This window comes from Antennarius striatus, chromosome 18, assembly GCF_040054535.1.
Source record: "Antennarius striatus isolate MH-2024 chromosome 18, ASM4005453v1, whole genome shotgun sequence".
NCBI lineage: Eukaryota > Metazoa > Chordata > Actinopteri > Lophiiformes > Antennariidae > Antennarius > Antennarius striatus.
This window is the reverse complement of record NC_090793.1, coordinates 5308304-5593612: the sequence shown is the minus strand read 5'-3', so window position 1 is coordinate 5593612 and position 285309 is coordinate 5308304. Positions and strand designations below refer to the sequence as shown.

The window sequence follows — 285309 nt, the reverse complement described above, 5'->3', positions numbered from 1 at the left end:
GTCTATGGTTGCAAGGCTGGTTGGATGTACTGACAAATGCTGTAAATGCTGCTCTGTAACACCTTTGTAGATGGCTTATTGTAAAGAAATGAACATTGAATTCAAAAGCAACTGCTCTCAAAGACATTCCTGCTGTCTGCATGCCAGCTGAATACTTCCTCAAAACTTGCAACAATTGAGGCATTGTGCTATGTAATACAACTGAACATTTCAGAGTGTCCTTCTATGTAATTTTAATTCTTAATTTTTTTCTTTTATTAACTGTATTAATTGCTGAAGGAGTCCATTCTATGCACAAGTTAGTAGTTTCATGCATCTATATGTAGTGTGTACAGGCCCGTAATACACACACACACACACACACACACAAACACACACACACACACACACACACACACACACACACACGCACACACACACACACACACACACACACACACACACACGGGGCCAGTGGGCATGCAGGTGAGGGGGAGGTAGAGCGGCAGGCAGCTCCTTCATGGTACACCTCCAATGAGCAGCTTGTGAGCAACTTGTAAAGGGGACAGTGCCTTGCTCAAGGGCGCCTCAGCAGTGCTTGAGCAGTGAGCTGACGCCTCCCCCTGTGGTCAGTCTCAGCCATGCCTGTACAATAATCAAGCGTTCTCTTGCCAAGGACAGTACTCGTTCTGTTCCTACGTGCCCCATATCGTCATGAAGGTGCTTCAGAACCATAGACTTGTATTTGGCAGGAAGAACCAACTGTTTCCTTTCACAGGTCTGTCTGAAAAGAAGTCCACTCTCCAGGTGCAGTTTGTTCCATTCACGGAGGAGCTTACTTGCTGCCCTACTTGTGGTCTGTCTTGTGTCGTTGTTCAACACTGCGTTGGTCTCTTTCAGCTTGATAACCTCTCCTATCGCTGTGTCTTCCCTTTGAGATTTGATCAGCTCATCCCGGCGTATAGTTGGGATGACTGAGGGCTCCGGCGTAGTGTCTGTGGTGAGTATGAGGGCTGCAATCCAGGCTACATCCTGCTTCTGAGCTGCCATGCTTCCATCCCAGGTCGCACGCACAACTTCCTGTGACAGCTCCTCACTGGACTCAGCTACATACTTGTCCATGTCAAGGGGTAGACGTGATAGGGTGTCCGCATCTACGTTCACCTTCCCAGGTCTGTACTTGATCTCAAACCGGAAGTCAGACAACTCCCCGACCCAACGGTGTCCAACAGCGTTGAGCTTTGCCGTGCTCATAACGTACGTTTGGGGGTTGTTATCTGTGAAAATGGTGAAGTATGGAGCGTAATACAGATAGTCTCTAAATTTCTCGCACACTGCCCATTTTAGTGCCAAGAATTCCAGCTTCCCACTGTGCAGACGATAGTTCTTCTCTGCCTGGCACAACGTTCGGGAGCCATAACCCAGTACTCTCAACTTGCCTTCCTGCCGCTGGTAGAGTACAGCACCGAAACCCTACTCTGAGGCGTCAGTGTGCACTGAGAATGGCAGGCTGAAGTCTGGGGAGGCCAATACTGGTGAGTTGGTAAGTTGGTCAATGAGCTGTTCGAGAACTCTTTGGTGTTCGCCGGACCAGTTCACAGGGGTTCTAGAGGCCAATTGAGGGCCTTTGCTCTTTCCTCACTGGGTCTGGACTTGTGACTGGTTCGGTTTAACTTGGAGAAGCTCATATACTGGTTTTGCAATGCGGGAGAAGTCCTGGATGTAGCTGTGGTAGTAACTCAGGAATCCTAGGAGTCTTCTGACATCACCAACAGTCTGTGGAGTCTTATTTTTGAGGGACTGCACAGCCTCCAGGTCTTTTGGATCAATTTGCACACCATCTGCCGATACTAGACGACCCACATACCGGACTTGTCTTCGAAACAGTTCGCACTTTTTGGGTCTCAGCTTCACGCCATGTTCTTGAAGCACTTTCAGGACTTTGCGGACTCCTTCTACATGCTCCTTGAACATTTTTGCATAGCATAGAATGTCATCCAGATACGGTATACAGGATTCATCTCTGAGGGAGCACAACATCTCTTCTATGCTCCTCTGGAAGGCTGCGGGTGCGTTTGACAGGCCAAATGGTATCCTCACCCACTCGTATAACCCCCAGGGCGTTATAAATGCAGTGAGGTGTCTTGAACCTTCGTCAATGAAACCTTGATGGTACGCCTTGCCCTGATCCAGGATGCTGAACCATGAATGACCACCCAGGGTGTCGGTCAGATCTTGGATCCTGGGTAACGGGTGTATGTCAAGAACAGTTTTCTGGTTCAGAAGTCAATAATCGATGCAAAGGCGAAGTGAGTCATCCTTTTCGCGGACGCAAATGACAGGAGCTGAATAAGGAGACTTCGATTTGATGATCCATCCCTTTGCAAGGAGATCTTGGATGTACTCCTTCACTTCGGCAATCAAGGGCTTTGGTATTGACGAGTATGCCCTTTGCACAGGGATGTTGTCTTTCAGATTTACCGCCATCTGTAGACTTGGGATGCACCCGATATCATTGGCATCCCTGGCAAACACTGCTGATTCCTCATACAGCATCTTCCTTGCAACCCTTTGCTGTTCTTCGTCGAGGTGACTTATGTCGACTGGTGGCTCCCATTGTGGTGGTGACGGACTTGCATCAGCAGGAGAGGCAGTGACACTGTCGGCTCTTGTGTCCTTTCCAGGTGAGTCAGTGTCAATTATCTTCTTAATTGGCTGGACACTACCCATGGCTGATTTGCGTGGCAAGGTTATGTCATGTTTCATGTGGTTTCCCACAGGAACCGCTACATATGGGCTCTTCTCGTTCTGGATTTCCAGCAGACCCTCGCCGACATCAAGCTGCTGCAACTGAACATTACTCTCATCAGGCTCAAATAACACCAGAGCATCAGACGGGTCAAGGTTAGGTGGGAGTCTGCACTTTACCCAGGCGATACTGCCAGCGGGGATGACTTTGTCCTGTTGCCCTGTCCTCAGACGTCCCTGATGCACATCGGGTTTCTTTGCCTGGACAAAGTGCACAATGGTCTCACCAGTGTCACTGGGGATTGACATAGCTCCCATGAGCAGCCGGGTTAACACTGGGAATAGTCTGTCTGGCTTCCCCTTTATCAATTCTTCCACCACGTTGAACCCAATCAGTGGCGTTTCCAAGGGCAAGTGGCCTACGAGGAATGGCACTTTGATTGCCAAGTCGGGGTCTTGGTTTTCCGGCAGGTTTACAGTTATATGGACCCAACCATCAAAAGGAATAAGGTCTCCGTTCACCACATATACTTTGAGCTTTTCTTCATCCTCCATCAGCTCAGCCAGTGGTCGAATGTCCAGGTCAGGTAAGTATCTCTCTCTCCAAGAATGGTCAATGATGCTCACTTGGGCACCAGTGTCCACTAGGGCACTGACTGCCAAGCCATAAAAGAGACACTTAGTTTCTGCTTTCCTTCCTATCAGTTTGGCAATCGGTTCATTGGGAGGTGAGGGATGTACTGGGGTATTGACGCCGTTCTTTGTTCACAATAACTGCATCCGCATTCAGTCTTTGAGGACTATTTTCACCACCGCCGTGGTGATCGTGTGGTTGCACATCTTCAGGATAGGACACAGAGGGCGTCCCGGTCACTGGTTGTCCCCTCTCAGTGACCGGTTCTCGTTTCCCTGACGCCTCGTTTTCTTCAAGCAGCCTACTGCTCTGTGACCCTCGTCACCACAATAAAAGCAGTGTCTACAGTCCTGTAAACCCTTTTCGAGACACTTTGGGCAGCCGTACTGTCTTTCCTTTTTGGCCATTTGGGGTTTAGGAGAAGAACAGCGGCAAGCACGGTCTTTCTGCACTGTCTCAGCCAATGAGTCGACCAACTTAGTCAGCAAGTCTATCCTCTCTGTGAGCTGCTGTACACTGTCCGTCTTGTTCTTGCGATCAGCAGTCTCTTTATTTGGATTGGACTCTTTCACAGGTGCTGCGTCGACTTGTGCACTGTGTGCAGCTGTGTGCTTCTGACGGGGCGTTGAGCCCAATCTGCGAAGTCGTTCACTCTCATCGATGTTATTTTCATGACATGCCTCAAGATGGTCTCATCTGCCACCGTGCTGTCAGAGAGTAATGGCTTTAGCTCTCTGCGAATGTCGTTGTGCTTGTGGCCTAATCCCTGGTATACGGTGTGCAGGAAGACTCCCTGAACTGTCTCTGGGCTGCACTTGATCTCAGTTTCAGCCTGTCTTGATGCGAACAGAATTCTCTGCTTCAGGCCGATTACACGATACAGGAACTGTTGGGGAGTTTCGTGCTCATTCTGTTTTGCACACATCAGTTCTTGGAAGAGCTCTGTGCTGCTCTTTTCTCCCAAGTGAGACTGAAGAAACCCCTTGTGCTCTGCTACAGTCATATCTTCCTTATTCATGAGCATATCCTTGAAATTGCCAGGCTTAATGATCCGCAGCACGCCTCTCACAACTTCAACATCACCGAAGTTGCCCTTTAATCCTTCCTCCATCTGCCGACAGACACTGTTGTAGCTCATGTCAGATGAATGATCACCAATCTGGCCCCCTTGTACTTTAAATTCACGGCGGTGAAGGTAGGGCAGGTCTTTCAGGGACACCATCTTCTCATGTGGAATGAGTGAGTTGTGTCTGACTGATGGACACGGTGTGGTGTGTCATGGTTCTGTGGAGTAGGGTGTACAGGTGTGTGTCCGGGTGTGGTGTGTTGTAGCGTGTGAGGTGGACATGTTCAAATTATATGTGTTATTGCTTTGGGGTGTAAAGTCTACAGATGTGGGGTGCTGTGCGGAATGTGAAATGGCCACATCTATGTGTGTTGTGTTATTGTTCTGTAAAGCAGGCTGTACGGTTGTGGTTCGTAAGGTAGGCTGGGTTGTAGGACTGGTCATGAACTGATGTAGTTTCTTACCCAATTCCTCAAAACTTTCAAGAATTTTCTGAACATCATCTGATATACCACTGTCTGTGCTAGCTGTGGTAGCAGTACCTGAGATGCTGAGTGACTGAGAACGTGCTACATAATCAGAGGTCACAGTAGCTGAACTAGTGGCTGGCATATTAACGGTGTCTGAATGGGCTAACCCACTAGACTGAATGGCTACATCTGTGGACTGTGTCTCTTCATTTACACTTGAATCAACAGGTAAAGTAACATTACTGCGAGACGGCAGGATCTTAACAATGGCATCATTCAAAGCAAGTAATTCAACCATACCCGTATCTTCAGATTCTAGCAAGTGCTTACTGTACATGAACCCTTGGATGTGATTGAAACACCCTTCTGTGTCTTCACAGCCAAGCGTTGACGGATCTTCACCTGGAACTGGGCCGACCTCCTTGGCAATTTGGAACAGTCAGGTGACAACGCAAGCAGGTTTTTCCTGATCTGCCATTCCAGGTCTCTCCTCCCACTGTCTGCCATGATAAAAGTCCTTTCCTCACCACTCGTCGCTCAGTCCAAGTCTCTCACACAGTCTATACTCGCAGCAAATCACAGCTCTCTTTGGCCCCACGTTCAGCACACCACACGTTCAGCACACCACATCACCAGCTCTCTGTGTTGCAGGTTCATCAGCACATCAGCTCTCTGTGTTGCAGGTTCATCAACACATTGCCTTCGTCAAGTCTCTGGGTCACTGGTATGAATTTTTGGATCAGCCCCAGGTCGGTGGGAGGAACTGATCCCGGACAAGCCCCCAAGAATATGTTACAAGCCCCAGGGTTGTGGCTAGTAAAACAGATTATATTTTAAACTGCTCTGCTAGGTAGACTTGAATAAACAGGAAAAAACACGAGACAGAGTCAGTTTCGGTGTTTGTTATTCTCTCTTCCTTGGTCATCTGAAAAAAATGTCAAGTAGGCACCTAGCTAACCTGTCTCTGGAAACGTAGCGGCCACCTGGTGACGGAATGTGGAATAGGTGTACTCCTAGAATATAGATCCCTATTTATTCTCAATCCACATGAAGGCTATTCAAATTATCTAATATTACAAAAATGTGACTACACTTTTGTGTATGTCACACATCCATCCATCCATTTTCTGCTGCTGTATCCACCGTAGCGGGTCACGGGGAGCTGGAACGTATCCCAGCTGGCATAGGGTGAGAGGCGGGGGACACTCTGGGCACGACACCAGTGCACCGCAGAGCCACACACAAAGACAGACAACCACGCACGCACACACTCACTCCTACAGGCAATTTGGGACCAGCCAATCAACCTGAAGTGCATGCTTTTGGAGGTGAGAACCCACACAGACAGGGGAAGAGCATGCAAACTCCGCACAGAGCGGGACTCGAACCCAGAATGTACAGTAATCATGCTGTATAATATTCATCTTGATATGCCACACCTGTAAGGTGAGATTGAGAAGTGATCACTACCAAAGATTTACAGATTTGTGAACAATATTTGAGAGACATGGTTACTTTGTGTATGTATTAAATGTTTTAGATGTTTGAGGTCACCTCATGAAAAATGGGAGCAAAAAAAAAAAGTTTGTGTTTATATTTTTGTTCAGTGTACATCAAACTGTCATGGCTTTCTCTCTTGTTACAAAGATTCATGTTTTTATGACGAGAAAATAAAATGGCACAAGAAAACTGAGACATAATTTTCTTTTTCCACACTGATATTGGAGTAAATGTGACCTATGCTTTAATGTATGGCCTTATTCTGCTAGCTGTGATCATCATTGTTACTGTGAATATGCACTGTGCTGTCATAACTATGACGTAATCATAACATAACATAGCTGAACAACACCATCCACCCCCTGCACACCGCCTTCTCCCAGCAGAGAAGCACCTTCAGTGGCAGACTGCTGTCACACAGCGCCTCTACAGAGAGGCTTAGGATCTCCTTCGTGCCCCATGCCATCAGGGGGTAAAATGACTCTCTCAGCACGTGGTTGAATAGAGGGAGGAGACGGGATGCCAGCCTGAGCTGCAATAAAGTGGGGCCAAGGTGTTCTGAAAATGTTGTGATATTACATAGTAACATGCCTTACATTGTAAGAAGGGTGTACGTTACCCACCATGTGGGCCTCCTGCTATTGTCACTTTCACTTTTTAATGTTATTTTATCTAATTTTATACTGTTTATTTTTTAGTTATAGTTTAGTATATGTCCTGTTAGTGCTGCATGTGTCTGTTAGTGTAGTGTATGTCTTGGGGTATGTCCTGTGGAGTCAGTGTTTCTTTTTCTCCTGGTGTTTATCCAGTATTTACTCATTATGTAATGCTTAAGCAGTAGATATGTGCAATTTCCTCTGGGATTACTGAAGTATATATCTATCTATATCTATCTAAAACAAAGCAAACACTGTAAACACAAATATGCCCTATTTTCATTTGATGCATTGTCAGTTGTGTTTGTAAAATAGCAGTGGTATGTTTATGTTACACTGCTCATGTTTACACTGTATGTTTGCCGTTTTATACCAATCCTGCTTTATGGGCTCTCAATTGCCCCTTGGGGAAAAGTTTTTTGAATTGAATTGAATTGAATTGAATTTAATTGAATTGAATTGAGTCATCTTGTAAGATGCTAAATTTGGTGGAACCACTTCAAATTGCCACAAGCAGGGATGCTTTAAGTTGACAAATGATGAAGAGTATTAAATCCATCTGCAATTTCAAGAATGGATGCTGTTGACATTGGGGAAATTGTAAAAAATAAAATAAATACCACATAAATGTTAAACAATGAAGGAAGGAGTAAGGAAGCAGTGGTTCAGTGGTAGAGCGCGCGGTAGAGTCCAATGTTCTGAGATCGGCAGTTCGATTCCCGCTCCCACCCAAAAAAAACCACCCAGAGGTTAGCTGACAGTGGGAGGTGTCAGCTCATCTCCAGAGCACTGAAGAGGTGCCCTTGAGCAAGGCGCTGTCCCCCTTACAAGTTGCTCATTTGGGGCGCACCAAGAAGGAGCTTCCTCCCTCTGCATGCGTACAGGCCCCTGTGTGTGTTTGTTCAGGGCCTGTACACACTAACATATGCATGTGATTGGATTTGACTAACTAGAGTGTGCGCTTAATTTCCCTTCAGGGATTATTTAAGTATACAAAATTTTACAAAAAAAGTTGTAGACTGATTTTTGAGTGTTAAAGGAAGATGAAGTACACTTTTATTGATCATTCATGCTCAGACTTCATTTCCTAAGATCAAGGTCATCAATTAAGATAACAGATACTCTCATCAGCTGGTCATATCTATCCAATGGCAATTTGCCAATATAAATAAATATTATCAGCCACCATGGTCTTGACTCCAAATTGGATTTGTATTTATATTCACTCAAAATGTCTCTGCAAAGTCTGGACTTCCAAAGATTTTCTGATAGACTGCTGAACTAAGAATTGTCAGGACTCATACTCATACAACAATGTGTGACTATTACCAGTCATCACTGTGTACTAATGTGTTTTACCAAAGCAAAAACAGATTCTTCTATTTAAATGTAGCGAGAAAATGTATGCCAGGAATGTCTACAGACCTAAGCTAGATTTCAAAGCAAATTCTCGGTGAATAACATGTTTTTATGTCCTGCCTCACCTGCGGTTTACCTCTCCCCCACAAACACACACACTCTCGCCTAACAGCAGTGACTGAATGCCCCGCATGTCAACAGGTCCGGGGTCTTTGACTAAAGCTCACCATAATCTCTTCTGTCACATTGACTTCACTCCCTGATGGCTTAAGGACAGAGCATCAGTTCTGGTGTGTTATGGCCCACTACCCTTTCTCTCGGGTTTATATGAGAGCTTGAGCTTATAAATTTGTCTATTGTGTTGCTGCACCAAGCTTGGGATATACATAAGATATTGACTGAGTCAGACAACTGATTTAGAGCAAAGAGACTGCTTTGTGATGCCATGTAACCAAACTCAAATTTTGACATTCATGAAATAAAGCCACAATAAAAGCATTTCAGGTTTTCATTGCAACTTTTCGAGAATGAGCAGAAGCACTGAGTGAGATTGCAAGTGATATTGCTTCCTTCCTTGTAACAGAAATGCTAATAAATTGTAAAAATTAATAAATACATAAAATAAAAAATAATGGCTTCTAATAATATAATGAGTAGAAATCATCCCTGGCCTAAACCAGACAAGCATTAGATGACCTACTGTTCTTTTCTTCCCTTCTGGTATTTAGGGCAGAAGCAGAGAACCATCTCACCTTGGCTCGCTGTAATGCTGTCAGGACTACTGTACCATTCTGTGTGGTCCTCTAGCTGTGTGGTCCTCTAGCTTTAAGTGCAGTACAGAATCCAGGATATTTGAGAGCTAGGACTGGATACCAGCACGAAGTGTAAGATGGAGCAGAGTAGGACTTAACCTTGGCTTTAGTAAGGCCTCTTTGGCGTGCCCCTGTCTGGCACGTATTTGCTTTTTTAAAGAAGGTGGAGAAGGGCTGAGCCTTTCCTAAGTGAACCATAATGATAGGAGAAAAAGAGGAATCATGTCTGGGAGGGAGAAGATGGTAAGGTGGATATGATAGTGAAGTGTGACAAATGCTCATTTGTTTTCATCATTACATCAAAATGATCGCACATGGCAAAGATCAGTTTTTTAAACTGATTAGCGCTGATTTCAGTTTGTACAATTTTTATGTAAAACAAGAGGATCACTGTGTTTTTTACCTGAACTAAGACAAGGAACACTCATATCAAAACAACAGAAGCTGAGGTTATTCCGTCAACGTGCATGTGATCGAGTGCTCTGGTGATGCACAAGTCCAGGCAAACAGTGATGATGCTTTCCTTTCAGAGGATGATGGGGGTCCACCATGGGGGTCCAACAGTGACAGGGTTGTATCTTCTCTAGGTCGTATCTTTTCGGAAACAAAAGTGGCTTTCTGCACAGAGCTCACAAAATTGTTGTGTTTTTTGGACAAAGTAATGAAGAAGAGCCAGCTACTGGAACCATTGAAGCTGCATGGGACCACTGATGCCAGGCAAAATTTTTCCAAAGAATCCAATTTCAGTCATGAAAAATGCTTTAATATGCTGGTCTGATTATTGGTTCAACACCTTTTGCTGCTCCACTCTCTTGTCATTTCATCTTCCTATAAGTTACCTCTCTGTTTTGATGTCTGAGAACATCACAAAGACCACTGAATGTTCTTCTGAGATGTTTCTGAAAGCTGTAACTTAAAGGATAAGTGATTAATTCCCCTACTTATTCCCTTGTGTCAGAAACTGCCGCTCGCCTTCTTTTCCTCTTCACTTTTGAGAAAAAGAGAATCTGTGCTGTGTATGCAGACCTGTTAATTTGGTTTTGTCCAGCTGCTTGGTTTCAGATATCACAGCATGCTGACTGATTTTACAACACCCACCTTCCTTCAACCGTCACTTCCTCACTCTATCCTGCAATACCCTCTTAGCTCTTTGGATACATTCCCCTATGATTATAAAGAGATTGCAATTAGCTCGTCCAGCCATGGGCAATATAATTGTTCATCAAGTACCAGTGGCATTCAGAGGTCCTCATACAGTAAAGCTTCCACAAAGTAAAAAAAAAGGAAAATATTTCCACTGCATCAATTAATTTTTTTCCTGTTAATTTGGGATACATTTTCTTACATTATAAACACTCAAAATTACTGTAATTCTGCAGCACAAAATAGTTCCATTCATGGGTCAAAAGGATCAAGAAGGTTCAACTCAGGATTTTTTGAGGGTGTCGTGGTACTAATAAGATTTTTACAACTCATAAAGTGAATGCAATCAATTATCATTTACAGCATAATAAATCATTATTTTAATAGCATGGATATTGGCAGACAATCCACAGGTGGGATTTTTCACATTTATATATCTTTAAAATCCTTGTGTAGTTTGATGACATTTGATCATATTTACTTCACTTTCTCATTTCACTGAGAACTAAAAATTTGTTCTTCATTAATATTTAACCAAAAATTGAGCCATTACCTGAGACATAGCCAGAAGAAAAGGCAAAATAAACATTTCTTCCTTTCTCTCTCTCTCTCTCTCTCTCTCTCTCTCTCTCTCTTTCTCTCTCTCTCTCTCTCTCTCTCTCTCTCTCTCTCTCTCTCTCTCTCTCTCTCTCTCTCTCTTTCACACGCACATTTTTCCAACTTTGACCAAACAAGCTCCTTCAAGAAGTGTTCCAAAAAGTTCACATGCTTGTCATTGTGTCTGTCTGGGAAAAATGTCCTTTTAAATGTAACAAAAATTCCAAACCACTTTTAAATTGTAAGTTGTCAGAAGAAATTGGGATGCAAATTTGTCCTTGAAATCTTTAAATCTTTTATCTCTTTGAAATGAAAGATTAAAACAGATTGTCTATCCTGGAGCCTTTTGAATTTTTTGAACTCTCTGTGGTTTTCAGCACTCACAACGGACCAAATTTTTAATAACATGCTTAAATTTTGATGTAACTATAACACTGAATTATCTGTTTGCGTGGTGAAGTATAATGAGCCAAACTCTACGATAATAGTCCTGCAGAAAGCGGCAAGCCATCAGATTTCATGTTTTTGTCTGTAATATTAATAATAAACTCTGACATCAGCAGTTGCATTTTTCTTCTCATCAAATTAAAATACCACATTCAAACTTTGATTGTGTAATGGGTGTGGTTAGAACCCAAATGCAGTACACAAGGGGAGATATCCACCTTCATGGTTTTAAATCAACAAAACCCAATAACTGGTTGTCAGAAGATCATACAAGGAACGGATAATCAAAATCACAATGAAGTCCAAAAAATCAGAAGAGTAGAGTGAGTCGATGACAATTTGGCTCTGAACGGATTTCAGAGCAGAGCGTAAGTGGCAACACAGGTGACAGGAATGAGTGGACAGAGTAGGAGTGAAAAGGGGAGGAGTAAAGATTGGAACTGGGACCATGACAGATTGACTGTGTGATCTACATCCCCCTTCAATAATAATATTTTTTACAAAATACATCATTCACACACATGGATTTATGTCATTTTTTTGCTTCATGCATGTACCACACAACAGAGTTTAAATAATGATTTGTTAACTGAATTGATGATATGAGCCTTAGGTAGTTATTTTGAAGGAAGAGCACAGGGTTACATCACATTTCAAGCCTTACCACTTATATGATGGCATTAAAAGAATATTACATTGGCCTAAAAAGCCTGATTTAACTCCTGGCCATGGAGTGCTTCAGCATTCTCTTTTAAATTATTTTATTTATTTATTTTTTAATTTTATATACTTCAAACGCATGCATACAAGTTAGTTTTTACAGGCCCCTGTAGCACACGCACACACACACACACACACACACACACACACACACACACACACACACACACACACACACACACACACACACACACACACACACACACACACAAGGGGGCCTGTAGGCATGAAGGGAGAGGTAGAGTGACAGGTAGCCCCCTTGTGGAGTGCCCCAAATGAGCAACTGGTAAAGGGGGACGGCACCTTGCTCAAGGGCGCCTCGGCAGTGCTCCGAAGGTGAGCTGACACCTCCTACTGTCAGTTCATACTCTGGGTGTTTTTTTGGGGCGGGAGTGGGAATCAAACTGCCGATCTTTGGAACACTGGACAACTCGCTCTACCACCTGCTGTACCATTGGGCCACTGCCAAACCTTTAATACTAATAGCCAAAGGCCACCAATTAAACTCAACAACCAGAAAATAGCTCCTTAAGCATTTATTCATTTAGCATACAATCATTTTTCTGCAATGACTGAGGGCTTGAGGTGGGGGAAACTCAGGGCATGATGCCAGTGCACCATGGGAAATAGATATTTTGTTTAAGATATTAAAATAAAAATGTCTCTTAAATATCAAACTAAAGACACCCAGTCAGAAATAATAATCTGACCAAAAATTATGACTCACTAACAATAACGACCCGCCTCTAGAATGTGTAATCATGGTGGTTTCGTTGGGTAATTTTTGTCCATACATTGTGAACCTTACCCTTGAAGCATTCACTTTTATCTCACAATGGAAAAATAATCATTAAAAAAAGAGTCTGGATCCAAATAGTGATCCACATGACCAACATTTGGATCACTATCCATTATTCCTTGGACAATACTCAATCTCTCAATTTCAAAAGCTGTTCATAAATTGGTAAATAATCCTGCAAACAAACAGAGAACCAGACAAGCCAGCACTGACAAAAATAACCTCATTAACAAAAACCAACAAACTGTTTATCACATTAAGAACCAGATGGGCATTTTAGTCCGATGGATATCATGGTGGTGAAGTGGTGAAATGGTTCCTTTCAGATGCTCTGGCTTCCTCCTGCTGTCCATAAACACGCAATACAAGTGAAATGATGACTCTGAACTACTTGGGGATGTGAACGTGAGGGTGGATGCTTGTTTGTACTTCTATGCGTAGTGATCTGTCTGGTTTATAATGAGATAGGCCCCAGCTCCCATGGATCTGAAAAGGATCAGGTGATATGGAAAAGGTTGGATGGACGGAGGGATGGATGGATGGAAGTTGATCCTGTTCCTATTACCGGCTTTGCATAAAATAGAACAATACTGCCCCCTGCCTGTTATGTACCACACTTGCTCTTCCAAAGTTGAAATCATTTTTATTCCACATATCAGTTCATCTTTTTAAGTTGCTTTTAATGTAAGATATCACAGGATGAGGACATGAACAAAGATACAGATTTAGGTAGTTAGACAGACAGACAGACAGACAGACAGACAGACAGACAGACAGACAGACAGACAGACAGACAGACAGACAGACAGACAGACAGACAGACAGACAGACAGACAGACAGACAGACAGACAGACAGACAGACAGACAGACAGACAGACAGACAGATAGATGATGGTAATATGGCAGAGGAGTAAATATCGAAATCAACCATTATTGACTGCCTCAAATTCAAAGGACAACTTTTGTTCAAGCTAAAGCACCGTCAAGACCAAGTACGTTCAGTCAAGTGCAGTCTGTAGTAGGTCAGTAGGGCTGTCAGACATCAGGCCACTGTTGGAATTATTCCCACAAGAGTATCACAGACACGACACTAAACACTAAGGCAGCTTCACATGTTTCAAGGTAATTAGGTTAATGGTGGTTAGTGACGTAAACTTATACCTCACTTCACTTATAAGTGAAACATTTCAGTGGACACCTCTATAATAACTCTATACTTGAGGTGTCTATTGTAATTTTCTGATTTCAATTTAATTATTATTAATCTAAATCTAAAAATTATTTGAATAGAATGCATTTTGTTTTGATATGAAAGCGGCTGTTGTTTTTTTAAATTTTTTAAATTTTATATACTGATTATAATCCCCGCATGGAAATTAGTGGCACACTCTAGTTAGTTCAAATCATGCATATATACAGTATGTGTGTGTATAGGCCCTAAACACACACACACACACACACACACACACACACACACACACACACACACACACACACACACACACACACACACACACACACACACACACACACACACACACACACACACACACACACACACACGGGGCCTGTACGCCCCTCAACTAATTATCATCATTGCTTTGTTTCAAGTCAGATCTGGGGTCATTGGTTGTTTGTTTCTCAATGTACTGAAATTAATAAATACATATCCGATTGTGCTCTAAGTGATACCTATAGATCATATTCTTCATTTGCAGGGTCATATATGTAGCTGTCTCATGTGTCATTTGTCATGACATTGGTCATGCGACGCATGACCAGTGGGTAACATTTTTAAAAAGAAAAATCCATCATTTGTAAATTTATTGTTATTCCATTTTCATTTCTATTTGTAATTATCTGTAAAATAGAATTACAGTATACTGTAGCAAAACTGAAAACAAACGCAAAATAAAAAAACCCGCGTTGTCTCGTTGGCACCAGGGGGTGCTAGTAATCCAGGGGAGTAAAATTGCTTGGGATTGTCACTGCCTGTGTTAATTTTGTATTATTTTTACTGAAGTGTTACGTAAAACTCACTAAATTGTTACTGAACCCCCCCCCCCCACACACACACACACACGAAAAGAAGAGAAAACACTCGTAAATGCTTTGCAACCACTCAATCTATTACACATTATAGCTACTGGAAGCCGACCCCTTGGGGCTTTTTTTTTTAAATTAACCCCTGCATGCGGAGTATATCTGCAAAGTTGGAGGCTCCCTCTACAAAACACTCAGTTCTACGTCTACAACACTGTATGTTCGTGTGTGCGCCCAAAAACGGGTCGTGATTAGGGTATGGTCCTGACCAGCCCCGCTCTGGTCGTGGTCTGAACTAGTGTTCTCGTCACGACCCCTGAACCACAACCGCGCTTGCGCATTAAAATTAATCAAGCCTGGTAATCCCACATCTCCGGACCTGGTTGATGACTGTGAGGATTCATTACAGTACTTTTGCTGATACCACCGATACTACGGAAAATATGTATGATCTAGAGAGCTAATCGTTGAAAATCCCCTTCCCAACATGCTTAAATCCAGTTCTCCATCTTTTTGAATCCTCCACAGCCATTATTTTATTTACCAAATGTATATATCCCTCCGCAGGGTCAGAGAGTATCTTGAAGAAACTGTGAAATTGTTAACGTGTTTTTTTAAAGTCATATTATCTAGAAATATGAACGTTCCCATAACTGTGAAATGTGTCTTTCTAGACGGGACACGTCGATTTGGGAAGACTTGTGTGCCGTGGTTGTGGTAGCGGGAGGTGGATCTAGTTTTTGAAGAACACAGGTGATGTGCTTCGGTGGCACTTAACATTAGATATGGCCACCGTTAGAGTGCATTGAGACGTCATCTACAACTTAATTCAGTCATTTTTAGTATTTTCGCAGCTCCTCGACCGTGGCAGATGGAATGTATTTTTTGTCAAGCTCATGTTTGTTTTCGTCTCTCTTGTGAGGCTGCTACTACTGCGTGGCAGGCTTGCTTGCGAGAGATTCCTCACTGGCCGCTTGGTCCCGCAGCTTGTCGATGCTGGAGAAAATAGAACCAGTTGCCAAGCAAGCGGTCGGCACCCAATATTTGCTCTGACATCGCTGTATATCCGCTAATATTTACGTTTAACGTTTCGCTTACGGGGTGATGATCAGCGGTCGCTTGGACTTTGGTTTTGACTTGTGTAACGTTACGTTTATGGTAAACTGGTGGCCACAGACTTGGGTGGCTAACAGTAACTAGCTGCTTAGCGTTAAGCCCAACTCGTGCGACAGCTGTCATTGGAGAAAGGAAAGTGATCCCCTAAATGCGAGAGCCACTGAAGCGGTTTTCTGTTGGATTTACATCATCTACCTTTTCATCCAATGGGAAAAGTTGGGAATAACATTGCAACGTTGGAATATAATGATATGCGTAATGCATTTTTGAGGATTGCAGTGTTGCTTCACTGGAGAGAGGCTAGCTAGCTCAACTAGCTTGCTAGCTAGCTTGGTGATAAAAGTGCGACGTTTCATCCGCAGTATTTTGGACATGAAGAAGATAATTCCATAGGGCTGGAAGGTAAGACTTCACATGATGCTTAATCGTTTTTCATGCAAGCTGGATTTGTATGGTATTCGCCCAAGTAAAGCCAAAGCAACATGATTCATCTCCAGTCTGATGTTGGGGTTTGTCGCCGCCTTGTTTTTTTTTTTTTTTTTGACTCCGACTATTCAGTGGAACGGAACCGTAAGCAGAGTGGTTTATGGGTTCTATATAATCACAAAAAAGATACGGTTAAACTATTGGTTATATACAATAAAAATTTCAAACGCAGGTAACGTTACTTTAATAAGAAAAACATAATTTTAAACACTACGTCATTGAATAACATCATTTTCACTTTTGTGTGGCATTGTAGTTCCACTGAGCAGTTCCGTTTCATTGAATAGACCTAGCCTTTGTGTGTGTTGGGAACAAACGCTTAGCCTTGTGCTCAATGTAAAAACGTCCTATGAAAAGCGTGGTTTAGGTCACCCATTGAGTTTACCATCATCCTCACTCTACTACTTTTAAATTAACATAAGTGTTAGAGTTAAACCTTCATCTTAGTTGGTTCAGCTTAATTTAGGCGTCAGTTTCAGGGTAGTACGTTGAGTTGCCCAACAGACTAGCACCCATAGATAACCTGTTTGCAATATGAACATATTATAAAGTTGTCTCCCTAACTACTGCTTTTCCAAGCTGTATTTTACTTTGCTACGGTCATTTAAAAAGTAATTGAAGTAAGTTCCTCCTTGATTTAGACGACGTTTTGGATAATTTTGTCTGTGGTCGCGTCTGAAAGACGACAGTTAAACACAACAGGCTAGCTACCTTTAGCTGTAAGCAACTGCTTTGTGTCCATGCTAGAGTTAACAAAAGCTAGCGTTAGCATCTCCAACATCTCCAGTACCTGTTATGACTGAAACTGCATAGCAGTCTGCTACGCGTTTCCATAAGCATTTACTATAATCTTGCCATTTTCATTTGAGGTTGACATGGCAGTAAATCAGTTTATAAAATAGTTATTCTCCAACAAATGGTTGTTACAACACTTCAAGGATCACAGCACATCCCCGTTTCATTTTCAAACATTGAAGGTCATTTTAGTAATTTCTGAATAATTTTTCCATCTCACTTTAAAAATGAGTTATATTTCTTGTGAAGTTATGTGGTATTGGCCCATCTCCCAATGAGACTGGTACAGGCTAATATAGACAGAAAAGGTGAATTACCACTGACTTGCAGAGCAACATGCTAGGAGTTCCACCATATCTATCGGTACCAATCAAAACTTTCCTGATTTACTGATACTAAGAACAGATACTGATACTTTTTGAAATAACATCTGGCTATGTATTGCCTTCTCAAAAAACAGCATTAGAAAAGCATCTACAATAGAATTCAACTGTGTAGAGTGATAATATGATCTTATGACAATATTATATCCACGTTGACATTACATTTTACAGATGTGCAATAAGGTATACCACAAAAGAATCAGTAAAAATTTAGTACATCGTGCCCTTAATGGTTTCTAAACTGCTATGCTTAACATTAAAAAAAAAAAACCTATCAAGTTGACTTTCTCGTGAGTCATCCTAATTATGAGTCATAATGTAGTCTGATGTAATCGCAGCGTGGTAAATAATATACAAGCAAACAAAGGCCTCATGCAGATTTTTGCAGATATCTCATGGGAGAGAACCATCAGTGATAATTTACTAATGTGTTATGTTTGCTATTTGGATATGCTTTGGTGGAATGTTATGCATTTGATCTCATGCTGAAGTTGTTTCTAAGGGCTAATTGGGGTACTCCCACACCTACCTCTTTGTGATTGGATGTAAGGAATGTTTAGTTTGATCCAGGCCAAAATTGCAGTTGTGAAACCTTTTTGTGCTTTGGGGTACAGATTGTAGTAAAGTGACAGTGGATCCAGGATTTCTTTCCTAAAGGTTGGGAAATAGGGCATTTTAGAGATTTTACCTGATTATGATTAAAAAACTTATTGAACTGATTTTTGTATGTTGTGGATTGTTGGAGTAAATCGCATATCTTTTTACAGTGCGCCCTCATTTTTTGTGGTTAATAAGGTCCAGGAACCACACGTGATTAAGGAATCCATGATTGAGATCGCAATCTATTTATCTTATTAATTACGGTAATTTAAACGTTTATGATCCCTCCCCATACTATCACTAAACCACCTATCTGTATTACCTTTTCCCACACTCTGATAAGACTGTTCATATCATTTTTGTGTCTAACAAAAGTCCGAGACTGACGGAACAGAGCGCATTTCCAGATGCGTCAGCCAATAGAATGTGCGTACAGTATCATGTGACTGCCTAAAAACAATCCGCGATGGGGTGGAGTCGCAAGTGTTAATGTGGGAATGAGCGAGGGTGCACTACACTGTGTCTACATGTAGGTGAGGACATGCGCATGTAGGTGAGTACATGCACAACTCAATCTGCAGAGCCCTGAGGCCAAGGCCCAGTTTCCATCAAGGGCTCTTTGATTACAACCCGCTTCAAAGCGGTGATGTATTTTAATTGTTAGTGTTTTTGTGTTTGTCTGTTCGTCCATTCGTTCGTTCGTCCGTCCATTAGTCCACCAAATATCTTTGCAATTGTTGCAGATAGAAAGATGAAACAAAAAGCGCATTACTCAGGTGGCAAAGGGGATGAAAATGAGTAGATGACCTTGAGAAGACTAGGTCAAGGTCAAATTTCAACTTTTGTACACACAGGAGCCAGATAACATAGAAAGGGACGAGGGAGAAGGCCAGTGTAAGACAATAGATCAAAGCTAGTGCTTTGATCAATGACAGTAGGTCAGAGCACTGGCTTTGATGTTTGACCAATGCAAGTAGGTCTGTGTAAAATTTTGAATTTGGGGGTGTCGTGGGATGTCTGTGACTACATTAGTTCTAGTTGATCCTTGCAGAGTTCAATAAAGTACTAGGACATATAGATTACATGTTCATCCATGTTTATGTAATATAAATATATACATGTGTGTGTGCTTGATTTACATAGGAGGATTAGGGCCACTGGAAAAAAACCAAGATCTATATTGTGAGATAGAAGTTCGAATTCTGAGACGTCACCACAGCAGCACCACCGGCTTCATTCTCGTGTCTGGCGTGGTAACGCCTCATTATTGACGATGTGTTGTTACTGAATGCCAGGTGCTGGGAACAAAGCAAACGCTTTACCTGCAAATCAAAAAATGACATTTTTGTGTTTTTTTTTCTACCAACAGACCTTGAAAGTAAATTTCTTAAAAGTTAAAATCTACTTTGTTCGGCAGCACCAGTTCTAAATGTTCCCAAACTTGAGATCTCTTTCTGGTTGGTTCCATTGCAAAGCAATTAGAAGGCAAACTGTCAGCAAAGCAATCTGAACCCCAATCCAATCAATCTATAAGGTGTTGACATGATAAGCTGCTGTTCCATCCACTTTAACACATCTGGGGCCGGCCGGTGTTTAGAAGCCCCAACCGTTGATCCAAACCACTGAACTGGTGAATGAAACGCCAGTGTATCACCTGGTGAATGAAATTGCTTAGAATTTTAAAACACTTGAGTGTTTCAAATGTTATCAATCACGTGGTTTTTCATTTGAAGCAGGCTCCGAAGCAGTGGTTCATAAAGAAACTCCTACCGAGTATGTATCGGAGCTCCAAAACAAAGCAGACATCACTACTTACACTGTCTGGAGGTGTGATTGGGGTCATTGTCCTTTTGTAAAATAAATGATTGTTCAACTAAACGCAATCCAGATATGATGGCATGTTGCTGCAGGATTCTGTCGTAGCCATGCTCGTTCACTGTGTCTTGGATAAATCCTCAACAGAGTCACCAGAAAAACACCCCTACACCATCAAACCTCCTCCTCCATGCTCCACAGTGGGATCCGGGCATGTGGAATCCATCCGTTCACCTTTTCTGCATCTCATCAAGGTGCAGCGGTTTGAACCAAAGATCTCAAATCTGGACTCATCAGGACAAAGTACAAATTTCCACTGGTCTAATGTCCATTCCTTGTGATTCTTGGCACAAACAAATATCTTCTGATTGTTGATCTCCCGGCACGGTGGCGCGATGGTTAGCACTGTCGCCTCACAACACGGCGGGTCCGGGTTCGAGTCCCGCTCTGTGCGGTGTTTGCATGCTCTTCCCGTGTCTGCGTGGGTTCTCTCCGGGTCCTCCGGCTTCCTCCCACCCCCAAAAGCATGCGCTTCAGGTTAATTGGCCGGTCCCAAATTGCCTGTAGGAGTGTGTGCGTGCATGGTTGTCTGTCTTTGTGTGTGGCTCCGCGGTGCAGTGGCGTTGTGCCCGGAGTGTCCCCAGCCTCACGCCCTACGTCAGCTGAGTTAGGCTCCAGCTCCCCGTGACCCGCTGCGGCGGATGAAGTGGTAGAAAATGAATGAATAAATGTTGCCTCTCCTTAGCAGTGGTTTCCTAGCAGCTATTTGACCATGAAGGCTTTATTTGCACAGTCTCCTCTTAAGTTGGTCTGGATACGGGTCTACTGCTAGAACTCTGTAATATTCATCTGGTCTCTGATCTGAGCTGCTGTTAACTTGTGATTTTTGAGGCTGGTGACTCAGATGAACCATCTCCTCAGAAGCATGGGTGACTCTTGGTCTTCCTTTCCTGGGTTGATCCTCAAATGTGCCAGGTTTGTTTTAGCGCTTGATGATTTTTGCAACTCTGCGGAGGTACACATTAAAGCTTTTGTAATTTTCCGAACTGGCTGGCCTTCATTTCTTAAAGTAATGATGGCCACTCATTTTTCTTTTGTTAGCTGATTGGTTCTTGCCATAATATATGAGTTTTAACAGTTGTAAAATTGGGCTGTCAGCTGTGTATTAGCTTGACTTCTGCACAGCACAACAGATGTTTCCAACCACATTGATAAAGCAAGAAATTTCCCTAATAAACCCTGATAAGACATGACGGTGAAGTGAAAACCATTTCAGGTGGCCACCTCTTGAAGCTCATCAAGAGAATGCAAGAGTGTGTGAAAAGAATCAGAGCAGAGAGTGGCTACTTGGAAGAAAGTATAATATGGAACATGTTTTCAGTTATTTTACCCTTTTTTGTTAAGTACATAACTCCAGATGTGTTGATTCATAGTTTTGAATCAACACATAGCCTTCAGTGAGAATTTACAATGTAAAAAGTCATGAAAATAAAGAAAATGAATTGAGTGAGAAGGTGTGTTCAAATGTTTGGCACATACTGTAGATGAAATGTACTTGTTTTCATTTGGGGTGAATAAAAGAGTATATTGAGATGTTCAACGTGCACTTCTGTACAGAAGATGAGCTCACAAATGTCAGTCTTCAAGTGTTTCAGTGTTTGTATGACAACAGTAGTAAACAACAGAACTGATTGGTTGATTAATCACTCTGGTAACACCACCTAATGCTAATGCTAGTGCCTTTTACAAAGACCTTTGACACCTGAATTGCAACCACTTCTCAATCAGGGGGAGTGTGTTAAGGAGTGTCTTGTCCTGTGCAGACTGCAAGCAGCCCTCCACCTCACCGCATGTAGTCGGTCTGTGAAGCAGCGCATCCTCCGCTGTGTGTCCCAGCTTTATAAGCAGGTTTGGAGCTGAGCAAAGGGATTGACCAGGAAGCTGTACTCATTCAAACTTTCATGCCAAGTCAGCTTTCATCACTGTCCTACCTGTTGCAGCTTCATTCAGGTGTAGTGTTAACGGTACTGCAAGAGAATAATTAATTTTTCAGGGGACCTTTTGAGATACTTAATGCAAGCAAGCTTGTGCTTAAGCAATAATCTATGCTAGGTGTGTGTTTGATGCTAATTTCCTCTCATTGTTTGTGAACTTTTTCATGGCCCAAATAATACATAATCTGATGTGATACATTTTATGAAATTCATATTTGAGAATTCAATATAAATGCAGATAGAAATGTTAAGTTTGCACTAATACAGTGAAACTAATATTTTTGGTAAAATGAGGGGTGTTAATATACTACCCCTAACTGGTTTGCGCACCCTTTGCTGTTTTCCTTGTTTCTCCAGTTTATCCATGCCACCTTATTTCGTATGTGGCTGTAAACAGCAACTAATTTACCACTGATCGTTATATAGGATTTTTTTTCAGTGGGTGGGTTGCAGTGGCCATTTCTACAAGACATGCATTTATAAAAATGGAAAGGTGCACTCTGAACATATGAACAGTTTTAAGATCCTCCAATTGCATGCAATATGATCATAACCAGTCATGTTTGACTGTTAAAAGAATGCAACGGAAAATTTAGTTTAACAAGAGTGCAGTTTAGTGTATAAGCTATTTCATGGTCTGCATTCGTTCTACTGTAATATTGTTAGTGCTATGTATAAGCAGTGATCTAAAACAAAGTTTAGATCACAAGATCAAAATGCTCAGGATTATGTGGGGATATCAGTAAAAAAAATTGTTAACTATTTTTCTACTGTGATTATAGGTTTGTGTTTTCCTGAGACATGTCATCTACATTTTTGGGTTTAAGTGGAGAAAACCCAAATGTAAAATTATTGAATACTGATGAGATATTCAGTAATTTCACATTTCTATTTTTATATTTCAAACAAAAGTATTAACGGGACTGGAAAGTCACTCTACACATCAACCACAAACATGCTTGGGAGACAATTTTTCAAATCTTGCTAAATGATATGCAGCCCAGGTGCTATTTTTATGTAGCCTCTGAAGTTTTGAAGTCATTTTTTTAGATGACCCAAACCCTGGCCTTCCACGAAGCTGATTGGAACCATGTCTGAAGGTATTATCTTTGAGGTCATCAAACTTGCTTTACCATGCACTCAGCAAGTCATTGACTTGAACTTACCTCTTTCTGTCATGCTTTTTTCTTAAATGTTTGTGTGTAGCGGGAGAGATGTGATACTAGTTTACCTGGCAGAGCTGCTTCTGCAGTTATTTTCCCTTATTTGATTAAAAGTTCAACATGAACGTTTCTTACAGCTTCCTGTTGTCTTTCTTGTGATCACAGTGCGTTTTTTTTCAATAGTGATTGCAAAAGGCCTATAAAAGTACTACTGCCTCCTTTTGGAGGCATATCGCAATGTCAGTGATTTTTTAATTTGGTTTGGATTTGGTAATTAATAAAGTGAGGTAGCACGAGAGCTTGTAATTGGGCTCCTTTGATGAGGGCCAAGTGTACAGAAATGAGCCAACCAAAAAATTGCAGGTAAAACTTTTTCTTTTATTTGTCTACTCACAACAACAAAAAGACCCATGTACTGTCAGCAGCACATCCTCCACCTCGAGCCAATTCAGAATCCTCACCATGCTTTAGGTCAGGGCCTTTATACTGCTGGTCATGACCAACTGTCCTACCCAGGGAACCTAACCCAAAGTCACCCATAATCATGGTGGCAATAATGAACAAAAAAACCCCATTTCAAAACACATGACACAACTCCCATACTCATGCTGAACAGTCTGCTTAAATTCAGCAACCTCAGTATTTGTAACAATGATATATACTTTTTAACACAAATCAGCCACCCTTTTCACAGTGGTATGCTCCAGTCCCTTTCACCTCCCTATAAAATGATCATGGAAACTAGGTGTGAATCTTTTAGACAATTTAGGGCAGAACAGGAGGTAAGTATCACAGCATTTGTTTGATTTGACTTTGAATAAATTATTTAATCAGATACTTTGTGTGTCTTTTGTAAACGGAATGAAATGTACATATAAGCTAATAAAAATTGGCACAAACTGAAAACAGTTGTGATTCACAGCTGACTTGTCAGCATTCAAATATTCAGGTTGGGCCATGTGTAGCAAACAAATGTTTGGGTAGGTGCTAACCATGTGGAGCAAAAATAAATTACAATATACTAGACTAAAAATAATTAACCCATTTCAGTGATAAGGGCAGGCTGGCTTTACCACAGAGCTGTAAACTTCCTAAGCATAATTGAAAAATTAGGTCTTTCATATGTCTTTGTATCACTGTCTAAATGTGGAATGTATCTTTTATCTCTCTGTATAGTATGTATGTGCAATAGGAATGGAAGGTGTTGCTATTCATTAGTAGTAAATTAGTTATGAGTAATTATTACATGTTGGTATTTTTAATTGATTAAGCTAATCCCTTCACGGATTTTATGTGGGTCTTTACAGAAGCATCGCTTGAAATTGACATTTATTTTTGTATGTATAGGGAGTGTAAATAAGTCCACACTAAATTTGACTGTTTAGACTCCATAGTAGCCTCATGCAAACAGAGATTATGCAACTGCACCACAGCAAAATCACTTCTGTGCAACACCTTTTTTGTCCACATGGAACAATGCAAAGGCATATCTACAGTGCTCCAGTGCGCAGTTTTGTTTTCAGTCCAGCAGCATCCATGTTTATTGCAATGTCATACATGTGTTGTAGTAATTACAAAGAATGTTCTAACATGATAAATGATTTACCGTGAAGGAAATCCCATATTTACTGGACTATAGAGCGCATCGGGATATAAACCGCACTCAACGAAATTTTAAAAGAAAAATGTTTTTTATGTAAATTAGTCACACCACACATATATATATATATATATATATATATATATATGTGTGTGTGTGTGTACTTCGTCGGCGCGCATGCCGATGGAAATAGCCGAAATGACCCGAACGCACTCGGTTCATGACCTCCTCTCGTCCAATGAAATAAAAAGGATTCCATTTTTACAAGCTAAACCCGTGAATTGGTGTACGACAAGGCAAGGACGATCGAAAGAAAATGAGAATAGAGGGTTTTATAGTAGATTTTGTGTTAAAATTCTAATTGAACAAGAAATGGTGAATGCTGAGAGGGGGTAGGAGTGGTGACAGACTGATCAGAAGGTAAATGAAAGATATTATCAATACTCTTTTTAGTCTTAGACTTTTGATCCCTATGACCGGCAGGAATAACCAGCGATGTATGTAAATGTGTATTCACCTCGCTTGCTATAATAGCAAGTAAAACTTACAAGTAAACATTGAGTAATACCAAGAATCAAATTTATTAAAATCAAAATGTCTAAGTCAAAGTTTAAATGTCTTCTAGTTTAAGTAAAACTTACAAGTAAACATTGAGTAATATTTTGTATGACTTTATCTTCACATAGTGAATGCAAGTTTTCAATTGTTGGATCTCACATTTATACCTGCATAAAGTAGGATAGAAATAAAGATAGTTAAGCTTGAACTGTTGACTTAAGTGTATTTTTGTTGGTAAACTGAACAGAAGATTTTGCCCTCAGAATGCACCAGAATGCAGGAAAACAACCCCATTTTCTAAAAATGTGGCTTACTCAATTCATTTACACTGAGCCATAGTGGCTTAGTCATACTACCTCCTAGTGCAAGCCCAGCTTTAAGGTGTGCACTTTAGGTACACCTTAAGTACAGTTTACACTTGGGTACATTTAACTGCAGTTCTATTACAATTCTACCTTAAGTACACTTTAAGCACGTTCCACATATCGACAAAATAATTAAAACTACCATCGAGTTTATGTGTGTAACACACTTCATATATGATTCAATACGGATGTGCGTGCGCAAATCAAAAACGCGCTGTGAGTTACATGGAAGCACATTTCAAGCCAATTGTCTTCTATTTCAATGTGCTCTTAAACTAGACTCCAAATAACAAACACGGCTCTAGCCACTACCAAATTCTTGCTTAAAATTCTGGCATCTTATGTTTAAGCAACTCGCGAGGGATTCAGGCACACACTTAAATACACTTTAAGCAGGCAACTTCTTCGACATAAAACCTACGTAATGGCAACAAATTACAAAGCAATCTATTGAATTGATGTAATATATACTCAGTTGAAGTAGTGACCTGGAAGCCGTTGGAGAACACTGAAAAACAGTTAAGAAAATATAGAAGTGCGCTTGGTCCGCACCGACTGCGAGACGCGGTCGCCATTAAATGAATACTTTCAGAGGTCTAACCTCTGCCCCTTCATTAACTATGTGTTGATGCAATCTGACGCAAAACCTAGACTTGTACAATATAGAAATGTTAGTTTAGCAGATACTTAAAAGGAAATAAATGCAAAGTGAAGGCAAAGTTTTGTAGTTTAAAAACACATTCTAAAAATGTTCTAAGTAAATAATACTTAATCCAATCCATGATTTACAACGTTCGGGTTTGCAGTGTAACCCTACCCTTAGCCCTCCCTGCTAATTCTGTGGAACTGTCTGATTAACTGAAGGGGTGTGTTCAGCAAAATAGCAGTGGTGAGTTCAATTAGGGAGGGCGTTGATTCTGTGAAAAAAAATGAGTTCTTAACATGTAGTCCTTATTTAAAGATCAAGGGACCTGATTGCATATGCTGGCTGTGCATTTGTCCTGAAAAACTGAGGAAAAGGGTCGTTCAAGACATTATTCTGATGAAAAGAGTTTTTAATCAAGAAATGGATAAAAGAGGGGAAAACTAAGGCCCCGTCCACACAATGACGATTTTTTTAAAAAAACGCAACTTTTTAAAAACGCATCGAAAACGATTCGCATCCACACAACAGCGTTTTTAAAAAAAATCTCCGTCCACACGTAAATGCACCAGGGCGTTTTCGAAGACGGCTATAAGCATGCCAAACCATGTGATGGCAGTATTGAGTCAAATTTTATCCAATAGTAATCCTCCGTGTTTTGTTGTCACAACACACGGGCCCATAAATATGACGTCACAGCGGTTTTCGTTGCAGGCAAGACGTCAGCGTTTTTAAAAAGTCCCGGGGATACACTGCCCACACGACAACGCAGACCCGGCATTTTAAAAAAAAAAATCCACCTCGGCCAGCATTTTCGAAAAGTTGCGTTTTCGTTCCAGATATCTGCGTTGTCATGTGGACGGAAGGCGTAAACGCAACAAAAAAGTTGCGTTTTTAAAAAAATCCATCATCGTGTGGACAGGGCCTAAGAGTGGATAGACAGGAGGGGGTGTGAAGGCAGGGATACACTATGGGGATAATTTGTGGGGTTCCTTGGTGTTATCTTCTGTCACCTTGAGTCATTTGTGACTGCTGAGTATTGTATGTAGATGTGCCTTGCTCAACATGTGGGCCCTCAGTCCGTAGTTCTGTTATGCTTTTTTTTGTTTTTTTATGCTTTTTATGCAATGTGGGTTGCATGAGCTACTGTTATGTGTATTTATGTGGTTTTATGTAATTATGTAATGTCTATTTCTCTTTTTCATGTTACTGTTGTGTTTTTACGTATTTATTTTGAGCAGATGATATACTAAATTTCCTCCGTGATCAATAATGTATCTTAAAACCTACAAAGAAGTGAAGAAACTTATCATTTTAGCTAAACAGCCTATATCAAATTCTTTAAAATGACAGCCAAAACTGGAAAGATGAGGAAGATAAAGAAAAGCAACTTCTGGAATGGATCGGCGAATAACCAGACTGGCAAAGGCTCAGCCAATGATCAGCTCCAGGAGGATCAGAGGAGATCTAAACATGCCTGGAGTCGCCAGCACAATCTTTGGACCTGAATCCCATCGAAAACTTGTGGACTGACATAAAAAATGCTGTTCATGAAGCAAAACCAAGACTCCATGCACCACAGATGTGAAGCAGTTATCAACAACCATTGTTATGCAACAAAATATTAGTATAGGATACTCAACAAAGTTGATTTTTCAAGAAAATCTTGTTTTGTACAATGCATTTTTGAGTTTCCTAAGACAGATGTCAACACTTTTTTGAACATTACATTTCTTGACTTTGTGTGAAATATAAAATTTAATTACTTTTTTCCAATTTTCTTGCTTTGACAGAATGTGTAGTGTCCCTAATGCATTTGTGCTCATTAAAACATAATTGAAGAATTTTGAAGAATTTCTCACCTTTTTAAAGACACAGCTATTTAGAGCACAGCTATATATATTGTGTGTACAAGCCAGAGATAGTGAATATATTGAGAGATAGTGAATATATTGGTAGAAGGATGCTGAGTTTTGAACTGCCGGGCAGGAGGCCTAGTGGAAGACCAAAGAGGAGGTTTATTGATGTAGTGAGAGAGGACATGAAAGTAGTTGGTGTGAGAGAAGAGAATGCAGAAGACAGGGTTAGATGGAGGCAACTGATTTGCTGTGGCCACCTCTGAAGGGAAAAGCCGAAAGGAGAAGAAGACAGGCCCCTGAAACAAACACAGCCACACACAAGGGGGCCTGTAAGCATGCAATTTGAACATGGTAGGAGGTAGAGCGAAGGTTAGCCTGGTGCACAGCCAAATAAGTCCTTGCATTTTATTGTGTAAAAAACATTTGATCCCTTATAGAAAAACATGATATATCACTTTGTGGCAATGTCCTTGTTAGCAGTCAAAGGTTAGACATTTGTAGTCGTTGGCCACCAGGTTTACACACATCTCAGAAGAGATTTTGAGTCAATTCCTTTTTTAAATCCTCTCACAAACGCAAAAAAAGTTTTGAAGTTGGAGTTTGGTGAATTCAGAGTTCTAGCTCCATGCACAAGTGTTCCATGGAATTAAGGGCCAGATACTTTTTGGCCACTCCAGGATGTTAATATTCTTTTGCCACTACTTTGTTGCCTTATTTTTATGCCATTGTCAGGTTGGAATACCCATCCATGAACCATTTTCTGTGTCTTGCCGAATGAAGGAGGTTCCCATCAAGGATTTCACGGTGAATAGCTCTGCCCATCTTTCCTTTGATGCAATAAAATTGTCCTGTCCCTTTAATAGAAGAACACTCCCAAAGCATGGATTTTGCCACCTCTATGCTTGAGTGTGGAGTTGGTGCTCTTCGTGTCAGAACCCCCACTGTGTAGTTCTTGGCTGATCTCAGCTTTCTTGTGACCATTTCATATCTGTGTGGTGAGATCTTGCATGGAGCACCAGAACATTGGAGATTGCAGGCTAAGTTGTTTCTTGAATTTGCGAATAACCACACCACATTGCAGGGAGATGACCCCTGAATAGAAAACATTGAGGGTACATCGTCCACACGACAACGCATACCCGGCATTTTAAAAAAACTTCACTTTGGCCAGCGTTTACAAAAGTTGGTTTTCGTCCAGGATATTTGCGTTGTCGTGTGGACAGAAGGCGTATCCGCAACAAAAGACTTGCATTTTCGAAAAGATCCAGCACTGTGTGGGCGGGGCCTCAGAGCTGTTTGGAAATGGTCCTGATGCTCATTTCAGACTTGTGCAGGTCTATAGTATTTTTGCAGTTTGACTTCACGATCACGGGTAACAGCATACAGCGTTTTCCTTCTGTGTTTTCCTTCTATTGGCAAATCATAAAATAATTTTAAATGTGGAAGCCACCATCTATGGAATTGGTGTGGAGATGAGGCAGATAATTGTGTAGAAGTCTATGAAAGCTTCGTATTGATTCCATTTTTATATTCACAATGAGCTAATTATTTACAAAGCTGACTTTGTATTGTACTTCCCTATTCCTACCCACCTTTGGAAAATTTTTCAACAATATGAAGCCAATTGAAATCAGAGCGGGTGGCGCAGTGGTTAGCGCTGCCGCCTCATAACACGGTGGACCTGGGTTTGAGTCCCGTTCTGTGCGGAGTTCGCATGCTCTCCCCGTGTCTGCGTGGGTTCTCTCCGGGTTCTCCAGCTTCCTCCCACCTCCAAAAGCATGCGCTTCAGGTTGATTAGCCGTTCCAAAATTGCCCGTAGGAATGAGTGTGTGTGTGCATGGTTGTATGTCTTTGTGTGTGGCTCCGTGGTGCACTGGTGTCGGGCCCGGAGTGTCCCCCGCCTCACGCCCTATTCCGCCGAGATAGGCTCCGGCTCCCCGTGACCCGCAGCGGTGGTAAACTAAAGATGACTGACTGAAATCAGAGCTTGCCGCCTGTGCAACACACATTACTATGTTAACTGTCTTGCCATCTTCTTCAGAATGTCATCAGAGGATAAGACTGTGGAACCCTCTGACCAGGGACCCTCATCGCCCTCCAGCAGTGTAGGGGCCATTTCCACAGGACGTCCTGCCCACACAGACAAACGAACACATGGCAGGCCGCGCAAGGATGCTTCTGCCATCATACCCCAGGCACCACCCTCATCTACGTATAAGAGCAGGAGGAAGTAGGTTTTATAACCCTGACATTCAAAATAAAAGTAGGACTAAACATTTTGTATTTTTAAGCAGTGGCAATATTTTAAATCCCTGGATGCAACATGATCATGTTGCTACTTTAAAAGAAGATTTTTAGATTTATTTTAAAAAAAATCTTATACGTATTAGTAATGGCCATGTGGTCTGGTGCCATGGCCATTACACTGCTCTCACATTGAGGGGTGTACATTTTTATAGCAGTAGGCATTGGTGAATCATTAAGATGGCCTATTCGTGTATAGAGGTGTGAAAATACTTGGCTTCCTAAAGTTTTTGAAATCCTGAGGAGTGCATAACATTGAACCTAATACCTAAGTCAGAATGAGATCACAAACAGACCCACTAAAGTCATATTTCATTCACATTTCAGATATGATTCTTCTCTATCTTTTTACTAAAATTCTGCATCAGCTCATGTTGAAGTATCTTGGTAACCATAGTTACCAATACTTACTAACAAGCATTTTACTAGTTTACTAACTCTAAACTATGTCTTGGTTAAATGTACAAAGAAAATGGTCATATGAAACATTGATTTGCATCGTGGTGGTGTTTCTCGCCCCCAAACCTTCTGCTTGTGTTAAAATGGAACAACTCTGTGGATTTTGTTCATTTAAAGAATTTTTTTTCTGTCTCAGGAGATTCCCCTTTGAAAGTACACTAAGGCGTTGACTAGACACTGTTATGAAGTAACTCTAAAACTTTAAAGGTCCCATATTATGTATTTTTAACTTAATGTCATTCAGCTGCCAGATGTCCAACTAGACTGTATTCCGAATATTTTGACCTAAAGTGGTCTGTGGTCCTAAGTATCAGCTTTTCAAAATCGCTCATCTGAGCTACTCACAAAACACTTCGTTTCAGACCTCCGGCTGTAGTATGTTAATGAGCTCCGCTGGTCAACGCCTCCTTCACCTGGGTCACGCCCTTCTGAAGGAGAGCGTTAGGCTAACAGACCTGTGTGCGTTGTCGATATGACTCTAACACGTGCGCGCACACACAATACGAAACAAAGCACAACTCCCTACTTTAACTTCATGCCAACAAACAATAAGAAAATATGAGACCAATTTACGTGCGTTTTAGCTTTATACTGTAGGTCCGGCACGCACACATGTGTTGGAGCGTGCGCGCACACGCAAACACAAAAACAAAGGAGGCCTTCCTACATAGCCTAGCATAACATGACTTCATTCATGCTAACAGACAACAGGAAAAAAGATAAAATGTGAGCCCAACTTATGTGCGTTGTACCTAGATACTGTAGGTTTAGCATGCACACACGTGTTGGAACGCACACAAGCAAATGCGAAACAAAGCAGTACTACCTAATTAGCCAAATAGCACCCGATCACTCATGGTAACACAACTACAAAAAAGATAAATGCGGTGAGACTTACCTGTAACCAGGGTGGAGTTCCTTGGTCCCGTATGGTTGGGAGTGATCCTTGAATGAGGATCAGTCTCGAGGCAAAGCCCTGTCTGTACTGACCCTGATTGCTAAAACAGGCTGGAGTGAAGTGGTTCGCACGCACAAACAAATATGCAGGTGATGTAGCCGGCACATTGCCATTAAAAATGAAATGCAACCACGCTCTCTTCTGTTCTTCTTTGGATGGGATTAAAAATAAACACTCGTGTTGATTTGTGCAGTCAACAACTGAGCAACTATCGTGTCTCCCTCTCACGGACGCCATTTCAACAGACTGCTGCGTCACGTCCGACGCAAAGAACTCCGTCTTGGGGATGGCCACGCCCTTGAGCATGTCAACCAATCCATATTGTCCAATACTCTGTCCAATTGCACAGAGTGCCTAGTCTGACGTCAAGAATGGGGACTCGAGCGCAATATGATCCATTTGAATCGTTCAGAGCCATGAGTTCCTAAAACTCCAAATATCTATTGATGCAGGGAGCGTTTGTTTACAAGATTCTAGCAGTTAGTTATTCTAGGGAGGACCACTATGTATATGTAGAGATCTGAAAAAGTGTGATTTTCATAATAGGGCCCCTTTAAAATATTTTTATGATTCCCCCACTCCCCTTTTTCTTCAAACCAAGAAATACCGGTACCTTTGAGAAATATATTGTTGGTTCAATAGCAGTACACCTGATTGGTTGCAGTGATGAAATAAATTTTCAATTAATCCTTTAGTCAACGGTAACACAAAATGTTTGTCAATTAATCTGATCATTGAATAATTGTCTTTTTTCCAAGCAAAAATGTTAGTCATTATCAACTGAGTCTTTGGATTTTGGAGTGTTGGTTAGACAAACAAAACAATTTTTCATGGTTTCGAGGATTTTTGTTGGTTTTTCTGACATTTCATAGACATTTGTGAAAATAAAAATTGCCAGCATATCAATGAAAGTAATTATTTCAAGCCTTGGTTTGTTGAATAGGAGCCCTTGTCCCATTGGTGTTTTTAATAATTCCAGCACAGAAATGCCTTACGAGGGAGTGGCACCTGACTTTTTGTAATCTCCATAGAAATATATTGTAGAAAATATCAGATATTTAAATTAATGTTAATCCACAATAATATCCATTCATAGATTTTGTAGAGATAGATCCACTGCATTTCTAGACACCTCTGCATTGAGTTTAGATTACATTGAGCATATACTCGATTTCCAGTGTATTGTATAACAATTGTCTAATTTTTGTAGGCTTTTCGTGCAAGACTACCTGTTTGGTTGTTCTGAAATCTGACTACTGTAATTTTAATTTTGTCATGTTCATCACGTACAGTTGTTTTTGTTCTTCAGATGGAAATAGTGACCATGAAAACTGAAATCACTAGAGTTAAGTTATGACTAAAATCTGTCAGAAATAAGTTTTGTAGACGTTTTTGTTTGAGTATCAAATTTTCCCACTTTAGAGCTGCAAGTGAATCCATTCCACAATCCTTTTCAAGTTTTCCAGTCAGCGCTCTTTTTGCTGGGACTACTTACCATGGCATTATTTTCATCTTTTTTCTTTTTCTCAGTCTGGGATTGTCAAGGGAGTTGAGCACGTTATGGGGTTGACTGTTAGTCTTGATTGATTATCAGTGAAAAAAATAGTATCTCAGTGCTGAAATTTGATTCCTCTGTTGTGGCTATACGTAATTACAGCTGAATGTTGTACAGCAATCTGTGATATTAACACCACAAACACTTGTGTGTTTACATTGGGTTCTTCTACTCGATGAAAACATCTCAACAGCTAATTTTTACACCTGATTTGCCATGCAGAATGAAAAGCTACGTAAATGTCAATAGTTAAGGATTGTGAAAGTGCTTTCTGTCAACAGGCAAACAAAGATCTTTCAGACTGATGAAGTACTGTAAAATTAAGCATGATATGTGATAAAAATGTAAATGGTCTCCTGATTAAGTTGTGCCCTGGTCTGTACCAGTCTTTAGATCAACATGTCTTTTTTGTTGTGCTCATTTGGTGAAGAATTTACTGAAATCCATCTATTTTTATTTCTGCACCGGGCATTATTAAAAATGAAGCTTTTCACATTGAGATTTGTATTACTTATTGCTAAGTTTTTTCTTTTGGGTAAAGGGTGTGGCTCTGTCATCAAGTATTCACCCTCTGACCAAAATGCAGATTTCTCTTAAATTACATACACTTTGTCTAAAAATGTGGTATATTATTTAAAGGTAATGTCAGTAAATAATGTCTCTTCATTAGAATGGACTTTAACAGCTTTAATTTTATGTAGCTTTGGCTTCTGTTACCCATCAATTTACACCATCTTGTTTAGGTGTCATGTGTTTGCACAAAATTTCATGAAAATGCTATACAGGATCGGCAATCAAGGAAATAGATTGTAGCTTTCTTGTTGCTTCATTTTAGAAATTGTAGGTTACAAGTAAATAACACAACAAATCATTGGTCAGTTCTATCTTTCTATCTAATTACCTTAGTGTTTCCTTTTCTCGCTTGTCCATGCTGGTGCCAGTAACAAACAGTACATAGAATCGAAGTGGAGGGTTGCCAGAGTGCAAAACGTGCTGTGGTAGAATAAGCTGGAAGAAACATTATGACAAGCAGTTCTGCACATAAATACATATTTACTGTACCATTTAATACAATGAGAAGGTGCCTCGAATGATGATTGTAAATTTTTTTTTTTTTTTTTTGCATCGTTTAATACTTTCAATACATTTTGCAGGAAAAAAAATACAATAGTATTGTTCCTCCAGTGTTGCTCTCAATAGATCCCCAAATTGCAGTGTTGTCTAACAGTGTGACAGTCCACTCTTGGGCAAATATGGAAAGAGGTCTGTTCGAGGTTGTGTCCATTGTACTGAAATGTTTGAATTTAATTGAAATGCTTAAACCAACATTTGCTAAATGTTTCATCTGTCATTCCTTGGTTTTTGGGTTGTCCCTTATCTTGACATGGAAGTCATTTAGAGGAAGAGGTCGATTTGGCAATGAGTCATTTGTGTTTCCAGCTCCATTGGCACCAACAATTACTCCACCTCTTCGTCTCCTTCCCCACTTCAAACCTCCTGTATTGTTATGAGTACCTCTGAGACCTGTTTCTGCTCCCCCCGCTTAGCATGCTCACAATTAATGTTGCTATTTAATTTGTTACCATAACTATTATACCCTCCACACAGTACTTCCAAATTTAACTGAAATCCCATCGGTGCACACAGATTCCCATTCTGAAACAGATCTCAATGGTATGTAAAAAAAATGAGGTATGTGTGTGCATTTGTATGAGTTGGCATGCAGGCTCATTTGCTGATGGAGCATATTCACTGAGATGTTGCAAGGGTGTCACTTTCTTTGCAATTGCTTTGTGTGTGTGGGTGTGGGTGTGGGTGTTTTAATACATGAAAACTTCTTTGAAGAAATGAACGAGGAAGGTGAAGGAAAACCTAATGTTTATTCTGGCACTCTTAGAAAGAAAATTTTGGAATGGAGAAGTAAAGAGATATATTTTTCCTACTAAGCAGGAGATAGACACATTAAGGCATTGTGTCATTGGTTGGGGGTCAGTAAGGCTGGTCAGCGAGGGCAGGATTTTGTGGGGTGGCATTTAAATTGAAGCATTAAAAATATGGATATGCATTCATTCATTCACTACCACTTGTTCTGCTTATAGATGGTTGAAGGGATTGCTGGAGCCTAACACAGCTGACGCAGGCAAGAGGCGGAGGACACTTGGAGCATGTGCACTGCAGAGCCACATGAATGAAAAATAGTCAGGCACATATTTACACCTATGGGCAATTTACACTGATCAATTCAACCAGAGTGCATGTTTGTGACGGTGGGATGAAGCCGGAGACAACCCATGCGTACTCGGGGAGAACATACAGTCTCTGGAGGACTTGAACTTGGAGCCTTCTTGCAGTGTGGCGACAGCGGTACCCACTGCGCCACCGTGTCTCCCATGGATGTACAGTATTTAAAATATTCAGTGCCCACGCCAATAATTATTTTCAGTGAAGAGTTTGGTTATTTTAAATGTATTATAGAACATTTCACTTTTTTTTCTCCTCACCACAAGATGTATAGCCACTACCTATGCTTTCAATTGTGTCAAGGTGCTTCAGGATTTGCGGTTTAATCAATTTTTACTTCTTATTAATTTTTGCACCAAACCATTGCCGTATTTGTATTTTAGAACCAGAAGGAGTCACCTCATCATCTTAGCCAAGATGGGTCAAAGCCTATCTTCCTGTGCTTGTTCAATCAATCAGTCAATCAACTTTTATTTATATAGCGCTTAATCACATCTGGAGATATTTCAAAGTGCTTAACAGACAGAAAGCCAACAGAGCCCTCCAGAGCAAGCATAAGTGACAGTGGCGGAGAAAAACACCCTCAAAGAAACTCCGGGTAGGACCCAGGCTCAGGAGGGCGGTCATCTGCCTTGACCTGTTGGTTGGGAGAAAGAAATACACTGGGGATAGATATTGATCAAGGAAAGGGGAGACAGAGAGAAAGAGTGGCAGATAGGCCAGATTGAATTTTCATGTCCATATTCAGCTGTTGCTGAAGTGGGGGCAGAATTTCGAGGCCTTTGGATTTCCTGTCTTCTATGCGTATTCCCCACCTGTTGAACAGAAGCACAAAGACAGCGGCAATATCTTGCAAACAAAGAGTGCCATTTAACAGTAGTAGTGAATTATAAAAGCATGAAAAGATAAAAATAAGAAGCTCCAGAGTATCTCCCTTTAACGGGAGAGACGGGTAAAAATACCCTCAAGCAGCCTAGGCCTACATCAGCATATCTAGTATAATGTGTGTCATTTCCAATAGTAGGTTTGATCAAAGAGGAGGGTTTTTCATCTACTCTTAAATAAGCTAATGGTGTCAGCTGTGCCAGTAGTTGTAGCAGGGTTAGCTACCCTCCCTTAGTAGCAGAGGAGCTGATGACATCCGTACAACCATCACCTTTTCAATTAATTAGCAGAAGTTTGTTTCTCGTTTCGATGGCCTACCTGCTTGTTATAATTTGTGATAAAGATTTGTTGGTGTTTTAATAGAGGGCAAATGTGCAGAATAGGAACAGAATGCAAAACTTAATCCAATAATTATTCAACTATGGTGTAGGGCTAGAATTATTAGTGTAAATGTTATGTTTTCTTATGTGAAGAAAACAAAGACATTTTTTGCTGAAACCTGCTGAAACATGGTTTTGTAATCTCAAGCGGTGGTAATCTTGCTGGTTACCATTGCCAGATTCCATCCTATTAATATGCAGAAAAGTAAAATGCACATTGACCTCTTCAGAAACTTAGTTGAAAACACAACTTCGACATCAACTTATTTATATCAGAGGAATGTAATTTAGCATTTCTTGAGTGGATACAAACAACTCATATTTCCAGAGGTTCTAGTGCCTTTTTTTTTTACCCAGAATTTGCCCCCTTTAGATTGTTATTCGACAGATGGAGAAGGTCTTTATTGTACTTGACAATGTGAGGCTGTTGTAGCTGTTTTTCTTTATTTAAAATTCCCTTTCTTCTTTCGGCTTTTCCCTTCAGGGGTCGCCACTGCGAATCAGTTGCCTCCATCTAACCCTGTCTTCTGCATCCTCTTCTCTTCGCACCAACTACCTTCGTGTGCTCTTTCACTACATCCATAAACCTCCTCTTGAGTATTCCTCTAGGCCTCCTGCCTGACAGTTCAAAACTCAGCATCATTCTACCAATGTATTCACAATGTCTTACACTATTTTAAATAATATTATTCACTATCTATTATCCGCGGTGCACTGGCATCGTGCCCGGAGTGTCCCCCGCCTCACGCCCTATGCCTCCGAGATAAGCTCTGGCTCCCCGTGACCCGCTGCGGCGGATACAGCGGTGGTGATCTGAAGATGACTATCTATTATACTATTTTAAATTCTATTTATGGTTCATCATTATTTTCTTTTTTTGTGTGATCATTCAATTTTTTAATTTTTTTATTCTAGCTGACAGCCCATGAATTTCCTTGAAGTGTCGTAATAGGTTGTAGTGGAAACAAAATAAAAATGGCTCTCTTTGCTGGGATAATTCACCTATGGCATGTAGCATATTTTTTTGTTTGCGTTGGTGATGTAATAATAAAAGACAAAGATATTAAGTGAATCTTTTTGTGCATTATTTGCGTCATCATCAAACGCTTGGTGTGTTTTACTCAGTGCGTTAGACATATCCCAGAGTGATAGAATATAGAAACCTGCTAGATGTGATTCCCATACATCCATGAGATATTAGATATTTGTTTTGTTTACATAAATTACACAGCTATAATTTTTTTAGGGTAATAGCTGTGTTGTGATTTGAAATTCAACTAGAGTACCTTTAGTAAGTCTCATGGGCTAATTAGTCCATACCCCTGCCTATAAGGCATTTATTCTACATCGAGCACATACATTTCATAATTATGTGTGAAAGCTTTTATGTTAATTCTGAGCTATCCAAACTGATCTGCCTCCATTTTTAAATTCCTTATACTACAAGTGTGTTTTGTTCCCCAAGTACAGAAAAGGGCACATACAGTCCTCCCTTCCTCTATGCCCAACAGCTTGAATGTTTCCATTAAAAATTGGTGGCAGCTGTGATTCTATTAACTAATCAGCATAACCTCTCCATCAAGGAATCCCCAGGGTCTTTTCCTTGTATTACCTTTGTTCATTTGTTTGTGTTTCTTCCTCACCTCAGGGGTCGCATCAGAGGGAGGGTCATTGTGGATGACGAGAACAGCATGGATGAGACTGAGTTAACAGAGCCTCTAAGCCCTCAGCACACAGGTGAGACATCTTCAATTTGTTGATCAATTATATACGAAGAGGTTTTGTGTGTGTGGGGGGGGTGGACGTGAACTTTCTCATCCAGTGAGCTGTATGACAGTGCTTCACGAGGGTGTTTCTGTAAATGTGGCAGATTCTCCCTCTCTTGTAGAACGGCATACAAAAAGTTTGTCTCGTACCTTGTGCTTCTACTTTAAGATGTAATTGAAACAGTTTATCTTGAGCTGTGATGCTGAAATGGGTGAGTTTTTTTCTCCTCCCTTTTGTGCTTTCATCTGTCTTTCCTTACAGAAATTGCCATTGATGAGTAGCGGGGAAACAGCCCAAGGCTAATGCCCTCTAAAAGCTTTTTAAAATCCCATCAGTCTCCACAGTCCCATTTATATGCTTTTTTATGCATGTACATCACATCACATTATCATGCCTCCCATTCTCCAACATCTCTATGCGATCCTTTTGCTGAGGTGGAGTTAATAGTGTGTGTAATTCTGTGAGTAGCTAGCTATACCTTTATTAGCTAAGGCTTTTCCTATATAAACAAGCTATTATTAGGAGTTTTAGATCATTTTCACAGTATCTTTGTATCACAATACAAAGGTTTAATATATGGCCATTGATTTCTGAATATCCAAGGAATCATTAAGTTATGGCAAAAAAGAGTATTAAATATTTTTTTCACACACAGAAGTATTTTTACAGGGTTTTTTTATCTGCATCTGGTAGGGAAAATACAACTGCAGGCTGTCTGCTGCCACCATGAACAAAAAAAGAAATTGATGCAGGTGTAGGTAAGCTTCATGGCATGTTCCTATAATATCGGTCTGGTACATGGCTCAAGTCTGTATGTTGTCACAGAATAACAACAGAGCCAGTTGAATCCTGTGTATATTGCGTGCCCGTCGTTTCTCTTTTTGCCACATCAAGTGCAGAGTTCATTTTACCTCAAGAAAGTAGTGCATGTCTGGGATGTGCTTCTAAAAAGTTTGTGCATCCCAACATGATGTTTATGCATCCCAAAAATAATAGCAGAATAGAAGCTGTATGCAAGGATTTAGTTTTGCCAATAGTACAATAAAAGTTCTGTTTTAATGGGTCATAGCTCTCAGCTCCCTATCTCCAACCCTTCCCCCTCTGAGCCTTCCCTATCTCCCTCCCCCCTCTGAGCTGCCCAATCAACACTGCTGTCCCCTGCGCGTTCACATGCGTTTGTTTACTTGTGCTACTCGAACGCGCATACATCACGGATCAATCAATCGGTATAGTCTGGAACTTTTTAAAATTTCAATAACTTCGCTGCTACGTATTTCGCTCTTATTCTTCTCGTGTTTAACACTCTTGTTTCTCATGATATAACGGTTGATTTTTCGGCCCTAAGCGTGAACCTGCTTCCTTAGTCTTTGCTGAACAAAGACTCGTGGCTCATTGTGTAAACAAGATGAGACCGGCCGGTGAGATAATTACCTCCTGCTTCAAAGCGGTGATGCATTGTGATTTTTAAAGCTGTGTTTTCTGAAAATTGTCATGGACCATGACAGATGTTGAATAACACTGGAGCTAAGGTAACGCAAACTAATGAAACTTGGAATTTTACCATAAGACCAAGTTCTTGTTGTGTGTGTGGATACACACAGCTCTCCAATCACTTAGAAGAGCTAAAGCTGCTTTCATTCACCAAAAAACAGACAATTGTTCTGAATTAGTAATTAATGTGCAACTGGTTATGTGTTCGCTGTGATGCTTGGGATAGCCTCGGGCGAACAAACACACACACACACACACACACACACACACACACACACACACACACACACACACACACACACTCATATACACCTGACTGCTAACTAGTTAGCCAATTGCTAGCTGAATTAAACAGCTTGTGAGGAACTTTCAGTTTGTAGCTCTGAGCCAGGACATTAGCACACAATGCTATCATAGCCTGAACAAATTCCCTCCTCATGGGATTACCACGCCCTTGGGCATGTCAACCAATCAATATCATCAATCACTCTGTCTAACCACTCTGTCACAGAGCTGATTTGTGACGTCACAAATACCACTCTAGCAAAATCCAATCGATTTGATTCGGTTCGGGCCGTGAATTCCTAAAACTCCAAATATCTATTGATGCAGGAAGCGTTTGTTTACCAGATTCTAGGAGTTGTTCGGGTTAGGGACGACCACTATGTATATGTAGAAACCTGAAAAAGTGTGATTTTCATAATAAGATCCCTTTAATGATTTTATTAATAACAATATCATAACTGTTTAAGTAAATAGAAGAAAAGAATAAAATTACAAATTTTTATCAAAATGTTAAAGCCTGATAGTCATTCTTAAAAAGATGTAATACAGTTTTTTTTTTCACTTTTGTTTTTCACTCAATGGTTTTCTTTGGCTTTATTTCATATATTCTCTTGTGGACACTGCACCAAGCAGAAAGAACCTTCTCCACACACATAAACATGTTGTTTTCTATGGTTGAGGCCGGTATCAACCGGCCTCAACCATAGAAACAATCACGTCCATTGGTATAAATGTTCGGATTTTTTCTGGTTTTCGTTTGGCTTCTTCTGCGTCTCTGTCCACCATACCCACAGTGACCTGTCTCCTTTTCTTAATAAAGTTTTGCTTATTTTTTATTCAAGAAAGCACTCACTGTCACTTGGTTTTTCTCCAACTTTTGCATCTTTTTCGGAGGCATGCTGATAATGTAAGACTAACTCCTTGCTCTCTTACTCTCTCATGTAAAATGAGGACACATCGCTTTGCCGTTTGGTTAATTTTAATAATAAGAGAAACTTGCAGCAGATCTCAAAACGTAATGACAATTTCCAGGTTTGACATTTAAGTGGAGAAATGGATAAATTGTGAATATTTTTGTTGAACGGAAGTGCATTTTTAAATTTTTGTTTTTTATTGTAACCATTTAAAGCTTGCGTGCCAGGGACGTACGTTGTCTGGTGATTGTGCGTCCCTGTCAAAAAATGTGCATCAAAGACGCAAAGATGCACGTTAACGAGAACACTGGGAGTGTTGATGTGGTTAATTATTCTGTCCCTCTCTTGATACTTTAATGCCTCAATATATAAGAAGGAGTAACACAATTTATTGTCCCTCTTGGGGAAATTATCTTCTCACTCTTTTACTGAATATATATTTTGAAAATACATTTATGTATGGGGGGTTGTCACCGTGGAGCAGTGGGTAGCCCTGTCGCTGCACAGCACAATGGTTTCTGGCTCAAGTCCCGCTTCCGTGCAGAGTTTGTATGTTCTCCCTGTGTCTGCTTGGGTTCTCTCCGGGTCCTCCGGCTTCCTCCCACCTCCAAAAACAGGCAAATTCGCCAGTTTCAAATTGCCCGTAGGTGAGTGTGCGTGTGTGTACCGTGTCTCACGCCCCCAGACAGCGATGATGGAAGAAGCACTGCCAGTTCACACTCCAAATGTTACGGCCCATCTGGGTCTTGAACTGGCAACCTACGGTCCCCAGTCCAAGACAGTGGACTGTGCTACTGCTGCCTCCAATATACTTTGTGCAAGTCACGCTGTATTATCTCTTAGTTTGAACAATAATGCAGCCTACACATGGTCATTAAAAGACACACTTGGCTACTATCAGGTCTCTGAATCGACCAGCACGTCTGCTGGTCATAGTTGTGTTGTAAGAGTGGATGTTTTATACAGAAAATTTAATGCATCAATACTAATGGGAGAAAACTTCTGTGAAATAGCCGTCATACGCCAACATACCTGGAGGTACAGTTTGTTGGTTTGAATGGACGCACAATGTAAAACAAGCAAATCTGTTTTTGTATATGACAATAGTCAAAGTTGGCCATATGTGAGTCCTGCTGGGTAACCATTATCAGGCTTTGACCTGAAGGGTGAAAGGGATTTTCCAATGATACTCTGCTGACGAGAGAATTTGACAGACGATGGATCATCTCCTCCTTGGTACGTCCTAGGAAGCATGATCTCCCCAGTGACTGAACCCAAAATGAAGGGATCTCCTGTCACAGACTCCACCACTACTGTTGCTGTGGCCAAGTGACCACCTGCTTTCCCAACTGAGTCACTGCTGCCTGACAAACCTCCAACGAGTCCCGGTACTTAAAATTTCTGTACAGAAATTTTGTATACAATTGCATAGGCCACTACAGTGGGTTTTAAAATTGCGTTTTGATCTGCTCCACATAGATTTGGTGGCTTAATTTATGGCCTGTTAACATACTCTATTGACAAAAAACAGAATGCACTATGACCACAAGCCAGATGGTGGAAGTGTGCTAGTAGTCACTAAGTCCTGTCTTGAACTGGTTTTGAAAAATTAAGAGAAATGGATGATTGCAACCATGCCAGGGAAACTATATATCTCATATCAATATTAAGCACCAGCAGAAGAATGGGAAGGTTAATGAGGGTCAATGGGAAGGTTTGTCAGTAGATGAAGTCCACTTGTACTCAATTAATAATCGGTCAGCATTCTTCCTTGACATTCCCATCCCTATCCAGATAACTCATGAAGAAAAGTCATGGTAAACTCATATTCACATTTCCACGACATTTCACTTCTGGTTCCTCTAGGTCAGCGGTTCCCAAACTTTTCAGTCCGCGCACCCACTTCTACCTCCCGACTTAGGTGATGCACCCCGATGCCCAAAACATGAAAAAAGGAAGAAAAGGCGTAGTCTTTATAGCCATATAGGTATCAAGTTTAATAATATCAGCTCCTGTTAACACAGAATAGATCATGCAATAATGGGTCTAATGATCTCTCACTTTAGAAACGGTGGGGAGAATAATAGTAACAATATAAAAATGACAATAATAATATTGTAAGTCAGAATGGTCGCCGAGCGATCCGACTACAGATGAGTGATGAACAGCAGTTATTACTATGCAGGGCTCGAAATTAACTTTTTTTCTTGGTAGCACTGGTGCTCCCAAATTTAGAACTTAGTAGCACCAGCAAGGACTTCAGGAGCATCTACCCAAAAGCAAGGCAGTGACAGAGCGATAGACACACTCCATCCATCTCCGTTTACCGCCTCTCTCCCTCGCCCAGGAGAGCAGCCGCAGCTGCGCTTTCACTGTTTCCTGGCAGGACCGCGGGAGCGCGGTCTCATAAAAAAAGGCGCACCAGATTTTTTTCCCTAGTCGCACCGGTGCTCCCAAATATATTAAATAGTCGCACTGATAAAAATTTTGGGCGCATATGTGACCAAAATGGGCGCAATTTCGAGCCCTGCTATGTAACAAATGGGCATATTTAACAAACTGTAACAGTTATTAAATGGTAACAAATATGCTACTTCGCCACAAAGAATCAAAATAACATAGGCCCAAGTTCAACATCATATTTTCTCTTTCGAGTACGAGTCTAATTGTGTTCTTTACCCCCCTCTGCCGATGAAGTGCCCGGGTGAGTTTTCTGTGTTATGTGCTCCTCATTTTCAGTTTCCCCTGTCTCGTCATCATCACTCTCTTTTTCCTGCTCGATTTCTTCAGCCTGGTAGCCTGCACAGCTCTCAGTTGTGGCCAATGTATCCTGTCCTCTTTCATTTCTCCCAGATTTAATACCGGACAGACTGCCCGTTTTTAACCAGTTATGCATTTCGGCATGTTATTTTTGTTGCTATCACAAGCTAGCACGTAGCTAGGAGAAAGCCAAGTGGGTATTTTGGGGTTGTTGTTTTTTTATTTAAAATTTTCCCAAAACGTTTTTTAATTGAAAATTACAAATGATTTCCATGAATGAATTTAAATATTTAAACTGTTAATCCTCCATTAAAAAGTGTTTCAATTATTTATTTAATTACTTATGTATTTCAAGGTGCTCAGCTACCATTACACTCGCGCACCCCCTAGCGGCAGCTCGCGCACCACAGGGGGTGCACGCACCACACTTTGGGAAACCCTGCTCTAGGTTATATTGTTAAGATAGCAGTACATGTCATTATTACTTACGCATGAGGCACAGCAGCTGAAATTTGCTGATTATTTACACATTCCAAAAAACTTGATAAGATCAGACTGAGTCTGATGTTATTTAATGTTCTGTAATTTTCCACACATCCAAATAGTAATAAATGGTTTATAAAATTAAATTAGTAACTTGTGTTAAGATATTGATACACTTGTGTTAGAGAAAAGCAGCCATCCTCACAAGTTTCATTGGAGCTGCTTAAAAGGGTTTTCTCCTCTCAGGCTTAATTCTGTTTTTTTGGAGAATTTCCTGTGTCCCATCTATTCATGGTTATGGATTTTAGTTTTGCTGTTGAAATATCTCACAATGATGATGATGCACTAACCATTGAAACTTTTATGGTTATGCAACAGCTCAATGTAGTGCAGTAGCATTTGAAAAAACATTAATCAGTACAATACACAACAAGGTAATCACCTGGAAAGCTTTTGCTCCTTCTCATAATTTAGTTGAAAATATAGCTTATCGGAACCAACAGCACTAAAGTGAAGTATGTGGGAGTTCAGCCCTCTAAATCAGTGAAAAATAATTTGTTTGTCCTTGGGTTTACTTAGCTTTTAATTACTTTGTTGTGAGTTAACAATACATCAGCACTTTGAAGTAATACAGACTTGTTTAGGAGGCTTTTTGACTTGATCTGGTATAAAATGGAAGGAAATCTGTTTTAAATTACTATTTTAGTAGAGGATCCAAAGATTGTCTGCCTTTCTATGTTTTCTCAGATATTATCTAACGACCTGGTACCTGTGTTTGCAATGGTTCATTCACCAGCTCTAGTATCCAGGAATTTCTCATGACACTTCTATGCAGTCTCGTCCCTAAATGAATTTGTATGCAGCTAGAGCAAGCCTTTTCTGAAATTCTTGGAATTGTAACCTGAAACGATTAGAAATCTTAATTGACTTTAGGTCATGGAATAAGGTTTTGAATGGAATTATAACCCATTAGGAAATAAGAAATGTGATCTATACCCAGTGTATTTATCAAACAAAGACCAAATTTATAAATAATTTAACTCTAGGCATTAAATTATGTTTGTTAAACATGTGCATGTGTTAAATTACCATGAACATTTCAAATAATGATGGCTATTCATAGTCTTTAACATGTCACAAAACATATTACTTAACATACTGACATACTGTATTTACTGAAAGGTTAGCCTTTAGTGTAATAAATTCTATGGTCTTAGCGTTTCCTCCATGTTCCCTCAGCGTTTCCTCCATGTTCCCTGAGCATTCCCTCCGCGTTCCCTCCATGTTCCCGCTACTCCGTGTCTAATAATTTCTCTCTAATTATTTTTGCCAAGGTGGGCATGATGGCGTAGTGAGTAGCGCTGTCGCCTCACAACATGGCGGGTCCGGGTTCGAGTCCCGCTCTTTGCGGAGTTTGATTGAAGAAGTTCATTTGAGAAGTCTCACGCTGTCACACACCGAACAATCACGGCACCCAACCAATCACGGACCGTCTGCCGGAAGGAATCAAGGGAACAATATGGGCAGCGAGGCTTTTTGTTGCGGTATGCCTTTTGTCCACACGACAACGCGGATATCCGGGACGCCAACGTTAGCCAAAGACGCTGTATCTGAAACTTTTTCTATCCGGGGGGGCGTCTCCCTGTGACGAAAACCGCTGTGATGTTACTATATGTGACCCGTGTATACATGTACACATAGAATGGATGGAGTTAAAACCGACTATTTTCTGATGTATACCAGCTCCACGTCGAAGACGCATTGATAAACATGCTTGACAGTTGGATATGTGCTTGTCTGTTTCTTTCTTTATGAGAGTTTATGTATTTATTCATTCATTCACGTTCCTCGCCGACGCCAGTTCTGGGTCAGACCGGGATGTGCTGCCTGCTGGTGGGAGAACTCTGTGATGGAGGACGTCCTCCATGAGGAACAGCGTGGATTTCCACACGTCCCGTTACCGTTCTCAGAGTTGTCATGCTTATAAACGTGTTAATCAACGCACATATGCGGCTACGTGTGGTCATGGCCTGATTCAGGTAGTGGTGCGGTTTCTGCCGCTAGTTTTGACAGCGAGGGGAAATATTGTCCAAAAAAAAATCATCGAAGACCTGCCACAGTGGACAAAAATGTTGTTTTTAAATAAAAACCAATGATATGACCCAAGCATAACCACTGGCTATACCTCAATGTTACAAAAGCAAACTCTTTGTCCATACCCCAACCACTCTCCCCTCACTGTACATGTTTACTTTTCATTTTCGTCATGTCCAAAAGATAATTTTCCATACTGCCAGTGTGTGTTTCCATACTGCCAGTGTATACACATACTGTATATGTGTGCAAGCATTTAGAGTTAAATAAAAGTGATTTCCCAATGGGAAATTTTAATTGATTTATTTATTGGATTTTTAATTTTTTTATATACACACACAGTGTACTGCCGTCACTAAAATATACATGTTTTGCACACTTCCTTATTTTGCTGACATTTTTATTCATAGGCTTTCTGCAAAATGTCACACACTTCAAACTCATGCCGACTGATATTTTAGCATCCAGTAATGTCGTACTAGAGCAAATCAAGCCTCATGAAGCTTTGAACCGCAGTGAACCGATTTGAATGAAAAGCTTCAATGGTTCACGGAGCTTAATGTACCCATCACCAACTATACATGGACTTCCCAGTTAACATAATTTTAGAGTGTCGTAACTGTTCCAACAATGTTCATGTTTTTGAGCAGAAAGTCCAAACAGCAGGAACGACACAGAAAACGGCAATGATTTCTGAGTGAAACTATCTGGCTAGCACAAGCAGTCTGTCCAGCTATGGTTTCCGTTTGGAATGGGACAATTGATGTAGTATCCAAAATGCTCCTCGGGCGTGTGACAAAAACGGTCTATAAGTAACTATGTCAGAATCAGAATCAGTTTTAATTGCAATCATTTGTTAAAAAAACAGACAAGGAATTTGTTTTCGGCAGGTGGTGTCTCAAACTACATACAGTTCATGTAGTCAGCTAACAGAACTATCACTTCTCTGAAATTTCTTTTCCACCTCCTCTTTTGACAGGTGCCTTTTAATTTAACGTTAGCTCCTTTCCCAATCTCATGATTAGTTGGCTTTCTTTGTCCAGTTAGCCTGCTAACATTCATCTACGGCGTCGCAATTCCCGCCCAGGGCAATCCATGATTTGCCAACACAAAGTTATTACGTGACCACGTTGATTTCTGACTACGTTGGGTGCGCTTGGTTTATAATACCAATACATCTGTTTTACATGTTTGGTATGAATACTTGTGTTTAAGTAATTATTGCACACTTTCTGTTAATCCTATAAACTTCATTTCACTTGTCAAACATCACTGTGTCTGCTATATGATGTATTTAACTGAAATTGCCTATCAGAACAACCAATGACTTATAAAGGAAAATGTTTTTCATACCACTGCATATGTATGTACTGTATACAGTATATGTGTGTGTATATATATACTGTATATATATATATATATATGTATATATATATATATGTATATATATATATACACATAAATATACATAAGTATACATAGGCACACACTCATACACAAAAACCGCAGTTATTGATGCAAGAATTTAAGTAATTTTGACTATTATCAAGCAAACCATGCAAAATGGCTAGATGTCAGTTCTTGATTTCAGTTCTTGTATACAATAGAGGTATATCCATGGGTATGAATATTGTCCTTGTGAATTGTTTTGTAACATGCATATCCACATTTTTTGCTCTTGCTTTACTAGTGCTTTTTCAATTACTTAATTGTTTTATTCGTTTATTTTTATTCAGACACTTCAGGCCATCCAGTGGAAATTGTGGAAGTGGTGACCACTGATGTACCAGAGGAGAACAGGCACCCTTACCCTCTGGCCCAGAGTCCTCCAGCAGAGAATTCAGCTGGACCATCTGCCCCAGCAAGTAGAGAAGTAAAAATCAGGTTAGAAACCGTTAACATCCCACAAATCATAACTGTCTGTTTGTATTCATATGGATGTGCTCTATGTACTGGCATCACAATGCAACTCTACCTAGAGATGTGACATGCTGTGGTCTTTGTATGTATATGCATTGAAATAGAGCTGGTAGATGCAGCACTATCCTCCCAGATGCCACTTTGGTAAAGGTTGTAATCAATCTCCTGGCCTGTCTGTTGTATCGATGTTAGTGATAGAGGGCAGTCCAGCTCTGTCTCCTGGGATCTTATCAAAAAGTCTTCATCCTTAAAACATGTGATAAATATTTGCCACCTATTGCTAGTTCTCAAATTTACAGCCACATTTCCAAGAAACTGCAAAATTCCAGTCTCTTTTTACAATTTCTTCCAGACAAAATTGTATTGATTTTACTGCATAGGTTGTTAAAATAGTGGTAAAAACACAATGTTGTAACATTACAATTACATAATTGTAAGTTCAATGTCGAAGTCATAATTTATATGAATATGAAAACCCACTTTGTATAGAATTATGTTTATGGTTATCAGCTTTAGTGCATGAGGGAAAGTCTGATTTATATTAATATATGCTGTGGATTGTGTGTGCATCTGTGTGTGTTTAGGCATGTGTGCATGCCTGTTTAACCAACGTAACTATTATGTGTTAATATACATTTTGGGACCTAAAGGGTCCTGTTGCCTAAAGAAGACACCTCCATTTACGGCACAGTATTAAGTCACAGAAAGTCTAAATAATTAAGTGTCCTTTTCCATCCATTTTCTTTTTTTCAGTGAGCGTCGCTGTGCCTTCTGCTACTGTGGTGGCCGTAGCCTACTGGGTCAGGGGGATCTACAAGTATTCAATACCACCCCTCAGCTTGAAGCACACTTCAGCCATAAGGGTAGAGGAGACTCAATGAGTGAAAGCTGTGATGATGATAAGATCCCTCAGCCAAAAATAGTCGGACAGACAACCTCAGGACAGAGGGAAAAGACAAAGTAAGGAGGCCTGTCTGACACTTTTTTGCTACAGCAATTGTTTTGTTGGCAAGGATGGCCATGAAAACTATGTCATGCTTGTTTTAGGGTTGTTGCTTATTTTGCCTATGTCCCTAACTCCCTGAGCCTTTTTTATGTTTTGGAACTAATTCAGAATAAGTAATTTTTTTTCCTTGAACAGTGCCCTCTTACTGTTTCTTGTAAATCTGCATCGTTATTGTAGAATTTAGTAAATGGTAACACACACCTGCATTTCTGCACTGACTCACAACCACGGCTTTGAACCGGTTCATGGAACGAAAACGAAAACCTGAAACTTTATTTTTTAATGTTCCAGAACAGAATCGGAACAGAAAATAATTGTAAACCGGTTAATACCGGAGTTTTTTCTTCTTGAAAAAAATATTTGACCTCATGTTTCACTTCCTGTCATTCACTCGACGCGGGATGAGAGCGGAGAGAAATAGCGGCTATCAGCAGCAGTTAGGAAAAGGGAGGTTTCCCAGTCACTATTTAATCATAACAGGTAAACACTGCAGTATGTCAGTGCTGTGGTACTGTTTACTGTAGGGTAGGGACATATCTATAATTATAGTCTATAGTATATAAACTAATTGCTTTAGTTGCCAATTTAAAAGTCCTTAAGTTACTGTATTTTGTGCACCATTCGGCTCATTGTATAAACAGGCGCACTCTAAATGACGGAGTTTATTTCTGTACTTTAATGGGACACACGGTGCACATTGTTGTTCGGTACATGCTTGCTAACGGAAGCAAAAAGCTGACTGTGGTTGAACTGTGTTGTATTACGTATTTAAATTAAAAAAAATACCCCTTTTTTAAATATGTTTTTATTTCTTTATTTTTTGATAAATCTGTGCTAAATCCTTTGAAGTCCTCATCTTTGGTCTGCATTGAATATCTCGGTAGTTTCACTATCGCTGACCGTCTGATTTCCGGGTGTCTGTCCGTTAATGATGCCGGCTTTAGCGAAACATCGGACAAAAGTTGAATTAGACACGTTAGTCCAGGCATCTGCAATCCACGCACATATTGTGGGGGTGTAACTCACTCGGCCTCCAGTCCTGGTAAAAATGTGTTCGCGTCTCTCATCCATCACTCCGGACGCATGCTGCTTAACTTTAAAGGCTCTGTTTACACCGATGTCCAGTGGTTGGAGTTCTTTCGTTAATCCTCCAGGATGATGACAAGCTCCGAATTCAGCCGCTTGACGTGGTTTTTGACAGAAGCGGTGGTGTGGGTGTGCATGGAGTCACAGATCAAGAGAGATGGCGAATCGTGAAAAAAGCCACCCAGTCTCTTTACTTGAACTGGAACAACCGGAACTGATAGCCTGGAGTTTGCATGTTGCGTCGTAATCGTGTCTTTGCTGACGCCATTGTCGGGGGTCTTTAGCCAAACAAATGTGGTTAACAGCATACCTGCGGTACAGTACTGGGATATATACCCTATACCAGTACCTACCGGAAGTGTGCTGGACGTAGCCTCGCGTCATGTTCTGTAATTAGTTCATCGCTGCCGGCGTACGTAGTGACGTAATACGTCCTATGTCTGTGGACAATGGCCGAGCTGTCGGATCGCTGACTAACGTCATACAAATACATTTTTACAGATTTTGGAACTCAGTGTACATATAAGAAGCTTAATGTTAAAAGGCGCAGCGCTGATTTTTGAGAAATTTTAAGGCTTTTAAGCGTGTCTTATGGTGCTCAAAATACGGCACCTACATATTTATATTTACAAGGAACGTAATTAACCGGTTCAGGAACTTTATTTTTTCTTTCTAACCGGTTCAGGAACGTTAGTGTATGGGCGGAACGCAAAACAAGAAACGTTATAATTTCGTTTCTGTTCGTAATGAACCGATTGGCAAAAAATTCCGGTTCAAAGCCCTGCTCACAACTAACAAACAAAATGGTATACAGTACTTAAAAAAACAAGCACAGGAACATCACAAGCTAAATCTTCAAAGTTAACAGATTGTGTTGTCATTTTACATTATAGGTCTAAATTATCCTTTTGAATTTACATTCAGTGTTTCATTGTTGTATGTCATGTTAAAGTACTTGTGCGCCATCACAACAGAGTACCCTCGTGAATTTTTTTTGACAGCTGCCCATTTAGATATGGTTTTTTCAAACTAGTCGGGGATTCCAGTGACATATTTGGTCATTTGGGCCAGTCTGTGGTTGTGCTAGCCACAATCAGAAATGGAGAAATTACACATTTATTTTTCAGAGAAGCAGTAGACACATATACACATAATGTACACAATAAATGTTGACAGTTGAGCGCTGTAGGTGATGGCAGCCACTCCGTATGCTCCGCAGCATAGTCTTTTATTTTGCGAGTTGTTACTACTTTTTCTACTTTTACTACTTTTTTACATGTATTACATGGATATGACAGCCATACAACCGAGAACCATTCCTCTCACTCATTCTAGAGAGGAGTTACTGATTCTTAGAAACACGAAACATGGACAGAGACATGACATTACTGGCTGAACTGAAGAGAGGTTACCGTGTCTGCAAGGCTGGGGCTAAGCTAAAGGCTAGGCAGGCAGATAACCGACCAATGTCAACTCACTGCAGAACAAGATTGATGAGCTGGCCGCTCTGGAGAGCCAGCGTATCTACCGTGAGTGCAGCATGTTCATGCTAACGTAGACATGGCTGTCCGACGCTATATTGGATGCTAACGTGGAACCACAAGGTTTCACTGCGGTGAAAGAGGACAGAGACATGAAGACATGTGGGAAAAGCAAAGGTGCAGGACTCATCATCTACACCAACAACCGCTGGTGTAACCCCGGCCATGCTTCAGTGAAGGAGGTTGTTTTTTTCCCTAATCTGGAGCTGCTAGCCGTTAGCATATGGTTATACTATGTACCCCGGGAGTTCAGTCATGTGATCTCCCTCTGTGTTTACATCCCTCCATCGGCCAATGCAGCCGCTGCATGTGAGAAGATCATCAGTGTCGTTGCACAGCTGCAAACCAAACATCCTGAAGCCTTCATGATTATTTCTGGAGATTTTAATCATGTCACCCTGGACACTGGTCTGGCTGCTTTCCACCAGGTTGTTAACTGCCACACAAGGAAGAACAGGACTATCGACCTACTGTACACCAATATTACAGAGGCGTACAGAGTCACCGCCCTGCCTCCACTAAGCAAGTCAGACCACAACCTGGTGTACGTCCAGACCCAGCACACCCCCCTGGTCCAAAGACAGGCAGTCTCTACACGCACCATCAGGAGATGGACTCCTGAAGCAGAAGAGGCTCTCAGAGACTGCTACAACACTATGGACTGGGACGTACTGCTGGGTGGACATGGCAAGGACATCGATGGGATAGGACCCACTGTCACACGGACCATATCAACTTTTATGTAGATGTGGTCGGCCCCACCAAGACAGTTCGGTGCTATCCAAATAACAAACCGTGGATAACATAGGACGTCAAGGATGTCCTCAACAGGAAAAAGAAGGCTTTCAGGAAGAAGGATGAGACGGAGATGAGAGAAGCATAGAGAGAGGTCAGACACTGCATAAAGGAGGCCAAAGACTACAGGAGGAAGGTGGAGCAGCAGCTGAGCACCAACAGCATGAGGGACGTCTGGGAAGGTGTGAGAAACATCACTGGGCACAAAGCCGAGACCAGAACAGAGACCGGGACCCCCCCCGTAGCATCCCCTATCACCCTCCACCCTTACAACCTCAACAGCAGCTCACCAGCCTCACGCCTGTCCCATGGCCTCCTTCCCCCCTCCACAGCAGCAAAGTGGCCCCTCTCCACCCCTTGCCCCTCTCCCTCCCCCCAGCTCTCCCCTCCTCCCATTCAATCTCCCCCCACAGCCTCCACACATCTGTAAGTACAAGGGATCCGTCCACCACCCCTCTTCCCCCCAGTCCATCCTTCTCCTCCAAACCTACTGACCCCTTCTCTGCAGCAGCGGAACAGTCCCCCTCAGCCCCCCTTCCCCCGAGCACTCCTCCCCCCATCCCACCACCAATCCTACCTCCCTAAAGCCCACCTCCACCTATCCTAGCTCCCCACTCTCTTACCTGCAAGCCCTCCTCTCTGTCACAGACACTCCCTCCACCCCCCAGCTCCCACCACCAACACAGACTCCTCCCATCTTCACGGCGGACCAGGTAAGAGGAGAACTGAGGAAGCTTCGGCCCAGAAAAGCAGCAGGACCAGATGGGGTGAGCCCCCATCTACTCAAGGCCTGCACCACTGAACTTGGGGAGCCGCTACAACGGATCTTCAACCTAAGCCTATCAGGAAGGTGCCCACCCTCTTGAAGACGTCGTGCATCGTTCCAGTTCCCAGAAAGAACCGGCCCAGCAATCTGAACGACTTCCGACCGGTGGCGCTCACATCGCATCTGATGAAGACTCTGGAGCGGCTCTTCCTCAATCTCCTTAGGCCTCAGGTGAAACATGCTGAGGACTCTTTACAGTTTGCCTGCCGGGAAAAGGTCGGCGTAGAAGACGCCATCCTCCACATGCTACACCGAGCCCACTCACATCTGGATAAGGAAAGTGGCACTGTAAGGATCCTTTTTCTGAATTTTTCAAGTGCCTTTAACACCATCCAGCCCTGTATCCTACAGGAAAAACTTTTACAAATGCGAGTGGACCCCAGCCTGGTTGTTTGGATCCAAGACTACCTCACCGACAGACCACAGTTCATCAGGCTAAAGGACGCCACGTCTGATACTGTGGTCAGCTGCATTGGTGCTCCACAGGGGACTGTCTTGTCCCCAATCCTCTTCTCCCTGTACACTGCGGACTTCTGCTACAACTCAGAACTGTGTCACATCCAGAAGTACGCAGATGACACAGCTATCGTGGGATGTATCAGGGACAATGAGGAGGAGGAGTATAGATGCTTGGTGAAGGACTTTGTTGACTGGTGTCACAGCAACAGTCTGCAGCTCAACACCTCAAAAACTAAAAAGCTGGTCATTGACTTCAGGAGGGACAGACCCCAACCTAGACAAGTTCTGATAGGAACGGAGGAGGTGGAGATTGTGCAGACCTACAAATATCTCAGGCTGTGGCTGGACAACAAGCTGGACTGGACCAGCAACACGAGGCAGCTGTACAAGAAAGCACAGAGCAGGATGTACTTTCTGAGGAGGCTGAGGGCATTCAACATCTGCAGGAAGCTTCTGTGGATGTTTTATCAGTCTGTAGTTGCCAGCGTCCTGTCGTTCCCTGTGGTGTGTTGGGGAGGGAGCGTGGCTAAGGCGGATCTCTCCAGGCTGGAGAAGCTGATCAGGCGGGCAAGCTCAGTGATCCGGATGAAGCTGGACCCTCTGGCAACGGTGGCAGAGAAGAGAACCTTGGACAAACTGCTGGACATCATGGACAATGTCAGCCACCCTCTGAACACCTTTACCAAAAACCAGAAAAGCCCGACCAGCCAGACGCTGCGCCTCCCAACATGCAGGACAAACAGACTAAAGAGCTTGTTCATCCCCCGAGCCATTACACTGCTCAACTCCTCTCTAGGGGAGATGAAGAAGAAGACGGTCCACACGAGAGCCGAGGGATGACACAAATAATACAGCAAAAACAATGCAAACACTATTGACATTTCAATATACCCATACTTAACTAGGCCTGTTTATGTATTTATGTATTTATTTTTTCCATGTCTATTTATGATTTTCTATTTGTATATTCTTGATAGATTATTTATTAATCTTTATTTTTGGTGTTGGTACTACTTTCTATGTGCTGGTGCTTTCTGGATGCTTTTTCCGTGTTTTATGTACTCACTGTGCTGTGTGTGACGGAGAAATTAATTTCCCCAATGGAACCTCCTTAAGGGATAAATAAAGTTATAGTCTACTCTAGTTCACATAAGTGTGGAATTATGTGTTGGTAGATGATAATTTCATAATTTTTTATGAAACTTTGACCATTAAAAAATGGAAGCTAATAGAGCTATTTGTCATGAATGCCAACATTTAGGTCCTATCTGAACGATAATACTCCCTTTCCACATTTCCCACATGATATGGAGTTCCTGAGTTCAGTACAGGGTCTCAGGGGATGTATCAGTTTCAACTGATATTACGAGACAGAAAAATCACCCTCTTGTGAACACAACAAACACGATGGCTCTCTGCCTCCTTCTCTGGCACTCCATCCTTCCTCACAGCTTTTTATTTTGCTCCCTAACATTTGCCCCTCCAATTATTCTGTCTCTGCTTGCCTATCGTCTTCTACCTTTATTTCTCATTCACAAATTGATTCAGGCTGTCCTTCTATTGCATATAATTCAGCTGTGCCTTTTTAAGATAAACCACTAAATTGCATTCTCTGTTTTCTCATCCATTTTGCAGTGGGTCTGAAAACTGCGAGGAAGAACCAGACCTAGCCAGTCGATTTTGGGATGAGCTTTCTCATGTTGGCCTTCCACAAGATGTTAACGTCCAGTTTCTCTTTGAGTCAGGTAAAATCAGTAGTCACCAATTTTAATAACCATTTTTAATTTCTTTTTACTAGGCTTCATGAGCCTGTTAACTCATTGGCAGGCAGCCGTTGTCAGAGTGGAAATCCCCATACCGTTATAGAATTTAGAGCATTTCAAAATGACTATGCGAACACTGAAATGACCAAAAGGAAGAGTAGACTCTCGTCAGGAAAAGTTTAGTTAACAGCAGTAAAGCATAGGCTGGTTTCACCAAAAACTCCAAAATACAGAAAATTAACATATTTCCATCTACAAAACAACAAGAACAACACTGAGAAATGGCTTTTGATGGTAATTTAGTTAGGAATACGTATTATGTTCAACATCTACATTTGGCAAAAGATTTTTATTTTATTTATTTTCCCGCTGTCGCAGCCAAAGCAGATCTAGTGAGCTCCGTGGCAGCTTTCTGCGGTCCAGGGGTTACAGTGAATGAGATGAGATCCATTCATCCTCCTTATGAGCTCTGGCATCTTTTCTCATGATTGCAACATTCTTTCTCTACCAACTACAGTTGTACTTTGACATACGAGCGACTCAACATGAGTTTTTTGAGGTACGAGCCATCATTTGGTTCGATCTTTGTTCAACATATGAGTAAAAATCCGTCTGTTTTCTGCGGAGCAAAGACATAGCTTGAGTGTGCTCATGACTTTTGGGTTTCTTTTCAGACATTCTCATTGTTTATGTAACTTTTATAAAGTGGATTATGCCTGGAGTATGCATGTCTATTGGTCAATTAAAAATAATTTAGGGTTTTATACAAGGCTAGAATAGATTGAAATTCAATTTTTTTTTTGGTATGGGGAAAATTTGTTTGAGGCAATAATCACACCCATTGTGTTAATGGAGAGATGACATTTTCATCAATGCACCTTTTTTAAATGTTGAATATATAAACCTCACAGTATTTTTATCTGATTGTAACCATTTGTTGCCATTCTGTTCTTTACTTGATGAAATTGCAGGGCAATTCTGGGCACATCACAGGTGTGCTTTGTGGTCTGAAGGTGTTTGTCAGGGCGAGGGACAATCTCTGCTTAATGTGGACCGAGCCATTGACTCAGGGAGCACAAAGGTGAGTTAGGGGAGAACATACTAACTTTCTAGGTGTAAACACCATGATAATGTTATAGCAGTTGGGAGGGGGTGCTTCTGGGGGGCACGGCAAAGCTGATGGATCAGGCTGACTGGTAAAGGTCGGCCTGGCAGCGTGGGTCTCTCAGCTGTGAAATGGAAAAGGTCACGCCACTCAAAGGGGCTGAGCTCTCATGGCAGCTTAGCTTCCAGTGTTAGCTGTGGCGCAACTTGGAGCTTTTCAATAGTTTCCTGGTCTTGTGTTGTGAGTCCGTCTGCAAGTCTTCCACTTGATCTTAAGAGTGGTTATTTGTGTATTGTAGCAGAGAGAGCCAATAGAAAATTAGTGATACTCTATTGTGAATCAGGAAAAATATACATCTAGGTAATATTAGGTCATGTTGGACCGTAGTGGCTGCGCGCCGGGGGTGCAGCAGCTCTTGACCAACACCCCATCTGGCCTTTGAAATTTCGTTGTACGGTCTATGCATGTGTATAATGACAAATAAAGAAAGTGTGACTTTTGACTTTTTTAATGTGGTCATCCCAGAGCTGAAACAGAGGGCTTAAAAGGTGACCATTATTTTGTAAGGATTTTCAAAGAAACGTTAATGGACAGAGACCTTACATAATTCAAGTCAGTCATTAATGTATGAATTAACAGTTTCCTGGACTGTTGGAATGCTTTAATTGCATTCGTGGATAAAACTGTTCCAGAAGTATGTGATGATACTCTCTTGTTCTCTTGCTCTCTCTTCTGTCTCGCTTTCTGTCTCTTTCTACAGCACTGTGCATACTGTAAGCGCCTTGGAGCATCCATTAAGTGCTGTGCTGAAGGATGTGCTCAGCTCTACCATTACCCTTGTGCAGGGGCAGCTGGGACCTTTCAGGATATCAGGAGTCTCTCGCTCCTCTGCCCAGAACACACGGAATTGGCCAATCACAAATGTAAATTTAAAAAAAATGGACACATAACACATGATTTTAAAGCTGTAGTTACACAATTTAAAACTTTACTATTAAATATGTGATTGTCTCTTGTTTATTAATTATCGTTAACCATTTCAATGTACTCCAGTCATAGATGAATCAAGTTGCGCACTATGTGATAGCCCAGGGGACCTATTGGACCAGCTTTTCTGCACGAGTTGTGGTCAGCATTACCATGGGATATGCCTCGACATGGCTGTGACCCCTCTACGGAGGGCCGGCTGGCAGTGCCCTGAGTGTAAAATCTGTCAGACATGCATGTAAGTCAACATTCCTACCACATAAGTAACATCTCCAACTTAGTTTTCCCCAACATCCTTTTGACTATTTTTTACGCACCTATCAATCTCATTGCTTACTGCTGGATTGTTTACCTCTGTGGTTAGCGATGAGCTGACTGAATGTTATACCCTGAAGTCTTGTAACTTTGGTCTTATTTAAACATGACAGGAGCTATGCTAGCAACCAGGACTGTTTGCCTTAGGCTATCACTCTCCAGTGAGCTTTCAATCCTGTATTTACACAGAAAACCCAATATGATATTACTGCATAGCATAGTATTTTTGATAACATTAGATTCCTGCAACATATACTCATAAGCTATCATGGACAGGACGATAGTTCAGTGACCTCAAAGGTCCCAATTCTCTCAAGTTGTCAAGATTTGATAGTTCTAATACAGTGCTCCCTCGCACATTCGCGCATCAACGACTGCAAGTCCACGTCATCGCGCATTTTTAGTAGGCAGTCATGTAACACCGTACACGCATTCTATTGGCTGACAGCATCTGGAAGTGAGCTCTGTCAGTCTCGGACTTTCATGAGACACAAAAGTGCTTTAAACAGTCAATAAGAGTGTGGGAAAAGGTAACACAGATAGATGGAGGTTTAATAGCAGTATGGGGAAAGTTCATAAATGTTTAAATTACCGTAAATAATAACATAAATAGATCGCAATCTGGATCACGGATCCCTCACTCGCGTGTGGTTCCTCAAAGAACGAGGGCGCACTGTATGTTGTTTGTTGTCTGTGAGCAGTCATCTGGAGAACTCAAATATTCAAAAAAAAAATTTTAACTAAAGATTTAACATTCACTAATGCTAGGTTGCAAGGCTCTGCTGGTGGATATCCTTCATAGTACGGTGAAGTTTCTAGCCGTAAGCTCTATTATAACACCTTGATGGCATCTGATTTGGACAGCATGTCATGTGACAGGAAAAGGCTGCAAATACTAAATAGGGCCATGACGAGTTTGCAGACGACACTCATGTGGAACACAGGTTGGATGTACTTATTGCAGTGGTAACTAAAAGATTTATTGATGCCAGGTTTTTGCATCATCTGTTTGTTTATATTGAGGACTGACATCATTCACATGCTTGACGAGTGACTCCTGCATTCCCCCATCTGATTTCACAACCTCATGTGAAACAAGCTAGCAACAATCAATTTTCTTGTACACTATGGAAATATGATTTTGTATTAGTGATTTATCTGTAATATATTTTATTGTGACATTGGCATTGCCTTTGTATGATTTATTTTATTTATAGAATGTTCACATATTTGGTTGTGTATTTCTGCAGGCAGTTTCTATAATGTGATGCAAGAGTCATACAAAAAAAAAACAGCAGCAATGTCATCAACTTGCCGACCACTAGATACATCCTCATATTTGAAAAAACCTTCCTTTACACCTGATTCCGTTACTGAGCAAAAGACAAGTGCCAGCTGTGCGGCATTACGCACATCTGTTGTCTCATCCACCATTACAGCGACAAAAAGCACTTTTTTGATTTCTGTTTTGATCTCTTCTCCAATCACCTTTGAAAGAGCCTGAATGAGGTCATTTTGCATAATTTCAGTAAGCACTCTCTTAGTGGACAAGTGGTAATGCAGGTCTTTGTCATTCTCAGCAAGTAAAAAACAAAATTCCATCTAGTTGCGTGCCTGTTGACTGACCTGCAAATCCACCCTGGTGTCCCCAAGTTTTTAAAAGCACCTTAGCTTGCAAATGTCCAGTTGTGCTTTGGTGTCTTGTTGCTGGTTAAAAAATTCAAGTTTCCGAATCTAGTGTGACTCCAAACACTAAATCGATCCTTTGCAAATAAAAGGCATTCCCAACAAAACAATTTCCAACATCCGTCAGAGCCTGTCAGCCACGGGTACCACTCATAATTAGTTGTCTGTGAATGGCAGACAAACCTTTTCCAGCCAGGGACAGATTACGTAGTTCAGGGATCGGATGACCAAACGTTCATATTCTCCTCCTCCATCCATTGTGGGAACAAAAAGCAAATAGATTTTCCAGGTGCAAAATGTGTATAGATTTTTCTGCCGAAGCACTGCGCTCTAAACCGCAACAGTCTGCTTAGCGTTGCCTTCTCAAAAATGAGTATCCATTCACAGAACACGTACGAGTCCGGTCAATGTGTGGCCAGCTAGAAGGCCTTACAGTCGGCAACTCATGATCTCATTGTAAATCGCATCTGTCTGTTAACTATATGTGCCCATTCACTCACAGTGCAGGGAAGCCTGTGTTTTGTATTCTGAAGGCCCTGGACAGATTTCGTTGAACCTGGCAACACAAGCTAGCTGAATTCTGATTGAATAAAACTTCCCTCACCTAAAAATAGAACGCTGACCCACTGTTGGTCCATGTCATATTATATCCCAATATATATATATACAAGCAGAAACCCGTGGAAATTCCACGATAAAACAATAATATCAGACCAAACATGAAAACAAATCTATTGTTTATTATAAACCACGCCACCCAATATAGTCAAAAATCCACATGGTGACTCAACAACTTTGTGTTGGCAAATCATGGATTGCGCTGGGCGGGCATTGCAAAGCCGTAGAATGTTATAAATGTTAGCAGGCTAACTGTAGAAAGAAAGCTAACTAATCGTGAGATTGGTAAATGAGCTAACGTTAAAGGAAAAGACACCTGTCAAAAGACCAAGTGGAAAAGACATTTTAGAGAAGTGATAATTTTGTTAGCTGACTACCTGAACAGAACTCATCAAGGAAACCTGATCACTTGATCACTTTGCCATCTTAGAAAGAAGTCAACACGCATATTAAAAAACCTGACATTAAAAACTGGTTAAATTCATTACGAGTGCAGAACAGAGCGGATTATTTCCTAATCTGAAGTTCGAAGCAGATATTTAAGCTCCGACGTTCGTCTTCGTTTATTAATAAATATTGTTTTGATCGATCGGTAGTCCAGTCGGCGGTGAGGTGCAGCTATTTGCTGCTGTGTGTCCTAAACAATTTTTTAACTGGTTTTTAATGTCAGGCTGCTAATTTACTGGCAAATATGCTGTTTTACTCCTAGAACTGACTTTAACGTCGGTGTCTCACCACCATGAATCTCACAGCACGTCGCTGCAGACAGAATACACAAGCTTGAATGCGCCCCTCCGCAGCCCCCCCAGAGCTATGAACTACATTTGTAAATCAATTGCAGCACACCCGTTGGCACCTTTGTCTAGCAGTGACTCTGCTCTTGAAATTTCAGAAAAGGCTGGAAGTTCAGCTTTGAGGGTCTTTCATTCACCTTTATGCCAGTTTCTCTGTGTGTTTCCACAAACTAATAAAATGGACTGTCACTAGATCGCAAATGACAGCACAATGGCATTTTAAGACCAATTAAGTTTAAAGTGGGTTATTTCCGACGCCAAATAGTTAGGAAATACTGAGATCAGTCAGTCAAACTTTATTAATAGAATTGTTGAAAGTTCCTTATGTTTTGCTACGTAATCACCGGTGCTCCTAAAGTCTGCTCTACCGTCTTGAGAGCAGTTCAGTCAGAGCTGGGACTTCGGTGACGCCCCTTGACTACTGTTGTTAGGGGGCGTAGGCCCGAGTGCCTTGTGAGGGAGCTCCTATGGTGGCAGGGTGCGGCATGACTGGCGGCCAGACAACCGGCTTTTTTTCAGCGATCATATTTTTCACCAATATTAATATGAATATTAATCCATATATAAGACGCTCTGGATTATAAGGCACACTATGGGTTTATGAAAAAATTTTAGGCTTTTAGGTGCGCCTTATAGTGCGGAAAATACGGTATATTTAAATATATTTAAGAAATATGCATTAAATATAATTAACTTTGAATATAAATATTATCATGATTTCTGGTTATGTTAGGCCAACAGAGGCCTTGCTGGCCACGACTGCCCACGACTCTATAAAAGTAACAGCCCAGAATACCTTTACCCTCAAGCAATCCTCAAGCCAACAAACAGACAGACACACAAACCCACATCAGCAAAAACATAACTTACTTGGTGGAGATAACCATATTGATATCGAATCTCCAGTCAGCACAAACGTATTTCAGACATTGGCTGCGCCACATGCTTTGAAGTTACACACCCAAGGGACTATATATCAATTCCCTTCATCATGATAAGAATTATAATACATATATCAATTAATTCAAGCTTTAGTTTTCCTCATAACAAATGAAATTCATATATATACTGAGTGCCACTAAAATTTGTTTGCTACGGTAATTTTTGTTCGCTATGATGGACAGGCTGTAGTGAAAGGTTTGTAGTGAAAGAGGACAAGAAGGTAGTTGGTGTGAGAGAAGAGGATGCAGAAGACAGGGTTAGATGGAGACAACTGATCGCTGTGGCAACCCCTGAAAGGAAAAGCCGAAAGAAGAAGAAGATGGTGATGGACAGGCTGACAGACGAGGTTAGACAGGAATCTCGATGGACTGTGATGTTTGCAGATGACATTGTGATCTTTAGTTGGAGCAGGGAACAGGTGGAGGAGAAGCTAGAGAAGTGGAGGTTTGTCCTGGGAAGGAGAGGAATGAAGGTTAGCCGCAGTAAGACAGAGTACATGTGTGTGAATGAGAGGGACCCAAGTGGAAGAGTGAGGTTACAGGGAGAAGAGATTCAAGAATGTGGAGGATTTTAAGTACTTAGGGTCAACAATCCAGAGCAATGGAGAGTGTGGAAAAGAGGTGAAGTGTGTACAGGCAGGATGGAATGGGTGGAGAAAAGTGACAGGTGTGATGTGTGATAGAAGAGTTTCAGCTTAAATGAAAGGAAAGGTGTGCAAAACTGGTGAGACCAGCGATGTTTATTAGTCTAGAGACAGTGTCACTGAGGAAAAGACATGAGACAGAGCTGGAGGTAGCAGAGATGAAGATGCTGAGGTTCTCTTTGGGAGTGACCAGGATAGATAGAATCAGGAATGAGTAGATCAGAGGGACAGCGCATGTTAGAGGTTTTGGAGATAAAGTCAGAGAGGCCAGACTGAGATGGTTTGGACATGTCCAGGGGAGAGATAGTGAATGTATTGGTAGAAGGATGCTGAGTTTTGAACTGCCAGGTAGGAGGCCTAGAGGAAGACCAAAGAGGAGGTTTATGGATGTAGTGAAAGAGGACACGCAGGTAGTTGGTGTGAGAGAAGAGGATGCAGAAGACAGGGTTAGATGGAGGCAACTGATTCGCTGTGGCGACCCCTGAAGGAAAAAGCCAAAAGGAGAAGAAGAAGACTGAGGGCCAGTAAAATAGAAACAACAAATCACTTCAAAGAAAATAGAAATACTTATTTACATCTGACGTACTGATAAAGAATTTAAAAAAAGGTATATTGAAGCTATGCCTCTTATGAATCCTCCCTGAAGACCTTTTTTCCACAAAGAAACCACAGCAACTGTGGTCACCCATTAAATAAAACACTGCATTGCTTTTTTAGATTATGCATAGGAGTGTGGTGCCTTCCCATATCATACAAGCCTGTTTCTGTCTTTGTAGGAACCCAGGAGAGGACACCAAGATGCTTGTGTGTGACATGTGTGACAAAGGTTACCACACCTTCTGTCTGCAACCTGCTATGGACTCTCTTCCCACCAACGGGTGGAGATGTATGGTACGGAAGACATATGATGTTAGATGGCTTATTTGGCAATATAAAGTGTCTTTCTGGCTAAAATTATTAAAAGCTGTTTTTTTTGTTGTTGTTGCTAAAATGTCAGCCTGTCGTACACGATGCCCAGGTTGTTTCCACCAGCTGTATTTTTGTAGAAAATTGCAATATTTAATTCCCACTGCGTGTAAAGCATCATACTTAGTGAAATATATTCACAATATGACTCCTCTCTCTGATAGTTTATAATGTCGAACGCCCACAGGAATATAACTTTGTGGTCATTTCTATTTGCTCTCCCCATGATTCTGAAAAGACACTTGTTAGTCTTTCAAAGGCCTCAGTTCAGCTTTAGGCCCCGTCCACACGATGATGGATGTTTTTAAAAACAGAACTTTTTAATAAACGCATCGAAAACAATTTGCGTCCACACGACAGCGTTTTTAAAAAAAATCTCCGTCCACACATAAACACACCAGTGCGTTTACGAAGACGGCTATAAGCATGCCAAACTATTTGGTGGCAGTATTGAGTCAAATTTTATCCAATAGGAATCTTCCATGTTTTGTTGTCACAACAAAACATGACGTCACATAAATATGACGTCACAGCGGTTTTCGTCGCAGGCAAGACCTCAGCGTTTTTAAAAAGTCGCGGATAGGCCATCCACACGACAACGCAGACCCAGCGTTTTTAAAAAAAATCCACCTCGGCCAGCGTTTTAAAAAAGTTGTGTTTTCGTTCTGGATATCTGCGTTGCCATGTGGACGGAAGGCGTAAACGCAACAGAAAAGTTGCGTTTTCAAAAAAGCCGTCATCAAGTGGACGGGGCCTTAGTGTTCTCAGATAGCTGTGTGTTTACAAATGCATATACATGTAAATCATGCATTCCGCAGTAAAGCCCTGTCCTATTGTGCTTGTCACCACATAACTTTCTTTTGCATGAGAAAGAAACATTTGTAATATGGCCACCAGGTGATTGAAAATATTGACTCTAGGTTACTGTGAATCACCACTGGAGGACGACAGCCTTCACACCTTTGGAATCGTTTCTCTTTGGTGCCTGTCACCAACTTCTGTTGCCATTCACATAATAGTTTGTCTCTAAGTGCAAATGTTGTAGTGAGAACAGATCAATGAAGTATATTCTGGTTATAGTGCTCTGTGATGTTTCCTTTAATGTAGTCTATAATATATGAGCTCCAACATCACACAAGCTGAGTGGTCCATCCAGCTAGATTGCAATATCCCAACAATAGCTAATCCAGTATCAAAGAGGGGTGCCTTTCTTATGTCCTTATGTTCTCGAGGTTTTTACAAAAACTTTTGAATAAAGGAGGTTGGATTTAGGCTAAGAAACCTAAATCACAATTTGCATCAGTCGACTGGTGTGCATGATGGTAAATTCAATTTGTCTAAAGGTGTAAGTCTAGAATTTTGGCCACCTACCGTATATCTGTTGCCAAAATAAGATGAATACTGAAGTAAAATAGAGGTGCATAAAAGTAAAATGTATCCAGAGAAAGGGAAATTGGATGCCAGTGTTTTAAAATTTGAATTCTTTTTATGTCCAGAAAATGTTTTCAGTGTCTACATAATATTCAATAGTAGCATGATTCCTTCATCATTATCTTTAACTCTAATAGCATATTTTTATTGTATTCTCCTCCTCTACCATAGAACATTTGCTGGTCAGACTCACATACTTAACAAGGCAGTCAGAGACTGCAACATCCCACGACGCTCATGAATTCTACATTTTACCCTGACCTACACATTTTTTTGACTCTGGCTTCCTGAAAATGTTGCTTATTGTTTTGTGATTATATCTCATCAGGTTTCAGAAATGTGTACCTAAAAGGGTGCACCGTCGTTCCTCGTGGTGGTTAATGCGAACCACACACAATTAACGAATTCTGCGATAGAGCGACAAACTATTTGTTATTCATTCATCTTCTGCCGCTTCATCCGCCGTAGTGGGTCACGGGGAGCTGGAGCCTAACCCTGCTGGCATAGAGCGTGCACTGCGGAGCCACACACAAACACGGACAACCATGCACATACACAATCACTCCTACGGGCAATTTGGGATCGGACAATCAACCTTTTTGGAGGTGGGAGGAAGTCAGAGAACCCGGAGAGAACCCACGCAGACATGGGGAGAGCATGCGAACTCCACACAGAGCGGGACTCGAACCCGGACCCGCCGTGTTGTGAGGCGACAGCGCTACCCATTGCGCCATAGTGCCGCCCTATTTATGATATTATTTACAGTAATGTGAAAATAACCCTCCCCATACTGATATTAAACCACCTTCTATCTGTATTACCTTTTCCCACACTCTTACCTAGTGTTTAAAGCACTTTTGTGTCTCATGGAAGTCCGAGACTCACTTACAGAACGTAGTGCACTACTGGATTCCGTCAGCCAATACAATGCACGTACGGTATCACGTGACTGCCTTCCAAAAAGGCGTGATGAGTACAAAAGTTGAAATTTGACTTTGACCTAGTATTCACAAGGTCAAGGTCATAATCTCACTATCATCCCTTTTGAGTTCATTTAGTGGGGTCATTGATCATGTGAACAAAGTAGGTGTTAAACAGGTGGCCCTTAATTAAGGATTAAGGCAACTGGTGCAGTAGATGCTGGCTGTGCATTTGTCCTTGAAAAGCAGAGTAAAATGGGTCGTTCAAGGCATTGTTCAGAAGAAGAGTGTTCTTTAGTTGAGAAACTAATAAAAGGGGGGGAAACCCATAAGGAAGCACAAAAAAAGATAGGTGTTCAACTAAAATGATATTGAATACTTTAAAATGGCAGCGAAATCCAGAAAGTTCGAGGAAGAAAAAGAAAAACTACTCAATTGGATTCAAGAATAACCAAAATGGCAAAAGCTCAACTGATGATCATCTCCAGGAGGATCAGAGAAGAGCTAAGGTGGTCTCTGAGTACTGTAACAATTAGATGACGTCTATGTGAAGCCATTCTACAAGCAAGAAGCCCCTGCAAAGTGCCATTGTTAAAAAAACAAACAAGTGCTGAAGCAGTTACAATTCGCCAAAAAACGGATCCACTGGTCTAAGAAGAAATGGTGCAAAATTTTGTTGACTGATGAAAGTCAGAATGTTCTTTTTGGTTCTAAGGACAACAGACGTCCCCAAACACTGAAATAAAGCCACAATACAAAGTGAAGACGGTGAAGCATGATGATGCAAGCATCATGATATGGGGATGTTTCTCGTACTATTTTAATGGTTTTATTTATCAAATACCAGTGATCATGGATCAGTTTGAGTCCATCAGAATACTGGAAGTAGTCATGTTGCCATATGCTGAAAAGGAAATGCCTTTAAAATGTGTGTTTCAACAAGACATTGATCCCAAACACACTCGCAAGCGAGCAAAGTCATGGATCCAGACAAGCAGCATCCAATTAATAGAGTGACCAGCATAATCTCGAGACCTCAATCCCATAAAAAACGTGTGGGCTCACATAAAAAATACTGTTCATGATGCAAAACCAAGAAATGCAGAGGAACTGTGGAACCTAGAACAATTGTCGTGTGCTGGAATGCCTGTTGACCAGTGCCAGAAGTTAAACAAGTCCATACACCACAGACTTGAAGCAGTTATCAGCAACTGTAGTTTAAGATTCTCAGGAAAGTTGAATCTTCAAGCTTTATAGTTTTATGCAGTACATTTTTGAGTTTTAAAGAAAGATGCCAACACTGCTATTGTTTGTTGACTTTCTGTAAAATATCATATTCAATGACTTGTTCCACTTTTCTTGCTTTGAAATAGAATGTAAAGTGTCCCCAATGCATTTGTGTGCATTAAAATAAAAATTATTTGAAGAATTTTGAGGTTTACTCAAATTTTTAGACACACTGCTATTATTATAAACATAACTGTACATAGCAAAAACACCATATTCATTGGGCTTGAATGATCATGTTAATAAGAAGGACACTTGTACTCCTCAGAACTGCAGAATGTGCATCCAATGTGGAACACAAAGCAGCAGGCAGTGGCACCACACCAGCATGCTGTGTGAGAATTGTGTCCAAAACCAGGACCCTGCTCTGTGCTGTCCTATGTGTGCTGGCATCCTGGACCCTGAGCATCAAAAAGACTTATTCTTTTGCCACACTTGTAAAAGGTAAGGGGCATTTGTGTGTGAAGCCAGCTCTAGCAGCTAGAAAAGAGTAAGAAACCACGATCACAAGTGTTACACTTAAGGATTTCTCCCCTGTGAACAATCTTTTAAAATTCCTGTACGCTGCTTTCAGATGGTTACACCTGGAGTGTGAGCGCCAGAACTCAGGCCAAGGAGAAAAACACCCCAGAGAGGACTATGTGTGTTCCAACTGCAGGTCTTCTGCTACAGAGCAGCCAGAGGACACGGACGCCGGCCCAGAGCTCAGCCCTCAGCCAGCTCCCATGCACATAGACTCTGAGACTGGCCCTCACCTGGCTAAAAAGCACATAGACTTAGAACCTGGCACTCTGCTGCCTCCTGAAATGCACAATGACCCCAAACTGGAATTATTTACTATTCCATCTGTCTCAGATTCAGAGCTTGTACAGGCTACTGTCCAGCAGGAGAAGCTGGCCAAATCAGCGCTGAAGCTTGGTGAGTCTTTATTTCAAAACGCTTACATGCACTGACAGATAATTCCTTTCATTTTTATGTGTGCTGTTAAATCTACTATCTACTGTCTATCTCTATGTGCCTGTCTTTTCCTTGAATCAAATGTATTTTGATGTTAACTATATCTTATTTTCAACAAATAGGCGTAGAATGGAATTTTTTTGTTTAAATGAAATTAAGGCCACAATCTAAAGCTATATGATTACAAATCCTTTGGTACAGGGTTCATTATTTTAACTAGCCATGCAGAATCAAAGAAGGCATTTTGGCCATGCCGAACAAATTTGGGTTGTAGCATGAATGATCGACGTTTTTAAAGTCTTAGTGGTTGTAGATTAGAGGATTGTTGGACAATAACCAGAAAGAAACACTTTGTTATTTTAGGAACTCCAATAACCAGATGGTGTTCTATTAGCAACAGATTAAAGCATTTCCATTGTCTTTGTAACTGTGTTTGAAGATTTAAAGTATTTAGATTCCCTCTCCTGTCTTCTGAAGATGGAGCATGTTTTGCCAGGCTGTATGAAGATGTGGTGCAAGGATATGAAATGAGCATTTGGGCTGAGCTGTCATGCTTATGAATTAACTGATAATTTTACTCAAAGCAAAACTATGTAATGGCAGGAGAGACAGATGTGCCACATTTGTGGTGTCTCTTACTGTTTTGCACAAACTTGACAACAACTGGTATGCAATACTGAATCAACAAATATCCAAAGTTGGTGAAGTCACTTCAGTGTGATACAGTAAGGTATGACTATTGGATTCAGCACCTAAGAGAATAACTAGAGCTGTGACTTCAACTTCAAGCTACATTTTTATCTGACATCAGCTTGTCTAGATACACCATTTTGTAGCAGAAGTGGTGTTTTCTGAATAAGCCCCATCTTCCATAGCTATTATCCAGTACTCACAGCTAGCACAGGTGCTAGCTGTGAGTACTGCTTTTATTGAACTTCTCCCCGACGATTTCCACTGTGGTCCATGTCAGTCTTCCCCACAGTCAGAGCAGTACCTTGCAAGTTAATGGTGAGTCTGGGATGCTCGTGGCTGCTATGCTTCCCACTGTCTGGACACTGGCAACACTTACTAGATAAGAAATGTATGCCTGTGTGAGCTCATGAATGTACATACAACTTGTTTGTTGTGCTCATCGCAGACATGCAATCTCGTTAAAGAACAAGCCTTTTCTTTTTCTTTTCTACGCCTTTCACATTGTGGTTTTAGAGAAAATTGTACTTGTTTTGTATGCTTTTAGTGTGCATTCAAGAAATTAATGTTAATCATCAAGAAATATGTCTGTCAAGCTTCACATGTTTTTCAAGACCTCTGCCATCAATTTAAACGACACATTTGTTTATAGTTTGCTGAATTGTACTTTATTTTAGTTTTGTTTTTGTTTTATGAGCTCATGACAATCCTGCCAGCTGAGTGCATATGTAATGTAATTGAAGTCATTCACCAGAGTTGTTCATTAGCCACCAGGATTCTCCACTGCTTAGGGTTTAACAGCAGGCTTACCATGACTCAACTGAGATGTTGTTAGATCCATCCTGTGGCTATAAGTTAGACCTTGTAAGGGCTTCTGCTGCCCCAATGAAAGCTGCGTATTTATCTCAACCATCATCATCACTGTAGGCGTTACAGGAAGCCGGGTGTTGATATGAATGAGAATGTGTGTTCAGCTCGGTCAATAGTTGAAGGCTGGAGATCCTAATTGACTTTCTGGCATGGGCACCGGAAGAGCACCTGCAAGCAGCACAGTCATGAGCCATGAGTACACAGACCCTGGGATGTTGGTTGTCATGGTTACTCCCTTCCCTGGCAGAGATGCCTAGCAGGTGCATGAGGATGTCAGATCAGTGTGACACAGGAACTTGTGGATTGAAATTGTGGGTCCAGCGTTAAGACTAGGCTATCTGTACTGTCAGAGGCTGTGTGGCAGAATATTGGCTTGATGTGTTGATATCTATTAGCCAAGAATGACTAGTTCCATTCATTCTAAACTAGCCAAATGCAGATGTCTGCAATAAAAAACGAATGCAGAGAGAGAAAACTGGAGATACCACAAAACCAGTGAAAGAGGTGGAAGAGGGTAGCCTACAATACAATACAAAATTTAGCCCATGATGAAGGTTTTGTTATGCAGTGAGACACTTGTTACAGAAAAGCTACCCCCTTTTTCATTAACACTTCTGTCAGAAACTTTTCAAGGCCAGCTCAAATGCTGAGTAGCTAAGCCGAATGATACACTTTGACCAATTTACTTTATCCCATTTTTTTCTTTTCAAGATTGTTCACAATGTCTGTGGACTCAGCTTTTTCTTAAATAAGCAAATAAAATTTTGTTACATAGAATCTTTTGATAAATTACCTATGGTAATTCATCTTTTCTTTTTAAATATCTCAGAAGGTGCAGATATCGGGATACAGGACACAGAATATTCTGTCTACAAAACCTTAACAGAATCCAAACCAGGTTTGTACACTATTTATTTGGTACCCTGTCAGACCTGTGGGGCTCCATAATGATTCGCATTAATGTAAACTATTAATATTAATATAAAATATTGTTGACAGGGATAATGTAAGACATGGAGCTAACATCTCATTTGTATTAATGAAATTAACATTTCTTTGGTTTAAAAATCAATTAATATTAAGTTCTTCAACGTCTGTCTTTTCTGTCTATTAATGAAGAACATGATGCACAAATATCCTAGGTTCATTGCAATCATGAACTTCCTTTTACAGAATCAAAACCAGCAGAAAGAGCCCAGCTTGTACCTACAGAGATTTCTACATCTTCAGCAACTCCCAGCCTTGACTCTTTTTCTGTCCATCTGCCGACGGATGCAGTAAAGAAGCAGGACACCACATTCCCAATTAAACCAGCAAAGACAGAGGCCTGCCCTGTGGAGGGCATGACCAACCCCAGCACAAAGGATTTTAAGGCCATCATCATAGCCACCAAAGAACTAAAAAGTACTACATCAGTACCTTTTACGAACCAACCAGTGGAGGTCTCACTACCTCACTCCTCAAATATGGATACAGTTAGAGTGTCTTTGCTGGAATCTGCTCGAAAAGAACTTTTCCATGAGAGGAGTGAGAGTTTTTTTCACAGGAACCTGGCACAGACTGTTAGGCCATCAGCCTCCAGCACATCAGAGGAGCTGGAGATGGACACCACACCAGAGAGTAAGCCTAATCTATCTCTTTCCAGTCTGTCTTCAGAAGAGAAACCACTGAAGACGACTGTAGAAAGGTTGGTAGACATAGTTTCCTCTCCTTCCGACTGCTGTCTGCTGGGCCGAGGGACTTCTCCCAGAGAGCCATCCCAGACACAGATCCTACCTTTGCTGGGTGATCACAATTGTTTATTACCCACCACTACACTTATACCACTTACCCCTAAAATTGGAATGGGAAAGCCTGCCATCACCAAGAGGAAGTTTTCTCCTGGAAGACCCCGAACAAAGCAGGTACGAACTTTGATGTAAATGAAGAAGAATGCTAGTCGACTTCATTTTGTTGTTTGGCTTGTTGTGCCTCATTCCCTGTCCCAGCTTATCTAATACGCCTTTGCATTGCAGACTAATAATTTGTACTCATACCCTGTATACAGCGGTCCCTCGCTATGATGTAGTTAACTTTTTGTGACCTCGCAGTTTCGCAGATTTTTTTAGTGCATGCTTTTTTTTACAGCGCATTGTGTTCTGCATCCTGATTAGCCCATTGTCTTCTGTGTGCTGTGTGTTTAAACGAGGGAAAAGTGTGAAAATGTTAACTCCCGCCATTAACGAGGGACCACTGTACACCAAAATGGCATTCTTAAGTGTCCTGTGCATTCTCTCAGCTCTCCAGTATTGGGCTGGTTAGGCTAGGATCGTTGAGGCAGAGCATACAGTCATTTTCAGCTATGTTTTGCATATCCATGTTTGGTCACAGTTTCCGATTTCAGTAGGGGTTACTCTCCCATGCTCATCTCCACATTACAAACATGCACCGCCTAATTGGTTTGCTTAAAACGAGCATTCACCAAGTAACAGTGACCAGTCATTACCATCACCGTCTTCATTTTACACCATCAACACAGTGACAGAAAACCTCTTGAGCTTCTAACAGTAGCTCTAACCTTTGCAATTTAATCATAAATTAAATCAGAGCCCTGAATGTAGATTCTCAGACAAATAATATAAATCAACTGCAACCTTGGCTGTGACGTATTATGAAGGATGTTGCAGAGGGCATTCTAATTTAGTTTGCAAAATGTGTTTTTCTTCCCCCCAGATTAATCCCATTTCTTAAATAAACATGTAGCTCTTAACGCCTGGAGAAACCTATCCCGGAAATGTAGTCTATAGTCTGGCATAACTTTGTCTGATGTATTCATGTTCTAACATAATTCCCCTTGCTGTAGCAACTATGCCAAACATACTAGTGTTTCATTCCTGTTGTGTTGTGCTATAATGTCCTGGAAATTTAAACTTGTGTGCATGAAAAACCTCAGAGATAAGCTTTAACAAAGAGTAACCAAATTTATTATATAAATTTATTATATTTATATTTTTATATTTTTTTACCCGTCAGGTACTCTAATAATGTAACTATTTATAGATACATGTGCTACCAGTGGCTACATTGAACACTCAACACATCTCTTTAACATCTATCTTGGTATATTTTGTTTCTTTGCTGGCTTTGTTTTTAAGTTGCCTCATTTTGTCACCCTCCTCCCTCCCTCTCTCTCACTCTCTCACCTGCCCTCCCTTACCTTAGGGTGCATGGAGCCCCCACAACAGTGTGAGCTCCCCCTTGTCCTGGTCACCAGACCAGCCAGAGGGGTGGGACATCCCAAAGACCAGGCAGTCCTCTGGCAGCCCCGGCTGGAGCATCAGAGTGGTAAATGCTGTGGCTCACCAGAGACGGCTGGGCAATAGCTGTCCTCTGTTAGCCCTTTGTTTACCATAGTGACACACACTCTTAGAGTGTTTCTGAGTGTCACTGATGTTTTTGATAGCCCACAGTAAAAACCATTACCAATTTTTTGTGAACTTTTTTTTAAAAGTAGCTATGCTTGTTTTTCTAAAGTGAAACTAGAAATAAGGCCACATTGAAATTACGTTTGGCTAGCTTTGCGATTGAATTAAGAGGTCAAGGGTATTAGGTAATAAATCATTCCAGTCTGCACAAATATCTGTTTAATAGTTTTTACCAGTGAATGAAAGCATTCCATTGCCTCTTTGTCAGTGAAACACTTTTGTGTTCCCTTTTTTTGAGCATCTTATTAGAATATTTTGGATGAATGTTAGTTTGTACCCTGCAAAATACCATCTTAATTGGTGTAGATCTGCAACTGCTATGGATGGTGGGGACATTTTTTCAAGATCAAATTTGGGGCAAATAGGAAGAGATGCGAGCAGGTCTTAATCGGGTTCATTACATCCCGCTTCAAAGCGGTGATGTATCAGTGTTCGTGTGTTTGCCCGTCCGTTCTTTCGTCTGTTAGTCCACCAAATATCTTCGCAACTGTTACAGATAGAAAGATGAAACAAAAAGCATATTACTCAGGCAGCAAAGGGGATGAAAATGAGATGATGACATTGACCTTTAGAAAACTAGGTCAAATTTCAAATTTTGTACACTCAGGAACCGGATAACATAAAAAGACAAGGGAGAAGGCCAGTGTGAGTAAGACCGTAGATCAAAGCTACTGCTTTGATCTATGAAAGTAGGTAAGGCTAAAATTTTGACTTCATGGGTGATGTGGGATATTGCAGTCTCTGACTGCCTTACTTCTAGTGTACTACTTGCTTTTCATTTAAGTTTGACTGTCATGAATGGGTCTGAATGGAACTCATGATGCTAGAACAGCTCAGAGGGATTTTTCTTCTCTCTCACTTACTGGCTGCCATGCACAAATTGTAATGTAGCTCTGAAATAAGATTAACTCACTGGCTGCCAATGACATCCATAGACGTCAATTAGGTTTTTCAATGGGGAGAGCTGAGGGACAGTCTGCCAGAGCTTGTCAGAGGGCCTGATGGATGCATCACACAATCTGCCTCTCCTCTTAGCCTGATGCGCCGATTTCTTTGGATCAGGGTAAATCTGGACTCATCAGACCACTTGACCTTCTTCCATTACACCAATCTTAATGCTCCTCAGCAAATTGAAGCCTTTTTTCCGATTGGCCTCACTGATTAGTGGTTTTCTCAAGACTGCACAGATGTTCGGTCCCAATCCTCCGAGGTCCCTTTGCATTGTGGTTGTGGAAATGCTCTTACGTACTATACTTCACTATTAAACATATGTTTGAGTTCTACTGTTTCCTTTCTTTGATTTGATTTCGCCAGTCATTTAAGTTATCGCTGATTATGATCATTCAGAATATTTTTCCAGCCACATGTCTTCAAGACGATGGGTCCCCACTATCTTTTCAGTTTATAATAATGCGTTGGACAGTTTTTAACCCAATTTTAGTAGTTTCTGCAATCTCCTTAGATGTTTTCTCTGCTTCACGCATGCCGATAATTCTCAAACAGACTAACATCTTTTCCACAACCATGGGATGTCTTATGACAAGGTTGTTTAAGAAATGAGAATCAACTCATTGCACCAGTTTTAGTTTACTAACTTTTTGCAGGCTGAAAGATAATTGCCCTATAGAAGGCTCATACCCAAAATCTAGGTGGTGACTTTTATTTTTGGCCAAGCAGTGAATGACCTGAGCTTTTTTTTTCTTCACGAGAAATTTTCTATAAAGTAGAGCTTACTTCTGCCTTTTTTTAATCTGTGAAAAGGAGTTTGTGTGTCTATATCCACCATTTAGTAATACTCATTTTCTGATTTTTTTTCTTGCCACCGCAGGGTCGAGGCTCAGGTTTCCCCGGGAGAAGGAGGCCCAGGGGAGCTGGTTTATCAGGTAGAGCTGGACGTGGCAGGGCCAGAGGAAAGAACGGAGTGAGTCCCTGCATCAGTCCTGGGGTACGTACTGTCAGCAGGATGACATTTCAAACATTACACTTAATACAAAGAAGTGTTAAATTCTCCTCTCAGTGCAGACATCGCTTATGTATTGTGTGCTGTGTTAAAAATGAACTTTTGAACTGTGGGTTTGGTTTTTATGTAAAGACTGCTCAGACTGTGGAGCCCATACCACAAAACAATGACTTGGCTATGAATCATTCAAATTGAAGACTGATACTGCTAATGATACTTTCATGTAAAAATTTTTATGATATTTCATTCTGATATGCAGGTCACCACAATAGAAACACCATACCAAGTCAAAGAGGAGGAGGAAAATGCCATGCATAACACAGTGGTCATATTTTCCAGCAATGACAACTTCACACTGAAACAGGTGAAACATCATTACTAATATATGTAATTTTGAGTTCATCCATGATTTTGTTCATTCACTAATATGACCTGAGTGATATCTTCAGTTTGAGATAATTCATTCTTGTGGAAATCCTGCCAGTTACCGGTACCTGCAACCAGTTCAGTCAGAAAAAGAACGAAGATATCACCTTTGTTAATCCCTTGCAGGGGAAATTATGTGCTCACTCTAGTTGTTAGTTAATAATCATAAGCACGTGTGATTAGCAACTCTGTGTGTGTGTGTGTGTGTGTGTGTGTGTGTGTGTGTGTGTGTGTGTGTGTGTGTGTGTGTGTGTGTGTGTGTGTGTGTGTGTGTGTGTGTGTGTGTGTGTGTGTGTGTGTGTTTGTGGGTCCGTGACACACACAAAAGGGGCCTGTAAGCATGCAGATAATGAGGGGTAAAGCAGTTGGCAGCTCCTTTGGGAAGGAGACGGTGCTTTGCTCAAGAGTACCTCAGGAGGTGGGTGACCTGGCATCCCTCCACTGCCAGTTCACACTCCGAATCTTTTTTGGTCCAGTCCCCAGCCCAAGACCAAGGGGACTGAGCTACTGCTGCCCCAGTCAGTTATATAATATAGAATCATACTGAAACATTATTGCTTTTAGGTAGAATGCTTCTATGCACAACTTTATTTAAGGATATAGGTGTGTTTGTATTAACGAAGCAGGTTTAAGGAAATAAAAATATTTTCTCATTCATCCACATATATTATGGGTGATTGCAATTGAATAATTCTGTACAGCATATTGAAACATGCATTTGGCTGGTGACAGAAGCATATTGAAACATGCATTTGGCTGGTGACAGAAGTTGTACATAAGATTCTTCCAACATTAAAAAAAAAAAAAATTTCCGGGTAAATTTGACTTTGTGCCTTGCTGTAACTGTGGTTGTCATAAGTGAACTGCATTAGTGGAACTGAGTTATTTGAGATTTTTCTTTTCTTTTTAGGACATGTGTGTGGTATGCGGCAGTTTTGGTCTTGGTGCAGAGGGACGTCTATTGGCTTGTGCTCAGTGTGGCCAGTGCTACCATCCATTCTGCGTTGGCATAAAGGTACTTACAGTATTGTTTCTACATCACACAGTATGCCTAGTACATAGCAAAAATGTTATCTCTTTATACATTGGTGCACATTTAACTGTTTCATTATTTCACAGATCACCAAAGTAGTGCTGAGTAAAGGCTGGCGTTGCCTGGAATGTACAGTGTGTGAGACCTGTGGCCAAGCCACAGATCCTGGTCGCTTGCTGCTGTGCGACGATTGCGACATCAGCTATCACACATACTGCCTGGACCCTCCACTCCAGAATGTACCTAAGGATAGCTGGAAGTGCAAATGGTGAGTAGTTTTATCTCACCCAACTCCAATTCAAGCATGTAATTGTTTAAATAAAGGTTTTTTTATAAACTAAAAAAAATAATGCACTGAGCAGTTTTTTTTCCTTTTTGAAGTAAGCTGTGTGGAATAATATTCCTATTCCGTGTGTCTTGCAGGTGTGTGTCATGTACCCACTGCGGTGCTACAACCCCAGGCTTAAGGTGTGATTGGCAGAATAATTACACCCAGTGCGCCCCCTGTGCCAGCCTTGCAACATGTCCCATCTGCCTGGTGGACTACAGTGAAGGTGCCACAATTCTGCAATGTCGCCAATGTGACAGGTACACAATCTTTCTGCAAATTTTTAGGCTGAGTGCAACTGCTGTCCCTAGGTATTTGTTATAGTTGTCCCTAAACCTACTTTTTTGTCCATAGATGGTTCCATGCTTCTTGCCAGGGTCTTCATATGGAGGAAGATGTTGAGAAAGCTGCAGATAGTAGCTTTGATTGCACAATATGTCTGACTTTCAAGACCACACAAGGTTAAAGAGCAATGGTCATTTGTTTCTGTTATAGATTGTTTTGGATTTGCTGAGACATTTGAACTTTCTGTATGTGCTGTTTGTGCTTATTGTGCTGTTGCAGTTGTGACCAAGGCCAAAGATGCCATTGACCCTGCTGTTATGACGCAAATCGCCACAAAGGCTAAAGAATTTGGTAGGTCTCCTGCTTAGAATTGAATGGTTAAGGTTTTTAAATTCTTTTTCTTTCTGTGAAATAATTTCATTTCTTAGGTATAGAGCATACACTCATAGTGACAATGATTTCTTAAACTTGGTTCAGATCTGTCTAGAACTTACACCCAGGACGGAGTTTGCTTGACAGAGTCTGGGCTTTGCCAGCTGCAGAGCTTGTCTGCTACTGCGTCAAGGCGAAGGAAACCCAAGCCAAAGCTGAAGCTGAAGATCATTAACCAGAACAGCGTGGCAGTGCTTCAGGCTCCTATAGATCCCCTCTCAGAGCACTTCCGTGATGAAGACATGGAGGACAACAGAGGTGCTTGTCTTCCCACATTAAGTTCTTTTCACCCTTAACAGTGGTTTTCAATCCAATCCACTTTATTTCTTGAGCACAATTTAAGTAAACACAAGGTTTCCAAAGTGCTGCACAGTCAACAGACTCACCATAAAACAATGAACAAAATGCAAGTAAATAAAATATCAAATTAGAAAAAAATACAATGAAATTAGTTAAAAACAGAAATAAAATGAGACAGTGAGGAAGCCGTGTGAGGAGCAGCTGGTCAGATTACCTGAGAGAGCAGCTGGGAGTGTATGGGTGTAGTAGCTCAGAGAAGTAGGGTGGAGCGAGGCCATATAAGGCTTTAAAAGCAAATAAAATGATTTTAAAATGAATCCTAAACTGTATGGGCAACAAGTGCAATGATGCTAAAGTCGGTGTAATGTGCTCATGTGCAACAGCCTTCTGAACCAGAAAGGCAGGCAATGGAGAACCCCCTAACTACCACAAAAGTCCATTACAGTAATCCAGCTAAGTGGCCACAAAGGTGAAGATAATTGTCTCAATGTTTTTTTCTGTAAAATTAGTATAATTTTTGCCAAGTGCCTCAATTGAAAAAAAACCTTGATTTCACCACTGCTTTAATCTGGCTGTCAAATTTGACACGTACCTGCAATCTGGTTGTCACAGCTGTGACTTCAGTGTTTGGACTTTTGTGTCTGTCAATCCATTTCTGACAATCTAGATAGTTACCTTTGCATTAATAGATTCCTTTAGTGTTCCGTAAGAATATTGTGTTTATTCTTCTAAATTTTAGTTACATTGCTGTGTTCTTTTGGGAGTCTCAGTCTGGCATTGATATTTGTTTTTGTAGCAACATGATATGAACAAGGTTACTTAATCCATGTACAAATATACAAAAGCCAAGAGTGCCATCAGTCACTAGCTTTGATACAGGCCACAAGACCAAAATGGAATACCTTTAATGGCAAATAAATAAATAGTCCTTTTGTTACTCAAACAGCATCAGGAATGGGGTTTTTTTTTGGGGGGGGGGGGTTGTAAATACGTGAAAAAGATGTACTTTGTAATGTCCTTCTGAACTTAATTTCTATCTGGCAAATGTCCTGTTGGAAGTGTGGATTTCAGATACAGTCGACCCAGGTTCTGTGCTGAGTGGCCTCTGATGTGCTTTCTCTGCAAAGGGTCTGTCACTCATCATCAGTCCTTTCTCACTTTTGCAGAGGTAGAGCTTCTAGAGTGTGAGACAAAGTCTGACTCAAGCCTGGAGCGAGAGCCAGCAGAAGACTTCTCCAAGGGGACGGACAGTGGCAAGAAGAGAAAGAGGAAGCCGTACAGGCCGGGTAGGCAACCTGATTAAAGGAGACAGCTCCTGTGAAGCATAAAATGGCGCTGTACATGCTCAACTCTGTAGCAAAGCACTGCCATCTCAGGGCCTCTGATGTACAATTGAATCTGCCTCGTGTTTCTGAGCTTTCATTTTGACAACACTGGACAATTAATAGAAAAATTTGCTCAAACTCAATACTCAAATTATATCTACACAGTGATTGTGAGAGAAATTGTGCTAATTTTGTATATTTTAACTTATTGCTGATTAATTAATAACTATTTATTTCAAGGCATTGGTGGTTTCATGGTCCGACAGAGGAATCGTCCCGGTCAAGGTCCAGCCAAGGCAAAACGATCCCTCTGCAGAAAGGATTCTTCTGGTTCCATGTCAGAGATTCCCACAGGAAAAGATGAAGGTCTTTACTGCCACAATATTACACACTTCCACAGTATTGTCTGTTGTGTGTTTATTTTTTGTGTGATTTATCGTGTTAGGATGGACAGAGGCACAACCTGTTACCCCTGTTGAGGAGAAGCCTCCTAGACCAGAGGTCCAAGAAAAAATTAAAAAACGCTACAGAAAGAAGAAAACAAAACTGGAGGAAGCTTTTCCCACCTACCTGCAGGTCTGTCACTTTTGATAGCACATTCTTATGTTTAATATGAATGGTTAACTAACCCTATGTATAAACAGTATGTTCTCATCATTTGGGTATGCAGTCTTTATAGTCTAAACTGCTGTATAACCACCTTAGGGTGATATGACTGTAATCATTGCCTCAGAGAGTTTTATCAAAAATTTTCTGAATTTTGTCATATATTTTGTCAATATTCACAAATAGCTATTTTAGTTCATTTCCATCCATATTCTTGTACTTTTAACAAACCCATCTTTCAGAAGCACAGATTGTCTAAAGCCATATATTCGAGGAATACGTTTTATTCTACCCTTGGGATGTCTGAAAATCCAAAGTACATTGCCTGTAAACCACTTACAGGAATTTGGTGCACAGTGGCCCATCTTTGAGGTCTTTTGAAAGGGAAATTGAGCAAGTCAGTGCAGAGGATAGTAGTCTGATCAAACTCATTAATGAGTCCTACTCAGGTTGGGAATTGACATGCAAAAGTTAAACTGAATGTGACTTCAAAACCCTCTGTTCTAGTCAGTATCTAATGTCACCTATTGTTACACAAAATATAGCTATATGATACCCGTTAACCCTGCAGCTGTCAGTGATGCTTTAAATCCCACCTTTATAGAGCCATGATCAGTCTAACATAGAGGTTCAACATAGTGAAGCAAATGTTATCAATTATTGAAATTGTTGCACGTTGGGCTTTTACTGTCTCCAGCAATATGCAGTTTTGTGTCGCTGAGAATGATAAATGACTTTGGTGTAAGTCATAGACGTAGGTAGTGCTGACTGAAAGGCCTGTAGTGACGTAACTATTTCTGATTGTTTATTTTTAACTGAATAGGTTTCAGAATTAGTTGTTGCATTATAAATCGGTAAAATGCAATTTGACCTGAAAGTGATAACGCAACCACCACCAACGTTGTCTTTGGCATATATAGTACAGTGTTTTCACTTAATTTTGCAAATTTGTTTGTGTCAAGATAGTTTTGGAAACAGTGCTATTAGAACAGAGGGTTTTGAAAAATCTCAAACTTCTGATTTTCACCAAAATTGTTTTTGTGTAAGCGGGGGCTTGGAACACTGTTCTGTGTTGTCATGGTCAGGAGGCATTCTTTGGAAAGGACCTGCTAGACAGAAGCAAGCAGAGCAGGCAGAAGGGGGTTGAATCAAGCTTACTGGAAGAAGGCCAAAGCCATGTGGAGAAGAAGCATCCCACCAGCTTTCTGGACCCTTCATCAGACCCTCTGCTCAGCACCTCAAGAACTTCTCTTCCCACGAGACAAGCAGCAGGACGTACGTATAGACTTATGTTCTTCAGAGCAAGGGATGCAATTATTATAATTCATTCAAAGCGTTGAAGTAACTGGTAGATAATGATTTTAGTTTAAAAAAAAAAAAAAACGCAAGAGAGAAATCACTGCCGGCATAGAGAAGGCACACAACAGTGTCTCTTTTTTTGGTAACCACATTTTTTTCAAGTATGTTTTATTTGTGCAACTGTAGCTCCATTCAAAGTACACCACCCTGTTTCTCTTAATGTCACATACTTTTAACAGAGAAGTAACAGTGGCTTGTTAATGTTGATTATCTACACCAAGTACAATCAAACCTGTCTAGGAAGACCAATAAAGTGGGATCGAGTTTATACATGAAGTCAAGTTAATGTTCCCAACAGAGCACAAATACAGTATTCCCTCGTTTATTCGCGCCTCAAGAGTTGCGGCTTCACCACATCGCAGGTTTTTCGAATTATATCTTCTTCTCCTTTCGGCTTTTCCCTTCAGAGGTGGCCACAGCAAATCAGTTGCCTCCATCTAACCCTGTCTTCTGCATCCTCTTCTCTCACACCAACTACCTATGTGTCCTTTTTCACTACATCCATAAACCTCCTCTTTGGTCTCCCTCAAGGCCTCCTGCCTGGCAGTTCAAAACTCAGCATCCTTCTACCAATATATTCACTATCCCTCCTCTGGACATGTCCAAACCATCTCAGTCTGGCCTCTCTGACTTTATCTCCAAAACCTCTAACATGTGCTGTCCCTCTGATGTACTCATTCCTGATCCTATCCATCCTGGTCACTCCCAAAGAGAACCTCAGCATCTTCATCTCTGCTACCTCCAGCTCTGTCTCCTGTCTTTTCCTCAGTGACACTGTCTCTAGACCAAACAACATCGCTGGTCTCACCACAGTTCTGTACACCTTTCCTTTCATTTTAGCTGAAACTCTTCTATCACACATCACACCTGACACTTTTGTCCACCTGTTCCATCCTGCCTGTACCGCTTCTTCAACTCTTTTCCACACTCTCCATTGCTCTGGCTGTAGACTATGGCTGTAGTACTTAAAATCCTCCAGCTTCTTGGCCTCTTCTCCTTGTAACCTCCCATGTACTCTGTCTTACTGCGGCTAACCTTCATTCCTCTCCTTTCCACGACAAACCTCCACCTCTCTAGCTTCTCCTCCACCTGTTCCCTGCTCTCACTACAGATCATAATGTCATCTGCAAACATCATAGTCCATGGAGATTTCTGTTTAACCTCATCTGTCAGCCTGTCCATCACCATAGCAAACAAGAAGAGGCTCAGAGCTGATTCCTGATGCAGTGTAAACGCAAATTTATTTATCTCATCGAGGACAAAGGAGAGAACAAGTGGCGAGAAGCAAGTGTCTCCCATGAGCTGTAGTCACATGATACCGTATGCCCATGTTATTGGCTGACAGGATCTGTGTGTGCACTGCATTCCAAGACTCACATGTCCTCCTGCACGTTTACGTTTGCTTTGTGAAGTGGTATTTTTTTCTTTGTGAAACCCTTGCAATGGTTCCCAAACGGGCTGCAACTACTAAGGCCTCTTGTGGATTAGTAGCAGAATGGGGAGGGTTCATAAACATTTGAATTACATGTAAATAATAAAATAAATATTCTGTCACTAGATCGCGGATTGTCACCTTTCGCAAGTGGTCCTTGTATACATTAACCCCGAGTAACGAGGGATTACTGTATTAGAAAACGAAAGCATGGGCATACACAGAGATTCTGTAGATAATATCACATGTATTGAGTGGGTCATAACTGATGATTCAAAGGCGCTGCTAATGCTTCTGTTATACACAACCCTATTTTGACAATTGTAGAAATTTGGGAACATATGCAAGCTTTGGTCTGTGTGTGTGTGTTTGTTCGTGTGTGTGCGTGTGTGTGTGTGTGTACTTCATGTCCTCCTAACTCAAATTGTAAATGATATGTCATTTAATGCCTTGGTCTGTTTACAAATTTTCCCACTGTGGGACAATAAAAGCTTATCTTATGTAGACTTTTGCCAATGGAAATATTTTGGAATTTTGTGGTCTAACATATTTATGGCATGACAGAATGCGATTTCATAACTGTTGATTGTATGGTTATGGCCGCTTCAACCAAATCCCTGCTGCCTGCACTCAAACATGTTTTCTCACAGCCGTACTATAACTTAATGAAATGTGTATTTGACAGTCAATAATAAAATTCGTAAGACCAATGGCACAGAAACATTCTATATAGAAAGACTAATGCTTGCTTTCCTTGTTGTAACTAGTGGATGAGTGGCAGTGGAGGCTATGGGTGTTGGGTCCAGTAAATGGCTTTTTCCCCTAATCTCATTTCTAATTGTTGATTCCACAAATAACAGGTTCTAAAACAGGCACTGGCATTTTCTGAGTTGTAATCTATAAAAACTTATTGCAAGCGTACTTGGCTGTGTGAATATGAACATTGTGGACATATTCACACAGCCAAGTTGCAGCTTTAATTTCAGCTAATATATGGCAGTTGTAGAGCAATGTTAACAAGTAGAGGTCTCGTTCAAGTTTTTAGCTATAACTATTTCAATTTGTAAAGAAAAAGCGCAAATATTAAATTTTCCAATTGTCCAGCCATCACTATGTTCTATCTACATCTCAGAACCTACTGAATAGAATACAACTAAATTTAACTAGTTGTTGGGATACTACATTAGCTAACCTCATAATAGTTTTCTCCAATTGCTTATTGGTGTATTTTATGCACATTTGACCTTTAAAGTCATTCTACTCACCTTTGGGGCATATTGTCTATCAACGTCTTCTCCAAAAGCAGTGGATGACCTAAATGATATTTAAAGATTTAAAAGATTTTAGATAGACATTTGAACTACGGAAATATTTTTTCTTTGCCTATGGTTTCTTTTATTTTTTACTGATCAAATTCTACATATGTCCTCCAGGGAAATGGTTCCAAATCATAATCGCATATCCATTCAACATCACCATCAATTATGATTTGTGACAGTTTGGTTGTCTTTCTTTTTTTGTTTCTTCCTGTTTTCTCCATCTACAGAGGCATCTGAGGAACCATTAGTTGATCTGTCTGATGTTCTGAACACTGATGCAGACATCTTGGGAATGCTGGGAAAGCCAAGCAATGATTCTGGTGCGTCTTATATCTCACAGGCGACCATAGCAGGAGGATATAAATAGTAACCGAATCATGGGCTTTATGAAATAGTTTTCTTTGTGGTCCAGTAATTTGCACCTACTGCAAGTTTATTTCTTTTGCCTCTCAGTGATTTTTTTATCACTCTTTAACAGAACTTCATCTTGGGTTTTATCTTTGGTTTGCATTGTCTGAAATGTGTTGTGCTTGTTCTGTCTTCACTATTTTTTCACTCATTTTGTCTGATTTTGGGTTCTTGTAGGTCTTGATTTTTGCCCCTTCCAGGTTGACAGCTCACCTTCTTCTTTTGGTAAGGGTGCTATGGCCTACTAATCCCTTGCTTAAGTGCATCCTTCCTCTCTTGCAGTGTCTGTCCCTAGTTGAGTGTACATGTATTTAAATGTCTTCGTATGTAGCTATTTCACGATCATGAGCGCTTACCTAACCAAATGTACGATATTCACTTAAATGCATAGGGTGTTCTAGTCTTCGTTAGCCCACTAAACCCATAGGCAGTTGTCTTTTTTTTGAAAGAGCCGTCATAGCTTCATATTCAAAGTTGCTTTCAACATAGCAAACTAACCAAAAAACAGGCATTTTTGATCCAGTCAGTTTAGAAATATTGGACGCCTTTGTAAATACTGTATACTCACACTTTCCTGAAGTCAGTGAAGGCTACATAACAAAAAACACTGCAGTATCTTTTTTTAGAATAAAATAAAATTTCCATCATATGCCCATGTTCTACTAGTACCAAACGGTTTCAATAAAAGTAAAAGGAATTAAGCTGCTCAAGTGATGAGGTTCCCCTTTGCCCTTTTAATTTGCGATGGGTGACAAGTCAGGATTGCAGGCAGGCCAGTTAGCATCCAGGCACATTTTTGAAATGTTTCGTTGACATGAAGTTTAAAATGGGTACTGTATATCATTTTCAAAAATCAGTGAAATTTTCAACATCTGATATGTTTGCCTTTGAGTGTTTGTATGTCCTTAATCAAGTTTAGTGTGATGTTTCTGCCTCTTCACAATTCCCAACTGTTTTTTACAACACAGGAACCCCAAGGAGCTGATGATTTTTATCATATTCCACAGGCTGTTTAGACAATTAAGTACTTTGTGTGTATTTATGAACACATTTATGACCTGGTAGGTTTTGTTGTTCTGCTTGTTTTTGGTGCATTGTGTTTGTGTCTCTGTGCCTGCTTGTTATGATTTGTTTTTTTATGTCCTTGTGTGTTTCCACAGCTGGTCTGGACATTGGACCCTTGACAGCAAGTTCCCCAGCGGCATCCCAGTCTCAGGCTGGTCGACGGACACCTCGGTCCCTCCCAGAGGAACCCTTGGATGGCATTCTTAGCCCAGAACTTGACAAGATGGTCACTGATGGTCAGTTAGGGAGACAGCACAACCAGACAGTTTCTATTAATTTACCGTATATTTTTGCTTCACAGTATTATTGCACAACTTGGTAAAGGAAACTTTCTTACAGATTTTGTATATTTTTTTCATTGCAGAATCAATTCTCAGCAAACTTTACAAAATTCCAGGTTTGTAAATTCAAAGCTTTGTCCCTCAAATCTTGTTATTCTGCAGTGCTTAATGACTGACATGAAAAAAATAATCAGTTATACACCCCTCACCCCAAATCCAGTTATATTTAAAATTGAATACAATTTAATATTGAATAAAATTAGCGATGTACATGATATGATGAGTTAATTTACTTTCCTATGAGTAATTTGTTTACAGGTTATTAATGTTATCCATGGGGAATGTATGCACATGCAGACTTACTCTGTTCCACTTTGTTACAGAGCTGGAGGGCAAAGATGTGGAGGAACTCTTCACAGCAGTCCTTAGTCCCAGCACGAGCCAACCACCCCCACCGCAGGTGCCTCACCATCAGGGTCCAGGGCCCCTCCCCGGTAACACTGCCACTAGTGTTACTCACCCAAACACAGGTATATCAGATAGCACCTTGTTGCTGTCAGAAAAAAAAACTTCTATTGTTGTAATTTTTTTTCATCTAAATCACCTCTTAAATGCTTTATGTAGGGAATTCCCTTTTTCCAAGGATACCGGTGATGAATGGTATGATGGGACCAAACCAACGATTCCCTACAAATTCAGGAACAAGGCCCGGTGTCACAGACAATTTCCCTCCTCTTAACTGTTTGCCTTTAACTGACAATCCAAGGTAATTGACTGTAAATGTCCTGACATCTGATAAGAATTTCTTAACAGACTTTTCTTTATTCTTTGCAAATTAGTATTTGGTTACTAAAGATTGCCCATTTTCTTTTTTTGCTGTAGAGACAGAAAGTTTAATCAGTTGCCTAGAGAGGCAGTTGGTCCATGGCCTTCCCCTGCTCTTGGCCCTGGCCCTACACCCCCTGGATCTCTGCCTGAGGGGGAGACTGAAGCCATGTCAAATGCCCAAAGAAGTACACTCAAGTGGGAAAAGGAGGAGACACTGGGAGAACTAGCCACTGTAGCACCGGTTTTGTATACCAATGTCAATTTCCCCAACCTCAAAGAAGAATACCCAGGTCTGTATATTTCTCTAAAGTGTTGATATATATGTTCCATCTTGTCCTTTTTTTTTTTCATAGTCATCCTTATTGTTGCTGCTTCTCTTTGGGGTTTTTTAAGTGTATCCAATGCACTCTTTCAGTCAGAGTACAAAAATTCCATGAATGCTCCGTGAGACTGTTGACATGACAACTCGTCTTACTCTTTCAACAGACTGGACCACAAGAGTAAAGCAAATTGCAAAACTATGGAGGAAGGCTAGTTCTCAAGACAGGGCCCCATATGTGGTAAGATCACTAATTCTGCATTTGTTAATTTTTGTTGTCTGAAAACTTAAAGACAACAACCACAGTACAGCCAACCTTTTAAGTGATCTCCAAACCTTGTTTTGGATTGTATCTTTTGCTTATTTTTGTACTGATGCTGGTTGGACTTAAGCCCATATTTGTGAGAGGTTGCCATATTACAGTACCATAGAGATTACTCATTATGCTGTTGTGAACATGAGTTTTCCTCTCTGATAATTGGAATGGTGAGAGAAAGTCATCATGTCAGAAGTCATTTGTTTAATATGGACATGTCTACCAGTAATGTATTCCCCATATATCATTGTGTTACTGGTATAAAAAACTGTAATACACATACATAGACAACATTTGTTGTGTTACTGTGGCTGTAATTTTGCTTGCTTGATCCAAACAAGCAATATTCTTTCATTTTATTAATGTTTTATTTATGTGTTTATGTGTGTGTGATGTGTGTGGTTTGCTGTTTAGCAAAAGGCAAGAGATAACCGAGCAGCCCTGCGTATCAACAAAGTCCAGATGTCGAATGAGACAGTGAAGAGGCACCACCAGCAGCAGCAGCAGCATCCCCCTGAGGTGTTTGATCCCAACATACCACTAGACACAGAACTGCTGTTTAAAGACCCATTGAAAGCAAAAGAGTCAGAGCATGAACAAGAGTGGAAGTTTAGACAGGTAAGAGTGTATGCAATGAAGTCAGAGAATGCAGCGGCAGGTCCACTTATTTTTAAGACAGCTAAGAAGTGGGGGTTTAGTAAAGGTTCCTAAACAACTGCCTTATCCTCCACATTAACCCTGATGACATTGGTGGTTAGTAGGTCCAGTTTACTTTTAGCATGAGACTGATATTTGCTGCATCCTTTGGAATATCTAATTCCATTTTTCATTATGCCCTTCAACAGCAAATGAGGCAAAAAAGCAAGCAGCAAGCAAAGATTGAAGCAACTCAGAAACTGGAGCAAGTTAAGAATGAACAACTTCAGCAGCAACAACAGCAACAGCAGTCAGAGGGAGATGGAAATAACAGTGGCAACCAAAGTCCAGTCTCCCAGCCCAGTAATGGCAGCATGTCCCCTATGCAGCAGCTGAACTCTAAAGAAGGTTTTGCAAGGCCACAGCTATCAGGGACACCTACGTCCTGTCCATCTGAGGATGTCTTCTTACGGCCACCTCCTCCCCCTCCTACTGGACCATCCTCTCAACCCCAGTCCCCACAAGTATTTTCCCCAGGTTCATCTGGATCCAGACCTTCTTCTCCATGGGATCCATATGCCAAGATGGTTGGGACTCCAAGGCCGCCAATTCTTGGGACAAATGCTTGTCGACGATTATCTGTGGAATCCGGAAAATCCCCCAGCTCTTTGGTAGAGCAGCAGGACAGAGGGAGACCTTCTCCTGCTCATGATTCTTTTGCTTCTCCAACATCCATAAGCAATGACCCTTATGCCAAGCCTCCGGACACCCCAAGACCAACTGGGGAAATAGACCTTTTCCTTAAGCCCAGTGGTCCTCCCAGGGCTAGTCAGGCTGCCCAGGGAAGGCCCCCAATGGGTTCTCCGGGTAGAGATCCATACTCAAGGCCCATGATAAGACATGAAGCCTATCAGCGCATGTCCCAAAACAGGATGATCTTGTCTGATCCTTACTCCAGGCCATTATTAGCATCAATTCCAGGAAGTAATGAGTCTGGCTCAGTTCCTTTGTTTAAAACACCAATGCCCCCTCCTCAGGCTCAGGATTCCTTCAACAGACAAGGTACACATTCTACTGACAGGTTCTCCCAAAATCAACAGAATGACCCTTATGTCCAGTCACCACATACCCCAAGGCTATCTGGAAATGACAATTTCACGAGTCCACCTAGAATGGGCCAGCATCACCCACAAGTGCACTCATTTTCTCAGCCTGGACAAATATCTCAGATGTCTAGAAACCCTTATGCTCATGCACCTTCCACTCCAAGACCTGACCACTTCACATATGATCCATTTGCACAACCCACGCAGTCTCCAGGTAACCAACGATCCGTCATTGAGCCTAGTGCTCAATCCAGGGCATTTTTTGAGCCCTATGCTCACGCTCCCGGAACACCACGTCCACATGATAATTATGGCCAGCCTTCACACCCAAGTCCATCCTCAGTTCCTTACTCACAGGCTCCTTCTACTCCCCGCCCCAGTGCAATTAACCAATTCACTCATCAGTCCCATCCTGGGCAGAGGATGTCACCTTCTCAATCAGTAGACCCTTTTGCTCAGCCACCAGGTACTCCTCGGCCGTCTGTGAATGAGAGATTTTCAAAGTCACCAGGTAACCAGAGAGGTTCGATAGAGCCATTTCTTAATACATCTGGGACACCAAGGCCGGCTAATAGTGACATGTTTTCCCCACCTGGGTCCCAGAGACCACTTCTTAATGACCCTTATGTTCAACCTTCAGGGAACTCTCGTCTTTGTGCTGATGGGCACAACAGGCAAGGAGCAAAGTTAGGACCACCAGGAAGCCAAGAACCTTTCTCTCCACCGCAAGGCAGGCTTCAAGAGACCTTCCCCCATTCAGGCTCACAAACGCCAAAACACCCTGGTGTTATAGAAGATGGATTTACTCAGTCGCCGTCTAGAAGACCGTGCCAGACACCTGGCCATGATCCATTTGAACAACCTCCAATGACCCCTCATCCACAGTCTATCGACAAAGTGGACATTAAAGATCTGTCAGATGTGGGTAGCAATGGAGCAGTCTCTCAGGACCAGGGCCAGATGTCTGTCAGCTCACAAGTACCTGGTGCTTCCTCTGAGACTCAGGGAGTTTCTCTTGCTGAGAGTGAGGAAAGACTCAGACAGGTATATGAATGTCACCATTCAGGATCTAAATCTTGTGCTTCAATTAATGCCTAACACTGACCTTAATGCTTTATTCAAGTAACTTATGTGTTCAAATATGGAACGCAAGAAAGTCAAAGACAACGTAAAAACCCATTTCTGTAATAAGCATGTTGTAGCATTGTTGAAAAACCAATCTGCTGTGTTTCTTAATTCTCTAAATATTCTCCTTCTTAGCTAACTTGTAAATATGACCGGACATCTAGATAGATCAGTCCTTTAATAATCCTGGTAGGAAAATAACTTTATCCACTCCAAATTCTCATACAAGTGTGTGTGTGTGTGTGTGTGTGTGTGTGTGTGTGTGTGTGTGTGTGTGTGTGTGTGTGTGTGTGTGTGTGTGTGTGTGTGTGTGTGTGTGTGTGTGTGTGTGTGTGTGTGTGTGTGTGTGCATGCGTGAATATACAGTAATCCCTCGTTACTCGCAGTTAATGTGTTCCAGAACAAGCTGCGAAAAATGAGATTCCGCGATATACCGGTAGCTACCACCGTATATCTATATTACCCCTTCTCACACTCTTATAGACTTGTAACACCCCTGGCGATCCTTATGGTGGGCAAGGATGATACACGATATTCCTTGAATGGTCTATATTTGGTCTCCAACCTTAAAAAGGAACAAACAAGAACTAATAACGATCTCCAGCTAGCACCCTCACTCTCACGCCCCCTTCTCAGTCTCGCGAACACATGATGCAGAACACACACACATGTAGGCCAACTCAGTGCAGCACACACAACATAACAGCACAGATAATCACATACTGTTTAAAACACTTCTGTATTACAGAAAAGTTGCAGGAGGAACTGTGAGTCTCGGAACGCAGTGCGCACACGGATACTTTCAGCCAATAGCATGCACGTACTACCTACTAAAAATCCGCGCATCTTGAAGCGTGTGTGTGTGTGTGTGTGTGTGTATGTGTGTGTGTGTGTGTGTGTGTGTCGTACAGACATGTGTGGGCTGGTTGGCTGCAGTGGGTCTGGCGTGTGCTGGGGTTAACCCTGTCTGGACGGTTCACCTCTGAGTGGATAGACACTACCTGTTTATCCACTACCCTGTTTGTGTTTTCTCTCTCTGTCTGGTTTCCTTACTAACACACAAAGGTGCTGCACTTACCTCTCTAGCACACAATAGGAAATTCTAATAAAGACTAACAACTTAGCTCCCAGAGAGGTCCGGTGATGGCCACATGCACACATTAAAATACATGAAAGAGTGCTGCAAAACTAAAACAAGCATTGATCTCATAAAAAGTTGACTCCCTTTTATTGGGTTAAACTATGAGAATACATGCAGACAAAAAAAAAAGCACTGCCATTCAACAGAAATATTCACAATTTTTCCAATGCTCCACTTAAATTTCTAACTTGGCAATCGCGATGATGTTTAACGACTTTCTCATCATGAGACTCACCTGCGTGATTCTGCCTTATTAAAATCCACCGAACGGCCAAACAACGTCTGCTCCTTTTACATGCTGCAGTGAGAGTGAGGAGTTAGTTAGACCCTCCATAGCAAGCATAAGCTTCCTTTTGGGTTTGTCTGTTATCACCATGCCTCCGAAAAAGATGTAAAAGTGGGAGAAAAAGCTTTTAAGAATGAGTGCTTTTTCTTGCATAAAAACCAATCAAAAGTTAATGAGGAAAAAGAGACAGATATTACTGACAGCTATTACTGAAATGTGTGTGGAGAAGGTTCTGTCAGCTTGGTGCCGATTCCACAGGAGAATACAGTACATGAATTAAAGCAGGGATGTCAAACTCATTTTCACCGAGGGCCACATCAGAGTAATGGCTGTCCTCAAAGGGCCCGATGTAACTTATAAATGTAACTAAATGTAACTACTCCTTTAACGTTAAATTTGTTACTTATTCAAGTTACAAACATTACAGTTGCACAGAAAAAAATTTGCTTGTTGCTCTGTTAAATCCTTTTAATTTGCCAGGTTATGAAACCAACAAAAGTCAATCAAGGATCAAACTATCCAAGTGAATAAAGAAAAATAACATCAGACACAAGTTAGGACATTAACTTTGTTCAAAACGTTTTTGGCAAAGTTAAAATGAGCTAAATTATTGCATTTCGGGAAATGTGGTTTTGGTCAAAGCACACTTTTAACATAGAGTGATCCCTCGTTACTTGCGGTTAATGTGTTTCTAGGACCACCCGCACCCGCAAATAACGAAATTCCACGATATTGCGACATACTATTTATTTTATTATTTACGGTACTGTAAACATTTATTGACCCTTCCCATTCTTATATTTGATCATCTTATGTCTGTATTACCTTTCCCCACACTCTTATAGATTGTTTAATGCTTTTTTTTTTTGCTGTCAGCTGTACAGTATCACGTGACTATCTACTAAAAATCCGCGATGAGATGAAGCTGGACCTCTTGAAGCACGCATGCTCGAGGGATTACTGTATTTTTAAACACTCTGATGTTTTATGCTCTCGCAGGCCACATACAATGATGTGGAGGGCCACATTTGGCCCTCTGGCCTTGAGTTTGACACATGTAAATTAAAGGCAAAGAAAACTATTGTGTGAAAAGCATAAGTTAAAAAGAAACTATATTACACCTTTCTTTATTTCTAAAACTTTTTTTTAAATGACTACCAAGCTTTAACATTTTGATAAAACTAATATATAATTTTACTCTATTTTTTCTTTTTACTTAAACAGTTACGATGTTATTAATAAATTATTAAAATTAACAAGTTTTAGTTTTTATATTGTACTATGGAAAACTCGTTCCTTGTATACGTTCCTACCGTATATTCTGTTATTACTTTTGGCATGCATAAACGTCATTTTGGGATACAAAACTTTTTCTTGAAGCGTATCCCAGGGATGCACTACTTTCTTTAGGTAAAATGAACTCAACGTACATACTATTGTAGTTCATTCTCCTCTATACTACAGTAGGCGACGCGCTGTAAAAGCCATAATTTTATATCCACAGTGCGATTTAGTTATTCTCTGTCCATCTTGATACTATTCTGCCAATTGCTGGGATTAAACACATACACGTACTGCCAGCCAGATGAAACATAAGAAAATTTTAGATACTCTGCAGAGACCTATGCTCCCTCTAAATGCTATACAACCATTAGTAGTGTGTTGATAAATTATTTTTATTAGTTAAAGTGTGCAATTCAAGTTTTTCCAAAATAAATCAAAGGAATAAGCAGTTTATTGTTTTTTTTCAGGGCAATACATTACAATATGTAAATATAATTAGCAAATGCTGATGTTTCCTAAATGCAATGATTTGAATGTTTTAACTGCCACAACAGAAATGAAAGAGATCGAATAGTTACAGAATTAAAGTTACAACTGGGAACTTTGATTAACTTTACTACACAAAAGGTATCCATTTTAAGTTTGCCAAAATTAATTGACTGCTCTCTGAATAACTAAAAAAATCATTGTTCATGTAAACTGTACATTTCTCCATGTGTTGTTTTTTTTTTTTGCAGCGCCAACGAATTAGAGAACTAATCCTTAAACAACAGCAACAAAGGAGTGCTATTCGGCAGGAGAGGAGCCCTCAGGAGACTTCTGGCAACATAGCCACAGGACCCCAACGACCTTGGTCCCAGGAGACCCCTGTGCAACATGGAGGAATATTCAATAGGCCTCCTCCTCCTTATCCAGGACAAGGACCCCTGAGGGGGCCCGTGCGGTTTCCTGGACCTTTTCCAAGTGATCAGCGTTTTCCTAATGAAGGGCAAATCCCCCGGGTGCCACATCCTGGGGATCCAAATTTAAGGGGGCAGGGGCAGAGGTGAGTATTGTGATAATTTTTGTATGATAGATTTGTACTGCAGAAATTCTTTAGTTGATAGCACTTTAGAAATATTGGAATAAATTCCTTCCTGTATTTACACTTAATATCCACTTTTAGGTTTGCATTTTCACCTGGGGTTCTAGGACCTCATGGGACCCAGGAGTTCTTTCCCCGGGGGCAGCACCCACTGCAGGATATCCCTCTTCAAATGAGACGGTCTATGTCTGCTGAAATGGCAAAGAGTATGGGAAGCAACTCTTTGGGACTTCCTGAGCACTTCCCGGCTCGTGGTGTGCCAGTGCAGCAACACAACATAATGGGCCAGCCATTCATTGAGCTGCGACACAGAGCACTAGAAAACACACCACGTATGCCGTTTACCACAGGTGCCATGCAGGGAAACAACATAGATCCCAACTTGCCCAGTCAAAGGCCACTAGGTTTTGCAGGAGCACCTTCGAGTCAGGGGCTTCGGATGGTAGACACCATGGTCAGCCAGACTGGCCATGCACAGCTATCTGCTAGCATGGACAATCTTCATCAGCAAGTCCAAATGTCAGGAAACAACGAGCTAAAACAATCAGTCTTGATGAGATCTATGAGCCAGCCTGCATCTAGTGTGACACAAAACATTGCAGTATCTGTGATTGGGACTGCACCCCCTGCTGGGCAGAATGAAGCAGTCTCTGTGGAGGAGAAACTAGATGCTGAAGAATCAGCAGTTAAAGACCTTGAAGATGTGGAGGTAAAAGACTTGGTAGATGCAGATTTGGAAAATCTAAATTTGGATCCTGATGATGGCAAAGACCTTGATTTGGAGACAAATGATCTACACCTTGATGATTTTCTAACATCTGGGAAATTTGACATCATTGCATATACAGACCCTGACCTAGATGACATTAAGAAGGACATGTTTAATGAGGAACTGGATCTCAGTGATCCTATGGATGATCATGCAGACACTGCAGATGTTAACAAAAACCTGAAAACAGGAACTGAGACTTCATCCAGTTCTGCACATGTACCAGCAAAGCCAGAAGCCCCAAGTGAACAGACCTCTGCAGAGGACAAGCTGAAGCCAGAAGCCCCTGAGCTTCAGGACTCTCCTTCTTTATTACCTGGGCAAGAAATTAAAAGCGAGATCAATGACTTTCAGAACCCCCCGGAGGTGGTAGACCAGCAAGCAGCTGGAAATACATTAAGCTCAAACCAGCAGGGAGTGCCTCCTGACTCCACCCCAGTCCTGTCTAGTTTGCTCATCAAGCAGCAGCCTGAAGAACAGTCATTAAATCAAATTGTTGAGTCTGTCAATCAAGAAAGTACTCTCATGCCCCAGGAGAATCACGTTACTGACACACAACATATATCAGGACTTGCAATGACTCAACCGATGCCTGACGCCACTACAACAGAGGAAGATTCTATGACTGGATTTGGTGCCGACCACCAGGTTGGGTTAGTCCCTGGAGTGGACCAGAGTAGCCTAAGCCAGGCTCAGCAGACAGCGTTGAACCAAACAATGGCACAGAATGGCCAGCAACGTCCTCTTCTACTAGAGGAGCAGCCATTGCTATTGCAGGACCTTTTAGATCAGGAGAGGCAAGAGCAACAACAGCAGAGACAGATGCAAGCCATGATACGACATCGCTCCAGTGACTCCTTCTTTCCCAACATTGGTAAATTATTTGTTAATTTTCAGTTGTGACTAAAGCTTTACATTGAGCTTGGTCTTTTTTTTAAATATTTTGAGTTATTTGTCACCTGCAGATTTTGATGCCATCACTGACCCCATCATGAAAGCTAAAATGGTTGCCCTAAAAGGTATCAACAAAGTAATGGTTCAGAACAACATAGGAATGACACAGATGGTCATGAACAGGTAAATTGATCACTTTGATATAACTTCAATGCATTTTTTTTCACAAATAGAAGCAGTTTTAGTTTTAAAGTCGTATTAATGTCATGTTTATACAATCTGGCAGTCATATATTTGCAGCTGTTTGTAGAAGTCATGAATTATTGCTGTGACCAATTTAATGACTGAATGGTGCATATCTATGGTGTTGTGTTTTTGCAGATTTCCCCCTGCTCCTGCACAACCTTGTCCTGAAGTCACGCCAGTTCCTCCTCAAGTTGTTGGACAGGTAATCTTATGATTTTGCTAATATTATATTGAAAATAATAAAAGGAAAAATATGTAAGTGGTGAATTTTTTAGTGACATACTTAAAACCTTACTTTTAGGATGGCAAACTGACTCAAGTTGCAAGACCAAATCCTCCAAACTTTGGCCCAGGATTTGTCAGTAAGTTCTAACAAACACAATTTTCTCTTTTGGTTTGAAGGTCTGTCACTCCTAGAAATTTTAAGATGTTAGTTTTTTCTGTCAGGTTGCTAACAAAAGAGCCTTTTTCTCCTTTTAGACAATGCTCAAAGGGCTCAGTATGAGGAGTGGCTCCAGGAGACTCAACAACTGCTTCAAATGCAGCAGAAGTTTCTAGAAGAGAAAATTGGAGCTCACAGGAAGTCTAAGAAAGCCCTGTCTGCCAAGCAAAGAACAGCTAAGAGAGCAGGAAGAGAGTTCCCTGAGGAGGATGCTGAGCAGCTCAAACATGTCACAGAGCAGCAGGGTGTAGTGCAAAAACAACTGGAGCAGGTGGATATTCGGCCTGTCAACCACTTAATTTTGTCTTTGTTCTATGCGCAGTGGCTGACCCAAGCATTGTTTTTTCATTGGTCTTTTGAGCACAGTTAAATGTAACATAAAATAGAGATTGGCAAGTAACAGGTCTGGTCTTCTTTCAACTTTTTACCCAAGATGTTTTCAAAAAGCTTAGATTTTTGCTATAACTAGATAGATAATTCAGTGGCATTTGTGGAAAAGGAAAGGTGCAAATCATTTAACATTTTAACCACTATAAGATTTAAGAAAATTACATAACTATCATTTTGATATTCTCTCCCTTTTGAGACACAAAGTTGATGTTTTTGAATATAGTACATATTTAAGCAGTCCAAGTTAGTATTTAATATTAATTGGACAATATTAATAAGACTAACATCAATCATGTAATCTCAGAGTAGGGAATGCATTAAAATGATGCACGTACCTGGTTGCTTCCAGCCAGTAAGTAACGGCAATACATGAACAAAATAAAAACAACAATGCACATTTTGTGTCTACACTGCGCATTTCGACCTGCTTTGAACGAGCATTTCTAAAAAATACTCTTTGCAAATTGAAATCTTATCTGAAAGTTAATTTATTCAGTTACTAGTTGTATGCATGTGTGTGTGTGTGTGTGTGTGTGTGTGTGTGTGTGTGTGTGTGTGTGTGTGTGTGTGTGTGTGTGTGTGTGTGTGTGTGTGTGTGTGTGTGTGTGTGTGTGTGTGTGTGTGTGTGTATACGGTAATCCCTTGTTAGTCGCAGTTAACATTTTCCATGACCACCTGCGTAAAACAAAATTCTGCGATATAGTGTAAACTATTTTATAATGCTAATTTTAAACATTTCTGAACCCTCCCCACACTGGTATTAAACTACCTTATATCTGTATTACCTTTTCTCACACTCATATACACTGTTTAAAACACTTCTGTATTTAAAAAAAAGTGTTTCTTTAATGCACGGAAGTGTGCTGCGTTCCATGAGTGCATGCACATACGGTATCACGTGCCTACCTACAAAAAATCTGCAATGTAGTGAAACCAGGCATCTTGAAGCGCGAATAATCTAGGGATTACTGTACATGTATATATATATATATATATATATATATATATATATGTGTGTGTGTGTGTATATGTATGCATATATATATATATAGTATATGTGTGTGTTTGTGTATGTATATATATATATGTGTGTGTGTGTGTGTGTGTGTGTGTGTGTGTGTGTGTGTGTATATATATAATTTTTATTCTGAATGTGATGTTTTGTTTCAGATCCGCAAGCAGCAGAAGGAGCATGCTGAACTGATAGAGGAGTACAGAATGAAACAGCAACAGAATAATATGACTCCCATAATGTCTGGGATGCACCCAATGCCAACCCCTGTTGGTATGGTGACAGGTGGACCAGCTATGGCCCAGCCTCCCATGAATCCCATGGTGCAGATGCCACTTCATCCAGGCCAGCCAAATGCACCTCAGTGTATGTCCAACCAACCACCTGGCTGGCATCCAGGTGCTGCCATGCCCATGAGCGGAACTGGGATGCTGCCTATAATGCCCCCTCAGGTACCTTTAGGGAATCCAGGCCAACCTCATCAGATTCAGATGGGGAACATGCCTCAACACTCCCAAATGGCAGTGGATCCCCAGGCGGCAGCAGCAGCTCCACCAGGGGGTATAAAACCCATCCAGGCAGGTGGTGTGAAGTTTGACGACAACAATCCCTTTAGTGAAGGCTTCCAGGAGCGGGAAAGGAGGGAGAGGCTTCGGGAGCAGCAAGAGAGACAGCGGGTGCAGTTAATGCAGGAAGTTGAACGACAGCGAGCCCTAAAACACCGAATGGAAATGGAACAACAAGGGATGATGATGCCAGATGGGAACATGGCTCCACTTGCTCAAATGCCATTTTTTAATTCAGACCTGCCACAGGACTTTATGCAGCCTCAGAGGCCTCCTCTGCAGCAACATCAACAACTTGGACCAATGTTCCCTCAGCAACAGGGTATGCAGTCTGGTATCGGGTCACCGCATGGGACATTCATGCGAGGTGAAAGGAGAGCCATGATTGGCAATGGTATGATGCCCCGTGACATGGGTGCTGGTTTGGGGCTGGATAATGTTGGTCTACAGGTGCTTAGCTTTCCCCAGGGTCAGTCCAGACCACGTCAGTTCAGTGGACCAGGACTGATACCTCAGGTGCCAGGTGAGGGTCCACAATTTTGTGGTGACTCAGCCACACCTTTACCATCTAACTTTCCAGGCTCAGGGCACTCTCTAATCCAACTCTACTCTAACATCATCCCTGATGAGAAAGGGAAAAAGAAGAGGAACCGCAAAAAAAAGAAAGATGATGATGCAGATTCAGTTAAGACACCTTCAACTCCCCATTCAGATGTAACAGCTCCTCTCACACCGTGTGTCTCAGACACGTCTTCAACTCCAACCAGAAACACTCATCTTTTTGGTGAGCAGGATTTGTCAAGGTCCCCCTTGCTAGGATCATCTACTCCCAGTCATTCAGAGCTGGAGAGACAGCTTTCAGGTGGCCAAGCAGGACAGCCCAGTCTATCATCAGATACGATAAGAACCCAGGCTCAGGAACATGACAGGATCCTTGTCAACATAAAGCTAGAGCAGACAGATGTGAGTGAGTGTCATGGGCCTCGAGATGGGCATGTTGGCTCCGAAATAACCTCCGTGAAGGAAGAGAGTAATAAAGGGAGCATGTCTCCGTTCCCTTCTTGGAAAAGTCCTAACAACGGGGAGGCTGGCAATGAATTACTGAAACACCTTCTGAAGGACAAGAGTACACCTCCACATGGATTTTCCCAACAGAGGTCAGAAGAGAACCTGCGATCAGAGGAGGAGGATTCTGCAGACTGCAAATCTCTTTTGAGGCAAAGCTCCATAGACAGCAACGGGGTTAGTCATACTTCTAGAATCCTTAGGGGCTGATTAACATACTGAGTCACAGATGAGCTATGTAATTTAGATTTAACTTAAAATGGTACAAGTCAGTTAAAATGAGTCAGTTTTTGAGTCATAATTATGTAAATCAAAAACACCAACTTGAACCCATAATTCCACTTGAAGAATTTTAACAGGCCTTTTTTTACAATGTCTTTTTGTCCTTTCCAGGCTTACTCAGATGGTACTCTAGACTTTCCCGGACTTCTGCTCCCTGAACAGGAGAAGAAAAAAGGGAGGAACAAGAGAGTTCAGAAAGGTGGGGAGAAATCTGTCTCTCGCTACAAGAAGAGGAAGAAGGAAGGGGATGAGAGGCAATTGATGCATTCTGGTCCTGATGCTGTAATGACCCACATTAAACAGGTAAGATTGGTTTTATCAGTGTGTAAACTTGTGAACTTTGCTCCTAGCAATATTAAATAGAGAAGATGGGATAGTCAAAAGGCAATAGTTTAAAATTATCATTTGGTATTGCTAACATTATCTATGATAGCTGACATCAGTCGAAGTTAAAACTTGTTCTGATACAGCTCTTCTGCCAGTGTAACCCAACCTGGTTCTATGTAAAAACAACAACAAAACAAAACAAAGAAAAACAAAGCAAAAAGGGCCACACTACCAGGCAGTTTTGAAAATTGTGTGACATTCAAGATATTTTGCAACAAGGGCTCTGTTTGTTTCAATGCCAAATGTTATTGTCAGTACTAAATTTCACCATTACTGATCTACACGTTGTTTATGGAATTAAAAAAGTCATTTCATAAATAACATCATTCCATTAAAGAATGATACTAGATATTATATATGATTAGGTATCATGTACTTTGATGCAAATAGTGATACTAAATACTAAATAGTGAATTCATGGCTTATACTTTGTTCCATATGTATGACTTTATTTTTTTTACAAGTGGTTTTCATTGTGGTATGTCAATAACATTCATACTACGAATTTTTTCTCTCCATTCCTTGGTCCTGTTTTTCTCTACTGACAAATCAGCTCTCCCTCCTTCCCCTCATGGAGCCACTTACCAGTGTAAACTTTGCCCATTTTGCACCTTATGGCAGCGGTCAGCTCAATGGAGAGAACCTTCTCTCTGGTACATTTGGCAGCGCTTCACTCGATGGTATATCTGATTATTACTCCCAGCTGGCCTACAAGGTGAGATCTTTTTATTTATTTTTTTACCTAATCAAACTGTAACAGCGTAAATTTTGGTGTTGCAGTTGTGTCTGCAGCGTGGTTTGACGAAAATTGAAATGGCTCTGATTCCCATAGCAGAGTAACTTGAGCAATCCACCAACACCACCTGCATCTCTTCCTCCAACCCCACCACCTGTGAACCGGCAGAAAATGATCAATGGATTTGCAACAACAGAGGAACTGGCTAACAAAGCTGCTGCTATGGGTAAGCTTTCATGAGGATGAACCATATTGTAAAATCCCTCACACAGTTTTCCTATCATCATCCTGAAACAGGTTTAGGGAAAAAAAAAAAAAAAAGAAGAACTCTGCCATTATTACAGCCAATTACAGTGTATGAAATTGTATAACATTTTTTCCTGGGTTCTGCAGTCTCAAAAGGTCTGGTTCCAAAGCCACTACACCTGCCATTTAGGACTGCGGAAGATCTACTTGCCCGGGCCATTGCGCAGGGACCTAAAACCGTGGATGTGCCAGCCTCCCTCCCCACTCCTCCTCACAACAACCAGGAGGAGCTCAGGTAATGATTAAATAACAGTAGTTAAATATCATCTTTTGGTAGGTCCAGAGCACCATTAAGAACTGTCATTAATACGTTTCTGTCATTTACATGTATGACCATGTTATGATAATTTATTTTGTTGCACAATCCTGACTGATGCCTCTGTCTCCTATAAAATTTCAGCAGTAATCGAGCACAAGAACTTTGCAAAGAGAGGGACACACCTGACAGTTTTATTCCATCGTCATCTCCTGAGAGTGTGGTTGGCGTGGAGATTAGTCGCTACCCAGACCTGCCTCTGGTGAAGGAAGAACAACTTTCCCCCTGCTTGTCTCCCATCCTTCCCATGCTCCCTGCCCCTGATGGGAAAGGTAAATAGACAAGTCCACAAACTCAATTCAAAATGATCACTTTGTGTGTGTGTGTGTGTGTGTGTGTGTGTGTGTGTGTGTGCGTGCGTGCGTGCGTGCGCGCGCGCGTGTGCGTGCTAAACACACACTCCCAATGTGTCAACAATTTTCGTGTGATTTGGACACTTTTTCATTCTCTAGGATCAGAACTTCAACTGCAGGATATTAAAACAGAGCCATCTACAATGTTCTTCAGCTCAACCTTTGGCCCCATATCTGCTAATTCCAAACAAGGGCTGGTTTCGGTAGCTATCACATTGAGACCAGCAGCAGCAGAGGTAGGAATGCTTAAGTATATGAATTTGAATTGAAATGGAAATGGGCAAAATTTGGTAAAATCTATCAATTCAAGCACACATTCATGCAATGGTGGCATTCGTATCATGCAATTCGCCAATTATTCATTAGGAACAATTCACAGACCAATGGAAGAAACACTGGTAACAGCTTGGGTTTCAGACACCCAAGGGCATTTCTATGCGTGGTCTGGGGGTTGGGGATTGAACCACCAAACTATTGATAAGTACATAAGGGCTCTACCCAAGTCAACTTTGATGTATTTAAAAAAACAAAAACTTGACAATGGAGGTCTGTTGTTTCTTCTTTTTCATTATGCAAGATCTGATTTAGATGAGTGTTTTCCAATTTCAGCTTCTCTGAGATAAATGTTCCAAATAGTTGGATAAAATCTTTAAGGTGCAGATGAGCTGCATTCACTTTGGGATGTTTTTGACAAGGCTTGTACTTAAAACTTATGTGGCATCACCTCGGTGAAGATTGCAATTTAACTGAGGCAGAAGCATTTTAACACTGCACACAAAAATATTTACATAAATACCACCGGTTTGATAAGAGCAACTAGCTGTCTTATTGTCCACTCAGATGAAGGATTCCCAAAATACCAACCTTTTCCCCAGCTTTGTTTTGTGTTTTTTCATTTTTCTTTTTTCTCAAAAGCAAAATTAGTCCTTTCTTTGAGAGCCAATGACAAAAAAAAAAAAAAAATCCCAACATTATCATCTGTTGTCCCTAAGGGTGTAAAAATGTCACCTTGAAGATGAAATGTTACCACAGGTTTTGTGCGGTTAATTTCTGCTATAAAAAACTGAACTGACAAAAGTAAACAGATTGCAGGCAAAATACTATATTCTTTGAGAAAGTTTGTTGTTGCTTGTATAATCATGTGCAAGCAACAACATTGTGTTCTCCTGTTTCAGTCTTCATGGCTGGTTGAGACAGTTTATGATACACTATAAATTCTCTACGTTCAAATTAATGGGTCCTATTTTGAAAAAGTGGTCCTTCCTAAACCCTACCAACTCCTAGAATCTGGAAAATAAACACTTCCTGCATCAATAAATATTTTGAATTTTTTTTGGCTCGACAGCACATAAGACAGACTGTGCATGTGTATCTTATTACATCCCGCGATGCAGTGATGTATTATAATTGTCAGTGTTTGTGTGTTCGTCTGTCCGTCCGTCTGTAAGTCCACCAAATTTATTCACAACCGTTGCAGATAGAAAGATGAAACAAAGGGCACATTACTCTGGCGGCAAAGGGGATGAAAATGAGATGATGACCTTGACCTTGAGAAAACTGGGTCACGGTCAAATTTCAACTTTTGTACTCATTGCGGATTTTTGGAAGGCTTGTGATACCGTACGCGCATTCTATTGGCTGAGGGCATCCAGAAGGAAGTGCACTACGTTCTGTGAGTGAGTGTCGGACTTCCGTGACACACAAGCGTGCTTTAAGCAGTTGATAAGAATGTGGTAAAAGGAAATTCAGATAGAAGGTGTTTTAATATCAGTATGGGGAGGATTCATAAACATTTAAATTACCAGAAGTAATAACATAAATAGTCTGTTGCTCTATCGCGGGATTCGTTAATCACGTGTGGTTCCTGGAACGTATAAACCTCTAAGAACGACGGCGCTTTGTATACGTTCTTAGGTACACATCTCTGAAACTTGATGAGATATAATCACAGAACAAAAAGCAACATTCTCAGGAACCCAGAGGCACAAACATGTGTAGGTCAGGGTAAAATGATGAATTCAGGGGTGCCACGGGATGTTGCAGTCACTGACTGCCTTGTTTACAAGTTGCGATGAGTATGAGTAAAGTGCTATATTGATAAATACTTTATTGATCCCACGAGGGAATTGGTTTTTGTTATAGTTGTACTGCTCAAAAAAAAAAACATAGTGAACTTTGGAATGAGGAGATTTTAAGAATGAAGCGCTAAAAAGAAATTGTAATAGAGAGTAGATAAGAGCATAAAAATGTATACACAGTTATCTACAGTTTTTAGTGTTCTAGCTTCCATTCGTCCTCCTCCTCACTGCCACTTGGGCGGACAGAGATAGTGTAGGAACAACGCCCAACAGCCAGCAGTTCAATATACTTCACTAACACAAAAAAAACCCCTCAATGTTTTGTCTTACCTCTCCGGTAACATCCCATTCACTGAAATACATTAGACTGCGTTAAGCTTAGCTCCCTGGTCTGATTAGCCACAAATCTCTCAATGCCCGTGACAGTTGTCAGGAAACACAGCTTTGATTATACATAGCCTCCTGTCCGCAATCATCCGTTGTCTCGACTGATTTCTGTCCCATTTGCAAACACTGTGTGTTTTTCTCCACAAATCTTCTGCGATGTTTACCGTTCGGTCTCAGTTTGATCAGCCATCTCGTGTTTACACGATCAGCTAACTGAGAAAGTAACTCCATGCTTACCACAGAAAAATTAAGTTATATTATGAAAAACAGTTGCGAAAACATGAGAAAAATGAGAGGGAAATACTGTACGTAGTAGTGAAGTTACTAAAAGTTTAAAACCCCTTGACTACCCCTAAGTGTGAGCGGACAGTTGCGCACATTTATATAAACACAGCGGGAGGGTGGAGGATGTATCAGGTGTTGACAGAGGGAGCTCAGAGGCTTGCCCCTTTAAATGAAGCATCTGCACCGGAAGTGATTTGATCAATATCCAATCGAAGATTTTGAGGACCACCGATCAGTTTTAAGCAAGACATTTCGAATACAGTGTAATTTCACATCAGTCAGCTGAATGACATTAATTAAAATAAGCATAATATGGGACCTTTAAGTTAGACACCCTGACTTAATTGTCATTAAGGATTTTCTGTTGGATTATCTGTAATCTGTTGGTGTTTAATTATTTTCACTAAAACAGCAAATCATTTGTTGGATTCTGATCAAGTTCAAGCTCATCAATTTTGCATTGGTGTCAGAGGTCACAATGTCACAACCGTGCAAGGGATACACAGACATTACACTCTTCACACTTCTCAACGTGCTGCTTGTGTGAACTGAGTCTAAAGCTTTGAATAAATTACATAACCAAATGTTAGTTTTCTATGTATTTATTGTAATTTCAGTTTTAGCAATTGTCTTTTTATTTAGTCAAAAAACATTTTCCGCGACAACGGTAACAAAAGTGAGCCAGGTTGAGGTTGAACCGGGGCTGGGCAGTTGAAATAACTCTAATCTTTGCTGATTACAATGGTTCCTAACCATTGACTGCAGTATCAGTGTCAGGCCAAAATGTAAACCAAAAGCAAGTAGTTTCAATCGCTAATACATGTTACTCACAACATATTATGTAATTTGAAAGAACTGATCTGATCGAATACTAGCATTCATTAAAAATGAAGCAACAAAGTAACCAAAACAATGTTAAAAAATATAAGGTTCAATCAGTCTACCAAAAGTCCATCAAAGCTCAAACTACCAAGACAATTTAAGGTATTATAAATTAACATATTACATAACTGTGTTCATTAATTATGTTTTTTAATCTCAGAACATCACAGGTGTGGTAGCTGCTATTTCAGATCTACTTTGTGTGAAGATCCCCAGCAGCTATGAGGTCAGCAGCAATCCAGACAGGACGCCTCTATCTATACTTAGTGGCCCAAGGGTTGGCCTCCATGGGATGGATCGTCGGCCTTCTATGTTCTTCCGTGGACATGGAGATAGTGGAGTACTTCAAGGGCGGCCGGGGCAGATAAGGCCAAGTGAAGTACAGGCGATGATGCAGCAGCAACAGGCACATAATTTCCGTTTCCATCCCAACAGCCCAGGTGAGGGAATAAAACTAAATTAAACAAAGAACACCATCAATCCTGCAAGTACCGTAATGTAGCTGATAATTGAAATGTCATATCTGATTTAAACTAAACATAATGACTTCCAGTGAAAAAGCACCAAGCAGCAATGCAATCACAATTTGCAATTCTTTATCTTTTAAAGTCCTTCTGGACCACTTTATCTCAATGGTAAACATGCAAAATTACCATTTTAACTTGTATATTATTATTAGTCTGGGGCTAAGGGATGCATATGTCCCAGGTGCTGACAGACATCCTTATTGACTTAATAATTACTAATTTTTCCCATCTAATGAAAGAATCTGTTTATAACACTGAATCATACAAGTTCTGTCGTACCGTTGTCAAGCCATTACTAACAGGACTACTGAGAATTGTTGAAGCAGAAATATTTGGATAAGAGAGTGGATATTTTACAGCTGGTTATTAATTATCTCTTTTACTCCTGAATTACTGCTTTTTCTTGATTTTTTATTTTTTACTTAAAATCAAGCATCAAATCAATGTAGGACATTGTTTATTAAACTTTTTCTTTTTGACTGCAGGTGCTGCTTTAACTCGGGGGCTTGATGAGAAGATACCTGCCAGCCCTGGATGTAAACCTCAGTGGTGCTGTCACTGTAAAGTTGTGGTTCTGGGAAATGGGGTGCAAAAAAGCATTAAAGAGCTGCCCGCTCACATGAAGGTACCAAGCAAGGTGAAAGTTGAAGTTAGCTAGAACATGATGATGGTGATGATGATGATGATGATGATGATTCTAGGGCAAAAAGATGTAGATGTGTCTGAGTTCAATTGTAGCTATTAAGTAAAGGCATAATGTTTATCCTGTTTATGTTAGACTTGTGCAGATTTATTTTTTATGTTTATCTTCATAATGGCATTCAATATTTGAAAAGTCTCTGGGACTTCATGCGAATTAGGCAAATGGAGGGCTTGTTGTCAGACCTTTGTAGTTTTTTAGAGTCGTCTTGGAAGATTTTTTCACCTGTAGACTTTTCATTTTTGATATCTTTCATGTACAGTATGTCTTCAGAATGTATTACACAACATACAACATAGCAGCACATCTTAATAGGTTATTTGGGCATTATTTGGGCCGCACTTTGTACCAATTGACCTCCTTCAGCAGACTTTCTTCAACGCTCGAAATGTTATCAGTGTTTTCTTTGTTCTTCACAGCTTCACTCAGAGCAACACTGTGTTCGCTCGCAGGTGCGCATTGACATTTGCAAACTTTGTTGCATCGTAAGCTACTGCAACTTCTCTATCTTCCTCTGATTCATCATCCTCTGTTTTCATAACTGTATCAGTCATCAGTACGCTGAATTCCATGATTAGAAGCCTGATTTTGACAACAAGCTGTGCCAGGCTGCCCCCTAAACCTCGCCATTGATAAACATAATTGAGGTCTATGGATGTCATTGGAAGCTAATTAAAAGCACAGGGCCACTTGGCCATGTCATGTCTGCAAAAAATGCCTTTGATAAAAAGAAATAATATATTTTACCATTATAGCAGAAGTCTATGTGATATGTAGCTATGGTCTGCAATATAGCCTGAGGTTTTGCAAATTGGTTTTGTATGTTTTCCCCATGTCTGTGTGTGTTCTCTTCGAACCCCCCCCACCCGTAACCCAGGAATGTGGACAAAGTAACTTGGAAAAATGAATGAATGAAAAAATATTCCACCAATGATCTGATGTATATTTCTGTTCTTCTCAGTTGTTATGCAGCTGTGATCACATAGTTCAGGCTTTAAGTTAACACCTCATTCCATATTCACACTATTAAGAATGCTGTTTGTTTCTCTTATCAGGAATGTGAAGGCCATTTGAAATCAGTAGAACACCTTGTCTTCTGTAGTCACAGCTGTTTCATTCTCTACTGCTCCTCACCCATGCAGTTCAGAACAACCACAGAAGCAAGGGTCTGTACCAACTTAATATGGAGAGAAAAAAAATTTCAATGTTGGTCAAAATAACATGCTATTACTAATGGATCTCATCTCATCTTTTTAGGAATCTATGTCCCTTCTACCTGCCTCTGAGCAATCACAGAGTCTTTTTAAAACTTTGCACCAGTACAGCAACAACATGTCGTCACTGGATGTTCATTGCTTGGCCCAACTTCAGCCCAAGCAGTCACCCCCGTCTACTCCACCTATCCCTTTCCCCACAGCAGGTGAGACAGCCAAAACAGAGACAAAGTCAGATGCCCTCAAAGTTACAGTCAAGCTGAAGGCTCAGCCAAGGTCTCATGATGGCTGGCACCAGGGAAAGCGGCAGAAAGGTCTCCGATGGAGGAAGTGGTCTATCCAGGTGATGGTACCACCCAGAGGGAATTCCCAACTCCCAGATGAGGACAAGATTGATGAGCTCCTCAACAAACTAGGCGCCTCCTTGCGTCCTCTTGCATCACTTAAAGACCAGAGGCGATGCTGTTTCTGCCACCAGTTTGGAGACGGGCTCACTGATGGACCAGCTAGGCTTCTTAATCTGGATCTTGATGTATGGGTTCATCTAAACTGTGCCCTGTGGTCGACCGAGGTGTATGAGACGCAGGCTGGAGCTTTAATCAACGTGGAACTTGCGCTCCGTCGTGGCCAAACAATACGCTGTGCCTACTGCCAGCAGACAGGAGCCACCAGTGGCTGTCATCGCCTACGCTGTACCAATGTATACCATTTCACCTGTGCTCTGCAAGCTCAGTGTACCTTCTTTAAGGACAAGACCATGCTTTGTCATGCCCACAGACCTCGTGGAACAGCAGGGCATGCTCTTGAGCATGAGCTGCGGTGCTTTGCTGTTTTTCGACGTGTCTACGTCCAAAGAGATGAAGTCCGTCAGATTGCCACTGCTGTGCGGCAGCCCGAGTTAGGCTATACTTTCAGAGTTGGGAGCTTGGTTTCACATGCAATAGGCCAGCTAACCCCTCAACAAATGGCAGCCTTCCATTCCACAACAACCATCTTTCCAGTTGGCTATGAGGCTTGCCGCATTTACTGGAGCATGCGCCACGGCAGTCGTCGATGTCGCTACGTCTGTTCTGTTGAGGATCGCGAGGGACTGCCAGAGTTCACCATCAGAGTCATTGAGCAGGGATACCAAGACTTAATCCTGACTGACACCTCTCCTAAAGGTTTCTCTTTATAGATTATTTTGAGAAATATGAAAGTTATTCACATCTACCTTTTCAGATTTCAGTTTTTAACTGTCATATCTCCTTCTTTGATTGTAATAAGGAGTGTGGGATAAGGTTCTTGGTCCTGTTGCTGAGAAAAGGACAGAATCAGCCACTCTAAAGCTCTTTCCTGTATACCTGAAAGGAGAGGACTTGTTTGGACTGACAGTCCCAGCAGTTGCCAAGATCACTGAATCGGTATGTAACTGTACTTGATTGTTTTACTTAGGTTTATGAATATTAAATTTTAACAAATGTATGACATGTTACTTAATGTTTTCCAGCTCCCAGGAGTGGAAGCATGTGAAAGGTACTCATTCCGCTATGGACGCAATCCCCTTGTGGAGTTACCTCTTGTGTTCAATCCAACTGGCTGTGCCCGGGCCCAGCCCAAAACCAGCTCTCCCTACACTTCATTAGTTATAAGGTAACTTTTAGCTCAGCAAGCATTGCTGATTTTGTTGCTCTGTTGTTTTGTACTTACAAAGTACAGGTACTGTAGTCCTCAGCCTACGAACACAATTAATTTACAGAGTTAATTAGTAAGTTGATTTTTTCGTAAGTCATTATTTTTTAAATTTCAATCTATAACTATGGGTGGCACCGTTGGTCGTGCTGTGGCCTTTAAGCAAAAAGGTTCTGGATTCTTTCTGTGCAGAGTTTAATGTTCTCCCCATGTCTGCGTGGGCTTTCTCAAGGTACTCTGGCTTCCTCTCACCTCCAAAAACTTGCAGTTTTTTTAATTGGTCGTGTCAAAATTGCCCATAGGTGTGTAGGTGTAGGAAGGTGGTTGTTTGTCTTTCATGAGGCTCCGCCGTGCACCGGCAATGTACCTGGAATTTCTTGTTACCTTTCGTCTGTAGTCTGCTGGAATAGACTGTAGGAACCCATGCGGTGAAAGACGCGGAAGAACATAGATGGATCAATAAAACTATAATTTCCTTTTGAAGTCATTTAAATGCCATTGTTATTCTAAATACGAAAGTACTATTCCTTAAGAATTTCTAAAAACAATTACAGGACATGGAAACAACACATAAAGTAAATAAAATACTATAGTACCATAATGCTTGTTTGAATTACTGTAATAGTTGTATTTTATTCATTCCACCTTTCACCATAAAGGCCTCAGCCACAGGCTGTCTCAGGCAGCACTGCCAGGTCTAACCAGAATGTAGCCCAAGGAGAAGGTGGCGCCCCCCATAGTAAACCTCCAGTAGTACACCACCGTTCTTCTCAATACCGCTGGATGAAGAGTGAGTGGAGAGCAAATGTTTATCTGGCCCGCTCACACATTCAGGTAACTATTTTATTTGATTTATTTCTCAGTTTTGACCAGGTTAATTTGATGCTAGCAGAGTGTGCTACATCCTGTTATGAAGACCCACTTGTTTAATGTTTTTACAGGGTCTGGGGTTGTTTGCTGCCAGAGACATAGAAAAACAAACTATGGTCATTGAGTACAATGGAACCATCCTTCGAAATGAGGTTGCCATTAGGAAAGAGAAAGTCTACAGATCTCAGGTAAAAAATTTGTTCTTAGGGAGCTTTTTTGCTGGAATTTCTCAAGTGTACAGCCAAACAAGTAAATTATCTTTGCTATGTGACAGAACCGAGCTGTGTTCATGTTCCGCATCGACAGCGAACATGTTGTTGATGCCACTCGGACTGGAGGGCTCGCAAGGTATGAGATTCTTTGTTTTTTTTATATATATTTAATAAGAACATTAATGAACTGTTTTTCTATATTTTTAAGAATGGGATTTGAATGTTAACATTGCATTAATAATTGTTTTCTTATTGTGTTAGGGTGTGAGTGAATGCATCAGCAGGTTTTTCTGGCTTGGGATCAGTACAGTATGCCTTAGGCCCCATCCACACGATGACGGATTTTTTTAAAAAAGCAACTTTTTAAACGATTCGCAGCCACACGACAGCGTTTTCCACACGTAAACGCAACAGTGCTGGACCTTTATGAGTACACGTTGGCTTTTTTTGGGTTTATGAATCTGTTAATCCAACCATCCATTTTATTAATGAATCCAATGGAACTGATTCCAATTCAGAACTGGTTCTCCAACCCCAGTCTGAACTATCATAACATAAATAAAAGGTTGTGTTTTGCGACATGATATAAGTGTCTTTCTTGTTCCTATGACTTATTTCAGATATATCAACCACTCTTGTGCCCCTAACTGCGCTGCCGAAGTTGTCACATTTGAAAGAGGCTACAAAATCATCATCAGTTGTGTACGTAGAATTGAAAAAGGAGAGGAAGTAAGTATCTTTTTACCTGATTGAAACTTTTACTTATATAATCGCATGAATATGTGTTATATGTGAGGCTCAAAAATGATTGTTTCTTCTTTTCCCAGCTGTGTTTTGACTACCAGTTTGACACTAGGGATGGTCGGCACAAGATAGCTTGCCACTGTGGTGCTCACCAATGCAGGAAATGGATCAACTGAGGATGACAAAAACAACAAATTTAAACGCATTCCTTGCTACCCCGTGTGGATGCTGCAATCTCAGCAGAGGCTTCACACTAAGGTCTTTTATATACGAGCAGAGGGCCTGAGCTCTCGTACAGGTGAACGCAATGTGTCAATTCATCAAATCAAAACAGATCGGTGGAGGAAGGGAACACAGTAGCAGAATGTGACATGTGCCATATGTGGGAGGCTCTGGTATGCGATGCCTTCGTCTGTATGTATGTGCATGTTTGGTGTACATGGGGTGCGGAATCCACCAGCGAATGAGAAAGCACTGTGCAGGGTGTGGCCTTAATGCTTACTAAGGGCAGGCCCTTTTGTTTCATACTGTCATAATGTATATCGTATAAATGTAGACATCACTGAATGAGGAATGTACAGCAATGAATACTGCGAAGGGAATATTAACTTGCACTAAAAAAGAAAATAAAAACACATAAAAAATACTTGATTCCATGAGTCAGTTTTATCATAGGTCTCTGTCAAGTGATTTTTGTGGAATTTGAGAGGTTTTGTATTTATTACTGAGTGAATGAATTTTATTCTCAAAATGATGATATTGAGTTGAGAAGGGTAGATTGCTATTGATTTTGAAGAATGAGGAAGACATGCTGTTACTTTTGTATAAATGTACATAAAGAAATCTATAGGAATAACTGACCAAATACTACCTTAACATTCTTGTTGTTTGGGTGTTTTAAAAATTGTTTTTGTTCTGTTTGTCATTGAAATTTATTTAAGATGGATGTTATTTCAGTTTGAGAGTATATATTATGATTATTTTGTACAGAATTTGTAATATAACCACAATAATTCACAAAGTATTTTTGTTGTATTAAAAGTAAAGTATTGTAGCGTAGTGTTTTGTGACTTACAAATACTTCAACCACTCAAAAGAAATATTTTTGTTGACTAACATAAGTTACAGAATAAAAAAAAAAAAAAGAAACTTCATATGGAGAAAAGATGTTTGCTGTTAATCAGGTTTGGTTTTGATGAACTGTGAATTAGGTTTTAAAACCCAAAAACAACTTTTTAACTTTTTAACACCAATAGGAACACTGACCTATATTTATGTTTTTGTTTTTACAATACTTTTAAAAAGAAAACGATGCAAACATCTGATGATATTGTGAGTTAGACGAACACATGTGTGACAGAATTGTGTGGGGAAACTTAATTGGAACAGTAGGTTCTACTTTTTTGGACAGATAGCATTCATGTTAATCAGAAATATTTCTTACTGACACTTCAGAAGTCACATGCTTAGAAACAAGAATGTTTGCGTGCAAAATTTCAAGTTGACTGCAAAAATTTTAGAGACAGTCTCAGAACTTGTTATGTATATGGCATGTATTTTTTTAACTTTCCGAAGACTCAACTGTATATATTTTCTCAATGAATGGTTGTAACAAAATTGTTTCTTGGATATTTTTCTTCTCTTGTATGATATTACATCATCCTGCCAGTGTGTTTGTGCTACAATTTCTTGGTCGTGTAGTCAGATTTTGTTATATTCCTTTTTTCTCTTTTTTCCCTTTGAAAATGCCTTTTGAAGTGTACAGAATATGAGGTTTGGAGTTTGTGGAACTGAATTTAGAAACATTTACAAAAATAAACTATTTTACATGTTATCCAGTTGTGTATGTGCATTAATAATGACACACGTTAAATGGTTAAATATGAAATACAGTAGTGAATCCATCAGAAATCTTTCAGTTAGTATTGGTAGTTAAATAATAGTTAATAATTAATTTTCCAAGAACTAAAGATTAATGTGATTACCAGAGTATAGCAGGAAGTCAGTCGCTCATTAGAGGCTACTTTTGGAAGCAGTTTTCTTAAAAAAGCTCAGCACAGATGAAGTATCAGCAGCTCCCAATTAATCATTTTCATCATGTCATTAATGTACCACATCTCTTGTAACTTTCTAGAGCTCAATAACAGTCTAGATAATGCTGTCTGTTAAATTCTCAAATATGTATTCACAGACTGGTACCTCTACTTACGAAGTTAATTGGTTCTGGAAGAAATTTCGTAAGTAGAGACGCATTTTCCATGCAACTGCCCTAATCCGTTCCAAGCCCCCCAAAATTCAGACATAAATGTTTTATAAAGCATAAAAATGCATCAAAACATGTAAATTTGTTACATGTTACAATTGGATTATTACACAATAAATGAGAGTTGTGCAAAATGTAAAAAAAGAATAGAGAAAAGAATAAAAATGATGGGCTGATCTGTTTATGATCTATTCTAGACCAGTGGTTCTTAACCTGGGTTCGATCGAACCCTAGGGGTTCAGTGAGTCGGTCTCAGGGGTTCGGTGGAGAGGGAGGTCAAGACAAAACACCCGTCAAAATGTGTCAAAAACATCCACGAATCACTCTGTATGTGTGACACATCGTGTCAGTTCATGATGACACGCCCCCCTTAGCCATCACTGGCTGCAGGTGATCATGTGACGCAACATTGATTAGCCTACCTGTGCTACATGGGATTTTGCGCACTCAGAAGTGGATTTATGCCTGTCATGATGGTACGTCATCTGATTGCTTTCATAATATTTTAATTCATAGTAACTATGTTGAGCAAAAAAAGAAAGTTGTCGGACGAATATGTGCAACATGAATTTACATGTACTGTATAACGGAATGTAATGGGAGTCAGCGTTCTGCATGATTTGCAATGTCAAGTTGAGCAACTCTAGTCTCGCACTGGCAAAAGTAAAGGAACACTTCCTTAAGCTGCATGGAAAACAAAAAAAAACTGTCTTTGCTGTGAAAATGACATAAGAGTAGCACTTGCCAAAATGAAGCCACACATATCTGAACTGGTCTCTAATTAACAGCAAAAGTCACACTGATTTGCAGGTAGGCAATTTCATGTGAGTTCATGCACTGTCTTGGTTTTGTTCTTTGAAAAAGGTGACATTAATACACAATTCATTAAACACACCAGTAAAACATATGTCTTAACTTAAAAATAAATAAATAAATTAAAAAATAAATAAATAAATAATATATATATATATATATATATATATATATATATTTATTTTTTATTTTATTTTATTTTTTTAAATTTTTAAATTTATATTTTTACTAAAGAAGGGTTCGGTGAGTGAGCATATGAAAATGGCAGGGTTCAGTACTTCCAACAAGGCTAAGAACCACTGCTCTAAATACTTTTACTTCTGCACTGGTGTTACGCCCAAAGTGTCCCCTGCCCCACGCCCCCAGTCGGCTGGGAAAGGCTCCAGCAACCCCCGACCCGCGACAGCAAATTTTATTTATTTTTTATTTATTTAGTTTATTTTTTTCGGATATGTTAATATAACAGACTTCACACCTTCATCACATTTACAATATCAACAACAACATCCGAAAAAAAAGGGCTGACGGGTAGAAGCCAATAGGCTTGTGAAATTCCCATCCCCCAGAATCAACAAACATCTCTCTCATTAGAATATGTAATCAGCAAACTCAGACATTACAAGTTTTCAACCAGTTCATACATTGAATTTTGACAGACGTCCATACCCTTATCCACTTTCAGATATTAGCCTTTTACCCTAGTATGACCATGTTTACATTCTTCCCATGAACACAAGGTTTGTTAACATCATAGATAGTCAAAACAAGAAGTTGGCCTTACCAGTGTTCTCCACAAGAATATAATGATCATATTAACCTCTTTCAGCAGACAGCGTTTATAAAGAATTAACCAGTTTGTTGCAGACACTTTAACAGTTTTACATTGTACGTATTATATTGTCAAAAGACATCAATATGGACTTTAAGGTCTCAAAGTTAATGTTATCCCATGTTATCACAAATACATGTTTTTTTGTTCATTAGTCCATGTTTCTGACATCGATGATGTTGATTTTTTCAACTTTTCCATGAAATACTTGACGTGTCCAAAATTGTAGAGCTCCCAAGATTGAAGTGACTCTGTTGTACTGATCTTTGGCTTAGTAACAATTCTTGTCCGTCTTTATTGCTCATATTTCACCAACTCCTCTGCACTCCTAATGACCAATGTTTTCATCTGGTCTGGAGAAAGCCCCTTTGTTTTGATGAAGATCCTGCAGTTGTTGGTCCAGGTGTTGTCGATCACTCCATTCTTCTTCAGTTGTCGAGCTTTTTTAGCAATATCAGCATTCTTTTTAGTAAGATTCTCATTAACATAGACATTTTTTCCTTTGAGTTTAAAGCCTTGTTCCAGAAGAGCTATCTTGTGTTTAGGATTGTTAAATTTTATCAGCACTGCAGGTGGTCTCCTACCTCCAGATGGTAATGCGTAACATGTCTCAATCTGGTCTGGGTCTATAATTATCTCCAGGTCCCTCAGTTGAGAACTCACTTGTTGCTCCAGAGATTTGATGTCAGCGCTGTCCACAGCATTTCTGTAATTCCTCTGCTTAATTTTGATTCTAGTGATAATCACATCATTTATACGAATGCTTTGTTCCAAATCATTCACTCTTTGTTGTCCCTGTTCCAAGACAACAATTCTTCGGTCTTTTTCCTCCATGTCTTTCTGCATTTTCTTCATTTCGACCTTCATTTCTTCCAAGGTATCTAGCACTGGTTTTAGCTTTTCTTCCAACTTTTTATCAAAGTCACTCCCTAACTTATCAAAGTTGCTCTTTAACTCACTCTTTAATTCTTTCATAGAGACCATCTGGTCTTTAGTATCCTCCGATTTTCCTTTTCTTTTCATCATTTTGCAGAGAATAAGTGAGAGTCAGTCTGGGTATGAGTTAGAGAGATAGCAGTTTAGAAGGTGAAGGTGTGTGATTGAAGACCCTCGGCCCATTTCACAAAGCAGGTTTAGTGGAAAACCTGGGTACGTTAACCCTGAAATCAGGGAAAACCAGGGTTTTCGGTTTCACAAAGGGAGGTAATTTAACCCAGAGTTAGAGGAGTAACCCTGACCTGTTTCATGAAGCAAGGTAAATTGAACCTCTGGGTTGTTACCATAATAACAGACTCTGACACTAACCTGGTCGGGAGCAGGTTTTATTCCACTAACCCAGGTTACTTCTGACTCCGCCACCTTTCTCGTGCCATTTCACGTCGGTAAAAGCTTTGGACGGAAAGTTTTACCGGCGTAAGGTTTTATAAATAATCTCGGATTTTAGAGTTATTTTAGAGAAAACAAGGCATGTCCTTTTGACAAGGATCCCATTGAGGTTCAGAATTAATTCACAAAGAATTAAATATTTGTGTATAGCGTTCAGATGTCCTGTCATGTTCAGACACTTATCTTTATGATTGGTATCGGTTCACGTCCCAATCCATCACACACACACACACACACACACACGCACACACACACACACACACACACACACACACACACACACACACACACACACACACACACAACCTGATCCATCCTCACATCTTCAGCAGCGCTCGAGTCAGTTTTTATTTTTTATTTGCAAATGGTGGTTTTCTATACAATGTGGGAGATGCTCAGTGCGCCTCACCTTGAAACTTTTACCCCAGTTTGTCTGTTTCCCTGGAAATAAACCTGTCAGAAGCATCCAGGAGGAGTTCCATAGGATTGCAGGTGAATGATGTAGAAATCTGATAAATTAATTTGAAATGATATTCTTTTGATGACATTGTGCTGCAACCTCAGAATTTGATCAGTAACTTTAATTTATTTTAGGATTTCCCAATGTAATCGGCTGCATAGATGGTACCCACATTCCCATCAAGGTACATGTAGACTGACCACTGTTCCAACATGTAAAAGACTGCATCATGGAAAAACTAACATCAGTCCAGATCATGTGTGATGCTGTAGACTATATTTCTGATGTGGAGGTCTGGGTCCGTCCTGACTCTTGGATGTATGATCACCTCAGGATGATTCCTGCTATCCAGTAGGCAGAGCAGTGACAGACAACATCTGCCAAAACCATTTCAGAGTCTAAGTCACCATCACCATCACAGCGGGCAATAAAAACATACAATATGCATTTCCTTTTTACATCTTTACTCTTACAAATACAGTTTTTGTATCGTTACAATAGTTAACATTCTAATAGTTAACATGATTCATCTGTGACCACCACTCACCTATAACTCCAGTATTTATATTTCCAGATCTGCCCTTCTAATCTTGCGGTCCAAGTAAACCTTTTCTTTATTTGTTTTCTGTATTTTTTTTAGAACATGAATTCTATAAATTTCTTCAGCAGATAGATGGGAATACATGAGGAGGACATTAAATCATACAGTTGCATATGAATTCCACAGAATGAACTGCTGATGTTTACTGAGCATCTATTTCACTGTGATAATCTGTGTAGTTGGGACCTTTCTGCTACTGTCCATCCATGCTCTGTTAAAAAAGGACGAGAATGTGTCACTTCAGTGGTGGCTATATATCACTGTATTCTACCAGAATGTTAAGCAATGGGACAAGAACAATTAGTAACATTAAATGTTAGACCATATTTGGGGTTTTTTTCAATTTCTTGTTAATTTCTTTTTCTTTTTATCAATTAGTAACTCTTGCATGTATCATGTGACTAAAACAGACAGTAAAATAAAACTTGGAATGCCTTAAGCAGATATATAACAATACAATGCCATAGCTTTTTATTTTAAACTGTTTTTATTTTAATTTAATACTGTTATATTTTTAATTTGATAATTTTTATATTTTAGTTATAGTTTAGTATGTAAGTCCTGTTAGTGCTGCATGTGTCTGTTAGTGTAGTGTATGTCTTGTGCTATGTCCTGTGATGTCAGTGTTTCTTTTTCTCTTGGTGTTTATCCAGTATTTATTCGGTATGTAATGCCTGAGCAGTGGATATGTACAATTTCCTCCGGGATTAATAAAGTGTCTGTCTGTCCGTCCGTCCGTCCGTCCGTCCGTCCGTCCGTCCATCCATCCATCTAGCTATTGATGTAAGAACTAAAGCAGTTTTGGCTATCACTGTATCAGGGAAACCCTGCAAATGAGCTGCAGTACATGTTAGTTCTTGATTTCCGTTCTTAGATAGTATTGGTGTATGTAATGGTATGAATTTTCTTCTCAACTCTTTTTGTAAAGTGCATGTGCCGATTTACTGTTTCATTTACAGTACACAACATTAAAACGTTTGAATATATTTCCTTATTTAAGAAAACTTGATATAGATGAGAGTACATTTATGTATGAAAAGATCATTATGTTGGCAATAAAACAACTGAAAAGTCGAACGTCCGCTTAATATTTACTGTACAATATCAAACACAATGAAGATGAGGAGGATACCAAATGAAATGATGCAGAAGGCTGACCTGTGTGAACGGTATTTTTACACTTCATTCTCAGCTGCTGATATGTGCACTTCTCCCCCGCTGGATTGCATCGAAATAAAATAAATTAATAAGCTTTTATTCAAGTTGTTTCACTCCGTAATTTGACAGTGATTCCAATGGACTATGTTTAAACTTACGCATTGACTAGAGCAGCAGTTTCCTCCCAGGCCATCTCCCTCTGGTTTGCCGCTTCCCCCTTTGTTGGTCTTTCTTCAGAAAATGTCCTGAAACTCTTCATACATTGAAAGCTGTACTTAGTCAGAGAGGCCAGACTGAGATGGTTTGGACATGTCCAGAGGAGAGATAGTGAATATATTGGTAGAAGAATACTGAGTTTTGAACTGCCAGGCAGGAGGCCTAGAGGAAGACCAAAGAGGAAGTTTATGGATGTAGTGAAAGGGGACATGACGGTAGTTGGTGTGAGAGAAGAGGATGCAGAAGACAGGGTTAGATGGAGGCAACTGATTTTCTGTGGCGACCCCTGAAGGGAAAAGCTGAAAGGAAGAGAAGAAGACTACAACTGCCATAAAGTGTTGCAGTGCACGTTTCATCTGTCGTCATGGTGAATCGTCGAATCGGGGCTCCATTGTTGGTAGCTTTTTTCAGAGTTGTCGCACCTGTTAAACTGCGGGTCAACTTACTCTGGGTTAACAAAACTAACCCTGAGAAGTGTTTGTGAAACCGAAAGCCCTGGTTTTCCAATTTCAATGTAAGTCAACCCAGAACCACAAGTTTATCTCAAGATTTGTTAACCTTGCCTTCGTGAAATGGGCCCACTGTCAATTTTGTGCACTCCACCTGTGTCACCAACAAAGTATAGGGTTTGCTTTTGTTACGGATTAAGCATTTACAGTTTACAGTTTTATTTTTGTGCAGACAAAACTCACATGAAAAATTTGCAAACATTGGTATTTTTTGTATTTTTATCGCCTTTATACTTTCCCTTTGCAATGTGCGATGTAATGAAATATGATAGGTAATGTGTAATATCTCTTCACCTTTATATTTGAATAAGGTCACTTGAAAACCTCAGACTGTCATGCTTTTTAACTCCACCCACTACCTGTCAATCAAGCACCCAACAAATCACGGGGCATCTGCCAGAAGGAATCACGTGAACAACATGGTGTAAGGCAGGAGGCTTTTTGTTGAGGTCACGCCTTTCGTCCACATGACAATGCAGATAACCAGGACGAAAATGCTGGCCAAAGTGAAGTTTTTTGAAAACACAGGGTCCGCGTTGTCGTGTGGTTGCTTAACTGAAACTTTTTCTATTTGGGGGGTGTCTGCCTGCGACGAAAACCGCTGTGACCCATTTCTATATGTACACACAGAATGGACGGGAGTTAAAACCGGCTATTTTCTGACCTATAACAGCTTCACGTCAAAGACGCGTTGATAAACATGGTTAACAGTTGTATAATTGTTTGTCTGTTTATTTCTTTATGAGACATAAAGTTTATATATTTATGTATACATTCATTCATTCATTCATCAATCATTCATTCATTCATGTTCCTCACCGACGCCCGTTTTGGGTCATACTGGGATGCTTCGCCTGTTTATGTAAATAGGAAGTGCTTCTTAAACTGAATATTGTTTCTTATACTTCCATATTCAATGTCAACATGTATTTTAATTCTATCTTGCATTGCTGTATTGCGTAACAAAATGCAACCTGTAATGTTATTCTGAACCAAGCACAGCCAACCTATGGGAGGGACACGGAACGAGCTCAGGGATTGAGAGGAATCACACATAAATAACCATACTTCCGCATAGTTTAAATTGTTTTGCACTGTCGTTACAAATAAACTGAAGTTAGTGATCGAATAATAATTTACAAATGTGATTTCTCTTTAATAAATGTACACATTGTTTTTGTCGGAGTCTGACAGGGGCGGTCGCTCCATGTTGTCTCTGGCGACAGGCGGAGAAGTGGGCAGTGACACACCGGCGGCGGCCGAACACCTGTAAACAAGCGGCGGCCGCCCTGATTCGCAGACGCGTGCCCTGCCTCTCTGCTCCACCAGGCCCACTTCCTGGTGGGTGAAGCAGTCCTTCAGCGCTGTCATATGAAATAGATCTGACGGATGAAGTGGAGGTGGAGGCGGTTGTTTACGGTGTCCGGTCACTGTTGATTTTTGTTAACCGGCTCATTTTCTTTTATTTGCTGGTTTTGAGGAAAACATGGGAAGCACAGTGATGGATTCCTACAAGGACAGTTCAAAGAAAATGACAAAGAAGAGGAGAGGTCTGCGGATTAAGATGCCAGTGAGTCGGTGAAGTATCCACTAATCTGGGTTCTAACTCATCCGTGAATTCCCGGTGTTATCGGGGAACTTTTCGCGAAACCAGCCCATGAACATTTGACCGGTATCAACCCTTTTTTGTTGTTGTTGTTGTTGGCGTCATCGTTTACTGAACCCATGTCTACTACCGGCGACAGAAACATGTTATTATCATTTTATTAAGACAGTGATAAATGAATCTGCTGCAAACAACGAGCTGCATACACCCCTGTAAACATAATGTGGATTAATCAATCAATTAGTTCCATCCCTATCATGTTTATTGAGATGTCAACCAGCTGCTGGTGGTTAATCTACACTAGTCAAACCTGCGGGCACACCTTCCCATTCACTTAAGCAGGAAACTGTTTTGCTTTTGAAATTAACTGCAGGACTGCAGAAAGTTTTGCATTATTGCTTGATCTGCAGATTAATGTGTCGATGAAGTGATTGATCGTTTGCTGTGTCAGAAGACAGACTCTACAGTGAGATCCTTAGGTGTCTTTTGTTCGGTTTGCATTCTGACCTATAAAAAAAAAAAGGTCCAGATAAGATGAGAAAAACATTCTTTGAATTGCTAATCGTTAACTTTTGGAGTGATCAAAGCGTTGCCCTGCTCAGATCAGATTAAATCCAACTCAAAACCGTAAAGGATCTAGAGTAAAAATTAGGTAAAATAAAGACTAAACTTGGCAACAATTCATTTGAACCAGTTTGCTGCAGGTCTTGATTTAGTATGGTTATATTACTCTGGGCCTTTAAGAAAAGTTTTATTGCTCTTGGCCAGCATGATTCATCAATCTCAGAACATAATGAATGTAATTGTTTTTCTTTGGTTGTCAAGGCAACTAGGAATTGGAGCCTGAATGATATAATTTCAGACATCAAATATTATGGGTGTCTTTTCAAGATCAAAACATGCCCTGATTACTTGAACACACTGTTGTGACAAATTATTTGTTTTGTCATATGCAGTAAAAACTACTGTGGCTCCCAGTGGAGGTGTGGATTTTTTGAATGCCATCATTCAGCTGATGCAACTATTCCATATTTTGTTGAAAACTCAATCATTTGTCCTTTTAAGAAATTATTTTGGTTGGAAAAAGTTTAATGGAATGTGTCATTTTAGGTTTTACGCTGCACTGCAGCTGTGTAGACTGGAAAAATTCCTACCTCTGAAGGAAGTTACCTTGCAAATACAAAACTTTTTTTTTTGGTCATCGCTCTAGCAAAGGATATTTGCAGCTTTCCAATAACAAAATAACTTCCCCAACTTCTACTGCGAACAAACAATTCCATGAAGAATGTTGGAACACATTCACAAGGTCTTTTAATGATGTCTACTTTAAAGTATGCAGGATTACCAAAAAGCACAGTGTGCACACCTTCAAAAATGATCACCCTCAATCATCCTACCATGGTGGGATCTGCCTTTGTTTGGTTGGCTGTTTATCCACCAGATATCCCATAAAGCTGACAATAGATTTAATTGAAATGCTATGTAGAACATCGCGCCATGAAGAGCTGATGAAAGTTTGAGGTATCAGGAATTTGTGATGTTTTACTGATAAGCACAGCTGGAGCCAGATCTGAAAAATAATACTATTTTTTTCAAAATCAAAAAATATACTTGGATGGGACAGTATTGGGCCACAGTAAAGTAACAGACACAACACTGCTACTAACATGTAACAGAGCTCATGCAAATTGATAGTAATTTAGATGGATTGCATGTAAAGTATCTGCGAAGGGTAGGAAGTTATATCCAGTTGCAAAAAAGATTTGGATCTGCCATTATATGACACAATTGTTAAATGATTTTGTTATTTGCTTGCTCTGGTAACTTCATGTTTATTGACAAGGGCGTTCCCACTGACATCTGGCTTTGACAGTATTGTGCGCTGTGTTCAGGGCTTTTGTGGGGGTCAGCTACCAGCAATGTCAGTTAGTTGTTTGTTCATCTTCTATATTTGACAAGTCAGGAATGCAGCTCAACAGTCAGCAATATGTCTTGCTTACTTCCCCTTTGAATGGTGCTTTTACAGATGACTCTGTTGCAGCATGCTTAGCATCATCTGTGGAATTTAAAACCCAACCCTCGATATGGAGTGTGGTGGTTATATGTTGCAATTGCTTGCAGCATTTGTTTGTGTGCTTCCTTCTTTTTGATAGATGAAAGCCTAAGAAAAGATAAGACTATGTGATTTTTGCAAGAAGTGACAAAGAACAACAATGTCAATTTTGTATTAAACATATATTAAAACAGCAAACAATGTCTAAAACAGCATTCTTGTAACCTGTTATGGCCTGTAATGTTTTTCCTTCTTATGTTAACACATCCTTGTCACTCAAATGTTCTTTTCTGTGCAGGACTTTGGTGTGTTTACTTCTTCACAAGTGGAGTTGGGTGGCTCAACGAGACATCAGTTTAACACGGTACAATATACAGATTATTGTGATTTTTTTTTCATATATGCACCATTTATTGTGGTTTTTTTTATATAGCTTGCTTTTTTTCTCAATATGATATATAATTTAACTCTTTGGCTCTCTTTGTTTTGTCTTTTAAAGTGTTTATATGTGGATTAGGGAGACAAAATATCACACAAGGCCATCTTTCCTATTGTACCAACCCTCAGTGGTTTGTAGTAACATTACTGTGTTCAGACACAGCAATGACATGACATACAGGAAATTGATTTTTCTGAAAGAAATCAGTCTCTGTCTGCTGTAATTGACATGAATCACAGTGATCATTTCCACCAGAATGCTTTTTACATCACTCATACTTATAAAAAAATCTCATTTTCTTTCTTTAATATCTGGACAAAAACCCCGATAGCTGTTCACCTGCCTTTGCAAAACTGTTTCACAATGACCAAGGCAGAGTTGTTGGAAAATAGAAATATGGGTGTGTGCTCTCATTCCCTCTGATATAGCACAGGATTGGTTTCAACTCAAATGTGCATATGTAGCAGGGCCCACCTTGAGCAAATAGTTTCCTGAAACCTTAAGGAGGACAGAAAGAACAGTTCATCCCTTTCTGATTAGAATCAGTATGAAGCTAAGGATTGTTTTGATGGTGCATGTTCTTTTCCATCGAACAACAGCAGTTCTTTCACGTTCTATCATTTGGCTCATCTGTTTTGCTCAGATCAGTAATTATATTGGCTTTTATGTACCACCAATGCTACCTTTTTGTTTTCTTGTAAATACTACCTCTAAGCTGCAGATCATTGTGTGACATGACAGTTTGCTGTAGCAGAGCCCACAAATGGTTAAGAGTTGTTGGCACATCCAGGAGCAGCCAGTGGAGGGAGGAGACGCATCCTCTCTGCAGCTAGATTGTATGCCATCTCTCATGTTGGGTGTTGGTCTGTCTGCAAAGAGAATAGCGAGTGATTCCTCTGTCTGTTTACACGGAAGTGACCTCGCAAAAGCAGATTTCCATGTACAGCAAGTCATAATAAGTAAGAGCAGTCCTAATGATCTGACTGAATGTAGTTGTGCTTTTCCTGGCTGATCGTACTGAGCATGTAATCTGATATCCAGATGCTTTTTTTATGTTTCAGTTGCTAAATATTGCAAAGGTAGTGTTAAGTGCAAATTGTTGAGTATTGTTTCCTGTTTATTATCCCTTATTACTGAATAATTATGTTTGTATAAAAAAATTCAATGGTTTGAAGGGAATTTTCTGTGAATATATCATAAATACAAAAGCCCTACAGATGAGAGGTGGGGTGCACCCTGCACACATCGCCAGTGCATCCCAGGGCACTTCCAAGTAATTGTCTTCTAATTTTGCTTCTATTTTTGGACCTTTTGCTCTCATTATGTGCACAAAGTTTTGCAGCATAGCTCCGCAACCTCTGTGTAACAGTGTGTGCACTCATCCATCCATCCAACTTCCACCACTTATCCGGAGTTGGGTCGCGGGGGCAGCAGCTTCAACGGGGAGCCCCAAACTTCCCTTTCCCTGGCCACATCCACCAGCTCTGACTGGGGGATCCCAAGGCATTCCCAGGCCAGTGTTGAGATAAAATCCCTCCACCTGGTACTGGGTCTGCCCGCAGTCTCTTCCCAGCTGGACGTGCCAGGACGACCTCCCTAGGGAGGCGCCCTGGAGGCATCCGCACCAAATGCCCAAACTACCTCAACTGACTCCTTTCCACACGAAGGAGCAGCGGCTCTACTCTGAGCCCCTCATGAACAGCAGTGTTTCTCACCTTATCACTAAGGGAGACACCAGCTACCCGCCTGAGAAAACCCATTTCCGCTGCTTGTATCCGCGATCTGTTCTTTCAGTCAAGACCCATCGTTCATGACCATATGTGAGGGTAGGAATAAAGATGAAACGGTAGTGGAGAGCTTTGTCTCTTCGCTTAGCATGTAATCAGTCCCTCTTTGTGGCAACAGTGCGGTAACGCGACTGCAATACTGTATTGCAATACCGTATAGTATTGCAATGTGTGTACTCACTGAAATTAAACATTTCCTGAAGTAGAGGAAATAACACTGTCTCTTCCTCCTGTCTCTCAGGGACAGCGCCGAACCCATTCTGACAGCGCCACTACAGAAGCAGCAGGGAGGAGCCCGGCTCTCCTGCCAAAGTGTCCACAGTCTGCTCCAGTGCAAGATTCACCCAGAACCTGTTTCCCGTATCCCTCTACTCAGAACTCCCCCTCCCCCCATCGCCTGAGCTTGATTGGTATCTTCCGTTCCTCAACCAACTCCTCACCTACGAGCAACAAAATCTTCTCCAGGACCAGGAGAGGTGAGCCAACATGCTGACATTGGCACCCGCTCATGATGCCCACTCAGCCCATTATTGGAGTGGTGACGCTGATCAGTACAGTTGATGGCTATTTCAAAATAATCTTACAGAAAGCAAACAGATATGTGAAACTTAACAGCCTCCAGGTATTTTGTTTGTGACAGAACTGACTTGAAAATGTGTCAGGCCACATTTTCTGAGTTCTGCGCATAGGATTTTGACGAAGCACATATGCAGACATGTCCATGTGATCAAATACATAAATAAGTACTGTGGGTGATTGCTCGACTGACGTACATATTCTTTCATTATCATTTATCCTCGTATTGATATTAACTTTATGTGGGGAAAAAAATGCATGCCCATTTTTGCTGTTCTTCATTTACCACTGCAGTTTATGGGTTGGCATTTCATTGATGGATGTAGATATAAACATTTACAATGTCAGAATTATTCATTAATTGATACAGGTAATACTGGTACCAGTCAGAAAAAAAGTCTATGAGGAAGGCCAGAGTTTGGACAACTGATTATTACAAAAGCCTGTTTTACAAGGAAACAGTCCAGGTGGAAGCAGCATCAGTCTATACAACGATGACTCATACATTTTTGACTTTTCCTCATTCTACTGTTTCTTCATAGTCAGTTTGGCAGCGACTAACAGAATAGTTCTGCTAGAGCCAGTCCTCCTGAGTCGGCATGCTCTGTTTCCTCTGGAGAATATTATTGATGGTAACCAAAATAAAACACACCAAAACCACACCAACTGCCAATAGTCTTTCTATGCCAGCTGTTCAGGATTTCTAGAGTCTGATGTGGTTTTAGACATTACATCGTCTCAGTTTGCTTCCTCACTAATGACTTGGTTTTAAATGGTTTGGGACCTGCAATGATATCAACAAAAGATTCTCTTTAATGGATGCCACATAGTGACATAGTGGGCATATTATCTTCATTTCAGTCAGTGGGATGTCTTTGTAGACACCCTTCTTTCGCCACAAGGGTGTGCTGACTGCATAGCCTTGTCTCGGATTAGTCTCGCTGTGTGGAAGATGAGAATTATATAATCACCTAGAAACTTTGACGTATTATTAGCAGTGTTTTCTGCAGAATTCAGTATGCTTATAAACATATCTAGTATACGCTGCATGATGAATGTCATGTGTTTTCTTTTGAGTTTATTTGCAACAGTTGCACTACATTCTAACTCCCACCAGGTCTAAATATGTCTTCCTATCTGGACATTGTCAGTTTCTCCATGCTGGCAGCAACTGTAACACTTTCATACCCTTATCTGGAAGTGACCAGACTCTCAGTATGTCCTCATACAACCATGCAAGTGAGCTTCTTTTTTTTCACTCTCTCTCCGTTGCTAATGTGTGCTGTATGTTGTCTGTAAATAAAGGAATGGCGTGGTTTTCAACTCACCGGATTCACAAAAGGCAGACCTTAAAAGGGAAGAATAATTTTCTGCCCTTCACTGCTCAAGCCTTTTCTTGGCTTGACTAGTGAAGCTAAGCCAAGAAAAGGAGCTCAACAACAGAAAATCAAACATTCTCATGGATGTGAAACCCCAGTCTTTGATACAAACTGAAGGAAATGAGATTTTATCAGAAAGATCGAAAGGTAATCACAGAGAGCAGCTCAGAACATTTGAGAAGACTTCTTTCATTAACTGTATCTCAACCACTCTTTCATATTGTCCCACAGAGGAGAGTGGGACATTTGCATAACACGTTAATTGAGATTTGTGCTGGATATGCTGTGTTTAGTATGAGGAGCAACTTCTGAGTAGACCAGCTGTTAAGAGCTGAGAAGGTTAGTGGCATTGAATGAAGTCTTTCTGATCAGCTGACTGACCGTGGGACGTCCTGCTGCTGCTGTCCGATGGGGGATGGCCTTTGCAGTCTTAAATGTCAGCCCCACTAAAAGTTATAGAGAGGCGACCCCACAAATGATGGCAGTGCAGCCCCCTATTCCAAAGTTTCCTTGTATTTATTAGAAATGACAAGGTTTGTATCAAACACATTATTAAATTTATATTATGTGAATAACGAGAGAGACAGATTTGCATTTCTCACAGACTTTACTCTGTGGAAAAGGGGGCAGGGTGGGGGGTGCGGACTGAGCCAATCCCTGGTGGAGTCTCGCAGACTAACCTCCTTTTACAGGCTGCTGACATGCGTGCTATATTAAAGAGACGCCACCCACAGCTGCACCTGACAATTTACAGTGCTGACACTGGTGTACAGGGGGCCAAAGGCACTTCAGTCCAAGTTTTTATTTGCATCACTTGTGAGAGGGGCATTTTTCAACTTGAAGCCATGTCGCATTTATCACTTTGACACTGGCTTTCCGTCCTATAGGACTGTTTTTTCTGCAGTTTTTTTTCTGTCCATAAATAGAAGCAGATTTCATTGTAAAAATGGACTTCAACTTAATGGAATACTAAAAAGTACTTTGTCTCTTGAAAAAGAAGACACAATTTTTCATTTTATTTCTCATCTATCATTGACGGCAAACAGTTTTTGTTTTTATCAAATACAAATGATCTATTTCCTTGAAGACCGCGCGGCTTTAAAGAAGATCAATTCTCCCGTTCTGTGGACTTTCAGTGTTTAACTTCTCTACAGTTTTAAATATAGTGACTCTCACTCAGGACAGGTTTTAAAATATATTTGTGCTGCTATCGTGATGTGGATGGTCATGGTCAAACTTAGTTTTGAACCAAGAACCCACTGCTTCCCATGAAGAGGTTTGGCAGCTTGAGGAGGAGCAAGAAGCGAAAGGAGCAAGATGGATTAGGAGGGAGTCATCAATCTGAGATGACATGTCTGCCTGGTAATGTGATGCATCCATCACCCTCCCCATAACTCCTTCAGTCTGGACTTAAAATCTAGTAAATGCAATAACAGCCTTTTATTGACATATTCTGAAAGCTGTAAGATAGTGTATTCTAAACTCCACTATTTCTACATTTGTGTTACGGTTGTGCTTCAGTGGCATCTGGTAATTTATTGTTGTAGTTGCGTTATCCACAGCAGTGTGTGTCAAAGTATTTTGCAAAGTTACATGCACCAGGGAAATATGTTTTATTTTCATTTAGATTAAACCTGTCACTGTGTCAGCTTAATATCCTGTAGGTCCCATACCCTACAAGAATCACTTCAGATCAGTTCCTCTTTTTTTTTTTTAGCCAACATAGACTGACAGCAAGACCTGTAGCTGAAGCAAAATCCTTAAAAACACGACAAATTGGCCTGCTCTTTGTGTGTGATCTTTTTTCAGTTTCAAGCCCACCGTGCAGACTTAATGCAGTTAGGTATAAGTTAATACTACCTCATGAAGCCCTTGGGTGCCCTTTGTGGAGCTCTAGTGGCACAGACGCTCCTGATTTAGAGCCAGTTGGCCCTTGACGGAGTAGTAGGTGATAGGAGAAGAGTCCTGTCACAATGGTGCACAACATTGTGCGTACATAAAGTACAGGCTTACATGTATACGAAGGCTTAGCATGAACCACGCTTCCTGTGTTTCAGATTAGAGATGTTCGCCACACCCTTTCAATAAGCTGACTGCTTGAGAAAATTTCAGACGTTGCAAGTTTGTTTAACACCATTGTTGTTCACCGACTTTCAGACTGTTCCACAATCCATACACTAGCTTTGACCGCTGTACCTACACAGGCAAGAGCATCATTCATTACTCCTCTGTGATTCATGTAACACAGCAGTACGTCCATCAGATTTGTAGCTTTACTATTTTCACATAAACGAATGAGGCTCATGTTGCTCCCAGAGCTGCATCTAGACTTGACTGAATTCAGCCCATCAACTCTTCATCCATAAAACCAGATCCTGGTTTTATGGATGCTAAGCTGACACAGCGTGCAGTAAATTGCAATGAAGCAACACTGTGCGATTTACCGTATTTTCCGCAATATAAGGCGCACCTAAAAGCCTAAAATTTTCTCATAAACCCGTAGTGCGCCTTATAATCCTGAGGGTCTTATATATGGATTAATATTCATATTAATATTGGTTAAAAACATGATCGCTGAAAAAAAGCCGGCCGTCTGGCCGCCAGTCATGCCGCACTCCGCCACCAGAGGAGCCCCCTCGCCAGGCACTCGGGCAAAACGTAAGGAACTTTCAACAATTCTGTTGATAAAGTTTGACTGACTGACTGATCTCAGTATTTCCTAACTATTTGGCGTCGGAAATAACCCACTTTAAACTTAATTAGTCTTAAAAATGCCATTGTGCTGGAATCTAGTGACAGTCCATTCTATTAGTCTGTGGAAACACATGGAGAAACTGGAGAAACATAAAGGTGAATGAAAAACCCTCAAAGATAAACTTCAAGCCGTTTCTGAAATTCCAAGAGCAGAGTCACTGCTAGACAAAGGTGCCAAAGGGCGTGCTGCATTGATTTACAAATGTAGTTGATAGCTCTGGGCGGGCGGCGGAGGGGCGCATCCAGGTTTATGTATTCTGTCTGCAGCGACGTGCGGTGAGATTCACGGTGGTGAGACACCGACATTAAAGTCAGTTCTAGGAGTAAAAAAGTGTCACATTTGCCAGTAAATTAGCAGCCTGACATTAAAAACTAGTTAAAAAACTGAAACTCACCTCCGACTGGACTACCGATCGATCGAAAAAATATTTAATTAATAAACGAAGACGAACTTTGGAGCTTAAATATCTGCTTCGAACTTCAGATCAGGAAATAATCGGCTCTGTTCGCACTGACTGCACTCGTAATGAATTTAACCAGTTTTTAATGTCAGGTTTTTTAATATGCGTGTTGACTTCTTCCTAGTCATGAATGCAATCATTACTGTCTGAGCAGCGCGGCTCTATCTAGTGGACGGATTGCGCAACTACAGCCTCTGCAGTTTATCAAATTGTATTTATTTTTATTGTGTGCGCCTTATAATCCGGTGCGCCTTATATATGAAATAAATTATAAAACAAACAAATTATTGAGGGTGCGCCGTACAGTCCAGTGCGCATTATAGTGCGGAAAATACTGTATTTATATATTTAAATATCATTTAAATTGGTGTTGCACCTCATCTTCACTTCTGTTGCATTATTATTTCTTGGAAATAAATGTTCATTTGTTTAAAGACAAATATTACTAAATACTTTGTTTTCGTTTCGTTTTACTCACATTGTTCAAGCTTTTCTTGTCTGCCAACTAGCAGTGACTATTTTGATTGATGCAGGGGTGGTTCTAGTTTCAGACTTTTGGAAGCTCAATCCCCCCGAGGTGGGATAGTTGTTTGTGACTGCAGAATTGAACTGACTAAGAGAGTTTGACAAAAAATTAACATGACAGAGAATTTGTGCCAATAACATTCTGGCACATAAAAAACATTATTCATTCATCACGTGTATTTTGTCTTCCTTTCTCATGATATCTTTATTTTATTTTAAGATCCTGTTTCTTAATTAAGTTTCTTAATTAAGTTAATTTTTATTGACTCATTTTCGAAGTATGTTTATGTCTACTCTCTCTTAAAGATTGAAGATGTAAGTAGTCATCAATGATACTGTAATGATAATCCATTAACATCACTAAATGTACACATTTAGACCGGCACACAATCATCAATTAAAGGCAAGATCAAAATAAAATAAAGGTAATCAGTCCATTTGTAAGAAATTTTTGACTCAAATGAGTTCCACTGCCTGTTTTAGGTGGACTGAAAGGGATTTTTAGACCTATAGAAATCCAGGTGCTTGAATCTTGTATGAAACATACAGATGGCCTTTTTCCAATTCTTGACACCAATATTCACATATTTCTCTGGACTTCTTCCATTCAGATAGTTACATAATGAAGAGAGGCCTGAGTATTACGCTAAGAATAGATTGCCTTACAAGTAATGCTTCACATGTTTTTTAATGCATGCAACGTAAGATGGGGCCACTTCTATCAATTTCCTGTTTTCTCTGTGGCATCTAGCTGCACCCTGTTCATGAGGCTGTGAGGAGGGCTCCCAACCCTGCTGTTATCTCCTCCTGAGGAATGTGCCACAGCAGCGTGGCTAAAATAAGAAAGCTACACAGCGGAAGCTGGGTGCACCAAAGAGAGCTGGGGCATGCCAATTGAATGTCAAGAGATAGTGTGGAGTGCAGTCAGACACTACAAAGAAAGTCACTCCACATGAGGCTTTGTTTTATGAAAAATCTCTCCAGATGTGATTTAAATGCCCTTTGAGAAGATATTTTTATTGCAGAGAAAATTAAACACCATGATTCAAAATACTAACTGAGATACCTCTGTCCTAAAATATAGATGACTTAACCTTTAATCCAATGGTGGTCATTGTTAACAACCAACCGACCGATCCGGTATGGAAGTCATAGGTTTGATTTGCATGTTTGATTTGGCAAAAGTTTTACACCGGATGCCCTTCCTGGCGCAATCTGTATTTATCCGGGCTTTGGAACGGCTAAATAAGACACTGGCTTGTGTACATTGTCCTCTTGTGGCTGCATTGCCTTTAATCCTAAATGCTATACGTATTCTTCAATATTCTTTCGATACATTGAAATTACAACTCCGTCTCACTTTGCTAAATATGCTAAGTCAGGTTAGTCAGAAAAATGACTAACCTGACGGATTTTTTGAAAACTTTTATGTTGCGTTTAAGCCTTCCGTCCACACGACAACGTAGATATCCAGAACGAAAACGCAACTTTTTAAAAACGCTGGGTCTGCTTTGTCGTGTGGACGGCCTATCCGCGACTTTTTAAAAACGCTGACGTCTTGTCTGCGACGAAAACCGCTGTGACGTCATATTTATGGGCCCATGTGTTGTGACAACAAAACACAGAGGATTCCTATTGGATCAAATTTGACTCAATACTGCCACCACATGGTTTGGCATGCTTATAGCCGTCTTCGAAAACGCACTGGTGCGTTTACGTGTGGACGGAGATTTTAAAAAAAAAAACGCTTTCGTGTGGACGCGAATCGTTTTCGATGCGTTTTTAAAAAGTTCCATTTTTTAAAAAAATCCGTCATCATGTGGACGGGGCCTAATAGAAGCTGCATTTTCCTGCAGACAGTTGGGTCCCGAGGGGATATTTACGTTCTCATGTGCTAGAAAAGAAAAGTGGCTGGTGTCCTGGTAATGTGAGCCACTTGGTCCATATCATCCGTATCTTTGACTGGCCTCAGAAATATGCCAGCGGTGTGCAGCCAGGACAGCGTGCATGATTGTCACATGTCATCTTACAAAAGTGATGTCTTATGTGAAAGAGCACGTGAACGACCATGAACGGCCATCATGTGACTTTCACCTTCAAGTGTACACTGCTTCAGACTCCTACATTTGAGACGGGTTCAAACATGGTTGCTGAATTTAATAAATGACTTTGGGAGATTTTCAAAAATATAAAAAGCAAAAGTAGCATTGCAGAATGGTCCAGTATTGGTTGCTTTAAGTCGATCCGTTGGGATAATGGAGCGTTTATCTGTCGGACCTTGATCTGTGCTCAATGTGCAGAAGCAACACTTGGGCTTGAAACAACAAGATGGCTAAAAAAAACCTGGATAATTGTTACCACCAACACGGTTTTAACAATGTCGATTCTGCTTCATATGTAGTAATGGGTCACACACATATGAGGTCACAGCAGATTTTGTCGCAGGCAAGACGTGTCAAGACAGAAAACTCCCGTTACAGCTGTCCACACAAAAATGCATACCCAGTGTTTTCAATAATCCTTGTTTTTGTAATGGATATATGCGTTGATGTATGGACGATACACTTTACCAAAGGAAAAAAGATGCATTTTTAAAAACACCCAGCTGAAGGCACATTATTGGAAAGGGTGGCCATTCAATTCGACCACCACACCGTTCCGAATGAGGTCAAATCAGGGACATGAGGTGAAAACACCTGTGCAGGTGGTCGTAACCTTAAAATGCGTGATACGGTACTCCTTTTTCCACACTGATCATAAGGCCATGATAGACTGGACACCTGTGTGCTTTTATGGCTAAGGATGAATATTAAAGCAAATGCTTTTTTATTATTTAAGTTCGTTCAGCTTAATTTTGTAGCTGTTTGTGAGCTGTTGGTACATCCCCGACTGTTTGAGACTTGCTGAACGTTTATGTGTCTATCTTTGTTGTTCTCATGAATCAGATATGTGTCCCTTAATATGTAATGACAAGCGGGAACCTGTGGAAATTCCACGATAAAACAATAATATCAGACTTCAAACATATGAAAAGAATAAAGCTACCTTATTGTATGAAGCTAACACTATACGGCTAAAGTGGAAAGCTCCAGCTAAACAACAGCCAACCAACTAGCCGAGCTTTTGCCGCAACACAACGTGACACACAGTGATGTCTTGTATGCTAGTGCATTTCCTTCTAGATTACTTTACTACCTGAACAATGATTTCTACATTTTACGTGAATGAATGATGAATGAATGAGTAAATAAATATATAAACTTTATGACTCATAAAGAAAGAAACAGACGAACAAACATCCAACTGTCAAGCATGTTTATCAACACGTCTTTGACGAGGAGCTGTTATACGTCAGAAAATAGCCGGTTTTAAATCCGTCCATTCTGTGTGAACATGTAGACACGGGTCACACACACTAACATCACAGTGGGTTTCGTCGCAGGGAGACAGATAGAAAAAGTTTTGGTTACAGCGTCTACATGACAACGCAGACAGAAAGGCATTACCACAACAAAACACCTCTCTGCCCGATGCCTTACGCCATTTTGTTCTCGTGATTCCTTCTGGCAGATGTGCCGTGATTGGTCGGGCGTGTGACAGCGTGAGGTTTTCCAGTAAGCTTATTCAAATATATAGGTGAAGAGATACGTGTTATGATATCTAACGCATAGCTTTTCTTTAATTCTCTCTAAACTTCAGGGCTCAGCACACCACCCACCACCCCAACTCAGTCATCCAGCCAACCTGTGTTCCCCCAGGAGGCCCAGATGAGCAGACGCAGCGCAGAACACCTTGAGCCGAGCTCCCGACCCCGCCTGCTCTCTGCACCTCTAGACACAGGACAGCATCTCAGTTTCCCTTCAGCAAAACCCCCAATCCCTTCCTCAGCACCAGTGCCATTATATTCTACCTCACAACAAGTAAGTCATGCCATTTAAAGTTTAATACTCTCTATTTATAAAACTATCCTCCTGTTTGTTTGCTTAGGGATGGTTCGATTACTGCTTATGAACTTGATAATAAAATAATGTGGATGTGGCTCAGTCAGATCAATACAAGCTCACGTTTTGTCTGTTCGAAATTGCAGCTAAAGACATTAAAACTACCTGTCACAGTTGTAGCCTTAGGAGAGAGTTCACAAGCAAAGGCTGAACTGCTTGGGCCGGAGAAATCACATTCACTTGTGAATTCCTAGAACAAGTGAAGCATTGCTTTTGCTCCAAAATAAGACTGAATATGTGTAATTTTGCACCCATTGGATATCATTGATGTAAAATCACACTTTCTGAAAATGCTGCTAAATATCGCACCAGTCACAAGCTTAACCTAACAACTATCTCTTTTGTGTTCACAAAACAGAGGTGTTATTTCTATGTGCCATAGGCTGTTTAACTCGGCATCATATGAGTTGAAATTTACACGAAGCATAAGAAAGGGCCGTGTTGAGCTATTTCTTCTGTCAGCAGAATGGACAGTGTGAATGTTGTCTGAACACTGAGGCTGTATGTCATGTTTGGATGTTGGGCTACTGCACAGCTGACTTGCAGCAGACAGACCTGAGGTGTAGCCAAAGGTTTTCATGTCTCGGGTTATCATTGCGCATTTTATTTAGAACTCACCACAGTCTGAGTCATGGTGCGACAGCAGATTTACCATAGTTTGTGAAGAATTACTCCTTGTGTCCCTTTAATGATTCATTATCTGGTCTGCCTTGGACTTGTCTGTTCAAAATGATTCATAGATTCAAGCCGGGGAAGACAAATCAATATTTCATCAACGACATTGTATAGAGTGGATAATAACACCCAAGGACTCATGACTGAGGCTAAAGAGCTTTGAGACAGTGCCAGTAACCTTTATGTACCCCCCTGCACCACCACTACCACCACCAACCTGAATCATGCTTCAAGAGCAGATTACAAAATAATCCCCTGATGCTGCAGAACTGTATTTACCAAATCCAATTCCATTACTAGAATGGATATGTGTGTGTGGCCGTCCTTGGAGTTTGCTTTCACACACCGGAGATGTTTTTTTGTCGGATGATGCGGGACTGTTCTGCATGGGGGCAGGGTTAGCAGACTTCGCCGTACTGCCGCAGTGGTGTGCTGTGGTCAAACAATCACATCACATATCTCATGTCCGGTGGGTGTTTGAGAGAACGCCGGGTTCCTCACTGCAGCAGATGGATCAGGACTTCTTTTTTTGGAGGGGGGGGCAGTCTAATAATAATGTCCCAGTGGAGTAGAAGCCCCACAAAGCGGGCGTGTATCGCGTTCCCTTGTATATTTAGCGAGTTGCAGTCGGACCTGGAGGAGGAGCTTTGTGCGATCGGTAAAACGTGGGTGTCTCACGACGTGTTTTTACGCGGGGTTGTTTGGCGCACCGCGTCCAGTGTGACCACAGTCTGCTGTGCGGGAAGTCGCTACACCCTGCTGCTCACTCACAATTGTGGCGCAAAGTTTTGACATATACGTTGCGGGTTTTGCTGCACATCTTGACGAAAAACTTGTGCATTTTTCCCTTGCTCAGGTCTACGGTCTATTCGAAGGTATGCTGGAGAAACTTGAACTTGACGATGACGGTGAGTGATCAACACGACGCGATCACTAATTCATACGAACTCCTCAGAATCAGGATGTCACAGATACCGGAGGATCATTTAGATCCCACCATCCATCCCGTCCGAAACCCTTCGCAAGCGACTGCTTTCTAATAATGACAGACCCATTCATCTAATATGTATGTTATTTATGCCAATAAGAATTTTTTGCTGCGCTATCAGTGAAATTAAATGAGGATACCAGTGAAATGCTGTCTGTTTTAAAGTTTAGGGCTTACAGCAATCGAGGAACGTAAATATATTATTTGAAAAATCCAGAAAGGAAAAACCTTGTTTAAAATACATTTAAATAAAAAGTCTGTAAAGCTGTCAAAAATCAAACTCTCATCACAAGTACCTGCAACACCAGTTATCTCATTTATGATGATAAATTGGGCATTAGTTTTATTTTGGGTGCATTGATTAACTTTCCTTATGTTATAACACCATATAAAATATGAATGAGTAGGTGTTTTATTACTTATACCCATTTGTGTTCTTTCACTGTTTTCGTGCTGGGTGCATTCGATGCTGAGCTTTAATTACCCTTAAAATGGAGCACTAATGTGGCTGTTAGTGGTCCAGGTTCATAATGGTTGTTTAGGCTCTCAGAGTGTGTTTTGTTTCCATCGTGTATTTCCTGTGAGATGTCTCCTTCCTCTAAAAAAAATCCCCTGCTCTTGTCCTCCTTCAGCTGCTGAACCTGAGAGTGATATTTACATGCGTTTTATGAAATCCCACAAGTGCTACGACATTGTACCCACAAGTTCTAAGCTGGTCGTGTTCGACACGGCACTCCAGGTCAGTACTTTTAATTCTCTTTTGCCTGTCTACAAACCATTATACGATACTGAGTTTTCCTGAGAACCAAACATCTCACCCGGGTTTAATGTTTGATAAAATAAACCTCTTGGCTTGTGGAATTCGTCATAAAAGGGTTAAACAGTAATAGTGGGGAGGTCTGACGTCTTTGATGTGTCGATCTTTAACCACAAAATCCACTAAAACTAAACATTGAGAAGCCTTGTCTAAAGAAAATACAAATAGAGAAACCAACACAGAGCCATCCAGAGATCAGAGTACATTCACTAAAATACATCACAGGTAGCTCAACTGCTTATAAGAGCAAGAGAGTGTCATCATGTGATTATGACGCATGCAATCAAAGTGTTGGCAGTCGCTTCACAGAAAGAGTAGTGTTCAATTCCTGGTCCAGAATCTTTCTGCCGGTCTCCACCGGCTCATTATCATGAACATTTATGTTAGCTTAGTTCTTCCATCAGTGCCTTTTACCAGAACTCTGACTTAAAATAGGCTTTCACTTGAACATGAAGGTAGTCGGTGTGAGAGAAGAGGATGCAGTAGACGGGGTTTGATGGAGGCAGTTCATTCACTGTGGCGACCCCTGAAGGGAAGAGCCAAAAGGAAAAGAAGAAAATTTTAATTGTATTTCCCCAAATTGTTTCCTCATCAACTATGGTCATTATTTTTTTATCATTGGTATGTGATTGTTTTTTATCAAATTATGATTTTTTTCTTTCGTTTCTGTTGCTTGGCAGGTTAAGAAAGCATTCTTTGCCTTGGTAGCGAATGGTGTTCGAGCTGCTCCACTATGGGACACAGAGAAGCAAAGCTTTGTGGGTAAGAACTCCAATCCAAATAAAATTGGCTTTAAGGCCTTTTTTATGTCTTTTTTTCATTGATAGTAAAATAATAAAGTATGTTATGTGATGACTTTAGAATAGTTGTCATGGAAACTGGTGTTGTCTTTTAGTGTCCTTCCTGCTCCGGAGTGAACACAGAGGAAACTCTGCGCTGATCATGATTCTATCACTATAGCTCTTATAAACCATGAAGCACAACAACAACTCTTGTGTATCAGTCTGTTCTCAAAGACAGCCAAAGTACCATTTAAAAAAAACTAGAACCAAAGCAGGTTGAGACTGCAACATCTACAAAGGGTAGATCAGGGTACCCTGAAAGTAGTACCTGACAAGTGCATAGCTTTGACCTTTCAGGGTAGGTCAAAGCTATGCACTAGCTTTGACCATAGATCATAGCTAGTGCATAGGTAGATCAAAGTACAAACTTTGATCTATGGTTTTACTCACTTTGGCCTTCTCCCTCGTCTTTCTATCTTATTTTATCTATTTTAGCTTTCTATCTATTCTATCCTGAGTGTACAAAAGTTGAAATTTGACCTTGATCTAGTTTTGTCAAGGTCAACATCTCACTTTCATCCCCTTTGCCGCCCGAGCAATCTGCTTTTTGTTTCATCTTTCTATCTGCAATGGTTGCGAAGATATTTGGTGGAAAAACGAATGAACACTAACAATTACAACACATCACTGCTTTGAAGTGGGATGGTCCTTTTCTTCTTTCAGCTTTTCCCGTCAGGGGTTGCCACAGCGAATCAGTTGCCTCCATCTAACCCTGTCTTCTGCATCCTCTTCTCTCACACCAACTACCTTCATGTCCTCTTTCACTACATCCATTTCTAGTCTTCCTCTAGGCCTCCTGCCTGGCAGTGCAAAACTCAGCATCTTTCTACCAGTATATTCACTGTCTCTCCTCTGGACATGTCCAAACCATCTCAGTCTGGCCTCTCTGATTTTATCACCAAAACCTCTAACATGTGCTGTCCCTCTGATGTACTCATTCCTGATCCTCTCCTTCCTGGTCACTCCCAGAGAAAACCTCAGCATCTTCATATCTGCTACCTCCAGCTCTGTCTGCTGTCTTTTCCTCAGTGACACTGTCTCTAGACCAAACAACATCGCTGGTCTCACCACAGTTTTGTACACCTTTCCTTTCATTTTAGCTGAAACTCTTCGATCACACATCACACGTAACACTTTTCTCCAACCGTTCCATCCTGCCTGTTCACGCTTCTTCACCTCTTTTCCACACTCTCCATTGCTCTGGACTGTTGACCCTAAGTACTTAAAATCCTTCACCTTCTTGATCTCCTCTACCTGTTACCTCAGTCTTCCACTTGGGTCCCTCTCATTCACACACATGTACTCTGTCTTACTGCGGCTAACCTTCATCCCTCTCCTTTCCAGGACAAACCTCTACCTCTCTAGCTTCTCCTCCACCTGTTCCCTGCTCTCACTACAGATCACAATGTCATCTGCAAACATCATAGTCCAGGGAGTTTCCTGTCTAACCTGTCAGCCTGTCCATCACCATAGCGAACAAGAAGGCGCTCAGAGCTGATCCCCGATGCAGTCCCACCTCCACCTTGAACTCCTCTGTCACATCTACAGCACACCTCACCACTGTCTTACAGTCCTCATACATGTCCTGCACCGCGCTAACATACAGTGCCTTGCGAAAGTATTGGCTCCCCAAGAACTTATTGACATTTTGCCACATTTCAGGCTTCAAACTTAAAGATAACAAACTGAAAATATGTTTTTAAGAATCAGCAACATGTGAGACACAATCGTGAAGTGGAACCAAATGTATGACATGTGGAACAGGGTACACTGGTCAGATGAGACCAAAATTGAACCTTTTGGTCTGAATGCAGAAAGTTACGTTTGGCGTAAGAGTAACACTGCACATCACCATCACCACTGCACACACCATGTCCACTGTCAAACATGGTAGTGGCAGCATCATGCTCTGGGGTTGCTTTTCTTCAGCAGGGACTGGGAAGATCATTAGAGTTGATGTGAAGATGGATGGAGCCAAATTCAGGGCGATTCTGGCAGAAAATCTGTTGGAGTGTGCAAATGACCTGATGATGGGGCAGTGGTTCACCTTCCAAGAGGACAACGATCCTAAACGTAAAGCCAAATCTACAATGGAATGGTTTAAAACCAACCATATAAAGGTGTTAGAATGGCCAAGCCGAAGTCCAGACCTCAATCCAAGAGTGCATCTGTGGAAAGATCTGAAAATTGCTGTGCACAAACAATCTCCATCAAACCTTAAGGAACTTAAACGGTTTTGTAAGGAAGAATGGACAAATATTTCTGTCTCAAGTTGTGCAAAACTTATAGAGACATACCCAAAAACACTTGTGGCTGTGATCGCAGCAAAAGGAGGTTGTACAAAGTATTAAGTCAAAGGGGGCCAACACTTTTGCTCGTCCTACTTTTCAGTTTTTTATCTGTAAACACAATATAAAATGTTGAATTAATTTGGTTCCACTTAACTATTGTGTCTCACATGTTGATTCTTGAAAAATATTTTCAATTTGTTATCTTTAAGTTTGAAGCCTGAAATGTGGCAAAATGTCAAACGGTACTGGGGGGGGGGGCAATACTTTTGCAAAGCACTGTACTTCCCTGCCACTCCAGACTTCCTCATACAATACCACAGTTCCTCTCTGGGCACCCTGTCATAAGCTTTCTCCAGATCTACAAAAACACAATGCAGCTCCCCCTGGCCGTCTTTGTACTTCTCTATCAACATCCTCAATGCAAATACTGCATCTGCAGTACTCTTTTTTGGCATGAAACCATACTGCTGCTCGCAGATGCTCACTTCTGCCCTTAGTCTAGCTACAACTACTTTTTCCTATATCTTCATTGTATGGCTCATCAGCTCACCGCTTTGAGGCAGGATGTAATAAATAAATACACAATTTGTGTGGAAGCCAAACTGGCTGCGAGTTATCTTTGTTGTGCTTATTTTTATGTGTGGGCTTTAGTGCAAGTCAGCGTGTGATGAATAATAAATGCAAAGTGTGAAGATGGGGGGTGGAAGGGGGGTTGGAAGGGGTGTGGGGTGTTAGTGATGTATTGTTTGGATCACACCCTTAAACACTGTCTTTTCTCTCTTAGCGTGTTTGCAGGCATGGCAGACTGTGTGATGTGCGCTGTAGACTCTCAAGTGTTTAATGGTCTGTTTTCTTACAGGAATGCTGACCATCACAGATTTTATTATTATACTGCACAGATACTATAAGTCACCGATGGTAGGTCCATTTCAAGAGCTTGCAAGAGATTTGCCTCTCATGTGGGATGCCTGTTCTCAAAACCTCCTGTATATATTTCAGGTGCAAATTTACGAATTAGAGGAACATAAGCTGGAAACGTGGAGAGGTTGGTGTATTATATTATCTTATTTTTGAAGCATGCATAATTGAGGTTAAGACTAGAGCTCTGCTCTACAAGCAGAATATAAAGTATTTGTGTTCGTGTTTTTCTTAATGCAGAGGTTTACCTTCCAACTGCATTCAAACCTCTGGTGAACATATCGCCTGATGCGAGGTACATTGTCCGTCCATAAATAATGCAAATTGCTGTTCTCACACATTTTTTTTTTATGTCGATAGATTCTATCATGATTCTCGTAACTCCCTGGACATTGTGTATGTTGTGTTGCAGCCTGTTTGATGCAGTCTATACCCTCATCAAAAATAAAATTCACCGCCTGCCTGTCATCGACCCTGTCACAGGGAATGCACTTTATATTCTCACACACAAGAGGATTCTCAAGTTCCTCCAGCTCTTTGTGAGTCCAATATGATCTCCATCAGTTTTTCTATAAATGGGTGTTTGGTCTGAGCTGCGTTTTAATCTACATAATGCATGTTTTTGATTCAGATGAAAGCTTATTCCTTTTTTTTTTCTATTGTCTGCTGCCACCTAGTGTCAATATGGACATTAACAAAATGTCACAAGGGAAGTGATCACTCTGAGCCTATCCCTTCCTTGTCGTGTGTGTGTGTCTGTGTCCGTGTATGTCTGTGCATGTGTGTGTGTGTGTGTGTGTGTGCGTTCTCCAGATGTGTGAAATGCCAAAGCCAGCTTTCATGAAGCAGACTCTTGGAGAGCTGGGTATTGGTACATACCGCGACATCGCGTTCATCCATCCGGACACGCCCATTATTAAAGCACTCAATATCTTTGTGGAGAGACGAGTGTCTGCCCTTCCCGTGGTAGATGAGTCTGGTAAGACCATAATTTGTGTATTGACAATATTTAGTAATAAATGAAATGAGAATACTTATTAAGATGAATTATGATACTGAATTTATTTATGATCCATTACAGGAAAAGTTGTGAATATTTACTCCAAGTTTGACGTGATTGTAAGTTGGTTAAATATCAAATGTTGGAAGTTTAACAGCTCTGCGATTCTTTGTTTCTACATTTTCAAATGCTCTTCATCTGTATGCGTGTAGAATTTGGCTGCTGAGAAGACGTACAACAACCTGGACATCACGGTGACACAGGCTCTGAAGCATCGGTCTCAGTACTTTGAAGGAGTCATGAAGTGTCACAAAATGGAAACAATGGAGACCATTGTCGACAGAATAGTCAAAGCTGAAGTGAGATTTTAGAAACCTATGTTGTGTGCATTATTAGTTACTTACAGATAACTTTATGATCTGGGTCTTGCACTTTTTTTTTAATCCAAGGTACATCGGTTGGTAGTGGTCGACGAACGCTCCAACATTGAGGGCATTGTCTCCCTGTCGGATATTCTTCAGGCTTTGGTGCTCAGCCCTGCAGGTATAAACGCTCAGCATCGCTAGCCTCACCTCCCCTTCTGTCCCGGACCCTGAGTTCCCTCCCCACCCAGCCTCTAACCTTGTCCTGGGTAGGCAACGCACCTTTTTTTTTTCTCCTGGTTGGTTGTGGCCTGTAGCTGCCTGTAAGGTGGAATGGTGGTTGGTGTCCTGTTTGTCCTGCTGAATGCTCCAGTGTTGTATGGGTATCTGGGTCAGGATCAAGAGGCTCTGATTTTGAGCAGTTATAAATTTGTAAATGTGCAGCATTTGTCTTTTGTTGCCAGCAGATTGAGGGAAGTTATAAATGACTGCTGACAGGTGACAGTGATGCCGAAAAAGCAAACTGAACCGAGATATAGAATGTCAGTATTCTGAATCTAACGAGACTATTGCAGTATAGAAGTCTGATAGAGTGGTGGCCCTGAACAATTTGGATGTACTTACCTGATGCGCCACTTCAAAGTCATTTGAAGATCAAAATCAGAGTCTGGGGAGTGACAGACCTGGGTGGTGAAATTCACATGTTCGAAATGGGGGCCAGACAATGTGCTCCAATTATCGGGTAAATCTCTGGTGTGAAAAGAAAACAAAATTTTGAACTTCAGCTTCCACAGTTTATCCCAGCTGTTGGATGAACTTTTTACTCGGACTAAAAATTATCTGCCAATCAGTTTCCAAGTTAATTTTGATTCAATAAACAATCAGGTGCTTTAAATAAAATAACAGTCCATCTTACAGACTAAGGAGGTAGCTAGTTTTTAAGCGTACTTGAGATTTTCTGTCGGAAATAAAAATCATGTAGCTTTTAAACATTTCTGTATTTCATACATTTTAAAAAATATAGATTTTACAAAGCACATTTTCCTTTCCAGGTTTGAGCGAGGCAAGTGACAGGCTTGCATCTGGGGCGGCAGTAGCTCAGTCCACTATGTTTTGGACTGGGGACGGGAAGGTTGCTGGGGTCAAGACCTGTGTGGGCCAAAACATTTGGAGTATATGCTGGCAGTGGAACATGTTGGTTCACCTCTTGAGTACTGCTACAGTGCCCCTGAGCAAGGCAACCCCCGCCCCCCACAAGCTGCTCACTTGGGCGCACCACAAAGTAGCTGCCCGTTGCTTTTGTCTCCCACTGTATAAAATTCCATACAGACCCCTGGTGTGTGTGTTGCTTCAGGGTCCTGTACACACACACACACACACACACACACACACACACACACACACACACACACACACACACACACACACACACACACAAATGCATATTCAAAAATACATACATAGTGAAAGTGAAAAGAAATTTCCCACAGGCAACAATAAAGTGTATTTCATCTTCTCTGATGCTCTGATGGTGAACTTGTGGCAAAAAGTCATAAGTAACAATAATTATTGTGCATAATAAGACTATTCATTAGTCATTCTCCACCACATGTGCATTAGACTCTAAATTACTCTTTTACTAAATGCATGTAGGGTTGCTCTTCTCTGGTGAATTGTGCAGTCAAGGACATACAGTATATGGTGTTGTATTTATCGATAACAGCAACATGCTGACCGCTTTGTCTAATTTTATAGCGTGATTCTGCAAAAGTACTTCTTTTCAGTCCGCTCCCTGTCATGTGACACACAAACACGATTGCATCTGTACGGTTATCCACTGTACAGTTGCATAATCATTGTAATTTGAAGATGTGTCCAGCACTACTTTAGTTATGTGTGCAGATAGTACTCAGGTGGACTTCATTTATAAAAACAGTAAAATTTTCATTTATGGAAATAATCAGTGGATGTCTTTCTAAATGGTTTACCATGGTGTCGAAGACCTAAATGGAATTTCAGTGCAGTGACACACTGCAGCAAGTCATGTTACGCTTAGTGATCATAACACTAATGCTGTCTAACTATCTCAATCTCTCTCTCTCTCCTCCTCCTCCTCCTCCTCCTCCACAGATGCCTGTAAGGAGGAGAACCTGGCAGAGTGAGAGGAGCCAGCAGCAGTGGAGCCGTGGAGTTAAAATGCTTGGAGGTTGAGGTAGGCAGCGTGAGACTGAGCGGTCAGTCTGAAGCTCCCAGAGTCGTCTGCAACGGATGCATTATAGAAACCAAAGAGCTAGAATGAAGTTTCTGCACTGAAGAGGGATTTTCTTCTTCTTCTTTTTTTTTTTAAACCTAAACACACATACATACGCAAATACTCATATGCAAAGATGTATTATAATCATCCATGGAGAAAGTAGGAATTTGGACAAATGAATGGGGCTTCAAGATTTGGATTGTGTTCATGATCGTGCTAATGTCATCAGGCACCTTTTAGTCACAATAATTTTTTTAGACTTCATGTCATCACCTGAAGGACATTGTTTTTTCCCCACTATTCAGTAAGAAAAAGTGGTAAAAATATTCAGAGATCGCTCTAATTTAGTAGCCAAGTTACACTCTACCTATACTAATGTCCCCCTACCTTTCTTGTCAGACAATGTTTTTAACGGACCGTCTTTTAAGGTGTCATGGATAAATACAATAAAATAAAAGGGTACAACCAGCATAAAAACTGGTCTCTCTTCAGCTTTGCTTTTCTTTGAAGTCATACATTCTTCTTCTTGTGTCCTCACTGACACTTTTACCCTGCGCAAAGACATTTTCCTGAGATGTTTGTTTTTTTGTTCGCTTTGCCACTTGGTGGTCCTGTATTCTGTGTTGCCTGCTGGATCAGCCCCTTTTAGAAGGTAGCCATGTTCCCGAGAGGAGCATCTTAACATTAACATTAACAAGTCACAGGTCCACTCATGGACAGATGTGGCAGAGAGAATCCGGTAATTATCCAAAATAAAACATTGTTTAGAATCAAATTATAAACCAGACAGAAATAATATATTTTGTGTATTCTTTCTGTGCGGTCCAATACCAGTTGACCCACATACCAGTCCGGGACCTGGGGGTTGGGGACTGCTGATAGGACAATTTTATGACTGTGTTTAATAAATCCGTTTTTAGTGCCAATATCAGACTCGTACCTAATCTTTATTGGTGCCTTTCATGTAATTTGACTCAGTATTGTTAAATGTGATTTCTTTAGGGGCCTTTTAAAATGTGAATATTTAAATGGTTAATTATGGTAATTAAATCTGCCTTCATTTCTTATTTGGCTTTATTTGTGTATTTTTTTTATCCAAACCTAAACAGAATATATTAAATGTTGTCATCAAAATCTTTTTGGCAAACTCATGAGCAGTGGTCAGAACAAAATACGATGGTATTTAAATAAGGGCTCCGTCCACCCGGAACTATGAGTGAATAATTTTATTCATTTTTACAGCAGTAGTGATAAAGAGTTCCCATGACTTGAGTATTACAAGACCAGAAAATACCTTTTTTGATATTCAGCAAAACTTTTGTACATTTATTTTCAGTTAAGATGCTTCAGATAATGTCGCTCACAAAAATTGCAAATCTCATCGCTGGCTGGACTGGACTCATCTCCATCTCTGAGTGTAAATACAGTCATTCACAGAACACATCAGAAAGCTTTATTTTTATGATTGTATTCACACGTTTAGAGAGAATGCAGATTTAACATTATTTTTGTAAATATATCTGTGGCAACATGTCCTGTTCAGAGACTTTATCAGATCAACATGTACTGTAAATGTGCAAGCATGAGAAACCACTTCAGCACTATGAATATTCTTTGTTTTCATTTTTTCTATTTTTCGACTGCAGAGAAATAAATGGACACAGAATGTACTAAAAAAAAAACTGTTTTTTTTCCTCTATTTAACTGTGTTTATCTCTGACTGGCTCAGCTAGCTTCCATTGGTTTGGTGCTTTCTGGATCTGTCTGAAACCCCCCACCACAGACCAATCAGATTGTATCAAATACCCCCCAGGTTTGTCATTGTAGCAACAGTGACTCATCGTAATTAATAAATAGAATAAATTATATGTGAAGTCTGGGGCAGCACGGTGGCGCAGTGGGTAGCGCTGTTGCCGTACAACACAGCAGGTCCGGGTTTGAGTCCCGCTCTTTGTGGAATTTGCATGCTCTCCCCGTGTCTGCGTGGGTTCTCTCTGGGTTCTACGGCTTCCTCCCACCTCCAAAAACATGCACTTCAGGTTAATCGGCCGGTCCCAAAATTGCCCGTAGGAGTGAATGTGTGTGTGCGTGGTTGTCTCTTTGTGTGTGGCTCCGCGGTGCACTGGCATCGTGCCCAGAGTGTTCCCCGCCTTACGCCCTATGCCAGCTGGGATAGGCTCCAGCTCCCCGTGACCGGCTGTGGCGGATACAGCGGAAGACAATGGATGAATTTAGGTTGAGTTGTATGAGTGAACTCGTCAGACTTGGGAATCTTCCAGGTTATGGACGCCACAGATACATACCAGTCTTTAGGAAGCTCATTCATAGTGCACACCAGATTTCTTAGACATTGATGATTTCTCCCTGTTATTGTATGTTTTATAATGTATCTGGTTTTTTTAAAAATTGCTGTATGTAACTGTAACTGGTGCTGCTGCCATCTTGGCCAGGTCTCCCTTGCAAAAGATATCTGTAATCTCAATGGGACTCACCTGGATAAATAAAGGTTAAGTAACAGAAAAAAAAAGTACACTCCAGATTATTGTGAAAATTAAAAATTATTGTGGAACAAAAATTGTAAAGATATTTAATATACATGACAAGCAAAATTGCTTCAACTGATCTCACTTTATATTAAATATTGAAGAGTTTTTAATCTCACTTTTAACAGCCTTGAACAAATGTACTGCAGGTGTGCTGCTGATCAGGCGAAATCTATAGTTCCAACAAATCATGCCTGTGTCCTCCGTCCTGCTGATTACCATACTCTGTGAGATTTACATTGCTTATCTGGCTTTTTTTTTTTTCATCAGGCATTTCTAAGAACACTGTCACCAATCACAGAAAATCATCATCAGACCTGTGAGCTGTTAAACTTTCAGCCCTACATGTAGCCTACATCCTCAAGGCTTCAGCCTTGGAGTTATTTTAGTGCAGGGTTAGGCCTCCAAAGTGCCGGGAAAGGGCTGGATTTGATTTCAACTGAAAGACAGCTGATGGTTCATCCTATGGTTCATCCTCTATATCTGAAGATGATCTGCTCAGTAAAATCAGCTGTCGTTTCTGGTAGATGAGGAAGACACTAGATGTTTTTCCATCTATGCTGGAGTGTTTGTGGAGTGACCACTAGGTGACACTGCAGCCCACTGCTTACAATGAGCAACACTTCAAACATCTGCTTCACAGTTAAATAAGTAGACAAACGACCTCTTTCTTGTTGAACATTTACATTCCAGTAAGATGAATAAGTTCCAAGTGGTGCCCCCCCCCCCTTTTTTTTTTTAAACTTTCATTAAACTGGCAGCAGGAAATTCTTTGTACTGCAGTACATTTGGACAAAGGTGCTGTGAGTAGATCTGATAGACTTCCAAATGAGGGGTGAAACTGGACCAGACTTACTTTAGACAATCTCATTTGATCTCCCAAGCCCCACTGTGATACCCATCGCTGCAAAAGCCTCAACACCTTGTAGCCCTAAAGCAGAAAGGGCAGGAGGGCTTCACTATCTATCCCCCAAACCCCCACCCCTCTACCCATCTTCTCGCTCTTTTCTTCACACACATTCACCATCCACACTGGACTCTGTTTTGACCGTCTTTGGGCTTGATTTAAAATTCCTCTTCAGAGCATTTCATGCATTTAATATGCATGGAAAGACGAGAGGGGGACTGTGTGGGGCTCCAGACCAAATGAACTTCCCTCTGCAGTTCTCCTCAGGAACACACACACACACCATCACCACTATCTTTCTCTCACACCCACTCAATTCTTTTAGCAATAGTTTTACCACATCATGCTTGTCACAAATTCCTCCAAGCAGCAAGAGTGCCATGGCGTTTGAAGTCGAGTGATCAGAAGAGAGGCAGAGGGGTGTTTAAAAAATAAATTTAAAAAAACCTGGCCACAAGGCTTTTGGGGTTTTTGCACTCGTGTTTAGCAGTACACTGAGCAAAGGAGGGAGGCTGACAAATGCAGTGGTTGGGGACAGCTATGATGTCTGATTGACGTGCATGCTGGCCTCATGATGAGGATGTCACATTGATGAAGCTGAGTCAGCACCACCTCATTGCTGTGGAGAGACAATGGATAATACAGAGATACACAACATCTCTCATTCTGCTGTTTTTTCTGACACACCCTTAGATGAAGATGGGAATTGATGACAAAAATCAGAGTGTGAACTTGGACTACAGCTGCATGAGAAATCTGGTTTATTAGGAACAACGTGATCCACTAGCTTATTGTGAATATAGCAGTAAACGACAGAAACACAATTCACTTGTTTAAGTGCTACAGGATTGTGATTATAGACATAAAACAGTACAGCAACCATTGTGCCTACATTCATATATGCACGAGAATATAAACTATTACAGTATATTGCTGTTAACCATTGGGCAAGTGACTATTTTTGGTAATTTGATTTCTACATGACATTGATTTTTTTTTAAAAATCTCACAACAGAAATAAAGTTTATCCATGTCCTCCAGTAACACTCTAAGGTTGCTCCTTTTTTTTTTTTTTGTATTTCAATGAGTACCCTATAAAGGGTTAAGCTATTCCTGCTCATATAGCACACTGTCTCTTACACACACAGGCTCGTCACACACTGAGCTGTATCTGTAAGAATGAGTTGGTTTATAGTGATAAATGAGGCATGTTTTAAGTTGAACTGGTCAACATTTTACAGATAAGCGGTAGGTTATCATGGGAGCATAATGTTGATAAAAGTTAAGCTGATATAACACAGTAACATAGGACAAACCCTCCACGGAGAGATCAGAAAACCTTGCCAAACAGACTGGGTGAGGCCAAGTGACATATATTCTTATATAGCTACAAAACTTGTTTAACTTCGTTTAATGTTTGTACAGTTTAACTTTGGTTTCCAGCTCTCTAGAACTGTACTGTAGATCTGTGGCAGTTTAAGCTGTGAGTAAAAATTCAATAATAGACAGTATAGCAGCCTTAAGCCAATGCAATACGAGACAGAAATTGACTTCTTAAATATTTTCTTGTTACACTGGCAACTGGGGGGAGGTGGGGCATGGTTAGAGTTTGATTATACAGAGGACAAAAAAATGGTGATAAAACTAATATCCCAACAAAGCACTGGTACCTCTCAATAAATAGAAACTGCAGCTCTTTTGCTGTTAATTGCTGTGTTCTACCCTAGTTGATTAAATATTATGTCTATCTTGTGAAAACAGTTTCTTCCACCCATGCAACAAAGATGTTGATTTTTTTCATAATGACAAAATTATAAAACCCTTTCATGACCAACTAGCCAACAGCAGCCAAAATCAAAAAAACAGGCTGAAGGGACCACAATGATGAAGGGAAAGGTCATGTCACTTTTCAGCTCTACAGACAAACTGACTTGTCCTAAACTGAAAGCCTGTTGCCTCATATTTCAGCCAGTCTTCTGCAGCCAGACGAGATTTCGTCAGTCAACACCAGTAGTGTCTTTGTTAGAGTGGCTTCTGGCGTCATAGAGTCGAAGTCAAGGCTTAGCAGCTGGAGGATGCACCAGGCTGGCAGAAACCTCAGTGAGCCCATATAAACTAAGGTAAGAGCAAGAAAGCTGCAACAGAGGTAGAAAATAGAAAAAGAACTAACAGGTTTAGAATAGGTCAGTGAAGGTCTCAGGATGCTATAAAGTTGGAGCCATTTTTACCCAGAAAGCAGCCTCTCACTTTGCTTGAATGCACACTTCAAAAATCCTTTTCTTGCTGGATTTTACTTTTACCTCACTCTTCACTTTTGTGCTGCGCTCAACACTTTCTTCAATATCTTTACCAACATTTCCACATGACAACATGCCTCCTCAGCAGGTTTTTTAGTCCTTGCAACTTTTCATTGTCTTTTTTCTGCGGTAAAACTGCACAATTTGGGTTGTTGAGTGCTACAAAAATTACAAACAGGATAGAAATCACAGTGAAAGATCTTTCTAAAAGTGACACCTCAGCCTTTCACTGGACCTGTAGGTTAACGGTGTGGGACATCACTGGAGCTGTTGGAGTGGAGAAAGCAGCAGACGTGCAACTAGTCGCTAGCATACTGTTTGCATTATACATTCTGAGCAGCTGTTTTGTGGAGGAAGTCCTTTGATGGTCAGCTGTTGGTGGTGGTGGTGGAGGGGGGGGGGGTTGAAAACAGAGTTCAAACATTGTTCTTCAACCTCTCAAGCAGGGGTGAGGCTGTGGCTGCTTTCTCTCTGGTGTGGGGCATAATTGTCCCTGCACCCCCATCACAAATCAGAAGGCCTCAGAATAGAGGCCCCACATGACTGCTGACGCATGCAAAGTCTAAACTAAAACTCAACATTCATGCTATAACTAGTATACAAGCAGGTATAATAACAAAATTCCTCATTTCTCAGCTACACTCAGATTAGTGTGATTACATCTAAGCACCTGTTTTCACAATGTCTTCATGCTCCTTACGGGCAGTTCATCTGGTTGCTTCTCTTGTTTTGATTTGAATGTGTTTTGACATAGGGGGGTGACAAGGAAGGGAGTTTTTCATCACAGAGGGCTAAAAAGAGAGTCAGATTCAGAAGAGTATGAAGATTGTCTTGGATGGGTCAGGGGTTTCCTTTAACAGAGAGAGAGGAGGCACCAGGAGAAGGAGGAGAATGAGACACAAAACCACGCTGAGCGAGGATGGACTTGTTCACTTCTGTGTAAGGTAAGCACCGATGGTGAGGCTAGCGGCCCCGAGTGCAGCCATGCCAAAGAATGTCTTAATGGAGGGCCAGGAGCGGCTGAAGATGGAGTCCCTCTTTCTCTCGTACAGCTCCACAAAGGCATCCTGGGAGGGAGACAGGAGGAAGACAATTAATTATTGATTAGAGGAATTGGGAACGTACGGCTCGCGAGCCAGGTGTGGCTCTTGATGATTGTATCTGGCTCGCAAATAAAACAAAATATTCTCATTTGTTTGAATCCATCCATCAATTTTTCACTGCTCATGTCCTGTTCAGGGTTACAATCGACTGCAGGAGCAATTGTTCATTATTTTAATTAGATTAGATTAGTTTAGATTAATTAGTTTACATTGGCCGTTGTTGGGTAAACCAGTAAACGCCTCCTTTTGAATCAGTCTGTTCCGTCATGAGCTCAAAACTCTTCCACAAACAAGATGGCGAAAAGAAAAAACGACGAGGCGTATCATACATTTCAGGACAAATTGACCAAAGAATTCGCCTTCGTGGAGAGAGCAGGTTTGCAATTATAAAATTACATCAATGAAATGGTTGGATGTAAAGCTGTACTTCGAAACATGTCATGGTGCCTTTGCATCAAAATACCCTGCGGGAGACAGCCGAAAGAAAGCATGCCAAGAGCAACAGGGCAAGGCGCAAGCGAGCCAGCAGCAACTCCATGTATGGACTCAGCAAGGTGACTATAATTTCACTAGCTTTGCTGGATACCATTCACAGATGGTGAGTATGCTAAAACGTTCATACTGGATGTAGCCAGTAAACTTCTTGATGATCTTCTGAACAAAGACAAGATAGTGAAATGAATACAAAACAAGCCACTGTTGACAAGAACTGTTCATGATCGTACCATTATGATGGCAAACCAAGTGCAGGACATAAATGCAGTGCTATTCTTTTCCCTGGCTTTGGATGAATCAACAGTTCAGTGTAATTGCAATATATGCTGCTGGTGACACACTGTGTGAAGAAAATCTTAATGTTCTACCAATACAGAACATTAAGACTTGAATAAATCAGAACATTAAGACTCGAATAAATCAGAACCTCCATAAGAGGTGAGGATTTATTCAAGTATTTCATGGAGTTCGCTGAATAAAAAAAATCTACCTATCGATAAACTTCTCTCAGTACTGATGGTGCTCTGTGTATGGTGGGGAAAAGTAAAGGATTTGTGGTGCTTCTCCGTGAACAAAAGGCAGCAGTGGCTCAGTGGTAGAGCGGTTCATTGCAGGATTGGTGGTTTGATTCCCTCTCCCGCTCTGTCACTTCAGAATGTAAGCTGACAGTGGGATGTGTCAGCTCACACTTCGAAGAGAGCACTCAAATTTAAATTCAAAAAACGTTGTTAGTCCCCAAGAGGCAATTGAAAGCCACTGCCGAGGAAGCCTTGAGCAAGGCGCCGTCCCCTCTATAAGTTGCTCATTAGGACACACCACTAAGGAACTGTCCGCCACTCCATTCCATTTCATCTACACCAGGGGGGCACTTTGTGCTCAGATATGTGACAGCCAGCTTGGCGAAGTGATGTCGCTGGTCATTTGTGGGATCAACTTCATTGATGCCAGAGCCTTTACATGGTCCCCAGTTTAAAACACTGTTGGTTGAAATTGGACATAGCTATCACAGTCTTTACACAGCTATGTACGTTGGTTGTCAAGAGAGAAGGTGTGTCGCCATTTTGCGGCTTGCCTGAATGAAATCTGGACTTTCCTTGGAATGAAAGACATTGAGCATCCTGAGCTGGCTGAAACTGAGTGGCTCCTCAAGTTTTACTATCTCGTGGATATGACTGACCATCTGAATCAGCTCAGTATGAAAATGCAAGGCATTTGAAATAGTGTAATCCCTTCAAAAAGCAGCGTTTGCTATTGAAAACAAGCTGGACCTCTCATGGATTTTGAAACAGGTCGTTTACTACATTTACATTTTGAAAAACCGAGACAATTTAAAGATACATGCACTGCAATTGAGCCCACTAAAAACTTTGAACTTCACATCCAGTCTCCTACAGTCATTCAAAGCATGCTTTGTAGAAATTTCTGAGCAGGCTCATCCTTTTGAGATCATTACCCAAATGAATGAAGATTTGGAAAGAATCGCATGACAGAAAGCAGATTTGGTGAGCAAGCACATGTGGCCAGAAATAAAACTCCTTCAACACAAGGACAATTTGATTATCAAAACTTGGAACACGCTTCCTGTCACATACTACACACTGTAGCCTCTGAGTATTGCTGTGTTTGGATCTGTCTATGCATGTGAGAAGTTATTCTCACATCAAAAAAGTATCAAGTCCAATCTACTATCACGTTTAACAGCTGAAAGCCCTGACACTCACATGAAGCTTAACCTCACCAAATACCAACCAGACTACAAAGCCATCAACAAATCCATGCAGCACCAAAAGTTGTATTAATGGTGAGTATTATAACATTATTTAAAAGAATAAATTCAAAGGCTTATTATGCTCACATTTAGTTGAATAAATTATAAAAATATATGGCTCCTGAAATAAATTCCCAAGTATTTTTGCTCTTTGGTGGCTCTGAGTCAAAACTGTTCTTGGCCCCTGCCCTAATTTATTCCTACTGATGAGGTTATTCTTCAAAAACTGCCGTATTAAACAAAAGACTCAGTGGTGTCATGAAACATCTAGGTACTGTAGTAAATAATTCACAGAAGAATAAATAGTGCGGGTGGCACAGACTATTTGGTGCTCTGGTGAGTATTTATGGATGGCAGGACACCTCTGGATATGTGAGAAAATATGTTTCAGTACATCTAGGTGAAGTTGTTTTGTGAATCCCTCAGTTGTCACTACAAAGTAGGGGTGAAAATAACTAGATCAATTAGAGGTCTTCTGACACATTCACTGTCAAACATAATGCTGCAACATTCCCCAACACACGCCCAACATGGGAATCACCAATGAAAAAATGGATCATTTGCAACTGCGCCACAGCATGAGTTTGTGTTATATCATGTTGTATTTTTAGAACAGCCATGAAAGATGCAGTACTCAAGCATTAATATATTGGTGTCACTCAGACATGGCTCTGCTTTCTGCCACTAGCAAGACCTATAAAAGCGTGTCTGTTCCAAACTAAAGAATGTGTTAGCATCTGTAGGATCTACTGGTTGTGTTTTTGGCTGAAATAATACAGACATCTGCTCACATGGAAGGACAGCAGGGACAGCTGGACAGGAAGTCAGAGAGTTCAGTTCCTTGCTCTCCCAAGCATCCAATCAAGTAGATTGTCTCAAACTTTGTTAGAGAGTATTTCAGAGGGTACATATGCAATGCTGAATATCAGTACAATGGTAGTGAAGCTGAACATTTGAACCCCTTTGATGCCTTTGTTTTTGGCTTTAACTCAATCTTTTTTCTTTTTTTTTGAGAATGGTGACTTGTTTCAATTGACTCGCCACTGAAGGACAAGTGTTTCAGTCTTGTCATTTAGATGCATGTTGCGAGACTCATTATCTCACAACCTGCATGGGAGATAATGAGTAATTTAATTGCAACTGAAACACAAATTTTATTTTATCTTGATTGTGTGAAGGAAAGCTGGTTTGACCTGCTTGTTTACTGTGGTCACATTTTAATACACAGCTTCCGTCTATCATCCCCAGTGGTGGTTTGGCACCCCTCCTCCCAAAAAAAAACAAAAAAAACCCCCTCACGCATCTGGGTTTGAACATGCTGCACTTTTAAATCAATAATATCCTTAACCCCATGGAATTTCCTCTGTGGAAAAGAAATGCAGACTCCAGCAGTGCTCGCAACCATGTGAGTTTGAGCTGCAACCAAGAAGGCGCAAGTCAGGTCCCAAGCCCAGATAAATACAGAGGGCTGAGTCAGGAAGAGCATCCAATGTAAAACTTTTGCCAAATCAAACATGCGAATCAAATCTATGACTTCCATACCGGATCGGTTGAGGCCCGGATTAACAACGACCGCTAACGGTGCTGTTCACCTACAGGGTGTTGGTGGAAATTGGACTACTATTGGTCAAAGAAGGAGAGGAGGAAAGTGTCCGTAGGAAGAGAGAGAAGAGGAACGCCAAGAGTATAGGACTGAGAGTAGGGACGTTGAATGTTGGAACTATAACAGGAGAAGGTAGAGTTGGTTGACATGATGCAGTGGAGGAAGGTAGACATACTCGTGTGTCCAGGAGACCAGGTGGAAAGGTAGCAAGGCTAGAAGTTTAGGAGCAGGGTTCAAGTTGTTCTACCATGGTCTACATAGGAAGAGAAATGGACCCACGGTAAACAGGCAGCACAACACAGGCAGTACAACACAGGCAGTGACACAGGCAGTACAACAGACAGTACAGCACAAAGTATGAGATGAAACATAAAGGGATGGTAAACATCTCTATACACTCTGTAATCCTGTAGGGGAATTGATGTGGGCACAGTCCCTGAGTTGACGGGGGGAGAGAGAGAGAAGTAGTCAGGTGCTGAGGGGAGGGCAGGGTCAGGGCAGGGTGAGGGTAGAGTTCAAGGCTGTGGCAGGGGGCAGAACAGGGAGGAAGTTGACCGCCTGGTGAAAGAAACTCCTTTGAGCCTGCTGGTTTTGACCCGCAGAGAACGGTAGCACAGATGAAGATGCTGAGTTTCTCTTTGGGAGTGACCAAGATGGATAGGACCAGGAATGAGTACATCAGAGGGACAGCACATGTTAGCGGTTTTGGAGATAAAGTCAGGGAGACCAGACTGAGATGTCCAGAGGAGAGGTAGTGAATATATTGGTAGAAGGATGCTGAGTTTTGACTATAGGCAAACCTCGGTTTCCGACCACAATTTGTTCCGGAAGGCTGTTCGAATACCGATTTGTTCGAATTCCAAATACATTTTTCCCATCACAAATAATGTAAATGGTTTTAATCCGTTCCAACCAAGACGCTAGACAGCTAACTTTTTTCAACATATGTTATTTCATAATGTCATTTATATATCAAATAGTATAGTAATGAAACACACTTCCTGTCATTCACTGGACGTGGGATGACAGCAGAGGGAAGTAGCGGCTATCAGCAGCAGTTAAGAAAAGGGGAGTCTCCCAGTCACCATTTATTCATAACAGGTAAACACTGCAGTATGTCAATCTGAAAAAATGTATGATTTAGACATTAACTCATTGGAGGCAGTCATTTTCAGAGCAGTGTGTTCCTGTATTGCCAGCGCTTTGTAGTAATATTGAGCTATGGGAGAAGCACAATGAAGATCTGTTGTTCAGCAATAAATGACATGGTGGAAGTTATTCTTGTCTTATTTCATGTAGCGTCTAAGTAGGAGCCATAAGCCTTCACTACAGTGATACAACTGTCAAAAAGCAGTGGTGTAGTGCTGTGGTACTGTTTACTGTAGGGTAGGGATATATCTATAATTATAGTCTATAAACTAATTGCTTTAGTTGCCAATTTAAAAGTCCTTACGTTACCGTACTTTGCGCACCATTCGGCTAATTGTATAAAGAGGCGCAGTCTAAATAACAGAGTTTATTTCTGTACTTTAACCGGACACACGGCGCACCTTATTGTTCGGTGCATGCTTGCTAACGGAAGCAAAAAGGTGACTGTGGTTGAACTGTGTTGTACTACATATTCAAATTAAAAAAAATACACCGACATTATTTTTTAAATAACTTTTTATTTCTTTATTTTTTTGATAAATCTGTGCTAAGTCCTTCGAAGTCCTCATCTTTGGTCTGCATTGAATAGCTTGGTAATTTCACTATCGCTGACCGTCTGGTTTCCGCGTGGCTGTCCGGTAATAATGCCGGCTTTGGCGAAACATCGAACAAAAGTCGAAGCAGACACGTTAGTCCAGGCATCCGCAATCCACGCACACATTGTGGGGGTGTAACTCGCGGTGTAACTCGCTCGGCACTGCCTCCCAGTCCTGGTAAACGTGTGTTCACATCTCTCATCCATCACCACAACGCACGCAGCTTAACTTTAAAGACTCTGTTCACACCGATGTCCAGCGTTTGGAGTTCCTTCGTTAATCCTTCCGGGATGGTGGCAAGCTCCGTATTCAGCCACTTGACGTGGTTTTTTACAGAAGCGGTGGTATGGGCGTGCATGGAGTCACAGATCAAGAGATGACGAAGCGTGAAAAAAGCCACCGGGTCTCTTTATGTTAACCGGAACAACCGTGTAACTGATAGCCTGGAGTTTACATTTTGCGTCGTAAGCGTTTCTCTTCCCTGACGCCATTGCCGGGGGTCTTTAGCCAAACAAAGGTGGTTAACAGCATACCTGTGGTACAGTACTGGCACACACCTCTGGTACCTACCGGAGGTGTGTGCCGGACGCAGCCTCGCGTCATGTTCTCGCTGCCGGCATACGTAGTGACGTATTACGTCGTATGTCGGTGGAAAATGGTCGAGCGCTGACTAAAATCACACAAAAACATTTTTACAGATTTTGGAACTCAGTGTACACATAAGACGCTTAATGTTAAAAGGTGCAGTGTTGATTTTTGAGAAACTTGAAGGCTTTTAAGCGTGGCTTATGGTGTGCAAAATACGGCACCTACATATTTATTTTACAAGTAACGTTATTAACCGGTTCAGGAACTATATTTTTTGTTCTAACCGGTTTGGGAACGTCAGTTTATGGGTGGAACGCAAAACCGGAAACGTTATAATTCCGTTTTTGTTCAGAACGAACCGATTAGAAAAAAAAAAGTGGTTCAAAGCCCTGCTCGTACCATAGGCAATGGAACGCAAATTAAATGAAAAAGTATTGAATACAGTAAACTAAAATAAAAAGCACATTACCGTCACATTTTCTCTTGACTTTTCTCGCCTTTTTCTCATGCTTGGCGGCAAGAAATAATAATAATAATAATAATAATAATAATAATGATGATGACTGATTAGATTTATATAATACTTTTCTGGACACTCAAAGACGCTTTACATTGGATCCATTATTCATTCACTCCTCATTCATACTTGGTGATGGTAAACTACGTGTGTAGCCACAGCTGCCCTGGGGCAGCCTGATGGAGGTGTGCCTGCCATTTTGCGCTTATGGTCCCTCCAACCACCAGCGGAACAATCAGACGCATTCACACACTAGTGTGTGCCCCACTGGAGGCAAGGAGGGTAAAATGTCTTGCCCATGGAAACAATGACAAATGACTCTGCAGGATCGGGAATCGAACTGCCAAATCATTGGACGACTCGCTATACCACTGAGCCACGGTCGCCCCAAAAAGGCATTCATTTCGTGTTCGACTTCCAAATTTTGTTCGACTTCTAAGACAAAAAAATTCTGAACTTTTTAGTCGAATTCTGATTTGTTCGATGTCCAAAGCGTTAAAAAACCAAGGTTTGCTTGTACTAGGGAGGAGGCCTAGAGGAAGACCACAGAGGAGGTTTATGGAAGTAGTGAAAGAGGATATGATGGTAGTGAGAGGTGGTGTGAGAGAAGAGGAAGAAGACAGGGTTAGATGGAGGCAACTGATTTGCTGTGGCAACACCTTAAAGGAAAAACTGAAAGGAAAAGAAGAAGATGCAACCAAGAGCCTGATGCTAATGTCACCATGATACCTTGCTACTCACTGACAAGTATAATGTTCATCAAACTAGAATGTCACTGTATATAAGGTATGAGGCACTCAGAAGCCTCATATCTCCACCAAAAAGTTTCCAGGCTATGTCGTGATCATGCAACAATTGTAAACACTCCAATCTATCATCTGTCCATCTCTATCTGTCGTCCAATTTGTACATGACATTGCTAATCATGATGTCAACTTGATGACATCAGTGTAATTCAGGCCAGCCTAATGGCAGTCAATCAACACTTTCATCATTGACTCTATAATGTTTATCACCAGGATTATTAACATAAATAGGATTTTCGGATTAATCTTCTGTCTGAATATAACTTATTTTCTTTCAGACAACTTCTTTATTTCACGTTCATATCGGTGAGGAGGCGAACAAGTGATCAAGTGTCTGCATCCCCATTCAAATCCACAAATATTACTTAGTCCAAGTTTGACCTCTGCACGGAATTGCATCACAATCTGTTGTTGTCTTTTCCAGATATCTTACAATCAAACAAATCACGAAACATGGGTGAACTGTTGTTCTCAAATATCTGACAAAATGTCTGAAACATTTAATAAATTAATTTTTGGGCCAGGTTACATCTCCGTCCGAAGAAACGTGTTGCTATATGCTTAAAAATGTCAAATATCTTTATTTGGTAGAACTCTGAACAAGGTTTGTGCATGAACACATTTTGTCCAAGTTTCAGGTGTTAATTAGAGGACAAGGTTTTCAAACTGACATTCTAGTTAGAAATGTGTTGGATGACAAAAACACAGCCTCCACGCAAATTTTACTACCCCCTCCAAGAAAACTTTGTGGAGGAAAACACAAACCAGCCTCAGCATCTAACAGTAGCTACATGTTGCCTGAATGCTAAGGAAGGGTGTCCTTGATTTGTCCCAGACAGTCGGCACATTTGATCGTCGATTTAATTCTGAAACAAAAGCGAGGCAATTACTGTAAAAGGTTTGTGAGAGAGATGATAGATGTTAAAAGAACCCCGCAAGAGCACTGATGGTAATAACTCCAGACTGGCCCACGGGAGAGCTGGGAACCCAAAATAAAATAGGGAGGGAAGGAGGGAGGGAGTGTGTCAGGTGGATATCATGAGACTGAGGCATGCTACACTTCAGCTTCACCCACATGTTAGCAAACAGTGCTGAGAAAACCATGTGAGCAGTGTGAGAAACAACACTTGGTAGTTTCTCTACCTCTTTATGCTTCTTGAATGATGTTATGAAAAGATGAGCTTTTGAAGAAAATAATGAGGGCACAAGACGGTTGACATGGACAGGAAAGGACAAAATATCTGCATTCATTGTGGCAACAAAAGACTATTATCCTCAAAAACTCATATTGTCGCCCTGCAGCGGAACATCTGCCACCGACAGCAGGTGTGCATCTGGGAAATAAAGGCCGGGCAGCATTTCTCAGCAGCATTCATTTTCTTTGGATCAATGACTTTTTAAAAGGTGACAGCCACCACACAGACACAGGAATCCAATGGGAAAAGCCTGGCCAAGTTTAAGCACACCCTTTCTTCATTTTTTGTTGTTGCACAGAATGAATCCCTTGGAGACACAAAAACCTTATGAAGTCAGACTGAACAGCGAAAACTTGAGAGGGTTCCATACTTAGGGTGGCAACTTGCAGCACCAAGTGTCATAGTTACCCAGGCTGGAAGCTTCACACATGATTTGCGTTTCCCACCAGTGGGAGTAAGACCATCTTCAACCTCTGATCTGCTTATCATGCAATTTGACCCTCTGGGTTTTCTCTTTGGTTCTGTCTCATGGACACAGAGATTTTAAACTGCTGTCTTTCTTAGACAGCTTTTCAAGGGGAAACAGGAAATACCAAATATTTGCTGGTTTCTTCCCCAAGGTATTAGAAAGTATCCGCCGACCTGCATGGGAGATAATGAGTCATTTTCTGTGCTTAACTAGTTTAGTTATGTCAAGCAGCACTTTTCCTACACAGAAAAATGATTAGGCAGTCATCGGTTTTGGAACATTTCTTGGAGTAATTGTGGGTGGACTGAGCCTGAAATAAAGGGATGTGGGTTAAAGTTCATCTTGTAATTTAAGAGCCTGTTGAAGCTTAGTTCTATAAATTATCCTGCACTGTTTCTTTCCTACACATTCGCTTACGAACACACTTATAATAAAGCACACACTGCTGCCACTCCTCTTTGATTTTCTAATGAGCCGCTTCTCAGATTTCTGCACAGCTAATTAAAGTCAAACAAAACTCTTTTCAACAGCCACAGGGGATAACAGGGGTAATAAAAAAAACAAAATGCAGAGGAGGCAATAATGTCCTTTCCAATTGACCCGATTTAAACCAGACATTGATGACCCCCCCCCCCCCACACACACACACACACACACACACTCACACAACCACCACCACTCTAGACCCGTAAGTCACGAAAGAGGAAGCTGTACCCTGGCAGCACAGTCAAGTTTGATCAAATCCCTGGAGCGCTGTCTATCGACTTGCCCAGCAAAAATGAGATGACGGAGGAGTTTGTTGTAATACCCATTACCTGGCAAATCCCCATGTGCCAACACTGGCTAACAGCTTGGTGCTGAGGGCGCTGAGCCCATCACAATGCTGTGAAAATAACGTAATACTGTACTTGGAAACAACATCCACTCAGCCAAGTGATGACAAACTGCACAGAAAGCCAAACTGTCCGCAAAATACACCCAGTAAATTCACACCACCTCCGTGGCCTGTAGACAGTTTTCTACTGTTGATAATGTTAATCATAAAAGAAAATGATCTATTATTCACCATTATTTTAGTATTGAAAGTAGTCCCGTGTCTGAAAATACAAGACATGACCCGTAGCTAGCTAGCTTAACACAAAACCATAGAAAGCATGCCTGACTATGGCATAGCTACCCGTGTTTTTTTCAACAGGACAGCAGAAATTCTGTGAAACAGTTGGTCCGAAAAAGAAAACCAAACAACAGGGTACTAGCAGAGATTTAGGGGTGCTTGGAGAGCTGTTGCTGTTATTATCTTCATAAAAAGGTGGTTAACCTTCTCCTCAGCTAGCCATTTACTGGATGCAGATATTAACCTGCCAACAAATATTTCTAATCATGTCAAAGATTTCCTGCCGTTCTGTGTTTTTCATTGGATCTTCAAGTTTCCTTATCTATAATGTTAAACTTTTTTAACAAATATTTTCAATGATTCAAGACAATCATAAATACTGTATGTTTATCTGTGTGTGTGGTCTGGTGGGTAGATCTTAAGAAATAATTTATCCTAATTTTCCTTAATCCGTTAGTGTAGATTTATCAATAATGAAAGTAAGAACTAAATGCAGCTCTTATCTACATTATATCAATGCTGATTATTTTGATCTTTAAGTTGACGTACAGAGCCATAAAAGACACTTGGAGTTGCTGTGGTGGAAAGTTTTAAATACAATAAAATAATACAATAAAATAATATAATAAAATAATATCATTTCATAGAACCAAAGATCTGGATTGTTGTGTGTGTCAAATTATTCAGGGCTCGTGAAGGTGGCCCCAGGATGTCTCGAGGTCATGAAGACGCTGCATGAAAATAATTACTTTTAGATCATATTTGGAAATGCTTGCATGACTGTTGGTATCCTTGGAAGAAGTTAGACACTGACAGAAGCAGCTAGCCAGATCATTTCATACACTGTACGTACTTGAAATTAGAATGTATGTTTCTGCACAGGGTCATGTCTGCAGCAGATATGTCCTCACAGGGTTCGCGTGACTGATTATATTATGTCATCAAATAGTTTTGTGAAACTGTCGACTTGATATTTTTGGTAACGTCTGGAGGTCATGACGTACCAACTGAAAGCCCGTAAAGAACTGGCTGAAAGCAGATGGGCCGAGGTTAATACCTCCTCCTAGTCACGCCTTTAGAGTAGATAAAGATATGTGATCCATTTCCTAGTTTGGACTTGAAGTTTTTTCCTGTACCCAGAATATTCTGTAACAACACATCAGAGGACTTTTTTATCGTCTCCAGAGCTCTCATCATGCTTAGATAAGTATTTCTTGAAATTGTCTGTTGAACCTGTCTGTTTGTCAATATCATCCTGTGATATTATTGTACTGCTACTTAACCTACACAGGATTTGAATTGACAAATACATATCTTGTATTTTTATACACTGTCTCCTGTCCATAGTTTTTCTCAGGTGTCATCTAGGACTTGGGTCTCAGAGTCAGCCATTTGCCTTCATCGGGCTTGACTGCAAAGGTAGAAACATATTTGAGGTGGAATGCTACCATAAAGGCTCATAAATATTCAAATTCGCAACAGTGTTTACAAAACATCCCAGAGTCTTCTCTACTGGAACATGAAATGTGATTGCCAGTAAATCACCCAAACCCATTGTGACACCATATTTTTTTTTAATTGTCTCCATGTTTCATTGTCTGAAGAGGCAGATACGTGAAGTCTGTAACTTCACACATGAGACACTGGCTTCTTTAACAATGAAAAAGGCTTTGCTTGTTTTACTTTTTATTGATTAAAGAGAAAGGTGATGGAGGATAACTGCAGGAGTTAAACCATCTGGTTTGTGCAGAACCAGCTCGTTTTTGATTGCTTTTTTTACTTGTTTTAATTGACAAAATGTTGTGATGTATTTAGTGCACCCTGACAGAGCTATTATATGATTATTGCAGGACATTTGTTTACGATGAGCTCATTGATTTGTCCTGAGAGCTTTGAAATGAAGGACTGGCCAACCTTGAAGGCCCAGAGAGGCGAGCACCGACAGATGGATGCAGACTGTATTTGCTCTCCTTCTGCACCCCTAGTTTATTGGCACCTCTGCACGTCTCGAAGCTGGAGTGTGCCAGTTATATCAAAGCACAGAGGGAGTCAGAGAGAGACAATCCTTTTTTTCTCAAGGAGATCTCTGCAGCTCAGTCAGTCTTTTCCTTCATTCTTTAAAGGAAGTCCGTCCTATGGTTGACCTTGAAACCTATTTCAACCTCAGCTATTGATCCAAAATTCTTCACATCTCCCAAAACCTGGCTCAATGGCTCCCTTCAACAGATACAATGCATTTGAAAGGGGATGCCTGCACCGGGTCCAGGCGACCTTCAGTAGCGGAAGAAGTGATGATACATGAAGTGGACAAAAAGCTTTGGTATTACCGTGCTGCTGTTAATATCAAACCTCTTGCTGGTTCAGAGCTTCCCAAAAGACTTTCATCATCACTCCTCGGCCCGTTTAAAAGGCCACCGATGAAGTACGGAAGCAGGAGGAGAGAATGGAAATAAGAGATCTTAGTCATCATCTGCACTTTTAGAGGCTGATGTTTGCAGTGCATTAACCTGGCATGAGTGACTTTCCACGAACGACACAACGCCTGCCCTGCATGGTATGTGGTCTGTTCCACTGTTGCCTCAAAAGAAGTGAAAGCATGTGAAAGGCAAACAACTGTAGTGCCATTTTGTGACAATCGTGTGAAACTCTTGCGTCATTTAGTTTGAATTTTCAATTCAGGAATGCAGAGGCATTTAAAGAGCCACTTCAAGGCTGAGCGGTAACCCTGGTAACCATTTTAAACCTATAAGTTGACCAAAATGGCAAAGCCATGTGATTCACATTGCATGTGGGCTAACGATTAAGCATTAAGTCAAAATGTCCACATTTTAAACAAGACTACTGAATTGACATCAGAGAATGGAAAAAAGAGCACTCCTAATTTGAGGGGGGAAAAAATGACAGAGCTCAAGGCAAGCCCCTTTTTCTGGTATAGTTCACGTTGAATCCACTCAGAGACCGTGGGAACCAGCAGAGTCCTGGGTGGCCTGTTGCCACTCCTGTAACAAACAAAGTCCGTCGGAGGAGCTCATTTCCTGTGACAAGGTCGACACGCTGCTTCAATCCTTAGAAGTCATATCAACTGACCCTTTAAGACCTCAAGACCACACAACCATCATCTTAAATGAAGCAGAGCTAAAATTAGGCACAACTGATCCAAGCCAGAAATGGGTACTGTATAGAATGTAATAACTCTGATGTGTTGGATATGCAGCACTCTTCATGTGTTCTGAATTCGCCAATGAATTGAAGAAATTTGGTTGCATCATGAGACGGTGAATTCAGCTGCATCTTGTGTTTCATCTGAAGTTTCGAAACATTTGTGATGTTTGAAAAGGTTCTTTTTGAGAAGCAGTGATTGTGAAAGTGTTTGTGAAAGAGCTTGACAATTGGGTAAGTGTTAAGTCACTTCCTGCGTCAGTTGCTGTGGGAATTACATCACCGTCTGGTTTGAGACTATGGATTCTCTGTGGTAGAGCCAAGTATGGTTAAATGACAGGAGCTGTGGGTAACTGGGGAAAGACTACAGGCAAGCCAAACATGTAGTCACAATAATACCACGGAGAAAAGGTGGGGGTGTAGCAGTAAAGCGCTACAGCTCGTAAGAGACTGTTACTAAGATATTTGTATTTGTTTTGATCCATGAAGTAATTCCTAAATTCCTAGCCTAACAATAAAAAGCAGTAGCAACAGGGGGAGTTTTACGATCACAGAAAGCAGTGATATAATTTTTTTTCCTTTGATGAAATTCAAAGTTACTTTTCAGAATAGAATGAAGTGCCGAACCAATGGAATTTAATCTCATTTAATAGAGAATCAAACACGTCAGCAAGGGAGAAAGTATTAGAATATCAAAGCGAGACATATAGTCCCTCTAGTCTTCACTAGATAAATGAATGCTGAAGTGTTTTGGCAGGCTGATACCAGAGTGGTTTACGTGATTGAGCTATGTGCATGCAAGGTTTCAAGTTCAGCAGTGTTCGCTGTGCACCCATGTAAATATGAGAGGCCACAGTCTGGGACAGCGCAGAGCTGATCCAAGCTCTCAAATACTTGATAATGTCAAGGAAAACAATCATCTGTTTCAGGAGCTGCTCCACCAGAAGCATGTTTGAAGCAACAAGCTGAGCACAAATACTTCTCCATAAACTCAAAGTGATGCCATCTCCCAACACTTAAATATTGTGCTTTAGTCAAATTTAATGCTACTTTTACTACAACTTATCAGTCATGTTCAATTGTGTCTGTACACCACAATATTGTACTTCTTACTCTAGTGCAAAGTTGCGTTTTCAAAAAGTTTCGGCATCGTGTGAACGGGGCCTAAGACCCACCTCTTCGCTATCCTTCTTAAAGAATGAGGTCACTCTTATGCAATGTGACTGCGGGCTGAGAAATCTTGGCATGTAACTGCTGCTTATATCACGTTTCCTCATCAGCTGTGTTATGAGCGATCCCACAATCAACTCAAATGTTGAGCCCTTTTACTTCCACATTCTCTCCTCTCAGACTGAGAACACTGGAAAAATGCAATGACCTCTCTCAGGCGACCAGCTGATTTTCATGCAGGGGCAGAGGAATGAGAGGAATGCATTGATCTGTGGAAACAAACAACAGCAGTCTGTGTGTGTGAGAGTGTGTGAGAGAGAGCGAGAGAAAGATTTTTTTGATTTTTAAAAACACCTTTATTCATAAAAGACAAATTACAGAATAATCACATTGACACAAATCCAAGAGATTTACATAATGTGGATTTTCAATAATACTGTGCGTTTTCTGAACAAAGAAATATCTAACCTTTTAACATTTATCAAATTTAAAAAAAGACAAAATTAAGAAACAAAACCATTATACGTTATAATGGACTCTACCACCCTGGCGGCTGTCTCTCTGGCCCCTTCAGCCAAATCCCTCTGTTCGTCTTTGTGCTGTTATCCGTGTCCTGCGTGCTAGTCTGTGGCTTCAGGTTGGCGGCTGGTGACCGTAACCATCCAGGCAGCTGTCTCTCCGGCCCCCTCAGCCTCCGTGATGGTCGGCGACTGTTTAACCTTTGCGCTGTCACCTGTGACCTCTGGGTTGATGCCCGGTGATTCTGCGTGGGGTGCAGTTGGAAATTCACAAGGCTGTGTGATTGTGAAATGAGGACTGTAGTACTGGAATGCACCAGAACGATTGGGCCCCCCGGTTGTTTAACGTTCGCGTTGTCACCTGTATTATCGTATTATTCTGCGGTTCCGGGTTGGCATTCGGCGACCCAGCGGGTCAAGCAATCGGAAACCCACGAGGCTGTGGCTCTGGGCCGCAGCGCTGGACGCTGCCACAGCCTCGTAAGTAGCTGCAACTACCGGCTCTGCTGCTCCTGCCGTCGGTCCCCCCGCCGGCACAGCCGCCTGCCCCGTGGCAGCCGGCAGCCAGCGTTCATCCTCTCCCTTCTGACAGTTACGAATGAGATGTCCCTCCCATCCGCACTTGAGACATTTCATGGTCTGACTGGTGACATAAACCGTGTAGTCATAGTGATCAATTTTAAACGTGTGTGTGAAATTCAGCTCTTCATCGAACCGATTAGGGATCATCATAACTTGTCTCCGGAAGGCGTAACATGCTTGAGTGGTATCGCCGACCAGGAACAATAGTGATAGGACCCAGGAGCCAACCATGTCGCGACAGCTCCTTCGCCAGGAGCTCTTCGCTGAGGTACAGCGGTGCATTCGATATGATCACCGTTTTAATCGGGCTAGCCAGGGGGTGGACGGGGATGAAGGTATTTATAATCACCACCCCGCTCACAACCACTTAGTGCACCTTTTCAATTTTGTCAATAAAAATTACCACAGCTTTGTTCATTCAGGAGCCTGCTTCAATGTTGTCATAACCAACCTGCTTTCCCACTGCTAAGTACACCTCCCCCACCGAGTAGTTTAGGGGGTTGTAAATTTTATCAGATGCTGCCGTGTGAGCTTCGCCAGAGCGGCTTTCTCCTCCACGGTAGCCCATCTCGGCACTACCACAGTGCCTTCTAATCTCCTCAAAAGTCTCACAAACAACGCTACTGCGAAGTAACCATCACGAACTGAAAGTGAAGATGCACGTATACAAAACAAACAAAAAACGACAGAGTGAATACACACTTGGACGCCACACTCCCATCTATTTCTCTCACAAACTCCTAAAACGTGACCGTGATTAAATTATGAGAGAGAGAGAGAGAGAGAGAGAGAGAGAGAGAGAGAGAGAGAGAGAGAGAGAGAGAGAGAGAGAGAGAGAGAGAGAGAGAGAGAGAGACCAGCAGGCCTGATATGAGAAAGAAAGAACGCTCTATAAAGATCATTATTATATAAGTAACTAATCATGCAGCCATTTGATGTTTCTTTGACTTATTTCTTCCAGATTTTCTCACAGCCGTGTGACCTTGTCCTGTAAGCAGAGACCACACAGAAACAAGCACAGCACACCTGATGCATGATAGCAAGTCACCCATTGTGACTCTGGAGACCTTGTGTGAGAGCATGCAGGAATTAGTTTCACAAAAGGGGAGGCTTTTATGTGTTTTGGCAGCCCTTCTCTTTGGATGAAGCCACTGAAGAATTTTGTCCATGGAGAACAGTGGCTGCTGTCTTCTGCCATGCAAGTGAATATCAGCATATGGATGCATACACTGGTTGCATGCATACGATGCATACTTAGGGCAGCAGTACCTCAGTCCAATAAGTCTTGGACTGGAGAACGGAGGGTTGGCAGTTCAAGACCCGGGCAAAAAATTATGGAGTGTGAGCTGACAGTGTGAGTTGTCAGTTTACCTCCCAAGCATTGACGAGGTGCCCTTGAGCAAGGCGCCATTTCTCATTGGAGGCGCACCATCAAGGAGCTCCCTGCCGCTATACCTCACCCTCACCTGCATGCCTACAGGCCCCTTGTGTGTGTGTTATACACACACTGTACTGTATATGCATGCAACTACTAACCAGTGTGTGTAGAATGGACTACTAATTTCCCTACGGGGATCACTACAAGATCTATTATATCTTGAGTTGTGACCGTTAGAAATGTTAATTTTCTGACATTTTCTTTGCTGTGTATCATGCATATTTTTACAACCACCTCTTTCTAAGTCAGCTGAATGTTCAGCTGAGAATTTGATGATGTATTAGTCAGATGACTTTAACAAGAGAACACAACCAAGTTTGCTCAACAAAGGTCTCTGGCCTGATCCAATCTAATCCTCTTCCAACTCTCTACCAGCAGTACGAAATCCAGTGACATCAAAACTAGCAAATTTGGTTTGGCCCTTCAACCCTGGTTACTAGATCACTTCGCCCATTTCCATCTTTAAAGCCCTCCCTACATGCTTGACATTCACTCTCTCCGCCTTCGGAACACTGTTAGTCTCACCTTTTGATCAAAGACACCCTGTGAAGTCTAGTCATTTCATCCAGAAATATCTTTCAACTCCCCAGTCCTCCTTTAATGGCAAGCATGTGGACTCATGTAAATTAAAGGATCCAGAGGTCTGAGTCCCCTTGGCAACAGTCCCTCCCTCCCTCATTTACAAAGCAAGCTAATAATTTCAAACCAAAACCTTGTTGTTTCTTTTAAACGGCAGAATAGAGGTCTGTGCACATTTGGTGTCATCCAGGTCAAGGTACATTTCTGTATTGAATGAAATCAACTGTATTTGAAACTTGAAGATGTTTCACCTCTCATGTAAGAGGCTGAAGAACTAAAGCATTGAACTTATAAAACATAGAGAAGCAGGGTGGAAGTTAGAAATTAGACTTCGTTTGCACTATTTTCTACCGCAAAATGTCAAAGATAAATGCAGAACATGAATATCACTCTACAGGGTTTATTAAACTGTTGTGGTTAATTTGCTGACACAAGAGTTGTCTACACATTACATTTAACGCCTCCAAACAGCTAAAGGTACATGTAATAACTGAATACAGGCCTTGTAAAGATGTTGACATGTGCCACAAGATGGACACATCCTTAGCGCACGCACAAGCAAAAAAAAAAAGCGTTGCTACAGAAATGCTACACAAAACATCATAAAAGAAAGCAGTCACTGTCAGGTCTCATATTTCTGAGAATCCTTGTTTTCTTTGAAGTGTGTACCATTATTGAAGTCGTACCGACAGCCCACCGACCAATTAAAGGTGTCGTATCTTCAGGATCGACCCAGTGAAATTGATGCCATATAACACTGTAGAGTAGCTGGGAGAACCCAGGTGAGGTGAGGCATCCTTGTCAGCAGCAGCAAGTAGTCACGCTCCTCTGAAAACAGCAGGGGTTATCTGTGACAGCGGCAAAATGTCTGTGCAGCGCAGCAAGCTGACAGAATTCAGTTGTAGGTTTTGGGCAGACATCAAGGGTTCATTTTGCAAAAAAATGAGCCTGCCCTGAAAGGAGACATAGCAGCAGGGACTCTGCTTTTATCTTACGAACACCAGGAGCATATATTACAACCTGCACCTCAAATCTCAAGTCCTCCATCAAAGGTGGCTCAGGGTGGTGCTATCTTACTGGGATGCATACATGTACAAAACCAAACATGCTGAAAGATTTCTACAATTGTTATTCCACAGAGCTGCTTGTTCCTTAAACATTCATTTAAATACATCACCTTCATATACAATCTGAGTTTTTGGCCAGAGATTCTAATCAGTACTGTCGGAAGTCATCAATACATCAGCGTCAAAGTGATATCCAAGCATGGCTGAATTCACTCAGTCTTTACTGCAACAGATCAGATTTCCTGAGAGCTATGTGGAGAGGGGTCCAGAGAATTTTTAACCCCAGACCTCTGTGGCCTAGGCACAGAAATCTATTCATCATTATCTGGCTGTTGTCATTTTTTTTTTTTTTTGGAAGGCATGTACTCAGAAAAGAGACAATAATGGCATGCTGTTTGTTAATAGCCACTGCTGTGTCCAGTTGCATCAGGAAATCCCAGCAGGCATGGTAGTGGTGTGTGTGTGTGTGTGTGTGTGTGTGTGTGTGTGTGTGTGTGTGTGTGTGTGTGTGTGTGTGTGTGTGTGTGTGTGTGTGTGTGTGTGTGTGTTGGGAGTGAATGGCATGGCTAACAGGAAACTAGGCACCCCGGGGCCATCTATTGGTTCACATGTCACCCCGTGACAACACTGCATTATTCTCACTACCACATCCGCTTCTGTGTGTACATGCTGTTGTGCTGCAGCCAGTGTGTGTGTGTGTGTGTGTGTGTGTGTGTGTGTGTGTGTGTGTGTGTGTGTGTGTGTGTGTGTGTGTGTGTGCTTGTGTACACAGCCATTTTGTGAACAGTAAATACTGTAACTGATTTGCTCCAATGCATCCTCTTCTGTGTTTGCCTGCCTTTGTGTGTAAATGAACTGTACAAAACTTAAAGGACAATAATGAAATATTTTGTTCATGTATTTCCTCTAGTGTCTAATCATCTACCAAAGGTAACTGTTTTTTGTTTTTTTTTGCTTCACGGTGAATAAATGTTAGGGGTTACATTTGCTAGCCAAAGATATACAGTAGATCTGTCCCCCAGGAATTAGGGCAAAAAAATGTGTGAATGTTAACCTTTAAGTTAACAATGGCAATAGTCCTGGGAATGCATCAGGCCTTCTCTTTGTGATAACACACAGCAGCAGGCTACTATTGCTCTTGAAATTGAAAATATCAAATCTTTTTTTTTAAAGCCTGTAAGGGTTTTGTACCAAAAATATCTACAGACACTAGACAGTGGGAGGAACCGTTTAACCTTGCCCTATTTTGATATTCTGCACAGCTAGCAAGGGTGTGGCCGGTGGCAAAGTCAACTGGTGTCTCAGTAGGCTCCTCATTATCCACCTCCAACCATGACAGGAAAGATGGAAAACTCCTTTTATCTACAGTCTCAAATGGTTCATTAGTGTTCCTGTTTTTTTTATGTAGATTACCGGCCGGCTTTTGATGTGAACGCCATGAAAGGGAAGAAGCAAATAGTGCAGAGACTTATGTATTACATGACAATTAAAGGACCACACGGGAGCAGGGATGGCAACCATTCTAAATTTAGAGGCCTCTAGCGTGTACCTGCATTTTGCAAGAATCTGTCACGTTACCTGACACTAAAAGCCAGGTCTCAGAGTATTAGAGAGTTGGAGATGAAGGAATTGGGTATACGCATAAGTGTGAATGAGTGAATATGTCTATAGGGGGTGGAGTGGTTTTCTGACTGGGATAATAATGTTTTTTACAGATCAGGCACATGTCCCTTGTGAAACAGGAAAACAGTTGAGGTGATTACTGACTGGAGCTAAAAATAACAAAAGGAAACCATCATATGGCTGAATTCACAAACGGTAGTTGGTGTGAACAAAACCCACATGTCAGCAAGCAAACAGCCTACAGCGGTCCCGCACTGAAGGAGGCTTGGCTGACATAATCATCCAGTAACAAAATCACCCACACCCTTCACTGACCACTCAGGAAAGAAACACCCAGATTGTCTTCATTATTTATTTATGGTTGTTTTTCACCAGCAGATTTTCCCTAGGCCGTCCTGAGGAGACCCAGAAATTAGCACACAGGACAGGGAGGAGGTTCTCTGGGGAGTGGGGAGGTATTGAAAATGGGAGCAGCTATCATAAAGCACCACGTTTATGTTGCAGGAATAGGGTCAAAACTGCATTTCTGTTCTAACTATTTTGCTGCTTTGGTATCCCGTCACACTGGAGGTGCACATTTCTGGCATGTTTAGGAAATGTTTGGCAATGGTTAGGAACAGTATGAACTTCCTATAAAAGTAATGAATGAAATGTCAAGATGAGGCGAGGTCAAAGTGAATGTCTGGCCTTCCAGACATGCACATGCATTCCAGTCAACAGCATGGTAACAAAAATCCTTTGTTTGAGTGAACTGAACTGCAAACGGAGAGCTTCTTTATGATACCACCATTCATTCATTCATTTTCTCAACCCGCTTCATCCCCTTGCACAGGTCACAGGGACCTGGAGCCTATCCCAGCTTGTCTTAGGACGTGAGGCGGGGAAACGCCGGGTGCGATGCCAGTGCACCAAGGAGCTACAAACAGACTCATTCCTATGGTCAATTTGGGACCGGCCAATTAACCTTGAAGCGCATGTTTTTGGAGGTGGGAGGAAGCCGGAGAACCCGGAGAGAACCCACGCAGACATGGGAAGAACATGCAAACTCCGCACAGAGCCAGACTCGACCCAGAACCGCCTTGCTGCGCGGCGACAGAGCTACCCACTGTGCCACCGTGCCGCCCATGAGCCCACCAGTTTCCATAATTAAGACTGGCAGCACGTCTGCAGTTTCAGGATCATTCAATTTTTCAGGAAAGAAGACCAAAAAAAAAAAAAATTGCATTAAAATTTGAAACATCCAGCTTCCAGTTCAGGATAGTTCTTGCTTTGAGATAAGTGTTGAAAATGTCCACAAAAAGACATTTTTCCTTTATGAGTACTGACATAGACATATACCTGTTATATGACATTTCTTTCATGGCATATTAATTCTCAAGTTTAAAAAATTGTTTTATGACCTCAAATTTTGACCTTTAGCCTTTCATCCCTAAATAAAAGTGGACATTGGTATCAATTATGAAGACAGTGTTTCTGTCATCACTTCATTGTTTGATCCATGTTGACAACTGTGCTAAGCTTTATAAATTCCCCATCAGGCATCCCTGAGACAGACAGAAAGAGATCAAACCAGAAAAATAATTAATCCAGTTACAGCTTTAAAGCCACATGGAGTAAAAACAAAAAAACATGCTAACTTTATCGTCCGTCCAGCCGAACAGTTAACAGACAGCTCTCCAGATCGTCTCATGTCAGACCAGTATCTCATGTCTAAAAGCATCAGCAGGAAACCTTTCACGATCACATTGACGGGCTGATGGGTGGAAACACGAAGGTAGATGGTGAGCTGCCAAGTCCTGCTCAGCAAAAGGGGTACAATGCTTCTTTGCTTACCTCACAGAGATCTTTTGTGGAGCACAGACTCCATTATAGAGCCAAGAGACACAGAAATAGATCACACTGCTCTCAAAAGCAGTAAATTAAGCTGTTTTTTACTCTTTTTAAAATCACGGGTCAGAGCAAAGCCCTAAAATGTCATTTTCTTAAGTACAGTAATCGTTATTCCTCAGTCTGATTGCTGGATGCCTGAATTTTACAAGCACAGGCATTTTATGAGGATTGACTAACAATCATCTACAAATAAACTCAATTTTTCTGGCACAGAAGTGCTGATAAAGTGATAGCCATAAATTCTTCAAGATTGTCGTCTGGCTTATTTTTTTTCTGGAGTAGATCTATGTTGCATCTACAAGACATACATTTGATATAAGTAAGGTCCCATCTGGATTTTTGTAGTAAGATGCTGAATGTGCCTCCTTTGAGAGTTTTTTTCCCTCTTCTCCTCTACAGACATGTCACCCATCACTGCCCCACAACCAACTAACCTCAGCAACGGAGGAGTGGGTGTGATCGCCACGCAGTACAGTCACAACTTGCAGGTCTCACTTGACGGTGCAGACTGCATGCAGGGAAGTCCCCACAGGATGGACCCAACCCACGGCAGCTAACATTGTTTTCAAATGTGTACACACACCCACATCCACACACAAATTCATAACACAAGACTGTATCTCACAAAGCATTAGGCCACCTGGCTAGAAACAATCCTCAGACATAACAATCTTCCCGTTTCAGACTTCTAAAAGGTTTGCTCAACATTCAACTCCTTTCTCTCTCACCAACGTCCACCAGTTATCCCACAATGACAGGATTAATTAGTGGTTTAGTCTCATGATGATGTTAAATGGAAAGTCAACAGATCCCCAACAAATTGCCACCAAAAAACCCCAAAAACAAAACAGCAGTGAATGATAAATGCTAATTTTATTTTAGACCAGTAGACCACATGCATGACTTCAAGTATTTAGTTTCAGTAGTTGGACGCTTGGTGTTTAGGAGTGTGTCTGAACAAGCACAGGTGCACCACTTGGAGGTGGGGCTCTAGCCGAAACTGCAATCGTGTCTTAATGACTGCAATTTCTGTCACCACAAAGGGTGAATTCATACAGGTGAAGAGGACCGCCTGCCCAGGACAATGAAAGGACAGTGTGCAACATCCTGGAGAGTGGGGCCTAATCCAGAGCTGCTCCAACCACATTTGTGCTTTGAAAAATTGAGTAATTGCTTTGTTATTTCTAAAGGGAACATACTGTAGATTGGTTTAACTAAAAGTATGTTTGGCTCACTTGTAAAGCTGAGACTGAATAGCGTTGATGGCAAATTCTAATTTAGCTCAAATTGTCTGAAAAACTACAGGAAACAGATGGTGGCCTCAAGTTGAGATGAACAAATCATTTATGACCCGAATGGAACTTCAAAACTGCACAACCCCAAAACAAACTAGAACCAAGGTAGTCACAGACTATATCCCGTAACACCCCTGAACTCAAAATTTTACCCTGATCTTCTTGCATAGGTCAAAGATCAAAGCTAGTGCTCTGACCTTTGATCTGTGGTCTGACACTGGCCTTCTCCCTTGTCTCTCTATTTCATCCGGTTCCTGAGTGTACAAAAGTTGAAATTTGACCTTGACCTAGCTTTCTCACAGTGAATGTTATCATCTCATTCTCATCCCGTTTGCCGCCCGAGTAATGTGCTTTTTGTTTCATCTTGCTGTCTGCAACCGTTGGAAAATATTTGGTTGACTAACGGACAGACGAACAAACGGACAGACGGATGAACGGACAGACGAACAATTGCAATACATCACCGCTTTGAAGCAAGATGTAAAAAGCCCCTCAGGGAAGGTCACAGTGGGTGCATTTGGACATAAAAATGAACCACATGTGCATCATAATAATTCCCCCAAAGCTTTCACACCAGCACAGATGGGTTGAGAGATTACTACCAACAGTGGAGGTTATTGTTGGGGCTGAAGCTAACACTTAGGATGCGAAGGTCATCCTCAGTTCATCTGGGAATTAGTTTGAGCAATTGGGATTGTTAAACTTATATAATTGAAAATATATGTTGTTAGTATGTAATTGACTGAGTCGATATTAACATTTTTGTGACAACTCAACATTTAACATAACAGTTGAATAAACAGACTGACAAATTCCAAACCATAGACTGACTCCAGGGAGACCACTCTCCAAACAAGTCACTGAAAATTAAGAATCCGAGATCCATCCAAGAGTGTAAATAAAGCTTGGTGTCTGCAGCATCATTAATGAAATGTGAGCTTACTGAAACACATAATCACATCTCAGGAAATTCCCCACTTGAATGACATTCAAATCATTACATAAATCATTATCAGTGTCTGGTAGGCTCCCATCTGTCTGGGATGAGACACAAACACTACAATTATTAATTAAGCAAATGTTGATATAAGATCTATTAAATTATTTTCAGACCTTTGGAACAAAAACAACTTTGACAGAGGGGTTTCCTCAGTCCAGAGGGAAGAAATCCTGCCAAATGACCTAAAGTGAAAGCGTACGCATTCAAATAGTCCTGAATAATCCTCTGGATTAAAGAACTGCTGGCTCTCTCTGAAGTGGGTATAGAGCAGGAGAGATGCTGTTCTCTCTACACAGCTGGAAAGCACAGATTCTGATGACCTACATTATTTTACAGTGGGTGTAGAACAGCCAAACGTGCACTGCATTCAAGGCACGAGGTATAAAAAAAAAGCAGACAGAAGAGTTCCAACTAAGACTTATTGAGGACTGTGTTAGACACAGGAGCAGCAGTTCAGTGCTGCATGATCCCTCCCTCTGTTGCACCTCCTGCTACCTCCAGGGATAAAGCCAACTCAATGAGAATGTTAAACGGCCGTTCCCTTTGAGCTGAAATGTTCAATAGGAATCATTGATGACCTCAATGCACACACATACAGTTTTGATACCTTCCGACTAACTAACCCAGCAATGCAAACGTTATGATCTCATTGAGAAATCCTTTGTAATTTAAAGGCTAAAACATGGCTGATAGGGGGCGGCACCAGTGGTGCTGTGGGTAGTGCTGTCTCGGCAAAAAAAGTTGGTTCCCCGTTTCGAGTCTCGCTGGAGCTTGCATGTTCTCCCCTTGTCTGCGTAGATTCTCTCCGGCTTCCTCCCACCTGCAAGCGTGTTTGTTTGTCTACAAGTGGCTTCGCATTGCACTGGCGAAGTGCCTGGAGTGTCCCCTGCCTCACGCCCCCAGCCAGCTGGGATAACCTCCAGCACCCTGCAACCCACAATAGCGGAACGAGCGGGTCATGAAGATGAATGAATGAATGAATACATGGCAGATAGGTTAAAAAGACGGAGGATCACAGAAGAGGACTTGATATTGCATTTTTTTTCTGATTCAACTCGATTTTCATTACACTGTGATGCTGTGTGTGCGTGTGTATGTGCATGTGTGTATGTGTGGAGGCATCCCAATCTCTTCACCAGTTTTTTTGTTGGCTGAGGTGCCTCTTCCCTTCTGATGCCGCCATCACCTCACAACTCTTTTGGTAAAGCTACATTTTTAATTGTGTCATTAAATTCTTCTCGTGTAATGCACGTTAAAAAACAAAAACAACCTAAACCTGGAATTCACTGACACTTCGTTCTTATCCGTGAGGAGGACTGTTCCTGCTGTTGACAGGGCGGACTTTATTTAGAGCGTCGGGAGGTGTGACGGGACAGGCATTCTCATTGGCTGAGAACGTTTGACAGCCACCATAACAATCCAATCAGCGCAGCTCTTAAGCGAAGCCTTCCATCTCGAGCGTTAGTTCTGTAATGGGCGCGTCTACAGAAATGGATTTTTAAATTACTGTAGCCCCCTGTGCATTATATTCAATTGAATCATTAAGAGCTCGGTCAAACATGTGCAATCCATCTGAAATCACAGTAATCACCGCCATGCTGAGCAAAGGAGGAGTTTTGCACCCTCGTAGACACGAAATCATACCTACCCATCCCCCGTTATCTTGTATCCAGCTGTTCAAATGTCCATTTAAATACTCCGTCATCCACTCCACGATATTGTCCACCTGAGCTGTCATCTCCTCCTTTGCCATGCATTCTACGCAGACAACGCTCCCGAACTCAAAGAAAGCGATAATCCGGCCCCAGTTCACCCCGTCCCGGAAGAGTTCGTCTATCACCTCAGCGAATCTCAACTGTGCTGTTGTGGAGGTGAGATACAGCTGACGAGACATCTCCGTGAAGTCCGGCTGGTACAGTCTCTCAAGTTCATCTCCAGCCTCGCGTAGAACCCTGTGGATGGCGCCGTGCTGGGTGGGCAGGGGGGTTCGTTTGTTACTGTGGGGAATGTCCTCGTTGTCGGGCCCGATGCTGGCCTGGCGGCACCGACGGATCCAAGTCGGTGGAGGATCAACTATTGACCCATTAGTAGCAGCATCTTCATCCCGGTCATTGTCAAACGTCCAAACGTAGCCGTGTTTGGTGAGTTTATGGCAGATATACTCTTCAACAATGATGCGATTAGACTCGATCGCCATTCCGGCTTAAATTAGCACTCTGGTCGAGCTAAATAAAATGCATTATGATGGAATGTTTGCACTATAACATGCACAGCACAGGATTCTACCAAACTCGGTTAAATTTGCTTGATCATAAGCAATGCGCGATTAACCCGCAAACGAATGAAACGTTTCGGGAGTTGCCGAAATAAGTTATTTGTAATAACTGCGCCAAAAAAAAGTTTCAAGAGCCAGAATACATCGAGTCCGTTTCAGCCGCAGTTTTCATTTCCCGAATCCTTGTAGCGACGGAGGCGACCTTCTCTCTGCACAGAAATCCAGTATGCGGAAGAGGTTGGAGCAGTGTTGATCTATTCCTGTGCACATCACCCAGACGTGGATATGTTGCGAATAAAAACATGAATCATTAAACTTTTCCGGCTGTAAACGTTAATAGCTTTTTTTAGCAGCGTTTATGCACAACTCCGCGCACGACTGTGAGCCAGACAAGGTCGGACTGGGTCCTCTTCCTCGATAGCTCCTCACATTCCCGTCAGCAGCTCAGCCAGTCGGCCGCTCTCTGCTGGTGAGATGTTTTTCTGACGTCAGCCACGCAAAGTAATTCTTTTGGCTGCGCTCGGAGACCCAAAGTGCACAGGAAGAACTGCACTTAAAGTCGATAACTGCCTGCATTCTCTTGACTTCACCTATAAACTATCAATTACATGACTGAAATCCGGAGGACTTAACCCATGCTTACTACGGGACGTGCAAGAGGATCTTTTAGAAGCTGATGGTTAATTCATTAGGAGCCCAAGAACATCCCTTTTAATGTGGTTCCCTTGTGGATGGCCATCCGATCTTGTAGTACCAACATACCCGTACATACAGTATTTCCTTGTTCTCTTAGAGCCAATATCTATACTTCTCTCTCATGTACGTCCTGTTCGTATATTGTCTAAAATTTCATATGGTACAAATAGATGCTGCCCCGGAAAGTTCCCTCTGCTCAAATAGAATTTTCCCACATCCCCCTGTAGAGATATGAAATCCCAAACATCATCACAGCCTACACAGAGTAACATTTGTTTTTCTTCACAGGTATTTATTTCGTTTACCATGTAAAAAATTGGCCAGACATGTTCCATTTTCTACATTTCCTTTCAATGGCACACAAGGTGAAGGTGTTAAGTGTTTTTTGGCAGAAAAATGTAAAAAGAAAAAAGAAAAGAAACAAGGGTCCAGTTTGAATCACACGTTAAATACTAAAACAACTCATTGGGTATCTGATGACTATTAAACAATGGAAGCTAGCACAGAACCTATCTTGACTGTGTATTCAAATGCACTGTAAGCAAAGACTTGATTTGCATAGCTTAAAAGTTAAAACATTTTACAAAACTATTCAGTGGAATTCATGTTGCTACCTCAAGTTAAGAGAACCCTTGATGGCAATAAATGTACAAGAAAAGCTCTGTAGTGCAGGACAGGATGCCTTTACCAATATCAAATGAGAACGTCCTCCAGTGTGAGTCATCTATTCTCACTTTCATATGTTGGATTGGTGTAAGGCTTATTTTTGTCATAAACACACTGAAAACCCACAAAACTTGTTATTTTTTGTTTTTCATTTACAAGTATCAAAGAGTAAATATCAAATAAACTGGTAAACATGTTGGAAAAGCCACACTGTTGTGTGGGCAGATCCGTTCTCATAGTATCACTTCATCAGTTTCCATGTCTTTAAGCCTTGGAATGGGTCCTCAGCCTGCTCCAACATTTCTGCCTCCAACAAAGCAACATCAAAATAGATCTCAGAAAAACTAATTAAATTTTCAGAACTTGTTACACATTTTGGCACTCAAATATCGGTGTATTTAAAAACAATACATGTTCTAATTTGTGTTATTTAAGTACATTCACCCTGTTTTTGACAGATCCAAGAAAGACTGGAGAATCAACACAGTACTTTTCTATGCAAAACACATTGAAAAACATGCTAAGTAACATTTTTTCTAGGCTTGACAGAAATCAGGAGGGAATCAATACTGTGGGGTATGGGGGATGCAAAGTCCCAACTGTGCATGACAGCAGAGAGGATTAATTCCATGCTAGTCCCTGCTATCTTGGCCTGTATCTAAACCAGATCTCTAGCATCCCCCACAAGATCTACCAGGGACATGATTCAGTCCAAAAAGTCTCTCCCTGCCTATGCTTGAACCCCAACAGTCATCCAGTGTGGATCACAGCTGAGTTGGCTGCTTATGTGCTCGGACACATAGAAAAATGTGCTGAAAATGAAATGTTTACTTTCACATTTAGTAAATATTTGTGTATTCAGCTCGGTCAAATGCACAGGTGAGAAGTGGAACAACCTGTAACGCGCCGTCCCCGTACAATATTTTGACTTCATGGCTTTAACCCATAGTACCTGCTTCTCAGTCTTAAAGGATTTAAGTGGTGTAGATTTTCCCAAGAAAATATCCAATGGCTTTTCTCCACAAATGTTGGCTCAGTCACAGCAAACAGATGCAAACACAATCACTGTACACAGTAAACCCACAAATCTTTGCCTCTATATGCTTGGTCTAATGCTGCAAATATCATCTCCACTCCATTAGCGCTCTCACTCCTTTCCATAGAGCTGGATCACATCTTGACTGGGTTAACCCCTAACACAAAACTAGCCTATGATCCAAAGTTGTTTAAATCAATCCACTGGACTTTAACAAAGTTTCTGTCTTCTTCTTTCTTATCCAAGAGGCTTCTCCAGTTCTGATGGTGGCTGGTCTTGTCCCAGCATATTAACCTGTGGGGTGTGGTCAGTGCTATTCACATTCCAACGACCATCGTTGAAACCCTTCTGGCTTCCTCCCACCTCCTAAAACATGTGCTTCAGGTTAATTGGTAGGTCCCAAATTGACAGTAGGTGTAAGTGCGTGTTTGTCTGTGTCTCTTTGTGGCTCTGCAGTGCATCGGCGTCGTGCCAGTTTCCACTGGCTCACGCCCTAAGCCAGCTGGGATAGACAAATGAAGCGGTTGTGACAATGAATGAATGATTGAATGAATAAAATTGACCAAAGGACAACACGACATCTGCTAATTTTACATGCTGCAGTAAGAGCGACGAGTTAGTCTCAAATTATCACCATGCCTCCAAAAAAGATGCAGAAGTTGGAGAAAACTCAAGTGACAATGAATGCTTTCCTGAACAAAAAAAAAAGTTAATGGAAAAAAAAGACAGATATTACTGTGAACAGTACGGAAGAAATCCGAACATTTGTTCTGTAATGGACGCAATTTTTTTGCATGGGTGAGGCATGGCTAAATGTCAGCACCCAAGACAAAATGCAGCTTACAAAAAATGTATGTAGAGAAGGCTGTCAGCTTGGTGCAGAAGCCATCGTTAAACAGGAGGGGTGGTATGCGACATCACCTTTCACCCATTTACAATCAGGTCCTTTCGAAACTCCCCAAAAGAATGCCTCAGCAGACTAACCCACAGGTGATGTGTCTCATGCTGATGACACTCATTAGTATAAAAAGGCTCGATAAAACTCACATATCAACGACCCACCTTTGACACCCGATGGCACCCATATCAACCACTGTTAAGGAGCCAGACAGGTTTCAACAACGGCCGTTGAAATGTGAATAGCACTGACCACACCCCACAGGTTTAAATAAGCTGGGACAAGACCAGCCACCATCAGAACTGAAGAAGCCTCTTGGATGAGAGGTGAAACGTCTTCAAGAAACTTTCTGAATGTCCAGTGGATTGATTTAAACAGCTTGGATACCCTTGACCTGGATAACTGAGAACCTCCACAGACACCAACCTATGATGTGGTGAGAATACTGAGGGTCACAGCTGGTTTTGGATGTAGAGCTTATTCATTCAAGCTCGAAGATGCTCTGCCAGCAAAGACTTTTGGTTTGGGTAAAGGTTGAGGGGGAGGTTTGTTTATAGCGAAAAATGTTAAAATCTTTGCAATTATACATCTATTCTAGAGTTACAGTGGGGAGAACAAGTATTTGATATACTGATGATTTTACAGGTTTTCCCAAGTTGGTGTATCAAATACTTGTTGTACCCACTGTCATGAGACAATTTTACTAGATCCAAGCATTACCGTTATAGCTTTCATTTTCATCTCTGGTGGGAGACGTAACTTCAAGATGTAATTTGCACCAGTCAGAAAGGATATCTGTAATTTTCTGTAATAATAATAAAAAAACAGCACTGAGACAGAAATACTTGTAATGTTACTGGTTTTTCCTACTTTAAAACTAGGCTGTGAGATGTTTTAATCTGTCTTGGTCCCAAAAAACAAGACAAAACAAGAAAAAGGATGTGGGCATCTTAAACTTGAAAGACTAGTATGCTTATCCTGACAGGCGAAACAGAAAACACCTGGACTCCATAGAGGTGTTACATCAATCACTGAATAAAGCGTTAACATCTGCATCTTTCTTCATCCCATCTGTTAAGTGGACATCAGCTGACATCAGATATATACTCAAAGTTTGGTCTTCCTCCCCAGTTTGGTCTTCCTTATGTACTGGTAGTTTAGAGGAAGGATAAAATGTAGCTAACATGGATGTGGAGAAGACACGGCTGTTACTCTCTCTTGTCAGCTGCTTTCAACTGCTCTCTCTGAATCATGCAGCGGCGCACAATGCTGTCAAAGCTCCCCAGGTAGAAGAGGGCAATGGTACGGAATAATCCCATGGTAACAATCTGTGAAAAATTGATTGAGATTGGAAACTGTACATCACATAACATAACCATGTGTGACAATATCATGTGCTTAGCGTTACCTGTTGGAGACCCTCTGTGATGGATGTGACAGGTGACATTCCACAGGTCAGGGCTGATAGCATGTAACCATCAGGTCCAAAAGAACTGTTGAAGTTCCCTTGCTGCAAGGGTGGAGGAACAGGCAAATAGATTTACAATAGATTTCCCATTATTTTAAAATTAAAAAAAATCATTTAATGTTTAGTAGCTGCTCAAGAGCTTTTCTTACCACTGCATCCCGAACTATGATTTTGGCCACTTGATCAGGTTGGCAAATGCCAGAGGTTTCGCAGATTAATTTTGTCTCTAGAGGCTAGTGAAGGAAAGGAGATACAAGATAAAGCTTTAAATGTAGGTAAACTGGACTTAAAATTATGTGACACTGTGTTATCAAAATTAAAATAAGACCTTTGTCTTATTTTCTTCAGCCAGTCCTGGTGTTTCCGTGTCTGGGGGGTAGGCCAAAGTCACATAGATATTGTATGGCTTTATCTGTAATAGAAGCACATCAACCATCACTTAGAATTATTTTCCACCACATGAGCTAGAGGAAAGAATTGCAGACGGAATCACAAGAGTATATAAAAAAAGATTTTTGTGTTTTTTAAACTGTGAAATTGAAGGACATAAATAGTGAATTGTTAAAAATATTTTCAGTAGACAAATATAACCAGCAACCTGCTTCTTTTTCTTCTTCTGTGCCATCATACAGTCAATCCATGCAGCTGTAATTGTGCTTTGAATTAACCAAATACAGGATGGGGAAGATGTATAGAAGACAACTACCCAGGAGTCGGTGAATGCCGCTTCACTTTGCCATCTGCACTTCAAAGCCTGCATCAAATCTCCTAACCATAACCATAGAGACACTGACTCTATCTGGCCTATCTGCCATTCTCGCTCTGTCTCTCTCCTACCCTGTCCTTATCTTCCTTGTATTTCTTTTCCACCCAACCGGTCAAGGCGGAAGGCCCACCAGAGTCTGGGTCCGGCCCGGAATTTCTTCCTCAACGAAGGAGTTTGTCCTGCCGCTGTCACTTATGCTTGCTCTGGAGGGGTTCTATTGAGTTTTTCTGAGTTTTAAAGCACTTTGAAATGTCTGTTGCCAGGATTAAGCGCTTTATAAATAAAACTTGATTGATTGAAACAGGATTACATTTTAAAATCAGAAACTTATCAATCAGCAGAAACGTGTTGAAGAAAACATACTGGAAATTAGGTTACTATTTTTAAGGTCCCATATTCTGCCTTTATTGATAAAATCACTTGCAGTCCAAAATTATTAGATTTAAGGGGCGTGCCTCTGAGCTCCCTCTACCAATCCCTCCCCCCGCATGTAAACAAACGCTGTGCACTTGTATACCTGTTTAAACTAACTTCATTACTACGTATTTTGCTCTTATCTTTCTCATATTTTTCTGTTGTTTTTCATGATATAACTTGATTTTTCTGTGCTAAGCGTGGTGCTGCTTTCTAAGTCAGCTGAACGTACAGTAACTTGTGGTTTTATCTGAGACCAGCCAGTAAACATTGTGAAGGATTTGTGGAGAAAAACACACAATTCGACAGAATTGTAGAGACGACAACATATGATTGTGGACGGGAGGTAATTAAAGCTGTGACTTCTGACAATCATCGAGGACAAAGAGAGATCACTGGCCAACAACACCGGGGACCTAAGCTAATGCAGTCTAATGAAACATGGGATGTTACTGGAGAGGTAAGATGAAATGTGGAGGTTTTTTCTTGTATTTGTAGTATATTGAACTGTTTTCTGTTGGATGCTGTCCCTACTTTACCTCCGTCCTCGAAACTTACATGAGGAGGACGACGTATGTATCAATAAAGCACTTTACTCACAAGCAACTGTAAATAGGATTAAAACATGCTCTGAGTGTGGGTGTGAACATATGAACTAAACCCTTTGTCTCTCACAAGGCTGGGAATGAGTGATCTGCCTGGATTATTTCAAATGCAGGTCAATTGAACATAACCCTTGACTGGTGACAGATTATCTATTAAAGGGACAGTAAAGTTAATTTTAAGTGACATACATGTCATTCATCATTATGAAAAGTAGAAGAAAAAATTTATTTTACATGTATAGCATCATCCCTTTGGTCAGAAAAGCTTAAAATCTGCGCCACAGCAGTTTCCGCATTCAGTGGTCACGTGGGCGTCATACGTCACAGTTCTGTTGACATAACCATTCACCGCGCACGTAACCATGATATTTTTAGAGTTAATTGCGTTGTGGATTGCATTGTTTCTTAAGGCTGCCAAGCTATGTTGGGCGCCAGAGGAGAGGGTGTGTCAATCAATCAAAAATGGCTTTGGAAAAGTCAATCACTCTGTCAATCACACTGGGGATTACGTCAGGTTCGGCGCTGCTATGAATTTGGACTTTTTCATTGTGGATTTCAAGGTTTTGTATATTTATTGACGCAAGAAGCATTTATTTTTCAGATTATGGGAGTTGGTAAGGTTAGGGAGGACCACTATGTATATGACTTGGAAAAATGTTTTTTTCATAAAAGGGCCCCTTTAGCTCCACTCATTGTTAAGTTTACTTAATACGACAAGTATGCTTGGCGTAGAGTGGACAAAGATAATAAAGTGCAGCAAAATAAAAGCTCACCTCCATCTGCAGAGATTCTGCTAAGCCACGCAGGGCAAACTTGGATGGGGAGTAGGCAGTGTATCCAAACAGGCCGAGCTGGCCTGCCTGGGAAGACACAAATATGATTCGGCCCATTCTTCGTTCCTTCATTGTTGTTATGACGGCCCGTGTTGGGTAAACACTGCCCAGGTAGTTCACTTCCATCAGTTTCTGTAGGATACCAGGGCAGAGTTCACACATATTTTAATAACCTTGCAGTGGAGCGCTGCAAAAATACAGCCACATATTTCAAAACATGAACACAATATTGCTTCAACACCTATTTGCCATTTCTAAAGTGTAAACTCCCTGATACCTACTTTGAAATGATCAACTTCCAAATCCTCAAACTTTCCAGAAACAGATATTCCAGCGCAGTTAACCAACATATCAACAGGCCCCAGCTTCTCTTGAGCCTGCAAGACAAGATAAAGCCACCTTGATAATTCAGTTGAATTATTAAAAGCATACTCACTAAAGAGGTAACATTACCTGCTTTATCACACTTTCCACCTGGATATAATCACTGGAGACATCCACTGATATACAGAGCACCACCTAAGCAAGGAAATTGTACATAAAATAATAAAAATGAAATCCATTTTTGACATAAGTTGCCTTCTACAAACATGCATAACAGTCATAATAATCACTTAAGAATAAGGCCTAAAAGAAAAATCCATACCTGCTTATCATTGATGGTAAATTTCTCCACCTCTTTCTTTGCTTGAAGCAATTTAGCCTAAGGAACAAATTGCATGTATGAATGGTATGCATGAATAATTAATTTTCAAAACCTATGCAAGCTCACATACAGGTTATCTTTATAACACACACAAAAAAAGTAAATTTAACATCTTGAAGAGCATTTGACAATGAGTAAATTTACCTTAACAATATTTACCATATTTGACATCACAATGAATTGACCACAACAACAAGCAGCCTGTGGCTTATTTAGATACTTGAGAGTGATTGGAGAAGGTGGTTTGTGCTGACCTCATCTCTTGCCACCAAAGTGATGAATGCTCCTTGCCTACAGCACTCTATTGCAATGGATTTCCCAATCCCACTGGAGCCCCCTGTCACCTGCAAATTCAAATCAGCAGACAAGCATTAGTCAAAGGTAAATACAGAGTAGCTGATTAGCTACTCCAAAGCTGCGGGGCTGGTAAGTACCAACGGTATACGTGTGTTTCCAAAAGACACAGGCCTTTACAGATGTGAGGGTTAGCTCTGTAATACGTTAACAATTTGTGCATAATGAAACTAAAAGTGCCATTGTCACCAAAACCTGAAAAATCCATAAATTATGTTTTAACTTAAGAAAATTTAGTATTACACTATTCCTAGCAATGAGAATAACGTATTTATTATTAGAGGTTTGAATGGTTCAATGGTGGATCCAGATCAGTTTTCCAAAATACATTCTTACATTCCCTTGTTGCATGAAATTCATTTAACATCATAAAACAGCTAATTGGCGAGATAAAGGGTGATGCTGAAGTTCATAAAGGGGCCTCAGTGTATTGAATTAATGAAAATAGTTTTTAGTATTTGGCGGTGAAGTTTACCAATGCAGCGCCTTTGCAATCTTTTTGCAAGACAACTAACTATCATTATAGCGGTGATACATGAACTTAGCCTTCTCTCTGCTCAATTTACCGTTAGCTTAAGTACTGACATAACCTTTGATGAGCATTTAATGCTAACGTTGACTCGTTTTGTGGGCGTGCCATTTCTCGTGCTGTCGTCGTTCACTTGGCACTCAAATATGCTCCTGACATGAACCGAATACTGCCAGTGCTATGAGGAATAACGCATATCTTAAATTTACAACATAAACTCAGTCAACAAGCGTAAAGCTAGCCATACGGCTGCAGTCACTAGTAGAGGTTAGCTTTCGTCATCAGCTTTACAAAGCGGCGTAGTTAGCACTGTAGTGCACTTACCACGACGTGGGCCCCGTTTAGTTTCAATGGTTTGGGACTAATAAGAGGCGATATCATATATAACAGCAACACAAACGCAACAATGAAGGCAGCCACGATAAGGAGCATGACGAATGGCAAAAGGAGCCACCAGGAATTGATGAAAAGCCAATCCGTGAACGCAGAGCTCAACCCTTCTTCAGAGGACATGGGTGAATTTAGGCAATTGTTAGCTTGGTTGCTACTTAGCGGGCCAGGTTCGGGGGGTACGATAACAGAGACACGAAGAAGGCGGAGGCACCGACGAGGGTGGTAGCAAAGACCTCAGAGCAGGAAGTTACACCACTCTTCGTCGCAGTGAACAATGTGAAACTGCTATGTTGAAATATCGCGGTGGACTTCGCCTCGTTGTGTCAAAATTCATTCTGCAACCGGAACAAATAGAACTACGGACTGCAAGGACTGGTGATGGTTATATTTGGTACTTGTAGTTCTCAAGTCGTAGACACTTCTTTGGAATACGAATGATAAGCTGCGTTATGACTACAACTCCAACAATGCAATGAATCACTTCCTTTGTCGTCACTTGTTTTAAAAAAAAACCCTAATCTCAGAGTAGTGATTGGCAGATGAAGCCCCAACTGAAGGTTTTCATCCAATCGGTTCACTTCGGTTCGAAGCGTCTTGAGGTTTCATTTGTTGTAGTACGACATCTACCGGATGCTAAAATATCAGTTTGCATGCGTGTGAAGTGTGTGGAATTTTGCGGAAAGCCTATGAATAAAACTGTCAGCAAAATAAAATTTTAGTGATGGCAGTACACTGTGTGTATAAATAAAATTTAAAAAAATCAAATAAACAACTCTATTAATAATCCCCGTAAGGAAATTACTATTGTTTTACTCCAAATACTTACACAAATGTACAGTACATATATACACGCGCAGGCAATATGGAAAATGATTATTTGGACTTGGCAAAAATGAAAATAGTTAACATACTGTGGGGAGAGGGTGGATGGGGTTGGGGAACGAGGTATAGCCAGTGATTATGCTTGGGTCATATCATTGATTTTTATTTACAAAAAACATTTTTGTCCACGGTGTCTTGGCTGATTTCTTTTTTTGACATTTCCCCTGCTTTAAAAAACACCCACCTTACATCGCTGTCAACACTCGCGGCACAAACCGTACCACTTACTGAATTAGTCATTGGTATCAGCCCGGCATCGAGGCTTCAGACGTCACCATTTTCAGCTCCTCCCCTAGATGAAGCAAGCCTCGATATGCGCTTCGCGGGAACGCCCCTTTCCCTACTTGGCACACGCTTCGAAGCCTCAACATGGAACATCACAATTTGTTTATCCACCACGTACCTTGATTGCTGGAGGCAACTATTTTTATCGATTCATTCATTTCATCATTATTTACCAATGGCTCCACTGTAGTCATGAAATTGTTACACAAAAGTAAACATTTACTAACATTTCCATTACTTTTATTTACATTATGAAAGTGATAAAAACAAGATCTACAGGCAATAACTTTACAACGAAAAGGTTTGAGTTGAGTAGATGTAAAGAAGTAAAATAAATGTTCCCCATAAAAACTCGAAATAGATAGCTTTCACATCTTGAAAGAAAGTTGCGTACAATCTCTAGAGTTTAGATGAAATGTGCAAATATTTTACACTTCAAATCATTGAATATATGCATTACGATTAAATTAATAGTAATCCCATCTCTGCACAAAACTTGCAGCTATTCAAGAAGGCACACGGTGCACACTGTCATGTATGGCATGCATTTGTGATCTCATCTGAGCCATCACTATCCAGCTTTAACACCTCAGTCCTTGTTTTATAGAAATATACAGGTAAGTTTATCTATGTATAAGGCTTAGTTTTTTGTCATTTGAATTAATCAGTAAAGCCTGGACATAACACTGGAAATATATACAGTAGACTGGAAAAAAACAAATGCACTTTGCAAGCTGAGTGATGAAGAATGTTAAAGCCAATGGATCCTTAAAAAAATCTGGTGATCAACGCTAATAGTTATGTTTAATTTAAAAGGCAAAAGGAACAAATACGATTGTTATGTCAGTCAACTGGACAAACAATGCAAAATTTCCATAAGGGATATTGTAGTTGTCACCCTGAGTATGTGGAAGAAATTTTTACATATACATCACCTTGAGATTCTTTGAACCCAATTCATCAACCCTGCTTAAGATAAACACATTCTATGTAGAAGAGTACACATTAAAAAGGCTTGTCCCCATCAAACACACACACACACACACACACACACACACACACACACACACACACACCATTTATCAGTCTTGCATTAAGTTCAATAGCCCTAATTTTGATTGTTGTTGTACAGGTCTGCCATAAGTTTGCTTGTTTGGGTATTCTATTTCATTAAGTTGCATTGACTATTGTATCAGGTCAACAATAGATGCCAAGCCTTTAATCTCGAATGAATATTCAATAAAAAGTAGTCTTCCACCCTTCACATGTGGTTATAATTTGGCAAAACAGAGCAGGAATCATGCTCATTTAAAATAAATGTAGGACAGAAAGATGAAAAAAAAAAAAGGACACAGACAGTACAGAGAGACAATCATGATTCGTTTGCTTTGGTTTGAATTGGCTCAATCATCCCATCTAGCCTTCCTGTCCAAAGTCTTCTGTGAATTTTTTCAGTTTTTCCAGATCTTGCTCATTGACTGTTGGCTTTGTGCTTGACAAAGACCTCAGCATGTCAGACTAAAAAGATGAAACAAAGTTATATAACACCAAGCAAGTGGTTTAATATACAGTGGTAACTCTACTTACTAATGTCTCTACTTATGAAATTTTCTACTTACATAATTTCTTCCGGAACCAATTAAGTTTGTAAGTAGAGGTACCACTGTATGTTTATAATGCTGCCTGGTAATACTGTATATATCTTACCATGCATACTACAGGTTCCATCAGTTTATCCCCAGAGACTTCTATCCATGTCATCTCAATTGCATTGGGATCACCAGGTGAGCAAGGAGTCAAGAGGTCATCTACAATGGTATTGGGGTCATTCCGTGATGGTCCTCTTACCTTATTAGAATGAAAACATGGAAACCAAACAAATGTTACACTTCGGCAACATTTTAAACATACGCAAAGAACATACACAAAATCTTACAAGGACATACCCGTTTGAAGTGGGTCGCTGACTGGACCTTTCGAACAGGCTGCATAAGAGCATCCCTAACAATGATACTGATATCTGCACCTGAGTATTTTTCTGTCCTCTTTCCCAAAGTGACAAAATCAGATTCTGTGAGGCTGTTGGGGGTGGAGCCCAGATGGAGCTTGAACATAAACGAGCGTGCATGCTCCTCAGGAAGGGGAATATAGATCCTTTTCTCAAATCTGAGAAGATATTATTGGTGCGCAATTATTAAATGATGCCAACAGTATTGTTACTGTCAGCTTTCTTCTAGAAAAAGCAATTACCTTCTTCTGATGGCTGAGTCGAGAGTCCACGGGATGTTTGTAGCTCCAAGTACCAACACCCCCTCATTGTCATTTCCTACTCCTGTAAAACAAAATATACTTTGATGTCTTCACTAACCTCTGCTTGATCACACTAGCCCTATTTCTAAAATAATACAAAGTAATTGCAAAGTAAATACAAATATTTAGCAAATAAATAGATGAATATTAGCAAACTCAGGATAACTTAAACGTTTCTCCAGTCCACAGATCAATTTCTTTGGTGGTGATACACTTGTTTCTTCTATGTAAAGATTATTGAATTTTAGGGTAAGTGGGTTCAGAACCTGCATCAGTTGGAGCTTTAAGATGCTTTTTTTTTGTGTGTTTATTGAACTGACATTTGATAATGATTTAATCGGGGTTTGAAACAGATTAAAATGTAAGATTGAAATTTTAAATTGTATTTATATTTTCACTTCACTATTAACTTCATATAATTGTTTTAGTTTATCAAACTTACCCTGCATCTGAACCAGAAACTCTGTCTTAATACGGCGGGCAGCCTCACTCTCGTTCTCACTTCTTGAGCCACACAGGGAATCAATCTCGTCAATGAAGATAATAGAAGGCTTGTGCTCCCTTGCAAGGGTAAACAGATTTTTAACCAACCTGAGAAGTAAAACAGAGGTTTTTGCAAAAAATTATATAGCACTGCTATTTGTTAATTTACATTTTCTATACTCAAACCGGGCATACTGTTAATATGATTTACTTTTCACTCTCTCCAAGCCATTTGGAGACAAGGTCAGATGAGGAGATGGAGAAGAAGGTGGAGTTGTTTGCTTCTGTAGCAACAGCTTTAGCCAGATATGACTTTCCTGTACCCGGAGGGCCAAAGAGTAAGATTCCTCTCCATGGAGTTCTCTTTCCTGTCAGTCATACAAACAGATAATGCCGTCACCAAAATCCCTCAACTGAATTCTGATACAACTGCGCCTATTGCAATAAAGCTCTTGGCTAGTATCTTTAAAAGGAAATTCCAGTGAATAAAATTTTTAAATTTAACACCTGTGAAAAGGTGGGGGAATTTGATTGGAAGAATAACAGCCTCTTTCAGTGCTTCCTTGGCAACCTCCAATCCAGCTACATCATTCCATTTGATGTTTGGTTTCTCCATCACAATTGCTCCTGAAAAGCATAATACATTACTGAAGAGCTATATTATTTTTCCACTGCGGGACTAATAAAATAATCTCTTTTCCAAGTACCACAACTATTACAAGCATTACCAAAACACAGTTCAGACTAAAAAAAACCCAAATTCATACATTACAAACCTGAGAGTTGATTTTGGAACTTCTTTTTCTCTGGATCATCTCCATCGCTTTCATTCCTAGAAACAAACATAAATGATCTAGATGAACAGAACACACACAAACATACACTGCATGATCACATTTACTCCACTGCCAATCCATCAATCAACACACCCTTTGTCATCGTCCTGTGATTCTTTCACTGGCTTTGCAGGAGGGTTTTTGTCTTTTTTCTTCAGATACTCCTTTAGCTTCTCTGCTCTGTCCAGATATTCAGCACATTTATCCCGGATACTCTGTTTGGCTTTTTCACCATGTGCTTCATCTGTCAGGGTACAAGCACACAAAAGTTATTTGCACCTGGAAAACAACAACAACAACAACACTCTATGTGTACTCTATGTGGTATGAAGAATAAAAATATAAAAATACATTTAAACACTTAAGAGTTGAGATGTTTTACAATGTTCCTGCTATCAACACAGCTGTTACAGTATAAAGTAGCTTGGATGTTATTTTTAAATATAATGCAAGCATCATCACCAAGAATTATTTGGATTATACTGTAGTATATGTTTAGTCAAGTATATGTTCAATAAGAAAATAAAAACTTACATTTCAGCACATGGAGGAAGTGCATAACAGCAAACTCGTACAGTTGAAGAGCCTCAGCATAGTTCTGGGCTGCATCCTCTTGAGATGCCTTGCTGGCAAGATCAATGCCTTTCTATGACACCGGAGAGAATAATGTTATTGTTTGCACTGTAAGTCCTAGAATGAATATAACGGTCAACTGAGAGAAGTAAATAACACTGTAGTTGATTTAATGTCACACTAGCATGCAAACACTACGATCTAAAATCGATGATGAAATGAAAGTTAATGATATGTAAGCGAACGTATCAGTTTCAAGGACCTTTCCACTTGACGCGATCGAACATTACACAAATACATCTAAATATTGAACCCTGCCTTATATGGTGACACATCAGCATCACTATAAGAACTGAACACACCATAATTTTTCTTTTAACAACTAACTTGTACTGTACCAACGATAAAATAGCACTTGCTATGGACAGACAGTGACACTGACAGTTCTTCTTTCAGTGTGTTGGGAGTGGCTTTTCTGAGGCAAAAAAAAAATCACTATTAAGTAGCTCTTCTTCTTTTAAAAAGAAAACCCTTCACCATCGAAAGGAAAAGAAAATCCTTATGCATCCTCTCCTCTCACACCAACTACTTTCATGTCCTCTTTCACTACATCCATAAACCTCCTCTTTCGTCTTCCTCTAGGCCTCCTGCCTGGCAGTTCAAAACTCAGCATTCTTCTACCAATATATTCACTATCTCTCTGGACAAGTCCAAACCATCTCAGTCTGGCCTCTCTGACATTATCTTCAAAACCTCTAACATGTGCTGTCCCTCTGATGTACTCATTCCTGATCCTATCCATCTTGGTCACTCCCAAAGAGAACATCAGCATCTTCATCTCTGCTACCTCCAGCTCTGCCTCCTGTCTTTTCTTCAGTGACACTGTCTCTAGACGAAACGACATCGCTGGTCTCACCACAGTTTTGGACGCCTTTCCTTTTTTTAGCTGAAACTGTTCTGTCACACATCACACCTGACACTTTTCTCCAACTGTTCCATCCTGCCTGTACATGCTTCTTCACCTCTTTTCCACACTCATCAGCTTTATTCCTCTGTAGTTGCCACAACTCTGCACATCTCCCTTGTTCTTAAAAATGGGCACCAGCACATTTCTCCTCCATTCCTCAAGCATCTTCTCACTATCTAAGATCCTGTTGAACAACCCAGTCAGAAACTCTACTGCCACCTCTCCAAGACACTTCCATACCTCTACAGGTATATCACCAGGACCGAGTGCCTTTCCACTCTTCATCCTCTTCAATGCCCTCCTCACTTCATCCTGACTAATCTTTGCTACTTCCTGGTCCACAACAGTCACCTCTTCTAGTCTTTGTTCTCTCTCATTATCTTCGTCCATCAACTCTTCAAAGTATTCTTTCCATCTTCCCATCACACTACTGGCACCTGTCAATAGACTTCCATCCCTATCCTTAATCACCCTAACCTGCTGCACGTCCCTCCCATCTCTGTCTCTCCGTTTTGCCAACCTGTATAGATCAGTCTCTCCCTCCTTACGGTCCAACCTAGCACACAAGTCATCATAAGCCCCTTGTTAGGCCTTTGCTACCTGGTAGCAGTGATGTTAAACGGTAGTTGCCCCATCTGCATGTATAACAACAGTACATTTGGGCACAGATACAGTCTATTTGTATTTGTGTTGATCACAGACTGCCGGTCGAATTCAAAACTGAATTAGCAAAGTTCGCTAACTATGCTATTTATCGTTAGCAGCTAATCTTATAAAAGACATAAGAGACGAAAGCGTAGTACATAACATCACTTAGCGCTGCTTGGTCTGTCAGCTACTGGCAAGTTTTTTATCATATGGTCCTTGAGAAGCACAACTTTTCTAGCTGATTTATTTAACCATTTTAACTAGCTGGTGGTTTGGTTCTAAGCTTACCTGAAAACTGGTAGCCATACAGGCTGGTCACTTGGCCGATAATCAAAACAACGCTGACACCTCAGTGAATAAAACAAGTTTGAAATACACAACTACACAATTTAACGTCAACAAACGATATTCAAGTCGATAATCGACTATTCTGTGAACCCTGTTTTTGTCTCTGAAATCGCTCCCGATCAAGAACGACGAGAGAACTTCCGCATTAGAAGTAGACTCGAAACTCCCGTTTACGGAATGCAATGACGTCAAGACGCAGCCTCGACGCACTTCACAGTACAGAATGTTACTGTTTTTGAAGTCGGGTTCTCCGGCTTCCTCCCACCTCCCAAAACATGCCCTTCAGGTTAATTGGCCGGTCCGACGTTGCCCTAAGTGTGTGAGAGTGTGAGCGTCTGCCTTTTTGAGGCTCCGCCGGTGCACTGGCATCGTGCCCGGAGTGTCCCTGGCTTCACGCCCTAAACCAGCTGGGCTATGCTCCAGCACCCCGCGACCCGCTACGGCGGATAAAGCGGCGATTAGAGGATGGATGTAGGCTCTGACAACAAAAAAGCTGTGAATACCTTAAACATACGTTCCGCTTTAGGTGTTTTTGTGTAATGTAAGGACATGTGGTCATACCCCCTGGCAACTCCTTTATATGTGCTCTGTCTGTAATTGTATACTGTTTTTGTATACTATACTGAATTTTCCTCAATAAATTTGTTTATTTAAAAAAAGAAGAAGATGGATGTATGGACGGATGGATGGATGGACGGACGGATAGATGGATGTATTGAAGCCAGCTGGAATAGGCTCCAGCTCCCCTTGAGCCCTGACAGAAGATAAAGCGGTGACAGAAAATGGATAGATGGATGGATGGATGGATTGAATCGATTTTAAAAACATAAAGTGACAATTATGGGTAAAAAATTGCCTCCTGGTTGTGAAAAAATTGTCGCCCTTGTTATTTTCTCGTACTTTTTCTAGTATTGCTCTTAATTTGCTGATCAAAGGGCTTGCTATGTGGTGCCTAGTCAATGTTTAACCCAAAGCCCAGACCTCTTTCATCCACATGCGCAGTGCTGTTTCCTTGTCACATTAATATTACAAAAAAAAAGAAAATCTACATTTGAAAAACAAAAAGGTATTTCCATAGCAACCTCCTTATTCACTAGGTACTCCTGTAGTTCTTCCACTCTGTCCAGGTACTGTTTACATTTATCTCTGATCTTCTGGTTGCCGTCTTTCCCCTGGGGTTCACCTGATGGGAATAAGAACATTCATGTAATACCATTTTGTAGTATTGCTTTTGTTTTTTTGTGAAGGATTTTATAACATATTCCACCAAATTCTAAGAACAGCATAATATATACGGACATCAAAACTTGTGTTTCCATTCATGTAAAATCAGCCACTACTAGGAAATGTTTTTGTGAATCCTCTTGCATGGATTTTGACAAGACCAATGTTGATGTTTTTATTGGCCACTGTAAAGGAGAGTGAGACAACATAATTCATTTTGTTGCAATTTACAACTACGGATGACAGATGATATTAAATCTTACACACCAGTTCTTTAAAACATACCAGAAAAGACAATGATGTTTGAATAATTTCCCTTTTAGGTACCAAGAAGCAATCAAGTACTGACAGTGATGGAAATCAATTGGCAATGCAATATAACAGTGTGACACTAAATGCATTTTTTTTCTATCATGGTGACATACGTTTTAAAATATGCAGAAAGTACTTGACAGCATGTTGGTAGGAGTCAATGGCCTTCTCATAGTTTCCATCTTGGTCTTCCTGTGAGGCCTTCTGTGCTACAACAACAGCTTTCTGGAAGAGCACAAAATTAAATAATATTTAAGATACCTTATGCCTCAATGAAAATCATTACATGGCACAACCTTTCCAAGAACCTATGATTTAGTGAGTTAACTGTTTACGGCAGTGGCTTAGCGGTAGAGCAGATGTCTTGAAGACCAGACATCGCCCAGCCATCAGCGGATCAATTCCCGCGCCCGCCAAGACATCCTCCAGGGTGTGAGCTGACGGTGGGAGGTGTTCAGCTCACCTCCCAGTGACTCCCAAGGCGCCCTTGAGCAAGGCGCCGTCCCCCCTATAAGCTGCTCATTTGGGGCGCATCCCTCACGTGACCCGTCACTCTAACTTCCCATAAATATACTGTTTGATGTTTACTAATTGCATGCCTACAGGCACCTTGTGTGTTGTTTTTCAGGGGCCTGTACACAACAATGTATGCATGCATGGTTTAACACATACTGTATGTGCATGTAACTGTTGTGTGGAGGGAAAAGACAATTTTCCCATCGTAGGGGATTAATACAGTGGACTTTTTTTCTCTGTCAGTGAGTTATGCCACTGAGCCTAGGTGGATGTACCACTCGAACTGCTTTGGCAAGGGTAAATGCTACAAAGGTGATATTTTGTGCTACAAAATATCAAACTCTATGACTGAACGATATCCCTTTCCTTCAGTTATGTGGCTGCTTTTGTTTGTAAAATGAAGTAAACAGTATAAAAGCAGGTTTCCTTTTGGTAATCTCTGCAAAACAAAATAAGTGTAAACTTTTTCTTGTACTCGAGTCACCAGTTTTGTCATTGCAACGCTAAGCGCAAAAGCAGTACAAAATTAAACATAACATGTCTGATCCATTCAATAATTGTCGATGTAAAGTCTACAAAATCCAGGACGTAAACTCACTAAACATGGATGAAGTACACTGTAAAACTGTAATTTATTTTCATCAATTAACTACGGCAGTCTCACTGGCATAGTACAGTACTATATACTTGACAGTTTTCTCTTTCTTGTCTACCATATTTTGGAATATATCAAAAGAAATAGGTACATATTTCATTATTGTAGACTTTTGAATTCAAAACACAATACTCACAGTTTGGTCAGTAAATTACTTTGCACTGATCTCCAGTGCAAAGTAATTTCCAGAGTAATTTCAATCTACAACGGAGAACAATTTACAATGTTCTAAATGCAAAGATCATTGCATAATCCAAGCAGAAATAAAAGAACAATATTTTAAGTATATTTCAAGAATTACAGTATTTTCCGCACTATTAGGCGCACTGGACTATAAGGTGCACCTTCAATGAATGGCCTATTTTAAACCTTTTTTATATAAAAGGCATACTGGATTATGAGGTGCATCTGATTATAAGGTGCACCTTCGATGAATGGCCTATTTAAAAACTTTTTTCACAAATAAAGCTCACTGGATTATAAGGTGCACTGTCACTTTTTGAGAAAATGAAAGGCTTTTAGGTGCGCCTTAGAGTGCGGAAAATAGTGTACATACAGTGCGCCCTCGTTCCTCGCAGTTAATGCGTTCCAGGAACCACACGTGATTAACGAATTCCGCGTTAGGGCGACAAACTATTTATTTTATTATTTACGGTAATTTAAACATTTATGAACCCTCCCCATACTGACATTAAACCACGTTCTATCTGTATTACCTTTTCCCACCATATTATCGACTGTTTAAAACACTTTTGTGTCTCAGGTAAGTTCGAGACTCAGGGAACGGGGCACACTTCAGGATGCCGTCAGCCAACAGAATGCGCGTACAGTATCACGTGACTGCCTCCCAAAAATCTGCGATGACGTAAAATCGCGAGCGTTGATGCGTGAATGCACGAGGGCACACTGTATATCCTGAAGAACACTTCAAAAAAACCTAAGTGAGATATTAGAAAACAACACTGATCAAAATTAGAGAATAATTTCACATACCTCCCAGTTGTTGGTATTAATATGGCACCTGATCTGGTACTAATTTCCTTGATTATCTGAAAACCCATTATTTAACTGGCACCCTAACATCCAGTTTCACTGACTCTGCAAGATGGTGGGCTGTTCTAAAGTGAAGGTAACCCTCTGATAGCAGGTTTTCCAGACGAAGCCACAAATTGGTTGTTCCTATTCTGTGATTTCAAGTTTATTGAATAATAATACTAAAAAGCTAATTTGTAGGTTGATCACTGAAAGCAATGACTTTGAAATGTCTGTTGATGTGATTAAGCACGTTACAAACAAACGCTGATTGAAAGCTACGTGTAGTATATAGAGATTACCATTTAAGAGGCCACCTTTTCAACAGGAGTGACAACATTTAACACTCACATACAGATAGAATATAGAATATAGAGATTTGAACCACCCACCTTCCAATAAGTGACTGACTGATCTCCACAGCCTACAAAAGTTTGGCAAGGATGAATATACTTGTCAAAGTGTGTTTGACAAGTATGTACTTGATACACATTAATAGAGGATAGGCTATCAAGGATACAGTTACCCCTGCCGCTGAGAAAAACTGTGGATGGATCATAAACACCATCATGGAACACTAAAATTTTTTAAATATTCCTCAAAATGTATAGAATAAGAAACTATAATATTAATTATATAGTAATAATTATATTATTCATAAGGTTCACATACAGTATTTAGAAGCGATTGTATGTGTGACGTTTCAATCCCTCTGTGTTTGAAGAGATGTGCATAGATATCCCCTATAAGGCAGATGGACTGACAGACAGGTGTAACTCTATATAGTGCCGTTTGACAGTTGCATAAGAATCACTATCTTATTATTACATCTGTGGAACTCTTTGTAAAAGGTTCAGCGGGCTGTTGAATGCCCAAGTCATTTTAATTTTTATCAAATTTTTGGTCCATAATTGTAATTTGATTTACGTCTTGTCAGAATTCTGCTGTCATTTAAACGGGGAGAAGTGAAGTATTGTTGAACCATGGATGTGTGAAGGGCATTCTTTACAGGATTGTATTTTAAAAATCACTGTAATCATTACAATGTAATGAAAACGAAATCATCTATCTATCTATCTATCTATCTATCTATCTATCTATCTATCTATCTATCTATCTATCTATCTATCTATCTATCTATCTAGTTAATTTAGTTTTCATTACGTTTAAATGACAGCAGAATTCTGTTAAGATGTTTTACAGTGTAGCCCACAAGCTACTTTTGCCAGCGTGAATTTCAACCAAGCAGCTTAACCTACAAACATAATATTACAGGTACTTCCGTCGGTAAAAAAAAAAGAGTCAGACTTACATAAAATATGCAGACCTCTTTGTACACACTCTCACGACGTTAGTTGCATTCGTTTCTCACTAACTTTCTCTGCGCCCAAGTGGCTCATTCAATCCTAAAGCTGTTAGTTGTCTCACCTGTAGATTTGTTGGATCCATATGGAGTCTCAGAAAATCGACAGAGTCGACAGGTGATCTCTGTCAGTATCGTTCCACCAGCCGTAGGACTATGTCACCGCAAAGTTCCGGAGTCATACACTCCCTCCCTCACTCCCTCAGAACCAAAGACAGCCTGTTCTGTCACCGCTGGAATGGGACGCGGAAAGCCTGACGTCGATGACTCACGGCCGTAAATTGCTGTAGAGCAAGTTACACACGTGTCTGAGCCCTTGCCACAACTAAACTACGTCAGCATTGTATCCCCCCCCCCCACACACACACACCAAAACACAAAATATGACGGAGAAGAGTGTACAGATGACACCGTCCGATCTCTTGGTACAATAGGCTAAATTGCTTTTGTTTTTTTGTTTGTTTTGTTTTCTGCGCGCTTGTGCGTGAACCCCCCACTAGAGGTCACTCCAAGAACGTTGAAAGATCATACTACGGTAGGGGGTACATACTTCCCAAGATGGGTCCATTTCAGAACCTAATGCAAGAGGTGATCCATCACTCAATTAACAAAAAAAAAAACACAAAAAACTATTTATACAGCAATAACCAGATTCTATTACGATTTGCAAACATCAAGGGATATTTTTTTTAGCAGATTATAGAATATATCTATTTTCCAAATTTAATGTGTGTCAGGGGATATATATATATATATATATATATATATATATATATATTTCACAATAAAATTATAGAATGGATTCTTTATGCAAATGTTCACAGATTTTGACATGTGTTTTTTGTATTCCACACATTTGGAAAATAATTTAAAGAGTGTCAAAAAATGTGAATAAAAACGATACATCCGGACGTAAGAGGAGAGAAGAGAAAGAGAACGCCTTTCATGTTTTGTCACCGACTTCAGCGAACGTTTAGTTATATTACAGCGGAACCTGCGTAGCCCATGAGGCGTATTTTATGAAAATCTACAGATGACAAGACCTGCGCTCGGCGGGTTGCTTTTAGCATCTACTGAAATACCTAATAGAGAGCATGGCTGGAGGCATGAGAGGGACTCATCTCGTCGTTGTACTTTTCATCTTTTCAATAACAATCTCGACCGACGCAGATGGATTGGAAATATTTGATGAATCAACTGGTTTTAGTTTGAATCCTCCATATTTCAATCTCGCCGAGAGGTCCAGTGTATTTGCTACAGCAACCTGCGGTCAGGACGGGTCTGGGAGACCGAGGAACGATTTATACTGTAAACTTGTCGGAGGTCCGTCCGTTGGAGTTTCTCCTCAAAATATACAGGTAATGAAGCAAGATGTGATCTCAGCAAAGGTTTCGGTCCGTGCGTACAAAGTGAACATCAAAAATATGCAGCCACTGGACCGAGGAATTGCATGTAGCGAATAGTAATTTCTAGTTAGCACAATATTGTAGTAAGTATATTTAATTGTTTTTATGAACATGCCTGATAAAAGTGTGAAAACCCCCACAGTTCTACCCTTCTGCCCAAGTCGTACAACTGTGCAACTGTGAGACATAGTTTGATCAAAGGTTGGTCTCAGGAAATCTATGGACTGGATTTATATAGAAAGTGTCATGGGATTTTTTTTTTTTTTTACCTTTTTGTCTGAATAAATTAAATTCTCCTGAAATACAAAAGTTTTCCATAAATTTGGGAGGCACCTGTGGGTGTAATCCTTTTCTCTGCATTTTACTGCTATGCGTCTGTCAGTTCTTTGACATAAAATCTACGTGTGACTTTTTGCACTTATCTGGTTGTGTTATCTGTCTGAATTTGACACCATTTAGGGACAGTTTTGTGACTACTGCAACTCCGCCGACCCAAACAAAGCCCATCCGGTGACCAACGCTATTGATGGGACAGAACGGTGGTGGCAGAGCCCCCCTCTCTCCACAGGACTGGGTCACAATGAGGTGAATGTTACCGTGGACCTTGGACAGGTGAGAATTTCAGATCCTGATCTGCTTTGAACAGCAGTTAACCTGCCACTACCTGCAGCTTGTATTGTCATGGTTGTGTGGTGACAGTAAAATGACACCTGGAAAGTTGAGATTTGTTTGATCAAGAGTTGTTTTCGCAAAATACTTCCTGAGTGTTTTCTAATTATATGCACTGTTTAATCTTCATCACATCAACTTGCAGTGGTCATGTGAATAATGTGCAGCAGTTGCTTTCTTTCCGGGAGTGGGATTCACCTTCTTGGTTTGTGAATATTCTTCCACTGTGACTCATTGTCTCTTACTGAAGTTTGGCTCATGGCACTTGAAAATGCGCCTCATGCTCAATTATACACTGGTGGGATGGAGAGGAATTCTGCCTTGAGATCAGGAATTAGAAGCAGGACGGTTTTCACTAGGTTTGCTGTAGGGTTATAGTAGAGAGCAAAAACAGAGCTCCAGTCCACATGTGTTGCATATTTGGCTCCCAGCGAGCACTGTGTCAGACAATGGGTGTTGGGCTTTCTATCTCTGTTTTTAGACAGACTGAGCTGAGCAAAGATCCTGCACAGCTTAATATAGTCCACACTTAGAAGAGGATGGACACATACAGGGTCTCTGGACATGTCTGACTCCAATATCTGGTAAAGCTCAGTTTATGTGAGAGCAAGGAAAGCTGCATTATTGCATTATGGTGTGCTAAAGATAGCATGACTAGATCTCAGTGATTTCCAGTCACTATATATCCTGCCCTCCGTACTACAAACAATCCCCCACCTCAACAACATTCACACACACACACACACACACACACACACACACACACACACACACACACACACACACACACACACACACACACACACACACACACACACACACACACACACGTTTCTATCTGCTCTGTGAAGAAAAATGAGTGTGTGAGACAAGTTGGTGTTTCTGGGGAAGATTTGTGCTCTTATTACTGGAGCTTTATCAAATGGCTGCTTCGTAACTTTGGTTGTATCAAATAAACAATCTCAGCATTTATGCTTATCTACCAAAGACTTGATCTTTGGCGACCACAGAGGTGTGCTTGCCAAAGAGGTGTGCTTAACAGAAGAAAAAAAAGAATTTTCATTGTGAACGTTTTCTGATTTCTTTCTTTCTGATAGTTTTAGTGTGACACACTGATCAACATTTTAGGAGACCTTCTGATCTTTTATAGATCAAATGATTAACTGATAAATCCAAGCAATATCCATCCATTCATTTTATTGTAGAGAAGATGGCCGTAATGTCTTATCTAGAGCCTCTTTTCTGCCTTGCAGATGATGGGTGTTGCTGGAGCCCATTGAAGTTGTCAATGGGCGAGAGACAGGGGTATGTTTCCACAACGTTTCCAGAAAGTTGCGGGAATCCAGGCAATATTCAACAGCTTAATTAACAACAAGGCAGTCGGAGACTGCAACATCCCGCAACACCCCTGAATTCAAAAATTTCCACTGACATTCTGGCTTCCTGAAAATGTTGCTTTTTGTTTTGTGATTATATCTCATCAGGTTTCAGAGATGTGTACCTAAAAAGGTATGAGTGGAAATTTGACCTTGACCTAGTTTTTCAAGGTCAAGGTTGTGATCTAATTTTCATCTCCTTGCCTCCCTGAATATAACGCCTTTTGTTGTGTCTTTCTTATCTGGTTCCTGAGATATGTGCAAAAAAATGTACAAAAGTTTAAATTTGACCTTGACCTAGTTTTCTCAAGATCGAGGTCATCTTCTCATTTTCATCTCCTTTGCCGCCCCAGTAATGTGCTTTTTCTTTCATCTCTCTATCTGCAATGGTTGTGAAGATATTTGATGGACGGACAGACGAAGCCACAAACAGTGACAATTACAATACATCACCGTTTCGCGGGATGTAATAAAAATAATTTTTAGGTTCAGCCCTGGATAGCAGAATGAACTTAAATGTTCACAGTGCTACGATTCAATGCTTTACCTAAATATACCACAGAAACTTGAGGAGCTTTTAACTCAATATTATACAATCTCCCATATTACCTTTAGAATAATAAGGTTTGAGTTTTAGACAAAGGTTTCTAGCAACTATTGGATGCTTAACCATTAATGGTTGTTACAGATATTGATCTACAGATCGACACAAATTCTCTCAACACAAGTTTGATTGTTTTATATGTGTGTTTGTGAACAGGGAAAATACATGTACCAACATGTGTATATTTTTTCTGATTAACACCATGTTAGCATGCTCATTTTAACATGTAACCCTTAGCACTACTTTGTAGCCTCAGAGAGCTGCTGGCACGGTTACAGCCTCTTGCTTTTATTCAAGCGATTTATCTGTTTGAACAAATCTCAGTGCTACTTCCATTGACTCACCCAAAGGCTGAAGGCCTGTGTCACTTGAACAGATTGGTGATTCCCTGTTTTTGTGACTTCTTGGGTTTTTCACCTATTACCCATGACAAATAATAATAATAATAATAATCCAGACTTTATTGATCCCCAGAGGGGAAATTCACTTTACACTCTTTTTAGTACATGCATTTCTGTTAGTATACAGCACATCACACACAGTGTTGTGAACAAGGCCCCTGAAACACACAGCACACTAGGGGCCTGTCATCATGCAGTTATTCCAGGGAGGAAGAGTGATGGGTCGCGCTCGGAGGTCGTGCCCCAATAAGCAGCTTGTGGTGGGGAGGGCGCCTTGCTCAAGGGCGCCTCGGCAGTGGCTGGGAGGTGAGCTGACACCTCCCACTGTCAGCTCACACTCCAAGGGATATCGTGGCGGGAGCGGGAATCGATCCACCGATGGCCGGGCAATCTGTCTTCAAGACATCTGCTCTACCGCTGAGCCACTGCCGCCCCAGTACCTTGAATTAGAAGAAAATGACCCCGATGATCTGCAGTTGGCGTTCCATCCCATTAAGTTATTCTACATTTGACCTAATCAAAGAATGGCTACTTCTCCAGCTTTTGCCCATGTCAAAATATGTGCAGGACATAGCAGGCCAGTCATTGTTCTGGTAAATATGAGCACTGCATATCATACTTCCAGTCACTCCTTTTTTTCTGGGGAATGTATTTTAGGAGACCTTACAACATGTGCTTATCTGACTGAGTGAGCCCAATGTCGACCATGTGAGGCGAGCAGGGCTTACCTCCGACTTTCATCACTCATGATACTGAGCTGCCCATGACTGGTTCGTTTCTGACAGTGAATTTCTATCAATTACAAGTGATTTAAATGAAGATATGTGGCTAGACTGATGTTTGAGGGACTTTCTTATATGTTTATGTTAGGACATCTGTGGGTTACAGGTGTTTGTAGTGTTCACACTGGAGCTTTGTGTGGTGGGTTTGAAGCTTTAAACTGCTAGACTATAGATTTTGTTTTTGATCTGTGATTTATAACTTTGCTCTTTATCAGGCAGTGATGGCAGATATGCATGCTTTTCATGTGAATGACTCCAAGAGCAATTACTTTTGATGCTGAAGTTTGAAAAAACAAAAAAACAAAACTAAAAACGAATGACCCTGTTCAAGGTATTTCAATAGATTTGATACTGCTTACAATTCTGCAATTGCCCAGAGACAAACCGCTCAAGAACTTAACTTTAAGAGACACTCTTCTGAATCCTAATCCTCTCTGCCAGGGTCCACCTCCCACTGAAGTTGGTTTGAAAGTTTTACTTGTAGCTGTCACCCCCTTCCAGGCGGTATTTTGTGACATACTTTTTGTGCTCTCACGCTTACACAAATGGTTGCTTCTTTCAAAGCTTCTCTGAATGTGGCCCGGTCTTCTCTTTTAACTGGATAAATGCGTAGAAATGACAAGATGTATGCACGCCTAAGCCTCAAAGGACAAACCAGTTTCCCTTTATGTCTCCCCTAAGTTGACATCCAGATCTTGCAGATGTTGCATGCATGCAGGCAAATTTATTGTTCATGCTGCGTTTGTCTGCAATTGAAAATCTAGTACCCCGTAATAAATATATGTGCAGTTGGCTCAGTTTTGCTATGGTGACAAGATTGGTTATTAGACATGCCTCAAATGTTGTGGTGACGATGGAGGTGATGTAAGTGCCTCACTTTAGCCAGTGCGTGAGGCGCCAGGCCAAGCCAGTAGATATTTACTGCTCCTCTAACAGCCACCCTATACTACTTAGCAGTATGGCACCAAGGCTTGGCGAGTGAGTTGCACGTGACTGTAGGCTACAGTGTCTCATAAATCCTGAACCGACATTCGACAAGGCTTTTGGGAGGGGTAATTTGGAATCTTCCTGCCTTCTTACGGCCTTTGTTGTCATACATAAGAAATCACATATTTACTGACGCATCCATTGATGGAATAGGTTTACTTGAAGGATGCATGTTGATTGAACAGTTATACACCTATATTCATGAGTCAATCTGGGTCATTGATAGAAATGACCGGAACATTCTTTTGATCAGCTGCATTTTATGCTTTCACAATAGGTTCCAAACAAGTTCAAAATTATATTTCATGTTTACAGTTATGCCTGCTGTTCTGTTGTAACCTTTGGCTTTTCTTTGTTACCATATAACTAATTCTGTCATGGAGACAGAGAAAAATACACCAGACTATCCGTCTGCCCTTCCCCCAGTCCACCTGCTGCACAGACACAAACAGTTGTACATTTCATTGTTACACACTGGAGGACAACTGCTCCAGTTTGCTTTGTCTGGCAGGGCCGATCTACTCCAACAGAAAGGGATGCCTCATCCTCTTTGAATTGCATTTCTCTGATCTTTACAGCTGCCTCTCAGGAGCTCGTTCAGATCGCTCCAATCTGTCAGGATTCTGATCTCACTGCAGATTTAGTCATCATGGCTGCCAGTACTAAAAATTCCAGTATTTGGAATTTGGGATTAGGAAATTCAGCCTCAGTTTTTTTAATGTTTAATGTTATTTAATGTTTAATGTCCACTAGTTTACAAACTAGTGGAGAAAAACCTGAGTTTATTATAAAACCAAAATGCACCCTTTTGCTGTAGACTACAGTAGAGAGATAGTGTAGAGCAGCGGTCCCCAACCTTTTTTGCACCACGGACCGGTTTCATCTTAGACAGTATTTTCACGGACATTTGCTCGATAATCGTTAATGACGCCAGGACAGTTGTAGTCTAATAATAAATCATCTGCATTGGTTTTATGTAAAATGCAAACATCAACAGACAATAAACCTTTTTTTCATAAATTCATAATCAACAGCTCTTTACACAAACAAATTGTAAGAATTAATTATATTAAAAGCTCGATTGAAGTGACAGCACTGATGAGGTTTATTTTGAAATATAGCGACTTACAATCAGTGCACTCAACATAGGAGAAAGACAGATCATTTCCAATAGAAGGGTGAACAAGACAATCAAATAATAATAATTACAATAATGTCAATTAGTGGTTGGGGACCACTGATCTAGGGGTGACGGGAGACAATGACACCTGAAGTGTGTTCCGTACATCCGGTCTACTCTGAGTTTGGTTTTCTTTGCTGGTCACTGCAGAAAATCCCGCTTCAGAAAAATTAAAGAGGTTGGAATATGGAAGCAGGGTTTGCGATACTTTTTGGACGATCTCAGGATAATCTGCCTTGATTTTAATCCAGAACACTGGCGCAGTTGTGGGCGCTTAATTTAGGGGTAATGGCTGGTAACCTGTCACGTGACCGAGACCTATCAAGCGGGACAGACGTGCGTATTCGTCTGTGCATCATTCAGTACAGATGTCACTTTTCAAAATAAAACATCTTTAGACTAGCAATCATAAAAAAAAGGAATTTCAAACTTTCTGTGCTGCCTGGTACCTAATGTCCCAGGTCCCAACCTGGTGGTTGGGGACAACTAGCATAGACAGATGTAACAGAGAATTGGGTAATTTTTCAAAATAAAACTTCTTTCAGACTCCAAAATAAATCAAACGGAGGTAATATAAATATTTTTTTCTTTCTGTGTGGCTCAGTACCGAATGACCCACAGATCGGTACCTTTCCACGGTCCGGGAGTTGGGGACCCCTGGTGTAGAGGGTAACTTCCAGCATCTGCACTCAATTGATTATCTGTCTTATTTTTTTGTATCTTTTAAGATGGTCTCAATGTCTGTCAAACTAAATGACCACCACCCACTGCTTTCTAAGTAATAGAAGAAAATAAGTGAAAGAAAAGTCTCACTCAGTAAAATATATGGTGACGTCCAGTTGAATGTCATGGTTTTTGTGCCTAGCTTTCTAATGGCTTGTCAATAAAAAAAACTGAGACCCTAAATGTTATTGACTTCTGTATGAACTCATAAAGACACCTCTGCATTCATGTTAATAATTCAATTAAAAGCACCATCTCCTTCTTCTTAGGCCTCATCTCAAACTTTAGCATTTTTAATATTTGTATATTTGATCTTTTAAACATAATTTACACTATTTACGTGGTGTTTTAGCTTAAGTGCAGATGTTACAGCTTTGTGTGGAGGCCCCAGGTCTGGAAAGGAATCTCACAGATTTACTAACAAAACAAAACAAGAACAGCATACAGGCAAAACACTTTTCACTAATAAATTCAAAGTAAATGAGAACTGAGATAGTAGTAGGAAGCCCATTTCAAAAGAAGCACAGGGAGTGAAGCCTTGAATGAATGATGGCACATCATCGACAGTCTTACAATCAACAGGAAGTCTCCCACAGACTAAATACAGTCAGACAAAATCACCAGACAGGACATTAAACGCTACTGCAAAATAAAAGAGGAAATGAACTATACCATAACAGCAGACACTACACACACACGCACGCACGCACGCACACACATGCACACATACACATGCATGCACATACTGTATGTACATACATAGGGTAGCATTCATTCATGCTATTAAGGCAATACAATAACATTGGAATGTAAAATATATGTATTGTCATTTTTGAAGCATGTTTTCATTTGAGAAGCCGTGACAAATCGCTGACCTTCCCATTTCACAGCACACAGACATGGTAATGACAGAGATCCATATGGAAGACGCAACAACAAATAAATGGCAAACCCCCTTCCCCTCTTTATTTTCACCAAGAACTCTAATTGTTCTTTGAGTATTAAACACTGCCCTGGGGCTTCATAACATGAAGCGCTGACACATGTAAAGTTAGAGAACAAGAATTGTGTGGGGGCATGAGCTTACTCTTCAGTGTCTGCTTTTATCATTTTGGGGTGTCACATACACATATACAGGGTTTAACTACCAGTGGTCAATAATCCAGAAATAATAATAAGCTGGGTGTGTGTTGTCAAAATGCATTTTTGCTTTGAATGTAACGAAAGGGAAAATGTTATTGTGCTAGTGCAAAGCTATTGTTTGCAGCGTTAATTAGAGAGCTTAAGAAGAACTGGATACTTCATACCTTGAATACAATATTATAAGGGGGTCAAGGTAAAGATTTTGAGATGGGGTGGGAAGGCAGAGAGGGTAGGTATCAAACAATCTATACCTGCCACAGCTCAACCCCTGACCTTTTTCACACCCACCCACAGCTTCCTACACAAAATCTTCTGGCACGATACTCCTGTCCAAAGCTGCAGATGCAGGAAGGGGCAGAGGAGCGCTCTGCTCAACTGTAATTCCAAGTGTATTTGTCACAAGCTCCTCAGTCCGTTTCATGTCTTTGTTCTCCACTGAAATCCTCTGCCAATGTCTTCAGTGTACCGTCACAATATTTCATCCTCTCTGCAAACAATATGCAGGCACTGAACATATTTCAGGAGTGTGTTTGGACTGGCAGGACATAGTTGGAGAAGCAGACTTGAATTTAAGGAAAACCATGCCAGGACAGGCCCGGTATTCCAAAACCATCCTGTCTGTTTCTGACTTAATTGGTTTCCAGATGATTCTTCCTAACATTCTTGGATTACTGGCATCTAGTCAGATACCAAAAGAATGACCTCACAATGTTTAGACTTGATGACAGCTAAACTTATACCTTATTCACTTGAGTGAGAATAATCAGAGGTGGATGGTTTGTTATATCAGTCTTTTCTGATGAAACTGTGTTCATGTTAGTTTAAGGTTTTACACTTACTGTAAAATGTGGAACAATATCAGTATTGGTTGGTACCAAGCATCAGTCTGCTTTTATGTTATGTAGACTGAAATGTTCAAGTTTGCCATTACATGCTTTTGTCTAAGTTACAGTTAAAACAATGGTTTATCCAAAAATTAACATTATGTACTCATACCCACACTGATGGAAGGCAGGAGGATGTTTTTAATTCACAAAACCAATCAATCAATCAATTAATCAATCAGCTTTTAGTCATAAAGTGCTTCAAATCAACAGACATTTCAAAGCACTTAAAACATTTCTAGGGCTTCAAAGTAAATGAGTTTTACGTTTACTTTGACGGGGACATTTAAACACAATGAAACCCCTCAGAATAACCACCTTTATCTGTACCCATGAAATTGTGGAGGAGATTTTCACTGCCATACATAGGTGTCAGTAACCAGTTCCTCAAAGCAGTGGCATGCTCTGCTTTGAGGGCATTAAGATAGGGAGGAATGTGACGCTATGTTTGGAATCTGAGATGAGTCTGCATGCCAGCCTGCACGTCCCTACTCCCTGCTCCCTTACTTACCATCCAGCCCGCCTTCCTCTAGTTTCCCTTCAATATTATCAGAGTCTTTGTGAAGTACACTTCTTCCTTCCTTCTTCATCAGTGGCAATAGTTAAATACCTTGCTTCTGTTTTTAGCTGGTTGGCAGCCCACGCCTTGTTGTGTGCGCCATTCCTTTTTTTTAGCACATCCTGTGGCATGTGAGTGGAAGTTCTCCCTAATTTATTTCAAATCACACCCCATCAGAAGCTGTGGAAAGCAGAAGGCCTTTCGAAAATGACTTGCTTATTTACTGACAGAAATCTATCCTAGAAAAATCTATTCTAGAATATTTGCAAACTAATGACTGTTTTTGTTGCCATTGAGTTTTGATAGTTTTCAGAAAAAAAAGCCTGATAGATTCCCCATTTGACCTTTGACTTCTCTCACTTCTCTCACTCAATCCAAGTACTAAATAAACTTAAGGTCTATGCTTTTCAGGGTTGGAGGCAAAAATCTATCAAGGTAATCCTTCTTGTCACAGTTTGTGACTCCACATCAGAGCCTTAAATAAGTTTGTTTAGCTTTGATATGAATGTTAGAATAGCCTGCCCTGTGCAAGGAGCAATAGCTTTTTGACTGTTTAAAATGCCCATTAGGGGCTTTCATAAAGGAACTTATGGATGCTATACAAGTATGGGCCTGCCTTCATCTTTATTAAAGCGAACACCATCTTCTATTCAAGTAGCAAACAATTTCTCTGTTTTCATAGAGTCTCTGCAATCTTGAATGCATGTGCTGTTCATTCAGTAAATATGCCTTTAGTGTTGCTTTTGAAACATGTTAAATGTTGATTTAGGATCAATGCCAGCACTTGAAAACTGAACAGATAAACTGTGATTCAGCCTGATAATAATAAGACAGGGAGGGGTGGTGGTCAGGTGTAAGCCAGACTTTTTGTTGAAACTGCAGGTGTCACGTGCAGGTTTAGTGTCACAGGGTTTAAATTCCAAGCCAAGTCCATTCCGCAAAGTAACAAAGACAGCATTGATTTTCACTGATTACCTGACCGTTGTACAATGTTCAATCGAGCTGAACTCACCTGCTTTTAGGGGCTGATGAGGATGTTGACAAAGTGTAAAGAACACACCCGCCTTTGACAATAATAGGTCTGACAGAAAGCTCAGTGTTACTGGGGGGGGGGGGGGGGGTCTGGCATAATTTTCTGCCCTTGTATGGAATGCATATTCTGATGGAAGGAGGAGATAGTGAGTTCAGAAGACAGACATGGATCATGTGGGTTAACTGATGTCTTTTTACTTACCTGGCTGCAACTGAACCACTTTTATTGACTCTGTGCTGACAAATTGTGTTTGTGTGCTGTTGTGTGGCCACACAGAAGACAACCCTGCACAGAATAAAAGACCAGGAGAGGGAGCTTTGGCCTTGATTCAGTGCAGTGGACACATACTCATTAAAGTTATTCATTTTGTGGCAATCAAATAAAGATGTGCAACAGATAAATAGATGATGTGTTCTGAAAAAAAGTTTTGATTGAGATGCCAGCCAAGACTGTGGTTTACTTGAAATAACAAGAGGAGCACAGGAAGCAACAACTTATACCAAAATATTTTCAAACAGTCATGGATTTTGATTTGTATGTCTTTTATTCTACTTAAAAAACTTTTTTTTTTTAGCTCTTCCATGTGGCGTATGTCCTCATCAAGTTTGCGAACTCACCTCGTCCTGACCTCTGGGTGCTGGAGCGCTCTGTAGACAATGGGAGAACTTTCTCCCCCTGGCAGTATTTTGCACGTAAGTTCCCAAGTGATTTTATTGTGCAAAAGTTTTTTATTGTATTCTAAACAGAAAAATGCTTCCTGCACAGTGAATATTTAGCCGCCTCAACGTGTAACATAGCAGTCCCCCAACTGACTTTAAAGTGAAGGTGGTAAAGCTGGAATGCATGTTGGTTTTTTAAATCATTTATATATCTTAAAAATACAGACCTGTCATTTACAAAACATTGTTAGTTAGATCCTTTCTGTGCACCTGCTTGCAGGTTTTCTCAGCATGTTTGTTATAAACAGAAAGAGATTGGAAAGTGATTTCAAGAATGTGCAGTTCAAAAACAAAAGAAGCAACCACTTATTTACAAAATCCACATAAATCAGAAAAACATAGATACGTAGGATTAACCATATGATTTCTCCTAGCAATGACAAATGAAGATTCCTGAAAAATAGGTAATTGTTAAGATGGATTAACATTGACTCCCTATCATACATTTAAGGCTTGCATGAGAATTTATAATAGGATATGTGTGTTGTTTAAGCTGTATTTAAAATAATACAGTTTAAACAACACAAGCAGACACACGCAGACACGGAGAGAACCCCTGTGTCTGCGTGGGTTCTTTCCGGCTTCTCTGGCTTCCTCAAAACCTCCAAAAACATGCGCTTCAGGTTAATTGGCTGTTCCAAATTGCTTGTAGTGTGTGAGTGTGCGCGTGCAAGGTTGTCTGTCTTTGTGCACTGGTGTCACGCCCAGAGTTTGCCCCGCCTCACACTCTGACAGCTGGGAAAGGCTCCAGCTCCCCTTGACCCGCTACGGCGGATAAAGTGGTTCGGAAGATGAATTAATTAGTAAAAAAAACAAAAAACAATAGAAGATGACAGTTTGACTGAATTCCAGGAAACATTTTCAGTTGTCAACTTACTTACTGGGCTTGCAATGTCGTACCATTTCCAAAAAACCTACACTGCTATTCCTATTTACTGCGGTGACAATTCTTGCTGCTATGACGAATTTGCAGGGGCAGATTGTCAGGAGACATGAACTGTAACATTTTACTTTGTTCGAAGCTCTTGTGCATTCAAGGTCTTTCGAGGGTTCAGCTCTGGCTCCTCTCCTCCACATTCATCATTCAGTAACTTTACCACTTGGGTATGTTTCCTGGAATTTACATGACTTTTTCGCTGTTTGCCTTTTATGATTATGTCAGAGCTTCGCACAATCATCTCAACGCAATCATTGTTTGTGTATTTCAGGAGCCATACGTGCAATATTAACATTTTTATAGCTTAAAATGAAAAATGAATATAAGACATTGGAGACATTAAGATATTTTTTGGCAGATTCAAAGCAAGAGTGCATTGAAAGTTTTGGAAAGAAGCCCAATGTACGTATATTACATGACGATGACCAACTCTGCACCACAGACTACTCAAGGATTGTTCCCCTGGAGAATGGAGAAGTAAGATATTTTATTTATCTGATTTATATTATTAGACATCTAAAGCAGTCTTTTGAAATGAGTATTTGTTATTCAGATTGTTGTGTCGCTGGTAAATGGTCGACCGGGTGCCAGAAACTTCACCTACTCATCAGTCTTGCAAGACTTCACGAAGGCCACCAATATCCGCCTGCGCTTCCTCCGCACCAGCACACTGCTGGGTCATCTGATTTCCAAGGCGCAGAGAGATCCCACCGTCACACGCAGGGTGATGCTCTTATGTAGAACCTCACACAGAGGTGTCATGCTGGATTCTTGCTCCCCGTTTGGACAAACTCTAAACACCTACATTCTAGCTTACCATTTGCTGACACAAACACACCGACATTCCCCCACCTGCTGACACATTTATCTTTGTCAAAGGACCAAGATCAGATCTGTCCATCCATTCATAACTGTTGCTCCTATGATAGAGACAACACAAACTGTTTTGGACAGCTCCCACATGCTTTATGTGCTCATATGAAATATGAGTGGTGACTATCATATAACACAACTGTTAAAACTGTGTCTTGTAGATGATATTCACACCATATCTAAGATCACTATATAATGATTTGAGATCATAATTGACTTTGGCTCTGTTTGCATGATGTTTTAGAGTTGCTGAAGAAATTGCTGTTACTTTTTAATACTGAAATTGATAATGTTTTCTCCATATGTCGATAGTATTACTACAGTATCAAAGACATCAGCATCGGTGGACGGTGTGTTTGTTATGGACATGCAAATATGTGTGGTGGGGGGCACCATCAGAATGCACCAAACAGGTTGGTAATGCTCTTTAATTTATGCAATCTTAAAATAATTGACATGTCATTTACATCACAAAGTTACAGCTAAACATTTACTCCTTGCAAAAAGGAAATGTTAAGTTTCTCTTTTACCATGACTTAATGCTGAAGACGATGAGACAAGGACTACAGGGATGCTGCCAAATGTATTGATCTTGAATTGTTTTGGAGGAAGGATTGCCTCATATATTTGTGGAGTGATATCACAGTAAACGAAGCAGATTACTTTTACTTACTCTGATAATGTGTTAAAAGTGAAAGATATCCGATAAAGTATTGCTTTGAATTACAGTTGTATTATGGAAACAACAGAACAATGCAATGACATGAATATTTCATTGTGTTATATTGTTTACTAGCAGCTTAGACATTGTAAGAGAAAGTTTCCTGTGGATTAAAGCTGCCTTAATCTTTGCAACACTTCTTTTGCATATTTCATCTCAAGTATTTAGTTTATTGTTCCCCAACTTCACTGCTTTCTTTCTGTGCCATCATTTCATCATGTCAATATTTATATCTATATATCTATATCTATATGTGTATCTACAGTATCTCTCTCTCTCTCTCTCTCTCTCTATATATATATATATATATATATATATATATACATATATATATATATACATATATATATATATATATATATATATATATATATGTGTATATATGTGTATATATGTGTATATATGTGTGTGTACTGTATATATACTTTTTTTTCCGGTGTCATTATTTCATTATATACATATCATTAGCACATATTGGTATGTGCTAGCTGTATAAAGGAAAAGTCTTATAGCAGGTGGGTGATAGTTAATGTGACTTTAAAGGCACTTCTGGTGTTTGTGCCCAGAATAAGAATCTAGAGCATTCCTAAACTCAGCTGTGTCTTGTACTCTCTGTAGACTCCAGTGTGATTGCCAACACAACACTTGCGGCGAGTCATGTGACCACTGCTGCCCAGGCTTCAACCAGAAGCCATGGCGTGCGGCAACTGTTGACAGCCCTAATAAGTGTCACCGTAAGTGTTCATGCACAATGGTTTATTCGATGTTTAACCAAACCAGTGGTGCTGCAACCTCTTTGAATTACAACCCATTGAGTGGATTGAAGTGTCCTGATATCTAAGCACATTTGTGGATGCCCTCATATGGTATTGTAGAGAGCCTCAGTGGGGAGATGAGAGGACATTCCTCATATGGTATGTGGGATGAATAACACGGTGCACAACTAACTGCAGGATAACTTTTTCGTCTCAGTCAATGAATCAACTGGCAAGTCATCCTGGCAGCTGACCAGGTAGTCCTCCATGCCAGATTAAAGGCCAGACATTCGGTCAGCCAGCAAAGTATGTGTTAGCTGGAGGCTAATTGCTTTTGAGTGATGACACGTTACCTCTCAATAAAGCAGAGGCAAAGGTGTAGATGACATGTAATTGAATAACAGTGCAGTAGAAACAAAATATTTTCTTTCACCAGCGTTAATGAGAGACAGGAGTGGCGCAGAGGAAGGGGATGTGCCAACTTGTTCAATTTGGGTTTTAGTCCTTCTCTAAATAGTTAACAACCAGACACCTAACTCCTTCTTGAGGAATGAGTAGCTAAAGGTGCTTAGATACAGATAAGATAGTCGAAGGTAATTTGAGTGTGCATATGTGTTTGTCTGTCTCTTTAATTTTCTTGGGGGTTCCTCCGCAGCCTGCCAGTGTTTCTCTCATGCTTTCGACTGTTATTACAATCCAGAAGTGGAAAGAAAAGGAGCAAGTTTAGACACCTTCGGCAGGTACGATGGAGGAGGAGTGTGTATCAACTGCCAGGTATGAAATGCATGTTAAGTCTAAACTGATTCCTGTGAGTGAATGTGTGTTGCAGTTATTGTGAAGAAGAGTAATAAAAAAGGGGGTGAAAAATTCCATCCTGTCCTTGTTCATCCTCCATGAAGCAATTGATTCTGCACCATTTACCCTTATCATGTGCAAATTGGGTTTTGGGGCCAAAGCAAACCATGTTTTCGTCTTTCTACCCCACAAAAAATAGTGTTTTGTTAATTTCCTCTTGTTGAAATAAAGTTCTATTGAGTGTTTTTAAATGTAATATACCTCTAGAATATGGTACTGATGGACTAAAAGCTTTGCATCCCACATGCATCAAATTGCATTTTAAGTGCGTGATTCTGCTTTACAGAGCAAAGACGATTCAATCAATGTCATTGTCTATCACTGTGCTCAGTTATGGAGGAAATATGCTCACGCTATTATCATGTTCCTCAGCACAACACTGCTGGTGTGAACTGTGAGCGATGTCTTGAAGGTTTCTACAGACCTTTAGGAGTTCCCCTTGAGTCTCCGACCGGATGCATACGTGAGTAGCTTTTTTTTCCTGTACTTAATTCTTGTCTTATTTTAAGTGTTGTTGCCACCAATCTATTTGTAGCGTCATGAACAACTTTGGTTGATGAGGATACAAATGTTTGATAATGGAGGAGCAGCGGAATATGATTAAAATCCATTTAATGTTTGGTGATCTGCTTGATGTTTAATTATTGTATCACTTGAAATGTGGAGGTGTACTAAAGCATACTAAACAAGTGAAAGTGAAAATGTATTTTGAGGCTATTGTTGAATATTTGTTACTAGTGTACAAATACTGAACACACATGGCTTCACTTTGTGAAATCATGAGCGAAATATGTCTCAAATCAATTTCTGCACCTAATTTAATAAGGTGAAAAATTATTTGGAAGGTGTTTGGGTTGAACACATTTGTCAAATTTCTGCTGTAACAAAGAACTAGACAATGGGCGCATTTCACCAAGGCAGGGTTAACAAACCCTGAGGTAAACCTGTGGTCCTGTGTTGACTTACCTTGAACTTAGAAAACCAGGTATTTCGGTTTCATAAATGCTTCTTAGGGTTAGTGTTGTTAACCCAGAGTAAGTTGACCCGCAGTTTACCAGGCGCGACAACACTAAAAAAAACAGCATCAATGGAGCCCTGATTTGACAATTAACCATGACGACGGACAAGATGCGCTCCATAGCGCTTTACAGCAGTTGGAGTACATATTTTAATTGACGCATATGAATACTTTGAGGACATTTTCCGAAGAAAGAGTAACAGTGATGCAACTGCAAAGAAGAGGGAATGACGTGGGAGTAAGCTGCTACCTCCCTTTGTGGAACCGGAAACCCTGGTTTTCCCCGATTTAAGGGTTAAATTACCCAGGTTTTCCTCTAAACCTGTGTTGTGAAACGGGTCCATTGTCTCATCGATAGTTATGGGACATTGTGGATAGCAAACATGGAAAGCCAAAGTGGGATTGCATTGAGTGAGAGACATCTTGTTTGAAACACGAACTAATGGCATCATTGCACAAGAACCATTAGCATTACCACTTGTATTATAGCTAAACTAGGCTCTAGGTATTTGTTGTAATGATCAATGGGTGCCCTTTTCTGTATATCTGGCGGTAGTGTTTGGACATTAAGCAGTAGAATTAAACCTATTGGCCTGAGTGGTTTTAAAGGTAAACAATGAAATCCATAGAGCAGAGACGGAAAAGATTCAATAATCATTATTACCTCTGCCAAGTGGGTAATGATTTCGCTACCATTGGTTTGTCTTACTTATTTTCAGGATTACACAGGAAACTATTCATCAGATTAGTTTCTTGTGTAACAACATACCCAACCGTCCCACCTTGTGGGAGGATTGGGTATGTTGCAAAAAAGATCCCATCAAATGTTGATGTGATTCATGCTAAGCGGGAAGATTAAGGAATCTTTTCCTTTGTTGTGCAGCAGCTGCAGTGTGAAAAATTTGCCATTATTGAAGCATTGTTTTCTTTGAATAACTGCCAAGCTAATAATGATGCCAATTTAATTCCAAATTCTAGGGACACGTTTTCAGGACCAATAACTCAGTCTATTATGAACCTGTTGCTTTTCCATGCAATGAAACAATGGGTAAACTGAGTTACCGTGGTGAAGGTTTGTGTTCTTTGAGTGCTACTTAGTTTTCTTTTGAGATGTTTATAAGGTTTGTGCATTTGAAACTGACTTGCTGTGTTCAGCAAATGTTGGTTTTATGTCAATATTAGAATGATTGCACTTTTCTCATTATATGCTAAAAAAAAAAAAACCCACATGATCTCACCAGCCTGCAGGTGTGATGAAAGGACTACAACTGGATGTGAAATGGGATCTGGAAGATGCATTTGCAAACCACAGTTTAGTGGAGAAAACTGTGATCGCTGTGCCTCTGGATATTATTACTATCCTCAGTGCATTCGTAAGTTTAGTTTTTATTTTTTCTCTTATGGGGTACCTAGTTTAATTGATGGATGTGAGTGATGTACTATTGTATCCAATCCAAACTTTATTTGTTGAGCACTTTACCACAACCGCAGTCGGCCAAAGTGCTGCATGTACTATTTGGGCCTACGTACAATGTTTAAATATGTCATTCTCTTACTTCAGTTACCTCTCTGGTCTTTTGAATCACAAATAACAAAGAACATGTTCTATTATTGTTGACTTTAATAGTCTTGGGGTTCAGTGTATCAAAGTAAGGACATTCAGAGGAAACTGGACCTACCTTAATTTCTTAATTTCTGTCTCAGGACTTAATTTCAAGTTGATTCTTTTTTTTAGTCTGTTTTGTCTCGCTGTCAGTCCCCATTCTTCACTGCTGTTTAGTGTCACTCTATGAAATATTTCCAACTTATCTTTTTTCAGCAGTGATGAAGGTGCATTTAATTAACAGGCCATGATTATTCACTCATAGCTGTCACAATTTTACAGGAATTGTTACAATTTATCAGGTATCAGGTTATCGAATTTATTTGCTCTCATGCCAAAAATTGATATGTAGCTGGAGTCAGACACAAAATTTAATTATCTTAGCATAAAACAATTAACAAGGGGAAACAGCTAGCCTGGATCTGTCCTAAGTTACCTAAATCTACCTACCACCACCTCTAAAGTATGATATGTACAAAAAGCGAAAAAGCGAGATGTATGACATAGAAAAATGTTATAAATATTATATCATGTTATTGTATTGGGTTTTTTTTTATTGTTGATCACATTTTCCCATCAGTGGAGGTCTTAATTTCAATGTTTTGCCATCAGGATATCCCATTTACCAAACGAATACCAAGCCATCAGCCGGACCTATCATTGGTGAGCTCAGGAAACAAATATTTTTCAAGGTGTCTTGCCATTATTCAGCTTCACATTGGGTTTTAAACAGCTATTTCAAGTGCTGTTAGTCCTCCTTTCTTGTTATTTTCCCAACCTTTTTCTCTCTATAGTTCCCACCACTTGCCCTCCAGGACATTTCGGTTTACAAAGCTGTCAATGTAAGTGGGATTATCACTGATATGCTATGCTATTATACAGTCATTTAAAATGTTAATATGATCTTTTTACTTCTTTTCCTGCTCACAAAAAAGCTGTGCGTACAGTATCCTCTTTCTGGAAGAGCAGCCCTGTCACCCCAGAATCATTAACTTACAGGGATCCCAGGGCTTTAGAGGAGCATGTAAGAGTCTGGCATATTTTCCTGCACAGCTAAACGTTAAGAACACAGAGCAGAGATCAGTCACAAAATGGCTTAATATATATAGGGGAAAAGGTCAGATGGTTGCCCTCAGGAAAACAAAACTGGTTGTATGACATGTATGTAATGGTTAAAATGTGTAGCATATTGTCAAAATGAGTGAGTGTGCTACTTGGTAAAAGAGCAATTGTTGTACTGTGATGCTCTCAGTTTACTATGTGACTCCTTTATTTAAGTTAAAATAGTTTTCTGATAGTCAGGTGTGATTATCCAAGTGAGCACTAATCACAGTATTCGTAGTTTCAGTTCTGTGTTAAATTATTTTTTCTAGTTTCCTTCAAGATGGAACACCAGTTATAAGCATCGCGGAATTCCTGTTTGCACAAAGATCATTAACCCTTTGATTTTTAGAAAGAGTTCAAAGAATGTATGCAAACAATTTAATTTAACTTATCTTGAGACAAATTCTGAAGGAATTTCATCAGCAGGCTTTGAAAACATATTTTACTTTTTTGGTCAAAGACATTTTAGGCACCTACTCTTCTAGCTGTTGAGTCTTAGTATTGAGTCTTAACATATCATATACATATACCACACAAGGCTTAGCATGATCTAGACCAGGGGTCGGCAACCTTTATCTTTAAAGAAGAGCCAAATTGGACAAAAAACTAAAATCTAAACTGTCGGGAGCCGCAAAAAAATTACAAGCCTTATATTAAGGCAACATAGGCTTTAAGTGTCGATATTAGCTGTACTAGCCTACTATCAAATTGACTAACTAGGCTACAAATGCACCATGAAATTCATGATTAAATGTTTATTTTCCATGCTGCGCATCCTGGAGAGAATGACGCATTATGTGGCTACTCTGTTGTACCATATTTAGTGCTTTAAGTTTAACTTCCATTACTATATTTAATGTATTGTTTTGTTGCATTGATGGACTTGTTAAATTTGCTTACAAATGCAGCTTACATATCAACGATCGCTCCTTGTAAATAATCCTCGTTCAATGTGTGATGGTGATGTGCGTCTATGTACTCCTTCATAGAGGGGAGGTGAGAGAGCCCCGCTGTACATCCCTGGTGAATACAGTCAGCTTGAGCTCCAATGACAAAACAGTTTTTCCGCTCCTAGAGACTTTTGTTGAGCATGTTTAGGTGAAGTGTTCTAAACAAGCAATGCTATTAATTAGATCATTTCTTCTTGCGGCTCATTTGAGTTTACATATCTGCACAACAGCGATGTCTGTTCAATGTCGATCACATCACTTGGTGCATCACATTTAATTGAGTATGCCAGAGTTGAATTAATGTCCTTGAATTGCTGATGTTCTTTCCCTCACTGTCTTTGCGGAGAGAAGAATTTTCTGTATTATCTCTGTTTTTTAATTTTTTTTATTTTAATGAATGATCCTTTGTGTAATCACCTATTGGAGATATACTCGGGGGTACTATGTTTGTTTATTAGAACCACCTTATCCACAGCGGTAACTCCGGTCAGAGAGCAGCCGCCAAACAGGGAACAGTTAAGATTTCTGGCATTTAATCAGAAATTTGTAACATTATAGAACATAACTTTGTAAACGACTCGGTTTTGTAAAGGAAAACAGCCTCCGTAAATCATATTGTTAACTCGCTTTATCGCTAACTCGCGACACATACACAAAAACATCGTCTGGGACCCCACAGCACAACTGAGCTGTCCTAAAAGGTCCCTAACTAAATTTTTAAACATCACAATAACGTCAATAAGGTAACAAAACATAGAAAATTTACAACAGTAAGTTTTATTTTTGAAGATTTTTAACTATGAGTAGAATATCTGTCTATTTTTTCTTTTAAGTATTATTTTTTTAATTTTGTGATTAATCTCCAGGGAGCCGCAAGAGAGGCACTAAAGAGCCGCATGCGGCTCCGGAGCCGCGAGTTGCCGACCCCCAATCTAGACACTAGTGTGGCCGTTCCACTGTGTGCCACAGTATCAAATACTGTAGTTCATATCATCGTTGTTCAGCTGGACAAGAGAAAGGTCATTTTCATTGGTGAGCAGATTAATAAGAAAATGTATTACCGTAATAGTTAAGTTGTTTAATGTGTTTGCACACAGCGTGTACATGTGATTACCGAGGGACAATGAAAAAGGTGTGTGATACGTCAGGACGCTGCCTGTGCCGTCAAGGTGTGGAGGGGGATCGATGTGATCGTTGTCAATCAGGATACCACTCCTTCCCAGACTGCCAGGGTGAGAAAGAGTCAACATCCCATTCATTCATTCCATACTGTAAAAAACAAGCAGGCTGGTTGTGTGTGTGTGTGTGTGTGTGTGTGTGTGTGTGTGTATATATATATATATATATATATATATATATATATATATATATATATATATATATATATATATAATTAGTATAACATAACTGAAGGGATGAATGTTAATACTGTTAATGTAACAGGAACAGAAACAAAGCCAGTGCTCCAGAAAAGGAAATGGGCAGTAGCAGTAGCTACTAGGGAACAGGAAATGCTCATAGAATTAGGGTTTGTCCTGCCAGCCTGTGCTTTCGAATGTATTTTTTTAATATGTTTTTTATTAAATTAAATATGTAAGAACACTTCTTTTCTCACTTCCTGAATCAATACCTCATGACCCTCTTTGCTTCCTAGAGTGTGTTTTTGTGATGGTGCTGGTGTGGCTGAGAGTGTGTTCACTTTATCTGGCCAATGTTCTTGCTATCTGAACTATGGTGGGCAGGAGTGCAATGAATGTGTACCTGGATATTATGGGTACCCGGACTGTGCCGTTGAGTGGGCTAAGGACCTTTCATGTACTGGACTGAAACCAAAACACATGCTGAATGCTGAAGGAACCATGCTACTGGTTTCACTGGGTCAGCTGTGGCCTCTTCTCGTGACTTCTAGGGGCAAACACACAAATCTTCCCACAGCGCCATTGTCATCCACATTGATTTATTTGCAACATTTCACGGAGAGCTTGAGTGCTGGATAAATGTTTTATGGATTCTCTCTTCATGGGAATTATATTCCCAGAGATACACAACTGGAATTCTGAACTCAAAACAACAACAACTGCTCAAATTGTTTGCCTATGAACCCAAAGGACAACCCTAAAGGCTTGCTATTGACGTTGTTGTTTCTTGTTCCTAGCATGCAGATGCTCAGAAGAGGGCTCATATGGTAACATATGCAACCCACTGACAGGTCAGTGTCTGTGTCTCGCTGGGGTGGTGGGCAAGCAGTGTGACCGCTGTGCCTCCGGGCTAAGGTTTCCTCAGTGCTCAGGTGAGCATGCTGGAAAGCAACATACACAGTTAAAATTATGCAACTTAATAATAGGAACATCACTTAGACTAGTAATATTTAAGTTGGTAGTTTTTCGGTACAGTTCTATATTATCCTGTTGAATGTATTAACGATTCTCTTTTCAATCCCCCTTAAATTTAAAAACTTGTGTTCTGTGTTTTGGCCAGAAAGTAAAAATTAATTTATTTCTGTATGTTTCTGACTTTGTTGTGTATGCAAATTGTGTTTCCAGCCTTCATGAGCGCATGTAACCATGCAGGAACTGACATCGTTGATCCTCAAACGGTATTTCACTTTCAGTGCATTTATACTTTTATCGCAACTGTACTGCTTCAAGCCTTCTAGCAGATTTTAAAAGGAGGTCTTTTTCCCTGCACTATAAATGCAATTAAAATAAAGGAAAGGAGACTAAAATTTGGAAGAGGATAACTTAATGTAAGGCTTTTTACACTCTTGTGAAAAAACCCTGCAATCCATCTGATTGTAAATGATATAACCTTACTTTCCATTGCTATCAGTATCAACAATCCTTGGACTCTTTATCCGCTGTTTCAGGGCTCCTGCCACTGCCTATCAAATGTAGAGGGAAACCTTTGTGACAAGTGTAAACCTCTTTACTGGAATCTGTCTGCAGGAAACTCTCATGGGTGTATAGGTAAGAGAGGCCTTATTAACCCAATTTGATCTCCTGTTAGCCAGCAGTGCTCTAATCTGATTTTCTTCTCTTGAATTATTATCTCTGATGACTGAGCAATCTGACAAGGTCCTGTCCTCACTTAGACAGTTGATATGTCAACATAACCCTCTCAACAAGGGCAGCAGTTGCTCAGTCCTCTAAGTTTTCGGCTGGGGACTGGAGGGTCGTTGGTTGAAGACCCATGTGGGCCAAAACATTTGGATTGTGAACTGGCAGTGGTAGGTGCCAGTTCATCTCACCTCCTGAACACTGCTTAGGAGCCCTTGAGCAAGTCATCGTCCAATTACAAGTTGCTCATGGTGCCCCCCACGTGAGAGCTGCCCGCCACTCTACTTCCCATCATCTGCATGTCTACAGGCCCCCTGTGTGTGTATGTGTGTGTGTGGGTGTGTGTGTGTACGGGCCTGTACAATATACTTTATATACATGTGTGAACATTTAGAGTGGAAAAAAAGAATTAATTATTATTGTAATTAATCTACCTTCCGATCCCCCAGAAGGGAGATGAAGAGTAACACAAATGCAGACGAACTCCTCAGAGACTGGATTTGTGACATTTTATGTACTGTAGTGTCTTTGCAGTCATGGTTACTCACCGACCCGTTAAAGACAAATCTTCTACAACACCGCAAAGAACGTCTCTGTCCTTATCCACTAGAAATACTGTACTTAAATTAGCTCACATTATTCAAAACAATTAGAGAATAGCCTCAGGGTTGGTTCACCCATCGTTCTAGTGCTAGACATCTGCTGTTGAACAATAATATTGTCACCATCACGCTGCCTTGTACAGGTAAGCATGAAAAAGGAGCTTTGAATGTCAGAAGAATATCCTTGATTGGCTGTGGTCAAATATTGAGGGAAGTGGTTTTTCACTATAGCTCTAAATCTCCTCTGAATCACAGATGTTTTTAAACCATTCCATTTCACCCTTGAAAGTGCTGAAGTCTTGTAATCAAGTCTTTTCACTGCAGAGCCCCCTTTTTACTTAAACCCTTTACCTCCTGTCTGTCTGTCTCTGTCTCTTGTTTTTAGTTTGATAAATGCTAAAAGATTAGATGTTTCTTTGTTCAGGAAACACACAGTACTATTGAAAATCCTCTTTACGTGAATGTTTTGGATTTTGTGACAACGTGATTATTTTGTAATTTGATTTTTATGAATAAACGTGATTTTCAAAATCAAAAAAATCTCTGTCTCTCTCTCTGTCTCTCTCTCTGTCTATCTCGCTCCGTCTCTCTCTCTCTCTCTGTCTCTCTCTCTCTCTGTCTCTCCCTCTCTCTCTCTGTCTCTGTCTCTCTCTCTGTCTGTCTCTGTCTCTCTCTCTCTGTGTCTCTCTCTCTCTCTTCCTCATACCAGAGTGTCACTGTGATTTGAAAGGTACCCTGAGTGGTGTTGGGGAATGTGAAGAGGTGAGGACTTGAATACTTCTAGCATTTTCAATATCCATGATTTTATAAGCCAAAATGTATTTATTTCTCCTGATTTTCTGTTTGGTCTAGAAAAGTGGAAAGTGTCACTGCAAGCCTAATGCATGTGGAGATGCATGCAACACCTGCAAAGATGGATACTTCCTGCTGCAGAAGAAGATGTATTTAGGCTGTGAGGGTAAAGTGTCGTTTTTGATTAAACTTCTTTCATTCTGTGGCTGGACTGTAAAATTGTTAGGAGAAATGATCAAGGTGTTTGCTCTGCCTATGTCAGGTTGTCAGTGCGATGTAGGTGGCGCGATCAGCATGGCGTGTGACGAGACAACAGGGCAATGTCAGTGCCGGAAAAATGTAGTTGGACACAAATGTATTCAGTAAGGCTGTCTCACTTATCTATTTTTCCAATCTTATGCACATTAACCTACATAGTTTTGAATGAAAGTTATTGTTTATGTTATTAGGTCACAACCAAACTACTATTTCCCCACGCTCCACCAATTAAAGTTTGAGGTGGAGGATGGCATGACGCCACATGCCAGGCCAGTGCGCTTTGGCTATAATCCTCAAGAGTTCCCAGATTTCAGCTGGAGAGGTTATGCCGTAATGTCTCCTGCACAAGTAAGTAGTACAGTATATCCATGATTCAGCTATTCCAATGAATTATGCTTTGGCTGAAAATTTTTTTCATTTTATGTCACTTCAATAGCTCTGTAAATTCCCTTTTCAGTCTGTTCTGATCCCTCCGTGATTATTTTGCTTTTACTTCTGCACTCATATTCCATTTGAAAGCACACAAGCACAGCCAACAAACTGAAGCTGGAATGTGAACTAGCATCATAAGAACTAGCATTATCTCTCTTCAGCCAGAGGTGATCCTTATGCTTACCCTTGGCTTTCCTGGCCCTTTCCATATTGTAATGCGCTACCTCACCCTTCAAAAAAAAAGGGGCGCACGAGTGAAAGCAAGGATCTTGGTGGTGGATGAAGCTGGCTTTCATTCCTGCTGTGACTGTAAGTGAAGGGCTTGCAATTCTCTGGCTTTATTTTCTGCTTCTGACCTTTGCTTCCTCTTTGTTCATTAACCTGCTGTCTTTGCTTAAATCCTCCACCACCTCACATGATTTCTCGTAGCACCAGACCCATATCATCTACTCAAACTGGTGCCATTGCATTCAATGTGTTGGTCTCATCCCTGCAGAGTGAGGTCAGAGTAACAGTGCATGTTGAACCAAAAACTGGGAGACAGCATTTATACCATGTGGTTTTGAGGTTCACTAACCCGAGCAGCACCAGTGTGGGTAGTGTCAAAGCTACCAATAATAGAGGCACTGCAGGTAAGGCCGCCTGTGATATTGAATTACTTTTTGCATTCCACGGACGATTTATATCACGCCAACAAATCTAACCACTCATTGTATTAACAAAATAAGTAACCATGTGTAAATTATGTGTAATTAATTTACACATAAACTGGTGTGATGTGTCTTACTGAACACTGATGATGCCACAATTATTATTCTGTTTTTACAGTTGTGAATGTGAAACATTTTGTTTTACCGCTCAGCAGGGTCTGATCAGAGTACCGAAGTTATATTCCCCCAGAGTCCCTCCCCATCCTTCCTCACAGTCCCAGGAGAGGGCTTTGCAAAGCCCTTTGACTTGACCCCTGGGAAATGGATCATTCACATACGTGCACAGGGAGTGCTGCTGGTGAGTATTTAAGACATGCAAATGAACATCTCCCCACCTATATACTTTAATAAGCACCCAACCAATCATGGTGCCCAACCAATCACGCCGCATCTGCCAGAAGGAATCACATGACCATTATAGTGTAAGGCATCGGGCAGTGAGGCTTTTTGTTGCGGTTATGCCTTTTGTCCACATGACAACGAAGTTACAAATACGGATGAAAACACTGGCCAAAGTGACGTTTTTTGAAACGTTGTCGTGTGGAAACTGTAATCGAAACTTTTTTGTCCGGGAGGCGTCTCCCTGCCATGAAAACCACTGTGATGTTAGTTTATGTGACCTGTGTCTACATGTACACACAGAATGGACGACGTTAAAACCGGCTATTTTCTGACGTATAACAGCTCCACGTCGAAGACTCGTTGATAAACATGCTTGACAGTTGGATATTTGTTTGTCTGTTTCTTTCTCATAAAGTTATAAAGTTTATATATTTATTCCTTCATTCATCATTAATTCACGTTCCTCACCGACGCCAGTTCTGTGTCAGACCGGGATGGTGGGAGAACTCTGAGATGGAGGTCATCCTCCAGAAGGAACTGTGTGAATTTCCACACGGCCTGGTCCTGTTCTCAAAGTTGTTATGCTTATAAACGTGTTGATCAACACACTTATGTGGCTACGTGTGGTCATGGTAGTGGTTCGGTTTGTGCCATGAGTTTTGACAGCGATATAAGGCTGGTGTTTTCTAAAGCTGTGTGTGTGTGTGTGTGTGTGTGTGTGTGTGTGTGTGTGTGTGTGTGTGTGTGTGTGTACTGTATACATGTGCAAGCATTTGGAGTTAAAAGTATTAATAGATTAATTTATTTTATTTTTTACACACACACACACACACACACACACACACACACACACACACACACAGTGTACTGCCATCACTAAAATATACATGTTTTGCCTACTTTCCTTATTTCGCAGACAGTGTTATTCACAGGCTTTCTGCAAAATGTCACACACTTCAAACTCATGCCATCTTATGTTTTACCATCCAGTAATGTCGTACTAGCAACGATTTCTGAGTGAAACTATCTGGCTAGCACAAACAGTCTGTCCAGCTATGGTTTCTGTTTGGAATGGGACAATCGATGTAGTATCCAAATGCTCCTCGGGCATCTGACAAAATCCCTCTTTATGTAACTACTGTTCTGTTCATATTGTCAGCAAACTATCACTTCTCTAAAATTTCTTTTAGAGAAAGAAACGTTAGCTCCTTTCCCAATTTCATGATTAGTTAGCTTTCTTTCTCCAGTTAGCCTGCTAACATCCATCTACGGCTTTGCAATGCCCGCCCAGCGCAATCCATGATTTGCCAACACAAAGTTGTTACGTCACCACATTGGTTTTTGACTACGTTGGGTGTGCTTGCTTTATAATACCAATAGATTTGTTTTCACATGTTTGGTACGACGTCTGATTTTATTGTTTTATCAAGGAATTTCCATGGGTTCCCATGAGTTTAGATATTTAAAATAACAAAATTTCAGACTTATTTTGTAAAAAGTCTGTGGCGGCAGTTGCTCAGTGGTAGAGCAGGCGGTAGAGCGGGTCATCCAATGTTCTAAGGTCAATGGTTCGATTCTCGCTCCCGCCCAAAAACACTCGGAGTGTGAGCTGACAGTGGGAGGTGTCAGCTCACATCCGGAGCACTGCCAAGGCGCACTTGAGCAAGATGCCATTCCCCTCACAGGCTGCTCATTTGAGTGCTCCACAAAGGGGCTGCCAGCCACTCTACCTCCAATTGCATGCTTCCAGGCCCCCTTGTGTGTGGTTGTGTGTATTACAGGTGCCTGGAAACACTAATATGCATGACTGTGATTGAGTAATACTAGTATACTAGAGTGTGCATTCTTAATTTCCCTTTGGGGATTATAACACTACTGTATATAAAATAGGGGAAAAAATTAATATTGCAGTATTTAACTTCTTCTTCTTCTTCTTTTCCTTTCGGCTTTTCCCTTTAACTTAATTATTGAAAAAAAATCAGAAATTAAGGAATGTCCTGGAGGTAAAATGAATGTCAGATAGAGTGATGAGTCTGAAGCTAGAAATTGAAGGTGTGATTTTCTATGTTGTCAGTGGGTATGCTCCACAGGTAGGATGTGAACTGGAGGAGAAATTTTGGTTGGATTCTGATTAAGAGATGCTGAGCATAGCTAGAAGTGAGAGAGTTGTCATTGGTGTAGACTTCAATGGACATGTTGGTGCAGGAAACAGAGTTGATGAGGAGGTGATGGGCAGGTTTGGTATCCAGGAAAGGAATGCAGAAGTCAGTTGGTGGTTGACTTTGCAAAAAGAATATAAACGGCTATAGTGTATACTTTCTTCCAGAAGAGGCAGGAACATAGGGTGACCTATTAGAATGGAGGTAGGAGCACACAGGTAGACTACATCTTGTGTAGACGGTGTAATCTGAAGGAGATCAGTGACTGCAAGGTAGTGGTAGGTGAGAGTGTAGCCAAACAGCATAGGATGGTGGTGTGTAGGATGACTCTGGTAGTGAGAAAGATGAAGAGGGCAAAGGCAGAGCAGAAGACGAAATGGTGGAAGTTGATAAAGGAGTGTTGCATGACCTTTAGGAAGGAGTTAAGACAGGCTCTGGGTGGTCAGGAGGTACTTCCAGATGACTGGACAACTACAGCTAATGTGATCAGGGAGACAGGTAGGAGACTGCTTGTTGTGTTATCTGGAAGGAAATTAGATAAGGACACCAAAGAGGAGGTTTATGGATGTAATGAGGGAGGACATGAAGGTAGTTGGTGTGAGACAAGATGATGCAAAGGACAGGGCTAGATGGCGGCAATTGATTTGCTGTGGCAACCCCTGAAGGGAAAAGCCGAAAAGAAAAGAAGAAGAAGACACCTGACACTTTTCTCCAACCGTTCCCTCCTGCCTGTACACGCTTCTTCACCTTTTTTCCAGTCTCTCCATTGCTCTGGACTGTTGACCCAAAGTACTTAAAATCCTCCACCTTCTTGATCTCTTCTCCCTGTACCCTCACTCCTCCACTTGGGTCCCTCTCATTCACACACATGTACTCTGTCTTACTGCAGCTAACCTTCATTCCTCTCCTTTCCAGGACAAACCTCCACCTCTCTAGCTTCTCCTCCATCTGTTCCCTGCATCACAATGTCATCTGCAAAAATCATAGTCCATGGAGAGTCCTGTCTAACCTCGTCTGTCAGCCTGTCCATCACCATAGCGAACAAGAAGGGGCTCAGAGCTGATCCCTGATGCAGTCCCACCTCCACCTTGAACTCCTCTGTCACACCTACAGCACACTTCACCACTGTCTTACAGTCCTCATACATGTCATGCACCGCTCTAACATACTTCTCTGCCACTCCAGACTTCTTCATACAATACCACAGTTCCTCTCTGGGCACCCTGTCATAATCTTTCTCCAGATCTACAAAAACACAATGCAGCTCCCTCTGGCCTTCTGTGTACTTCTCTATCAACGTCCTCAAAGCAAATACTGCATCTGTAGTACTCTTTTTTTGGCATGAAACCATACTGCTGCTCACAAATGTTCACTTCTGCCCTTAGTCTAGCTTCCACTACTCTTTCCCATAACTTCATTGCATGGCTCATCAGCTTTATTCCTCTGTAGTTGCCACAACTCTGCACATCTCCCTTGTTCTTAAAAATGGGCACCAGCACACTTCTCCTCCACTCCTCAGGCATCTTCTCACTATCTAAGATCCTGTTGAACAACCCAGTCAGAAACTCTACTGCCACCTCTCCTAGACACTTCCAAACCTCTAAAGGTATATCATCAGGACCAACTGCCTTTCCACTCTTAATCCTCTTCAGTGCCCTCCTCACTTCATCCTGACTAATCTTTACTACATCCTGGTCCACAACAGTCACCTCTTCTAGTCTTTGTTCTCTCTCATTTTCCTCTTTCATCAACTCTTCAAAGTACTCTTTCCATCTTCCCATCACACTACTGGCACCCGTCAATACACTTCAATCCCTATCCTTAATCACCCTAACCTGCTGAACGTGCTTCCCATCTCTATCTCTCTGTCTTGCCAACCGTTGTGGTGTGATGTGTGATAAAAGAGTCAGCTAAAATGAAAGGTGTACAAAACTGTGGTGAGACCAGCGATGTTGTTTGGTCTAGAGGCAGTGTCACTGAGGAAAAGACAGGAGACAGAGCTGGAGGTAGCAGAGATGAAGATGCTGAGGTTGTCTTTGGGAGTGACCAGGATGGATAACATCAGGAATGAGTACATCAGAGGGACAGCACATGTTAGAGGTTTCTCTCTCCTCTGGACATGCCAGACTGAGATGGTTTGGACGTGTCCAGAGGAGAGATAATGAATATATTGTAAGAAGGATGCTGAGTTTTGAACTGCCAGGCAGGAGGCCTAGAGGAAGACCAAAGAGGAGGTTTATGGATGTAGTGAAAGAGGACATGAAGGTAGTTGGTGTGAGAGAAGAGGATGCAGAAGATAAGGTTAGATAGAGGCAACTGATTTGCTGTGGCGACTCGTGAAGGGAAAAGCCGAGAAGAGAAGAAGGTAGAAGAAAACTGTCGCATTACTTAAGTACATATTGTCAATGTCACTCTCCAGGACTATTTAGTGCTGCTGCCCCGGGATTACTATGAGGCGCCTTTGCTGCAAGAAATGATCACCCAGCCTTGCACTTATCTGTCCACCGCAAACAGGGACACCAAGTAAGTCTTTTAGATTTCTTTCTAACATTCCTGGACTCTGCTTAATTCATATTGGGAAGTCATGCATTACATCTATAGTTTTTGTTGTGCAATTTGATTTTTCCTTCACACTAAACTCGCTGCCCAAGCTGTGTAATAATGCAGAAAATCAAAGATGGTGGTCAAAATGTTCTCAATTCAAGTATTCTCTTTTATGCTGATACTGAATAAAGCCTAGCTGTAACTCTTTTTCCACATTCATGTAGCCACTTTTTGATCTTTGACATTGTTGACTGATTATTAATATTGCTGTCTATCTCATAAAAGAGATCTCAGATCTCAGTATTTTTTTAAATGAAGGTTAATAGAAAAAAAAATTGATCTGTGTGTGTATTGGTTTCAAAATAGCATGACCATCTCATTTGTCTTGGTTACTTAGTCTGTACTTGTGTCTTTCTGTTCCAGCTGTCTGTTGTATAAGCATGTGGCAATGGATGGTTTCAACGTAGCACTGGGCTCAGAAGGAAAACTCTCCAGCCGCAGAGGTCGCAGGAAGAGGCAAAATCATGTACGGCGTCCCACTCCCAATCACCCTGAGATGGCTGTTTTCAGTGGCAGACAGGTACAGTAGAACACCTGGATTGATGCTGATGGCTATGTTTGATATCGAACTGTTGGATTTATAGTTTGATTAGTTGCCCTTAAAGCAAGACATGGGTAACACAAAGCTATACAAGAATTTTAAAGTCTAAAATTAAAGCAGAACGTTAGGATTTTGTGTCAATATTGTGGAAATATTTCTTGAATAACTAAGGCAAAATCTTGAATTCTGTAGTTACAGCTCCAACTAAGTCTACGTGTGCCTCACCTTGGACCATATTCCCTGGTCCTAGAATATGCAAGTGATGTGGACACTGTCCAAAATGTGAACATTCTCATCAATGGCCAGTCAAATGCGCAGATCTCAGCCCGGGCCAACATTTACAGTTGTGCCTACAGGTGAATATTTTTTGATTGAGAAGCCAAACAAATTGTCACACTGTCATTTTAATTTCACTGTTACTAGAAAGCTGTACAACATATGTTTCTCAGCTGTTGCGTATTATATAACCTGTGCAGCTTTTTGTGCCGGAGTGTTGCTGTGGACAGTAATAATCAAGTGACAGTGTTGCAGCTTTCTCACAAGACTGAAGTTCTTCTGCAAACTTCCACTGCATCATTCCTGCTGGTGAGCTAAACATTTCCAGGAACATTCTTGTAACAACTCAATATCTACTGTAGACAATCAACGTGCATTTCAAAATTCATTAATTTCTCTCTGTAGTATAAAGTTTATGCAGTCCCTGCAGAAGAATTCTCCATTGAGTTAGTGGATCCCAAGGTACTCTGTGTCTCAACACATGGCCGTTTCACTGAAGACAGGTATCCCACCTTAAAAGAACTCATCTGCATGCTTTTAAAAAAAATGTGGAGGTGATACTATAGCACATGATGTCCATCTTGTGTTTTTTTGAGGGAGAATGGAGATTTGCTTCTGTTTTCCAGGTATAATTACATGCATTCCTCCAGCTGAATAAGGTCGCTGAACTCTCTCGTCAGTTTACTCTCACTCTGCACCTAATGACCAGATTAAATATTCCAACCGTACATGTATTTACAGGTGTCTGTGATCCTTCTGTCAGTCTTTTACCTTTTAATTAATTCTGATTTGGGCAGAAAAAAAACTTCTGAAGGAAGAAAAATCTCTACAAGGAAAAGGACTAATAATTTAATGATGCAAAGCTTTAAAATCTGCTTCAACTTGAAACTTCCACTTGATCCATCCATCCATCCATCCATCCATCCATCCATCCATCCATCTTCTTGTAGAAGAGATAAGTGTGATTGTCTCATCTATAGCCGCTTATCCACCTTGTAGGTCATGGGTCTGCTGCAGCTTAATGGAGCTGTCTGTGGATGAATGGTGGGGTATACCCCTGATAAGACGTCAATTTACTGCAGGGCCACATGAAGGACAAACAAAAACTCACACTCACGCCTACGGATAATTTGGCGTGACAAATTCACCCAAGCTGCATGTTTTTGGAGGTGGGAGGAAAATAGAGAACCCAGAAAGAACCCACACAGATATGGGGAGAACATACAAAAACTCGGCAGCAAAAGGAATTGAACCCAGAACCTTTTTGCTTTGAGGCAATAGCTTGGTTCTGTCTTTTTTTGATAAGAAAATTCTAAAGAGTGACAGCTGCAATTTCAAAGACAGTTTCATAACAAGGCAGTCAGACTGCAACATCCCGCGACACCCCTGAATTTAAAATAGGTCAAAGGTAGTGATTTGATCTATGGTCAAAGCACTAGCTTTGATCTATGGTCTTAGTCACACTGGCCTTCTCCCTTGTCTTTCTATCTTATTCGGTTCCTGAGTGTACAAAAGTTGAAATTTGACCTTGACCTAGTTTTTTCAAGGTCAAGGTCATCATCTCATTTTCATTCCCTTTGCTGCCCGAGTAATGTGCTTTTTGTTTCATCCTACTATCTGCAACTGTTGTGAAGATATTTGGTGGACGAATGGACGGCGGTGGACGGACGGACGGACAGACGGATGAACAGACGAATGAACGCACAAACAATACATACATACAATACATCACCGTGTTGCGAGATGTAAAAGCATTTACTTACTGGTAATAGTTTAAGTGATTAGAAGCACAAAATAAATTTCTTTCATAGAGCAAGCAAAAAACACAAAACTGTTGACCTTTTAAATCATGATTTTTCTCTCAGAGGTGAATATTACTCATACAGAAATATTGGTGTTTTTAGCTATATCTCCACCAGGGTCTTTGAATACTGAAAGGTGTGACCTTAAGGAGAAACTCTTTTTGACAGTTGGACCTTTTTACATCCCTTTTAACTGTTAACAGATTTAATCTGTTTCTGGTTTAATTCATAATTCACATTTAACTTATCAAACACTTGTTATAACTTGTTATATACAATGCAGCTCCTACTCCTGCTACTGTCTTCAATATGAATATGTATGATATGCACAAACATTCATGCATGCAGAACTGTTGCTTCATGCTTCAGTGACATACATTCCATCAGGTTCTACTTCTGCACATCTCTATCCACAGTGTCTCTCATTGCTCTGTTATGATACCATATTTGTTGCTGTTAAATATTTCCAGGCAGCACTGCATTCTGAGGCAATTTGACAAGCCAGCCTCTGCGTTGCTTTTGTATGCTGCTCGTGAGCGACAGCTGTCTTCAGCACTGGCTGTCTCTGAAGATTGGAGAAAGAGACGACAGACGGGGAGAGTCGTTGCCCGAAATCCACAGACTGATGGGATACTGCTAAAATACCCACAGGTAAAAACTGTCTTCACTAACCTAACCTTGTTGAGCAATTTCTGGACGTTCTGGAACCTTCTACTGGGACTGTGAGTCTTTATCAGCCTGACGTTGACTTTAAACTTCAGCTCAACTGTGTGACACTAAGGCTTCCCTCTCATATTTTTTTCAAGACGGAGATCTCTTTTACTTCCGAGGTGCCCCTCAAGGGCAGATATGTAATTGTGGTACATTATCATCAACCTGATCATACGTCATTCCCTGTCGATGTGCAAGTCCATACGGGCCATGAATTGAAGGGTGAGTGTCTTAAAACCCGTTAATTTACTCTCTTCTCATAAAATTAAGTTACTTCCATTCGGATATAAGAATAGAAATGACCCTTTTCAAGTAGAGGACAATTTCCCCTTCACAGCAGATGAGGTCCACAGGCTCATGGCTACATAAGACATATGACTTTTGGGACCGACTATCGACCTGCATGTTGAATTTTCTACCCCTTTTTTTGGGGTCAGCATGAATACTTCAATTTCTCTTGTAGGTTCAATAAATGCCTCCTTCTGCCCCGCGGTCTCAGGCTGCAGGGAAGTTGTGATCACCAATGGGCACATTGTCTTTGATTTGAATCTGAATTCTCGGCAGCAGCCCATCGTCACTCTGACTGTGCCAGCAATGAAGACACTAATTCTGGTCTGTGGTTGATATGATTTATTTGTATTGTGTTTCCCTGCTGAATTAAGTCAGAATGTAACAACAAAAACATAAAAAAAACCAACTCTGTTATATTACAGTAGTTCAGGTTTTTGGTCTGCTGATGCTGTTTCTCCACAGCGTTATGCCATATTCCGAACAACGATAAACACTGCTTAATAAAACCCAGCTTCCTGCTTCTGTATTAGGGGTCAGGGTTTACTTTGCTTCCCTGCTTTTCGCTTTACTTTTCCTTCTTCAGTTAAAAGTAAACAAAAAATGCAGTTAAAACATTTTAAGACTCAGTTTATCTGGTCATAACACTGATAATAAATGCTACAAGCACAAAACAAACCAAAGCTATATTCCCCCGTGACAGGATTTTATCATTTGGTTTTTTTTTATGCACAGGATTATATCATGGTGGTTCCTGATAGCAGTTACACTCCAGATCTCTTGAAAGAGAAGCTTCTGGATAAATCTGAAGTTTTCGTTCAACAGTGTGGACGAGAAGGTTTCTATATAGAGTAGGTATCAAATCAAATCCATTTTAAGTGGTGCTTCAATGTTGGTTCATGTTTATATAAGCTACAGGTATTCTCTCTTAAGATCTAGGATATACTTGTCCTTTGTTTGATATATTCACCAGCACACCACTTTTACAGTATAGAAATTGTGAACATTTTGGAAAATGATTCCCCCTAGCTGTGATTGTGAAATATGAACCACATCTGTATTTGAAACTGTTTTGGTCTTTCTTCTTAGCCCAAGAACATCCCCTCAGTTCTGCAGAGACTCTTCCCGCTCTCTTGCAGCAGCCTATAATGATGGAGCTCTGGCTTGCGACTGTGACAAGTCTGGCTCAATGGGGACTGCTTGTGACCCTGTTGGTGGGCAGTGTGCCTGCAGGGAGCACGTCATTGGTCGTCAATGCACGAAGTGTGCCACGGGATACTTTGGATTCCCCTACTGCAGACGTGAGTAACTGGTACTGCTTCCTGTTCTGTTACAGTGTTTCTCAGTTTTTCAGCCTGCAAAGTCTTCCACCAAGGAGGTGATGTTTCTGTTGGAGTCTGTTTGTCTGTTTGTTTGTTGGTCAGTTTACAGGATAACTCAACATTTCCGAATGACTTCTTGTTTTTGGATAGGTAGAGTTTGACCCCAATAATGGGCTGCAATACAGCCTACAATGCTTCATCAAAAATTACACGGTGACATTCTAATAAATGCCATAGCACAAGTATGATCTGAAAACATCTGGGACTGGTGGGCAGCCAATTAAACTAACTTCAAAGAAATGATTGGGCCTTAGTGAAGGTATGAATTTGAAATTTATTAGTCTAAATGCAAACCCATTTCTTTTCATTCTGCAGCATGTGAGTGTGGCCAGCGGCTGTGTGATGAGGTAACAGGAAGCTGTATTTGCCCCTCTCAGACTGTCAAACCGGCCTGTGATGTGTGTCAGGATCAAACCTTCAGCTACCACCCTTTACATGGCTGTGAGGGCTGTGAATGCTCTCTTAACGGCATCAAAACCAATGCAGGACCTGACTGTGACCGCGTCACCGGACAGTGCAGGTAAGTGGAAAGTACAACATTCAGTGGAAAGCTTATCAAGCAGGGGGGTTTGTCTTTATGTTGGAGATGTGTCATTCAAGCAAACATTCGTTCATTTTCTACCGCTTGTTCCACTTATTGTGGGTAATGGAGATTGCTGGAGCCTATCCCAGCTGACTTGTGGGCGAGAGGTGGGGGGATACTCTGAGCACAACGCCAGTGTACTGCAGAGCCACTTGGAAGACAAACATCTACTCACGCACACACTCACACCTACGGACAATTTAGGATGACCACTTCACCTAAATTGTATGTTTTTGGACAAAGCCGGAGAGCCCAGAGAGAACCCATGCAGACAGGAGGAAAAACATACAAACACCACACCGAGCAGGACTCAAACCCGGAACTGTGACGCAACAGTGCACCATGCCACCGTGCCACACATCATTCAATCAGTCTAGATCAGTGGTTCTTAACCTGGGTTTGATCGAACCCTAGGGGTTCGTTGAGTCGGTCTCAGGGGTTCGGCGGAGACGGAGCTCAAGACAAAACACCCAACACATCGTGTGTCGGGTGTTTTTGCTGAACATACGCAAATCACTGTGTACATTTGACACTTCGTGTCAATTCGTGATGACACGCCCCCCTTAGCCATCATTGGCTGCAGGTGATCACGGTACATCGATTAGCCTACCTGTGCTACATGGGATTTTTCTCACCCAGTAGTCGATTTATGCCTGTCATGATGGTACGTCATCTGATTGCTTTCTTAGTATTTTAATTCATAATAACTATGTTGAGCAAAAGAAAGAAAGTAGTCGGACGAATATGTGCAACGTGAATTTACATGTACTGTCTAACGGAACATGATGGGAGTCAGCGTTCTGCATGATTTGCAATGACAAGCTGAGCAACTCTAGTCTTGCACTGGCAAAAATAAAGGAACACTTCTTGAAGCTGCATGGAAAACAAAAGAAACAGACTTTTCTGTGAAAATGACATAAGAATAGTACTTGGCAAGGTGAAGCCATGCATATCTGAACTAGTCTCTCAATAACAACAGCAGAAGTCACAGTGATTTGCAGGCAGGTCATTTAATGTGAGTTGATGCACTGTCTTGGTTTTGTTCTTTGAAAATGGTGAGATCAATGCACAATTCATTAAATACACCAGTAAAACATATACTTCCGTCTTAAATTTGAAAAAAAACAACTTTTTTTTTTATTACTAAAGAAGAGTTGAGTGAGCATATGAAACTAGCAGGGTTCGGTACCTTCAACAAGGTTAAGAACCACTGGTATAGATGTATTATCATGCTTTTCCTTATGTTCATCCTGAATGAATACAATATGCCTCAATAAGCCATGTTATTGTTGTCAACTATAAAACCTACTGACTACTACTGACAACTTTTGAGCTTTTATGTGCATTCTTATGCAGCTGCAAGCCTAGGATTGGGGGCCGACAGTGTGATCGCTGTGCTGCGGGTTATTATGGCTTCCCTGATTGCATTCCTTGTGACTGCAACCAAGGTGGTGTCACATCTGATGTGTGTCATTCAGACACGGGGAGGTGTCTCTGCAAGGTGACTTTAATTTTATCACATTGATAATATGAAAAACCCATTTTCAATTGCTTGGGGTGTTGTTGCTTTGAATATCTTTATTATTGCTTTCATGTTGGCAGAGAAATGTTGCTGGCGTCAAGTGTGATACTTGTGAGGAAGGCTCCTTCTATTTCGATCCTTTCAACCCTCTTGGCTGCATCACCTGCTTCTGTTTCGGAGCCACTAACCAGTGTCACAGCTCCAGCAAACACAGGGGGAAGGTGTGGTCGCTGTTTTGTTCCTACATGTTTGTGGAAACGTCAAATCTTCCAAACCTCATGAATGATAGTAGTTTTGAGGGGAACCATGCCATTGTCTCAAGAGAACCGAGGCGTGAGAACTTCAAGACAGCAACAAGATCTCAGTGCATTTGTTATATCTATTTGGGGATGGCAGTAGCTCAGTCCACTAAGTCCTGGACTGGGGACCGGAGGGTCACCAGCTCAAGACCTGTGTGGGCCAAAACATTTAGATTGTAAACTGGTAGTGAGAGGTGCCAGTTCACCTCCTGAGCATTGCTGAGTTGTCCGTGAGAAAGGCACCATCCCCCCTACAAGCTACTCATGGTGAGAGCAGCATGCCGCTCACCACTATGTATATATTACAGGCCCGTACACAAACTATATATATGTGTGTGTATGTATGTATATATATATATATATATATACACACACATACAAGTGACTATTTGGAGTAAAATGGAGTAAAAGAAAGTAATTACCCTATGGGGATTATTAAAGGATTGAGATCACTGAACATTTTAAGATGTATTCTCTGCTTTAACCCAGAAATTGTTCCCGTTATTAGTTTGTGGAGATGCAGGATTGGCGTTTGGAAACCTCTGACCAGAAGGAGGTTTCCTCTGTGTTGAACACCGCCAGTCACACCATGCTGGCAGATATCCAAGACCTTCCGTCCACAGTTAAGTCTTTGCACTGGGCGGCACCGTCATCCTATCTGGGGAACCGAGTAAGTTCAAAAAGCAGAGAACATCATGATAAATGGAAAAAAGACTGGTTGATAAATCGTTAATTCACACCGTGCTCAGAGGCAAAATGTTATCTTTTAAAGTTAATATTGAAATAACACTCAATATTCACTACGCTTTTTAATTTAAGATACTCATTACTTTCTTTAAGTGTTGACCCACCTTTCATTACTGAAAATTCTTGATATACAGTCTTTACAGTTGTCTACTTTTATTTTTCTATTCATCTTAGATTTCGTCTTACGGGGGTTTCCTCACCTACCAATCCAAATCCTTTGGGATTCCCAGTGAGGGCATGAATCTCATGGGAAGAAGACCTGATGTTGTGCTGTCTGTGTGTAGTGCTACAGATTTCTTCACCTTCAGACCTCTATAAAAATACACATAATTTATCAATTTCAACATTCCTCCTTAGGGTCAGGATATGACCTTGATCCACATGGCTCCTCAAGTCCCTCTTACAGATAGGCTGTATCAGGGCAGAGTCCAGCTCTTGGAGGTAAAGTACACACCAGCTCATAAATTTCACTGACAGCTCAAGGCTACACCACAAAGTACCCACTTAGACTGAAGTTTTAAAAGTGTTTTACTAAGTTGTTGTTTTTTTTGGTAAAAATGGAATTTTCATTATGACAGTCGTGCTAGATTAGCAGTGTTCTCCACCGTAGCCTTTTTTATTCAACCTTAGTGGACCATAAATATTTTACAAAGTTTGGACATAATCTTCTTATTGTGTCTCAATAGATTGATAGATAGATAGATAGAATTATCCCAGACTGGGAAATTTAAATGTGAGTTGACTTTTAGAAAACATTCTCCCTTTTAGATGTCTCATTATCAATATTAAAATAAGTGTTGTGTGCTTTGCAGAGAAACTGGCGCCACGCCATCACCAACAGCCCTGTCTCCAGACAGGAACTGATGATGGTCCTGGCTGGTCTGGTTGGGTTGAAGATCCGAGCCCTGTACTTCTCTCAGAGCCAGCGGCTCAGCTTAGGGGAGGTGGGCCTGGAGGAAGCAACAGACACTGGGAGTGGTAGCCCCGCATACACTGTGGAAGTTTGCTCCTGCCCTCCTCAGTACACTGGAGATTCCTGTGAGGTGAGGAGTCAGGAACCCCTTGACACGTTTGATATTTATCTCGCTCTCTGAGATACATCAAAAAACAATCTCAAGTATGACATCATTAAAAGGTTAGCATGTCAATGAATCCTGTTTTATTTGGAAATAAAACTTTGGTATTACTGATGTCATCAAAATACAATTTTTATACTTCATAAAGATACCTAAACTCTGCATGTATGTGTAGTTGAACGTGTAGTAAATATGGTGAAAAGGTGGAAAAATAAATTATCACTGTATTTGTTTGAACAAACAGGAGCTAAAAATCAGGGTGGGGCAAGGTGGTGACTGAAGAGGCATCTTATCATCTTTAAGGAGCTGGATGTCCTCATATTTTTAGGGGTGTTCTGACATGCCTGAACCGAGCACCGCACCCATTTCTTAAAGGAAAAATTCCTCATCAGAGGGAACTGTGCAGACAAATTGTCTCACCCCAGGCTGAGTTATTTGTGATTTTAGCAGCTACAATCACTGTAGCTCATGGAAACCCAGTGGTGGTGAGGAATGTGATGTAGCTGCTCTAAAACCTTCACTTGAACTTCTTTAATGTGGTTTTATCCATGAAATACAACCATTTATAGGAAAAGAGTAAAAAGATTAAAAATTTAAAATGTTCTTAGTGAGGACTGTTGCCATGGTTGCTGATACCTCTCTTTTTATTTTATGTGACTGGGAGTGTTTCATTGTGTGCCCAAAGGCTACATGATAAAGTGCCGTGTCCTGACGCGTGAGGTGTGGTAGTTAGCAAACATGCTGTTATTCATAACCTTGAGTGTGTTCACCCAGTACTCCTACAGGGTGTATGTTTCTGTTGTGTCACAAAGTGGTGTCTGTTGCGTGTTTGAAAAGGATGATTCATTGGTGAGTTTGTTGTCTGGAGAGGTCTGACTTTCTGTTCAGTCACACAAGTTGTGTAACCACGGTTTTAAAGTGCACACAGACACACATTCATATATACAAATTCTTATGGACTACTAATAAATAATGAATTAAATATTTTATTTTATGTGTGTGTGTGTCTACATTCGACTGTCATATTTTCATAGACTGTCAAATGTACATTACATGTTACATTTAAAGCTGTAAATGCTTGCATACACTAGAAAGAGAGAAGAGGTGAGAGTGCCAGCATCTAATCCCTTACATGTGTGTGCTTGTGCGCATATACACTGATCTGTAAGACTGTCTCAGGTAGGGCATAGGGCGTGTCCTCTTTTGCGTGCGTGTGTGTAAGTATGAGGTGTGTGTGCTTAAGAGCCTGAGGAAGAGGCGAGGGAAGCCTTATTTCACACAGACTAAATTCTAGGAATGCCATATACACGTATGGATAGGCCACAGTGCATGGGGGTTTTGCTGCAGATCCTGCTATGCTGGATGTTGGTTGCACTTTGCCATGCCAGCCACAGGCCCTACAAGCCAGGAGAGAGACCTCGCCATGCAAGGCATCACGAAAGATGGGCTCAGAGGATACAGTATCCTTCAGTTCACGATCAGGGAACTCAGGAGATAATGTATCTCTCAGTGAACGATGACGGTAGCCAGGCACTACGCCATCCCTCGGTACATGACAGTGGACAGGGAGTTCACTACCCCTCTGTGAATGACAGTGATTCCAGTGCTCAGATTCAGGTAAAAAATATTTTCACTTGCTGAAGAGATATTTATGGTGTTCTCAACATCTCAGGCGTGGACTGTTGCGACTTTATCTCTTAAAGTAAAAGGGTGCCCTTTTGCTCGCCAGTGCTGATAATGAGGTGAAGTTAGGGTGAAGTTCATTACTTCAGTGTGCTCTGCAAATGCTTACATTTGATGACACAAAGTAGAAGTGCTGTTTGAGAGTGTAGTTAGTCTTCTTTGAATGATGCAAAATCTCTGAAAACATTAATGTGTTTGGGAAAACTAAATTAAAATTGTATTCCCAGTTTAAAACTTCAACTAAACTGCAGTGGATGTTAGTATTTTTTTTATGTTATTGCAGAGGAATAATATCATAACATAGGATATATATTTGAGATGTATGAGGAATTACATATTTATACCAATCATAATTGTGATTACAGGAAAACCAAAAAGCATGATTTCTTGTTACATCATTGTGATAAACCTTTTTTTTTTTAAGAGATGAAGAAAAAATAATACTGTGTACTTGTTTAATCCATCAAAAGTTTTTTTCTCTGTTGTGAGTTGGGAGAACATCACTGTTCTCATAGGAGGTTGCTATTTAAATGAAATATACTTATACAGGAGTAATGAAATTTTGGGCAACAATTTCAAGTTAGGTAATCATATCTTTATGATTTTCTTTTCCAGAAATGTGCTCCTGGTTACTACAGAGATGGTCAGGGACCTTTCTTGGGCCGATGTGTTCCCTGCGAGTGCGGAGGTCTTGCTGATGAGTGTGAAGAGAACTCGGGGAGATGCCTGGTCAGAAACACACATTCCCTTAACCTCCCTTAATGTAGTAATGATCACAGGGATGCAAAAAGAGTCTAGACTTCTGGCTTCAATCCCCATAGATTTACATTTTTAATATCACAACATCAAAAACATAATTTGATTAGGTTTCCTGTTATGGTTTGCCTCTTGCTCATTCTCCTTTGTGGGATAATGAGCCTTTCAACAGGTTTGGAAATGTTCATCTCTGTCGCATGCAAGATTGTCAGGACCAGACGTGTTTGTGAGCATGTGTGTGTGTGTGTGTGTGTGTGTGTGTGTGTGTGTGTGTGTGTGTGTGTGTGTGTGTGTGTGTGTGTGTGTGTGTGTGTGTGTGTGTGTGTGTGTGTGTGTGTGTGTGCGTGCAAAGAACATAAAGATCAACTTCCTTGCAAAGCCGCATTGACACGCATGACCAGAACACATTGATTTCAGACATTTTTGTTTGAAATCATTCTCTGTTCAGTGTTGTGCTGCGTTCTCCACCAATGGTTAACAAGAGGTTCATTTCATGTGTCTCTGCATTTTCAGAATTGTAAGTTCAACACAGCCGGGGATAGATGTGAACGCTGCATAGACGGATATTATGGAAGTGCAGCTCTGAGAAGATGCAGAGTTTGTCCATGCCCATTCAGCTTGCCTGGAAACAGGTGAGTGAAAAAGGAACAGCTACACTATAATTAAATGAGAATAAGTATGTTAAGAATAAAATTGTAATCTCTGCATCAATGTGTAGTTTTGCAATAGGCTGCAGAGAAGTATTTGGTGATTTCCAGTGTATATGCAGAGCTGGCTACACTGGAGACAAATGTGAGAGGTCAGTGTGGACTCATACTGCCTGTTCTGATTGTTGTGAGCTTATTTTTGGTTTGCCTAATTCTCTTTCTTATTTCTTTTCTACAGCTGTGCTCCGGGTTACTATGGCGATCCACTGACACTGGGAGGAAAGTGTCAGCCCTGTAATTGCAATGGCAATGGTAACAACTGTGATCCCAAGACTGGAGGTTAGATTCTTGGTTCAACTATACCTTAACCCAGTATTTAATTAATTCATCTCAGACAGTCATTCAAAATGTTTACATACAAACATGAATTACATTTAAACAAACTGTTTCTGCAGTTTGCAAGAACACATTAGAGCCAGGAGACACAAACACCGATGACCACTGCGAAGGTGAATTGACAAAAAAGGTTCTGGCACTGTGACTCACATTAATGTGTGACTTGTGCTGATCCAATTCTCTTTTATATTCCAGAGTGTGATAATTGTTCCCAGACTTTATTACATGATCTGGAGATGCTGGATGATGACCTGGAAAGGATCAAGTTTCAACTGGACAATGCCACTGCCAGCGCCTCCTCTAAGGACAGGCTGAAGAACCTGGAAAAGGGTGTGTCAGACACCAAGGTAACACTTCACTTTAACTATTAAGGGTACAGATATTACAGATATTTAAACAACGCATAGATTTATTGTAAACAAATGCCAGGAAATTTTGCAAAACTCTCAGTGTAGCGTCATTGGCACAATTAATGATTCAGTCTGCACTTGTCTGTTTCTTCTATACATACACACTAAAAGTATGGAACGGATCCCCACTGAGAAGACAGTCAGTGGATCCTTTTTTTTAATATATATGATCCTTGAAGAGAAATTATTTGCACACTTTAGTTCACACTGTTAGTTCTAAGTCATGCATATATAGTGTGTACAGGCCCTGCAACACTCACACTTAAGGGGCCTGTAGGCATGCAGTGTGGGATAGGCAGAGCGGCAGGCAGCTCCTGTGTGGTGTGCCCCTAATGAGCAACTTGTAAGGGGGATGGTACCTTGCTCAAGGGCGCCTCAGCAATTATCAGGAGGCGAGCTGACACTTCCCACTGTCAGCTCACACTCCAAGGTGGCTGGACGGGAGCGGGAATTGAACCGCCGATCTTGGGAACGTTGGACGACCCGCTCTACCACCCGTTCTACCGCTGAGCCACTGCCACCCCACTGCCAATTTTGTCCCATCATAGGCCAGGATTGCATCTCACTTTAGTTTGCATTAATGAGACACAAAGCAATTAGCTAAAAACCTACTGTTGCCTTTTTGCACATTGATATCCATGTTTGCTTTTTGCAGATTTTTGTGAACAAATTTGCTTCTGCCATCGATGCTCAAAAGTCCAGAGTCAGTCAACTGGAGGAGAATACAAGCAATCTCTCAGATGATGTTGTCTCTCTTCAGGACAAGGTAGAGTACACCATATTGAAGTACAGACATGCAATTAAAAGTTTACATATGTGATGCATGTAAATGTGTTTTGTGGGTTTGTATTTATTTAGACACACAGAATGGCTGCGGATGCTAAAAAGGCAGTGCAAGATGTCGAAAAGACTCACAAAAGGGCAAAAGATCTTGACTCTGACATTGAAAACATTATCAAAAAAATCAAAGGTAAATGAACTAAAACTGCTTTTTAGTGTCTTAAGATAATGTTCTACATTCTGTTTTCTGTATTTGTGCTAAAACAGCACCAACTATCGGAACTTAAGTATTTACTAGATTTAATGTTTTTTTGTTTGTTGCTTTTGTGTGTTTGAAGCCCTTCTAGATCAACTGAAGGAGTCGGTCACTAGTGGCGACATGGTGCCCAACGAAAACCTGGATAAAATGCTGAAAGATGCACAGCGCATGGTGAAGGAGATGGAGAATAGGGATTTCACTCCTCAGAAAACAGCTGCAGAGAAAGAGAGAGATGTGGCCAAGAAATGTAAGTTAGCTTGTCCGTATTTACTCAGCATAAATTCCTCTTTTCTTCCACAGTTGTTCATTTAAAAAAATGGACGTTAACTTTCTCTTCTGTTATTTAGTGCTAGACAATATCAAGGCTAACATAAGTAAGCAGTCTGATGAAAATGAGTCAGCAGCAGAGAAGATTCGGGGTCTCCTGAAGGACTACGAGACCAAGCTAAACGATCTGGACAAGGCTCTGAAGGAGGCAACTGACTTCCTGAGGAAAGCCAACGCCCAAAACACAGTCAGCTCTCAGGCACTGGGAGATCTGCAGGTATTGACTCACAAATAGTTAATAATTTATGAGAAACATGTAGCTTGTTTGTTTAATGGAAACAACATGCCACAGTAATAGTTGGGTTTAATTCAAACTTTCTTGAACTCCTACAGAAACGCATCGACAATTTGAAAAAGGAGCGTAAGACGGTCGAGGACCAAATATCCATGTCAGAGGATGAGCTAAGGAAAACAGAGGATTTGGTGAAAATGCTGTCCGACAGCAAAAAGGTACTCTTGAAAAACTGAGTGTTCCTCACATAAAATTATTTGCTGTAAACGTAATGCCTTCTGCTGCTTTTTTTTTGTGAACCAAACAAATTGGACACACTGTAAAAAAGTAATAATACATGGCCTGATCTCTGATGCCAAACCAGCGAGCACTCATGTCCTAACATGTCTATACAGATAATGATCTGCGTTTTCTGTTCACCGTGCCCTGAGGTGAGGTAAATGGAATTTCCTGCTCTTATAAATAACTTAACTCTGGTCTTCTTTACTTCTCCTCCATAGGAATACGAACATTTGGCAGCACAGCTGAATGGTGCCAAAAGCAACTTGACCAAGAAGGTGAATGATATTTCAAGGGCAGCGGCCAAGGAGCCCTTGGTGGTGGCTGCAGAGGAACATGCTAAGAACCTTGACAAGCTGGCAAATTACCTTGAAGAGTAGGTCTTTTGTGCACACAGTAAAGACACACAAGCTCAGTCTAACCTGAGTCTCATTCATGGAAACACTGGTATAAGTCTAACTTGAATGTGATACTGTATTTTACTGTACTGTACTGCTGTCTTTTCCTCTCATGCTGTTGTGAATTGCAGTGCTGTAAGGAATGTAAGTGGACGTCCTGAAGTCCGTAATGCCAAAGATGCTATTGATGTCTACAAGAACATCACTGATGCAGTCAAGGCTGCGGAGGCTGCAGCTAATGCTGCAAATGTTGCAGCAGACAACGCTTTGAACGTAAGCAACAGACATAATACTTTAACCAATAGCTAACTGTACAAAATTGGCATCATGTCATATTAATTAAATATTTAACTAAATTTCAGGATTTCCTTTAACTAAAGTTAAATGGGTTTTTCTTTCTATAGAATATAATAGATGAGAAGCTGACAGAAAAAGCAAAACAAATGAAAGAGACTGGTGAAGACCTTGTACAGAATGCAAATGATGTGGCTCGAGAGCTGAAAGGCAAGTCGGCTTGCATTTGCATTGCATCACTTACATTTAAAATAATCCAAAAACATTAGTCATTTAAATTTTCTTTTTATCGATTGGTAGATGCTGCAGATAACCTTACTGATCTAAAAAAGCGCCTGGTGAATGCGTCCCAGCAGAAGAAAGTTCTTCACAAAGACCTATTTGACTCACAGAACCACCTAAATACCATGACGAGAGGTAGAGCCACTAAGTTAGCATGATATTCATCTATGACTATGGAGTTCTAATTTCTTCTTTAAACTTCTTCAAATCAGACGACATTAGTAACATGATCAATGATGCCAAGAAGAAGGCAGCTTCAGCCAATGACACGGCTCACCAAACTATGGATAAACTGAATGACATCAATAAGGAAATTGAACAGATTAAAGTCACTCCTACAGACTCCAATCTGAACAAGATGTTGGATGATGTCAACAAGACAGGTGAGATTTTGAATACATCTTTCAACACATTAGATGTCTCTATAGTCCAAAATAATTTTTTTCGCATACATTTCGCTTGCAGTGAAGCATTTGTGGAAAACCATCCCATCACTGAATGACAGGATCTCAGCGGTGGAGAACTTGACCTCGCAGTTCTCCTCCATCAACAACATAACTGACAACATCAAAAAAATCAAAGCGCTCATAGATCAAGCCCGGGATGCAGCCAATAGGGTAAAAATCCTGCTTTGTAAAGCTGTCCATGCACGGATGGATTTCTTTCCGTGACAGGTCATCTAAATATCTTTTAACATCATTCCTCCAGATTGCGATCCCGATGAAGTTCACAGGGGACGGCCATGTAGAGCTGCGTACGCCAAAGGACCTGGAGGACCTGAAGGCCTACACGGCATTGTCTCTGTCTCTGCAGAGACCTGAAGGCAGAGGAGACGGAAGACGCCGGCGCAGACAAATCAGAGAGAAGGCGGACATGTTTGTAATGTACCTTGGAAACAGAGACGTGAGTTACTCAAAATTCTTGCACATGTTTTCATATCAAGATTTTTTTTTTTAGCACTAATACATATAGTATTGACAAACATTGTCTTGTAGCCATCTAAAAACTACATAGGTATGGTTCTGAGGGACAACGTGCTGTATGGCGTATACAAGCTCAATGGGGTCAAGCACGAAATGAAGACTGGTTACATCACCAAGTCTGCGTCTGAGCTGTCAAAGTTTGACAAAGTGGACCTACACAGGTAAAATGACACCTTGATCCTCTTTTAATTTGCCTGTTCCTAGTGTAGATTTAAACGTGGATCTTTTCCCCATTTACAATCTAGAATTTATCAAGATGCAAAGATGGTCCTGACAAAAGATTTTACCTCAAAGAATCCCGGTGAACCAATTGAGAGCACCAAGCAAGGAGAAGAAAACAAGAACCTCCTGGATCTCAGCCCCAGTGATATTGTCATTTATGTTGGAGGCTACCCCGCCAATTTTACTGTAAGCAGCAAGGAAATAAACACAGCACTATCTAGTTTCATTATGAATGAACATGCGTTTAATTGACAACTCTCTCTGCTTCTTCTCAGCCGCCGGCTTCTCTCAACTATCCCATGTACAAGGGCTGCATTGAGTTCTCCTCCATAAACGACAAAGCTGTCAGTCTCTACAACTTCCAAAATGCAAAGAGGATCAATTTGGTGACACCATGCAAGAGGTCGGTCTAGAGTGATGAAACTCTATTAAAGTTGTTTGTCTTGCCATCTGGTGACACTTTGACCAGATAGCAATCACCAGATATTTCCCCCAGCCTCAATCTGAGCAGATGTGTAGTTCCAGACTGTGGTCCTGAAAATAAGGGATCGAAAAAGTTCTTTATCTGAATTTTTAAATATTTTCTGACTTTTCTTGCCTCTATCTAGATATGTTCCTCCAGTGGATTCTGAATACTATGAAGGCACCGGATACAGCAAAGTGATCATAGATAAAAAGTATCCTGTCCTCCTCATCAGTATGTCCGTCTATTCTCGTTCAGAAAATGGCCTCATATTATACATAGGATCTGAGGTAAATCATACGTTCACATCTTAAATGTTACATCTTGATGTATTTTTTAGATAAATTGTATCTATATGTTTGAACAATTTAAGTCTTATATATCCTTTTCTACACAGAACTATTACTTCACTGTGACGATGGAGAAGGGCTTCATTTTCCTGCGCAGTAATTTGCTCACAGGACCAGTCACAAAAAATGATAAAATGTTCCCGGTAATTCCAGTGGCAATCAATCAGATTACATTTTGAAAATAAACAATAATTGATTCCGCTAATTCATGTCCCCATCTCTCTTCAGACAAATGACTGGACAGACATACTCATCATCAGTACAGTCCAAGGGAAGATGACTGTTCGAATAGCCAGTAAAGATGTGGTTACAGTGCAAGCTCCATACAAGAATGATGACTTTAAAGAGTACTATGTTGGTGGTGCCCCACAAGACCTAAGAGAGAGGTGACATATTTTACCTTTAATTGTGCTGTTTCAGTTTTCTTTGTCATACCTTATCTCTGACAGCTTCAGATTTTGCCGTTTCCCACAGGTATAACATCTCCATGCAGCCATTTAAAGGATGCCTCAAGAATCTGAAGCTGAACAAAGGCTTTAAACCTGTTGCTGAGCAAGTGGGCATCAGTAAAGGTTGTCCCAGGGCTTCCATGGTATGACATTCACCTCTGCATCCCAAACCAGTTACCAACATCCAACTTGTACAAAGGCTACTAGATAGGATAATATAACTGACATGAAATGTCTGTCTTTTTGTGTAGGCTATCCGTAAAGCAGAGTTCAGCACGGGGAGCTCTCTGTCGGCAGACCTCGCAGGCTTTAGCTTGGCCGACAACGTCACTGTTTCCCTTGGATTCAAGAGCACAGAGAGTCAGGGTCTCATTCTCCAGGACAAACAGCTGGTTGGCCCTCACATTTACTTTGTATTTCATGTTTGGGATTGGATCTCCATAAGGCAACATGCTGAACTAGGTCAGATTCTAAAATCTTTTTTACTGTTTTCCAGGCTACTGGGATGAATCTCCTTTTGGAAAATGGCCATGTGATTCTAAATTTCAACAATATTTGGAAATCAAAAAAACAATACCACGACAGCCAGTGGCATTATTTGACTGTAACTAAGAGAAATGGAAGGTATGAAGGGAGCTAAGTGTGACATGAGGTTCTTATTCATATTTCATAAATTAAGAAGAATTGAAAGTTCTTCCCTCAAAAGCATTAACTTGAAAGTACATACAAAAAACAAAATACCATGGGGGTTTTTCCGAACAGGATTGAGCTGATGATTGATGATGAAGACATGGGTCAGGAGCAGAGTAGCAGCTCTCCCATACCTGACACAGGTGGTTCCTTGTTCCTGGGGCGAAACAAGTATAAGGGGTGCATTTCCAACCTCTACACAAGACGGTATGATTGCCTCTGGCTATGTTGTGTACCTAACATAGCTGCATGATTTAAAGTAACATATGGTGTTTATTGTTTGATACATGTAGGCCTGAGAATATGTACAAAACTGAGGACCTCAGCAACTTCCAGGCCACCGGAGATGTCCTACTTGACGTTTGCTCCACTGACAGTCCGGCTCAGCTGATGCTGGACCGTGTCACTAAGAAAGTGAGTGTTTATGCTACACATCACACCTAATGTAATCCAAGGAAATGTAAGAAGATGGATATAAATTATTGAGCATCCTCCTCCCCCCATGCAACACAAAATCACTGATCTTGTTCAGATCTTTAAAATAAGATCCAGTGCTTGTTCATCATGTAAAACTCTGGAAATGGTGAAGATGCAATTTAATTTTCATTTCCAAAGTCTAATCTTTCTATCCAAAATGTGTTATGAACCAGAGGCCTCAATTTTCCTAATCTTTCCAGTAAATGTTCCATTTTTAAAACAGGATTTGTATTTTCAACTAGCAAAAACTTTCTACTTTCAGCAGATAAATGTGGTGATAACCTGCTAGTGTCAAGCTCTGTAGAAATACCCAATTGAAATTATCAGAATCTGTGTAAAACACAATTATGCAGTCATTGATCACATTATGATCAATGGTTTTAAGAATTTTTTTAGGCCATGAAGTGATATCATGCATCCATATTTTACAACAGTGAACATCGTCCTTTCCATGCTTGCACTGCGAGGATGACCCTTCCACAACCAATCAGGATTCTATTGCCTGTTACTAATTAGGTCTTCCTGATGAAACATTCCAGACAGGACTATTTTTGGAACATTCCACAACTTTTGGTTGCTTATGTGTTTAACTTGTTGTTCCTGTCCTGACTCGCTTGAAACATGTTGGCCGTGTTGGTCGGAATAATTTTTTTTTTCCACAAAAATGTTAATACATTTGAATATCAATTAAAATCAGCACAAAGATACAAACAGAAGGTCTTTGTACTTTCTACTGTTAACTAATGGCAAATTAACACACACTGAGAAGGAAGGGGTTTTTTTTATTTGGAAGGGAAAACTTGATATTTCGATGAAATAAGAGTTTTGTTCCTGCTTATTTAAAATGCATGAGTTGTTTGTCAAGGTCACTTTTAAAACTACGATGAACATAATGAAAATGGTGAATTGATGATTTACTTTTATCTTGTGAAACAGCAGCATTATAACATTTTTTGACCATGAAAATTATTTACCTGTACACGCTACTTACACATTAGCTTTTTGTGCTGACGTTCTTTACATTATATTTTGCTGCCTTATTTCCAGAAATGAAGAAGAAGGAGCCCTAAGATCTGCTGATGCTGACAAGAATCTAATAATCTGGCATTTTGCCCTGTAGTGCTATGTTGTTTAATCGCAAGTTCATCCACTGCAGTCTACTTTAATAAAAACTTTGAATAATCATTCATAATAGTCATAAGATTTACTCAATGCCTTGTGTATCTGTCTGTTGTAATCCAGTAATTACAAACAAAATATTGTGAATAACAAGCTTGAAATCAAGCACGTCTCTTTTCTTTCTTTCAATGAACCACTTTCCCAGTCATTTTCAAGCATGTATCTGCTAACTCCCCACTTTCACACCTAATGGAAACATTCATTATATGACATTATAAAATGATAATGATAATAAATGTAAATTATGAAATAAAATTACAAATGGTAACAGTTAAATCCAAACACAAATATCACATGGTCTGTATCTGAGATTCTGACCTTGTATATTGTTTTATACTTTACTTTTATTAACACAGAGGGAAACAAATGATAATTTCAAATGTGTTTTGCATTAAAATTTCTGATGTGATCCAGCAAAGTCCTGTGAGATGTTATTTTCACTACCGGGCTACTTTCCTTACCAAATATCTCAATATTTAACAGTGTTCCATCTCTGGAAACTCCCAGCATTAAGGCTGAGTACTGAGTTAAATTTATAATACATTATGAAGCCTTTGAGACATTTTAAAGCCTTTCCTTACAGGCTTTGTTGGTGTTCCCAATATTTAATTCAATAACCTCAAAAGCATGATTACATCACTCCTTCCAGATCAATGTAGATCTTGTATGCCCGTCATAAACATCTGACTAAATTGGCCTTCATCACCATACCACTCTATTTGGCTTAACACACAATAGATAGTCTTAAATATGGAACTATCAGCTGCTGGATGAGGTCATAAAAGTCTTATAACCTGCTTAATCTATTGTGAAAACACCACATGCAATGGTATAGTGAAATTAGTGGCTTCATGTTGCATTATGTAGCATGGATGTGTCCTGTGACTGATTTTACATTAAGCCAACCCATGAGCCATATTTTATATTCTCTGCACTTTCATTGCAAGTTTACTCCTATTAATCTTGAGCCTGACCCTAAACCTGAAAAACACTAAAGCCACATGCGCCACCACGTTCATGCATGTTGTACAAAAAGCTCCATATAAAGTTCAAACGACCACATTTACCTGTAACCAAAATCAATCCTCATATATTATGCCACTGACTAGTTGGGATTACTACTAAATACACTAGCTATGACGTCACAATCACCATGTTAGAATGCAGAAGTAAATTTTCACCTGTTACAGCTCTGTAACCGACAGTTGATGTTGTGTTTCATTTGTCTTCAATGCTAGTACAATTGAATTATATGAATTTTGACCAATATATCAATCTAAAGAGGTTATTTTAAGTTACATTTTTTTGTTTTCTGATCATCAGGTGGATTGATCGTAGTGAAGATTGTTAAAGCTCAAACTACAGACACAATTTCTCATCTAACGATGAACCTTTTGTGTCATCCTTTCTTCAGCCCTGCTTTAGTACACACACAGTATTTTGTATATGTTGAGATGTCATTACTTATGCACCTCTGCACCTCTATTCTTTATTTATGGAGCAGAACACCTTCCAAAGATGTTGGAACAATGGAGAGCCAGCATAGTTCTTCCTGTTGAGTGTTTGTTCATGTTTGTGTTGTTTTAGGTGATTCAGGCCATAAATGACAGTGTATCAGTGTGTATATTACCAGCCCTGGTTCAAAATGCTTACCGCATGGGTGGCCCTAGCAGCCTGACCTTTGGCCTTCCACTGCAGGTCCTGCAGCCTAGGTGAGCGATTTAACTTTGCACAATGTTAAAATATTCTTGTGAATGTTAAAGAGAAAAATGAGCTCCTAGTCACAGAAATACTCCCGCAGTTATATCTGAGCCAACATGTAACATTACTGAAGATGAAGTTTCATCCTTTCCAGGCCCCACTTCTCTCTGGATATCAGAACCAGGGCTTCTGAAGGCCTGCTGTTCTTTGCCGCCACCAGAGGAGGGCGCTCGCATCTTGCTTTATACATATCCAAAGGCAGGATCAGACTGTCTGTGGGTAAACAGAAGGAGATCTTCAATAGGGAGAAGTACAATGATGGAAAGTGGCACTCGGTCGGTGGACTCACACGTCACCACCTGTATTTAAATGCTACCACTAGAGAGAGACACTTTCCATTTTTACTTGTATAACTGTTGTTTGTAGATAATATTCAGCCTGGAAAAGAAGAAATTTCGATTGGTTGTTGATGGGATCAGAGCGCAGGACGGTCAGTTGACAAACACCGAGTTGACATCTATGCAGCACTTTGTCTCACCTGTGTACCTCGGCAATGCCCCAGAGTCCTTCCACAAGGAGTTGAAGGTAAATCAGAATAAAAGTAAATAAATGCTGCTCAATTAACACAAATAATTCATTCACTATATTTATCAACTTTAAGTCAAAGGGACTTCCAAAGCAAAGTGTGTCTGGATGTATCCGCAATTTCAAAATGAATGGAGCACTGATGTTAAATCCAACCACAAACCATGGCTCTGGCCCCTGCTTTGAGGGTCAGACACAAAGAGGGGCTTATTTCTCGGGGGACGGAGGGCATGTCATTGTCAGTGAGTACACATTTAAACTTTTCTAATGACTGCTATGATATCCATGGTTTTCTGTCTGCAATTAGTAGGAAATCTAACTTGAGAAGTTAACAATTATGTTTTTGAAATGTCTATTGGTATCATTCACACATTTTGTTATATTTTCTGTATTCTATGTACGACTCCACTGCAGTACACAGAGTGAAACGAACTCTAAATTACACATCAGATATTAATGGGAACTGATTACTTACAGAGCAGCATCTCAGTATTCTCTCTGATTAGTTAAAAATTAAATAAATCTTTAAGTGGATTTATTCTTGATAAACTACATTGGCAAAAGTATTCGCCCACCTGCCTTAACTCGCATATGAACATAAGTGACATCCCATTTCCAGAATGAAGGAAACATTTAACTATGTTCTCAGGACTGGCTCAATCCGTCCTTCTTTGAGCAAAGCTGTTTTCCTTGATATCAAACAAGGAAGTTTAAGGAAATTATTCTACCTCAGATAACAAGTTTGGACCAAACAGAATGTATTAAGCAAAGACAGACTCAAAGATAACATTTGTGTAGCACTACACATAATTGAACATTAAAAATAAAATATAGAGTCGGTTTGATTGAGTCTAGATTCTGTACAGAATTCTGGGGCAATTTGGATTTCACCAGACCTTAATTAATATTATTAAAGCTTTGTATAACAGTCCAATAGCAAGAATAAAAGTAAATGGAGTAATATCAAACTCATTTGACCTGGAGAGGGTCACCACACAAGGCTGTTCTATGAGCCCACTACTGTTTTCCCTGTTTATTGAAGGACTAAGCTAAGGTATTACTCAGGATAACGATATTGTAGGTATAGAAATGTTAGCCCAACAACATGAAATCTTTTTATTTGCTGACGACGTCCTGATTATCAAACCCAGAAAGTTCCATTTTAAAACTAATGTCATTCCTTGAAGCTCAGGCTCATTCATTCATTTTCTACTGCTTCATGCTCTGTGGCGCGTCACGGAGGGTGGTGCAGTGGGTAGCGCTGTCGCCACACAGCAAGGCGGTTCCAGATTCGAATCCTGCTCTGTGTGGATTTTGCATATTATCTGCGTGGATTGGGTGTGCGTGCGTGTTTGTCTGTCTTTGTGTGGCTCTGCAGTGCACTGGCGTCGCGTCTGGAGTTTCCCCCGCCTCATGCCCTAAGCCAGTTGGGATAGGCTCCAGATCCCCCTGACTCAGGACAGCGGATAAAGTGGTGCAGAAGATTGTATGACTGTATCAGGCTATAAATAAAATATTTCAAAGACCCCAATTGTAAGCTTCAATTATAAACCTAGCCAAATCATAAAAACTGGCTTTGACTTGAACCAGAATCAGGATAATATAAAATATGTAGGGGTCAAAATTCCAAAAGAATTGTATACACTAAATTTTAAGATAGATATATTAGTCATTCTACCGAATTCGTACAAACTGCTATCCAACAATATGAAAAAAAACTAGAGTAAAGACTTGATTGATCCCTTCAGGAGGTTCCGTCAGGGAAATTAATTAAACTTTATTACTACTACGTCCATATTCTACAACTACTACTACTTAGATTATGTTGTGATCTAGTTAAAAACAATACTGTAACTAGATAGTAATTAAACTAAATATATACAAAATCATCATTTATGCTACCTTCCTAGGTACTTTCTATTTGGAAGTAGTTGTCCCTATCTACAACCCCTAAATTTCAATCCCTGAAAATAATACTTATAATAGTTTTTTTTCAGTTTTTCCAATGGTATATTTTAAAATGAATGTTTGGTTTATTTTAAACAATGTAAAATATTTAGATACACTTTACAGTTTGTTTGTTTTTTAATTAAAAAACATGATTCAAAAAATGCTGTCACACACTTTCAACTTTCACAAGTTTTACTCCGTGGGTGGAGCCTGGTTTTTGCCACACATTTGAATTTCTGGCCAGGAAGTTACACAGCATCCACTAAGGCTTGGACTAGGAACCGGACGGTGGGTGATTCAAGACTATTGTAAATTTTGGAGTGTGAACTGACAGTGGGAGGTGTCAGTTTACCTTTCAAGCACTGCCAAGACGCCCTTGATCAAGACGCTGTACCCTTTACAAGTTGCTAATTGGAGGTGCGCCAATGAAGGAGCTGTTAAAGGTTATCATTTCAGTATGTGAATAACTCGAGTATTCATTTTCTATATTTTTGGTATTTAATGCAATTTCAAGTACAAAACATGCTAGACACGCTGAATGTTTTGTAAAATAAAATAAGATCAAAGTCATTAAATTAAATTACATGATAACTATTAGTTAAATGTGCATTCGATGTAATAATTAACTCTGAGATCTTAAAGATCACTGTAATTCATTTTTAAAAAAAGATTGCATTTAAATTTTGAAACTTTGAAAGTTGTTTGAAAAATGATTTTAAGTGATTTAATTGTAAAGCTATTCAAAATTAATTTCTAAAAATATTCTTTCTTTTAAAATTTTTATATACTAATCTGATCCCCGATGAGAAATTAAGAGCACACTCCAGTTAGTGAATACTTCAAACGCATGCATACATGTTAGTTTCAGTTTTTACAGCCCCCTGTAGCACATGCACACACAGGGTGGGCTGTAGGCATGCAAGGGGAGGTAGAGTGGCAGGCAGCCCCTTTGTGGAGGGTCCAAAATGAGCAACTTGTAAAGGAGGGACGGCGTCTTGCTCAAGGGCACCACGGCAGTGCTCTGGAGGTGAGCTGACACCTCCCACTGTCAGCTCACTCTTGGGCAGGAGCGGGAATCGAACCGCCGATCTTAGGAACTCGCTCTACCACCCGCTCTACCACTGTGCACTGCTGCCTCTTTAGAGGGTGTATTGCCACAAAAAATTAACAGATTAATATAATTATTATTATTGAAGTGTGTTGCAGTGTTACATAGTGACAAATTTCAGGAGCGGAAAAACATTTTAAGAACAGGCAAGAGATTAATATATGGAATTTGACTGCGCCTTTACTAGATTTGTACCGTAGAAACATGGCACAATTTATGTATGAACAAGGTTTTGGGAAAAAAACAACTTTTGAAAATGTGTCTCCAACTCTCCAACTTTGCAAGAATTTGGTAGAAATGCCAATATACTTTATTGAATATACTTTATGAAATCGCACATTGCAATTACAAGTTGTTAAATCAGAAAATAAAGAACACATGAAAAGATGGAATTTATTGCCGATATTAAACTTTGAATCAAGGATTGAGATAGTGTCAATGAACATCTTGCCCAGAATGTTGTATTTGTTTCAAGCTCGTCCAATCGAAATAACAGACTGTTCAAGGAATGGGATAAATTAATTTCAGGCTTTATTTGACAAGGGAAAAAAACCAGGGAGATTAAATTACATTAGATTTCAAACTCTCCAGTTGGGTAAAAACAAGGGAGGATATGCACTCCTATGCTTAAATAACTATTATATTTCATCCCAGCTGAGGACTTTAGTCTGTTGGTGTAATTGTCAGTACCAAGCAAGATGGAAAGTAGGGTTGAGCTGGGTACTCGTTTCAGATGAGTATCGGGCACAGATAAAACATTTTGACAAGAGCATGACACGAGTAAAACTCGTCAATACTCGTGCTCGAGCTGAAGGAAAATCCTCATAACTGTCTTCACACGCTGTGATTGGCCAGTCACAAACAGCCCCAACCCCTCCCTACAGAGACACACCACTGCAGCCAGAGTAGACGCTGCTCCACTCTCGCACACACACAGATATTGACTGATCATTCCGTGTGTGGTTTCACTGTAACTCACATTGATCTCCTTAGGTTTTCTTCAGCCTTCTTCAACAGTGCACCCTCATTTGTCACGGTTAATATGTTCCAGGAACCACAAATGAATAACAAATTCCGCAATATAGCGACTATTTATCGTATTTATGGTAATATTTTTTTTGTCTGCATGTATTCTCATAGTTTAACCCCATTAAAGTTTAACCCCATTAAAGGGCGTCAACTTTTTATTAGATCAATGCTTGTTTTAGTCTTGCGGCAAACTGTTTTATACTGTATATTTTAATGCATGCATGTGGCCATCACCGGTCCTCTCTGGAAACTAAGTTGTTAATTTTTATTAGAATTTCCTACTGTGAGCCAGAGAGGGAAGTGCTGCACCTTTGTGTGTTAGGAGGAAACCAGGAGGAGAGAGAAAACACAAACCAGGTAGTGGATAGACAGGCAGTGCCGTTAGAGTGGAAGAAATTTGAGCTGTTTCATCATTTCTCACAACTACCTTAACGCCGTTGTTATAGAACACCAGATTAATGGAGGTCCTGACAGTATAGAGTAGGTCACCAGAGGAAAGCAGTGCAGAAGGAAGATAGAAGGCCTGAGATTGGTGTGATGTCTGAAGAGAAAGTCATCACATACTGACGGGACCCAACGGTTCTCAACAATTGTACTCGACAGAAGCTGGTAGGCCCTGAACCAACATGCATGTGTGATGAAAACAACACCCAGAGAAGCTACCAGAACCCAGTATGGCCACGGTAGCTGGGTACCCCCCAACCCCATGAGCATCCAAAAGCTGTCACCTGAAGACCCACTGGGGGAGTCGAGAACCACGTAGACCAAGAAACCAGAAGAGGTAGCGGCTGCCACCACCAGGGCGCCCAGGACAGGCCCAAGGGGTATGGGGTAAGGAGGCCCACCTCCATCCACCACACCCACATCCTACCCGAACCCCCCATCTCAAGGAGACAGAGAAGCCCCCCGCAGCTCGTGGAGACAGCCGCAGGGAGTGAGTGTCTGTCTCCACTCCACCAGCCTACTCCACTGACCCTCTTATGGGTCTTGCCTTGGCGTGGCGAGGGGGCTTGTGCATTCCAGTGACCCTGGAGAGCGATACCGTCGGGAGCTTGCTCCTGATAGGGTCACCCATGGCGGATGGTTCTAGACAAACAAAGACTCCAGCGTGTCGGCATGCTGTGAGGTGGCAGCCCCACCAGTCGACTATCCTGCGGAGGGCTAACAACTCATCCAGGAGGCACCCTTTGTTACGAAACTGACCAGAAAAAGAAGCCTGACTGACCAGCACAATAATGGACCCCAGCCTGCCCCCAACCAACGAATACGGATCAACCTTCGTCGTAGGACCCGTGTCGCCACATGGAACTTCCAGACACTCCTTCTCCCTGAAGCTGTCGCTCCGCTGTCCCGAGAGCTCAGCCGCTATAACATCACCCTGGCAGGGTTCTGTGAAGTACGATGGGAAAGCAATGGCGAAACAACAGCAGGTGACCAATGCTACATCTGGAGCGGCCCCGAGAGACAAACAGGCCTGTTTGGCGTGACACTTGCCTTCCCAAATGCCCTCCGTAAGTGCCTCATCAGCTGGACTCCTCTGAGAGACAGGCTGTTGTCGGCTGACTTTCTCCATCAACATGGCAAGATGACAGTCACTGTTGCCTATGCTCAAACCAATGTTGCTGATGAGGAGGCGAAGAATGCCTTCTTTGACCAATTCCATCAGGCTGTTGGCCAAGCCCCACCACACAACATCGCCATTATCCTCACTGACACCAATGCCACTCTCTCCAGCAGTGATCGGTCCACAGTCTCACCTTTCGGCACAACTTTTGCTGCAGGCTTACAAATGACAAAGGTAACTGCCTTCTCCTTCTCTGCCACCACAACAACCTCTGCTTTGCTGATAACTGGTTTCCCTATAAACGAATGCATCACTGGACATGGTACAGCCCAGATGGCAGAACCAGAAAAGCGTTGGACCACATCCTCATATCCCGACGCTGGAAGTTGTTTGTCACCAACTACGTGTTTACAGAGGAGCAGAGCTTAACCACCACCTGCTGGTGGCCCAGCTTAAGTTATAGCTGCAAGCCAACCAGCACCTAGATTCAACCTTGCTTGTACTCCTCCCTACTCAGTGATCCAAACACTGCCACTGAGTTCATTCGCTCCATCCTCCATACCTTCGATGCCCTGAGCACTGACAAAGTGACGGATTGGCAGACCCTCAAGGATAGTGTCATCCAGTCAGCTCACAATGTCCTTGGATGCTCTCGATCCTCCCCCAAAAAGCCGTGGATATCGGAGAGGACACTTCACACCATCGACCAGTGGCACCAGACCAGGCTCCAAGGTGACCTGACCGAGTACTGGTGACTGAAACACCAGTGCAATGTGGCCGTAGCTGAGGACAGAGAGAAGTTCTGGCAAGCACAAGCCGAACACCTAGAGTCCACGGCCAATACCAACAACATGAGCCGTGTCTACACTCTGCTGCGCCAAGCTCGCAATGGTTCACTTATCAAGATAGCCCTGTTGAAAGACTCTGATGGCAACATCATAACAACAGAAGCAGAATGCCTCTCGCACTGGAAAGAGCACTTCAACCTACTTGTGCAGCACAGCTCCACCCCGACTGATCCCACCATCCTCGCGACTGCAAACACTACAGTCCCTAGCAACGCCTGCAGTACAGATCCCATCACACCTGAGGAAGTCAAAGCCACTCTGAAAAAACAGCAGGAAAGCCCCTGGCATTTGTGCAGTAATGGCTGAGATGCTAAAATCTGTCGGTGACAGTGTTGTTGAGTGGTTCACCCACACCTTCAACCATGTTTGGGAGACAGAGAGACTTCCCAGCGACTGGACCAGAGGACTCATCCTACCCTTCTGGATACATAGGGGTAACAGGCTAGTCTGCAGCAACCACAGAGGCATCAAACTTTTCTCCATCCCCGGCAAGCTCTTCACCAGGATCTTGCTCACCCGTGCTCTCCCAGCCATCAGAAGTCGCTGCCATCTCCAGGAGACTGGCTTTATGCCTAACCACTCCACTACAGACCACATCTCTGCCATTCGCCTGCTCATAGATAAGACCCATGAATTCCTCAAAGATCGCCATCTATACATCGGGTTCATTGATTTGAAGGCTGCCTTTGATACCATATGCTGTGCCTCACTCTGGAGTACACTACAGACCCTTGAAGCACCACCTAAGATTGTTGCCCTGCTCAAGCTGCTCTACAGCAACTCAGAGAGCTGTGTCCGTATCAACGGCAGAGACTTCAACTGGTTCCCCATCTCCAGTGGCTTTCGCCAGGGCTGCGTGGCCGCTCCTGACCTTTTTAAATGCATCATTGACCATCTGATGTCCAGGGTCTATGAGGGAGTCCCTGGGGTGTCCCTTGGCAACTACCACCTGACCGACCTGGAGTATGCTGACGACACCATCCTGCTCAGCACATTCTACAGCTGAGAGACATCCTGGACATATACAGAGAAGAGGCAGAGAAGCTGGCCTTCAAGTGAGCTGGACTAAAACCAAATTCATGCATGTCGGTGACGGACCGGATCCACCTCCCTTGCAGCTGGGTGATGACACTGTGGAGCCTGTCAGGAGCTTTATGTATCTGGGGTCCATAGTGATGGACAATTGGGACCTTAAACCAGAGATTCTCTGCAGAAGAGCTTTGGCAAGATCAGCTCTGCAGTCTGTCTGGAAGCCACTCTGGCGGCACCAGACCATCTCACGCAAGACAAAAATCCGAATTCTCAACTCTGCCATCCCCTCCATCCTGCTCTACTGCTAATAACTTGGCCCTGAAACAAGACCCTGGCTACCAGTATAGATGGTTTTGATAGCAGGGCTCTCAGAACCATCAAAAACATCAGGTGGCCCCAGCGGGTTTCCACCAAAGTGCTTAGAGCCCACATGTGCCAGCCCAGAGCTTCTTGCCAGGTGATGCAACGTCGTACCTGCTGGTTTGGTCATGTACTCCGCCTTCCACCTGATCACCCAACAAGAGCCATTCTCCAGTTTGACCCTAAGGCCGCAGGCTGGAAATGACCTCAAGGCAAGTCCTGCACCCGATTGCTCGACGTCATTGCGGGTGACCTCTGACAACAGGGAGTCGCTGTGGAGGATGCTGAGCAGCTGGCACAAGACCTCCAGAGTTGGAAAAATCTGACTCATCTGGTTGGCTCAATGCACAGGGACGGTACACCCCACCATCGCAAGAGCCCTTGACCCGAGCGTAGGGTCTCACACCCCACACGCCCATCCAGCCTCCGGCAAGCCTGGGAAGACCAGAGATAGGGACCACACCAGCCCACGAGACACACCAGAGATCTCTAGCAAGCTGCCACATGGCCTACACTAAATTTTCCAGTTTGGGATAAATAAAGTATATCTATCAGCACTGCAGGGCTGCACCTCGGTCACTACCACCATGAGGCAAGTCAACAGCCATGACCAACAACCAGTGATCACCAACCGACAGCCACCGAAAACCATCAATAACCACCACACGCCCGCAACCAAGCCCAGGACCCCAATAACCCCCACCCAGGCTGAACCGCGAGCCCAGACCAGGCAGCCAGTCCCTAACGACAGCTCCGAGCCACAGGCACCCAACCCCAAAGGGTCAAGCCCCACCACAAGTGCCATCACATGTGGAGTCACCACTACCCTCCCTGTTAATATGTTTCCCCAATTCGCGATGAGGAAGCATTCTCCCTGCCCTGTGCTGGAGTGGTACCCTGTGTGGAATTTGGTGCATTAAAAGTCTGGAGGGGAGCTCAGTGATGTCTAGACTCCTCCAGACATCGCAGGGCCCCCTCCAAAGTGTGAGTGTGTGTTGCAATAAGATTGGGGGGTGGGGCCACATACGGGGAGGACGCAGTGCCCTAGAGCACCGCAATCCACCCCACAATATAGCCCATTGCCTTCAACCCGCCCGTTCCCAAAGCCCTAACTATGGTGTCCCTACGTGTGCCTGTAAGCAGCCGCCGAACAGCCGAACCCCACGACCGACCCCGATCCAACCCCCGGCACCACTCTGCCCACCATCCAGCCCACCACATATGGCCGGGTGCCCCGGCACCACAGCACGCACCCAGCAACCACAGCCAACCGGCCACCAACAGTCGACAGCCAGCACCTGTGCAACACAACTGGATGTGTTGCACAGGTGAAATCCTATCACAGTTCCACTCTTCCAATTCACTGAGCACCTGAGCACAGCCCCATTCTTTCACGAATGTGGCCATGGAAGTGATTGAAGCACCTGATTCTGACTATTTGGATGGGTAAACTAATATGTTTGGCAATACAGTGCGTAGAAGTTGGTTTAATATCAGTATGGGGAGGGTTCATAAATGTTTAAATTACCGTAAATAATAAGATAAATAGTTTGTCACTCTATCGTGGAATTCCATTAATTGCGTGTGGTTCCTGTAATGCATTAACCGCGAGGAATGAGGGTGCACTGTATAGTGTACATAATTTTCATGGTTGTCTCATTGTCTTTATGTTGCTAATGACGGCAATAATCATGCCTGTTTTCTTTATTTCAGATGACTCCTTTGTTCTCGGCTCCAGCTTTGAGCTGCTGTTCAGTGTTCGTCCACGGAGCTCAACGGGACTCCTGTTGCATGTCAGTGACTCCAGCAGGAGCCAGCAAGGACCTTCGATAGGCCACCATCTCAGCGTTTACATGCTCAGAGGAGAGGTGAGGCCTGAGATCACTTCAATGACGCTGCATCAGTTGTATTTTACTGACCGGATAGTTCTCACCAAAACTTAAGTTCATGGAATATAAAAATCTGTTGCAGTAGATTTTAAAGACAAACCTTAGTAAGACATTAGTCTCTATTCAATTGTTGCCAGAACTTTAAAATGGCATAACAGGATTGTATATTTAATCTAGGCTGATCTTTGTATTAAGTAAATAAAAGCATATATTTGGATATGATTTACAGATGGTGGCACAAGTAAACAATGGAAAAGGGGAATTCATGGTGTCAGTGAAGCCAAAAACCTCTTTATGTGATGGAATGTTTCACAAAATTTCAGGTAAAATGCATAAAACCTGTTCATTAAAAACCTAATTCAAGACAAATCTCTTACAAACCAAACAGAAAACCAGTATGATTTTTTCTTTCTTTTTTACATGAAATCACTGTCCTCCAGTAATTAAGAGGAAAAATGTTCTGCAACTGCATGTGGACACGATAGATAATTACAAGATCGGACCACCATTTTCCACACCAATACTTACCAAAACCTCCTTGCATGTGGCTGGCATTCCTGGTGAGTATGAACTTGTCATACTATGTGGTTGTTGATAAAGAGATGAGCGCAAGTAGTGTGGCCCAACAATCCTATTCATGCCTTTCTTATTCTTGCTGTGCGGTGATGCAATTGACCCCTAAAAGCAAATCACTTCATTTTCAAAAGTAGAACCAAGGCAATCACAGACTGCAACATCCTGCAAACACCCCTGAATTCAAAATTGTTCCCTGACTTACTTGCATAGGTCAAAGAATAAAGCAAGTGCTCTGACTGGCTGTCATTGATCAAAGCACTAGGTTTGATTTATGGTCTTACTCACACTGGCCCTCCCCCTCGTCTTTCTATCTTATCTGATTCCTGAGTGTACAAAAGTTGAAATTGGACCTATTGACCTAGTTTTCTCAAGGTCAAGGTCATCATCTCATTTTACTCTTTACCGCCCGATTAATGTGTTTTTTTTTCATCTATCTGCAACGGTTGCGAAAATATTTGGTGGACATACGGACGGACGGACGAATGGATGAACACACGAACACTGATAATTACAATACATTACCACTTTGAAGCGGGATATACTGTACTGTAATTAAGAAAATGTAGTAAGTAGCAAAGCTGACGACAGTTGGAGTCATTCTCCTATTGAAATTCACACAAAAAACATTTTCTTCATCAATGCTATAGTTTTCCATCAAGTATTTTCAAAATTTAGTGTTGAACATGTACAGTATATCATCAATGATATGTAATTGACACTTAGGATGTAGGACAAGCTTTGCGCACAGTGCTGACCCTAATAGAAACCCTGCCTCAACTGGCACAGAGTCTTAGAGCTGCTTAAATGACCAGAGCCAGAGCCCCCGTGACAGGCCCCCAACACCGCTTCCCTGAGAGCACTGGGAACCACAACCTGCCACCTCTCTTCCCCTGTAGCTGGCTCCTTCCATGCTTGCTGTAGAGCCCGTCAGAGAGTCGCAGCACACTGAATTTACTCCACAGGCCTTTAGTGGCTACTGACAGACCTGACAAGACCTCCCATGGTGGCCTCTGCCCATTGCAGGGTGGTGCAATGTCCTCTGGCAGTCCATAGACCATGAGAAGGGCTCTGCCAATGCCACATATAGTAGTAGGCTATCCCAAGCAAACTTTTGACATCAGTCAGGTTATTAGGTACTCGCCAGTCTCTGATACCACAAACTTTCTCCTTGAGTGTGTTGATGCCAGTGCTGCCCAGTCTATGGCCCAAAAATTCCCCCTCCATTTGTACGAAATGGCATTTGTCAGGATGCATTTTTAGAGTCCTGAAAACTTTTCCCATGGGCCAGGATATCATCCAGATACACCTCACACTCCTGGGAGGAAGACTCTTCTTTGTTACAGGCCTAAAATCCACCCAGAACCTCCATCTAAGGCTTTTTTTCTTTGGGACCTTAACTACAGCTAATGACAATGGACTGTCGGAGGCTTCAATAATGCCAGCCCTGAGCATAGCATGGATCTCCTCATCCGCATCATCCTACTTTGCCATGAACAGACTTAGATCAAAGTCAAAGTCAGCTTTATTGTCAAGTGTGCCATATATACACGACATACAGCACAGATGAAATTGCAGTCCTTTCTGACCCACGGTAAACAGGCAGTACAACAGACAGTACAACACAGACAGTACAACAGGCAGGACAACACAAGCAGGACAACACAGGCAGGACAACACAAGCAGTAAAACAGGCAGTACAACACAGACAGTACAGCACGAAGTATTGGACGAAACACAAGGGATCCCTAAACATAGATTGGTTGTTGCTCACCAGTGTCGCTGTACACCCTGTCCCCTGGGCAAAAGCAGGACTCCGAAGTTCAGATTCAATGTACACCAAGTAAAAATCAAAAATCAAACCCGAAGATGCATGGGTCATGCACCTCCAATACCCACACCTTTAAAGTCAATGCTAAATTTCCCAGTGTGAACATAAAAAGCCCTTTGCCTCTTATGTAGGCTGTCTCCCCAGTCTGTCTGCAATTTCACTTGAGTCTGTTCCTGCTGGAATAGTGTCAGGCCTCACTAATATGGCAGTGGACACTGTAACTACCAGGGCTGAGCATGACACATTACGCACCAACACTAGAATTTGGCACACATTGCTTACTCCCATCCAGCCGACAGTCACTGCAGGGTCAGTCTGTATAGGTGTGCCAGTGCTCTCCCTCAATACTAAGGTTGAGCCGGATAACTCATTTTTGACAAGTACGAGTACGATACGAATAAAACCTGTTCAAACTCGTGCTCGGACTGAAGGACAATCATCCTGACTGTTTTAATGCTCTGTGATTGGCCAGTCACACATACTTCCCGCTCCTCCCTACAGAGACTGCAGCTAGAGCGGAGCTTGTCCCTGTCCCACTCTCCGGCACACGCAGACAGTTACTGATCTCTCTGTTGGTGGCTTCACTGTTGCTCACGTCCTTCTTCTTAGGTTTTCTTCAGCTTGCCTCTATTTCGTATGTATGGTTACTTGGTGAACTTTATTGTTTTGTTTTGTTTTGTTGCATGTACGCGTGCATTTAACCACTGCCTCAGTGGTTAAAGTTGGATTTGGTTTTTTTTTGTTCTAAACTCTGTTCAAATTAATACACTCAACAAAAATATAAGCGCAACACTTTTGTTTTTGCTCCCATTTTTCATGAGATGGACTTAAAAATCTGTAATTCAATCCAGATACACAAAATTACCATTTCTCTCAAACATTGTTCACAAATCTGTCTAAATGTGTGATAGTGAGCACTTCTGCTTTGCTGAGATAATCCATCCCACCTCACAGGTATGCCACATCAAGATGCTGATCTGAAATTACGATTAATGCACAGGTGTACCTTATACTGCCCACAATAAAAGGCCACCCTGAAATGTGCATGGTTTTTTTGCTTTATTGGGGGTCTGGGGACTCAGAACTAGTCAGTATCTGGTGTGACCACCATTTGCCTCATGCAGTGCGACATATCTTCTTCGCATAGCGTTAATCAGATTGTCAATTGTGGCCTGTGGAATGTCGGTCCACTCCTCTTCAATGGCTGTGCGAAGTTGCTGGATATTAGTGGGAACTGGTACACGTTGTATACGCTGGTCAAGCACATCCCAAACATTGCTCAATGGGTGACATGTCCGGTGAGTATGCTGGCCATGCAAGAACTGGGACATTTTCAGCTTCCAAGAATTGTGTACAGATCCTTGCAACATGGGGCCGTGCATTATCTTGCTGAAACATGAGGTGATTTTCATGGATGTATGGCACAACAATGGGCCTCAGGATCTCATCACGGTATCATCAATAAAATGCACCTGTGTTCTTCGTCCATAACAGATACCATATCCCCACCACAACCATGGGCCACTCGATCCACAACATTGACATCAGCAAAGCGCTCACCCACACTGCGCCACACATGCTGTTTGCCATCTGCCCTCAACAATGTAAACCGAGATTCATCCGTGAAGAGAACACCTCTCTAATGTGCCAGACACCATGTGAGCATTTGCCCACTCAAGTCTGTTACGGCGACGGTCTGGAGTCAGGTTAAGACCCTGATGAGGACGACGAGCATGCAGTTGAGCTTCCCTGAGATGGTTTCTGACAGTTTGTGCCAAAATTGTTTGGTTATGCAAACCAATTGTTTCAGCAGCTGTCTGAGTGGCTGGTCTCAGATGATCTTTGAGGTGAACCTGCTGGATGTGGAGGTCCTGGGCTGGTGTGGTTGTGGTGGGTTTTCGTTTTTCTTAAGGACAGGAGACAGTATAAAATACAAGATATTTATTTGTCAATTCAAATCATGTGTAGGTTGAGTAGCAGTACAATAATATCATCAAAAGGTTGAGTATGAGTCCAATAACATCATCAAAAGGTTAACAGACAGACAGGTTCAACAAACAGACGAGTTCAACAAATACTTATACTTATCTAATGATGAGAGCTCTGGAGACGATGAAAAAAAATCCACCAGTGTGTTGTTGCAGAGTACTCTGGGTACTAAAAAAACTTCAAGTACCAACTAAAAAATGGACCACATCTCTTTTTATACCCTAAAGGTGTGACTAGGGGGAGGTATTAACCTCAGCCCATCTGCTTTCAACCAGTTCTTTACGGTTGGTACGTCATGACCTCCAGACGTTACCAAAAATATCAAGTCGACAGTTTCACAAAACTATTTGATGACATAGTATAATTAATCACATGAACCCTGTGAGGATCTGCTGCAGACATTCTTTGGATGACCCTGTGCAGAAACATACATTCTAATTTCAGGTACAGTGTATGAAATGATCTGGCTAGCTGCTTCTGTCAGTGTCTAACTTCTTCCAAGGATACCCGCAGTCATGCAAGCATTTCCAAATATGGTCTAACAGGAATTATTTTCATGCAGCTTCTTCATGACCTCAAGACATCATGGGGCCACCTTCACAAGAGCTGAATAATATGACACACACAATACTCCAGATTTTTGGTTCACTTAGATGATATTGTTTTACTATATTATTTTATTGTATTAAAAACTTACCACCACATGGTTACACGTGGTCTGCAATTGTGAGGCTGGTTGGATGTACTGCCATATTATCTGAAACGCCTTTGGAGACGGATTATGGTGGAGAAATGAACATTCAATGCACGAGCAACAGATCTGGTTGATCTGCTGTCAGCGTGCCAATTGCATGCTCCCTCAATGCTTGTGGCATCTGTTGCATTTTGCTGTGAGACAAAACTTCACAGTTCAGAGTGGCCTTTTATTGTGGGCAGTATAAGGTACACCTGTGCATTAATCGTGATGTCAGATCAGCATCTTGATGTGGCACACCTGTGGGGTGGAATGGATTATCTCAGCAAAGCAGAAGTGCTCACTATCACACATTTAGACAGATTTGTGAACAATGATTGAGAGAAATGGTAATATTGTGTATCTGGAATGAAGATAGATCTTTAAGTCCATCTCATGAAAAATGGGAGCAAAACCGTTTATATTTTTGTTGAGTGTAATTTCTATACTTTATAAATATTTTAACTGAGACATAGCACGCACACACGCTCTCTCTCTCTATCTCTCTTTCGCTCTTTCTCTCTTATACAATTAGTGATACAGGGGGTACTTCAGCTGACACTGAACCAGGCAATATCACTCGCAATAGCAGTAGTGGTAGCACCCACAATATTGCATCTGATGATGGAGGTCTTTTTCCACCAAAAATCAAAAGGACCTCTGCAGTATGGGACTCTTTCACTGTTTGTGAAAGTGATCTTTCCAAAGCCGTGTGTAAACTTTGCAAGTCCAAAATAAACAGAGGTAGAGATCTAAAACATTACAATACAACAGCTATACATAACCATAACCATAACCATCTGTTATATGTTCATCACATGAGAAAGCCCGCTGTATCATTCACCTCCTCCTCCACCTCCTCCACCTCTCCTGGCAGCATTCCTTCTCAGGACACTGGCATTCAGCTGGGTGCTGCTAAGGGCTCACCTTCTTCCTCCTCTTCACCAATACTCACTGCATTTGCAGCAAAGCAACCATTTACAGAGATGATTGGTAAAATGATCTGCACTGATCTTGAGCCTTTCTCTGTGGTGGAGAGGAGAGGTTTCAAGTCTCGTGTTGCTTTTTTAGAGCCCAAGTATAAGATTCCATCAAGGCACTATTTCAGTAGAGCTGTAGTGCCTGAGTTGTATGAGGCAATGAGAGGGGAGCTGATCCAGTCACTCAAGGCAGCTGATGACGATGTCATCAACCTCACTACTGATCTCTGGACCAGCAACCACAATGCCCATGCATACCTCTGCATAACTGGGCACTGGTGTGAGCGAGTTGGGGAATCATCAGTGCAGAGGAAAGCGGGGCTGCTAAATGTTAGTATGCTGGACATTGAGCACACAGCCAATGACATTCTGTGCTACCTGAAAGAAAAGATGAGAGAGTAGGAAGAGTCTGTTGGACAGCCTGTTAGAGTGAGGTTTTTCATGTCAGATAATGCAGCCAACATGGTAAAGGCTTTAAGTGAGTTTGGGCACATCTGTTGCGTGTCCCACACGTTTCACTTGGTGGTGATCAAGGCACTGGAGCAGGACAGGATTGTGACATTCATTCTCTCCAAAGCCAGGAGCATCTCTGGCTATATTCATCGTGCAAGCAAAGCCAACAACAGACTACATGAACTGCAAACACAGTGGAACCTCCCCCACCACACTCTCATAACAGATATAAAAACAAGGTGGAACTATACGTTCTATGTGCTCCAGCAGCTGGTGGAGCAGCGCAGGGCTGTGCAGATTATGACACAGGAATGTAACATGGGTAGAGCTCCAACAGTCATCTACCCAAATGAGTGGAGTGTGGCATCAGACATGCTCACTGTTCTGTGTCCTTTCGAGAAGGTCACACGGGCGCTCTCAAAACACAGTGTCTCCATCTCTGAGATCATCCCCCTACTGCATGGCTTGTGCTCCATCATCAAGTCACTGCATTTGGGGGCTTGTGCAGGTGTTGAGAAATCTGAGGGTGACTCTGATCATACCATGGCTGGTGATGATGATCGGGATGCCACAGAGGGGCAAGACCAGGATGGTGTAGCTAAATCCAGGGAAAAGTTAGAAGCAGCAGCAAGGAAACTCGCAGCCAATCTGAGCAGAGAACTACATTGGCGTTTTGAACCCATCTTTATAAACTCCACATTTCTGCTCGCCACTCTCCTTGACCCCAGATATAAGGCCAGTTGTTTCCCAAACAATGTTGATGTGGATGCACTGAAGAGGACTTTGTTCCATAGGATGGAGCACTGTGACCCTGTGGCTGCACCTTCAAAAAACATAGAAGAGACACCTGCCACCAGCAGCACTTCAGTCCTGTCCTTCCTGCAGAAAAAGAAATGGGCTACTCTGCTGAGGACACATTTGCCATCAGGTGATGTGGAGGCCTACCTGGCAGATAGGGAAATCAGCCTTACTGATGACCCAGTGAAAAACTGGTCAGACAAGCTCCAGAACTGGCCCCATTTGACACGCTTTGCACTGTAGCATCTCAGTTGTCCACCTACTAGTGTCCAGTCTGAGCATGTTTTGAGCACAGCTGGAAATAATGTCAGTCCACAGCGAGCAAACCTAGACCCTGGCCATGTGGAACAACTGGTCTTCATTAAAGTAAATGAAGATCTGAAAAACAGAATAGGACTATTTGATCAGTAGAACAACCTCTCTCCCTCTCACAGTCACTCAGTCACACACACAAGCCCAAACAAACATACAAACACACTCACACACCGTAATCAATATTGTTTAACTTCATGTGAAAAAAATGGCAAGAACATTAGGTGCTAAAAATAATTTTTAGAAAAAAAAAGTTTGAACACAAAAAAAGAAGAAAAAAGAAGAAAAAAATTAAAAATTTTGTTGAGTATGACAATTCTTGTTCATGCGCACTTCGTACTTGATAATTTCCTATTGCATGCACTTCATTTAATGCACTTTGTGTTTACTCGTTCTATATATAGTTCCTTATATAGTTCCTTGAATCTCAATTCTGAGGCTCTTCGGTAGATATTCATTCATAGACTTAAGAATGCTCATGTTCTGACTCGGTTCCATAAAAAACTTGTTCTGTAAATAGTTCTTTTACTTTTGTGATCAAAAACATCAATTTTGAGGCTGTTCTGTAAATAGTTTTAAAATAAAAAATAAATACCGTATTTTCCGCACAGTAAGGCGCACCTAAAAGCCGAAAATTTTCTAATAACCCGTAGTGCGCCTTATAAACCGGTGCGTCTTATATATGGATTAATATTCATAGTAATATTGGTTAAAAACATGATTGCTGAAAAAAAGCCGAGAGTCTGGCCGCCAGTCATGCCGCACTCCGCCACCAGAGGAGCCCCCTCACAAGGCACTCGGGCCTGCGCCCCCTAACAACGGTAGTCAAGGAGCGTCACCGAAGTCCCGGCTCTGACTGAGCTGCTCTCAGACGGTAGAGCAGACTGTAAGAGCACAGGTGATTACATAGCAAAACATAAGGAACTTTCAACAATTCTATTAATAAAGTTTGACTGACTGACTAGTCTCAGTATTTCCTTACAATTTGGCATCGGAAATAACCCACTTTAATTGGTCTTAAAAATGCCATTGTACTGTCATCTGGAATCTAGTGACAGTCTATTCTATTAGTCTGTGGAAACACACGGAGAAACTGACATAAAGGTGAATGAAAGACCCTCAAGGCTGAACTTCCAGCCTTTTCTGAAATTTCAAGAGCAGAGTCACTGCTAGACAAAGATGCCTGGCAGGTACAAGGAAAAGAGAGAATGGCAGATAGGCCAGATGGAGTTGCAGTCTACAGTTGAGCTCTAGCCACTGAAGTGGGGCTGGGATTTTCAGGCCTTCAGTGTTCCATATTAAAGGAGCCCAATAGCTAAAACTTCTGCCTCCTGTTCTACTCTTAGAGACCTGACAGGTTACCAAAAATCCTGTATTCTCAGAGCGATGAGTTCCGGGAAGGTGAAACAGTTCAATGAGATCTTCAATGTAAGAAGGAGCCTCACAATGACGAGCTGTAAACATGATCTTAAGGATCTTGAATTTTATTCTCGATTTTATCGGGAGCCAATGTAAGGATGCCAGCACAGGAGATACATGCTCTCTCCTCCCAGTTTCTGCAGTAAGCGGGTCGCTGCATTCGGATCTACCTGTAAAATTCTAATGGAGGAGCCTGAACAGGCCTATAGTAAGGAATTGCAGTAGTCTAATCTAGAAATAAAAAAGGCATGGATGCTTTTTTTCTGCATCTTTAAAAGATAACAAATTTATAATTTTACCAGTGACATATATGTTATTCATCATTGTGAAAAATAGAAGAAAAAATAATTTTTATGTCTAGCATCATCCCTTTGGTCAGAAAACCTTAATATCTGCGCTGCAGCAGCTTCCGCATCCAGTGGTCACGTGGGCGTCATACGTCATTGGCGACATAATTAGCTTGGCAGCCATAGAACACAATGCGATCACCGAAGCGATAAACCCGATAAAAATCAAGGTTACCTGCGAGGTAAACGGTTGTGCCAACACAACAGGACGAAAACACAAAGACAAGAACCTATCCTTCTTTAGAATGTCTTCTGGGAAGCTAGGAAAGAAATGGAGAGCACCAATTAACAGGGTCAAAATGACCAAAGGTCCGAGGATCTGTCATGAGCACTTTACCTCGAAGGATTTCCAAAAAGATTTGAAGGTAAGATCATTTTCAGACAACCGATAGTATTTCTTCAGAATTGGTAGCGCGATTAACTTTTACATACACAAAGTAAACCAAAACAGGACATTATAACTAATTGGATATCTCTGTCAGAATCTGATTCAAATGAAGCCACTTGGGATGAGTCGTTAGATGTAAAAAAAACTCTCATCCTCCCAAGCTACATCTTGTGTAGATGGTGTAATCTGAAGGAGATTAGTGACTGCCAAGTAGTGGTAGATGAGAGTGTAGCCAAACAACATAGGATGGTGGTGTTTAGGATGAGTCTGATGGTGAGGAAGATGAAGAGGACAAAGGCAGAGCAGAGGATGAAATAGAGGAAGCTGAAAAAGGAAAAGTGTTGAATGACTTTTAGGAAGGAGTTAAAACAGGCTCTGGGTGGTCAGGAGGTGCTTCCAGATGACTGGACAATTAGAGCTAATGTGATAAGGGAGTCAGGCAGGAGAAGTACTAGGTGTGTCATCTGGAAGGAAAGTAGATAAGGAGACTTGGTGGTGGAATAAGGGGGTGCAGGAGTGTATACAGAGAAAGAGGTTAGCTAAGAAAAAGTGGGACACTGAGAGGACTGAGGAGAGTAGACAGGAGTACAGTAAGATGCAGTGTAAGGTGAAAGAAGAGGTAGCAAAGGCCAAACGAGGGGCTTATGATGACTTGTATGCTAGGTTGGACAGTAAGGAGGAAGAGACTGATCCATACAGGTTGGCAAGACAGAGAAACAGATGGGAAGGACGTGCAGCAGGTTAGGATGATTAAGGATAGGGATGGAAGTGTATTGGCAGGTGCCAGTAGTGTGATGGGACGATGGAAAGAGTACTTTGAAGAGTTGATGAAAGAGGAAAATGAGAGAGAACAAAGACTAGAAGAGGTTGCCGTAGTGGACCAAGAAGTAGCAAAAATTAGTCAGGATGAAGACAGGAGACAGAGCTGGTGGTAGCAGAGATGAAGATGCTGAAGTTCTCTTTGGTAGTGACAAGGATGGATAGGATCAGGAATGAGTACATCAGTGGGACAGCACATGTCAGAGGTTTTGGAAATAAAGTCACAGAGGCCAGACTGAGATGTGTCCAGAGGAGTGATGCTGAGTTTTGAACTACCAGGCAGGAGGCCTAGAGGAAGACCAAAGAGGAATTTTTATGGATCTAGTCAAGAGGACATGAAGGTAGTCGGTGTGAGAGAAGAGGATGCAGAAGACGGGGTTAGATGGAGTCAACGGATTCGTTGTGGCGAACAGTTGCCACAGCGAATTAGTTGTGGCAGTTGTTCTCCTTTTGGCTTTTCCCTTCAGGGAAAAGCCAAAAGAAGGAGTGTTGAATGCTGCAATGAGGTCTAATAAAACTAAAACAGATAGAAGACCTTTAGCAGTGCAGTCTCCGTACTGTTATTTGTTCTAAAACCTGACTGAAAGTCATTAAATAGTCATTTAGCTGTTTTGCCACTATATTCTCTAGAATCTTATATAGGAATGGCAGGTTGTGATAACAGCCACTTTAAAAGATTGTGGCACATAACATATTTTTAAGGACTGGTTAATTATTGAGATTGTGGGTTTATTGATTAATGGTATTCCCAGAAACGTAGTCGGAATTAGCTTCACTTATTTATGTGAGTCAGCCTTGTTTCACATTAAGTCCAAGTACCTTTTCACCATGACTGCTGATCATTTGGAAGTGTAATTGAGGCTAGCCATCAGCAGCTACTGTCCAGACTATGCATCCCTACCTGGTTTATTCCATTCAGTGCAAATCATCAGAGTAAACTCAGGACATGATAAAAAATGTACATAGATAATTGTGTTGTTTTGTGCAATATGGGCTCATTTGGGTATGCAAGGTACATCAACATAAATTGTACATATAAAGAATATATACAACATGTTTCAAAAATAAATATATGTTTTGTATTTTTGCAGTAGGTAGATCATCTTGACTTGGCCATGTCATAAGTAGCTGAAAAAGAGTGAGCACCACCAGCAAGTTTGATTCCCCGAAACGTCTTTCTAACCCCTGTCCCCACTGCAACATAGTCACCTCTCTCCTCTGGGCTAAAAGCAGGCTGAAGCATCCTCTGTCACCGCCAGTGAGCTTCAGCAGCTAAAAGTTCAAATTGTGCGTGGTATGCCTTCCAGCTACCTTTGCCTTTGAAATTCAGTCTCTTTGGGCTAGTCTGAAGTCAATGTTGGGTGTCGCCATTTTCATAGCCATCCTTGCTGCTATGTTCATTTGCCGGCTTGCCATGCTGGGCATCTTTGATGCTATTGTAGCTGCACCTTTTCACAGTCAGCATGTGTTGCTGGGCTTTGTCGGCATCACAGCAGGAACGTAATCCAATAGAAACCCATCTGATTGCCAGTGGCGTGATGCTGCATGCGCCGTGGGGGGAACATCTCCGCCAGAACACCAGAACAGCTGGCCATGGAATTCAGGCAAAGACACTGAACTCTTCCGCTCCCATAGAGCTCTCACCAACTCAGCTCAGAGACACAACTCCCGTGTATAACTCTCATACTCTCATTCACTTCACTCTACTCTTGCGAATTCTCCCACAGCTCAACAAATGCACAGTATAAACCAGGGCAACATCACAATAATCATTATTATAACAGTAACAGCAATAACATTAACAAGTTATCACTAAATCTAAATACAGTGGGCCCTCACGCATTCACACATCAACGATTGCGACTCCACCTCATCGCGGATTTTTAGTAGGCAGTGACGTGATACCGTACGTGCATTCTATTGGCTGATGGCATCCAGAAGTGTGCTCTGTTCCGTCAGTCTTGGACTTACGTGAGACACAAAAGTGCTTTAAACAATCAATAAGAGTGTGGGAAAAGGAAATACAGATAGAAGGCGGTTTACTATCAGTATGAGGAGAGTTTATAAACGTTTTACTTACAGTAATAATATAAATAGATTGCAATCTCAATCGCGGTTCCTGGAACACATTAACCGCAAAGAATGAGGGCGCACTGTACAAGATGTGACTGTAATCACTCGCCAGTTTACCACCATGCATCTCTCTGCAGACTTAACAGCACACCAAAGGCTTCCTGTCACATCATCCTTCGTGGGATGCATCCGGGACATGAGAATCAACGGAAAACCAGTCTCTTTCGACAGGCTTTCCAGTGTCTTTGGTCCTGTCAACCTCAGAGAGTGCCCGGGCTGAGCAATGTATCGCTGTGTCATCGTTTAACAATCCTTGGGACCACGCTCACCTTCAACCATGTGCAATCCCCTACCAAGACTGAGAATATCTTTGTGTGACAGAATGTGTATATTATGACGAGTGTGCTTTGGTGTGAGTATTTGGAACTACGTGTAAAATACGGAAGTGATCACCAGCTTACGAGCTCACAATATTTGCTAGTTGGTTATACATTACTGTATTTATTTTGAGGTAAAATGTTGTTTTGCACCACCAGTTCACACGATACAAAATCACTCAGAAGCTTCCACGGCTAACATGCCGGTTCAATCATTTTCTTTCAACCAATCAAATGCTATTAGATGTGTTTATGATTGGTCAAGGCTACAGTCTGAGCAACCCAGCACTTTAAGAAAACAAAATGCCTTTTTTGATGGTGCTTAAGTGGAGCTCTGTGTATTTGCTGATTTTTGTTTATGTTTGTTTCATTCTTTTTTTCTTGGATTGAAATTTTTTTCATAAATTACTACATTTACACCCATGGTGCCAAGGGGGTGTCTAACCATTTTATGTTTAAACTTAGGTGCCAGCAAGAAAAAATATTAATCTTGACTGGTTTAATTGGCAAAGAACCTTCAAAAAGGCAATGAAATCGGATGTTTTATTTTTCTTATTACATTTTACTTGCATTCCTGTCGTGTTCTGTGTTGAACAGTATCAGAATACATCACCTTCTGAATTTTTTGCAGCATTAGAGCATTTGGAACCATTTAACCCATGCTAAAAAAAGTTTTAAAAAAGTAATATGATAACAAAATGTATTTGATGTATTTAAATTCCCCAAGCAAATGTTTACTTACGTGTTTTGTATATCTAAAGAAATACAGCATCTGGAATATGTGAAAAAATATGCATGATGCTTGGACAAATCATTACATGCATTCCTGTCTTTTTAACGCAGATTTGTAAACATTTGTAATCTGTTCAATTCATGTTCTATGTAAATGCTTCTCAGCACCATCAATATGTCTTGTGATCATGGTGACAACTCAGATTTTTATAGCTAGTAAGACATTTCTTGAGATATCTGGCATTAAAAAAAACTCAGCAAAATGTGCTCAACTTTGACTGGAATATTAAACAAAAGGTATTATTACTTTTTGAATATGTCTTATGCTTAATACTGAAGTCAAGGAATTGTTAATAATGTTTACTGTGTTGTAATACTGTTGATGGTCCTCTTTTATCTCCATATATCCACATTTTTGGAGCAGGGGGATTATGTTTGATTCAGAATATGGGGAGGTAAAGTAGTGTTCAGTTGTACCTGTCCTGTGGTTCAAATCCAGACTTTGTGTGGTGCTTGCATGTATTTTGTGTGCATCCCCATGTGGATTTTCAAGACGTTTTTCTATAATCACGCATCCGGTTTTTAGATAGTTGGCAATGTCAGTCAGTCATCTTCAGATTACCACCGCTATATCCGCCACAGGGGGTCACGGGGAGCCGGAGCCTATCTCGGCGGCATTGGGCGTGAGGCGGGGGACACTCCGGTGAAGGAAAATATAATCAAATATATTCTCAGGTTTTGTATTTACTTTGTATTTCATTTAATAATGTTATAGCTAAATACATTGTGTAATGGGCGTCCACCGTTTAGCGGCGGACGCCGGCTGTGTAATTTGTTTGGCTCTCTATTGTAGGTTGAGACTGACACTGGAGAACCGTATAAGGGAAAAACAACCAGCCAGAGAATGACATGATGTATATGTGCTTATGTATAGTGGCTCATCTTTAAGGTGGAGCCTAGTGACAGGCATGATAAATATCTGAGATTCTCTGGAATGTGTTGTTCCTGCCCTTTGTCACGGTTCATACAACACCAGATTTTGTGTTAGGGACAGAGAACCCAGATCTGTTTAGAAATCTTGTATTAAGGCAAAATTATATATTTGATAAACGAGACAATTTGTTTCTTGTTCTTCCTTCCGGTTTTGAACACGAACAACTGCTTTGGGTGGACTTCGGGATAAAAGTCCGTTTACCTAACAGTTAATTCGGCGACCCCAACGTGATGTGCATCGGAAGAAATCTCGACAACAATCTCGACAGATCGATCGGTACCGGCGAAACGACGCATATGACTTCAAGGTGAAGGCGCGATTAGCAGAGAATTCGGCTGAAACAGTCTTCATGATCCTACAGCGTCTCCCGGGGGCCCCTGATTCAAAAGGTGAGCAGAAGTCCTGTTTGATAATTCACAAAATTTCTGCTATTGGATTGACTAAATTGGGGAGACAAAGTAAGGGTTGTGAATGCTGCTAAATTAATAGGGACGAAGAGTAAGCTGTGAAAGAGAAAAATAAGTAAGAGTAAAAGAGAAATAAGAGTAACAGAGAAATAAGAGTAAACTGGGAAATAGATAAGGAATAAGAGTAAAAGAGGAGATAGTAATTAGTACTGTCACCGAGTACAATACGTTTAATCTTTCTGTGGTTTCGTGCCTAGTCCCGCAGCCTAGGGCGTAGAAAATGTCCATGATTTAGTTCCCTTATCGTCGAAAGGAAGAGCTATTATAGGAAAGACTATTTATTGTGCGTCGTGTGTAACGGTAATAGAATTAGTTTAGTACGTTACGTGCGCACTGCTATCCCCGTGGTGGGTGCTTGGGCCGACGGGTCCGCCAGAAAACTGAGTTGATGCATTCTCTCGGGAGGATTATGACCCCGTAAATAGTTTAATCAATTTTGTTAAAGACCGGTTAAAAGTGTGTTCAAAAGAGGAGAACAACAGTAAATTCTAATTTGGATCTATACCGTGACACTGTGTGATTGTGGATATATCCTGGTTGTGTTTGTTGTAATCGCGGGTGTGCTTAGATTTTATTGGGATAAAAGTGTGAAATGACTGACAGAATGGATGAGGAATTCCAGCGTGAGTGTGGATGTGATAAAGAATGGATGAATATGTATGCTGGGGTGGCGACACAGATTCTGAGTGGTATCGCATTGAAAGAGTTAGGGAAAGTGAAAGACAAACTGCAGAGAATTGGTTAAATTTAAATAAGAAAAGAGTAGTGGGAGATGGTTTTGGTGAACTCGCTCGACGTTGTGGTGGAAAGTTTTTAATACAATAAAATAATACAATAATGTAACAAAATAATATCATTTAATTGAACCAGAGATCTGGATTGTTGTGTGTGTCATATTATTCAGCTCTTGTGAAGGTGGCCCCAGGATGTCTCGAGGTCATGAAGACGCTGCATGAAAATAATTCCTGTTAGACCATGTTTGGAAATGCTTGCATGACTGTGGGTATCCTTGGAAGAAGTTAGACACTGACAGAAGCGGCTAGCCAGATCATTTCATACACTGTACCTGAAATTAGAATGTATGTTTCTGCACAGGGTCATCCAAAGAATGTCTGCAGCAGATCCTCACAGGGTTCGCATGACTAATTATATTATGTCATCAAATAGTTTTGTGAAACTGTCGACTTGATATTTTTGGTAACGTCTGGAGGTCATGACGTGCCAACTGAGAGCCCGTAAAGAACTGGTTGAAAGCAGATGGGCCGAGGTTAATACCTCCCCCTAGTCACACCTCTAGGGTATAAAAAGAGATGTGATCCATTTTCTAGTTGGTACTTGAAGTTTTTTTTCCTGTACCCAGAGTACTCTGCAACAACACACCGGAGGACTTTTTTTATCATCTCCAGAGCTCTCATCGTGCTTAGATCAGTATTTGTTGAACTTGTCTGTTTGTTGAACCTGTCTGTCTGTCAATATCATCGATGATATTATTGGACTCATACTCAACCTATTGATGATATTATTGTACTACTACTCAACCTAAACATGACTTGAGTGGACAAATAAATATCTTGTATTTTACACTGTCTCCTGTCCTTAAGAAAAACGAAATCCCCACCACAACGTCTGCAACAGGTTAATGCCCAGTTGGCAGAAGAGATAGATGCGAGAAAGAAAGAGGCTGAAGTAAAAGGCGTGTTTAACAAGCGGAAAGAGTTAAAAGAAATTGAAAAAGACACAAAGGAGTTTTGTGTGTTGCATCAGATGGTTGTGGCGGCCACAGCATTGACCACTACAGAAGGACAAAGGAACAAAGGAGGAATAGAAAAGGGCGCGGTCTACTCTGCTGAGAAGTGCACAGTTGCGCAGCCAGGGCGCTATGTGTGTGATTTGGGACTGCCAATTCCCCAGACCAGGGGGGCGGAGTTTGTGTCTCCTCCCCCTGAAGCGCCTCCTGCCTACACTCCTCCTCCGACTTCGTCTTTGTACCCAGTGCTCTATCTAGCGGGGAAAGTGGCAATCGACATTGAAGAAGATAAAGGAGATGCAGCAATACCAAAGCAATTAAAAGAACAGATTGGACAAACAGTATTAACAAACCATAACTTGGCTGGCTCCGGTGTACCACACTGTACAACAACACCCCCTAGTGCTCCAACTGACGTGCCATTCGCATCACCTTCAACGTCAGCCATCCACACAATGCCACAAACGACGCAACAGGAACCATATGCATCCGTTCTAGAACAAACCAACCTAGATGTCGCTGCTATGCTACAGGAACAAAAAACACGCATAGATACAGCACAAAAGCAAGTACAAGAATCTTGGGCAGGATCGCGGAATGTTCTAACGACCAAACCACAACTACAATCCACACCGGAAGAACATTCAGGTAAGAAGAAGAGTAAAACGAGGGACGCAGTGATGACTTATGGCATGTTGCAATGGGAGAAGAATCACGCACATCGGCTTCAGAACAAGATGAAGATTATGAGGGTTATGGAGTTTCTGTTCACACAAAACACACACAAGACCTAAAAAATTTACTACTCGTACACATTCGATGACTACACGCCGACAGGCTAAAACGCAGATCTCACATTCTGACTCTGAAGACGAAGAATATAAACAGATGCTATTACACCAAATGCCATTGGTAGCTACACCGGGGGGAGACAATTATAAGCCATTCTCTTTGACGGACACAGCACTTATGATCGATAATTGTCAAAACTAGCACAAGGAGGCGGACAATGGGTGAGGAGGTCAACACAAAGAAAAAGGAACAATGAAATGAAAAAAGTATTAAATACCAAGGGGTAGAAGACGGCCAATTTGGCAAGGATCAATGCGTGGAGGAGGTCGAGGTGGTCGCGGTTTCGGGGGACCCGACATGGGGCGATATAGATATCCAACAGGACTCCAAAGGAGCAATGCATGCTTTCATTTGTGGTCAGGAGGGGCACTGGGCTCAACTGTGCCCACACAATCCAGTACAGAACCAACAACAGTGGGGTCAAGGCGCAAGACGTCCGTTCCGGCCCCGTGGTCGTGGTGGTCCACCTTTCAATCGTAGCGCGCCACCTAGGGGACAGGCCCCACAGCGACCATGGCAGATGAGGGATGTGGCTGGAGTCGGTCAGTTCTACACCTCGGACTATGACTGGGACCCCTCATAGGAATAGGGGTGCCCGGAAACTGTGGGTAATGGTGCATCGGTATCGGCTAAAGTGGCAGAACAAGACATTTCTATGTTGGCTGACTCAGGTGCTACTTTCTCAACCCAGAGCCTACCACTTCCAAAGTCATCATTGTCTTCAAAATCTGCCTCACTGACTGGATTTTCGGGAAAACCCCAACACCTGCCTTTTACCAAGCCACTGTCAACTGAGGTTGCTGGGCATCGGTTTG

General features: G+C 41.1%; 6 protein-coding genes across 13 annotated transcripts; 3 read left to right on the top strand and 3 right to left on the bottom strand.

The window, feature by feature from the left end:
- The first annotated feature begins 15779 nt into the window (after positions 1 to 15779).
- kmt2cb (lysine (K)-specific methyltransferase 2Cb) lies at positions 15780 to 112662 on the top strand. Its single transcript, XM_068341672.1, has 63 exons — positions 15780 to 16492; positions 30393 to 30581; positions 38782 to 38870; positions 48664 to 48811; positions 49601 to 49807; positions 56196 to 56305; positions 57295 to 57404; positions 58189 to 58351; positions 58482 to 58653; positions 64190 to 64304; positions 68286 to 68461; positions 68592 to 68935; positions 71364 to 71432; positions 71708 to 72438; positions 73736 to 73858; positions 75827 to 75943; positions 76218 to 76322; positions 77295 to 77399; positions 77504 to 77685; positions 77841 to 78005; positions 78100 to 78206; positions 78310 to 78381; positions 78508 to 78720; positions 79929 to 80048; positions 80328 to 80453; positions 80533 to 80663; positions 81779 to 81968; positions 85031 to 85123; positions 85389 to 85436; positions 86372 to 86512; positions 86641 to 86673; positions 86941 to 87087; positions 87182 to 87323; positions 87440 to 87675; positions 87872 to 87945; positions 88435 to 88638; positions 88866 to 90273; positions 90403 to 90806; positions 94336 to 94643; positions 94764 to 96325; positions 96417 to 96528; positions 96727 to 96793; positions 96893 to 96953; positions 97072 to 97304; positions 98594 to 100243; positions 100460 to 100651; positions 101289 to 101450; positions 101568 to 101697; positions 101865 to 102012; positions 102178 to 102365; positions 102546 to 102682; positions 106239 to 106518; positions 107091 to 107242; positions 107725 to 107757; positions 108361 to 108471; positions 108563 to 109682; positions 109786 to 109922; positions 110009 to 110151; positions 110850 to 111024; positions 111132 to 111248; positions 111335 to 111408; positions 111893 to 112001; positions 112100 to 112662. Exons 2-63 carry the CDS (start codon positions 30394 to 30396, stop codon positions 112190 to 112192), a joined length of 14802 nt encoding a protein of 4933 aa, XP_068197773.1. The 5' UTR covers positions 15780 to 16492; position 30393; the 3' UTR covers positions 112193 to 112662.
- Positions 112663 to 121531: 8869 nt separating this feature from the next.
- LOC137612279 (5'-AMP-activated protein kinase subunit gamma-2-like) lies at positions 121532 to 149323 on the top strand. 5 transcript variants are annotated; one of them, XM_068340733.1, is made up of 16 exons: positions 121535 to 121821; positions 124209 to 124274; positions 126378 to 126612; positions 135531 to 135751; positions 137364 to 137415; positions 138128 to 138234; positions 138993 to 139074; positions 142305 to 142363; positions 142445 to 142490; positions 142604 to 142658; positions 142776 to 142902; positions 143177 to 143342; positions 143445 to 143482; positions 143576 to 143722; positions 143813 to 143906; positions 145856 to 149322. In XM_068340733.1, the coding sequence occupies exons 1-16, from the start codon at positions 121738 to 121740 to the stop codon at positions 145885 to 145887; spliced, it is 1611 nt and encodes a 536-aa protein (XP_068196834.1). In that variant the 5' UTR covers positions 121535 to 121737; the 3' UTR covers positions 145888 to 149322. The 5 variants fall into 5 exon arrangements, 4 of the variants coding, with proteins under 4 accessions (XP_068196836.1, XP_068196834.1, XP_068196835.1 ...); XR_011038834.1 differs by having other exon boundaries at positions 121537 to 121821; positions 143813 to 143994; positions 145856 to 149320; XM_068340734.1 differs by lacking the exons at positions 121535 to 121821; positions 124209 to 124274; positions 126378 to 126612 and adding an exon at positions 128855 to 129453.
- A 710-nt stretch (positions 149324 to 150033) lies between these two features.
- On the bottom strand, positions 150034 to 180251 carry bcl2b (BCL2 apoptosis regulator b). Its single transcript, XM_068340737.1, has 2 exons — positions 179100 to 180251; positions 150034 to 152793 (listed from the first exon to the last, which is right to left on the bottom strand). The coding sequence occupies exons 1-2, from the start codon at positions 179646 to 179648 to the stop codon at positions 152656 to 152658; spliced, it is 687 nt and encodes a 228-aa protein (XP_068196838.1). The 5' UTR covers positions 179649 to 180251; the 3' UTR covers positions 150034 to 152655.
- A 442-nt stretch (positions 180252 to 180693) lies between these two features.
- On the bottom strand, positions 180694 to 189796 carry kdsr (3-ketodihydrosphingosine reductase). The gene is made up of 10 exons (XM_068341438.1): positions 189022 to 189796; positions 188069 to 188158; positions 187755 to 187811; positions 187562 to 187627; positions 187390 to 187485; positions 187049 to 187240; positions 184819 to 184902; positions 184640 to 184723; positions 184431 to 184532; positions 180694 to 184350 (listed from the first exon to the last, which is right to left on the bottom strand). Exons 1-10 carry the CDS (start codon positions 189208 to 189210, stop codon positions 184231 to 184233), a joined length of 1080 nt encoding a protein of 359 aa, XP_068197539.1. The 5' UTR covers positions 189211 to 189796; the 3' UTR covers positions 180694 to 184230.
- Positions 189797 to 190059: 263 nt separating this feature from the next.
- Positions 190060 to 201746, bottom strand: vps4b (vacuolar protein sorting 4 homolog B). Of its 3 annotated transcripts, XM_068341279.1 has the most exons (13): positions 201590 to 201745; positions 198072 to 198183; positions 197505 to 197605; positions 194421 to 194532; positions 193980 to 194130; positions 193827 to 193882; positions 193558 to 193677; positions 193262 to 193418; positions 193010 to 193158; positions 192508 to 192589; positions 192204 to 192423; positions 191965 to 192105; positions 190060 to 191775 (listed from the first exon to the last, which is right to left on the bottom strand). In XM_068341279.1, exons 1-13 carry the CDS (start codon positions 201608 to 201610, stop codon positions 191674 to 191676), a joined length of 1524 nt encoding a protein of 507 aa, XP_068197380.1. In that variant the 5' UTR covers positions 201611 to 201745; the 3' UTR covers positions 190060 to 191673. The 3 variants fall into 3 exon arrangements, with proteins under 3 accessions (XP_068197380.1, XP_068197381.1, XP_068197382.1); XM_068341280.1 differs by lacking the exons at positions 197505 to 197605; positions 198072 to 198183; positions 201590 to 201745 and adding an exon at positions 196363 to 196859; XM_068341281.1 differs by lacking the exons at positions 190060 to 191775; positions 192204 to 192423 and having other exon boundaries at positions 191968 to 192105; positions 201590 to 201746.
- Positions 201747 to 202618: 872 nt separating this feature from the next.
- On the top strand, positions 202619 to 283476 carry LOC137611922 (laminin subunit alpha-3-like). 2 transcript variants are annotated; one of them, XM_068340088.1, is made up of 76 exons: positions 202619 to 202882; positions 203390 to 203542; positions 213846 to 213963; positions 215286 to 215404; positions 215481 to 215651; positions 216113 to 216213; positions 217140 to 217255; positions 217932 to 218050; positions 218504 to 218594; positions 220391 to 220522; positions 221365 to 221415; positions 221547 to 221594; positions 223904 to 224038; positions 224962 to 225096; positions 225350 to 225402; positions 225673 to 225772; positions 227174 to 227226; positions 227317 to 227422; positions 227519 to 227618; positions 227706 to 227862; positions 228443 to 228578; positions 228812 to 228954; positions 233577 to 233680; positions 234125 to 234281; positions 234495 to 234658; positions 234779 to 234887; positions 234984 to 235081; positions 236851 to 237031; positions 237187 to 237313; positions 237555 to 237703; positions 238115 to 238230; positions 238469 to 238680; positions 239077 to 239281; positions 240701 to 240845; positions 240947 to 241087; positions 241674 to 241835; positions 242087 to 242188; positions 242270 to 242353; positions 242725 to 242955; positions 245287 to 245400; positions 245941 to 246059; positions 246146 to 246226; positions 246313 to 246413; positions 246530 to 246583; positions 246666 to 246817; positions 247536 to 247646; positions 247739 to 247850; positions 247999 to 248166; positions 248267 to 248463; positions 248580 to 248696; positions 248979 to 249133; positions 249287 to 249428; positions 249560 to 249659; positions 249750 to 249866; positions 249944 to 250114; positions 250197 to 250348; positions 250440 to 250634; positions 250727 to 250875; positions 250960 to 251122; positions 251212 to 251339; positions 251545 to 251689; positions 251797 to 251892; positions 251978 to 252135; positions 252224 to 252341; positions 252450 to 252590; positions 252695 to 252822; positions 252961 to 253095; positions 253182 to 253302; positions 256132 to 256256; positions 256400 to 256580; positions 256672 to 256830; positions 256907 to 257072; positions 266435 to 266589; positions 266840 to 266933; positions 267051 to 267170; positions 279463 to 283476. In XM_068340088.1, exons 1-76 carry the CDS (start codon positions 202619 to 202621, stop codon positions 279603 to 279605), a joined length of 10071 nt encoding a protein of 3356 aa, XP_068196189.1. In that variant the 3' UTR covers positions 279606 to 283476. The 2 variants fall into 2 exon arrangements, with proteins under 2 accessions (XP_068196189.1, XP_068196188.1); XM_068340087.1 differs by having other exon boundaries at positions 228809 to 228954.
- The last annotated feature ends 1833 nt before the right edge of the window (positions 283477 to 285309 follow it).

Bases quoted from the DNA above. Each gene is read 5' to 3' on its own strand.
- kmt2cb (XM_068341672.1), top strand. From the start codon at position 30,394: ATGTCATCAGAGGATAAGACTGTGGAACCCTCTGACCAGGGACCCTCA. The intron at 72,439-73,735 runs GTACGAACTTTG...CCCTTACCTTAG, and splicing joins GAAGACCCCGAACAAAGCAG to GGTGCATGGAGCCCCCACAA. The intron at 101,698-101,864 runs GTAAGCTTTCAT...TGGGTTCTGCAG, and splicing joins TAACAAAGCTGCTGCTATGG to TCTCAAAAGGTCTGGTTCCA.
- vps4b (XM_068341279.1), bottom strand. From the start codon at position 201,610: ATGGATCCAACAAATCTACAG. The intron at 197,606-198,071 runs GTATGTCACCAT...TATTCCCATCAG, and splicing joins CTTTCTGCATATTTTAAAAC to GTGAACCCCAGGGGAAAGAC. The intron at 194,533-197,504 runs GTTGCTATGGAA...CCGGTGTCATAG, and splicing joins AGTACCTAGTGAATAAGGAG to AAAGGCATTGATCTTGCCAG.
- LOC137611922 (XM_068340087.1), top strand. From the start codon at position 202,619: ATGGCTGGAGGCATGAGAGGGACTCATCTCGTCGTTGTACTTTTCATC. The intron at 242,189-242,269 runs GTGTGTAGTGCT...ATTCCTCCTTAG, and splicing joins GACCTGATGTTGTGCTGTCT to GGTCAGGATATGACCTTGAT. The intron at 250,115-250,196 runs GTGAGATTTTGA...TTTCGCTTGCAG, and splicing joins GGATGATGTCAACAAGACAG to TGAAGCATTTGTGGAAAACC.
- LOC137612279 (XM_068340733.1), top strand. From the start codon at position 121,738: ATGGGAAGCACAGTGATGGATTCCTACAAGGACAGTTCAAAGAAAATG. The intron at 137,416-138,127 runs GTGAGTGATCAA...GTCCTCCTTCAG, and splicing joins ACTTGAACTTGACGATGACG to CTGCTGAACCTGAGAGTGAT. The intron at 143,343-143,444 runs GTAAGACCATAA...GATCCATTACAG, and splicing joins TCCCGTGGTAGATGAGTCTG to GAAAAGTTGTGAATATTTAC.
- kdsr (XM_068341438.1), bottom strand. From the start codon at position 189,210: ATGTCCTCTGAAGAAGGGTTGAGCTCTGCGTTCACGGATTGGCTTTTC. The intron at 187,812-188,068 runs GTCAGCACAAAC...TTTGTTCCTTAG, and splicing joins CTTTGGTGGCAAGAGATGAG to GCTAAATTGCTTCAAGCAAA. The intron at 184,533-184,639 runs GTAAGAAAAGCT...CCACCCTTGCAG, and splicing joins TCATAGTTCGGGATGCAGTG to CAAGGGAACTTCAACAGTTC.
- bcl2b (XM_068340737.1), bottom strand. From the start codon at position 179,648: ATGGCGATCGAGTCTAATCGCATCATTGTTGAAGAGTATATCTGCCAT. The intron at 152,794-179,099 runs GTAGGTATGATT...TCTCCCTCCCAG, and splicing joins TACAAGATAACGGGGGATGG to GATGCCTTTGTGGAGCTGTA.